The 288,358-nt window shown below is 41.5% G+C and overlaps 2 protein-coding genes across 2 annotated transcripts; one reads left to right on the top strand and one right to left on the bottom strand.

Moving 5' to 3' along the window:
• Positions 1 to 67,622: 67,622 nt before the first annotated feature.
• NTN4 (netrin 4) lies at positions 67,623 to 241,486 on the bottom strand. The gene is made up of 10 exons (XM_089674130.1): positions 241,034 to 241,486; positions 205,806 to 206,335; positions 159,739 to 160,017; positions 139,494 to 139,620; positions 128,380 to 128,568; positions 89,934 to 90,147; positions 87,542 to 87,654; positions 80,002 to 80,070; positions 73,839 to 74,009; positions 67,623 to 68,489 (listed from the first exon to the last, which is right to left on the bottom strand). The coding sequence occupies exons 1-10, from the start codon at positions 241,098 to 241,100 to the stop codon at positions 68,353 to 68,355; spliced, it is 1,896 nt and encodes a 631-aa protein (XP_089530256.1). The 5' UTR covers positions 241,101 to 241,486; the 3' UTR covers positions 67,623 to 68,352.
• Positions 241,487 to 279,787: 38,301 nt separating this feature from the next.
• SNRPF (small nuclear ribonucleoprotein polypeptide F) lies at positions 279,788 to 286,879 on the top strand. The gene is made up of 4 exons (XM_089674132.1): positions 279,788 to 279,944; positions 282,666 to 282,791; positions 283,397 to 283,461; positions 286,709 to 286,879. The coding sequence occupies exons 1-4, from the start codon at positions 279,942 to 279,944 to the stop codon at positions 286,773 to 286,775; spliced, it is 261 nt and encodes an 86-aa protein (XP_089530258.1). The 5' UTR covers positions 279,788 to 279,941; the 3' UTR covers positions 286,776 to 286,879.
• Positions 286,880 to 288,358: the final 1,479 nt, after the last annotated feature.

Raw genomic sequence — 288,358 nt, forward strand, 5'->3', positions numbered from 1 at the left:
ATTATTTTTTATTGTTATTTATAATAATGTTTGTGATTGTTGCTGTTAAAGTGTATAAAGGCATAGGTTTCTATAGAAATACTTAAAGTGTTACTAAACCCACAACAGTAAAATCAGTCTGTATTTGCAGTAAAGCATGCTTGTTATACTCACTGTGGAACCTAAGGGGTTAATCCTCCACATTGTGATCCTCTAATCCTCCTGTTCTTCCGAGTCCCCAATCCATCTCCTGATAGAACAGAGCTCTGGGGGTAAGCTGCACATGCTCAGTTTGGTGTGTATTGCTAGAGAGTATTTTTCTTTCTTGGGATAGTGCACGTGATCAGCACAGGGCAAATCAGCACTGTTCAGACAGAGGGTCAGGGGTCCTGCTGTCTCATAGGACAGTCAAGGGAAAATGAAAAAACTGCCCCTACAAGCTGTAACCAGTGCTCTGCTGGACACTGACAGAAGTCACAAGACTGAGACTGATCTAACTGCTGATGAGAAAAAGTTATTTATCAGTTTACATTTACTAAAATAATTGCATTTCCATGTAGTGTGTACTATGGGAGACCAGATATAGTGAATGCAGGGTCCTAGGTTTAGTAACACTTTAAAGATTTTTTAATAATTTTTGATATTGTTGCTGTTGAGTTTTTAAATCAAACCATCATACGTAAGGATATTTATTAAATCTAAATTCCAGAAAACTCAAAAGCCCCCCTTGCACTGGGGGCATCTATGGTTGAAAAAGCATCTATGGTTGAACAACTCAGACCTCCCAGAATTTTCTGTCCTTCCTGTCCTTAAGCAGTGGCACCTTGAAGGTCTTCATTATCACAAACTCTTAGTGGATATCAACAACAAGCACCCACTTTTTTTCATTGTAGCCCTAGAGAAATGTCCTTCTTTATACAATAATCTATTTTTCTTTTTACAAGTAAAATCGTGCATTGCCTCTTATTATTAAAAGAAATATATAAGGATTGTGGAAATTCTTTGGATACACATCTGGAATATCCTAATTCAGATAAAAAAGCAATTTCCATCCTCTCAATTTTTTTCAAACAGCCACTGGATTATTCCTTCTCAATGGCTGGTCTTAACAAATGGACCAAGAATTTCCCCCAACTTTCTGGGTTTGTTTTAGGGCATGATCGAAGCCACAATGTACTGTGAAATGATGCTTCGACTTTTCCATCACTCCTACAGTATATACACTGCTCAAAAAAATTAAAGGAACACTTTTTAATCACAGTATAGCCTCAAGTTAATGAAACTCCTGGGATATTGATCTAGTCAGTGAAGTAGCAGAAGGGGTTGTTAATCAGTTTCAGCTCCTTTGGTGTTAATTAAATTAACAACCGGTGCACTAGATGGGCAACAATGAGATGATCCCCAAAACAGGAATGGTTTTACAGGTGGAGGCCACTGACATTTTTTTTGCTACTCATTTTCTTCTCATACTCATACTTTTTCTGACTCTTTTTTACTAGTTTTGAATTTGGCTAGGGTCAGTGTCACTACTGGTAACATGAGGCAATGAGGCAATACCTGGACTCTACAGAGGTTGCACAGGCAGTCCAACTCCTTCAGGCTGGCACATCAATACATGCCATTGCCAGAAGGTTTGCTGTGTCTCCCAGAACAGTCTCAAGAGCAAGGAGGAGATTCCAGGAGACAGGCACTTACCCTAGGAGAGCTGGACAGGGCCGTAGAAGGTCCTTACCCCATCAGCAGGTCCGGTATCTGCTGCTTTGTGCAAGGAGGAACAAGATGAGCACTGCCAGAGCCCTACAAAATGACCTCCAGCAGGCCACTGGTGTGAATGTCTCTGACCAAACAATCAGAAACAGACTTCATGAGGGTGGCCCGAGAGCCCGACATCCTCTAGTGGGTCCTGTGTTCACTGCCCAGCACCACAGAGCTCGATTGGCATTTGCCATTGAACACCAGAATTGGCATGTCCACTGGCACTCTGTGCTTTTCACAGATGAGTGCAGGTTCACCCTGAGTTCATGTGACAGATATGAAAGGGTCTGGAGAAGCTGTGGAGAATGTTATGCAGCCTGCAACTTCAATCAGCATGACCATTTTGGTGGTGGGTCAGTGATGGTCTTGGGAGGCATATCCATGGATGGACACACAGACTTCTACAGGCTAGACAATGGCACCCTGACTGCCATTAGGTATCGGGATGAAATCCTTGGACCCACTGTCAGACCCTATGCTGGTGCAGTGGGTCCTGGGTTCCTCCTGGTGCATGACAATTCCCGGCCTCATGTGGCAAGAGTATGCAGGCAGTTCCAGGAGGATGAAGGAATTGATACCAATGAATGGCCCCCACGCTCACCTGACCTAAATCCATAGAACACCTCTGGGATATCATGATTAGGTTGCACCTGGCAGTGATGCCCTGGTCCAGATCTGGAAGGAAATACCCCAGGACACCATCTGTTGTCTCATTAGGAGCATGCCCTGACATTGTCACGTGTGGGCCATACAAGCACGTGGGGGCCATACAAACTACTGAGTACCATTTTGAGTTTCTGCAATGAAATTTCAGCAAAATGGACTAGCCTGCTGCGTAATTTTTTCACTTTGATTTTCAGGGTGTCTTTAAATTCAGTCCTCTGTAGGTTGATAATTTTCATTTCAATCAAATGATAGGGCACTCTTACATTCCTAACACATTACCCAGTCCATATCAGTATAGATATCCAGCATGATATTTTTATCACAGCACACACAGGCATGGCCGCACAGCACCCCCCGAGCACTCTGTCTATAAGGTCTATCTAAGTAGATCACTCACTCTTTATATATGGGATTCCTCTCTATATTTAAGATCTCTCTCCTTCTCTTTCTCCTTCCTCTCTCTCCCTCTCTTTCTCTCGCTCTCTCTTCCTCCTTTTCTCCCTCTCTCTCTTTCTCCCCCTCCCTCCCCCCCTCTCTCTCTTTCTCGCTATACCTCTCTCTCCCTCTCCTTCTCTCTCTTCCCCCTCCCCTCTCTCTCTCTCCCTCTGCTTCTCTCTCTCCCTCCCCCTCTCTCCCCCCCACCCTCTCTCTCCCCCACCCTCTCTTTCTCTCTCCTTCTCTGTTTCTCTGGGATCTCTATTTCTCTCTCACACACCGGAGTTCTCTCTGTACCTCCACTACTTCCTCTGACTCTCCACCAGTCAGGTATAGTCACTCTGCAGCCAATGACCAAGTGTAGTGTGGTCCCTGAACACTCCTCCCCAAGTGTCAGTCTCCTCGCTCCTCAGTCTTCTGTGTTTGATCTGAGCAGGGTGATCAGGGCTGAATTGGCCGAGGGAGGGGTCAGTGTAGATCTCCAGGAGACACAGGCATGGCTGCATAGCAGGAGGTGAGTGGTGACCGAGGTCTTTGTTAGCCCTGTCCAGACCGCGGTCGCCACTTACCTCCTGCTATGCGGCAGTCATCAACAGGCCAAGGACCGGTACCAGCCCCGGGGTCGGGTACAGTGACCCCAGCCCACCGGTCAAATGCCTGATGTGCCCTATGGCCAGTCCAGGCCTGGTTGCAGCCATTGTTCCTGTTAATTGCATTCTCACAATAAAATGTAATTTAAAAAAAAAAAAGCACATCTAAGGTCCTCTGGCATCATCAAGACTCATTCAAAGCCCACAGCCTTGCACTGGAAATGAGGACGTTGAGAAACAGCCCACTGTCGCAGCAGAGGGAAGCGCTGTTGAGGGATGTGCTGTTTGTCAGGGGAGCAGAGGATTAGGTAAGTATAAGTGCTTTTCACATCCAATACACTAAACAAAAAGTCAACCCTTGCAGTGCAGGTACAGCCCCATTGCAAAGGTGGACTTTTCTCTGGAGTTCAGCTTTAAAACACAACCCACATTGTGGTAGTTGCTTTGTGCTGTTGTCAGGTACCTTAATGAAAGCCCGAGATGACAAAAGGTGGCCTCTATTTTACCGTTCTAGTCCATGGAACTCTGAGTAATGAGACAAAGTGCAGAGACAAAGGAGTGGCAAATATTTATATGTAATTATTTTATAGTTAAGTACCAGAGTGGCAGGCAGAAATTGTTGTCAGGAATAAGCTGGAGTAAACACAAATGTGGATCAGCAGACTGGGAGGTGCCTAAGAAAAGTCGGGGAGCAAGCAGGGTTGGGAACATAAGATCAGGATCAGATGTAGAATCAGCAGAAGAAGATCTTTCAGTACTGGAGTTCTACAGATGTCAGTCTATACTACCACTATAAGTGGTGAGCATGCGCACATACCTGCGCACATGCTGCAAGACACGAGTATGTACAGGACCCCTGATAATTAACTAAAGCTGGCAATGTAGATGAAGTTTAAATTGCTTACAACAAAATGATCAGACTTTTGACTGATACATCAATAACCTGATAACCACATCCACTACTGCGTAGACTTATCTCCCAATTATTGTCTCTAAAGGGGAAATAAGTAGTGCCGGGTTGTTAACTTGCCACACACACTGGTTCCCTGATGTGTTTGAACATGGTTACAGAACAATAGGTCAATCTCTTCCATTGTAAATATTGACTGCAAAGGGCACATGTATCAACAGATCCAGTCTTATGCCACAATGTGTATTCTCATAAATGCATTGTGTGGAAAGCACCTGATTTGCCCCTTTTTGACTTTAGGACTCCATTGCTACTGTGCAAGCTGCACAGCCAGTGTGGTTGTACACCTATACAGACAACTTGATTATAATAGAGTGAATCTTTCATCAGAAGTGTTTAATAACTATAAGCTTCATCTCATTTACTGTGACACTGTTAGGCTTCAAATTCCTAGCATACTAGTTGCGATTTTATTGAATTAATTCTTCCATTTTCTATAAATGGAGCAGAGAAGTACAGTATATTATTAGTGTCTGTTCATTTGTACAGTATTTCACCAGCAAAAGTTGATTGCAATAGTGGAAATTCAATCAACAATGCAACACAAACCATTTAGACCATTACATCTCAAAAGTAAGGGTGTCCAACCTTTTGACTTTCCTGGGCCACATTGGAAGAAGAGGAATAATCTTGGGCCACACGTAGAATACACTAACAATAAGGATAGCTGATGAGCAGAAAAAGTTGGGCAGATCACAAGTAAACGATCATTGCTATAGATAATGTACCTGAGTAATAAAACTTCATTTTTTAAATAATATTTTTGATTATAAAAGTAAAAGAGGCAATATAAAACTAGTGCGATATTTGACACTGTTTTTTATAAACTAACGCACCAATATTTGATTTGATGGATGTAGTATCAATTCTCAATTAATTCTCAGGGTACTCATCAGAAATTTTTTTATTCCAATTTTGCCCTTCGTGTGCTTCATCCTTGAAAATAGTTGCTCACAAATATTGGCACTGCCGAAAACTGATGACATGAATAAGGAGTGTTTGTGAAGAGTGGGAAATTTTTCTTTGGGAAGATAAAACTTATAAAAGTCCAGTAAAGAGACAGTGTCACCTTTTTTTTCAGCTGCATGTGTTTGCTCAGTGTAAATGCATTTTAACAAAAAATTCCCCCTCCCCAAAAATCAACATTTTTAAGTACGTTTACGATTTTGTCTTCGGCCACAGGTTGGATACCCCTGCCCTGTACGTATAGTCTAAACTTTTTTTTTCTTCCAGTTTTGCATAGAGAAGAGAAAGGGTAACATCCCAGACTGTGTCTTAGCAGCAAGATTTCCCTTCACTTCCTGTCCTGGAAATAGAAATAGAAAGTGATAGGAGATCCCTCCAAAGTGAGAGAAATTCCTTTCTTCTAGGGACAACTATAAAATGTGGAATTTCCTACCACTTTCTGTCTTGGTATCAAAAACTAAAAAATGGCTCTATGTACACACTTAAAAGATATTTTATATACTGTTAGTTTAACGATCTGAATCTCTTATAGTTCAATGAGCAGACTGCAGACAGGGAGATGATGCAGAAGGCTGCAGATGGTGTCACCTTCTGGCTTTATAACATGGCAGGGGTATGTGAACTGAGAAATGTCTGACACTACAATCAAAGTAAACAAACTTTAAAAATAAAAATGTTCTACTTCTATTGTATTTGTCTTTTGTAAACCAACCCATTGGCATATGTAGTTTGCCTGTGCTGTTTAAATAGAGTTTTACTTTAAAATGTTTGACTTATTTTAGAAGATGATAAAGTGCGTATGTCCATCTCTATAAGACAGATGAAACATGAGTAGCAAAAGTGAATCTAGAATTCTTGTACACAAGTGAAAACATCCGCTGTACTGGAGAATTCATGCTGTAGCTCAGAAGAATGATCTGAACTTGCCAAAGTACATATGTCCCTGCAAGGGAGGAGTGCAAAAACGAGAGGAATGTACAGAGACATCTTCATTCCAGTTGCCTTAAGGATTGTCTGCATGTTCTCATGTCTGCTATTCCTGAATGTTTTGTAAAATGATTTGTGTATCGTCTGTGCCCGTATAGAACTGGTGCAGACTGTACTTTATGTTGTCACTGAGGACTTGAGAGCTATAGGTATTTTTTCATTGTAGTTAATTGTCTTCCTGATGATACAAATATAATTTCTTAATTACGCTGTTAGAAACAAATTGAACATTTTTAATTTCAGAACTATAAAATTCATGGAGAGTATAGCTTTTGCATACTTGCAATTCCATAGTTATATACTGTAGCTGTTTAAACCAAATCTGTCATGAGAAATATAGTTACATAGTTAGCCTGGCTGAAAAAAGACAAAAGTCCATCCAGTTCAACCATTAAAAAACAAAGAAGTTATAATCCTATACCCACAGTTGATCAAGAGGAAGGCAAAAAAAACCCCAGCAAAGCATGATCCAATTTACTCCTGCAAGGAAAAAAATTCCTTCCTGATCCCCCGAGAGGCAATCGGATATTCCCTGGATCAACTTTACCTATAAATGTTAGTATCCAGTTATATTCTGTGTATCTAAGAAACAATCCAGGCCTTTTTTGAAGCAATCCACTGAGCTGGCCAGAATATGGTTCAGCAACAGCTGACTTAATTTGGAAAATTCCGGTAGGGGAGTATTTAATGGGACACAGTTGCACTGTATGATCCCTCTTACTATGCTGGCACAGTTCTTGCTAAGTATTGAAGTAACTAGCTATAAAATATTTTTAATTACCTTGGGATGTAGCAGAGATCTATTATTATCTTTACCACCCACGTTTTTATTGCATAGTGAACATGGGAGGCCATTCATCTACATGTGGTGGGAGTTGCTAAATATCCCCTACATCAGGGGTGTTCAACCTTTTGAAGAGCGAGGTCCTCTTAAGTGATTTGGTAACTGGTCGCAAGCCACAATGAAATGGTTCAGAATTTCAAAAGTTTTTTTTTAATAGCATAATGAACATTTTCCTCCTGCAGCTGTTGAATGGCGGTGGGAGGGAGAGGAGCAGAAGCCAGCTTTCAGCGATTGCAGGAGGAAAATTAAGAGCATTGGTTCCTTTATATGCTGACCATGCCACCCCTTCTGTCCAAGTGTAAAACAGAATGTGAGAGTGAGCCTGCACAGGCCCCCTGGAGCATGGGACGAGGTCATCATTGCGACCCCTGAAGCTACACCAGTGGTTGGGGTGTGTGGTAAAAATATGCCTAAACTATGGGGTTTTACAGCAACCAAACCATAAATGTAAATGAGCCCTTAATGTCCTGAGCCCCCTATAAGGCTGCGTTCACACTGATATGCTGCGGTTTACCTGCACTGTGGGTGCAGCGCAGTGCACCTATGGCTTTCCTGTGGGTTAGCTGCACTCTGCCATAGACTTCTATTATATCTTGCGGTTGTGGTGAATTTTTTGAAAACACACCAAAATGCCTGAATTCAGCTTAACAGGTTTGAGGTTGAGGGCCACATCAGAGGGCTCTGCGGGCCACAGGTTGAGCACCCCTGCCCTACATCTTTACTTGCTCAAACTGTATATAAGTGGTATATTTATTATTATAACTTTATGGAGGGGTACTTCGTATAGGATTATTTATGTATTTACTGTGTCTTTTTTGTCCTTGTTACAGTGCTGAGTCAGCTATCAAAGTAGCCAAAGTATGGTCTACCAATCCACAATTTGAGGATTTGTGTTGCAAATAATCTAACCAAAAAATTACTGTCTATATATAGAGTATACACAACTATACAATATATCAGCATTAGTTTGTAAGTGTGACATAGTTCTCGGGATTAGTAAAGTGGGTTGTTTGCTTGGGTAAAAAATGTGTACCGCATAAAATGTATATGTACAGACCTATTTTTAGTGTACATGGTGCTTCTCCCCTAAATTAATATCCCCTGCGGTCCTAGGCAAGACACCTTATGAGTTGATGCCGTCTACATTGTGAGACAAGGACACTGCCTAATGTGTGTTAGTAAGTGTAAATTGGGATATAATATATGGTTCTCATCTTACTTATCCAATCGCACCTTTAGCGTTACTTAAATTTCTACTTCCTCCTTTCCTCTTCCTTTCTCTGTCGGGGTCCCCCAAGGTTCTGTTCTTAGATCTCTCCTATTCTTGATCTACACCACCTCCTTGGGTCAGCTGATAGCTTACCATCTCTACACTGACAACACTCAAATTTATTTCTTTACCCCTCAGCTCACTCCTTCAGTCCCTCACATATCACTCATTTACCAACAGACATATCAAACTGGATGTCACACCACTTCCTCAAACTCAATCTATCCAAAACTGAGCTCATAATTTTCCCTGCCCCACGTGCCTCTTCCCCTGATTTCTCTGTCAAGATCAATGGCACAACTATCTGCTTGTCACCACATGCCAAGTTTCTAGGTGTAATCCTGGACTCTGAACTATCCTTTCGGCCCCATGTCCAAATCTTGCCGCTTCAACCAACATCTCCAAAATATGCCCCTTCCTAACAAATGACACCACAAAGCTCTTACTTCACTCTCTGGTCATCTTTTGCCTCGACTACTGCAACTCTTTGCTCATGGGATTACCTATACATAGGCTACCCCCCCTTCAGTCCATCATAAATGCTGCTTCCAGGCTCATCCACCTTACCAACCATTCAGTGTCTGCTACTACACTCTGCCAAACCCTCCATTGGCTTCCACTCACCTAACTAATTAAATTCAAAATACTAACAACAACTTAAAAAGCCATCCACAACTCAGCACCCAGCTACATCAATAACCTAGTCTCCAAATACCGACCTACCTGCTCTCTACCTCCCTTGTCACCTCCTACCATGCTTGCCTCTCCTATCCTATGGAATGCCCTACACAAAAGTTGTCCGACTATTTCCTACTCTGTCTGCTTTTAGACAATCCCTGAAAACCCTCTTCATATAAGCCTATTCTGCCCCCACCTAACAACTGGAGTTTTATTTTCTCCATCAGCTCATCCTACACAGCTATTATCTTTTGTATCACTTGACCGTCCCTCCTAGATTGTAAGCTCTAACGAGCAGGGCCCTATGATTCCTCCTGTATTGAATTGTATTGTAACTGTACTGTCTGCCCTCACTTTGTAAAGTGCTGCGCAAACTTTTGGCACTATAAATCCTGTATAAAAGTAATAATACTAGTAATTTTTTTTTTATATAAAGATCTCCAAACATTTAGCATACTTTTCTATTGCTGGATGACTCTATAATACATACAATTACTCCTGAAGAAGCAGATATTTAGTCTGCGAAACGAGTCGGAAAAATGATGAAAACACTTTTGCATACGTCTTCTTCCCAGGAGCATTTGGTATAAGGGAATGTAAATGTGTACTAGCTGGTATTATCGGCCTCCATTAATTTACTTATAAATGCAGATCTAAGGAAAGTTTGGCATGAACTATATCTTATATTTTTTGTTTCTGACTGCAATCACGCATTTGTATCAAATTCATGTTTTATATGGTTTTGTATTATACATATTTTAATCGTGCATAGTTTTTTAAACATATTTAACATGAAACTATAGAAAAATATTTTTTTAATACTAACCCAGTGTTTGGTGAAATAGTGTAATGGCTACCAGCAAAATGTCAATAGAAGTGACCAGGGATATGCAGTATTGTAAAACCAGTCAGCTGGCTCTAAAATTCTCAGTAGTGAAACAGAGGAGTCCTTCCCCTCTTTTCATCCACACAAGTTGACCATTCACATTAACAAAGAGAATGATGGAAATTCTTTGTGCTACATCATGAAAGGTCAGAAAGAGCAATGAAATGATAATTTAGCCAAGATATCCCTGTTATTATGGAAGGCAATAGTGCACACCTACTGTATAAACAAGGCTTTAAAGACTTTATATTTTCAGATATATCATATGAATTGGTAAATGGGACTAATAAGTGTTTCTAGGTGTGATAAGATACAAATCAAATCTTGTCATATATCCTATGTCACAGCACGCAGCAAAGATTTTGTTACAGGGGTTTTCCACTTTCTGTTAAAATGCTCTGATCCCCTCCCTATCAATGCTGTTACTTTTATGCTGATTAGTGTATCTGCTGTATCTCTGGGACACCTCCGAAAATTAAAATCAGTAAAGTCCCAAAAGGGAGAAACCCACACAGCTAAATCTATACTGGAAAGGGGGTGGGGGGTGGGGGGAGAGCTTCCCACTTAATGGTGGAAAATCCCCATGAGTCCTATATGGGGAATTTTGTTTTATTCCAAACTGTTGCTTTTATCTGTTAAATGATCCATGTATGATAATCTGATATTTCAGTAGTAACTCTTTGGAATTTATATGGTCACTGTGTTCATGACAAAGGAAGATGACCTTGTGAAACATGTAGCTATGTTTACAGTAATATGGACCTTATTATATTTATTAGTCACACAGAAGGCAATTTTTTTCTGTGCAGCAGATATTGTATTATTAACATTAATAACAACGTTTTTAGAGCGGTACAAAAATCTGTGTTGCTATGAATAGGCATAGTACATTTTTCAGAGAAATAAGCAATATTTTCAATCATAAAATTAATTAGTCCGTGGAGCTCACCACTCATTGCTGGTGGTACACTGCACTCTCAGTACCAAGACCGGACATACATACAGCTCCTCTATCCGTTCCTTTGTTACAAAGTGACTTTTACCCTAACCCTAAACTGTTGCCGCAATTCAACATCATGCTACCCTAGGTCCGCCTGAAGAATGAAAGCCTTTTCTACAGACTCCACACATTGTGTCCTGAATATTAAATTAAAATGAATGCTGAAATATGTCACTGAAAGCAGTATAGGGACTATTTACTATATGCATAACTACATTTTATCTGCATACACCATCAAACAAGGCATGTATTTTGAACTATAAAGAGCCTTTTTGATATGTGGTGTCAGCCCTGATGAAGACTCAAAATTAGGTTGAGGCACATATCATAAACCTTTTCTACAATCCTTCCCCAAAAACTCAAATCCTGCCCCACATTCCCAAAATATCAAAAATGTCCACAATACAAAGTCCAAAATTGTCCACACTATCCAATCTTCCAGCTGTGATAAATATCCGATTCGTCACTCCAATCCAAGATACCTAAAAAAAAATTAAACTAAATATAGTGCATTATCTTTCAAATAATATAGTATTATGTGATATCATGCAAAAGCACTAGTGATATAAAACATAATATAAGCAATATTATAAAATCAACATGAGGGTCGTGACGTCAGACGCAAAACTGGAAGGAGCAGCGTGGCCATCTTGGATGTGGTTTCTGCATAGGATGGATGGTTTTTTCCTCAATTGTAAGCGGATAATAAATGTTTGAATTTCATGTATATACGCCACTGAGTCTTCTCTTCTCTGCCCTGTGAGGAACAAGGATCCCACTGCATACTCCCATAAGAGGAAAGCCATCTGGCATGTGGGGATTTATGAAACGCCTGTGCAAGCTGAAAGAGGGTAATAGCATGTTATCCTAATGCAGAGTGGTGGCACCTAGTTGGTCTAGTACACTTTATCACTGGCTAGATACTTTGGATTTGTTGTATTTCACTTATTGGAGTGATTATCTCACTATATCACTAGTTGAGTTGTGTGGATTCTTTTAACTTCACGTGTTGATTTTATATATTATATGAACATTTTTGATATATTGGGAATGCGGGGCAGGATTTGAGTTTTTGGGGAAGGATTGTAGAAAAGGTTTATGATATTTGCACTTTCAAGGGTGAAAGATTTACTTTTCTTTGGGGATTCACAGAGATTTTGATTTGATTAGGTTGAGGCACAACAGTTTTATGTTGTCATACTTTATGGGGGAACACTAAGTTTATGGAGATACAAACTATGGAAGTAAGTGTGAGCTCAGTGTGGGTTTAAATACCATTTTCAGAGACTGTATCTGTATGATTCGAGTGAGCTCATATCAGAGTACTTGTCATGCATCTGAGTAGCCATTGAGGAAAGATTCCTCTAGACAAACTTTGCTCGCCCTGTTGTCAGTGAGTCACTTTTCTAATAAATATTTGAAAATTCAAGACAAAAAACTTTTAACTTAATTTTGTAATAAATGTTATATTTTAGGCCCAGGTGGGTGGGATGCACGGTGATTGGAGTGCATCACCCAAGTTTTGATATATACTTCCTGGAAAATGAGAAACATGACCACTCATTGCTGGTAGTACACTGCACTCTTAGGACCACATGAAGAGCCCACAGCTCCTTTAACTGTCCCTATGCTGAAAAGTGACTTTAGCCATTAGTGTCCAGAGGCAAGCAAGATAAAGAAAAAGTTATCATAGTATTTAAGTGTTGAGGCTTGGTGTTGGCCCCACTAACCAGGCTATCTGGGCTCTAACCTATGAGTACGATTATGGTAACCAAAGCCTGGCACCCCCTATGCTTTATCAGCTTTAACACTTAAAGTGTACAATAATGTATGTAAAGCTGGAACATTTTTTTATTTAGTTTTATTTAGTTTTCCATAAAGTAAGAAATGCTTAATACAGTATACTGTCAATTTTTTTACTCCCTCTGTAACATAAGGGGAATTTCCTTCACTTTCTGTTCCAAAGACACAGCGGGAAGTAAAAGGTTATATCAGTTTTTTTAAACTCCCAAAAAAAATGATCTTTATGGGACAGGTATCCCTACTGGAAGATTTCCCCTCATCTTTTGTTTGTGTGACAACTCTGAAAGTTTGAATTTCACATCACTTTCTGTATCAGCCAATAGCCACAAGAACAGACAGAGACGTTAAATATCACTAGCAATGACACAGACAGAAATGAAAGCCAGACAACAAAAACTGTTTTGTTTTAAATATACACTTTAACCTTACACATAATTGGTATGCTGCAATATAATCAATGTTTGCTTTTGGGTTTATTACTGATTTAAAAGCCATACAGGATTACAAGGGGATACAGGAAGTCTTGTACTGTCAGGTTATAATGCCACCTACAAGAGGACTGGACATGGACAAGTCCAGCCCTGGATTACTACTCGTGCTCCTTGCATGTCCTCATAGTTTTTTGCTAGTTTCTTCAGATGATGGATGTCTTTTCTTCAGCTCTGCTTAGAGAAGTCTAACTTTTTCGATAACCTTTTCCTTTGATTTTTTTCTTCAATTAGATACCTGCTACAATGCTGCTTTGACTGGCCTCTATGTAGCAGCTATACAGATTGGCCTTTTCTAAGCTTGACTTTGGAATACCTGTAACCGCAGGTGGGTAGCCAGGGCTATCCTGAAATGTGACCTTCTGGGTTCCAATTGTGGTATTTTCCAGGTGTTCTGTGTAAGAGTTAGATGTAGAGTGCTTTCCAGGTCTAAAACTGGCAATGCCACGGCCCCTGTGTTAGCTTTACTGCAATCTCAATGATCCCATAGGGAGATATCTGCTGAGGGCACAGGTTTTGTAGCCCTGTCCATCCAGACCTTGCAGAGGTTCATTTAGATCCTGATCCTTCAGCAATCAGTACTGGAACCAAGTCATCACTGGGATGTACCTAGGTCTATTCCTATACAATGCTCTAGCCATAGTTTTGCTTTCCCTGGAGAAACTCCAAATTTTTGCTCCCAGACTCAGACTCAGACCTTTAGTCCACATCTGCAATAGAGTCTTGGGGCTGATGTAGCCTCCTTTGAGGCAGTAACATTTGTCCAGTTCCACTCCAGACTCCTGCAACAAAAAAACTTTCTGTTGTCTTGGGACAAGTCAGTCCAGTCCTTGAACAAACTGATTTGTCTGGCACAGAAGACCAGGTTTCCCTGCTTTGGTGGCTCAGGCATCTGGCCCTGGAGTTGAGGAAATCATTTCTTCTGATCTTCTGGAAGATTCTCACAATATATGCCAGCCTGTTGGGCTGGGAAGGTATTCTGGGCACCTTGACAGTGCAGGTGACTTGGACATCAGAGGAAGCTTGTCTCCCAATCAACATTCTGGAACTACAGGTGAATTGATTGTTTCTGTAATGCTGGACCTCCTGGTTGAATGGTAATGTGATAAGAATGCAGTCACAGGAGTTAGAACATGTCCTGTCCTTGACAAATATTCATGTTTCAGACTCCTCCACTGTTTGCATCCCAGACATGGAAATTTGTCATCCTTAGACAGCAGTGTCTGGACCCAGGGGGTGGTTCATACACGCATAGTTGTTCCAGGACATGTGTCACAGGTGTGAATTGTGGGATGTAGACCTCCTGGCTTCTAGGTTCAACAATGACTTGCACAGCTTGTATACAGGTACAGGGATCCTCTGGTGTAAACAGTGAATGCTCTAGCGACTCTGTAGTATCAGTGCATCCTGTTCTATGCCTTTTACTCGACTAAAACTCCTTCCTTGTCTGTTTAGCAGGATCAAGATGGAGGACATTCCAGTGTTCCTCATAGCTCTGTACTCCAACCTGATAAGACCTCTATTACAAACTCGGTGGGCTCTTTAAGCATGATCTGAATTTATCTCAAGGACTGATTTACCACACTAATTAATGGTCGCTGGCATTAATGGAATTACTGTGGAGGTCAATGTTCAGAAACAGAAGCATAACTGTATCAGTTACAATAAAAGTGCAGCGCTAATTAATAATCAAAATAAATAGAAATATCTGATAAATGCGTGATACAATATAAACTCAATACACCCCTCCAAACAAATCCAAAGTACGCAATGCATATAAAGTGTCATGCATGTATTCTCTCATGGGAAATATCTAGTGCAAAAGTGACAAATATATCATATATAATAATAATACAGTGGCAACACACATATAGTGCACAAAAACTCAAATACGAGAAAAGTCCAAAATTAGTAGTAATACTGATGATGCAGTGCTTAATGATGAGCTTCACACTCCACTCTTCATGCAAAAGTAATGTGCGGTGTGCGTGATTCACACGTGACAATCCTTAACAGCCAAAATGCCCCCTCACCTCCTTCCTTAGACCCCAAGGGGCCAGCACGCTTTCAGGATCACACGATCCTACCAGTATGGATCACTCTCTAGGTAACGCCTTCCACCTCCAGCATCCACCAGCTTAGCAGCCAGCTCCTCCCAGGGTCATAGTGAGACACAAGCAGAGACCCTCCATAGTGCAACCAGTAATTTTATTTGGTAATAGGTATATAAAATAGATTTCCACTCACATAAAGATGAATATTCCAGCCTCCTACCACATGCTATGGGTGTACTGCATGGGTAATACACAGGGCGATCCAATATGGCCCCCACGCCGGAAATGACATCACCGCGTTTACCGGAAGCTCCTCCCCACGTACCGACGCGTTGCGTCACGTCCAACACGTGACTTCATCAGGGTAACCATTATATTTATTTTGATTATTAATTAGCGCTGCGCTTTTATTTTATTGTATTGTTTATTCACTTATTTTGGGTATAAGTTTAGTGTCAGCAGCTTATGTTTTTAGGGTAGGAGTCCATGTGAGCGCAGGAGGTTTTTTTGAATTATAACTATCAGTTATTCCCACAATGCTAGGAAGTTTATTTCTTACTTATTCCAGCTTATTGTCCTAAGAATCAAGTATCATCCTTTCCGTCTATAAGAGACTCTATTAGATCTGTAAGTATGTTTTGAGCTTTTCAGTATCATGTCTTCTGTTGCTTAGATTTGCAGGGCTTCTACCTGGTTTTCTATTCACATGTTCTTCAAGTTTTACCAGGTGGATGTTCAGGCCTCATTCTGATGTCAACTTCAGATCTAAGGTCCTTCAGGCTGTTTTTAAGCTGCAGGCAATCCCCAATTTTTTTATTGGGCTTGTTAGAGTTTTGTTTGCCATTGCCGACTTCTCAGTTGGACTGCTTTTGAATGTCCTGATGGTACAAAAATTCCTTTGTTCCTCAACCAACATGAAATAAAATAGAATTTTGGTACTCACCATAAAATGCTTTTCTTGAAGCCCATCAAGAACAAAGGTGCCACCCCTTGGTATTTATGATCATGCTCAAGGCATGCTGTGAATATGAGGCCTGGGCTGGCCCTCAATATCTTTGTTTGCCAGTATCCAATCCTCCTGTAGAAGGCAGTATAACCCAACAGTACAAGAGTTCCTGTGAATGTCACCCTTGCATGAACATTGAGGGGGAGCTTTACACAACATAATGAATGATCCCCTTCTAAAGTATGAATTTTAGCAATAGGCACATAGGATGCAATTGACACCTGACAAAGGTTCTTACCCTTCCTCACTTTAACAAAAAAGTACTTTCTTTGATGTCTGAGTTCCTATTAAAAAGAGATATCTCCTCTCTTACTTTCTCAGTGACTACTGTCACTTGAATTGTCAGTGAAGGAAAATATACCCAAACACGGACAAAGAGAGGAATAAATATGTTTGTATTTCAATGGTTTTTATTAACTTTTTAAATGTTTTAACAAAGAAGGACTTGAGCAAAAGACACGCCCACACAGGGGTTTCCAATGGCACATTAAAAATAAAGAGAACAATGTTATAACACCAACATTGCAGAAGGTGCACCCACGCAGGGGCTATCAATGGCACATAAAATACAAAAACAGTGATATAACACCAACAGAAACTCAAACCATAGGCAACTATCTATCTCCTCACAGAAAACAAACAAAAATAAAGAGGAAAAAAGGAGTAGAGAAGGGAGAAGAAGACAAGACCAGAAGCAGGGGTCTGGGAACGCCAACCCCGAACAGCATCATACACCCAGACTAGCTGGGGGAAGCGTGGGAAAAGCATATGTCAACCACAGCTCCCATATTTTCAAAAATTTCCATTGGGTGTCATTACAGATACTCAACATCTGTTCATTGAGCATCAGAGTGGTCATACAGTCCCTCACCCCCTGAAGAGGGACAGATGTACTTTTCCAGGCCTGAGCAATTGTTCTAGTTGCTGACAAAAACAAATAGGAAGCCAACTTCTGCTGGTGAGCCAACAGGCCCAGTATGGGACAATGAATAAATTCCACCTGAGGGACATCCCATGATTCCCGAAGAGAGTTCCAGGTGGGGAAGGACCAAGAAGTCAAAAAGTGTTGCACCTGCGAAAAACCATTGGCCACCCAAGAGATTGCCCCTGGTTGATCTAAGCCTGGTGGGAAAAAAGGATTATTTATAAATGGGAGCAAAGGTAGAAAGGGTGACATCAGGGCACTGGAGTAGCGTACCGAATCCCAGACCTGTAAGCCATGGTAATACTTAGCTACATTAGGCACCCAAAGACCTCCTTGCAGTCTATGGACAAAAAGCATATTTTCTGGAGACTCTGGGGCGTCTGTCAGCCCAGATAAATTGTGAGATAAATTTGCACTGGGAGGGTGCAAAAAAAATACAACAATTTAGGCAGGATAGTAATTTTCACTGAATTAACCTGTCCTATCCAGGACATCTGTGGGAATTGCCAAGCGTGCATAAGAGAGGACACAGAGCGAAGCAGTGGATAATAATTTGCAGGAAACAAAGAGCCATAGGTGGGGGTCAGGCGAATGCCCAAGTATTCAAGCGAAGAGGAAGCCCATTTGTAAGGGAAGTGGGACTGTAGGCACGAAACCAAATCCATGGCCAAAGTGATATTGAGAGCATCAGTCTTGTCCAAATTAATACGGAGACCCGAAATCAAGGGGAAACGTGCAAGAACCTGTTGCAAGTTTGGGAGCATCGTCAATGGTTTGGTGAAAGTCAAGAGGGCATCATCCACAAAAAAGTTCAACTTAAAATTTGTGTCCTGCGTAAGGGACACCCGATAAGTTACAATCAGCCTGGAGCGGCAAAGCTAGTGCCTCAAGCACCAGGACAGGGGACATCCCTGTCTCGTCCCATGTCAAATAGGAAAGGGATCTCAGAAATACCCTGCATACTTAACCGAAGCTGAAGGGGAAGAATACAAGGCCTTAGAAAGAAAGAAAGAATAGAATCCCCAAAGCCCCAGTGGGACAGCACAAACCGCAGGTATTCCCAGGATAGGGAATCAAAAGCCTTGTATATATCTAAAGACAGTAAGAAGAGTTTTTTGCTGTTGCAGAAGGTGTATAAGGTGGACTACTTTACGAATATTATCACCCGCCTGCCTCCCAGGGACGAAACCTACTTGGCCCCTATGGACCAGACTACGCAAGTATTTATTGATACAAAGACTGAGAATCTTGCCCAATATCTTCAAATCCTCATTAAGAAGTGAAATGGACCGAAAGGCCTGCGGTTCCTGCACATCTTCCCTTGTCTTAGGAATTAGGAATTACTGACATATGAGCTCTAAGCACGTCCAGAGAGGGTAGAGAACCCTGTCACAATTCATTGACGTAACCAGCCAAGAAGGGCGCCAACAGGGTTGAAAATTTCTTGTAATAGAGACCTGAAAAACCGTCAGGACCTGGGGCCGTGGTGGACCATAAAAATTTGATAGCTTGAAGTACTTCCAATATGGTTAGACCATCATTAATGGCTACCCATGCCACTTCGGACAATCCAGGGAGTCATAGATCTTGAAAAAACACTTCCGCCTGAGCTACAGGAAAGGGATCTGGTTTGGCGTACAGGTGTGAAAGGAAGTCCGCGAAATACGAGACGATCTGCTGGGGATTGGAGGTGCAGCCCCCTGCAGAGAGCAGAAACCGGACCGGTTTGTGGGGTTTCCCCAGAGAATTGATTTTTCTAGCCAGCATAGGACCCGGTTTATTAGCACAGGTATAAAATGTATGTTTGGTCCACCGTAAGGCCCCTCCAGCCTCCGAAGATGCAAGTAAGTCCAATTCTGCAGCCAGGGCGTCTTGCGCTTGTTTATGGGCCGCGGATGGGTGCGACTTCCAATGGGCATCTGCAAAGGCTAGCAGAGACTGAATGTCTGAAAGACAACGCTTCCGCTCCCTCTTCCGAGCTGAAGCCAGCTGTATAATGTGACCCCGCACCGTAACTTTATGAGCCTCCCACAGGGGTACTGCCGAAGAAACAGATCCCGATTTCTCCGTAAAATATGTTCGTATGAAAGATTCAATTTGCTGCCAGGTGACCTGAATGGTCAATAAAGATTCATTAATGTAGTGAAAAGGGCACCTTGCTGACCCTGAAAGTGCAAGAAGTAGAACCAGGGGATCGTGGTCTGACCAGGGTGAGGAAGGGATAGATATCCGCCTGACTAAAGGAAGCTGTTGGACATACATAAATACATGGTCGATTCTACAGAAACTGTGATGAGGATTTGAGTAGAACATGAAGTCGTGCTCAGTTGGGTGAAGTTCCCTCCAAACGTCCGACAGGCCCATAGACTGCAGGAGCGAGCGTATGCGTTCCTCCTACACTAATTCATGAGAAGGGGCTGCCCCCCAGTTATAGCGCCTATCTAGAGCAGAATCCAAGGTAACATTTGAATCCCCCAAAAGGAGGCCTTTGGAGTGTCGGGAAATGATGGTACAAAGATGTAAGAGAAATTTGTGCTGAAAGCAATTGGGAGCGTAATAAGGGACAAAAGTGACCTGCTGATCCCAGAGGGTGCCCTGCAGGAGCAAGTACCTGCCCGTGGGGTCAGAACACCCCATTGTTTCTCAGGAGCTGAAGCCATGTAAAAAGTGGGATAATGAGGTGAAAGATATTGTTGGGCGGAGGACTGGGCGAACCTGGTTTCCTGCAAGCATACCACGTCAATTTGTTGCGATTTAAGATGAAAAACTTTAGACCGCTTCTGAGGCGAATTAAAGCCTTGCATATTTTTTGAGTGTAATTTCAGAAGGGGTGAAGCCATGGCTGGATCGCCGTAATCTGCTCAGCAGAGAAGTTGGCCAACAATTTCCACTCCCAAAGGCAACCGGTCTATGGTGTCCCACAACCTTGCATAGAGCAAAAAAAGAAAAACAAGAAAAGAGAAGACAAGAACAAAAAAAAGAGAAAAGAGACACAGAGAGTATATACAATGGCATAGCGGTATCACACCTATGGTGAAATGCATCCTAAGCTCAAAGGATACTAGTTGTGGGTGGCTCTACCACCGAACACCTGGCTGCAAATGGATATATAAAAAACATAGGCCCCTAGGGGGCAAGGAGGCAACAAACACAACATAATGGAATCCCACATTAGTAGATATAAGTGGGTCACATCCGTGGAGACCATCTCATAGGAAACCCAACTAGGCTTTGGGGCCCAACCCCCTCTGGGGGGATGACTACAGGCCACAACGGAGCCTAAACAACACAGCTCAGATGGTCCCTAACCCCAGCGCCCCAGAAAGGTTGGCACCAAATAAAGGCTCACCCAAGCCAACCTCCATCCCTAGAGCCCGAAGGAACTATCGTCCCATTTCACCAACCTAAACCCAACCAATGTCGCCAGGACATTGGCAGTCTTCAGTGGCAAAAAGTCACAGACCTCAAGTCCAGGAAATGACCCTCCACTCAAGGACGGAACCCCAAGGTAGCCGGTCGGGCAGGGCCTAATCCTAGGACACTATCAATACTGGGAATGCCAAAAAGGCCAAACTCACAGTCCCATCAAAAGGATTTAACGGTGAAGCACAATGGAGGATGTCCTGGACACAACTTCAGCCCGGGGAAGAGCAGGTTGGACTTGGTCGTAGAGGGGTCCGTGCGAGGGCCCTCTTCCGGTTGGATGCTTTCTCTTAGATGCGGCCCAGAGGAAGTGGTCCCACTGGAGTTCCAGATGAATGTGCCGGACTCTGCGCAGTGCCTCCCAGCGGCATGAGGTGCAGAGATTTGAGGAGAGGGTTGGCTTCCTCCAGCGTGGCAACAGAGTGGTTACAGGCCTGGTAGTCGAAGGTGAGACGGAAAGAAAAGCCCCATGTGTATTTAATTCTGCAATTTATCAGGACTGAGGTTAAGGGATTCAACTGGCGGTGGTGAAGAGTGATCTGGGAGAGGTCCAAGAAGAGCTGGTAGCGATGCCCCTGGAATACCCTGTAAGCGTAAGTTGCTGCGGCAGGAACACAGCATGTCCGCCAATTCTTTCTTAAAGTCACACAGATCCTGCTCATGGCTTTCAATGACTGTGACCGCAGCGTCCATTTTATCCTCAAGATCATTCGTCCACGTGCCCAGCTCCCTGATTTCCTGTGAGAGACATTCTGCCAATCTGGAAGTAGCAAAGGACAATTCCGTCTGCAGCATGGAGTGGAAGTGACCCAGGAGCTCAGCATCCCACAGAGCAGGTGTGGGGGACTGCAGAGGTGCCTCCAATGCGGTGTCCGTTCCATCGGCGGAATCTGGTTCAACCGCGAGTAGCGGTGGCGGCGGGTCCAAAATCGAGGCTGGGGCTTCAAATGTAGCCTCTGGTAGATAGGCTGCAAGTTCTGGCATGGCCGGCACACGTTTTTTCCCTATCCAAGTGGGTGGGTGGCAGCGATCCGGGGGGTTGGTGGGCACTTACCTGACCCCCCTGGGTGCCGGCAGGTCGGCTGATGTATACGGTGGGCAAGGAGCGTGCCTACCAAGCGGCCATCTTGGACGCTGATCACGAGCGCCCCCTCAGAATAAATATGTTTCACCCAGACCCCTTCCACCAAAAAATAAACAAACATGGTTTTGGCTATATTTCCACTATAATATATAGTATACATTGCTATAATCTCTCATTGGTATTTGTCAGTATTTAATTTATCTATTTTGGTGCTTTTAAATACATTTAGCAAATATTGATATAAAATCTAATACAAAATGCAGCATTATGTATTTTAGCTACTATAAAAAAAACCTGTGGCTTCTATCGTGCCAACAGCAATTAAATTCTCCAAATTAGCAGTTTGGCATTTGTACCATGTTGCACAATATACATTCTTGGCTGAAGACAGCGGTGACATGTTATGACATTGAGAAGTCTGTTAGAATGATTCATGTCTAAATGCTTAAATACAGAGCCATTATTCGTACCTAAATACCAGAGTTGTCTTGTCAAAAAATGAAGTTCCAGTGCAAAGCCAGTTCTCATATCCTGGAGAAAGATACATATTTTAAAAGCTTAAAGTGAAATTATCTTGTCTTTGGGCTATTTTTATGTTTATAACTTTTTAAACTGTTTTATATATTTCACTATGTATATAACATTCAAAATAAATACTGTATGTAATACAGGGTAAACCAGCAATGCTGTTGTTACAGAGTGTCATGTGTTTTCCAAAGCTGTTTGCTTTCAGACTGTCTTTCTTTAATTAAAAATCTTTATGGGGACATGCAGAGCAGAGGGGGTTGTCATTCTCTAATTAAATTTCTGTATGAAGTTGTACAGGGCAGAGCCACTGTGCTCCATAAACAATATGTTTTATCAGGAAAGCAGACAAGGTCAGCCATGTAAAAATGAAAAAAGGGAGTTCTGCCTGTCTGGAAATGTAAATATTAGATGTTCCCATGTGATATTTCATATTTACCTGACTTAAAAAAAAAAGAAAAAATATTTTTTTAAATATCATAATAGGTCCTGAACAGATTGAATAAATAGTGAAATATATAGAGAACTATATAAAGTACCCTTGAGTAGTTAATAATAAATAAATAAAAGCTTATATGCATTTAAAAGGAGATTTTTTTCTGTTGATTAAAATGAAATAATTTAAAGTAGTTGTGAACATACAATATTATATACACTTTCTAATACAGTTATAACTATGCAGGCACCATAACTGCTTTTTGTAAGTTTCAGAAATTATCTTTCTATTATCTATTTATATTATTATCTACTTATATACAAAGCATCTCTTGCATCTCTTCTTCCTGTTACTGGAAGTGGGATTACAGGACACACAGTGTGTCTATATTCCATATTCTGTTTAGCCCGAGGCAGGATGCAGGCAGTGGCAGAGCAGGGGGCATGCTCAAGAGACAATTTTGGGATGGGAGGCGGTCTATGCCAGAGGCAGGCTGTGTATGTTTGGCAGCGGGGTGCTGGCTGAACAAACTACCCCATACAGGCATGCTGTGTGTTTGCACAGTGTCCTTTACCTCTTGATAGCCAGCCAAAGGATGCAAACTTCCCATGCTAACACAGATCAGCTTCTGTGCTCTGTGTGGTCAGTTTAGAACCAGAAAGAAAGGTGACTGGCAGGATCATCCAAGATAAAAGAAGCACATGAAAATGAAAGAGACTATGATTTATAAAATACATATACAGTTGCAAGAAAAAGTATGTGAACCCCTTGGGATTACGTGGAGTTTTGCATGAATTGGGCATAAAACGTGTTCTGAACGTCATCTAAGTCACAACAATAGAAGAACACAGTCTGCTGAACATAATACTACACAAACATTAGATGTTGCCATGGTTTAATTGCACATAACATGTAAACATTCACAGTGCAGGAAGGAAAAAGTATGTGAACCTTTGGACTTAATAACTGGTTGACCCTCCTTTGGCAGCAATAACCTCAACCAAACGTTTCCTGTAGTTGCAGATCCGATCTGCACAACGATCTGGAGTAATTTTGGACCACTCCTCTTCACAAAACTGTTTCAGTGTAGCAATATTATTGGGATGTCTGGTGTGAATCGCTCTCTTAAGGTCATGCCACAGCATTTCAATCAGGTTGAGGTCAGGACTCTGACTGGGCCACTCCAGAAGGCGTAATCTGTGCTGTTGCAGCCATTGTTTTGTAGAGTTGCTTGTATGCTTTGGGTCATTGTCCTGTTGCATCACCCATCCTCTGCGGAGCTTCTGTTGGCGGACAGATGGTCGTAGGTTTTCCTGCAAAATGTCTTGATAAACTCTGGAATTCATTTTCCCATCAATGACAACAATCCGTCCAGGCCCTGAGGCAGCAAAGCAGCCCCAAACCATGATGCTCCCTCCCCCATGTTTTACAGTGGGGATGAGGTTTTGATGTTGGTGTGCTGTGCCTTTTTTTCTGCACACATAGTGTTGTGTGTTCTTCCCAAACAACTCAATCTTGGTTTCATCTGTCCACAGTATATTTTTCCAGTAGTGCTGTGGAACATCCAGGTGCTCTTTTGCAAACTTCAAACGTGCTGCAATCTTCTTTTTGGACAGCAATGGCTTCCTCCGTGGTGTCCTCCCATGTACTCCATTCTTGTTTAATGTTTTCCTTATTGTAGATGTGTCAACAAAAATGTTAGCATGTGCCAGAGATTTCTGTAGGTGTTTAGCTGACACTGTGGGATTCTTCTTTACCTCATGCAGCATTCTGCGCTGTGCTCTTGCAGTCATTTTTACAGGACGACCATGCCTAGGGAGAGTAGCAACAGTGCTAAACTTTCTCCATTTGTAGACAGTCTGTCTTACCGTGGACACATGAACATCAAGGCTTTTGGAGATACTTTTGTAACCCTTTCCAGCTTCATGCAAGTCAACAATTCTTGATTGTAGGTCTTCTGAGAGCTCTTTTCTGCAAGGCATGGTTCACATCAGACAGTGCTTCTTGAAACCAGTAAACCCAAAACAGGTGTGTGTTTTTTAAGGGCAGGACAGCTGTCAGCAACACATCCAATATCATCACACTGATTGGAGTCAAGGTTGGCTCACTCCTGGCTCCAATTAGCTCTGGGAGAAGTCATTAAGCTAGGGCCTCACAAACTTTTTCCTCCCTGCACTGTGAATGTTTACATGTTATGTGCAATTAAACCATGGCAACATCTAATGTTTGTGTAGTATTATGTTCAGCAGACTGTGTTCTTCTATTGTTGTGACTTAGATGACGTTCAGAACACATTTTATGCCCAATTCATGCAAAACTCCACGTAATCCCAAGGGGTTCACATACTTTTTCTTGCAATTGTACGTGAACACCTATGTAGAAAAAAAATATTTAAGGGAACATACACTTTAACGCCTAACAATGGCATATATTTTATGTGCTGCCACATACTGTATGTGAGTACCTGTGTTTGTGCTGTCATTCTATAGAATGTGCAAATATATATATATATATAGATATGAAAGTACAGCGCTCATAACGTGTATAATAAGTATATAAATATAAGTCAAAAAATGAAAAGAGCAAATAAAACACTATGATATAAATGATTAAGTCCCAATGCACGAGTCCCAATGCACATAGAGAAAAATCTTTGATTGTGGTAAGAATCTTCAAATCACTCAGATAATTTTGTATATCCAGGTATAGCCTTTATCACCCCACTCAGTGTTAAATGTTCTTAGGTGCAATCATAGATGGTCAATGCAAAAGGTGGTCAAAACACATACAGGTGCAACACGTGTCACCCCACTCAGTGCTCAAGGGAGGCTTATCAGATATATTTGACCATGTTATAGAATGGTCAAATAAGGCATGTATATGATCAAATGGCAATCGCTCCAACCTCCTCCACAGCCTCTAAACACGAATCAAGTAACGTTCCCACACTCCACATGGGTCATCGATGTCGAAAGTGTAACGGGCCTGTACGTCATCCAGCCTTTTCTGGGTTGGGGCGCGCATGTATTCACTCCCTGGCAGATCAGGGTGTTTATTTTTTGGGGTTTTTTTTTCTGTTACCCTTTTTGTCTGAATATAGACATATGCTTGTCCCAAGCATGTTTGATGCCATTTACTGTTAGCTGGAAGTTTATTCCAAGCATCAAGTACTCTTTCAGTAAAATAGTACTTTCTGAGATTAGTTTTGAACTTTCCTCCAGTAAGTTTAAGGCCATGTCCCCATGTTCTTGTATTTTCTTGTGTTGAAAATACTGCCCTCCTGAACCTTATTCACCCCCTTGATGTATTTAAAGGTTTCAGTCATGTCCCCCCTTTCCCTTCTTTCCTCCAGACTGTACATGTTAAGTTCCTGAAGTCGTTTTATGCCCCAGACCTTTCACCATTTTTGTTACCTGTCTCTGGAATCATTCTATCTTATCAATATCTTTTTGTAAGTGAGGTCCTCAGAACTGGACACAGTATTCTAAATGAGGTCTAACTAAAGATCTATATAGGGCAGGGGTGGGCAACTGTGGCCCTCCAGCTGTTGGTGAACTACAAGTCCCATCATGCCTGTGCCTTTGGGAGTCATGCTTGTAACTGTCAGTTTTGCAATGCCTCACTTGTAGTTCTACAACAGCTGGAGGGCCACAGTTGCCCACCCCTGATATAGGGGAATCAGGACCTCCTTCCTCCTGCTGGTGACCCCTCTAGTGATGCATCCTAGAATTCTATTTGCTTTCCCCACTGCCTGGCCACACTGCTCATTTTGCAATCATCTGAAATAAGTACCCCCATGTTCTTTTCCTCTATAGTACTGGCCAACACTGTACCCCCAATGCTGTACTCTCTCAAGGGATTCTTGCCAAATCATGTTCCATGTTACAGACACCTCAAAGGATATGAACCCTATTACACGCTTTTGTGTTTTCAGCAAAAAGGCTTACCTTACCCAACAAACCTTTAGTTATATCACTTAGATATAGATTAAATTAAATAGAACAGGATCTAGTATAGAGCCTTGTGGTACACCACTAGTGACTGGTCTCTGTTCTGAGTGAACCCCATTTACAACCACACTCTGGTATCTTTCCGTTAGCCAGCTGCATATCCACTGAACCACCCTAGGGCTAAGTTCTAGCTTGTACAACTTTTGTATTAGACCATTATATGGAACTGTATCAAATACCTTGCTGAAATCAATAAATGCTATGTCCACAGCACCACCCTGGTCCAAAACATTGCTAATATAGTAAAAAAATCCAATCAGATTGGTCTGACATGATCTGCCCTCAGTAAAGCCATGCTGCTTTGGATCCAGCAAGTTGTGTGTTTTTAAGTGATCAATGATCCTTATTTTCAGGAGTGATTCCATTAACTTGACTACAACCGATATTAAACTCACTGGCCTGTAATTGCAAGCTTCTACCTTGCTGCCCTCCTTGTGGATAGGTACAATATTAGCTGTCGCCAGTCATGGGGAACTTCTCCTGTTAGAAGAGATTGATTAAAAAGATCAGTTAATGGTCCAACAACTATACCTCGAAGTTCTCTCAGAACTCTGGGATGAATACCATCAGGGCCCATTGCTTTATTAATCTTTAACAGAGCCAGTTCCTCTGTTATCTCTGTCTCCAGAAATCCATAAAAAGAGCCATTACTAGAACCAATATGATTTCTCAACTTATTACTAGTATAATTTATTTCTGAGAAGACTGTACAAAAGTAATTAATTAGTTTGCTACATCCAGGTCTCCCTCAACATAAGTGTTGTGCCCAGTTTTCATTTTAGTGTATTTTTTCTTTCTATTACTAATGTACCTAAAAAAAAGATTTATCTTCTTAGCAATTTCCTCCTCTTTCTGTGCTCTGGCAGCACTGATAATGTGTTTGGCCTCCTTTTGTCTATTCTTATACTCTTCTCTGTCAGCTTAACCTCCTGTTTCCTTGAATTTCCTATATGAGGATTATTTTTCCTTTACTATCCTACTTATCTCTTTAATGAACCATATTGTTTTTTTCTTCCTTTTATTCTTGTTAACCTGCCTGATGTATAATCTAGTTGCCTCCAGGATGGTAGACTTTAACAATGCCCCCATACTTACTCCTGTTTTACTCCAACCTTTCAACTCATTTTTTAGAAATTCACCCATTACAGCAAAATTCATCTTTTTGAAATCTAAAACTATTGTTTTTGTATATGAGTTTTCAGTTCTTATTTTAAGAAATACATTGGTGATCACTAGAACCCAAATTTTCTCCCACCTCAACACTAGACAGTCAGTTCAACCAAGGGAGTTTACTCCCACTTTCATAGATAAGTGGTAAAAGAAATGATAAATAAATATGACTAACTGTATAATAATAAAGTTTCCTTCCAAAACTTTCTAGGTAATTAAAGAAGTGTTGTAAACAGTCACATTATTAATATGGATTCCTGCCCAGTGTCAACTTTACAGACAATTTCTATGAATGAATAAATATTTAATTAGTAGAAATTGCCTGTAAAGTCAACAGTGGCCAGGCATGGCAACAACAGTTTCTTAATATAGCCAAAGTCAAACAATGACTTATGGGGACCATGGTGCACGAGAAGCTCACTTCTATGTTGAACGACACGTATGTTACATTTCTAAAAGTTTGGTAACTATGGCTCTCGACGTATGTGTTGTATTGTCAACAGCCTCAGATGTGGATGTTTGGTCTTACCCTACGGGTTTCTTTCCTTTTAGGTGTCTTTCACCCCCTTGCCTGATAACTAATAAAGGGAACCTAGGCAATTTCCCCATCCCCAGCGTGCAAGTTGCATTTACCGACCTGGAGGTGCAGACCCTCATGCTCAGGGGGTTGTCCCTCTGGCAAACATGTCCCCATATATTGAACACTTTGTCAGATATTGTTGTGATGGTTTTTTTTCTTCCTGATATGCTTTTGATTATTTCAGCCTATGTGCCGACCTTTCTTGTAGTTCCTCACTTGTACACAGACTTGTTTGCACTGTTTTCTTGTGCTGTATATGCTTATTGAAAACCTTAGTAAACATCTTTGTAAAAGAAATTGTCTGTAAAGTAAAAAATAACTGTCACATAACATGAGCTCTTTGTGTCACCTGCAGGACCCAGCCAAGTCAGGTGTTCTCCAGAGATGCTGATAGTATAGATATTGCACTGCAGACACCAATAGAGTATGACCTCAGGGCTGCCTAGATGGTGGACAACAGTTCCCAAAGGACTAGAATACAGTACCAAAATTACATGGCAGAGCAGGCAGGAACATGTGCTTGAGAAACAAGCAGAAGGTCTGGGGAGGGGGCATGCAGAAAACGGAGGGCAAAAATAGCCAGAAGCAACTAGAAGTAACAGATATCTTGACGAACAGACAGAATAGAGATAAATGTCAAATACAAGCTGAGTTGTAACAGGAAACCAGATTCAAACACGTAATATCAGCCTTGCAGATTTGCACACAAACACATTTGATAAGTATCTTTCTAAGGCCTTGTTTATACATGTCTCCTCTGAAGAGTGATCTGCGGTGGAATCACATGTAATCCTAGTCGAAGTGTGACTAGCCTAAATTAGGCTACTCATTGAGACCAAGTTTGCAGCTGCATATGACCATGGCAGAGTGCTGAAAATCTGCTAGAACATGGCATGAGCATGGGCCTAAACACCAAGGCTAAGCATTCCATTAAATAAAAACAAGCCAATTACAATAAACAACTTACTAAAACTGCTGAAAATTGCTTGCAAGAGTGTTTGGAAAATATGGAACATTTTTTTCCCGTCACTCAATAGGTAAGATTCCCTACACAGGACCAGGTAAGTATCAAGCAGCATGGTTAGAACTTAGTTTAGTGATTAGGTTCAAATTGGAGGTTATGTTTCCATAGGGCTTGCTTTAGAAGCTAAGTGATGGAAGACTTGAGTGTTTCATGACCATTTTAGGGGATGGTTAAGTGTTGCATTTTTTTCGGGGTGTGGGAAAGGGGGGGTTAAGTGTTAGGACCATGTACTGGTAAAAATATAAAAATATGAAACTGTTAAAATAAAGAGAACTGCTTTAAGTATACTGGATGCAGCTACATGTTATACTATTTTTTATATCAGTCCACCAAAAGAAAGTATGAATCAGGGATTTTTCATGTGCCTCAAATAACATTCAATAAAATCGTACCTCCGCACACCTTACTTTGTGGTAAATACCCACTCTCATAAACCCTTTTAGAAAAGTGATACTTTCATCCTTGAAAGTAAATAAATAAAACAACCTTTCCTATCTAACACATATACTCATTCCTATTCCAACCCCAACATAAATGAATAAATAATGAATAAGATGAAAATAAAAATAGAAATAAAAAATTGAAAATAAAACATATAAAATATATAAAATGTCCCAAACAATGTCCAAAATATAAGTCCAATCCAAAATCCAAAAGTAACTCTCTCTCTCTAAATCCTGTGATGAAATTCCAATCCTCTTATCACTCTTCGTGAACCTCAAAAAAATAAAAACTATAATAGTGTATTACCTTCTAAAAATGAATCATAAACATGACAATACAATATCTGTGCAAATATAAGTGCACCAAAATATAAATATGGCTGTGAGCAAACAAGCATATCATGAAAAAGGGCATATCGTGTACACTATAATCACAAGTGAAAAACACAGAGCACGCAAAAAAACAAAAAACAAAAATTTAAATATAAATAACATACAATTTCCTAAATCAAAATATATATTATACACCCAATCAGTAATCGTGAACACTCCAATTCACACAGTGAGAAACCGTGATCACCTCCAACTAGTATAAATTGAATAATTACCCTCAGGGAGTAATAACAAGCCTTGCAGGATATCCTTGGTCAGTTGGTACCACTTCCCAGCTTTCCAACACTCCTGTGGTTAATCCTCCATAATCCTCATAAATGTAAAATAGAAGACTCAAAAGCCATATTTATCAAAGTATAAAGACATTTAATAAACTCTAACATTAAGGTTTGTAGCAAATGGCCATAGCAGTCAGTAGAAATCCACTCCTATATACAGAGCAGTTTTAGTGTTTTCCTGGTGCAGGAAAACACATATTCCCACTTTCAAAATGGCCGCAATGGCACTTCCGGTTTCCGCATAAGTGCGTCAGACGTCACGTGTCCCAACGTATTTTGTCACATCCTGGACTTTTTCACAAGGGATCACTTGTGCATGATGCAGAGGAGGACTTGTTGAAAGTGTTGTGGTCAGAGGAGACCACAATTGAGCTCTTTGGCATCAACTCAACTCGCTGTGCTTGGAAGAGGAGGAATGCCGCCTAAGACGCCAAGAACACCATCCCAACTGTCAAATATGGTGGTGGAAACATTCTGCTTTGGGGGTGGTTTTCTGCTAAGGGGACAGGACAACTGCATTGCATCAAAAGGGACGAGGGACGGGGCAATGTACTTTCAAATCTTGGGTAAGAACCTTCTTCCCTCAGCCAGGGCATTGAAAATGGGTCGTGGATGGGTGTTCCAGCATGACAATGACCCAAAACACACGGCCAAGGCAACAAAGGAGTGGCTCAAGAAGGGGCACATTAAGGTCCTGGAATGGCCTAGCCAGTCTCCAGAGCTTAATCCGTTGAAAATCTGTGGAGGGAGCTGAAAGTTCGAGTTGCCAATTGTCAGCCACCAAACCTTAATGACTTGGAAAGGATCTGCCAAGAGGAGTGGGCCAAAATCCCTCCTGAGATGTGTGTAAACCTGGTGGCCAACTACAGGAAACGTCTGACATCTGTGATTGCGAACAAGGGATTTGCCACCAAGTACTAAGTCATGTTTTGTGAAGGGGATCAAATACTTATTTCCCTCATGAACACGCAAATCAGTACATTATTATTATTATTATCATACAGGATTTATATAACGCCGACAGTTTGCTCAGTGCTTTAAATTATGGGGGGAGACAGTACACGAGACAGTACAGTAACAATATGATTCAATACACGAGGGATTCGAGGGCTCTGCGCCTTGGAGCTTACAATCTAGGAGGGAGGGGATAGTGGTACAGGAGGAAATAGCTGTGGGGGATGGAGTGGTAGGAAGAGTGGAGGAGTTCAGTAATTAGTTGAGGGCGGGGAAATCGGAAGCCAGTGGAGGGATTGGCAGAGGGAGGTGGCAGATACGGAGCGGTTAGTAAGGTGGATGAGTCTGGCCGCAGCATTCAAGATAGACTGAAGCGGGGATAGCCTGTGGTGAGATAAGCCGATGAGGAGGGAGTTACAGTAGTAGAGGCGTGATATAATAAGGGAGTGAATGAGTTGCTTAGTGGTTTCCGAGGTTAGGAACGGCCGTCTTTTGGAGATGTTGCGGAGGTGATGTCTACATGAGTTTGTCAGCGATTGGACCTGGGGCTGGAAGGACAGATTGGAGTCTAGGATGACACCTAGTACCCTAGCGTGAGGGGTGGGACTGATGGTAGTGTTGTTGGTCTTGATGGAGAAGTCGGGGGGGGGGGGCACGGGCTGGGGGGAAAACTAGGAGCTCAGTTTTGGAAAGATTTAGTTTGAGGAAGTGGAGTGACATCCAATCCGATATGTCGCTCAGTAGGCTTGTGATACGAGCGGAGAGGTGAGGGGTAGAGAGATAGATTTGTGTGTCATCGGCATAGAGATGGTAGTTGAAGCAGTGGGAATGTATCAATTGGCCAAGGGAGGAGGTGTAGATGGAGAAGAGAAGGGGCCTGAGGACAGAACCTTGAGGGACCCCAACAGAGAGGGGGAGTGAAGAGGAGGTGGCAGCGTTATAGGTAACACTGAAGGAGCACTGTGATAGATAGGAAGAGAGCCAGGAGAGAGCGGAGTCTCTGAGGCCAAGAGAGTGTAGTTTTTTGAGGAGGAGGGGGTGGTCAACCGTGTTGAAAGGCGCAGAGAGGTCGAGGAGTAGGAGCACTGAATAGCGGCCATTAGTTTTGGCGGTAAGCAGGTCGTTGGTTAGTTTGAGTAAGGCAGTTTCGGTGGAGTGTAAGGGGCGAAAGCCAGGCTGTAGGGGATCAAGGAGGTTGTTGTCGGTGAGGTGGGAACTCAGGCGATTGTAGACTAAGCGCTCTAGGAGTTTGGATGTAAATGGCAGCAGGGAGATGGGTCTTAGGTTGTTCAGGTTGGTGGGATCCAGGGTGAGTTTTTTGAGTATGGGAGTGATATGCGCATGTTTTAGAGGGGAGGGGAAGGTGCCAGTAGAGAGGGAAAGGTTAAAGATGTGAGTGAGTGAGTGAGTGTAGGATGGAAGAAGAGGGTGATCGTAGGAATTGTGAGGGGACAGGGGACAGTACATCATTTGTTAGACATGCATTTCTTTTGAATTGTTTGTTGCTATTCTGTCTCTCAGTGTTACAATACACCTACTATTCGATTTTTAGACCGATCATTTCTTTGTGAGTGGGCTAACATTCAAAATCAGCAGGGGATCAAATACTTATTTTCTTCACTGTATAATATATAGTGGAATTCTATTTAATGATTTCATTAGACACATTCCAAGCAAAGGATATTTTAAGAAATGGTAACTGTAAAATATCCTTTAAAATGCATAAAAATAACATGGGTTCATTCAGCATATACAGTCATGGCCAAAAATACTGGCACCCCTGCATTTCTGTCAGATAATGCAATATTTTGCCCAGAAAATTGTTGCAATTACAAATCTTTAGGCATTCTCGTGTATATTTCTTTTGTTTGTATTGGTATGACACAAAAAAGTGGAGAAACAAAAAGCCAAATCTGACACATTCCACACAAAACCCCAAAAATGGACTGAACAAAATTGATGGCACCTTCTCAAAATTGTAAGAAATAATTGCATTCCAAGTTTGTGATGCTCCTGTAATTTGTAATTAAACTCACCTGTTTAAATTAACAGGTGCTGTTATATAGAAATCACAACATGATGTCTTGACCGTGTGCATGATATTATGAAATCTGAACACTACCAAAGAATTATGGGGTACAATGAAGGGCCCAGTGTCAGAAAGCTGGGTCTTCATCAGAGGTCATGGGTTTTACAGCAGGACAATGACCCAAAGGACACGTCAAAAAGCTCCCAGAAATGGTTTTAGACAAAGCGCTGGAGAGTACTGAACTGGCCAACAATGAGTCCAGATCTCAATCCCATAGAGCACTTGTGGAGAGATCTCAAAAACAGCAGTTGGGAAAAGAAACCCTTCCAATCCGAAAGACCTAGAGCAGTTGGCAAAAGAAGAGTGGTGAAAAATTCCAGTAGAAAAGTGTAATAATCTCATTAATGGCTGAATGCCTAAACATTTGTAATTACGAGTACAACAATTTTCTGAGAAAAGTGGTACATTATCTGACAGAAATACAGGGGTGCCAATATTGTTGGCCATGATTGTACATCATAATGCAAATCTACATGTAGAATTCTTTTGAGAAATTAGCCTAACATAAAATTACAGATAGAATGTGAATGACAAAAATGCAGTGCATCTTCTAAAATTTTATTTCACACAGAAAAAAACCCTCTTTTCTTTATACAGATTTTCACTATAATTTGTCACGTTTTCCTTCTCCATTCCGTTGATTGTGCTCGATATGTAAGACTGACATCACTGTTGTCTGTGTATGTTAGCGTGCTTTGTTAACAAAAGTTTGATTCTAGCACAAAAGCCTCTTTGTACTATTTTTGGCAGGCGAGTCATATATTTACTTAAAAGTGCATAACTTTAAAGGTGAATTACATGAGAAATCACAATTTAACTGACAATCCTAGCCCAGAGTGATTAGCAGATCAATGCAAGAGCTATAGGAGCAAGGATCCTCTTTCTCAGATCCTTAAAGGGATTTTGTCACAAAACTAATTCCTATGTGAGAGAGTTCTGATGGATAAAGCCCCCCCCCCCCCCCCCGTCACAATTTTGTAAAACACATACTACCTCTTAGGCAGTGACTAGTTTAGTTTAATTTTAAGTTTAGTTTCCCAGAAGTAGCATAAGGCATAGCTCTGAACAATTGCTGCTTCCATCAGAGTCTTCTCACAGACAAATTGCCTTTGAAAGTGGATATATAAATATTCTGCACCGACTATTCCTATACCTATGCTCCTCCTAACAGCTGCTGCATTGGTTAATCACAAATATAGTAGCCAAAATAAACCCAAACATTTTTGGATGCAGTGCTAACTGAATACAAATCTACATAATACTAAGGTTCCATTCACACCTATGCAGTTTGCTTTTTGTCCATTTAGCAGTGCTTTTCGCAGCTTGTTTTGCGTTTTTCTAGACACGTTTTTTATGTGTTTTTACTGAGTTCTGTTCAGCTCTTTTTTTTTTTTTTTTTAAAGTGGAATTTTTTTTTTTGCTGGGCAGAATAAAAGTGCAAAATGCGGCAAAAACGCACTGCTATGCATTTCAGCAGATCCTGAAATGCTGGTTTTTGCTTTTTAAAACAGTCCCTGACTCTTTACAAAAATGCAACAGCTCAAAAATGCATAGATGGGAACATGTTCCATAAGAAAACATGTTAAATGGACTGTAGTTTTTTTCTGAAAAAAAGCACTAAAAAACGCATTGGTGAGAACGGAGCCCTAAATGAATGAGAACCATTTTATATGTAGTAAATTCGGCATATAGAAAAAAAAAAAAAAACTTCTTCTCTCAGCAAATTAACGCCTTGGCGCCGGCGCCTCCCGACCCTTTCAGGGTTCCGGAAGCTAGGAGGCGGGGCGGGGTTTTAGGGTCATGTGACCACCATGATTCGCTGTCACAGCAGTCACATGATCAAAAGATCAAAAGAGGAGATCGGGACCCTTCCGTGAGTACCGAACGTGTGTGCTGGGAGCGCGCATGACGCACGCTCTCAGCACATGGTTTTTTTATTAGAACGCAAATGTGCGGCCGCTCGGTGTCTAGGCTCAAACGCCGGGAGGCCGCACATTTGCGTTCGGCACCAAGAGGTTAAAGTGGTAGCAAACTCTTATTTTTAACTTTTACCTCCAGGTAAGTTAATAATAAAGCTTACCTGTAGGTAAAAGGAATATCTCCTAAATGTGCACGGTTTAGGAGATATTCTCTCTTCTGTAGAGCCGGCGCATGCGCCCTGAAGTAACAGCATACCCGTGCCATTCCTTTAGAGTACTGTGCCGTGGCCTGGGGCTCCCACATGCATGCCTGGCCTTTCATATGGCTGGAGCTCGCGAACCAATAAGGAAGACCAGGGGAAGATGGAAGCCTCTGCAGCGGTGACAGCGCTCCACTGGAGGGCTTCGTTTTAAGGAACGTTTTGCAATGCATACTAACACATTATGACATTACCTTGCGGGGGACTTTTTTTTTTCCTGCAGTTTGCTACCAGTTTAAGAGCACATTGTGCGTGTATGCATTGCATACTAGCACATTATGAAAGACTTACCTCCAGCAGCACTCTGTATCTGCTGACAGGGTTTCCATCTTCATCCGGTCTGTCTTCCAGGTTTGCAGGCTTCAGCTGTTTGAATGGCCGAACCGCGATGATGTAATTCTCACGCATGCGCTCAGCAGTCAAGACCGCAGTGCAGAGCTCTGAAGATTCAGCATACCGTATGCTGTCCCTTTATTCAGCACAGGTTTTCAATAAATTAAATCCCCAAAAATGTCATCACCTGAAACAAAAGTCCTTCTCTAAATTGGAAACCTTACTGGAAAAAAAGAAGTTTGCTATGGGTAGGACAGCAGCTAAAAGGCAACTACTGACCTCTAATCAACCACAGATAAAAAAAGACAAAAAACCCTCAATGATAAAAAAGCAGCAAGGATGTTGATTGCTAAAAAGCTAGCAATCAAACTTACATTAAAGGGGAAGTACAGCCAAAGCTTGTTTGGCAGTACTTCTCCTGTGGATCACAAGAGTGCAGTTTGTTCTGCACTCTTGTGACCCATTTTCAGCCGCCAGTGGGCTAAAACTATATGGTCACAGTGGCTTAGTGGTTAGCATGTCTGCCTTGCAGTAAATGGGTCATGGGTTCAATTCCTGACCATGGCGCCTCCTGCATGGAGTTTGCATGTTCTGCTTGTGTGGGTTTCCTCTGGTTTACTCCCATACTCCAAAGACATGCTGGTAGGTTAATTGGTTCCTGTCCAAATTGGCCCTAGTATGTGTATGAATGTGAGTTAGGGACCTTAGATTGTTCACCCCTTGAGGGTTAGGGACAGATGTGAATGTACAATATACATGTAAAGCGCTGTGTAAATTGACAGTGCTATATAAGTACCTGAAATAAATAAATATGGTTGGGATCCACCCAGGAGCCTGGACAGCTCCTGGCTGAGCCTCTCAGTGAGCTCATGATAGCCTGAGCCAGCCACCCCCACCACTGCCCAACACTCCAGTGAGCACTGGGGGTGGGGGCAGAGTAGACACTGGTGACTGACAGCAATCAGCAGTGTTTAATCACTCAGTTCTCACCCTTAGAGCCAGTGGGGGACAAATGCAGCATCAGATTAAAGCTGCATCCACATAGGTAAGTACAATTTAAAAAAAACAAAACCATACTTCTCTTTTAAAGTACAATTTCCCACCTAATCTCTCCCTATGCAGTTTGTTAGCTTTTTTTAGAACAGTTTCACTAAAATGATGGCTGCTCTATGCCTCCCCTTTTTGGTTTATAGCTATACCTCTACCAACGTTTTATTTTTATTTACATTTTAGGGTAATCTCTTAGATCAACAGGTAAAAGATTCTGGTGAACCCCACCCCATGATACTTGTTATATTGATGTTAGCAAGTCATTTCCTAGGTCTATACTAATCTGTTTGACAAAAAATTTTTTATTTGGTACTCTTTAATTTAAAACTAATTGTCTATTATATATTTCGCAGCAACCTACATGCTTCCTTATCTTCTCCTGCAGTCCACTTTGTGCCCTTCCTTTGGGTGAAGTATGAGGCCTCCCAGTTTTGGGAGGTCCTCTCCTTAGGTGGAGGCCTTGGGTTCTAGAGGTGTCTGCAGGGACGGGTGGAGCTAGTAGGCGTCTCCACCAGCCACTACACTACTACTGTTGTATGCTTACAAATAAAGAATTAAAAATTAAAAGATATACACTCACCAGCCACTTTATTAGGTACACCTTACTAGTACTGCGTTGGACCCCCTTTTGCCTTCTAAACTGCCTTAATTCTTCGTGGCATAGATTCAACAAGGTTTGGAAACATTCCTCAGAGAGTTTGGTCCATATTGACATGATAGCATCACGCAGTTGCTGCAAGTTTGTCGACTGCACATCCATGATGCAAATCTTCCATTCCACCACATCCCAAAGGTGTTGGATTGAGATCTGGTGACTGTTGGATTGAGATCTGGTGACTGTAGAGGCCATTAGAGTACAGTGAACTCATTGTCATGTTCAAGCAACCAGTTTGAGATGATTTTTAGCTTTGTGACATGGTGCATTATCCTGCTGGAAGTAGCCATCAGAAGATGGGTACACTGTAGTCATAAAGGGACGGAGATGGTCAGCAACAATACTCAGATAGGCCATGGTGTTTAACCACTTGCCGCCCAGCCACCGCATTAAAACGGTTGCAGGGCGGCACTCACAGGCAAAACGACGTTTTAAAACCTAGTTTTGCAAAACAGGTAGGGGGCGCGCGCCCCCCCTACCTGCCCCGCGGGTGTCAGCAGCGGGTCTCTGCCGCCCTGTCACGGCCGGTGATTACCGTTTGTTTTCCCTCGATGACCGGTGATTGCTGACACAGAGCAGGGCTGCATTGTTTACACACAGCCCTGGTCTGTGTCAGTTCTCTGACAGCTCGTGAAAGCTGAAGAGGGAGAGAAGAGTTTCTCTCCCTCGATCAGCTCCCCCCTCCCTCCCCCCCGTCCAGTACACACCCCCGCCCCCTAGTAAAACACTCCCCTCACACACTAAACTCTAAAAATGTTAACCCCTTCCAGCCCAGTGACATTAGTACAGTGTCAGTGATTTTTTTTTTCACTGATCACTGTATTGGTGTCACTGGGGATGCAAGTGACCCCAAGTCAGTTCCCCCCCAATGTCAAAATGTCCGCCGCAGTCCCGCAGTCCTGCCATAAATCGCTGATAAAAATTAAAAATCCCAGTATCTTTCCCGCCATTTGTAAACGCTATAACTTTCATGTAAACCAATTAATTTACACGTATTGGGATTTTTTTTTGCAAAGACATGTCGCAGAATGCATTTTGGATGAAATTTGTGACAAAATTTGATTTTTTTATTTTTTTTACTGGACATGTTTTATAGCAAAAAGTCCAAAATATTGTTTTTTTTCTCAAAATTGTCAGCCTTTTTTTATAGCACAAAAAATTAAAACCGCACAGGCGATCAAATACCACCGAAAGAAAGCTCAATTTGTGGGAAAAAAAAGGATGTAAATTTAATTTGGGTGCAGTGTTGCATGACTGCGCAATTGTCAGTTAAAGTAACGCAGCAACGTAACAGAAAACGTTTCTGTAACCGCTTCCTGACCACCCTACAGCAGAAATACTGCTACAGGGCGGCATGAGTATGCAAAATCACATATATATACACGTGATTCGTGCTCCCGTGGTTTTCACGCCCCTCCCAGATAGCGTCAGATTGCCCATCAGTACACCAGTCATCACATTTAACCCCTTGATTGCCAGGAGCACGCTCATGTACAATAAACCTCCATTGCTAGTATAGTGTCTGAACAGGTCAATATCTTTGATCAGGTCGGCACTATACCAGCGTTCACATTAGTATAGCGTCCCCAAAAACGCAGCGTTAGCGGGATCAGCCCCTGCACCTGCCAACACCTGCGTTTAGCCCCTACGCTTACCCCCCCTTCTCCCCCAGCAAGTGCAGTGTCAGTAGGTCACTGTCACTTGATACATTGCACACAAAACCGCAGTGTTCGCAGAATCATGCCTGATCTCTGTTAGCACTTGTCGGTAAATTTTGATGACTCTCATATGCAGCAGAGTGTCAGTACTAGTACCGCTCTACCTTTTGGTGAACTGGCGAGTACCAGCGGTCTAGTACATCCTGGTCTTTCACATACCTCCTTGATTTTTGGAGCTGTTTTTCACGGAATATCTGTATGCGTTGATTGTGGATCAAAGCAGTCTATATGCACAACAATTTATCGCCGCCAACCCAAATTCAAACTTTGCCAGACCATTCGCATGGAAACTCATTACGGTTTTCAAATTTACATTTTTTTGGGGCCTAACCCTCAACATAGGCATTACTAAAAGAAATGAATTGCGGTTGTATTGGTCCGCAGACCCCATTCATCATATCCCGTGTTCTCTGCTGCCATGGCCAGGCATAGATATGAGAGTATAATGTGTTTTATGCATTTCAGCGACAATACACTCATCCTCGGCGTGACCCTGAATTTGACCGGCTCCACAAAATTCAGCCCCTCGAAAATCACCTTAACCTAAAATTTGCAGATGTCTATACTCCCCAGCAAAACATCTGCATTGATGAGTCCCTGATTAATTTTTCCGCCTTGCATTCAAACAATTTGTCCCCTGCAAGCGTGCCAGATATGGGGTCAAGATGTAGAAGACCTGTGAGAGGACAACAGGCTATACTTATAAGTTTCGGATTTACGAGGGAAAAGATAGTCACGTGGAGCCCCCCGGATGCTCAGACTACATGGGGAGCAGTGGCAAGATAGTTTGGGACTTGGTGTCATCATTTCTCCATATGGGGTACCACTTATACGTGGACAATTTTTATTCAAGCGTGCCACTATTTAGACATTTGTTCAATCTTGGAACTGGCACTTGTGGCAAAGTGTGACCTAATGTGTGCCCACCATTAGAAGTGGGTGGATGCAGGGCGGTATATTCTAATGGTGGGCATACCACACACTTTTTCTGGCAGAGATTTCTTCTAATTTTTTCATTCAGTCCACTGGCTGCATACAAAAAAAAAAAAAGAACATAGCATATATAACCAACAAGGACCAGCAATGTATTGGTACATCACTGGATTTGAATGGTTATACCAGGATGATGCCTACAGCTGCAGGCATCATCCTGGTGTCGTTTTTTTCAGCCGGTGATCGGCTTTCATGTAAAAGCAATCCTAGTGGCTAATTAGCTGCAGGATTGCTTTTACAAGCAGTGGGAGATGATGTCCCCCCTCCCCCGCTGCCTTCCACGGCCTTCTCGGGCAGTCCCATGCCATCAGGGGAACCTGAGAATGCAGCCGGTGTTTCTGCCAGCTGACTATAGAGCTGATTGGAGACCAGAATGGTGCCAATCATCTCTATAGTCTAAGAATTCAGAAGCTACAAGCATTTCATCACTTCAGTTTCGCAGGATATAAACAGCGCCATTTGTAAATTGGGAAAGCATTTGATCACACCGATTTTGGTTTGATTAGATAATGTAAGGGCAGAGGAGATATCCAGAGTCTGATAGACCCCAGATTTCTCAAAAAAGAATATATGACAATGCCCATTGAAGTTATAGGGGTTATTTGCATTCCCTGTTATAGCATTAAAAGGTACAATGTAAAAATAATTAAAAAAAAAATCAAAATAACTAAAAAGAAAAATAAAAAAATAAAAAAATTGCCCCTCCCATGCGCCCACACCTGTGTGCACAAGCCTTGACCCTGTGCCGTTATGTAAACAGCGGTTGCACCATGCATGTGAGGTATCGCCATGAACATCAGATCAAGGGCAGTAATTCTAACACTAGACCTCCTCTGTAAATCTAAAATGGTGGCTTTTAAAGCGCTGCCTATGGATATTAAAAATGTTTGCAGTTTGTCGCCATTGAACGGGGCATGCGCAGTTTTAAAGCATGTCATGTTTGGTATCTATTTACTCGGCATACCATTATCTTTTATATTTTACCAAACAATTGGCCAATATATTGTGTTTTTGTGCATTAAAAGTAAAAAAAGTGTATTTTTAAAAAAAAAATTGCTGTTGAAAAATCGCTGCGCGAGTACTATGTGCCATAAAAAATTGTAGTACCCACCATTTTATTTACTAGGGTGTCTGCTTTTAAAAAATATATAATGTTTGGGGGTTTAAATTAATTTCCTAGCAAAAAATACTGATTTTTTTCATGTGAACAAAAAGGCTTGGTGTTCAGGTGGTTAGAAGAGTGAATGATGTGTGGCATAAACTTCTAATGCTGGGCATAAAATGCCCCCACCCCCCAAAATGACCCCTTTTTTGAAAGTAGTCACCCCAAACTATTTGCTGAGAGGAATGTTGAATCAATAGAAGAATTTATTTTTTTACCACAAGTTTTTGGAAAATGACAAAAATAAATATATTTTTTTTTTTACACAAAATTGTCACTTAAATGATTTACTGCTCACACATGCCATGGTTATATGTGGAATTACTCCCCAAAATACATTTTGCTACTTCTCCCGAGTATGGGGGTACCACATGTGAGAGACTTTTTGGCAGTCTAGCCAAGTACAGGACCCCAAAATCCAATAAGCACCTTCAGGCTTTTAAAGGGCTTTATTTCCTCATTACACTTCCAGACTACCTATCACAGTTTCGGAGGCCATGAAATGCCAGGATAGCACCTAACTCCCCCAAATGACCCCTTTTTGGAAAGTAGACGCCCCGAGGAATTTGATAAAAAGCACGGTAAGTATTTTGCAGATCTCATTTGTTGCCACAAGTTTTTGGAAAATGAAGAAAAAAAACAAAAACATATTTTTTCTATTTTCTTTATAATTCAAAACCTTGTGAGAAAAAAATGAGATCTGCAAAATACTCACCATGCCTCTTTTTAAATTCCTTGGGGTGTCTACTTTCTAGAAAGGGGTCATTTGGGGGGGTTTGGGGCTATCCTGGCATGTCAGGGCCTTCAAAACTGTGATAGGTAGTGAGGAAGTGTAATGAGGAAGTTACGCACCTTCAGGCTTTCAAAGTGGTCATTGGATTTCAGGCTCCTGTATGTGGCTACGCTCCCAAAAAGTCTCACACATGTGGTATCCCTATACTCAGTAGAAGTAGCAGAATGTATTTTGGGGTGTAATTCTACATATACCCATGGCTTGTGCGAGAAATAAATCATTTAAATGACAACTTTGTGTAAAAAATAAATAAATAAACGTTTTTGTCATTTTCCAGAAACTTGTGGAAAAAAAATAAATCTTCCATGGACACAATATGCCTCTCAACAGATAGCTTAGGGTGTCTACTTTCCGAAAAGGGGTCATTTGAGGGTGTTTGTACTATTCTGGTATTTTAGCACCTCAAGAAATGTGATGGGCAGTCAGAAAGTAAAAGCTGTGTAAATTCCATTATCTATACCATAGTTTGTAGACGCTATAACTTTCACAAAAAGCAATCAATAGACACTTATTGGGATTTTTTTAACCAAAAACATGTAGCAGAATACATTTTGGCCTAAATTTATGATGAAATTTTAGTTTTTTAGATATTTTTTATGACTAAAATGAGAAAATATTGTTTTTTTCAAAAAAAAATTTTTTCTTCAAAAGTTTTTCTGGTTATAGCGCCAAAAATAAAAAGTGCACAGGTGATCAAATACCACCAAAAGAATGCTCTATTTGTGTTAAAAAAGGACATAAATTTCATTTATGTACCATATTGCATGACCGCGCAATTGTCCGTTAAACTAGTGCAGCGCTGTATAGCAAAATAATGTCGTAAGTTGCAGTATCTATACCATAGTTGTAGATGCTATAACTTTCACACAAAGCAATCAATATACACTTATTGGGATTTTTTTTTACCAAAAACATGTAGCAGAATACATTTTGGCCTAAATTTATAACTAACTTTGAGTTTACTATATATTTTTTATAGCTGAAAGTAAAAAATATTGTTTTTCTTCAAAATATTTGGTCTTTTTTTGTTTATAGCGTGAAAAATAAAAAGCGCACAGGTGATCAAATACCACCGAAAGAAAGCTCTATTTGTGTGAAAAAAAGGACGCAAATTTCGTTTAGGTGCAGCATTGCATGACCGTGCAATTATCAGTTGAATTAGTGCAGCGCCAAGTAGCAAAAAGAGGCCTGGTCATTAAGGGGGGTAAATCCTCAGGGGCTCAAGTGGTTAAACAATGCTCAGTTGCTAAGTTTGCCAAGCAAATATCCTCCACACCATTACACCACCACCCTGAACTGTTGATACAAGGTAGGATGGATCCATACTTTCATGTTGTTTACACCAAATTCTGACCCTATCATCTGAATGTCACAGCTGAAATTGAGACTCGTCAGACCAGGCAATGTTTTTCCAATCTTCTGTTGTCCAATTTTGGTGAGCCTGTGTGAATTGTAGCCTTCGTTTCCTGTTCTTAGCTGACAGGAGTGGCAACCGGTGTGGTCTTCTGCTGCTGTAGCCCATCTGCTTCAAGGTTCGACATGTTGTGCGTTCAGAGATGGTATTCTGCATACCTCAGTTGTAATGAGTGGTTATTTGAGTTACTGTTGCCCTTCTATCATCTCAAACCAGTCTGCCCATTCTCCTTTGACATCAACAAGGCATTCCTGTCCACACAACTGCTGCTCACTGGATATTTTCTCCTTTTCGGACAATTCTCTGTAAACCCTAGAGATGGTTGCGTGTGAAAGTCCCAGTAGGTCAGCAGTTTTGAAATATTCATCAGGCATCGACAACCATGCCACGTTCAAAGTCACTTAAATCCCCTTTCTTCCCTATTCTGATGCTCATTTTGAATTTCAGCAAGTCGTCTTCGCCACATCTAGATGCCTAATTGCAATACGTTATTGCCATGTGATTGGCTGATTAGCAATTTGTATTACCAAGCAATTGAAGAGGTGTACCTAATAAAGTGGCCCGTGAGTATATTTCTGCTGCTTTACTCATTATTACTAAAACGTTTGCTGCATTATTCATTAATTTCAGTATTGCAAACATCAGGAAAAACAGACTAGAAGAAGCCAGGGGATGCAATGTGTTATCATTTCTTTTCCCATGAAGCTAAAGAGGAGAGTTGAAAAGATTAAGAAGCTTGATAATATTAATTTCCCACTAAGGTGTAGTTAGATTACAATATAATGTCTATGCTGCTTGTTGTGAGCATATACTTGCACCTGCTTTCATTGCTCTTCTGTTCAGGCAAAGCTCCAGCACTTTCTGTTATTGAGAATGTCTGCCTGGTCAGCTAGCCAATCATGGTGTTAATGCAATAGGAATGAGGGGCTGGAAGGAAGGATGGACCAGCCCTGACACTACCCGGGGGTGATAGAGCTTTGCCAATTCAGAATAGCTCAGCATTTGGGCACAGAAGGGGCAATGAAAGCTGCTGCAGGCATGTGTATGGACCCGAGTACCTGCACTTTTTACTTTCTAATAGCTTTTTTTTTTTGTTACAGTGATAGACTTAATCTAACAGGGTTTGCAAGAAATTGAAAAGTATTGAGAATGAATTGCTAAAGAATATGCACCACGTTGAACCTCAGGACTTTATGGTAATGTACAGCAACTGGGTAATGGGCCTATTTTCTATTAGGAAGTTATCTGAATTGAATTTGCATGTTCTCCCTGTGTTAGCGTATGGCTTCTTCAGAATTCTGTAGTTTCCTCACACAGTTCAAAAACATACCATTATTCAAATGATCTCCCTATGAAAACTGCCCCAGATTTTATATTTAAAGCCTCAGACATATTCACGTTGCAGAACATAGCAGTTGTAGAAGACAATAATATCCAAAAACATAACAGTTGTAGAAGACAATAATATCAAAAAACATAACAGTTGTAGAACGCAGTAATATCCCTCCCCCAAAAAAAGTCACGCCAGTGTCAGTGGGAAAAGCCATTGTTTTACTTTTTGGCAATTGTCTGCAAGTCTTTCTTCTCAAAGACTGTGTTCACAATGACAACATTCCAGCCATACATGTCGCAACAGTCAGTCATTATTCTTTTAGATAGCCATTAGCATTCATTACACTCTGCTAGAAAGACATGCGTACCTGTTCTCAGCTATCACAATGGAATGTTGTTGCTATTCCTTGACTTACCCTTATACATTTCATCACACATCATCATATGTCTCATTTAATCACTCAAAAGATGCAGAAGCATTCAAGTTATACACAATTAGGAGTCCAGGCATGCGGATTGAAGGAAATCTTACAGTAAATGACGGAAATATGGATATTCTCATTGCTATCCTTCTGAAAACGCTTGATACCTAAGTGGGACTCTAATCTACTGGTTTCAGTTTCTAAGTTGCTTACCCAAATGAAGCTTAAAGATCAAGAGTTCTAATTTCATTATCTTTACACTTCTTCCATGTTAGTTACTCAGAAAGCACTGAATGGACACACTCAGTATGACACTTAGCAATGCTGCAAAAATAATGTTTGCTACGAATGGGACAGCAGCTAAAGGCAACCTGACCTTTAATCAATCACAAAACAAAATTAAATACAAAAACATCTTCAATATTAATTTAAAAAAACCAGCAAGGAGGTTGATTGCCTAAAGAACTAACAATCAGAATGACACAAGCCTTGTGTTACTCTTCAGCCATTTGGAGTATAGACTCAGGCTGTAGATTAGCCCTCAACTTCTGGCCAAGTAGAGATTAGGCCCCACCTCTTACAACGAAACCTCAATTATTGCCAGTCCACTGTAAAATGCCAGAGCTTCTAACGCTTACCGAACTGAATGACAGATGTGGTGGTGCTCAGTGCTGGAATGGTTTGGGCTAAATGTTGATGTGTAGAAAAGTCAAGGTTTCATGTCTGATTGCTGTATAATGCTCCTAAAGTGGTATAAGGGAAGCTGGAAGTGTGGCCCTGGGTTTTGCTCTACATAGAGGTACTAGGCAGGGCTGCCCTCTTTCTCCATTGCTCTTTGCTATTGCCATTGAGACTTTAGCTGCCCTTGTCCGGTCCAACCCAGCCATTCCTGGCTTTCAAAATGGGGAACTCCACAAAAACCTTATGCTATAGGCGGATATTACTATGTTCTTGTTGGGAGATGCTTTCTACTCTTCAGGAGGCAAGAAAATAATTATTAATTGGTAAATACTTTGGCCTGGTCATGAATTGGTCCAGATCCTTCCTTATGCTACTGGATAGGGCTTTGCATACATTAATATCATATCAGAATGATATGCCTGTCTCCACTTCCTTTAAATACTTGGACATTCAGGTTACTCTGCCCCCTGAATTATAGCCGCCTTAATTTACTGCCTCTGCTTAATCATTTCCATGATAGGGTCAAAGTGTGGAACAGGCTTAAGTTGTCCTTGGTTGGGAGGACCAACCTTATAAAGATGATCCTTATGCCCCAGCTGTTACATGTCCTCCATTACTCCCCAGTAGTCATCCCTTTGAAAATGCTCTGCATTATCAATTCCATCCTTTCTTTTAAAATTTGTTGCTGGGACAGAGGAGGAGGCAGGATGGCTGGAAACATTACTTTTCAGCAAGTTTAATAAATGACATCCCACATATGCCCTTATGCTAAGGATTGGAATATAATCAGGTAGCAACATGTCTTGGGATTTACAAAATTTAGCCCTATTTGGGATAATGGCCACTGCTCGGAGTTCGCGATATTACAATATGATGCAAAGTGGAAACAATATGGTATCACTCACACCATATGCTAATGGTGCGTTATGCTCCTTTTCAGATCTCCAGCTGAAATTTCACCTTCCCTAATTCAAACAGATTTATTATTTACAACTCCAGCATGTGGTTAGAGCTCAGCTAGGGGTAGACATTTGGGTAGTCTCCTACTCCAATATTTAACTATATGTATGAAGTGGCCTCCTATAAAGGTCTCACATCAAGATGTTACACTATGCTATTGACCATTTTTCTCCAAGACTATCCTCTTGGAGTGGCTTCCTGTTGGGAAAGAAATGTGGGTGTTTTTGAGGAAGAACAATGGGAGGAGGCTCTACTAGCGGTGTTAGCAATAGTAATGTTCCGTTAATGTTGCCCAACAGCTTTCACAGTTATTTCTGCTTTTGAAAGTCAACTTTACACCTATGAGACTGTTTCATATGAGGGTGAGAGATGATCCAATATGCACATGCTGCCATAGGGATCATGGTGTCTTGATACAATTACTATAGTGGTGCCCAAAATTACATCTATATTGGAAAGAGGTCATAAACAATGTTAATCCGGTATTTCAAGTTAATGTTCATGAAGATCCCAAACAATGTTTGTTGGGTATTTTAAGTGACCTCTCTGCTGAGGATATGCCAGAACAAGCCATGGCCAGGGCCTTCTTCCAGGCCCAAAGTTAATTTTGCGACACTGAAATGATGGATATCCCAAATGGGGGCACTTTAAGGACTGAAAAATATACAAGTGTGTATATATATATATATATATATATATATATATAAGTGTGCGTTTCTGTAAATTTGATAGCTATTGGCACCTTGGTTGGATACTCTGGGCTTATCCCCGAAGATCTCATTATGGACCAACTACTATTGTGTTAATAGGTTGATTCTATCTAATTTCTATGTCTCTGTGGGGCAGAACATGTTTGTTTGATGTTCATATATGGCTATCTACATGCTTTGATGGATCATTTTTCATCTTTACTGCTGTCTTTTTGTCCTATGTATAATGCAGATCTGTGGTATTTACCTGTGATTTAGTTGCTCTGGACTCTGTACTGTTTACTTTCTCAATAAAGCGTTTTCAAAAAGGTTCCATGTAGAGTCTAAGGTTAGTATCCAAGGAGCTCTGCAAAGATACATTACAGACTAACACTAGAACATGAGCTCAAAGCGGAGCTCCACCAAAAAGTGGAAGTTCCGTTTTAAGGCTTCATCCCCCACTCCCTGTAAAAGATTGGCACCTATGGGGTGCAGGTATCTGATTTTGACAGGTACCCTCTCCCTCTTCTGTTCGGATTGCCTAGGTGATTGGAAGCAGACGTTCTCCTCCCCCCTGAAGTCCTCTGGGACATGTGGCAGGACCCAGAGGATTGCGTGACCATTCACAATGCACAGCACAGCCGCAAGCTGTCACGGCCGGGTGCCCTGTGTCCCTGCCGCCGCAAGGAACACAGGACAGTGAGAACACCACTCGATCCCAGGATAGGTGAGTAGCTGTTTTTAAAAGTCAGCAGCTACAGTTTTTTTAGCTGCTGACAAATTTTTTTCAACAGAGACCACAGCTCAGATTTAAGCCCTGGTTCACAGCTTTTAAAAAAAGGACCTATCTAGGGATCCAACACTGTCCTCACCCAGGCTGGTTCTGCACCGATTCTCAGGTCCCCAGTGCTGGCATGTTTACTGTGGGAAGTTGGCTGTGATTCCTTGCGGCTTCACAGCTGGCTCCGCACTGTACATGCGTGAGCTGTGCTGTGCATAGCGAGCTTACCTGTGTCCCAGGAGATTGCTGGAAGGGAGAACTTCCGATGAAATCACCTAGGCAAATCCAATGGAAATGGGAGCAGGTACCTAACAAAACTAGGTACTGATCCCCCAAACAAAAAAAAAAAAAAAAACTAAATAAAATAAAAATTATAAATTAAATAAGTGAACATAGCATAACATTGAAATGATGACTCATTTTGTTTTACAATTAAATGCACTCAGCATGTGGGAGACCACCAGTTCACTGTCCTGTCCCCCTCATTCTGGTGTCCTCTGGCCTAGGTCAACATGTTCTTTCTAGGTGCTTGCCTGTGCCTTATAGTGCTTAAAAATGTGATCATTATGTGTGTAATGACATATAAGCAGCCAAGCCACTGTGGCAGTGCCTAAATAAATGGCATCTGGTAGTTTTCATCTATTCCTGAGAGCTTTGGTATTCTACCTTGATATCCTGACAATCTAGTTTGACTTGATGCTTAAACCTACTTATTAGTCTGTGTGCTACCTGCTCCTACTGTCTGTCTGTCTAATTCCTGACTTACCGGACTGACACCCACCTCAGTCCCTATTTTGGACTATACCCACCTTTGAGTTCATAATCTGTCTGCTTTATTTTTTTGGGCATTTCTTCAGCCAATTATCTACCTACAAGCTATTGCCAGTGGGTCAAATCCAAGGATGCCACCTTGTGCTGCCACATTACCAAGCTCCTCAACCCCTTTGCCCCTCGCTGAGAGCCATGACCATTCAAAGGAATACAATTATTATTATTATACAGGAATTATATAGTGCCAACAGTTTTCTCAGCACTTTAAAATAGAAAGGGAGACAATACAGCAACGATACAGTTCAATACAAGAGGGCTAGGAGGGCCCTGATCCTTGGAGCTTACAATCTAAGAGACAGGTTAAGCTAATAAAGGGCCACTGTAGACTGAAGCTTCTGTAGCCTCTCTATAAGCTATGGCCTTTTATGCGGTGTGTGTATGATAGAGCGTTAAAATACAAATTCTTGTATGATAACGTGTTTGTTAGCAGGTGTTGTGGTTCGTCACACTAGCAGATTTCACTGTGTTTTATGTCTGCTTCCCTATGAGTGAAAGTGAGAAAGGAGTTTCTATTTGGTATCTCTCTTCAACCTGGATTATTGTTCCTTCATTGCTTTGTCTTGACAAGTCTGCAGCTATGTGCTGAGATCCATCAACAGCTAAACAGGTTGAAAGTATGTAACAATACCTGTCTGGCTTATCACATATACAATTTAGACAGAATTGTCATAAATCTTCATGTTCCAAGACTGTATGCTAAACAGAAACACAGATCAAGTCTCACAAAATGGCAGCTTGTAGTTTCTTTTTTTTTTTTAGCCAAGGAAAACATGTGTACAGTGCACTTAACATAGACGTAAGGCACTTATTGCACAAAGAAAAGGGTTTGTGGTAATTTTATCTTTATTGGGACCACAACAGGATATTATCCTCAGCTAAAAAGCAGCTACTGAATGTGCTGTAAACAAATATTGAACAAGTTGAATCATATATCTGAGGATGTTTTGCTTTCAGTATGAATCCTTGAACACTTTCACAATGACTCATATGCCAGAAATTTGGCTTGTTTATTGATTCTCTGCAGACAGAAAACCAAAGGCACACTAATATTTAAATGGGTTTGTCTATGGAATGTGAACAGACTTTCTGAATTTTTGATCACTGTGGAGTGTTACTAAACCCAGTATCCTGCATTCACTATATCTGATCTCCCACAGTACACAGAACATGGAAATTAAATTATATTAGTAAATATAAACTGCTAAATGTCTTTTCTTATCAGCTGTTAGAGCAGTCTTGTGACTTCTATCAGTGTCCAGCAGATCACTGGTTAAAGTTTGTAGGCATTTTCATTCTCCTCTCACTGTCCTATGAGTCTGCATAACCCCTTGCCCTCTGTCTCGACAGCGCTGAATGGCCCTGTGCTGATCACATGCATCCTCCCAAAGGAAAAAAAAAAGGCTTGAGGTGACCAGTCACCAAGCGCACAGGTTGTTGGCTAGAGTGTCTCCTGCTTACTGCCTCCTGTTTACACCAATTGGCCACATTAAAGCCACTATTAAAGGATAAACTGCCAAGCAAGACAATAAAACCTGGTGGATTGCTGCATCTTATTACTATTTTATCTGCAGCTAGATTTAAAGTGTTACTAAACCCAGGACCCTACATTCAGTAAATCTGGTCTCTAACACAGAACATGGAAATGCAATTATTTTAGAAAAAATAAACTGCTAAGTATCTTTTCTCATCAGCAGTATAAAGCAGTGTTGTGACTTCTATCAGTGTCCAGCTAAGCACTGGTTAAAGCTTGTAGAAGGAGTATTAATTCTGCTCTGGCTTTTCTATGAGGCTGCATAGCCCCTAACCCTCTGTCTGGACAGTGCTGATTGGCCTTGTGCTGATCACATACACCCTCCCAAAGAAAAGAAAAAACTCTCTAGCCATACACACTTAGCTGAGCATGTGCAGAGTGACTCATAGAGCTCTGTACAATCAGTAAATGGATTGAGGATAGTAGAAGAAGGGGAGGATCAGAGAAGACAGGATCAAAGAGCCTTTTTACGCAATGTGGAGGATTACCCCTTAGGTTCTACAGTGAGTATAACAAACATACTTTACGCATATACAAATGATTTTACTGTTGTGAATTTAGTAACACTTTAAGGCCTATTCACACATTTTTCAATCAGCATTTCAAGAAGAAATCCCATTTTATTTCCTATTTGAGTGCTTCATTGCAGTATGAAGGGGAAACCATATGGGCCCATTCGCACCTACATATGTATGTTACCATGCGATCACATGGAACAGTTTAATACAACCTTTGGCTTTAACATCAGCAAGTTGCCATATGGGTATAAGCCTAGGTTCATATATGCGTTGCACAAAATGCGCTGCTCTTTAGCAGACACACAGAGGGTGTCAGTATTTCTAAATTTCTGCAAAACGCCCATGTTCTCACAACACCGCATGGTGGAGCAGCACCATGCAGCTTTGTGTGTGCATTTTTAAAAAAGAATAGGGTACTTCTTTCCCCATGTTTCTCGCAGGTTACAGTAGTCTATTCAAATGAATGAGATGCTGTACCCAAAATGTGTGTGAGCAAATGTGCACACAGAAGCTTGACCTAGGGTAGTAAGGCAATTAACATTAACAGTTTGATTAACAGTGTGCATGATTATTTGTGAGCTCCTGAAGTGCTGTGATATGAATAGTTTCATGTACTTGATATAATCAGTATATGTCAGCACTACATAAATGCAGGGGATGAAGCATTCATTTTTTTCAGAAATCTTTCCATAACTCTAAATTCAATCTAGTCTTGCAAGTGATTAGACCCTCAGCTTCTCCTAACACTCAGGGACTATGGTGGGGAGGTTCATAAAGATCTAGGACCAGTCTAGCTAGATTCTTCATTTATTCCTATTAGTGTCCTCAGAAATTAAATTTTAACATTTCTTTTAGGTTTTTACACCCTGTTCCAAATTATTATGCAAATTCTATTTAAGTGTCACAAAGATTAAATATTTTGTTTTTCAGTTTAACTCATGGATGGCATTGTGTCTCAGGGCTCTTTTGATCACTGAAAACAATCTCGGACACCTGTGATAATTAGATTGGCAGGTGAACCCAATTTAAGGAAAAACTACTAAAGGAGGGTGTTCCACATTATTAACCACTTGACCCCCAGAGGATTTACCCCCCTTAATGACCAGGCCTCTTTTTGCTACTCGGCGCTGCACTAATTCAACTCATAATTGCGCGGTCATGTAATGCTGCACCCAAACGAAATTTACGTCCTTTTTTTTTACACAAATAGAGCTTTCTCTCGGTATTTGATCACCTGTGCGCTTTTTAGTTTTCACGCTATAAACAAAAAAAGGCCAAAAATTTTGAAGAAAACCAATATTTTTTACTTTCAGCTATAAAAAATATATATTAAACTCAAAGTTGGTTATAAATTTAGGCCAAAATGTATTCTGCTACATGTTTTTGGTAAAAAAATCCCAATAAGTGTATATTACTTGCTTTGTGTGAAAGTTATAGCGTCTACAAACTATGGTATAGATACTGCAATTTACACCATTTTTTTGCTATACAGCGCTGCGCTAGTTTAACGGACAATTGCGCGGTCATGCAATATGGTACATAAATGAAATTTACATCCTTTTTTTCCCACAAATTGAGCTTTCTTTCGGTGGTATTTGATCGCCTGTGCGTTTTTTATTTTTTGTGCTATAAAAAAAAAGGCTGACAATTTTGAGGAAAAAAAACAGTATTTTGGACTTTTTGCTATAAAACATGTCCAGTAAAAAAAAAATTTAAAAATCAAATTTAGTCATAAATTTCTGCCAAAATGTATTCTGCGACATGTCTTTGCTAAAAAAAAAATCCAATACGTGTAAACTAATTGGTTTACGTGAAAGTTATAGCGTTTACAAATGGCGGTGTCGGGAATGGACTCAACACTGGTGGTGGGACTCACCTGCCGTGTGGGCTGCAGTACCGGGGCTGACCAGCGGGTGCTCTCACCAGCCAGAAGCTCACTCCTGCAATCAGCCAACACCTGGGGCTGATTGCAGGAGGTGTATTTAAGGAATGGCCAGACCTGCAGTCAGTGCCTTGGTGTATGTTTCCCATGAGCCCCTGTACCTGGTATCCTGTGTTCCTGCCTATCTGCCTAGTTGCTGACCCTGCTTTGATCCTGACCTCTGCTGACCGTCTCCTGTTGAACCCCTGGCTTGCCTGACCATCCTTCTACCTGATCCTCTGTACTGCGCTGCCCGTGAGTTACTGAACCCGGCTTGTGACCCTGACTATTCTCTGCCTGCTCCTCCGGTACCTCACTGCCCGCACGTTGCTGACCTGGCCTGCCTGACTACGCCTGATGCTACAAAGATAATCCATCCATCCCGCACGGATCCAGTCACTACTGTCCAAACCTGCCAGCCCTTTCACATCAGGCTTTCCCCCGGTACATACCCTCGGCGGACCCCTCTACCACAGTTGGGTGCACTCAGGGGCCGCAACCTGGTCTCAGTCCTGCGCCAAGTCCATCCCCACCATCAGGGGCTCTGGTGAAAAGGCAGACTGGGGCTTAGACTCCGCGCCCTGGGGAATCCTGTTCTGTGGGTCACTAGAGATCCCGCCGGGCAGTGCCTGACAGTACCTTACGGCCCGCCTGACCATTCCACCTCTCCAGCCCTGACTACGCCTGTGTTCCTGAAGCCTGCTACTTCCCTGTGTCAGTCCACACATTTCTGGTCACACCCGGATCCCTGACAGGTGGGAAAGATACTGGGATTTTTAGTTTTTTTTTATACTAATAATGGCGGCGATCAGTGACTTATGGAGGCAATCAGCGACTTATGGCGGGACTGCGGCGGACATTCTGACATTGGGGGGTACTGACTTGGGGTCACTGACATCCCCAGTGACACCAATACAGTGATCAGTGCAAAAAAAACAAAACACTGACACTGTACTAATGGCACTGGGGAGGAAGGGGTTAAGTTTATTTTTCAGGGAAAGGGTTAACTGTGTGAGGGGAGTGTTTTACTAGGGGGCGGGGGTGTGTACTGCACAGGACACCGCTGATCGGGAGAGAGAAACTCTTCTGTCCCGATCAGCTTGTCCTGGAGCTGTCAGGGAACTGACAGAAAGCACAGCTACTGCAGCTGTGCTCTCTGTCAGCGATTCACAAAAACTTAAGCATGATCATCAGACTATTAAGGGATTTGTGGCTGATTCAGAGCACAGATGGGTTCATGCAGATAAACATTGTGCAGATAAAGTTTCGTGCAGAGGAAGATTTCTGCCAGATTCATGCATCGGAGCAAGAGAGCAGCTGCTAAAATACCATTACATAGCAGCAAACAGATATTTGAAGCTGCTGGTGCCTCTGGAGTCCCACAAACATCAAGGTGTAGAGTCCTCTAGAGTCTTGCAACTGTGCATAAACCTTCTATTCGGCCACCACTAACCAATGCTCACAAGCAGAAATGGCTGCATTGGGCAGAAAAATACATGAAGACTAATTTTCAAACAGTCCTGTTCACTGATGAGTGCCGTGCAACCCTGGATGGTCCAGATGGACGGAGTAGTGGATGGTTGGTGGACGGCCATCCTGTTCCAACAAGGCTGCGACGTCAGCAAGGCGGTGGTGGAGTCATGTTTTGGGCCGGAATCATGGGAACAGAGCTGGTTGGCCCCTTTAGGGGCCCTGAAGGTGTAAAGATGACCTCTGCAAAGTATGTGCAGTTTATGACTGACCACTTTCTTCCTTGGTACAGAAGGAAGAACTATGCTTTCCGTAATAAAATCATCTTCATGCATGACAATGCACCATCGCATGCTGCAAAGAATACCTCTGCATCAATGGCTGCTATGGGGATAAAAGGAGAGAAAGTCAGGGTGTGGCCTCCATCCTCCCCTGACCTCAATCCTATTGAGAACCTTTGGAGCATCCTCAAGCAAAAGATCTATGAGGGTGGGAGGCAGTTTACATCCAAACAGCAGCTCTGGGAGGCTATTCTGACATCTTGCAAACAAATTCAAGCAGAAACTGTCCAAAAACTCACAAGTTCAATGGATGCAAAACTTGTGAAGCTGCTATCAAATAAGGGGTCCTATGTTAAAAAGTAACATGACCTGTTAAAATGTTGTTAAAAGTTTGATTGAAATAGCTTTTGATTTCAGTAAATATGCTGCAAACACAACAAATGACAATTTTCAGTTCTTTGCAACCTATAAAGTGTTTTGAAACTTACTGTGCGTAATAATTTGGAACAGTGCATTATAAGTTTTTTATGTTTAAAAAAAATACTGTTATTAGGAGGTTTTTTCAATAAAATTTGAATTGTACTCTTAATAGTTGATAACATGAGAATTATGCTGACTGTTATTTACATCAATTATTTAGGTAAATAAGAAAAATATAATTTGCATAATAATTTGGAACAGGGTGTAGATGCCACAAACCATGTTGCTTGATGTGCAAATCCACACATTTCGGAAGTGGTTTGTTGAACATTGTCGATTCATTGAGGATGGTAAAAACATACACAGTGTTCCAGACACTATATGGAATACCATGCCAAATCTACTGATGGCCTTAGAGTCTGGGACATAGAAGCCGTACCTGCCAATTTACCTGTTGCCAAAAAGTTCCAACGTCTATGCCAAAGAGAGACACAGCTTTGGATGTACTATCCCCAGGAGGTTTGAATGAGGAGCTTGAGATTAGTACTATAATATGGGTTTGATATCATTAGCATAGATTGCATAGCCCCTTCGGTATTTCACCTCCTTCCCTAGCAGGTGACATTTTCCACACATTTGATTGGTACACCTATGGGAATATGGGCTCAGTTCACAGTGGGTCACGGTCTTGATGAAGGGGCGATTGCACATGCTCTTAAACGTGTCACTGCCCACTACTGACGTCACTTCCGGGATGTGCGTTACACACGCACGGCGTGTTCCATGGCAGCCCAGGAAGAGCGGTGGCCATCTTGGAATTGCACCTGATCTCCCCTGCTGCTGCTGGCCGGTACAGTGAGCTCCAGGACACAGTGACAGGTGCCCTGCATTGACGTTTTCATATGTCTGAGCCTTATCACCTTCTGTAAGTGGTTTTAACCAATCAATAAACCCTTTTGATAACGTGCTCGGCCCGAAATGCGTCAAGGAGGAGCCGTACATCGTGACGTCACGCCGCTGATGCCGCACGAAGGTCCGGCGGCCATTTGGAGAGTGGCTGATCAACCACATGGTTTTTATCTATAGGAAGTTTTACTGTACTTACAATTTTAGTTGCTAAACGCAACAGCATTATTTTTTATCTGGCTGGATGAACATTTATGAATAAATTAACACTTTATAATACTACACTATGAGGAATTTTTTTTCATTGGCTCCAATCTGAGCTAAGCTCAGAGATCTCCAGAGAAAGCGTGGCTGCAGGAAGCTTGTGTCCAGAGGAGGGATCCTTGTTCCAGGCTGGCTGACAGATCTACCTAAAGGGGCTCTCTACAGTGCCTTATTGTCACGGTGTGAGGTGAGGTTCAGAGACCAATTGCTACAGCAGTGTAAGGCTTACCTGAAACCAGCAGGATAGGTACACCAGCGGGTCACCCTGGGAATGACGCAGGCTCACCTGAGATGAGGGGTTTAAGTATCCCCCGGTCTTCACCAGAGCTCAAAATGGTGGAGATGGATTTGGCTGCGTGTGAATACCAGGTCGCAGTCTCAGGATCACCCACCAGGGAAAGGGCAAGCTGGAAACCAATAGCGGATCGAACAGTTCAGGGATTAGACAAAAGCGGAGTCAGTCACAGGCCAAAGGTCGGTCACAAACGATATAGAGGGCAGCAGTAAGGATGAGTGGGATATTGGCTGGAAGGCACAATAATCTGGCAACGAGGAAGTGCATGGACATGGCTTTTATGAGGAAGTTCATGGGAGGAGCAAGGAGTTCAAGGTTCATCAGAAAACAAGGCACAAGGCAGGAATATCCAATAGATCAGGCAGAGTGTTGTCCAGCATCCCAGGTAGCTCAGTGAGAAGAGTTACTGCCTGATACAGTAGAAGTCCCAGGTTCAAGTCCAGGCCCTGACACTTATTCTGCTTAATTCGCATACTTAATGTCATCTGGTGAGAGCGCATTTTATATATTTATATCACACGGATTGGATCGCACGGATTTTCACTAGAAGTCACTATTGATAATATATGAAGTAAACACCTATCTGCTGACCTGATCACATCAAGCCTGCACTATTTTGAACACTTTGAATTTCAGACTTTTTAATCCTATCACATTTTGCGCCTGCTGATGCGCACAAGTTTCTACTGTATTAGTGATATTATTAATTTATTGGTGTTAACTATCCAGCGCTGCACTTTTCTATTGTTTTTTACTGGGCTTTTAGGGTTCCTATGTTGGTGCATACTGTATGCAGCTGTTTTAATGATTATCGTCATTACTTTATATAATTTTTATTTGTATTTATTCTGATTTGAGCGCTCGCTGTACCCGTTAAGTGGTTTTCACCAATAAATATGTGGATGTATTGCACTTAGAAGTGCCTTCTTGTTCTTTTCTGTCCTGCCCAGAGTCTGCTTCTACCCCTGCAAGTGCTGCTCTAGTGCCTTCTTGTTCTTTTCTGTCCTGCCCAGAGTCTGCTTCTAAACCTGCAAGTGCTGCTCTACTGCCTATTCCTATTAACTCTAAGAACTCCTTTTCTCTTCTGACATTTTCAACTAAATACTACAAAGTAATATAAACATTAATTCTCTCCACAATTATTCTCTATGATATTTAATGATTTAGAAATTTAGGAATTATTTTTAAGTTAAGAGCTGGGGTTATGTTTAGGCATAGGTAACAGTTAAGGTAGCTTAAAGTATATACAGTATGAAGCCTTACCTTGTAAAACAACCCATTCAGTTTAAAATAGAAATGAAAGGTTAAACATTTGTGTATAGATAGAAAAAAAAACATTATAAATGCCTTTTTTAATAAGTGATCATTTACCCTCTGTTCTTAGCTGCATAAATAGTTCGGGGAGGAGAAACAGCAGAACACAGATCTTGAATGACTGTGTATGGGGTGAGTGTCAGGACAAGTCTGATCATTGGAGGAGAGCAGGCTGAGCTCTCGGCACAGCTAAAGAAGTGACCATGCTGTGCTCTCATGCCTAGTGTGGTGAGGTTTTAATAGGAAAGCAGAGTGACTGTCAGGAACACCATGAAGTAGCCTATTCATTTTCAAACCAAACCATTCATTCTCTTTGGTTTGCAAGACCAGTGACTGCTATGCTTCCTATTCCTCCAGCCACTGGTCTTGGCAAATCCCTTCTGTAGTTCTTTCTCCAGGAAGCAGTGTTGTTTTTCAGCCCCACTTACAGTGGTGGGCGGACCAAGACTCTCAGACACACTCAACCTGAAAAGGTCTAGCGTACCACCCACATTCACTACAATTCCCGGCGGATGATGGGAACTGTAGTTTCCTTTTACTGCAGAGAGAGAGGAGAGGATATGATGTAATCCCTGCTGTTACACCTCTCCCTTGGCACAGCAGATGCTGTTATCTTTTGAATTACAGAGATGAGGTCATGAAAAATCAGACTTCTCCTAAATGGTAAGGAATTTCACAAATGTATTAACTATTTAGTGTTTTGTGTAGAGGGTGTACTAATCGGTGATTGTTTTTGCCTATCCCAGAATTCTTCTTTAAAGTTAGGGTTTAGGCTCAAACTAAAGCATAACTCCAGCTAAATGATCTTAATAGAATGGGGATATATTAAAACTTCTGGAAGATTTTTAATGCTGTTCTGTTGAGCAGATTTTCCTAATTGTTCTCTTCCTGTTCTTATTTACACTTGTGTTTGAGGGACATTAACCAATAGCCGCCCGGCCAATAGCCGTTTGGCGGCTGGCAAAATGCTGTAGATTTCCGGGTGGACGCCATATGGCGTCCTCCCAGGCATGCACAGTTTTTGCGCTTGCAGAGCCGCACAGCGGCGCGATCTGTCACCGGCCGCGTACCTCGGACACGGCCGATGACAGATCTGAGTATCGGCCCCCGTTGCCGGTACCATGTGACCTGCTGTGACCAATCGGTCAGTGTCCCTGATCACCGCCATGCCAGTTATATGATGACGCTGTAGTGCACTGGTGACAGTATGTAAAAAAAAATAGTGAAAATTATTTTTTTTATTTTTTCATTTTCCGAAAAATTATGACAAATAAAATACAACTTCAAAAAACTCGCCATGCCTTTTATGAAGTACGTCGGACTGTCTACTTTTCAAAAAGGGGTAATTTGGGGGATATCTGTACTGTTCTGACATTCTTGGACCTCAAGAAATTAGATTGGCTGTCAGTACTTCAGGATTGATCAATATTCAGATCTATACCATAGTTTGTGAACTCTATAACTTTCCTACAAACTAAAAAATACATCCTAATTTGGGTTATTTTCACCAAAGACATGTAGTAGAATACATCTTGGCCTAAATTTATAAAGAACAATTATTTATTTGCAAACTTTTATAACAGAAACAAAGAAAAACGTGGTTTGTTTTCAAAATTTTCAGTCTTTTTTTGTTAATTTAGCAAAAAATAAAATTAAATACCACCAAAAGAAAGCTCTAGTTGTGTGAAGAAAATGATAAAATTTTAGTTTGGGTACAATGTTGTATGACCACGCAATTGTCATTCAAAGTGTGAGAGCGCTGAAACCTGAAAAGTGGCCTGGGAGGGAAGGGGGTAAAAGTGCCCGGTATGGAAATGGTTAAAAATGAGTGGCTGAGCCACATGTTTACTGTCCCCCAATCACTTCCCATTATCTTGCAAAGGCACTGCCACCGTAGTATGGCAATAGTGACAGGATGTTGTGTAAAACCGCCTGTTGCCGTACTACAAACACAAGCATAAATAAGAACTAACAGGAAGCATCTCAATGAGTCTGTGTAAATGTGGTAGGCTGACTGCCAGGTGGAAATGATCCAATAGCTGTGCAACCTCCAGATCACTCCCCCCCCCCCCATGTGCTCTGCCATGCTTCCCAAGAGGAGAATTCCCATCAGCGGACCTGCATGGTGGGTGCCACCGGCAGAAGGGAGGGAGATCAGCGAACACCTGTTCACTGATCTCCCCTTCCTGTTAATGACCCAAAAGCAACACGTAAAACGTCACTTCTGGGTCCTGATGTCACTGTCCCAACAGGATTGGATGATGTAAGCTGGAGACGAAGCTGTCTCCTGCAAACATCAGTAAATCCGTGAAAAAGAGGTATCCAGTCCACGAGGTGCCATGCAAGCCGTGCTGTGCACAATATCACTTCCTCCCAGCTCCACACAGAGGTAACGCTGGCATTATACACCAGTCAAACTTCAAGATATGTATACATCGAACTCACCCTGGAGTGCTGGAGAGATTGTGGAAGCAAAGCCACATATGGCCACATATGGTGGTTTTGTCCTTTTTTATGCCCGTTCTGGTAGGCAGTTGCTGACATGATCAACTTGATACAGGATGAAGTAATTAGGTTTGAACCTTTTTGTTTCATTGCATGGCAGAAACAATATGCTAATACAGAAGGTCAGTGACCCCACATTTATTAAACACTGCCAAATCTTTGATCCCAACTTTTTGGAGACAATCTCTACCTAGTCTGTCCCAGTGGTTATGCCAAGGTAATGATCTTTGTTTAATGGAAGAACTAACATTTATGGCTAGGGGTTCAATTGCCAAATATTCTAAGATATGGGCATGCTGGTTTGTGTTCACGTGTGTAGAAAAAGTGCTGCATTTTTCTACACACGTTTACATTGGGAATGTTACCTATATCCTGAGTGCCAGCAACTACCATAATAATCATTTATACGTAAATAATTAAATATTCATATCTGTTCTTTAGCACTCGCTTACATATTATTTTTTATACATTTACGCATTGGTTTGTGTTTAACACTACTACACTGTACTATGATGTAATTTCAGACCTCTAACGGTTTTTCATCCTTAACCCCTTCACGCTGGCCACACGCAAATGTGCGGCCTCCCAGCGTCTGGGCCTAGCCGCTGAGCGGCCGCACATTTGCGTGCAATAAAGAAAAACATATGTGCTGAGAGCGCGCGCCCTGTGCGCTCCCAGCACACATGTCTGGTACTCACGGAAAGATCCCAATCTCCTCTTTTGATCGGGACGTTTCCTGATCATGTGACCGCTGTGACGGCGAATCACGGCGGTCACATGATCCTAAAACCCTGCCCCGCCTCCCAGCTTTTAAAACCCTTAAAGGGCCGGGAGGCGCCGGCGCCAAGGAGTTAATGGATTTCAATCTTGAATCAATGTTAATGAGTTTATTTGTTGAATAAGTATGGCTTACTATTATTCTATTTAATGATTGGCATTTGTCGCAGTGCATTTGTTTCCATCTCCCCCCCCCCTTTTTTTTCCTTTCCACTTTTTTCTTTCTTTAAAAAGAATTAAGAATTATGTGTCCTATGTAAATGGTAATGTATGCCATAGGTACAATTTCTTGGATAACTAAATATTTTTAGTTTAAGAGAGCTGAAACTTATTATGGTAATATCTTTCGTTTACTTTTTATTTTCATACATTATATTTTGTACTGTTTTCTATTTGAATGATATATATATAATCATTAAACATAACGTAGCAAGGATTAGCACCACGTGGAGTTTTTTTATTTTAAGGATTTATTTTTGGGGTGGTGGGTGTGTGCAAATAGCTGGTCTTGCCTAGGGCACAAAATAGACCAACCAGGTATGTTTCTCCTTCATTCAGAGTATAGGTACCCTAATACTGGAGGTATGTCACTGGCCAGATCACCAGGTAAAAATGGAAGGGAAATGGCCTAAACAAGAAAACAAATGCAGCCATCACATCTAATGATTGGAAAGCTGCAAAATATTACAATTTTGGTTTTGGTACAGCTTTAAGGGTTAGATTGAGGTTTAATGTTTGGGTCCATGCTCAAGTTAATAATACTGTAACTCAGTATATATTTTTTCAAAGTTTGGTAGATTAGTCTTTTTGAGTGTAATGAATAACCTTTCAGCTGCAATAAAAGAATATTACATTTTTTATGAGCCTTAGGGCCAAATATGTATGAGTGATGAAAATGAAAGCGGTAGTAAACTCAGACATCTGCCCTCTTGCATAGCTAGGCCACAGCCACAGTAACACATGTACATAAAATGGTTTATTATGAAATTATGGTGTTTCTACTTTTAGTACTTCTCCTTGGGTCATGTGATCATTATCACAGTTATCACTGTAGCACAACCCGGGCAGAGGGTGCAGCTAAGCCAGTGTGTCACATGTACTATGATGTCTCTTTAACCATTTTTCATGCTTTTTCATGCCCTCCCTTTCAGGCTATCAAGAATAGAGTGTGCTGTCAATCCAGCATCTGATCAGCCTAGGGGGAGAAGCACATGACTGACTGGCAACGCACTGCATTATCACAATCAGCATCAGATCGATTCTTATTGTGATGCGGATTGTGACATGGGACAGAAAGAAAGGTGGAGTAGCTGTGGACAACTCTCTGAACACTTTGCAAATCTATCAAAGTCGTCACGTAAGGCTGCATGCATTGAAAGGAGGAAGCAGAAATGTTCTTGCCAGAGCATGTGTACTGAGAGTGGCAACGGAGGATACAGAGGATCGGCTGCTAATCCATTGCCACTCAGAATAAGGAAGTTAGGTGATCCAGCAGGATCAACCGGGTACTTACTAAGATTTCAAAAACGTATGCTGAAAAGGTTATGAAGACAGGCAGAGACCATACTTTTACAAATAATCACACCAAAAAGTATGAGGGTTTTATGACACTTTAATTTGTATTTTGGTGCCATGAAATCTACCAGTTAGTCTGTTGTTGAGTGTGTATTGGGGAAAGTGTATGTGTTTCTGAGGGCTGTAGTCATGTGGGCTAAAGAATGTCATTAGAATATTTTTAGCCTCCAGGGAGAGTTATCCATTTTGAGATGACTTTACCCATTAACAACTGCACAAATGGAATGCTTTATAAAGTGGTTCTAAAGGCTTAAGGTTTTTTCACCTTCATGCATTTTATGCATGATGGTAAAAAAAACCTTCTGTGTGCAGATTCCCCCTTAGTCCTCTTAATACTCACCTGAGCATGAGAAAAGCGGCTCTCCCAGTCCCTCGTTCCTCATTGGCTGAGCCGCAGCAGAGGTAGCCATTGGCTCCTGCTGCTGTCAATCACAATCAGTGAGGGACTGGGTGGGCGAGGCTGAGCTGCACTCTGTGTGTCTCATAGACACAGAGGTGGCTCGGGGACAAGCACGTACGAGTGCCCCCAGAGCAAGCAGCTTGGAGGGGCCAGGAGAGCCAGCAGGGGACACAAAAAGAAGAGGATTGGGGCTGACCTGTGCAAAACCATTACACAGAGTAGGTAAGTATAACGTTTGTTATTTTCTTTTTTAAATAGGAACCTTTAGTATCACTTTATTAGTGCCATTTGGTACAAAATATCCTTTGATGTACCTTAAATCCATGTTAGTTAATAATGTAACATTGATAAATGAAATCCAATCAGTAATTGTGCTTACTTTTCATTAGCACATACACTATTAAAATATTTATAAATTAAATGAAAAAGTATCGTTACCGGATATTGTTGATGATGAATTCAGTTATACCATGTGCAGAGTAAGCAATATCACCTGTAAAACATTTCACTGTATGCAACTGATAGCATTATAGAGATTAATGTCCACAGAGAAATGAACTACAGTGATTCATCTACCATGGCAATCTGTTCTAAATTAAATAGTTAATACTTAAATCATGTTATTCATCATATAGCTTTAAACTGTGAAACTGATTTCATCTCTTCAGTATTTCTTAATAACCTCCATTTATTACATTACTCAGATTTAATGAAGTTTGTTGAAAGCATTTTGTATATCTATTGATAAAGTCAGCTGATTAATATCCTAAACATTTACAGTATGTGGAACACTATCCTATTTAAATTAAGAAGACGATAATATATCAACACACTTTCCTCTGCTGACACCAGTTACTAAGAGGGAGACGGCGTGAGAATGTGTCTTTGATAAGAGAAAGTGAGGGGGACAGCTGTCCGCAGTATTCTGATTTCATTGGGACAGTTTTTCTCTTGTGATGTGGGATTTTCTCCTCCGATATGAAGCCATTAATACTGGTCATAGACGTAAGAATTATGTTACGCTTAGCGAACCCCAAAGTGCTTTTATCTTACAAGCATGCTTGTATATAGAAACCACTAAGCAAAAACTGCAGTTTGAGTGGACAATACAAGGCGTATCGCTGTTTCAACCCTCTGAGGTGATTGTAGCTGTATTAATGCACTTGTAACAAAACCAATCGAGTACTGTCCATGATACTTTTTTTTTATTTGCACTAAATATCAAAATTTTCAGGACAAGCTTTTAGGGTGTACCTCCTTCTTCAAGGTCCTAGCAGTAATGATTAGTACTGCTAAGACCTTGAAGAAAGGATACATCCCAAAAGTGTGTCCTGAAAATTTGGATGTTAGTGCACATAAAAAAGTATCACGGCAAACCCTCTGAACCCTCCTGTTGAAGGAGATCCCCTTAGGATATCTAGTACAGATGAAAGTATCCCATGGGTTGCTGATTGACCGTGCTGGCAAACAGAATGTATATGTACAGTTGTGTTCAAAATAATAGCAGTGTGTTGAAAAAAGTGAATAAAGCTAAAAATCCTTCTTATAGCTTTTATTTCCATACACACAAATGCATTGGGAACACTAAACATTCTATTTCAAATCAAAACATGAAGAAAAATATATCAAATTTGTGTTGTTCCTCTAAAACAATTGAAGAAAAGTGAATATTAGACCATTCAAAAAAATAGCAGTGTTTGTATTCTTCTTTACAAACTCAAACATTCACTATATAAACTGAAAAATGTTTGAAGATTTTGCTTTCCTTTGAATCACTTAATGAATATTTAGTTGTATAAGCACTGTTTCTGAGAACTGCTGTACATCTGTGTTGCATGGAGTCAACCAACTTCTGGCACCTGTGAACAGGTATTCCAGCCCAGGATAATTGGACTACATTCCACAGTTCTTCTCTATTTCTTGGTTTTGCCTCAGAAACTGCATTTTTGATGTCACCCCACAAGTTTTCTATTGGATTAAGATCCGGGAATTGGGCTGGCCACTCCATAACGTCAATCTTGTTGGTCTGGAACCAAGATGTTGCACGTTTATTGGTGTGTTTGGGGTCGTTGTCTTGTTGGAACACCCATTTCAAGGGCATTTCCTCTTCAGCATAAGGCAGCACGACCTCTTCAAGTATTCTGATGTATTCAAACTGATCCATGATCCCTGGTATGTGATAAATAGGCCCAACACCGTAGTATGAGAAACATCCCCATATCATGATGCTTGCGCAACCATGCTTCACTGTCTTCACAGTGTACTGTGGCTTGAATTCAGTGTTTGGGGGTCGTCTGACAAACTGTCTCCGGCCACTAGACCCAAAAAGAACAATCTTACTTTCATCAGTCCACAAAATGTTGCGCCATTTCTCTTTAGGCCAGTCAATGTGCTCTTTGGCAAATTGTAACCTCTTCAGCACGTCTTTTTTTCAACAGTGGGACTTTGCGGGGGCTTCTTGCAGATAGCTTGGCTTCACATAGGCGTCTTCTAATTGTAACAGTACTCACAGGTAACTTTAGACCTTCTTTGATCTTCCTGGAGCTGATTGTTGGCTGAGTCCTTGCCATTTTGGCTGTTCTTCTATCCATTCGAATGGTAGTTTTTCGCTTTCTTCCACGTCTTTCAGGTTTTGGTTGCCATTTTAAAGCATTGGCAATCATTTTAGCTGAGCAGCCTATCATTTTCTGCAATTCTTTATAAGTTTTCCCCTCTCCAATCAACTTTTTAATCAAGGTATGCTGTTCTTCTGAACAATGTCTGGAACGACCCATTTTCCTCAGAATTTCAGAGAGAAATGCACTGTAACCAGCATGTCCAACATTTGCTGCCTTCCTTCCTTAAATAAGGGCAATAATTGCCACCTGTTTTTCAAAGAATGAATGACCTCACTAATAGAACTCCACACTGCTATTATTTTGAACATGCCCCTTTCAATTAGTGATTCAATTACACAGAATCAGCAGCATGCATGTCATGACTGTTGGGTCTGTTGGATTTCTATTACTCTACTACACCTGCTAGTAAATTATTTGCCATGTAGAAATATTATTTCTACCAAAAACAGTGATTGATCAGGTTAGTGATGTCTGACTGCTATTATTTTGAACACAACTGTATATGGTACTTCAAGGCTTTATCTGAGATGATATGGTAGAAACTGTTATTGTGCTAATATATCAGTAGACCATAAAGCTATGATTTTAACTGATAGAATTCCAGGATTTCTAATATATACCCAGTCTGCTATGGATAGGCATAGCAGAACTTTATACAGTTGTCAGATTACATTTTTTCTTAAATAGTGTACACTTTTTCACCGCATGAGATGGGAGATATATCAGGCTATGTGCAGGATCCTAAACATCCACAGCAATAGGATTTAAAAATGTATTATTGTGCACTCCTGAAGAAAGATCAGTTGGCAGCTGGATCATTCAACATCTTACAGCCATCTAAAGTTTGTTAGCTTTAGAAACGTCATCAGCGACACTTAACATGAAGAAGTGTAAAGACAGTAAAATAGAAGCTGGAGTATAACAGGAGATAGTGCTTAGAACAAAGCCTCAAATTCTATTTCATTATTTATATCAAAAGTTACAAATAGCTCTTGGTTCTCAATAAGGTTAAGTTGATACAACAAACTCAGCTATCCAAAATTCTCTAGAAAGAGAAGACTTCTTCTGCATATCTTCATTTTTTACAAGTTATAAAAGGGCTAACAAAAAATTGCATGCAACATAAAGGTCCACATTTTTAATTGTATGTCGTGTATCATGAAATGGCTTTGAAACATAAATAAATCTTTTGAAGACAACAAATATAAAAACACATAAAATACAGTCCTTTTTTAAGGTGTCTATAGTGTGGGTTCAGTTCTATAGCTTACTAAACCCCATTGTCCTGTTTAAAAAATAAAAAAGCAAAAGGGGATTTTTGCAATAGGCATTAACAATTAGTAAAGTGCTTTGTAGAACATACTATTTACAATTTAAGGAGGGTCTTGTGGGGAGATCTCTCCCTAATATCCTAGCTCCTTCCCCCATCTTGGATTTTTCAATTACTTCTATAAAGAATCCATCAGGTGGCCTTAACCACATTTCAAGGAAGCAGTTCGGAGCTCTTCCTGAATGTCAAAAGTTTCAATTTTTTTTCTCTGGTACCTTCAGTAATAAAAATTGACAGTAGAGAATTCACCTTGCACAAGTGGCCATAAGACATATATTGTTTTATAACATCACAACGCCATCGGAACACTGACAAAGAGGAAGTTCTATCTGGCAGCAAAGCAAATGTATGTCTTGTAAAGTAGCCAGATGAAGAATTACATCATCACAAGTGCCTGACCTTTTTTTTTTTTTTTTTTTTTTTTTTTGCAGGTGTGTTGCACTCTCTCCCTGTCCACTGTAATTTAAACTTTGATCTCCATATGGCTTCTTTATTTTCCTTATTTCAGTGCGATTTTCTCTTGTCATACGCAATCCTTCTTTAGAATCTCTATTACTTTCTTGCCCAGGGCAGGTTTCCATGGCTGGACAAAACTTTTCATATTGACAATGAGACGGCCAGTGCGTACATCTTCATACCCTGCAACAAGGTATTCCAGACCTGTGGAGAACAACAAGCATTAGTGTAATGTAATACTTTTCATATATTTTTATTTTGTCATCTTGGAAATGATTAACTATTTACCAAAACATTTGTTTATATGTTAGGCCAGTGATTCCCAAACTTTAGTCAGCCACTTTCCATGGTAACAGCCCTAGCATTGTTTATGTGTCACCTAAGCCAATAAACAGATGAAATACATATGTGCACTATATTGCCAAAATTCTTGGGAGGCCTGCCTTTAAAAGGCACATGAACTTTAATGGCATCCCAGTCTTAGTCCTTAGGGTTCAATATTGAGTTGGCCCGCCCTTTGCAGCGATAACAGCTTCAACTCTTCTGGGAAGGATGTCCACAAGTTTTAGGAGTGTGTCTGTGGGAATGTTTGACCATTCTTCCAAAAGCACATTTGTGAGGTCATGCACTGATGTCAGACAAAAAGGCCTGGCTTGCACTCTCCGCTCTAATTCATTCCAAAGGTGTTCTAACGGGTTGAGGTCAGGACTGTGTAGGCCAGTCAAGTTCCTCCACCCCAAGCTCACTCATCCCTGTCTTTATGAACCTTGCTTTGTCCACTGGTGTGCAGTCATGTTAAAAAACAGGAAGGGGCCATCCCCAAACTGTTCCCACAAAGTTGGGAACATGAAATTGCCCAAAATGTCTTGGTATGCTGACAAGCCCTACCCCTGAAAAACAACCCCACACAATAATCCCTCCTCCACCAAACTTTACACTTGGCACAATGCAGTCAGGCAAGTACCATTTTCCTGGCAACCGCCAAACCCAGACACGTCCATCGGATTGCCAGAGAAGCCTGATTCGTCACTTCAGAGAACACATCTCCACTGCTCTAGAGTCCAGTGGCGGTGTGCTTTACACCACTAAATCCGTCGCTTTGTATTGTACTTGGTCATGTAAGGCTTGGATGCAGCTGCTCGGCCATGTAAACCCTTTCCATAAAGCTCTCTACGCACTGTTGATGTGCTAACCTGAAGGCCACATGAAATTTGGAGATCATCAGCTATTGACTTTGCAGACAGTTGGCAACGTCTGCGCACTGTGCACTTCAGCATGCGATGACCCCGCTCTGTCATTTTACTTGGCCTCCCACTTCATGACTGAGTTGCTGTGGAATATTTAGTAGCAAGGAAATTTCACAGATGGACTTCAACTCTTCTGGGAAGGCTGTCCACAAGTTTTAGGAGTGTGTCTGTGGGAATGTTTGACCATTCTTCCAAAAGCACATTTGTGAGGTCAGGCACTGATGTCAGACAAAAAGTAGCAAGGAAATTTCACAGATGGATTTATTGTACAGGTGGCAACCTATCACAGTACCACGCTTGAATTCACTTAGCTCCTGAGAGCAACCCATTCTTTCACAAATGTTTGTAGAAGCACTCTGCTTGCTTAGCTGCTTGACTGTATACACCTGTGGCCATGGAGGGGATTGGAACACCTGAATCCAACGATTTGGAGGGGTGTCCCAATACTTTTGGCAATATAGTGCATGTGAACTACCATATTACATGTAATTCTACATAGCCACTCTTGAGCTCTAGACACCCTCTACAGTTGGCAAGATTGCCAGTCGGCATGCAAGGCTGGTGACCTAACCTTTCCCCTCTGTAGCAATACAGCATTGCCTCTAACCTACCCCAGCCTGTGATTGGTGAATGTTGCACAAATGAGATAATCTCTCTACTCCTCTTTCCCATAAGCATGCTCAAGAAGGAAGACTAACTGCAGTGTTCAAAGCAATAAAACCCTGATTAAGTCAGAGTGCACCCCTTCACTCCCATTCCTGAGGTTCAGAGAATTACAGGATACTGATATCAAGACATATACAGATACCTGTACTTATACTATTGTTATATGAAAATACATTTAATAATGACTACATGACGGTACAAAAAAGGTAATTTGTTAGTCAAAGGAGTTGCTGCAGTTTAAATTTTAATAAAATAGTGGAATGCAAGCAGGAAACTTTGTTGCATGTTTGAATGTAATCCAAAGTCATAATTACATGTATATTGTTCTACAGTCCTGAAAGACAGTATTACATCCAGGTTTAGTTATGTCAGCTCATAAAGAATATGTACCCAGAAAATTGCTCAGTAGAAAAGTGTAATTGGAAATGATTTTAAAAAAGATGGGATCTCTGGCTAGAATCTCCCTTCACTGCCATATTGTAAAGATGTTAGTTCCCTCTACGACTTTCTGAGTCTTAGTCTTTCCTGAAGATCTAGGGACACGTTCACTATAAGCAACTCTAGTCTCTGCCAGGGTAGGCGGCTAAGGTACACTTTCTACGGTTTGTGGAATACATAGACCTATAGTTATTGGAGAGGGTGGAGATGACTCACCGGATGTTAGATAGAAATGTTCTCTTTGTTTTGTATAGTATTGAGCTGGGGAATGCCCCAAAGGCTCTGTTTTGTACTACATATTTTTCAAAACCAATAAAAAGAACTTTAAAAAAAAAAAAAAATGTTGGCAACTGTGTGCTTGATGACATCCTTGTACTGTACTTTGGCAATTACTGTGCTGGTTTTCAGGATTACAAAAGAATACTCATAAATATTTTAATATACAAAAACAAATGTAAAGTGTAAAAATCTGAAGATACCCTTGTGTGCATAAAGCATGGAGTGGGAAAGGTAGCAAAATTCCAGCTTGTAACCTCAGGACACCATGCTGCAGACTCTATCGTCATGAGTCCAGACAGCCAAGAAGACCAATAGACATCCCTACACCTGTGTGAGTGGGGGAGCCCCTTCACTGTGAGGAGGATTTGCCCCCAATACTGGGGGACCATTTATTTTTTGGAACTGGGATGCAAGCATTTGTTTAGAGCCTGTGGCTCGTGATCTAAGAAATGAACTCTTGGATTCTGAAGGCATTACCAGTTTCTGACTTGTCACCTTTGCCTTCTTTAATATGCATTCACGGTCAGCTTCTGGATGAAGGCATCCCACGATGGTCCACACAATGTTCACCCTCAAAAGGGCAGCCTCTTGATTTACTTCTTGCAGAGAAATTCCACTGACCAACACTTATGCCATAGAATGCTTCTCATGTGGACAGAGATGGTGCCAACCCTTGTAAGCTGCTATATGTAATGTTCCAAGGCATCTACTGAGAAGTGCAAGACTCCAATTGGTAGGACCTTCAGTGTCTGAATCCCATTAACAGAGTATACTCTCTGCCCATATCTTAAAGTATAACTAAAGGCAAACTTTTTTTTTTCGTTTTGGATACTGAAGAAGGATTAGAAAGTTTGTCAGTTTTTATTGCTGTCTGTTAAGGAGATTCATCATCTCTATTTGTCCTGTTTACCATTATCATTGAAAGCAAAAGTAAAAGAAAATCCCACATTTTGGGTTGTCCCCAGAAAAGTAATAATGGGGAAATCTTCCAATGGGGAATTACCCTAATTTTCAAGGATTTCCTCTCACTTCCTGCTTGGTTATGGGACAGGAAGTGAAGGGAAATCTATGCAATAGTACACAGATGGTGAAAAAAAAAAAAAAAAGACGGGTCGCTTACTCTATCCAAAATAAAAAAAAAAGTTTTGCCTATAGTTCTACTTTACCTAGCCAGTTTTACCAGACCTAAATCCAATTGAGAATCTGTGGCAAGACTTGAAAATTGCTGTTCAAAGATGCTCTCCATCCAATCTGACAGAGGATGAGCTGGTAGAGACATACCCAAAACGTCTTGCAGCTGTAATTGCAGCGAAAGGTGGTTCTACAAAGTATTGACTCAATTGACTCAGAGTCAAATTCCCTCCAGCAGGATCACTGCCTTAGACCTGTATAGCATCTTGCCAGCAAGATCACAGGATACACTGTACCCTGCCTGCAGGATCTAGCGACATCCGCCAGACATTACAGGCCATACCTGCTTTAGTATGTGGGGTCTGGGTACAATTCTTCTTAGCCTTTAGGCTGTAGTGACCAATCCAGATCCTAAGGACACTGAAACTGGGAAGGTTTATATCTGGGCAGAAATTCCTGCTTTTTTGGCCAGTGTCCATTCACCTAAATGTAGCAGCATATACAGTTGTGTTCAAAATAATAGCAGTCAGACATCACTAACCTGATCAATCACTGTTTTTACATGGCAAATAATTTACTAGCAGGTGTAGTAGAGTAATAGAAATCCAGCAGACCCAACAGTCATGACATGCATGCTGCTGAATCTGTGTAACTGAATCACTAATTGAAAGGGGCTGTTTTTTTTTAAATGACACACATCATACCTACCTGCAGCCCCAATCCTCCTCTTCTCAGGTCCCCTGCTGGTGTTTTAGACCCCTCCCCAACGCTGAGTGATCCCAGAGCAAACTGCTTGCACTGGGGGCACTTGTGTATGTTCACTCCTGAGCCACCACTGTGTGTCTATAAACACAAACCTCGGCTCGGCCCGCCCCACCCTCACTGGCTGTGACTGAAAGCAATGGGAGAGTTTCTGCTCTCGTGTACATCGGTGGACTGGGATTGGGCTCAGGGGAGGATGGGGGGGGGGCTTGGGGAAAACTGCACACTGAAGATTTTTACCTTCATGCATAGAATGCATGAGGGGAAAAAAATTTCAGTCCACTTTAATGAGCTTCTGTCTTGAGGTTGTTCAGTTAAGCTTTGAAAAAGCTAGGGGCTGCTTGGCTGCCATGGACAGCTGTTCCAGATCTAGCTGCTCCAATTTCTGGCTGTTCCACATTCCTCCCACAGTGTTCAGCCCTGGTGCAGGAGGCTTCAGTGTTTAGGTGCCGGTGGAAGGTACAGGTGCACCATCTAGTCACAAAGAAGTCTCCGTACTGGACATTTGTTCCTAAGCGCATACTGTGTTAGACGCATTTGGTGCGATGTCCAGCCCAATCCAGCTGCAGCAGCAGTCGGCCTTTCATAGAGTTTAAAAAGTTGCTGCCAGCTGGACTGGTCGGTGCTGCACCTATACCATCTTCAAAGCACCTAAACTTTGGAGCCGCATATACTGGGGCTACATGCTCAGTGTGCACGGGGTCTTACATGTGCCATCAGTATCATGACAACAATGATAAACCAGTTTTAAATTACCCAATGCAGTAATGGAAAATTGATGGTGGGTTGGAATTTGTGATGATCATTTATTCATTTCATTATTCAGTTACTCATTCTTTTTTTTTTTTTAAACTAAGGCAAAAGTGGGGTTGTAAAAGACCCAAATTGATTGCTTAATTATTGCTCCAACAAAATGTAAAAAAAAATAATTGCTATACCGAACAGCGCTCTTCCCATTTTCTTCAATCAACCAAAGATACCATTATCCTTTCAGAAATACATGTAATAAACGTGTTTAGAGATACTTTACCTGGATTTAGTATAGGACATGTGCAGCCACGGTTCGTCCATGATTCTGGATACAGGGTCCTCTTTCCTTTTAGGATCTTTAACTTTGTCATTTTCAAAACTTTTTTAATCTTCACATTCACTTCAGCATGAGAGCCCCTATCATGGGCTGACAGTATCTTTATTTTCAGCACTGTCAGAGAAGAAATATTTAATAAACAGGTTAGGAAAACTATTTTGCTAAGAATCAGTCAAAAACACGTATCCAAATGTAAAAATAATTTAAGAATACTAGATTGTAAGCTCCAAGGAGCTCCCTCTTGTACTGTATTGTTGCTGTATTGTCTGCCGTTATATTGTAATGCGCTGAGCAAACTGTTGGCGCTATATAAATCCTAAGAAAAATAATAAATAAATAATAAGAAATAAGACACAGGAAATTACATTAATGAAAATCCCTACTAGTGCACACATTTAAAGTACAACTAAATTAAACTGTATAACAGTTTAAGAAAGTCCCAAATCAAGTTACTATGTGATACACAAGCTTCAAAAAGTGAAAAAAAATCCTTTACTTTTCCTCCTTTATTTGCATCTCACATGCTTCCCATCCTAGACACTGCAGCTCACAGTGGAAGGGTTTCAGCAACAGAATTAGTTCTGCCCATTCAGAAAGCAGTGGGCGTGGCAATGCCAATAGCCATGCCACAATATTCTCTTTTTCCACTGTAATGCAAGCAGGCACAGCCACCATGAGAGTGGTAACACTGCTCTGAATTCAGGAGCAGTGCAGCATTGTTGCCACAACATTACAGAAAGCTGCATTAGGTGGACTTCACTGGAAGGATGAACAAACATTTGTGGGACTAAAAGAAAATTGCAAATGCAGATGTACTTATATTTAAAGTCCAATTCATGAAAAATTAATAAAAATGCACCCTTGCAGTGGTAAATTTTGTTTAGTCTAGGGGCAGAGGATCAAGGCGAAACACCTTAAGTTGTCCATACATGGATTAAAATTCAACAGTGATTGGCTGAATTTTGATTGAGTTGCGTACAACTAGCCTGTTGGGTTTTTCCTGAACAATCAGTGCATCTGGCTACAGCTCCCTGGCTGTCAGAATACAAATACACAGCGGAAAAGATTACCCCATCCACACATTCAAAGTGTGCAAATCGGCTCATTTTTTTGTTTGTTCAACTCACTGGTCGAATGAAAAAAAAAAAAAAGAATCATGTATAGCCAGCTTTATTCCTTGCTCCAGCAGACTCCCTCGCAGCTATAACCGGCTCCAGCTGCACTCCAGCCTCCTCAGCATACACTACAGGGTCTGAAGGAACTGGGGTGTAAGGTAAGTAAAGTGGTGTGTTCATTAACCCCTAGGCATATCGAGCTTTTAACCCTTGCAGTGCAGAGAGAGCAGCACTGCAAGGGTAATTTTTTTTCTTTTTCCTGGACTTGGGCTTCAAGTACTGCGCTACATATTAATTTTAATGAGAGGTCACAATTATACAACATTGAAGCAGGTAAAAAAAACAACTGTAATTTAAAAAAAAACTAGAACTTTTGACAACAAATCAAAAAATCACCTTTTAGCTTATCTGACCACAGTAATCTGAAATCTAAATGACTGTTGTGAATTACAGTAGCTTGCACATCATTAGTGCTTTATATATTTACTTGCTAAAGGCTGCCTTTTTTTGGCTATACTGGCACTTGTATTTCCTCTGGTTTTTCTAAATGTGATCAAATGATAGCTTTTTGACTGGAATGGGGTGATCAGAGATTAAGAGAAAGATGCAAGATGTTGTGTTTATAGGCAGAGTACAAGTCAGTTCGCTCTTTCTTATTAAAGGCTCTGGAGTGTTGTTAGGTGATGAATTGTGCTTGTAATAAAGCTCATATTCCTCCTCCATAAACAGAGTGATGAAAGGGTGAAGGACCTGTGTGCTACAGTAAGATTTATTCATTTGTTCTTTGCTTACACCCCTTATCGTTAAGGAAGATTAAATATCATCACTATCACGCTCAGGAAGCTAGAGCAACACATAATCATAATTTTTCACCGACACAAGACCCCTTGAACTTTCTCTGCAGGGCGCCCTGTCTTTGTTGGGCATAACTTATCTCCTGATCCACTCCCAGAAAGGAAACAGGTGGGGACAGCTTTAACAAATGTAAAGGGAGTTTAATGCGCACATTGCACGAATGCAAAGCACAAATACTATTTTATTAGCCAGCTGAAATGCAACATAAGGTACTAAGCAACTGATCGGAGGTTGTTCATTTTCCTAAATTCCAGGACTGATAACCACCAGTCAAGATATACACAAATTAGATGTGCAAAAAGCAAATACAGGTTCCTAGAGCCTAAAACACTACTACAGCAACCTTTATTGAGACATTTAACAAACTATGATGGTTGTGGCGTATTTTTCCCAGCGTAATTTTATTTTCCTAAATATAAAATCAAGCTCCCTGATTGTGCTCAGCAGAGGCATCTGCTAGTGCTCATTCACAAGTGTATCAAATAAAAAAGAAAAAATGATGTGCTGCTATGTGTATAAAACTCCCCAGAAAAGTAATATAACTACTGAAAACTGTGATATCCAACCAAAAAAATAACTATATAAAACACAATAGTGTACTGTGATATGTATGTGGAACTGCAGCTGCGATCAAATCAGTGTACTCATTCACTTTTGACAAAAACATGTAATGTATAGAAAAAATGGTGCGCTGTTCCTTTAAAAATCAATAAATCAAATATGCACAGAGAATGTTAAGCTTAAAAACAACATTATTGCACAAATACTTGCAACCAATTGCACACCCTGTGTATTGAATAAAAAAACATGTATTCCGCTACATATGTACTCTCAATGTTATAATAAAATACAGCAATGAATCCAACTGAAACATGGAGTTTTCTCACCAAACTTCCGAATAGCATGTCAGGAAATGATGCCACCCAACTTCCCAAAAAGTCACGTGATTAGTGATGAAACTAGTTGGGAGGAGCCGTTGATGTCATTTCCTGACATGTGCTATTCGGAAGTTTGGTGAGAAAACTCCATGTTTCAGTTGAATTCAATGCTGTATTTTATTATACCACTGTGAGTACATATGTAGTGGAATAAAAAGTTTTTTATTCAATACACAGGGTGCGCTATGCTTGCTATTCCCTTTTTTTGAGCTTGATTCACACTGGAACCAGCAAGGTGAAGTCTATTAGGGCTCATGTACACTGCAGCTGATAAAATACATTTAGGAACTGTTGAGCTGATTTTTCAGCAGCCCCTGAACTCTCCCTAATGTTTTCCTATGTGTCCATGCACACATCTTCATTTACAATCGTTTACAGGCATTTGAGATTAGTCATATTTTTGAACGCAGAAAACTTGCGTTCAGCAGTCGATATTATCAGTGTTTCAAACGCAAAATGCTTGTAAACGCTGTTAAACGCAGCAAATTGCGTTTATAAGCATTTGCGATTGAAATTTTTTTTTAACTCTTCTGCTGCCCAGAGCCTTTTTTTTCATCATGAAAAATGCATCCAAAGCGTTTTCAAGGTACTCAGATGGACAAAACACTGAAAACAGGATGTTCCTACCAAACTTGTCACACATTGTAATGACCGATTCACACCTCAGACCTCTCCCACCCTTGGAAACAAAAGATATCTTAATGACCATTCACACCTCATATTCCTCATGAAGACCCCCTGCCAGGTGGCCTTGATGACTCACTCCACTATCCACCTTTCCCACCCTTGGAAACAAAAGAAATGTTAATGAGCAACTCACACCTAAGCTAATTTCAACACATACGGCTGTCCCTGCTTCTACTCTCTGTATTTCTCTAAAACAGTCTGAAATAGTTACTAATTTACCACTTTTCAGTGCATTCTGGGCATTTGGGAGGATATCCTGTGCTTATCATTAAAAAACGCTTCTAAACGCAAATGCACATAAACGCATTATGCAAAAGCATTTTTTAACCTACGTTTTCCAGCAGTCAGTTTCCATAGTTCAGAAGTGTCCCGTGTACATGGGGCCTTAGAGGGACCGCATTTTAACCTCCCTTGGGGTCTGATTATGTCAGTATTTCTGTGCTCAAAGCAGTACTTTTTTTGCATGGAACTATGTCATTTTTTTAGAGTCTAGTAAACATCCCGGGTATTATAAAATAAGAAACATTAAATCATAAATTATAATATAATAAATAGTCATAAAAAATAATAATACATTTAATTCAATAATGTAATCAAACCAAAAACACTGAAATTTGAAATAGAGCACCAAGTTCGCACATCACTGAGCTTAGTCGCAAAATCGTTTTCAGTGTCTGATGACGAATTTCCCCACAAATCACTATCACTCAATTCTGCAAGTGGTTCTAATTTACTATCGCTGTTTTCTAGCTGGTCTAAAACCGCTTTTGACCTAAAGGGACGCTTTTTGGACGCCATGGACTTTTCTAAGTTTCCAGGCAGAAAGAACAGTAAAAATGCAGGCAGGGCACAGGACAAAGCACTCGGGACAAAATGTATGTGAAATGGTTTGATACAGTAATGTTATACTATGGGAATTTAGTGTATTGAGTGAATGTCACTTTTAAAATTTTTGAATTTCCCGCCGCTTCCATCCTCCCTTTGTCCCGACGCTCACAGGGAATGGAACCTGGAAGACGGATGCCGGCATGGGACACTGCAGGGGGAACATCGCGGGAGCGAAGGACAAGGTAAGTGCTGGAGGGAATCCCTGAGCAGTGCTGCAGGGTAATCCCGAGTGTAGCTCGGGGACACTGCTTTTGGTACTGAAAGTTAACCACCGAGCTACACTCGGGAATACCGCCAGGGAGGTTAAAGTGGCTGCAAAGAGCCGCAGAAGGATACTGACCTATTTCTTTTAGGTCTAATATTAAGGTAAGCAGGCACTGCACTTAGAGATAGATATTTGCAGCACTTATACAAGCAAGTTTATGTTGTGTTTGGAAGAATGATCACATTTTATGGACACCTGCAAGTAAATTAGTGTGTGGCATCATAGATCACAGTATACTGTGTAGAATAGACTTATATTTTTCATATGTTGTATGATTATCACAATTGGTTGCAAGCATTTGTGCACTAACGTTATGTTATTTTTGAGATTACCATTCTCTGTGCATATTTGAGTTATTGATTTTTATAGGAACAGCTCACCCTTTTTTTCCTACACATTCACATGTGTGTTGATTATGAAGAAGGAAGCCATGCTCATTAATGCGCTTATGACATTTATGATGTGTTAAACCCCCATGAAAGTGTTGTTTTCTAGTGGGTAGTCTTTAAAGTGAAAGTGATGTAGAGTCAATGATCTGCTTTGAAGCATGGCTAGGTTATGGTGTGATAGCAGACATTTTTATGAATTCTATTCAAGATGGATTCATATACTTTGATCTCTATGACACTTGGCTTGGTCCAGCTCAAGATGATCATGGAAAGAATGACCCAGCAGAAAGTAACACATAGTAGGTAAACAGAAATCAATGACTACACATTGCAGGAGAGCAAAAATTGATGAATGCGCACTGCAGGTGAACAGAAATCGAAGAAACCACCACATGTGAGCAGTGGATGAAGTCTATGTATAGTGAAAACAAGCGTGGACAATAAATTAACAGCTGATGTAGGTCAAATGGTCTACAAATCAGCTTATAAGCCCATTTTAAAAATGTTCCCTAAGATATTATAAGGCATTTATTAATAAAAAAAAACAACTAAGTTAAATATGAGGTTTGTCTTAAGTAATTTAAAGTGTACCAAATCTTGTACATTTCTGAATGTTACTATACTTCAGGGGTATACAGGGCTGGTGGGATTGGTTTCCCAGAGGAAAACAGATTGGTGCTGTGCTGTTAGTTATTCATTGAGTCATAATCGTTCAGCTTTCGCAGCCTCTGGCGTCTGTTACTAATCCAGACAAAACCCCTATTTTCTATGTATCCAGAAACATTATCCCTTGCTTATTACTGCATCACTATAAATAGTTGTTTTGTACAAGGTGTATTTTTAACATGAACGAATGCTCAGTGATATTGACATTATACTGGTGACAAAGGCAAATATGTCACCTTTCACTTCAATATATCTAACCAATCCAGGTTAGGACACACAGGAATGTTTCTTCCCTGTACTCACCATAGGAGTATTTCATTCCACAGAAAACTTTTGGGTTTCCTAATGTTTGTTCCTTGCATTCACATTTTCCTGAAACAAAAATAAAAAAACAGGATACCAATTTTAATAACCCAGAGCATAATTTATGTTTTATTGTGTGCAAACTAGATAGTTTTCATTCATCATGTTTGCATAGATTCATATTTCTTGTACTTGTGAGGAGGATTTGTATGCTTTGAAGACAAGGGTTGCATTGTACAGATGTGGTTAATTTGAAGTCCCAGAGTAACTTTAGACCTAGACTAACTCCAGCCAAGGGGCTCTGGAAGTATTTTTCAGTGATGTAATGATAGTCTCAAGAAAGATGGGGGTGTATGATCTGCAGCGCTAGTAACAAACTCTCACTAGCCTGAAGCTCATTGTTCCTTTAAAGGAAACTTATCATCAGAGAACAATGGATGATGCCATTGCTCACCTCTCTTTCTGAAAATACTCTTTGCCTGGCTGTGATGTTGACACTCTTGTTTCAGTATGCTGAGTCACTGACACAGAACGAGTATAGCTTTCCTAATCTATGTATTTGTTCTGGGGTCAGTGACTGCTCCGTCACCTAGCAATTTTATGAAGGAGGTGATAAGCGAGACCTCTCTTTACTTCTCATGACAGGTTAACTTTAGGATGTCAATATTAACATTTTGGATTACCTTGAAATATAGTAAGAGATTTATTCTACAGTAGAGAGGAAAATCCAGCAGGACACATAATAAAACTTAGGGCTCCTTTTAAAAAGCAGAGGTATGGCCTTACAGCCGCCATATGCCTGCTTGCAGTGACCTTGTTGTTGCAGGGTCATTTGTAAAGGAAACACAGCCTGTAAAAGAAAAACTGTGATACTTACCTATTTGGTAGCCTGCGTGTCTTCAAACTCTGGTGCTTTACTGCTACCTAGCCGCTACAGGTATTCCAAAGTCCTGGTTGTATGCTGTAGTTCCTTCCACCAGCAAATACAACCTGTATTGAAATACAAGCCAGCGAGAGGAAATACCCAGACAAAACACCTGGAAGTGAGGAATACCTGCAGTGGTCAAGGAGTCGCAAAGGTAAGTATAGTTGTTCTTTTACAGACTGTGCTATGACAGGGTCAAGTCAAGCAGCAGTACGGCCATGGCAAGAACATACTGCTGCTTTATAAAAGGAACCCTAAGTTTTGGTTAGTGTGCTGCTAGATTTACCTTTCTTCTGTTAAAAAGAGCAAAGTGGTTTTTGTTTTATTTTTTTTTAACATAGGTGTTTTGCACTCGTCCTTGCTTTGGAGCTCTGGTTTCTGGCAGATTTACTTATGAGGAAGCTGATGGGATATCTGTTCATGTCCAAGAACTGGTTGTTTAAGGGGTCACACATCATACATCAATCATCTTACTGTCATCCTATTATTTGTCTATCATCATTAATACTGTGTGATATTCTAAAAAAAAAGTTGCAGATAATGAGTGAACTAAAGTGTCCTAACACAAAGAATTTTATCATCAATAACAGTGTCTCAATGCTTGCTAAATAATAAATACATACAAGAAAAGCTTTCAAACAAACTCTGGCATATTGGTTACAGAACCACAGTACCCGTTTACTTATCTCCTGACCTTTCACAATGTAATAGCATATATGCGTGAATAAAAAGGGTTAATCGTCATGAAACTTTAGCACAGGTGTCTCATAACATGCAGATCAGCAGCACTCCCTTTGTTGACATTCCAAAGAGAGGGAGCAGTAAAATAGGAGCAGTTTTCAGTTTATCCAATAATTAGAAAAAGGAATGTTTGTGTAATCCAACAAAAACAAACCACACTAAATGCATTTTCATTGACATAAATGGATTCTAATAGAAAATTAAAATGTGGATTATGAAAACCACAAATCTTGATGATTGTTATACTTCATGCCTACTTAAGAAATGAATGTGTTCAATTGTGTGCATGTGCTTGATTCTAAAACCCCCCTTTCCCACGTACTAAGTGGAAATTAATCTTTTATAGTATCTAAGTTTGCATTAGTCAAAGGTTTTAAAGGAAGCCTTTAATAAAAATTTTCCATATCTGTAAAATCATTTTCTTGCAAGTACATCATGGAAGGTCCAAAAGCAATCCCATGATGAGTGGACAACACTGTAAATAATGGCATGTCCCAAGAATCCCAAAAAGAGTAAAAAGAAAGGGCCAAAATTCACAGGACCACTGACAGGGCTTTCTGATTAAAGCCACCATCAACATGCTGTTAAAAGTCAGCAATCATGAAGCAGAATGGTACACTGGTTCTTGAGACAGCAGGTCCAGATGATGTGGAAGGGCCCAGAGAGAGCGCCACACCCAACTGGGTCATTCCTGAGGGTGTCCTCTAAGGCCCCTTTCACACAGGATGGATCTGCTTGCCCAGCGGGGGATCTGCCCGCTGATCCCTGCTGAGCAAGCGGATGACAGGTCCATGTCTGCTCCACTTATGCAGAGCAGACACGGACATAGCCCACTGTCCTTTATGGGCTGTCGGGTGGAAACGGACTGCCTGTCTGCTTCCATCCGACTGTCATTCGATCCGCCATATGGATGGGTAACAGATCCCCATCTGTCTGTTTTTAGCAGACAGGATCGGATGCAGGCGGGTGTAAACAGACAAATGTCCCGCCACTCCATAGAGAGCAATGGAGCATCCGATCGGGTCCGCTTGAAAAACAGACAGGTGGACCTGATTGGTCCACCCATGTGAAAGGGGCCTTACCTTCTGAAGCAAGCGAGGACAGAGCTTGAAAGGGGAATGCAAAAATCAGGTGTAGCTGATCCCACAGAGTCACCAGGACTGAGGATCCCTGGTCCTAAGAAAGAAGCTGTCAAATATGTTATTGAACCTGAAGGCCAGGAGGTTCACATTCAGCTTTCCCCACTTGTAACAGAGCTCAAAATACCTCTAGGTGAATTGTCCAAAGGAAGAATAAGAAATTGACTATTATTGGACAACAAATAGAGGACATTATGAACAAATTAATTCCTCATATGATAACAGTTGACTATAAAGAAAAAGAAAAACAGCTGAAAGAAATAGCATTAAAATTGGAGAATGATACCAAAACAAGGAAAGTAAAGAACTATATAAGAGATAAAAAAGAGTGTGAGGACAATATGATTTATAAATGGCTACAAAAAACAGTGAAAACCAAATCCGCTAATATTTCTCTAGTGGCAGAAGCGGATATACAGGTGGTACAGGAGAGTATCAATAAGATTCAACAAAGAAATGTAGATCCCTTCACTCCACAGACAAGTAAGAAGGGGCCAATACAACAGTGGCCCAATACCCCGAAATATGCGGTTACACATTTAAGAGGTTTAAATCGTTAGAAGGGCATCAATCCCATTCACCTGGAGGATATGAAAATGCACAAATCATTTTCACCTAAAGGATATGGTTATGCTCCCTAGTCACGGCCTTGGAGAGGAAGGAGAGGGGGGGAGGTAGAAATACTAATTATTCAAACAATTTTCAGAAAGGGGGGGAATGGAGAGAATGGCGGGAGCTATACAAACTTTACCAACCACAACAATGGGCACCCACCAACAAGGAAGACGGAAGACAAGTAAGAGAGGAACCAGAGGGGGCATTAGAAAGAAAAAGAGAGAACTAGGGAAAGGTATTTTTAACCTCAGGGATGTAGAACTGACCAGGGAGGAACTGTTAGTTTTGGATCAAGGTCTTAAGTATGCACATACTAAACATTTTTAATAAGTTTGAAGCCTATATAAACTTGCAAAAGTTTATTAGGAAATTAGGAATCAAGAAGTATTTTTTAGAAAAGGGAGGTAATACAGACAATTTACAACCCACAAGGGTTTAAGAAAATGATTGAAGAGGATATTAAAAGTAGGCCCATTAGAAAAAGCACTTCAGATAAAAAAATATGACAAGGTTTTAAAACCATAGAGAAAAGAAACAACATAGTGATCAATCCAGTGGATAAAGGAGGGGGAGAAATTATTTTAAATAAAACTGATTATGAAGCAGAGATGATGAGATTAATCAGTGATGAACATACTTATAAAAACTCTAAAAAATCAATTAAAAAAATCTGATTGAGGAAGGAATCAAGCATAAAATTTTAGATAAAGACAGTAGATACTTGGTACCTGATGCACTTAAAATGCCAATTCTGTACCAAGTGCTCAAAATTCATAAGAGTATCCAAGAGCCACCAGGCAGGCCTATTCTTAGTCGGATAGACTCTCTTTTCTCAAGGTTGGGGGAATATTTTGATCTTTATATCCAACTTGTAGTAAGAGCCCCTCCTATTTAAAGGATAGTAAAGAATTTATCAATAAAATCACTGTATTAGGGTGGATAGTCTGCTGGTTGCAATAGACATGGAATCATTGTACACAAATATTCAACAGCACCATGCGAGTGATGCAATCAAGTGGGCTCTTAAGAAGTATATGAACTTAGAGCAGGTACAAAAAAAATGTATTTTAGAAGGGCTTAATTTAGCAAGGACTAATAATTTTTTCTGGTATGATGGCCACTATTAAATGCTCCGAGGAGCATCTAGCACAGCGGCTTCTATGCATTAGGAGTAACAAGGCTGCGTACACCAGACTATTCTAGAGATACATGATCACTGGCTAAGGGTGAGTGATGTGGGGCACTTTGTCGAGCACAGTGGAGCACTCTTGAGATGACTGATGAACCAAGATACTGCAACTAAGCTCAGAACAAGCACATGCACCTGTTTCACTAATTTGGGACTTTTTAATGTTATGTTGTATACATGCACATGATTATACTGATGTGCTGTCCACCTGGTTTTTAGTCTAGGTGGAAAGAACATTCTCCAGGATCCAAATGCTGATGGAAGTCCACCTGACTTATTTTTCATGCCTGGAATGTGAATCATGGATGGGGCCAGATTGTGAAGGTCTGCCCAAGCCAGAAGATCTGTATTCCTGTGGGGAGCAGAAGACACACTGGAGGGCATGAAACGAGAAGGAGACAAGATGCAAAACATGTATCCCCTGGCTTGGACAATTTGTGGGTCCCAGGCCCTCTTGTGGACCAGTAAAAAGTACTTTTCTCAGAATCAAGAAACACATCTATCACTTAAGGACACAATTGCAAAAACTGAAAGCATATATGAATAAGTGGCGGAGGTGGTTGTTGTAGGGCTGGATTTCAGCTTCCTTTTATGCCAGTGTCCAATCACCTGGAGGTGGAGCATAACCCATTGATCTAAGAGTTAACTACACCTGTGTCCTATAATGTACGGTAAAGAAATATGCAATTTATTTTTTTTCCTTATGAAATTGCTAGTTGCCTGGTTGTCTCTAGCTTTAAAGTTCATGAACATGGGCATACAACACTTTGAACACATCAGTATTGTATGCTATGGGCAAATTAACACTGCTTCATTTAGGTCTGTAGTGCTTAGATGCATAAAACAATGTTAGAAAAATGTGCATTCATGGTCCAATTTTGGTCCATAACTTATACATTGTATGGAAATATTTGTGGCAATGTTTACATGCACACAGCATAAGTGGACCCTATGCCCTACTACAACTGTCTAGTGAATTCAGGGCCGACTTGTAAACATTACCAATACATAGGCAGCAGCAGCCACACATGCTAAGAACGACCCCAGTCTTCAGCCATTCTGCACCTGCACTGGCATCACTGATTACATACTATTGATGCTTTACATCACCTTCTAAATGATTCGCTCATGTGGCTACATCACAGGTGCAGAATGACCTTGGACTTTAGTCATGCAGAATGACTGAAGGTGGAGGTCATTCTTATTCTGCAAGAAAGAATGAATGACTTATTTAGGGGGAGAGGTAAACATTAGTATATAATCAGCAGCAGTGGAGCAAGTGCAGAATGTATGCATCTCAACTCATATGGACATAAGCAGGAGTATGTCTGTATGAGTTCAGATTTAGTACAGACAACTGTACTACTAATACTAATACTGTACACAGGATCTTGCTGGCAATATGTCTGTGTCAATGAGTACTAGAAGAGACTGTCACTTGAATACTGAAAGCTGTTGACAGGACCCAGAGGTGCCAGCCAATACTTGCAGTAGCATTTGGTATCCTCTGCTTTACCTCACTGTTAGGCTTTGATTGGGCAACTTACTGGTATTGTAGGAGCTTGATGCTAGTCCCCACTCCCACACATTCCTACTGGTCCATTATTATGATGAGCTGTTTCACTGACCTATAGGAATGTCAGGGTTAAAAAAGTAGCCACATGGGATCGTCACCCCAGATTGCCAGATGTGCTGTTATTGGTGGTGCAGAGTGGGGCATTGGAAGATGAAGTTCGATGGTGTGCTACTGTGCATGTACACAATGCTAATATATATACTGAAAGGATAATACTTTTCCTTTGCATTTCACTCCATTTTTAGTAGGGATGAGCTCAGGAGTGCTCAGATTCTAGTCTAAACCCACCTGAGTGATCTCACTAGGTAGCTGTCAATGAACTTGGCCAATCATAAGGTGTCAAGGCATTCCCTTCCCTGCAGCCGAATGTATACATGCCTCTTGTATATGTGGAACTGTGGGGCAGGGAATGCCTTGGATGCTTGTTACTGGCACACATCCTGAAGGAAACCAAAGATGACCAAAGGAAAGTCATATCTCCCTTTTGGACATTTAGGTGAAAGTAATCCCCCAAATCTATGGTTTAAAACAGACCAAAGAACTTTGAAAAGCAATACTTTAGAATGTGATTGCTGTAATCCCTTATAGTATTATTGTTTCACATCTGAATATTGTTTTGGAAAAAAGGGCCTTGAGATGCAATGGCATGTGAAAAATTTCTGATTGTTTTACCTGGCACATATAGGCCTAATGACACCTCTGCTAAGCACTACAGGTATTTATGCCCTTCATTCCTGCTTTCAAAAAGGCCTAGATTCAATATAACTGGATACTACTAACATTTTAAAGGTACAGTTGATCCAGGGAATATCTGATTGACTCTTGGGGGATCAGGAAGGAATTTTTTTCCCATGCCACAGCAAATTGGACCATGCTTTGCTGGGATTTTTTGCCGCCTTCTGGAACAACTTTGGGTATAGGATTGTGTATACAGGATTGTATACATTTTTTTTCTCCCCCATTTACAGGTTGAACTAGATGGGTGTGTGTCTTTTTTCAACCAGACTAACTATGTTACTATGTATATGTAAATGCACCAACTTGAAAATTGGTATATTTTTGCCGTGCTTGTTCTAAAATAGCGTGACACAGAATACAGTAAAAACAACTGTTTTCTTCTTCAGTATTTCTGAAGAAGCATAATCAATATGTGGGAAAGCCACAAAACATTCAGGGTTTTCAAAGCTCCTACTAAACATCAGCAGCATAGAAAACACCATTTATGCCTTTTATGTTGTTCAAATCATTACATAAAATTGACATTGAATCTTACATGTAGTTATGTGCATAAAAAAAACTGTTTATTGTATCTAATGTCATGAACTGATAGGAGAATACAGCAGCAGACTTCTCACCTGAGTGACGAAGGGCTGAAAATCCCTGTTCGTCTTCCCATTCCCAGGCCTGTCCACTCTCATTAAACACAGAGAGGTATTCAGGAATTTCTCGGTACCAGTCTATTTCCATGCTGTGAAGATACATCATTAGAAATATCGTCATAATACAAACAAATAGTGATCAAGATTCATTCTCCTAACAAAATGTGTCACTGTGCTTTAATAACTAGGACTATTAATTTACAATTAAAAATTCATTTATTTTAACAAAACCAGATTTGAACAAGTCCAAGTCAGTGAATGATTTCTGGTATGTTGGGTGAGGGGAGTTAAATAATGAGTGGCTTGCCTAGTCCATTTAAACCCATGACATCAGCAGATGATGTTGGCTTGAGGTCAGACCACAGACAGAGCACATTGTGTCCAAAGCCAAGTCCATTATGGGTAAAGAATAGGCGTTATATCTGCATAACTGACCCTTCTAGTCTGTTGTGCACATTTAACCCCTAAGAAATGAAAAGCATATAGTATTACCTTTAAGTATGGAAAGATTGTAAGACTGTATTTTTTATTTTTGTTTTTGTTTTTTTAATATAAACAAATCTATGATACTTTTTAAACAAATGTCCAGTATACCAGTTCTGTTCTACAAGAATGACACATGGAAAAACATCAAACTTGAATTGACACACATGTAGAAAGCAATATGTATGTATATATATTAAATAAAAATATCTTGAGTGTGGCTTATATGTGCTACTACACTAATAGTAATAAAGTGCTCCATGGCAAATCGTTTCTACTGTATGCAATGTGTTTGTAACTGATGTTAAATGATAAACAAAGGTTAACGTTACAGTCAAGTAGATCTGAGAAAGTGTATTGAAACACATTATCATATTGCTGTACACTAAATAAATATTGTGGGGCTAATTCATTACATCTGAAGACAAGAAAATGAGAAAATTGTAGTTGCTGCCATTAGCAACCAGGTTTCACATTTCATTTTATGCAAAAATGTAACAAGAATCCCGATTGGTTGCATTAGCTCTGCTTTTTGTGCATTTTCTTTTCCCCACCTGTAATGTATCAGCCCCACTGAGTGCAATGTGTACAAATACAGATGCATTTGGGAGACATGGACAGGGCATATACCAGTATAAAATGCTGTGCCTGTATAGAGTTCACTTCAGAAGATTTCCACATTGAAGATGTACTCCCTTTTCGTATGCAGTTACCCATTTTAAAAGATCACAGTCTGATGTGAAAAGACATATCTCCAGGCACTGAAATGAGTAGGTAAGTTATTGATGCTCTTAAGGGAAGACTGCAAATTTGCTAACGTCATTTGAGCCATTTTTGGAATCATTTCCCATGCTCTCTGATGTTCTGCTGTATGGAACTGCTGCTTCTTTATTTCTCTTCAAGAGACAGCAAGCAGCCTCCCAAGTGTGTGTCTGTAAGGCTCCAGGTACACTGGCTTAAAAATTGTTGCATTTACAGGAGTTCTGTGTTTTGCCTATAGAAACAGCTCACTGATATCTTATGGGTCCAGGCACATTGGAACGATCAGAGGCATATTTTAAGCTCAGCATTTAGAGGCAGGAAAAAAAAAAACGCTTTCGGTTTTCGTTTTTGATTAGAACATAAAAAAAGTTAAACTCTCCTAAACTTTGTGCAAAAATGCTCTATATCAGCGTTTTTTTAAGCCCTGTGTGCATGGAGCCTTAGGGGTTGATTTACTAAAGGCAAATAGAGTGTGCACTTTGCAAAGAATACCCAATCACATGCAAGCAAAAAAAAAAAAACTGCAAAGTGCACACTCTATTTGCTTTAGTGTTCTTCTCTGCAGCTAGATGGAACTGCAGCTTCTTGTAACATGATTCTTTGTGACTTTCATGAGAGACAGCAAACAGCCTACAATGACTGTAGCTGAGATCTACTGGTCTGCACTCTCATATAGCTCTGTTATCATGCAGACTCTGTTATCACATCCTATCCTAACAATGAAGTACATTCATGCAATCAGAATTATATCCTTACAAAAATGCTCTAGGCTGCAGCAATTCAAACTGTCTAAGCAGAGATATCTGTGCTGCTATAATGCTTAAACATTTACCCTTCTGTGAGTATCAGATCCTCAGACATATGAGCAACTATAATATCCATAACATTTCATTACCACCAATACGCCAAGCATGCTTACTACCAATGACCAGTTATGTACAAGATTTTTTTTATCATCTGACCTAAAACGGAAATCTTTTTTTTTTTAAATAGATATCAGTTGGGCTCTCTCTGAAACACAGATCATAAACATGAAAGCTATTTAAAATAGCAAAAAAAAATGTCTAAAAGAGCTTCAAACACAGATGTGGGCAACCTGATGTGAAATGTTTCTAGAACTTACTTGTTTATACAGTCTCCTGTAAAGGGATCACAATTCCCAGCACAATCACATGGTCTGCAGCCATAGTCTCCAAATCCCCAGTATCCCACCATACATCTATCACAGTTAGGGCCAGCTACACCAGGTTTGCAAGGACAATCTCCATTTTGAGGATCACAAGTTGTAAAAGCAGTAGTGGGAAGCTTTGTTGAACCAACTGGGTGACAGGAACATGCTGAAAAAAAGAAGAAAAGAAAACTTTAAAACAGCTTCACACAACACAGTGTAAGCCAATAAGAACAACCACAAATAGAAAAAAGATATAGAATTTTATAAATGCATTTAAAAGAAAAAGCTCTTTATACGTTGCATAAAAACTAGCAATCTAACAGTGCAGTTAAATATATTGTAAATGGCATGCTTATTAACTATTTATTAGTTATTTATTTACAACTGCTACCTCAGTTAAACACTCTACAATTATTTTGTTAAATAGGGGGACTAGGCAGGAATGTTCCATGTGCAATCACAGTCCATCTCCTTGTACTTGCACTAATAAATCCTTCACTAGGTTTGCGTGTTTCTCTTAACATTTCCATTTCTGCATCATATACATTCTACATTCTCTCACACACCCAAAAGTAAAAATATACAAACACATTTTTAGTCTCTTACATGGTCAGCCCACCAAAATGATATTTAGATGCTAGGAGTTAGCCCGACTTCTAATATGTTTTGGATACTCAGGGTGATGTCCACATGGGAGTTTTGAGTGTTCCCACCTATCTTCCAACACCTAACTATGGATGGACTTGTGTACAACCAGTTTGTCAGGTTATTCCTGAATTATCAGTGCCACTGGCTATAGCTGATCAATGTATTCTGATGGCCAGGATGTCTCCCCACTGTCAGAATACAGTATTACAGTGGGAGTGATTCAACACACATTCAGTGTTGATGGGGCAGCCTCATTTTTTTTCGTTCACCCCACAGGTTGAACGAAAAAAAAAAAGATTGATGTATAAGCTGTCTTATCAATTGCATTGTCATTCATAACAATCTAATTTCTTCAACCAGGTAAGCATGTTCTCCTTATATTACTACTGCTCATTACTACCGTGTGCTGTTTTATGACCCAACAATAGATTGGAATAATGCCATGTATGCCAGGGCAAAACACCTACATTACAGGTACAAATTTACAAGACTGACTTCAGAAGGGGATACATCTACTGCACCTCCAAATCAATGGCAAATGCATCCTTCTTTGGCTTTCATAAAAATCATAAACCACACTAATTTTAGCATAGAAGAAATAAAGAGAACCAATATTTCAAAGCATGAAGTACTTTGTTAATGGACATCGCTGGCATATTGTCGATTTAACTATAGCCTTTAATGACCTCAGGTAGCACTATCATTTTCTGCTTTCAGGTCTGGAAGTTACCTATGATTTACTTCTGACTGCCATCCAGCGAGAGCAAGGAAAGACTTACACTCTGAAAAACTTTTTCTAGCAAGAGAGAGAGTGCATAAATAAGGTGAATCTTACAAATACGTGACCTCAAGACCCCCCCCCCCCAGCACACATTCATAAATTAGTTCTCATAGTGATTTGGCTATATAATGCATTCAACAACAACTTTCTAAAATTGTAGTAATCTGATTATCCCCTAATACATTGTCATTGTAAATCAAAAAAATATACCCATGCTACTTGCACTGTGAACTTCATTTAGGCATACATTTCAGTGCAAAAGAATATGTTTAGTTAACAAAATATTTATGTACACATATAATTGCTACAAAAGCAATTTTGTAATATTATTAAAAAGTTACCTTTTTATTGTCATCTGATTTTCAATAGCTTCCAAAGATGCAAATGTCGCTTCTTTGTAACCAAGACAACCATGGTAAAACTCAGGGTGTCCTGTATGTTGTGTACATACTGCTTCCAGATATATATTTTCTTTTGTAATGTGACTGAGTCAGTTCTCAGTAAGTTTTTCTTCTATTACAACAACACAACTGAACATGCAGGAAGCCTGTTCTAGAAAATGCAGGAGTGAAGGGATTCTAGTACAGTTTGGCTCAGAAAAGCTAGGGCAGGTGGGAAACTGTGCTCCTAAGAAAAGTATAACTGACATACAAATATCTTAATGGTGATTCCAGCATTGGGAGGAAACTATTCAGTCTCAGACATGTGGCCACTCAATGAAGTTAGATGAGAAATGGTTCAACCTTAAATTACGTAAGGTTTTTTTTTACTGCTTCCTTCTGAAGCAGTTGTGGTTGGATGGCAAAATGTGTCAAGGGCGTGGCCAGATGACGTCATCGTGCAAACAGGAACCGGAAGTTGGCCGTTTTGGGAGCTATCTGAAGACAAAATCCAGCCTTAAGGGGGAAATTGTGTGATTTTAATGAGGCAATCTATGGTATGTGCACTGGATGTAGTATCCTGTATTGCACTGAGTTTGTGAGTGAGTTTTTAACCCTTTTAATAAACTATTATAGTGAGCGCATATATATTGTGCAATGAGGTTCTTTTTTGTTCCTTTGAGCAAATATATGGTGGTTCTTGTGAGGATAAGACATGGATAAAGCTGCATAGAGATAGGGCCCTTTTAAAAGGCAAGGTTCATATAGTATATAGTATAACAGGTCAAAATTTGAGGTAAGCAGCCTGTTTGGAAGGTGGTAGAAGCATTTCGTTTGGTGGTGATCTATTCAAATACCTGCACTGGTGCATGTTTTTCATTTGTATGGACTTATTTTAAGGTAGAAGGAGAAATATAGTAGACTTTTCACACACATATATATATTAATTTATTATGGGTTCTTTTTTTTCCATTCTTTGCATTATCTGCACAGATGTGAATACTCTGCACAACAGCAGATCTTTGAGACTGGCACTTTATATGTGATGAAGATATACATATAGATGAGTTTTTTTCACATGTATTTATAAAAGTATGTGGATGTATTGCAGTTATACGATCATTTTTATTTAGTCACATGATTCCATTTGGTGGTTTAAGGTTATTTAATTTTATTGCGCAGTCTTTTTTTTTGCCTATACTGGATAAAGTAAGCATGGGGAGTGACGGGGATGATACACATATTGAAACATTTTTACTTTAATTCAGGGAATGCATTAAGGTAAAAAAATGTTTAGGCTTTAAAACCATTTTTAAAAATTTCAAGTAAGTTTATATTGGATTGTCAATTATAACCATTGTTGTTATTGCTATTACAATGCTGATCTTATAAAATGAAGGTAAATTCTGTAACAAAAGAACTTCTTAAATAGTTTAGGATGTTTTTGCACAATCTTCTGTATTTTTTATATGCTACGGGACTCTCATCTAATTGTTCATTCTCTACATTTAGACTCGGAGTCTCACAAAATTTAGGTCCAATAAAATAAATCTTTAGACAATAAAATCCTGTGTCTAAAATGGCAGTCTGCAATTCCTGATTGTAATGTTTGAGCAGAAGAGTTATTTTATCAAGTGCGGTATGTGGTGCCAGGGGCACTGTTATTGTATCCAGTGTTACAGCCAGAACACACATGAACATTTTCTTCTACTTATATTCGAGCACCTGCCTGACAACATGTCATGACTAAAACTATTGACAGATGCAATGCCTTTTCAAACAAATAAATGTTTTGGTATTCCTCTCATCCTCCCCGGCGCACTTTACCTTTGGCAGTTGAGCATATGAACCATTCATTTGTCACATAATAGGCTAATCATCATGTCTCACTCTATGTAAAAGTGTGAAATTAAAGTGTTACATTCAGAATGAGGCTGTACATATTTGTATTAGTCATGCTTGTTTAGTCTCACGAAAAGCTGTCACATTTTTTTCCTTACTTTTAACAATTGATGTAGAAAAAGCGGTGCACATTTCTGACATTCCTGTCGGCTAAAAGATTTAATGTATTTCAAAAACATGAAGGATCCAGCTAAAAAGTGGCACTCTTTCAAAGGAAATTATTATATACGCAATTCTCTGTCAAATAATCTTAAAACCTTGCTTTCTCACAAGGAAAAAATCAACTATTTTTTAAATGAGGGAGCTTAAAGCAGAGTTCCACCTAAAAAAATAAATAAATAAAAGTCAGTAGTTAAAAAACTGTAGCTGCTGACTTTTAAAATAAAGACACTTACCTGTCCCTCGGTCCAGCGGTGTCTTTACCACAGCTGATTTCACCGGCCGTCTTCTCTCCCTGGCGCCGGCATCTTCAGTGTGGGCAACCGACTGTGACAGCTTGCAGCTTGCGAGAAGTGCTGCCCTTTGTGAATGACCCCGTAGTCTTCTGGGACTTGTCAGGTGGGACCTGTCTCCCACTCCCCAAAGGTGCCAATCCTTAATGGGGAGTGCGGGACAAAGGCTTAAAGCGGAACTTCCCCTTTTGGGTGGAGCTCTGCTTTAAGCTGGCCATACACTAATGATTTCTTTCATTCAGCTTGCAGGTTGAACAATAGACATCTAACAGATTTCTCCATCCACACATATGGCAAGGATGTACAAATCCTCCCTATTGTATTTTTTAGGGGTAAGGCTAGCAATACGTGATAAGATTTCTCTTGTTCAGCCCTGAACCAATCAATTGATTCCCCTATCCATGTTACACACTGTATATGGAGGAACTTTCCTTGATGCTATTGTATTCTGACAGCCACTGCTCTCAAGCCTGTAAGAATACCCAAACAGTGCCTGCAGCTGATTGGCTACAGATGCTGTTCAGCTGACAGTGCTTGGCCCTGTTGCTTTGGCAAAATCAGTTGAGCAATCAAGTTTGGTCGAGTTGACAGAGCCACCTACTGTTAGAATAACACCACATACCTCTGTCACATTATACCTTTTGAGGTTTGTAGTATATATTATAAATCACATTTTCAATATTGATAGAGCTTTAATTATACATACTGTATATCATTCAATAAAGTACACAGGATTCAGTATCTCCTGGTATGATTGGGTTATTTTCAGCAACCTACAGGAAGATTAGACACCCTGGCAAACAAGCCATTGGTAAGTCAGGCATAACTCATCCCACTGCCACAGTTTATTGCTAGTGTTTGGATGTCTATTCTCTACTGAGAAAATATTACCCCATTTTACTATAATTTTCATTACATTTTATATCAAGATATTTTTGCATTTAAGACATCTACATGTTGCCAAGATGAGCTTTTTATGCAGTTATTCGAGTAAGCTGATCCTCGGCACGCTTTGGAGGCCACACCAGGACCCCACTGAACCAATTGTAGGGCTTGCCTGAAATGTGTACCCTGTGCACTAGAATCTGCCAGTGGCACTATCCAGAGCTTCCTATGCAGCCTCTGGTGTGACACTGCCTCTGGGGACTCTTAAAGAGAACACCATTTGAGCTGAGCATAAGGAGCTGCTTTGGTAACATTTTGTGGCACCATTACTCCCCTATTCCATTGGTTTCCGTGGAAAGGGTTAACATGCTGAGGAATTATATTCTGCATCATTAGCTTAAGTGTCATGTGTATACACTCCTCCCCCTAATCTCATTTTTTTTTTATTTCAGCGTGAGGTAGAATCTTCCCACCATTGCTCCTTTCTGCAAGAGACAAGCAGTGCACACCAGTCGGTTGTGAGTAGAGCAAGGTTTTAATCTTGTGCTTTCTATAAGTTGCTCAACCTCTCGTGACTTTGTGGGATCTAAATTTTGTTCTGTTGCCTCTCCAAAGATACATAGAAGAAAAAAACCCCTCATGAAACTTTATTGCAGCAAACTGGGACATTACAGTATATACCCAAGAAAACTTGGAAATTAAAAAAGGAAAAAAAAATCAACTTTATTAGATAGACATGCTTATAAGAGATACATAATTTTCTGTTAAAAAAGGCATTGGCTCTGACAAATATTACTAAAATCTTTCTTCACAAAAGGACACCCAAAAAAGGGAGAGAGTTACCCCAACATTTTTGATCTTCTTCAGGAGAATAGATACAGAAGAAATTTCTAATGGACACATAGAGATAAATCATAATATGTATATATCAACAATTAGTCAATGGTATTTATATCATACCATGATAGTACTTACAAGAAGTAAATATTAGTCAGAGCAATTGTAAGATAATAGCATCCAGGATGAACCCCCATGAACCGGAGCCCCAACGGTGTGGACACTTGAGGAGAACAAGAGAGGTCAGATGTCAATCCCATGTAACTAGCAGCAACCAGGAAACACCAGATCACCCTCTACACCTTCTACAAACATCACAAAAACCAAAATGAATTATATACAAGGCTTATCTCATGGACCTGAAAGATGATACTCAAAATGATCAAAAGAAAGTAGGACTAACCATGTTGAAGCATGGTCAATACAGGTCATGAATTGAAATGTTTCTGCATTAAATGGTGAAGGTATCATTAATCTCATAGGGCCACAACTCAAGGCAAATAATTACAAGATTGAAATTCTTTTTTCTTCAATGGTAAGAATCTCATAAATCCCATAGACCAAGAGCCCAAGATCATTATTTGAACTATAACAAAAAACAAAAAAAATTGTAAATATATATACTGGCACAGGCTACCTTAAATAATGCTGAAAGTATTGTTATTATAATTATCCACAATACTTACTGGGATATAAGAATATCGAAGTATCGTTGCCTCAAATTGATTATAGAGATGTAAAAAATCTCACGGGGCAAAACTATATCCAAGTAGAGTATCTATAATAAACATCACACCAAACGGTGAGATTACTGACAACTTAACATGATAATAAATATTAATCTCCCACAGAGGGGCAAGAATCATTGCTCACCAAGCCATCAAGGAAACACAGTGAACCACTCTAAAACTAGGAACACCAAACCACTGAGTGTAGGAAGCCTCAGCAAATACGAGCTGCATCCAGCTTTGTAATCTATCGGAAAGGTAAAATCAAACCATAAACAAATTGACAAAATTTCTTTCATAATGATAGCTACTTATCTTCACTGAAAAAACAAGAAAAAATGCTCACCAAACCGTGAGGGTCATATAAAAAATCACCTTCAAGATAGGAAGCCAAGAACCAACTGCACTATTGTATCCAATAAATAGGGTTCAATGTGAGATAATTATCCCATCAGAGGGTGATCTAATGCACCTGTGGCACCAGTCCAAGGAAAGGGCAGCTAAAAACGGCGTCTCCATGTGGCCACCCCAGTGTTCGTGAGGGAAAGCATCTCCTCCGGTATCCGCCGCCAACACCCGTCGTAAGGGACGTGACGTCAAGCCGGCGCCCAGCGTGAAAACACAGCCACACATGGCGCATGCACGGCAACACACAACGTTCGGGGCAGTCGTAGAACGCCACCAGCACGGGAGATTTTCCCCTGCAGGCAGCAGGAGAGGAAACCCTCTTTGAGCTGTCAGGGGCTATGGATGGCCACAGGGAAATAATTCCCCGCCAAACCAGCCATCTGTCGTGCCGGATGTTCAACAAGATAGCGGCCCATCATATACAATGCCATCCCAGAAATCATCAAAGAATCATCTAAAGATACAGAAAAAACAAAAAAATAACAAAAAATTGATAATAACGACATTTTTCAAGATCTAAAAATATCAATATCATTCAATTCCACAACATATACAAATAATAATAATAGTGCACATCCCCTAAGTGAACGTCTAATTAAGGCAGTTGAAAAAACATCTTTATTTTATGGTAAATGAGAGTGAGTACAGGGATTATGGGCAGACTAGAATGTAGAAAATACTGGGAATGGGAAGAGAATTTACAATTATATTCACAGAAAATTATGTCCATACTGACTATGGAATATAATAAACAGATGTTGTCCTTAGATAAGGACCTAGAGGATACAGAGAACTCATTGTATCCTGATTTGGAGAAGAAACTAAGGGAAGGTTTGGCCGATTTAAACAAGCATATATTGACTAAGAAAGAGAAAATAAATGTTGGTGAGATAAAACAGCGTTTTCGGAAGGGAAAGCGTATAGGTGGACAACTTTTCAGCATTCACTCCCAGAAGAGGCGGTATCTTCGTACCACACACAATACACATTTCAGTAATACACCATTTGATTCTGATTCCTCCTCCCTTCGGATGACTGCCACTCCGAATAGGGGACGAGGTCGTCTTAAAAGGAATCACAATAGTAAGGGTTCCTTTGAACAAGAAATCAAAAAACGTTCATTAGAAACTCATCCAGCACACTTTTAGGACAACACATTAGGTGAGTCACAGGGTTTTATCACATGACCTTCTCAAATAGAAGGCAAAGCGGTAGGCTAGGTGGAATCTTCTTTTTCTGATTCCTCTAGCACAGTCAACATTTGTCCCACTCCTTTGGAATGCACCAACCACATCCTCCTGCTTTTTTAGGTTGAATTTGGGAGAGAGGACTCCGACAGGGGAGAAAAGATCAGGGTATAGAACATTACCTGATTCGAACTTAATTACTACATTAAATATTGTCAATTTGTCCTCATATACGCTAACTCAAATTGAAAAGGATTTGTTGTGTCGTGGGCTAAGTTTTTGTCCACAACAAAATGCTGATGAATTTGAAATAGTTAAAGATCTTCAGCTATTTGCCAGAAAACGTTCTCTTAGGTGTGTGTGCAAATGCAAAATCTGACAATACAACAGAGTCATTCGACTGGTCTCAATATTCCAGCAGAGACTTCAAGGCCCTTTGGGACTTGGCTCTCTTGTTGGACGAAAGCCAATCGAGTGACCTTATTGCTACTGTACAGTGCTGAGCAAACCCTTTGGCACTATATAAATACTGCATAATAATAATAATAATAAATCAAATGGATCTTGATTTATTATTGGGTGAGACAAATCAGCCTCAGCCCAACTCTCTTATTCAATTCAAAAAATTATCTTCCAAATTTCCTTCATTGAGTAACTATTCTAGTATTGCAATATTTCTTAAGCAAACATTAAAAGATATTAATATACTCTCATATAATCGGATTAACCTCCCTAACGGTATGTTTATGTCCATATTTCTGTGCTGAAAGCGGTACATTGTTTTGCATGGAAATATGTCTTTTTTTTTTATTGTAGGCCTGTAATTTTTAGGCATAACTCACTGAAATCTGCCCGAACAAGAGTCTAGTAAACATCCCGGGTATGATAAAATTTTAAACACGAAATCATAAATTATAATATAATAGATAATCATAAAAAAAAATAATATAAATTTAATTCAATAATATAAATTAAAAAACAAAAACACTGAAATTTGAAATATAGCGCCAAGTTTGCACATCACTGAGCTTAGTCGCAAAATCGTTTTCAGTGTCTGATGACGAATTTCCCCACAAACCATTATCACTCAATTCTGAAAGTGGTTCTGATTTACTATTGCTTTACTCTAGCTGGCCTAAAACCGCTTTTGACATAAAGGGACGCTTTTTGGACGCCATGGACTTTTCTAAGTTTCCAGGCAGAAAGAACAGTAAAAATGCAGGCAGGGCACAGGGCAAAGCAGTAGGGACAAAATGTATGTGAAATGCTTTGAAACAGTAATGTTTCTACTATGTGATTTTAGTGTATTAGTGAATGTCACTTTTTAAAACTTTTACATTTCTTGCCGGTTGCGGCCCCCGTACGTCTCGACGCTCGCAGGGACCGGAACCCAGATGCCGGCATCGGCCGGAGGAGATGGCTGGGGACACTGCAGGGGACACATCGCGGGAGCACAGGACAAGGTAAGTGACTGAGGGAATCCCAGAACAATGCTGCAGGGTAATCCTGAGCGTAGCTCGGGATTACTGCTTTTGGCACTGATAATTAACCCCGCGCTACACTCGGGAATACCGCCAGGGAGGTTAATAATGAGAATCTGTCACAGATAGAACATACATGCTCTATAGGAGAATAATAACATTACAATTAAACCCTCTGACAAGGGCGGTAATGTAGTCATTATGGACAACATACAATACAAGGAAATGTGTTATAAGATTTTGCTTAATAATAGTTGGTATCGCCCCATTCCTTTTTCCTTGATTTAAAAATTCGACCAGGATTTCTACAAACTAGTTGATTGTGCTTTGGAGAAGGGCATAATTCAAAAGGAACTGTGGGAATTTATTAGGGTCAAATTTCCTAGAATTCCAACTTTTTATAGTTCACCCAAGATACATAAGGACCCCAAAAAATCCCTCAGGATGTCCGATAGTTTCGGGGAATGGAGCTTTAACAGATTTGAGTCGGGTAATAGATTCATATTTACAGTCGCATGTGTCATCATTGCCTTCATTTGATAAAGACACTATCCACTTTTTGCAGCTTATTGAAGATTCCAATATCTTCAAAGAAGCGTTTTTGGTTACAATCGATATTGAGGCCTTGTACAGTTCTATTGCCCATGAATGGGGTGTAGCGGCTATATGATGCATTCTCTCTCAACGACCTATTCAAGATTGGCATATGAATCATTTAGTATTGGCAGGATTAGACTTTATTCTTTGCCACAATTATTTTTCATTTGATGGTTCCCACTACCTCCAGGTGCAGGGCATGGCTATGGGGACTTGTTGTTCCCCATCCTACGCCAATCTGTACCTGGGGGAGTGGGAACAGGGGTTCCTTGCAGACAAGAGCCTCACACTGTACACATGCCACATATCCATGTGGCATAGGTACATCGACAATGTTTTTCTCATGTGGGAGGGCCATGAACAAATGCTTTTGGAATGGTTTGACAAAATGAATGTTAACAATTACAGCCTGAAATTCACTATGTCTTACAGCAAGGAAACGGTAACCTTTTTAGATGTCCACATGCAGAAGGATGACAATGGCCACCTTTCTAGCGGACTATATAGAAAGGACACTGCAGGAAATACCATACTACATGCATCCAGCTTCCACCTGCAACCGCTTAAGAATTCTATACCTTACAGCCAGTATTTAAGGCTTAAGCGTAATTGTTCTACTGAACAAAGTTTTCATGAGGCAGCAGAGAATCTAAGACAGCAACTACTTGATGGAGGATATAGAAAAACTTGTTTACGCAAAGCCTACAAATATAATGGTCGGCAGTCACGCCATGACCTTTTGTTTCACAAAAAAGAGAAAAGGCAGATATGGCAAAAGAGCCCACTCACATGGTGTTGAGATATTCCAATCAGCATTCATAGATTAGACAAATCCTGCAATGTCTAGATGATGATTTGGTGAAACAATATGTAGATGCTGCACCTTCCATAACTTTTAGAAAGGCTAGCTCACTACGGGACAAACTTGTCCATAGTGAATATAAGGAGGAATCTAGAGACAAGTACTGTAAGGATCATTGGACATATCCTTGTGGAAATTGCTCATACTGTCCCTTGGTGGACAAGAAGAAAGTAATTTTGTTACCTAATGGGACCTACCACATATTAAAACATTTTGCTAACTGCCAGACCAGAGGGGTGGTATATCTCATGTCGTGTGAATGCAGTGCATTTTATATTGGTAAGATCAAACAGGAATTTTGACGTCGCATTTATAAACATGTTTATAGTATGCAAATAAGAAATTGTTATCTCCCCATTGGAAGACATGCAGTACTAGTTCATAATTATAGAGTCCCTCAAGTTAAATTTGCTTTGTCATATTCCTGACCGTGGAGGGGATTGGAACAAAAATCTCCTACAGTTAGAACAAAAATGGATATATAGAATGCAGGCCACTGTACCCCCAGGCTTGAATGAAGCAATATCCTTTGGACCGTTTTTGAAGGGATTTACTTCTGGTAAAACAGACTGAATTCCTTCCTCACAAGGAACAGTATTTTCTACATTCTAGTCTACCCATAATCCCTGGGCTGAAATCTCATATACCATATAATAAAGATGTTTTTTCATCTGCCTTAATTAGGCGTTCACTTAGGGGATGTGCACTATTATTATTATTATTGTTTTTTGTATACAGTATGTTGTGGAATTGAATGATATTGATATGTTTATATAACTTGAAAAATGTCTTTGTTATCAAATTTTTTGTTATTAATGTTTTGTTTTTCTGTATCTTTAGATGATTCTTTGATGATTTCTGGGATGGAGTTGGCCCTGGCCTTGACGGGTGCCTATCTTGTTGAACATCTGACACATGAGATGGCTGGTTTGGCGGGGAATTATTTCCCTGTGGGCCATCCATAGCCCCTAACAGCACGAAGAGGGTTTCCTCTCCTGCGGCCTGCAGGGGACAATTTACCGTGCCGGCAGCGTTCTATAACTGCCCCGGACAGTTCTTGTTTTTTCATTGAAGATAAGTAGCTATCATTATGAAAGAAGTTTTGTCAATTTGTTTATGGTTTGATTTTACCTTTCCCATAGATTACAAAGTTGGATGCAGTTCATATTTGCTAAGGTTTCCTACACTCCACCTATCAGTGGTTTGGTGTTCCTAGTTTTAGAGCAGTTTCCTGTGTAATCAATTTTAGGCAACAATACTTTGATATTTTTATATTCCAGTAAATATTGTGGATAATTATAATAACGTTACTTTCAACATTATTTAAGGTAGCCTGTGTCAGTATATATATTTACAATTTTATTTCATTTTTATTATAGTTCAAATATCGATCTTGGGCTCTTGGTCTATGGGATTTACGAGATTCTTACCACTGAAGAAAAAAGCATTTTAATCTTGTAATTATTTGCCTTGAGTTGTGGCCCTATGAGATTAATGATACCTTCACCACTGCACCATTTAATGCAGAAACATTTAAATTCATGATATGTATTGGTCATGCTTCAACATGGTTAGTCCTACTATTATCCTGCAGGTCCATGAGATAAGCCTTGTATATAATTAATTTTGGTTTTTGTGATGTTTGTAGAAGGTGTAGAGGGTGATCTGATGTTTCCTGGTTGCTGCTGGTTCCATGGGATTGACATCTGACCACTCTTGTTCTCCTAAAGTGTCCACACCGTTGGGGCTCCGGTTCATGGGGGTTCATCCTGGATGCTATTATCTTACAATTGCTCTGACTAATATTTACTTCTTGTAAGTACTATCATGGTATAACAAACATGTTATTGACTACTTGTTGATATATACATATTATGATTTATCTCTATGTGTCCTTTCGAAATTTCTTCTGTAGCTATTCCCCTGAAGATCAAAAATGTGAAATGATCGAAACGCATCGGGTTAATTCTCTCCCTTTTTTTGTGTCTTTTCACTTTGTAAAGAAAGTTTTTTTGTAATATTTGTCAGAGCGAATGCCTTTCACAGAAAATTATGTATCTCTTATAAGTATGTTTATGTAATAAAAGTTGAGATTTAAAAAAAAAAAGTTTTCTTGGGTGTATACATGTAATGTCTCAGTTTGCTGCAATAAAGTCCCATAAAGGTTTTTTTTCTTCTATGTATCCATTCAGGGACGAGCAACCAGATACTCAACCCTTCTGATAATGCCTCTCCAAAGATTGCCTTTTGAAATTATTAAGGATATTTCCCTAATCACTCTAACTCACAAGGTTGCATTTGTTGTCACCGTCACCTCTGCAAGATGTATGTCTGAGCCCATTTTTGTCTTAAATAAGGATAAGTTAGTACTGAGTATTAGAGTTGCTCTCCTTCCTAAGGTAGATCTGACCTTTCACTTCAACCAGGATGTTGCTTGTCCTTCTCTCTGTCCAGCTTCTGTACATCAAAAGCATATTTTCCTAAAGTATCTAGCTGTAGTTTATGCTATATGGTTTCAACTTTCAGCCACTGAATTCTTCCATTAGGAAGACGGTCTTTTTGTCATTTTTGATGGTCCCCATAAATGGAAATACATATCTTATTCCACAATTTCTACCTAGCTTAGACAGATCATTGTACAAGTTTATGGTTTTAAAAACTAAGTTCCACCTCTTCTTACATAGGTACACTCTTCTAGGTCTACAAGTGCTTATATGGACGTTTTAACTGTTTCCCAGGCTGTAACCTGGTCTCCTGTTCATGTTTTCTAAATTTGAGTCTTTTTCTAAAAAAGGTCAAGTCTCTTCCACAATACCCTGCCTCTCCATGGGATCCATATTTTGGAACTGATAAGTATTTTTGAACACTATGGCACAATTATCATTATGAGAATTTATAGTAACACTCCTGGCTGGAACATGGCATATTCTTTCTTGGATATTAGGTCCTGGCATATGCAGATTCTTGTATTACGAGCCTCCAAAGGTGTCATTAAAGTGGATTAAGTAGTCACCCACTATATGAAAATGCTGAGGTGGAGATGATGACTTAGAATTGGCTCATTTTGGTGGCAGATTTATTTGTCCTCCTCTAGGCCACTGTGCTCGGCCTCATGTTTGGGGCGCCACCAACTGAAGTTGTAACATGGGGAGTAACAAGCTGACATGCTAAACAGACATATAAATTAGTACAACATTTTTACTACCTTGTTATGATATACAAACTGTTCATACTGTACCACTGAAAATTTTTGCCATCTCACAGCCTCTCATGTGGAATATTTTCTTGTCAATATTTAGTTTTCAATAGTTGGAAGGACCATTACAATCCTATGGACATTTGAGTTATTTCAGTCCCTGCTGTATCCCAGAATATTTTATATGTATATTTTTTCTGTATGGCCATACATATACACTTGTGTTAACAGTGTGACAGAATATGGGGAAGAGGGGGGGGTAGTTGTGAGTGATTTTATAATTGGTTGGTGTTTGAGAGCTTTTAACCGCTTGCCCGCCGTCCTATAGTAGAACTACTGCTATCTGATTTGCATTTCCGGGTAGGGGGCACGCGTGCTGCCCTACCGCGCTGCCATTGGTGGCTAGGAATGTCAATCATCAGGTCCTGGCCGGAGATTCCCCGCCGGCACCCGGCAATCACCGAGTAAAACTAACAGGGGCGAGACCTGCGTGTAAATAACACAGGTCTCCTTCCTGTCAGCAAGAACATGCTGCTGTGTATTTCTCTGCACTGCATATAATTTCCCTGGCTTTTAGTAGGTATAAATAGTAAACAAAATAGAAATGCATTTCCTGTCATTTTTCCAAATACAATGCTCATGTAATTTGCCCACCCCCATATATTTACTGCAAAATGTAATCATCAACGTAGTAGAATGGTAATGCACGAAATAAATATGTGTTTTACTTTTTAATGCAACATTGCGTTGTTAAAAGAAAAAAAGTATTATGAACTGTTAGCATAACAGTAATATAACATTAAGATAAGATTAAGTCAGGTTGATGTGAGCACAAAGTAGCACAATAGCAGCTCTTTCATAAGTTAGCTATCAATTTGAATGACACTGTGTTTACTTAAGTGAGCAATTAATGTTTACACTGTATATGCAATTGTCATCCAGAACATCCAACATCACTACTGCGACCTGGAGAACAAGTTTTAGGAGAAATATCTGTGTGTGTGTGTGTGTATATATATATATATATATATATATATATATAATTTTTTATTTTTCTTCATGGGGGGGCCTGGCTCTGATTAGTGGAAACCAGATCAAGACCCCCCAAGCACCTGTGCAGCAGCAGATCACTTCTAACAGTGATCTATTGCTGGCTACAAACAGCCAGCTTTTGATCACTGTAGTAGTGATCTATTGCTGAAGTTAGAGACTGGACAGAGCTGCAACGGTTCTGTCTGAGACTGTACTGACAGGAATGGCGTGGGGTAACTCATGATGTCATCACACTTCCAGAAGCACTGTGTTTGCATTAACTTCTACAGCGATCTCTAATGGAGCGTTCTATAGAAGCGTTGGACGCCCAACATAACACAAAGTTTTTAACAGAGCCTAAAGCTGGTCATAGCCTGAACAAAATGTGGACTGTTCAGCAGGGACTGAACGAAATCCAATCAGTGTATGGCAGTCTATGTCCAACATAAGTCAATTGTTTGATCAACTTCTGCTTAGAGGACATGCTAGAAAACTTTGATCTTGATCAGTGGTTGCAGCAGCTAATCAGTGTATTCTGCTTGCTGTGTGTGTCCCTGTCAGAATACCATGTCCCAGTGAGGGTGATTTCTCCATCAACCTTGTTTTTGTGGATGATGGAATCACTAGCTTTTATTTAATTTTTTTGTTCTGCCCACCAGCTGAACCAAAAATAAAAAAAAAACTGTGTGTGGCAAGCTTAAGGCCTGGTTCACACATGTATGCTATACCATGCACTCGTGTGAGGACACTGTTTGCTCGCATGGAGATGCACAGGTATTCCATACATCTCCATGTAGGTAGTCCTATTCATGTCAATTGGGAAGTAGCGGCTGCACACCAATTTCAAAGCTTTGTGAGTGCGGGTGCACGACCCTGAACACCTGTGCATCCCCATGCAGGCAAACACAACACATGCTATAGAATGCCTGTGTGAATGAGGCCTAATACTTTCTATCTTCATCCTGGTCTGATGTCACACAGCCTGCTTTTTGAACAATTTGCATATAGGCTGTTACTGGTTACCGCTTCTCACAGAGCTTTGCTGTATAGTCTGCTGGGAGCCACACAGTCTCTTTACCAAAAGTCTCCAAGCTCTAATCTCCATTCTGTCATATGGACCAACACTTGGACTGGTAATATATTGCCTTTAAAGAAACAAGAATGGATATCCTTTTATGCATTCCTGGAAGAAGCAGAGCCAAGGAAGCATACCTGGGAATGCTTGAAACTCTGAATTCCTGATAATGGTAAGTGATGGGCAGAGTTGCAGGGATCTGGGGTAGGTACAGCCAGGTCCATAAATATTTGGACATCAACACAATTCTAATATTTTTGGCTCTATACACCACCACAAGATGTGCTTTAACTGCAGACTGTCAGCGTTAATTTGGGGGTATTTACATCCAAATCAGGTGAACGGTGTAGGAATTACAACAGTTTGCATATGTGCCTCCCACTTGTTAAGGGACCAAAAGTAATGGGACAGAATAATAATCAGAAATCAAACTTTCACTTTTTAATACTTGGTTGCAAATCCTTTGCAGTCAATTACAGCCTGAAGTCTGGAACGCATAGACATCACCAGACGCTGGGTTTCATCCCTGGTGATGCTCTGCCAGGCCTCTACTGCAACTGTCTTCAGTTCCTGCTTTTTCTTGGGACATTTTCCCTTCAGTTTTGTCTTCAGCAAGTGAAATGCATGCTCAATCGGATTCAGGTCAGGTGATTGACTTGGCCATTGCTTAACATTCCACTTCTTTCCCTTAAAAAACTCTTTGGTTGCTTTTGCAGTATGCTTTGGGTCATTGTCCATCTGCACTGTGAAGCGGCGTCCAATGAGTTCTGAAGCATTTGGCTGAATATGAGCAGATAATATTGCCCGAAACACTTCAGAATTCATCCTGCTGCTTTTGTCAGCAGTCACATCATTAATAAATACAAGAGAACCAGTTCCATTGGCAGCCATACATGCCCACGCCATGACACCACCACCACCATGCTTCACTGATGAGGTGGTATGCTTAGGATCATGAGCAGTTCCCTTCCTTCTCCATACTCTTCTCTTCCCATCACTCTGGTACAAGTTGATCTTGGTCTCATCTGTCCATAGGATGTTGTTCCAGAACTGTGAAGGCTTTTTTAGATGTCGTTTGGCAAACTCTAATCTGGCCTTCCTGTTTTTGAGGCTCACCAATGGTTTACATCTTGTGGTGAACCCTCTGTATTCACTCTGGTGAAGTCTTCTCTTGATTGTTGACTTTGACACACATACACCTACCTCCTGGAGAGTGTTCTTGATCTGGCCAACTGTTGTGAAGGGTGTTTTCTTCACCAGGGAAAGAATTCTTCGGTCATCCACCACAGTTGTTTTCCGTGGTCTTCCGGGTCTTTTGGTGTTGCTGAGTTCACCGATGCATTCCTTCTTTTTAAGAATGTTCCAAACAGTTGTTTTGGCCACGCCGAATGTTTTTGCTTTCTCTCTGATGGGTTTGTTTTGTTTTTTCAGCCTAATGATGGCTTGCTTCACTGATAGTGACAGCTCTTTGGATCTCATCTTGAGAGTTGACAGCAACAGATTCCAAATGCAAATAGTACACTTGAAATGAACTCTGGACCTTTTATCTGCTCATTGTAATTGGGATAATGAGGGAATAACACACACCTGGCCATGGAACAGCTGAGAAGCCAATTGTCCCATTACTTTTGGTCCCTTAACATGTGGGAGGCACATATGCAAACTGTTGTAATTCCTACACCGTTCACCTGATTTGGATGTAAATACCCTCAAATTAACGCCAACAGTCTGAAGTTTAAACACATCTTGTTTGTTTCATTTCAAATCCATAGTGGTGGTGTATAGAGCCAAAAATGTTAGAATTGTGTTGATGTCCCAATATTTATGGACCTGACTGTATATAGTGCAGGGAGTAATGTACAGAATGTGGGGGTTGGTGTGTATAACTTACATAGTTTAGGAATCATGATTATATGCAGCCCAGCACCTCAGATACACACTGTATTGTAATATACATACACATGGATACAACATACATACATAACCATGCAAACTTTTTAAAACATACATACACACTGCATACAACATGCATACACACTGTACACACATACATACAACATACATACACACTGTACACACATACATGCAACATACATGCACCTTACATACACAATCAAACACTTATAACACCTTGATATGGCAGTGGATTATGGGCACTGCAATCCATGTGAAGCTTACTTCTATACTAAATTATACTCACCCTAAAGTCTTGAAAATATGGTCCCCGTGGCTAGAGTACAATCACAATCTGAACCCCAACCACTCTTTAGTCTCGCTTTGAAGAACTAAAGGTTCCAAGATTTGTGAACTTCCAGCCAGGCCCCTGACAGCCTTCTCCCAACCATATCCTTTGGTTTCTTTGCTGCCATTAGCCTATAGCATGTTATCTTGTCCCCTTCTTTTCAGCAAACCCAACATCCTATATGTTGTATAATTTTTTTGTGTGCTAGATCTTGACTGTATTATTACCCTAGAAAAACAAATAAAATACACGTAACAACAAACACTTCTCTGGCGGCATCTTCATTTCCCAGTTTCCTGCCAGCAATATTTGTTTCCCTTCTTTCACCCTGACCCAATCTATTTTGCTCCAGAACAGGTACATTTAATCCTCCTCTCCCCCCCTCTTCCTCTCCGGCAGGGTGCATTGTGCATTACTCAAAAACATTAGATCACGCATGCTGCACTTTGTTTACATCCCTAGAATAGGGAGATATAAGCAATCTGGTAATGACCAGAAACCAGAGCTAACATCCGGTATTGCCAGGGGAATAGAAGAAGTACCCAAAGGTAAATTTTGTTGAAAAGGCTGTTTGACTCACAATGTACTGCACAGCCAAGAAATAAGGTTAACTTCTGTCTGGTTGTGCAGTGTAAAAATGTATGTAAATGAAAGTTTGTCTGTACAGAAATTTAAATCCTTCATGAGGAAAAACCTGTAAACAAATAAATTTAAACCATGTATTCAGCTGTTTTTCAGGGGTTTTACTTTATTGTAGGTAGCAAAGCCCCCAGCTAAAATATTCAGACGTTAACTAGACCATCTCTGTTTTATCTGATCTCTTTCCTTGGCCTTTAATGTTGCATTTCTGTCAAAAGCAAAGACAAATTAAGCAGCAGCCACACTTTCAGCAGCTAATAAAAGAGTGTCTGATAAGAAGATCAAATCACCACCCACTAACTCAGCTTTTGGCTGGGTGCCACTGGCTGCATTGGTTTGCGAAACACGTCTTTTAGAATAACATACTGTGCTAACTGCCTACCTGTCTCTAAGATCTAAACAATGATATTCTCAGACACATTAAATTACATTCTTTTCTCCCTTAGAAGGAACCCACAAAAGAATGGTGAAGGATATTGTTATTTGTATTAATTTGAATATTTTACTTTAATTAAAAGGAAATTTGAAAAGAGTTTTTGACTAAAGTTAATACTGTGTACAAACCACAGGGGTCCTGATGAGGTGGTTTCTATTGGGTCTAGTGTGTCTATGCCTTGACCCATCTTTGTAGTTGTGCGTTTAAAGGACCACTGGAGCCACACTTGAAATAAGAGAGTTGGCATACTATATTAGACTAATCCCTTAGATTTCACTTTAAACATTTATTAGTTCAGGCAAAATTGCTTTTAACAAATATCTTTCTTAGATCGAAGTTGCCAGAAAAAACATCAGTCTGTAAAGTTGGAAATTTTTCTCCTTTTTGGTGCATGTGACATTATGTGCACTTTTTTGCTGCCTTTTGCCGTAATCAGAGTATCATTGATAATACAAAATATAGCCCACTTCTAGTTCAGTGGAAAGTAGGCAGTGGTATGCAAACCCAATGCGGTGCAAAATCACTTAGCTTGTATACTTCACCAAAACACGATACATACAGTAAGTAGGATAAGAACCATGCTAAAAGAAACCTTCAGGCAATTTTTGTTTTTTATTAAACTGCATTGGGTAGCAAATATTCAATGCTCACAAGTATGCTACCTCCAAGGCTGGCTTACTTTATTATTTACAGTTTAATTGATGCTGGATAGTATAGCTCAAGGTGATCTGTGAATGGACCAGGGAAGAGGAGGGTCAAATGAATGTCAGTATTTCTTCAGTGTATGACAACTCTCATAGTTGGAGTGCTGAAGTATACATATACACATCTTTATCAATGAAATTATAAATAATAAAGAAGTGGGAGCAATTTTAGAGGTACTGTAGTATACACGAGTTAACTATTTGGTACATGGCACATTTATTAAAACATTTGTCTGGAGTTCCATTTTAATGTGGCTGTAAAGGTAGCACATTTTTTAACTTAATGCATTCCCTGCATTAAGGTAAAAATATCCCAGCAGTTGTATCACCACCTTACTTCCATTATACTTCCCTGAGTCCTATTTCAATCCATCTGCAGTGCTGCTCTCCTCTCCCTCTTTCCTCACAAGATACGGAGCTGTGCTGTGCATGTCTATGGACCTGAGAAGAGCGTATTCCTGGTGGTTTTGAAGGGTTTTTTTTTTTCAGGTGTTTTACAGATGTTTTTCAGGCATATTACAAGTGTTTTACATGTATTTTTGCAAGTGTATCAAGCTTCAAGAGTTTATTTCCTGGGCTGGACAAGGGGAGGAGAGCAGTTTTTTAGGAGAGGATTTTTTCAGTTGTAAAAATTCTACGGCACATTCTCTATATGTAACCTGTAAGGTTTCAAGTATTTCTAAGCTTAGAATGTCAATTGAGAGAACGGATACATTTGTGATCTGTTTTTTTGTGGACTGCTATTAGTAATTTAAGTCAAGAGACTTATATTTCTAAAAGCTAATATTATATTTTTTATGATAGGTTTGGTAGTTAGCACTCTGGAGCACATATCTATTTCTAAATTCCTTTAAGCATAACATTTACAAAATTTTAATAATGCAAAAGTGAAGCTGAATGTAAAGAAAAAGTTTGCAACAAATGTGATGGGGATTGTCACAACTACGGAAATAAATGATCAGCTGTGTACCTTGCTCACCCCAGTACCATGTTCCTCCATTCAAAAAAAATATTGATTGCTTGATGCAAATGTGTGTATGTTGTAGGGACATAAAACTGAAAGCAGAGCCTGACATGTTTATGTACGCTATCATAAAATATATTTACCACAAATGTAGGGTTTTATTCGAGGCTTATGTCATATATTCTTTACAGCCACAAAGTCTGAAGAAAAGTTTGATATGAATTTTCTATCAATGTCTTCAGGCAATGAAGATGGAGCCAAATTGGACCAAGAAAAAAAGAAAACAGATCAAAGTGTAAATAATATATAATTGAATGCAATTTACTGCTATCACTGCCAGCTTTTTTGTGTGATGGTCGATCAAACAAGGGGTCTCTCACTGATATTTCCTTTATTCTTCTTCTGTCACTGGAAAATACATCTTTTGCTTTAAAAATAAATTATTTTATACTAAAAATTCCATACAATATGTTCCAGCTATTAAACTTTATCTGTTTATTTTGTTATATTTACATAGCTGTCACTTGTTGCAGCATGTAAAGTACAAGTGCCTTCTAATGTGTATGTTAAACACAACCCTTTTCATGCACTTGACACAAGTATATGATCTGTTTATTACTGGTTGTGTCACTCACACCTTAAAGTGGAACTCCAGGTACAGTTCATACTTTTTCAATTCCTTCCTCCCACCTCCCCTCTAACCCATTATGCCAGCTGCTTAATTTTCCTTACCTAGTGAAATCAGTTTATACTCCTAGTAAAATGCCACACGCTAACACTTGTGGCCAGTCTTCTTTACTTTTCTTGATCTGACATTGGTCCTCTTCTGGATCCTGAGAGAGCCCATCCACCAGTCAATTGTCCATATCATGCAAGCAGTGATGTGGACATTCAGGAAGTAAACAGAGAGGGGAAGACCCCACTACTGGATGATCACATGACTGCAGATTGAGGTAAGCAAAAATGGGGATTTAGAAATTTTTTTTTAACCCAGGGATCAAAGAGCTCTATTTTTCCTGGAGTTGGGCCTTAAATTAAAAGTGTACAATTTCTATGTTAGGGAACATCTAAAAATGTTAAAGTGATTGTAAACCTATTTTTTTTAATAACAAATATGTTACACTTACCTGCTCTGTGCAATGGTTTTGCACAGAGCAGCCCCGATCCTCCAGTTCTTCTCATCTAGTGAGGAGAGAGAGAGTGGGCTCAGGTACGTATAAGGGGGATTGGGGGGGGGGGATGAATTATGGAAAAAACCTTCTACTGTTACAACCAATTTTAATGCTTCCTAAGCAGCACCATAACAAGTTTATCTTTGTTTGGAAATCCTTCTGGAACATATTATTGTACTTCCTGGTATTAGAGTGTGCCTAGGTACTCCTGTTGCTACAGCTTCATAGCTACATTATCTGCTGTGTGAGATCTAAGGCATTGATCCAAAGAGATTTGTAAGTGAGATTTGATGATGTCATTACTGTGCTGCTCACTGTTCTCCTTACTGGAAGATCTAAGATGAAGAAGCAAAGCCCTGCATCCACCACGATGGCCGAATTCACACAAAGACACAGTGCAGAGCAAGATATGGTAAGTCAGTAATGGAGTAAAGATCAGCTGCAGGGAAACCACAAGGTTTAGGGCATTGCAAACACTGCTTTGTTTTCTGTGTGCAGTGATCCACAGTCTTCACTGTCTAGTTTAAGGGCCAGTTTACACTATGCCTTGATATGAATCGCACAGGAATGTGCTATGTATTCCTGTGCAATTCATATGCGGGACTATGAGGTGCAATTACATGCTCATTCACTTGAATGATATGAAATCATACTGCACCAGGCTAAAAGTAGTGCATACACTACTTTTTGAAAACACACAGCAACCTCATTACATGGTACTTTGTACCATGCGGTTTGGTGCGGGCAAATGCAATGCGTTTGTGACCTGCGTTCAGGGTGTCATTAACTTTAATTGATCCCCGCAGCAGATCGCAGAATATCCCTGTGGGTATCATTTAAATAAATGTGATTGTGTGTGAATACCCAGGGTTTAGCTTCAGGTCAAAGAGGTACACTTGGGTAAGAATAAAAATGTATAAAGATAATACAGTTTTATATCCTTGCATCATTGATGCAAACTAGACCCAACTATAATTAATGCTTCAATATCCAGAAGAAAAGGTCAGGCATATGCTTTCTTTTAAATTTTGTAAAACATCTACTAATTCCACTGGATGGTGATCTAGTGATGGTGAACCATACGTTTTAATGGAGCTGTACGCCAAGACTTGAGACAATTTAATTCTATTGGGACTTGGCCAGTACTGAATATTTTTACGTAAACAATGCAAATAGTGCGGCTTTCATGTTGAGGTATGTAAGCAGTTGAGGGGGGATTTCTAGATTAGTTTAGATTAAGGGGCTAAAAGAAAGTAGACCTTGTCCTCGACCTAGACCAGACACAACTACCATTACCTAAAAATGTGACCAGTATTTCTACTTATTTTATGCATTTGTATCACAATGTATTTATTTAAAAGGCCCAAGCTATTTAAACTTGTGTAATCCCTTTAACAAGTCTACATTTTTTCTCTGTTTACCTTGGCTGTGACACCTAAATTTTCATACAAGTAACATTTGCTTCCACATTCCCCTCCTGTTTGCAGAGAAGCCAGACACCTGCACAGAGTGAGGTAATATGCACGAACAATTCTAACTTGTGTGGAAGGATTAACTTCTAGCCACTAATGAATAATACTGTATTGATAGGAAGCACAGCACAACTTCAAAGTGTTCCAATATCCTCAACAGGCTAGAGATAGGGTACAGACACTGTGCTATACCTCTGTACTTGTTCTGAGTATCATATAGTTTGATTTAGTAAACGTTATGGTAATTTACCAACTTTTTCTCAATAAAGGGTTTGGGGCAAAATATACAAGCATGCCAAGTATACAAGACATTATAAAAGATGAGGAGGATGAAAATTGTACGTAGCCTTTTAAAATTACACAACACATGTTTACTGATAAAATTAAATTCTCTTTACTAACTGCTTCACTATTCAAAGTTGTCCCCAGTTCAGCATCTGACTATTTACATCATCATGTATACACAGCATTTATAGTGATAATCTCATGTCAAAATTAATATAGCCGATCAGGTGACTGGGTGAAGACTAGACCCAATACGTTTCTCAGAGTGCAAGTTCCACTTCCACTTCTACAATGAATACAAATAATAAAATGATGTCTGATCACCAGCTAGAACCAATGTCCTGAACACCAATCACTGTCACACATGTCCAAAAAAAGGTTCACAAATGAGGAGACCATTCAGATTCTGAGCATGACAGATGAGAATAGCAGGGAGGAGCTCTCACTGTCAGATTCATATTCAGAATAAGACCTCTGAAGATTAACAGTTCAACAATGGCCTTTGATTTAGAGGATGAAAAGATCCCAACCAAAAAAGACAGGCATACTGAACATCATATGGAACTGCAGCAGGCAAGCACCAGAAGTGCTGTACAAGTGGACAAAAATGGCCAGCACAAGTAGTGTGATTTTACATCAGCCATGACGGCTGATACATCAGCGCAACTAGGTATTGAGGTAGTAACATAAATATTCCACCTTTTCAGTTTTTTTATTTGTTTGAAGATTTATTCAATTGTGGACCGATGTAATCTCTAAATCCAGCAGTATAGTACATCAACAATAATCCCAATTCTTTTTATGCCTGTCCATTTGAGTGGAAGCCCATCACAGTTGATGAATTTAAAATCTTTCTAGGCTTTACCCTAAATATGGGGCTCACAAAAAAAATGAACTGCACTGCTACTGGTCCAGACACCTCATATGCTATTGTATTCCTCAGTTATGACCATGACATGCTATACAATGATTATGAGTTTACTGCATTTTAACAACAATTCCCAAAAGTCACCCTGCATACGAGCTTTACAAATTTAGGCCACTTATCAAACTTTTTCCACTAAAGTTTTCTCAGACTTATAATCCCAATAAAAATATCTTCATTAATGAGTCCTTCATACAATTTACAGGCAGACTGAGTATCAAACAATATCTCCACAGTAAATGTACCAAACACGGGGTGAAGTTATATAAGCTCCCCAAACCTTGGGCCTCTATCAATTAACTGTGCCCAATGCTCCATCACCCCACTTCCTCTGACAGCAGCTGCAATCCACAGAACTTATTCTTCATTCCATTTTCTTCCCAAAACCATCCTTCCCTTTTCCTGAACCCTCTGGAATGGTCACTCTGTAACAAACTCATCTCCCTACATGACCTCTTTATCACAAATTCCTTTAACCTCCTTGCCTGGCTTTCTCAGGACTCACTCTCCTAGACCCAGTGGATTGAAGGGAGGTGGAGTAGGAATCTTCCTATCCCCACAGTGCACTTATAAGGTACTTCACCCACCTCCATCTGACACTCTCCTCTTTTGAGGCACATTATATTCGTCTATTCTCTCCCTTCTGTCTCAGAATTGCTGCAATCTTCCGGCCCCCAGGACCAGAATCAACTTCTCTGCCTGGCTACCCTACTTTATCTCTTCTGAAATCCCCACAATTATTCTTGGTGACTTTAACATCCCTATTAATGCCAATACTCCTACACTTATTTGTCTAGTCTCTTTTTTTACATGAAGCAATGGATACAGGCTTCTACTCACTCCAATGGCAACACCCTTGACCTTGTATTCTCCAATCTATGCACTCATTGCAACCTCTCCAAAAATCTTCTCCCACTCTTTGATCACCACCTTATTAGTTGCACTCTTTCCCTGTCTTCCACCTCCTCTCCTTCCAACCGCCTAACAGTTACCCGTAGAAACCACCCGTTTGTCCCCTCAACCCTTCTCTTCTCTGCTACTGACCACCTGCATGATAAAATCTCACCCGTCCCCCCAATTTATCCACTTCTGTCTATAACAGCTCACTGTCATCCTCCCTATATTGTCATCCTCACTACACACACACAATCAGGCCCCGACCCCTACAATCTTGGGAACAGACGACTCCGGAAGTCTCAAAAAACATAGCTGCGCTATTGAGCATCTGTGGTGGAAAACTAAGTCTCAGAAAGATTTCAACCTACATAAATCTGCCCTCTAGAAATACTATTCCTGCCTCCTCACTGCCAAGCAGACCTATTTCCTCACTATCGTTAACACCTTCTTATGCAGTTCCTGTCAACTCTTCTCTACCTTCAACTCTCTTCTTCATCCTCTACTGCCTCCACCCACCAACTCACTCACTGCCCAGGAGATTACCAATTAATTCAAAAACAAGATTGATACAATTCGCAGAGATCTCAGATGTGCAGATCCCTCCCCCACTTCACATTCCATGTCCACAGGTACAATCACTACTTATTATTATTATTATTATACAGTATTTATAAATAGTTCGCTCAGCGCTATACATTACAAAGGGGGACAGAACATGTGACAGAACAATAACAATACAATGCAAAACATGAGGGGATGGAGGGCCCTGCTCTTTCGAGCTTACAATCTAGGAGGGAGGGGATAGTGGTACAGGAGGAGATAGCTGTGGGGGATGGAGTGGTAGGAAGAGTGGAGGAGGTCGGCAAGTTAGCAGGGGGTGGGGTAAGCTTCCCTGAAGATGTGGGTATTCAGGGTGCGCCTAAAGGAGAGGAGTGTAGGTGATAATCTGATGGGTTGGGGCAGGGAGTTCCAGAGGATGGGTGACACCCTGGAGAAGTCCTGGAGGCGGGCATGGAAGGAGGAGACCAGGGAACTAGAGAGAAGGAGGATTTGTGAGGAGCGGAGTGTGCGTGCTGGGTGGTACTTGGATATTAGGTCGGTGATGTAGTTCGGGGCAGTATGGTGGACGGCTTTGTACGTCAGTGTTAGGATTTTGAATTTGATCCGTTGCGCAATAAGCCAGTGGAGGGATTGGCAGAGGGGGGTGGCGGAAACAGAGCTGTTGGAAAGGTGAATGAGTCTGGCAGCCATATTCAGGATCGACTGAAGCGGGGATAGCCAGCGGCGAGGCAGGCCAGTAAGGAGGGAGTTGCAGTAATCGAGTCATGATATGATGAGGGAGTGGATGAGCTGTTTAGTGGTTTCTGGGGTTAGGAACGTGCGTATTTTGGCGATGTTGTGGAGGTGGAGTCTGCATGAGTTTGTTAAAGATTGGACTTGGGGCTGTAAGGATAGGTTGGAGTCCAGAATGACACCAAGTATGACACCAAGTATTCTGGCCTGCAGGGTTTGATGGTGGTGTTGTTGGACATGATGGAGAAGTCAATGGGGGCTGGGGTCCGGGCTGGGGGGAAGACAAGAAACTCGGTTTTGGAGAGGTTCAGTTTAAGGAAGTGGAGTAACATCCAGCCTGATATGTCGCTCAGTAGGTGTGTGATTCGGGCGGAGACTGAGGGGGTGAGGTGGGGGGTTGAGAGATAGATTTGTGTGTTGTCGACATATAGGTGGTAGTTGAAGCCGTGAGAGTGTATGAGTTGGCCAAGGGAGGAGGTGTAGATGGAGAAGAGAAGGGGCCAGAGGACGGAGCCTTGAGGGACCCCAACAGAGAGGGGGAGGTGGTAGCATTATAGGCAACTCTGAAAGAGCGTTGTGACAGGTAGGATGAGAGCCAGGAGAGAGCAGAATCTCTGAGGCCGAGGGAGTGTAGTTTTTTGAGGAGGAGGGGGTGGTTGACTGTGTTGAAGGCCGCGGAGAGGTCAAGGAGTAGGAGCACTGAATAGTGGCCATTAGCTTTGGCGGATAGCAGGTCGTTGGAGAGTTTGAATAAGGCAGTTTCGGTGGAGTGTAGGGGACGGAAGACGGACTGTAGGGGATCGAGGAGGTTGTTGTTGTTGAGGTGAGAGCTTAGGCGGGTGTAGACTAGGCACTCGAGGAGTTTGGATGTGAATGGGAGCAGGGACATGGGTCTGAGCTTGTTCGGGTCATTGGGGTTCAGGGAGGGCTTTTGAAGTATGGGGGTGATGTGTGCATGCTTCAGAGGGGAGGGGAAAGTGCCGGAGGAAAGGGAGAGATTAAAGATGTGGGTGAGGGAGCATAGGATGGAGGGGGAAGGAGGTTGTAGGAGTTGTGAGGGGATAGGGTCGAGGGGGCAAGTGGTGAGGCGGGCATCAGAGAGGACCTTGAAGACTTCCTCGATGGTAGTAAGGTCAAAGGTGTGGAGTGTTGAGGGGGCTTCAGTATGAGGAATGTAGGGTGGGGTGGAAGTGGAGGTCAGAGCAGTGGTGGGGCCGTGGGAAAAGGGTGATGAGGGGGTAGCTGAGTGAGGGGGAACGGGGTTGGAGGGAGTTTGAGCAGTGACGAAGTCCCTGTGGGTTATGTCGAGGGAGAGGGGGGATGAGGGGGTAGCTGTGTGAGAGGGGACGGGTTGAGAGGGAGTGCGAGTTACGGCGATGTCCTTGCGAATTGTGTCAATCTTGTTTTTGAAGTGATTGGCAATCTCAAGGGCGGTGAGGGCGGTGCTGGGTGGAGGTGGGGGTGGAGAGAGTAGAGAGTTGAAGGTGGAGAAGAGTCGGAGAGGATTGGAGGAGAGGGCCTTGATGAGGGTCAGGAAGTAGGCTTGTTTGGCTGCGTGGAGGGAGGAGGTGTGGGTGTGGGAAGCAGATTTGTAGCGGGTGAAGGCTTGTTGGGATTTGGTTTTGCGCCATAGTCGCTCCAGGGCACGACTATGTCGTTTGAGGGTTTTCGTGTGATCAGTCTGCCAGGGCTGGAGCAGTCGGGGTCTTATGTTGCGTGTGGTTAAAGGCGCTAGTTAGTCAAGGGCTGTTGACAGCGCGTTGTTATAGGCAGTCATAGCCAAGTCGGGACAGGACAGGGGGAGGATGCTGTCGTGGAGTTGATCAGCTGCAGAGTTGAGGGGGGCAGGGTTAAGGTTGCGGAGGTTACGGCTGGTAGTAGTGTGACATTTGGAGGGGTAGGCGTTGGAGGACGAGGAGATAGAAAAGGTAATCAGGTTGTGGTCAGAGAGAGGGAAGGGGGTGTTAGTGATGTTGTGGGGAGCGCAGCGGTTGGAGAAGACACGATCAAGGATATTACCGTCGGAGTGGGTGGTGGATTGTATGCACTGTGCAAGTGCAAAGGAGGAGGTTAAGTGGAGGAGATGGGATGTGGCCGGGTTGTCGAGGTTCACAGGGATGTTGAAATACTTCCCGCATTCAACCCCACTACTATAGACGAGGCTGCTAAACTTTTTTCTAAAGCTCACCTAATCACCTGCCCCCTGGACCCTGTTCCATCGCAAATGCTACGTTCACCCTCTGGCTCTATCCTACACTCTTTAACTCACACCTTCAAACTCTTGCTCTTTTCCCCAACTCTCTAAAACATGCACTAGTCACCCCTATACTTAAAAAGCCTAAACTAGACCCTACCAATATTAACAACCTACAACCCATCTCCTTACTCCCCTTTTCCTCCAAACTCCTTGAACCCCGGTCTACATCCAAATGAGTGACCATCTCAATAGGAATAACCTTCTTGATCCCCTTCAGTCCAGATTTCCGCCTCAACACTCCATGGAAACTGCTCTCCTTAAACTCACAAATAAACTACTAATAGCTAAAACCAATGGACGCTATTCTGTATTCCTACTCCTGGACCTATCTGCTGCCTTTGACACAGTGGACCACTCCCCCCTCCTCAAAAACTCTACTCTGTTTGGTCTTCACAACTGTACTCTTTGATGGTTCTCATCCTACCTATCCTTCAGTGTCACTTACAATTCTGCTTCCTCTTTCCTTTCTCCACTGGGGTTCCCCAAGGTTCTGTTCTTGGACACCTCCTATTCTCAATCTACGCCTCCTCCTTGGGTCAGTTGATAGCATCCCATGGCTTTCAATACCATTTCTATGCTGATGACACCCAAATCTATCTCTCTACTCCTCAGCTCACTCCATCAGTCTCCACACGCTTTATTAATCTACTAACAGGCATATCAGACTGGATGTCACATCACTTCCTGAAAATCAATCTATCCAAAACCAAGCTCATAATATTTCCTCCTCCGCGTGCCCCTTCCCATGACTTCTCTGTCACAATCAACAGCTCAACCATCTATTCATCCCCGCATGCCAAGGTGCTATGTGTAATCCCTGATTCTGAACTATCCTTCCGGCCCCACATCCAATCACTGTCCAGAGCTTGCCGTCTCAACCTCCGTAATATCTCCAAGATGCGCCCCTTCCTAACCAATGACACCGCAAAGTTTCTAACTCACTCCCTGGTCATCTTCCGCCTTTGTACTGCAACTCCTCCCTCACATGCTTAACCTTACATAGGCTAGCCCCCCTTCAGTCCATCATGAATGCTGCTGCCAGGCTCATTGTCAGGGCAGGAGCCGAGGAACGGACAGGCAGGCCTAACAAAGTAACACACTGGCTGACGACAACCACCACCCACAGACCAAAGTCCCTCAGGGCGCGGAGTCTAAGTCCCAGGCTGCCCTTCACCAGGGCCCCTGATGGTGGGGATGGACTTGATGCAGCCAGGAACCAGGTCGCGGCCCCCGAGATACCTCAGCTGCGGTAATGGCCGCCGCCAATGGCGTGTAGCTGGTGGAAGAGACAAAAGAGTAGTCAGACAGGCCGGGGTCAACAACAACAGGACAAAACAGTACAGGACAGCAGACGAGAATCACAGGTCACGAGCCGGGTTCAGCAACAGAGGGTCAGATCAAAGGAGAATACAAAGAATAGTCAAGTCACAAGCCAAATCAGAATACCAGGAGAGTCACGAGAGTCAGAACAGAGTAATAGTAACACCAAGACACAAGACACAAGTGCAAAGAGCATGTGCGGGCCACAGGCTTATATGTCATCAGCCACGCCCCTCTGGGGGGTGGACCTCAGAGACCTGAAGGCATAAAAAGGATTCCCACCATGCACAGCAGAATCCAAGATGGACACCAGCACATGGAGTAACATAACCTCAGGGAAAAGGTAGGACCTTGACAGTACCTCCTCCTCAAGGGCCCCTCCCCCTCCGCGGCTCAACAAAAGGTTTCTGAGGAAAGCGGGTATGAAAAGTGCGGAGGAGGGCAGGAGCATGGACATCCGCGGAAGGAACCCAGGAACGCTCCTCAGGACCATAACCGCGCCAATGAACCAGGAACTGTAATCGACCGCGCACCAATCGAGAGTCCATGATCCGGCACACTTCATACTCCTCATGACCGTCAACCCGGACAGGACGGGGCCGAGGCAGAGAGGTAGTGAAGCGATTGCAGATCAGAGGTTTCAACAGGGAAACATGAAAGATATTGGAGATCCGCATCCCAGACGGAAGGGCAAGGGCATAGGCCACCGGATTCACTTTGTGGAGAATGCGGAAAGGACCGATAAAACGGGGAGCTAGTTTGAGTGTGGGCACCCGAAGATTGAGGTTGCGAGTAGACAACCACACCCGATCGCCGACCTGGTATGAAGGAGCGGGCAACCGTCTGCGATCAGCCTGGAACTTCTGGCGCTGAGCTGAGTCCCTCAAGGCCCTCTGGATCTGCCCCCATGAAGAACGCAGGGCAGCAAGATGGTTCTCCACAGCCGGAATGTCCTGTGGTGAGAACCTCTCAGGTAATACCGCGGGTTGGAACCCATAGTTGGCCATGAAGGGCGACATCCCGGAGGAGGAGTTGACCGCCGAGTTCCTGACAAACTCTGCCCAAGGCAGGAGATCGGCCCAATCGTCCTGATGGTCTGAAATATAACACCGAAGGAATTGTTCTAAGGCCTGATTGGAACGCTCCGCAGCCCCATTGGACTGCGGGTGGTAGGCTGAGGAACAGGAGAGACTAATACCCAACTGGGAGCAGAAGGCACGCCAGAATCTGGACACGAACTGACTCCCGCGGTCCGAGACAATCACCTTAGGCAACCCATGCAGGCGAAAAATCTCCCTGGAAAAGACCGTGGCCAGTTCTTGCGCTGTTGGTAATTTCCTGAGTGGAATGCAATGGCACATCTTGGAAAACTGATCGACGATCATGAGGATGACCATATGACCCAGAGACACCGGGAGGTCTACAATAAAGTCCATACCTAGGTGTGACCAAGGACGCTCCCCATTGGGAATGGGTTGCAGAAGACCCAAAGGGAGATGCCGTGGAGACTTATTCTGGGCACAGATCGAACATGCCGCTACATAAGAGGCAATGTCGGCACGGAGGGTTGGCCACCAGAATAAGCGAGAGACGACCCAACACAGCTGGTTCTTCCCCGGATGCCCGGCAGTTTTGTCGTTATGGTAGGTACGCAGCAGGCGGGTGCGCAATCTCTCGGGTACAAAACATCTACCCTCCGGCTTCCCGGGGGGAGCATCAGATTGAGCCGCCAAAACCTGCTCCCCAAGAGGAGAGGTCATACTGGTGCGAATGGCAGCCAGGATCTGATCTGGAGGAATAACTGAGATTGGCTCAGAGTCTTCCCTGGACAACTCAGAGTATTGCCGTGATAACGCATCAGCCCTGACATTCTTGGAACCAGGCAAATATGAAACCACATAGTTGAAGCGTGACAAGAACAGAGCCCATCTGGCCTGGCGGGGTGTCAATCTTTTGGCCTCCGAAAGATAAGTCAGGTTCTTATGATGGGTAAGAATGAGGACCGGAACCGCGGAGCCCTCGAGCAGGTGCCTCCATTCCTTGAGAGCCAGAATGATTGCCAACAACTCCCTATCTCCAATCTGGTAGTTGCACTCTGCAGAGGAAAGCTTCCTGGAGTAGAACCCACAGGGAAGTAGGGGTCCATTGGGCGACCGACGTTGAGACAGGAGAGCGCCTACTCCCGTCTCGGATGCATCAACCTCAAGGACGAAGGGCAATCCAGGATTGGGATGAGACAGTATCGGAGCTGACGCGAAGGCGGATTTCAGAGCCTCGAACGCTACGATGGCCTCGGGTGGCCACTCGTGAGGATTACTGCCCTTCTTGGTTAGGTCTGAGAGAGGCTTTGCCAGCGTGGAGAAGTTCCGGATGAACTTCCGATAGTAGTTGGCAAAACCCAAAAAGCGCTGAATGGGCCGAAGACCATTGGGACGAGGCCACTGCAGAACTGCCGAAACCATCTGAGGGTCCATGGAGAATCCCTCCGCAGAAATGATGTAGCCTAAAAAGGCAACTTGGGATCGATGGAATTCGCACTTCTCAAGTTTACAAAAACGTTTGTTCTCACGTAATCGTTGCAGCACCTGCTTGACATCCTGGATATGGGACTCCATGGAGGCAGAGTAAACCAGGATGTCATCCAAGTAAACTACCACGCACATCATTTATGAATTCCTGAAAAACTGCGGGCGCGTTACACAACCCGAAGGGCATCACCAGGTATTCGTAGTGACCGGTTCTGGTGTTAAACGCGGTCTTCCACTCATCCCCCTGTTTGATCCGTACGAGGTTGTACGCCGCCCTAAGGTCAAGTTTGCTAAAGACTGTTGCCCCCTTAAGGCGGTCGAACAACTCAGTAATCAAGGGAATCGGGTAGGCATTCTTAGTGGTGATTCGATTAAGACCCCTATAATTGATGCAAGGCCTCAATTCACCACCCTTCTTCTTAACAAAGAAAAAGCCCGCTCCTGCTGGGGAAGTAGACTTACGAATGTGCCCCCGGGAAAGCGCATCCGCAACGTACTCCTCCATGGCCTTATTCTCCGCAACCGAGAGAGGATACACCCTGCCACGCGGAGGAGTGGCACCGGGTTGCAAGGATATGGCGCAGTCGTAAGGACGATGAGCAGGTAAGGCACCAGCGCGTACCTTATCAAACACGTCCTGGTACTCCCCATAATCAGAGGGCAACGCAGAGTCCGAGGAGGCACACAACACCTTAACCGGCCCACGGATGCACCCGGCCCCACACTGTGGAGACCACGAGAGCATCTCGGCTGTTTGCCAATTGAAGGTTGGATTGTGCATCTGGAGCCAGGGATACCCCAAAACCACCGAATAGTGCGGAGAAGAAATCACCTGGAAACAGGCCAACTCCCTGTGAACAGCCCCAATAGCTACTTCCACTGGCACAGTCTCGTGGGTAACCTGCGGTGGTTGCAGGGGTCTGCCATCTATCGCCTCGAGAACCAATGGGGTAACTCGAGCCTGCAGGGGAATGGAGTGCTGGGCAGCAAACGAGCTGTCCATAAACAACCCGCCGGCCCCAGAATCTACCAACGCCTGGGCCGTCACCGAGCCCTCCGCCCAAGAGAGGACAACGGTGATCAGTGGCTTATCTCTGCGAAACGCCGGGGACGAGGAGACTCCACCCAAGATCTGTCCCCGACAGGCTCTCAGGTGCGAGCGTTTCCCGGACGGACCAGACAGGACTGCCGAAAGTGCCCACCAAGACCACAGTACAGGCAGCGACCCTCCCGACGCCGAGCGGCCCGCTCTCCCTCGGAAAGGCGAGCAAACCCCAGCTGCATGGGCTCACCACCAGACAATCTATCCCCAGGCCTCATTGTTCCAACCGACCTCTGCCGCCAGGGTACGAAACTCTATGGCGTACTCGGCCACGGTCCGTGAACCCTGATGCATGGTTATGAGCAGCTTGGCCGCCGAGGCGGAACGAGCCGGTACGTCGAATACCCTACGGAAGGCATCGACAAAACCGGAAAAATCATGAATCACCGGGTCGTTCCTCTCCCATAAGGGATTTGCCCAGGCCAAGGCCTTGTCTGAGAGTAGTGAAATTAGGAACCCAACCCTCAGACGGGAAGGCGTGGGGTATTAATTCAAAATAAATACCCACCTGGTTGAGGAACCCACGACACTGACTCGGCTCACCCCCAAAGCGCTGTGGAAGAGGGGCAGAGCCAGTCATACCTCTGGGTGCCGCTGATGCAGCCGCCGAGGTGGTGGACGCAATAGGCGGAGAAGCAGCGGGAGAGACCACCGGAGTGACTACCGGCCTAACAGCACCAGGAGCAAGGTGTGCAGTGCGTGCAAGCAGAGTTTGCAACGCCTGAGCGAACTGATCCAACAGGTGATCCTGTTGATCGAGTCTGGCGACTAGCGTTGGGAGCGAAGGCGTGCCTGCACCGTCAGGGTTCATGGCACTTGTGTAATGTCAGGGCAGGAGCCGAGGAACGGACAGGCAGGCCTAACAAAGTAACGCACTGGCTGACGACAACCACCACCCACAGACCAAAGTCCCTCAGGGCGCGGAGTCTAAGTCCCAGGCTGCCCTTCACCAGGGCCCCTGATGGTGGGGATGGACTTGACGCAGCCAGGAACCAGGTCGCGGCCCCCGAGACACCTCAGCTGCGGAATGGCCGCCGCCAATGGCGTGTAGCTGGTGGAAGAGACAAAAGAGTAGTCAGACAGGCCGGGGTCAACAACAACAGGACAAAACAGTACAGGACAGCAGACGAGAATCACAGGTCACGAGCCAGGTTCAGCAACAGAGGGTCAGATCAAAGGAGAATACAAAGAATAGTCAAGTCACAAGCCGAATCAGAATACCAGGAGAGTCACGAGAGTCAGAACAGAGTAATAGTAACACCAAGACACAAGTGCAAAGAGCATGTGCGGGCCACAGGCTTATATGTCATCAGCCACGCCCCTCTGGGGGGTGGACCTCAGAGACCTGAAGGCATAAAAAGGATTCCCACCATGCACAGCAGAATCCAAGATGGACGCCAGCACATGGAGTAACATAACCTCAGGGAAAAGGTAGGACCTTGACACTCATCCACCTTACTCCACTACTACTACCTCCACTGGCTTCTGCTCATCCAATGAATAAAATTCAAGATACTTACAACTTATAAAGCCGTCCACAACTCCCCCCCACCCACATTACTAACCTTGTCTCAAAATCCTGTATAATAATAATAACTTTGGGGAAGGGCTACAGGGTACACATATGACTTCTGCATTTATAAAGGAAAAGACAGTCACCTAGAGCCCCCTGGATGCCCAACCTATATGGGTAGTAGTGGAAAAACAGCATGGGACCTTGTTACCCTCATTCCATCAGGGATATCACCTGTATGTGGATAATTTCTTTACCAGCCTGCCACTTTTTACAGCACCTTTTTCTGCAGCAAACTGTAGCTTGTGGTACAGTACACATCGCAAGTACAATTTGTGAATTCCTGGTCACCACAAAGCTGAAAAGGGGGGAGTCAGTAAGTTTGTGCAATGAGAAAAATTTGGCTGTCACATGGAAGGAGAAGCGGGATATCTATGGTCCTTGTTCCATCCACCAAGACAACTCAATGGAAACCAGCATTATGCTTGTATCTGATGTCCGGCGTACCAACAATTTGCCTATTTTCTCAACCATGTTTTTGCCTGCTGCCTGGACTGACCGTTTGTCAGTATACTGACTATGCCTCTGCTTGCTACCTGAACGGACAATGGACTGATACTCAACCATGTTTCTGTCTGCTGCCTGGACTGATCTTTTGCCTGTATACTGACGACGTCTTTGCATGCCTGAAATGACAGAGGCCTATTAATTGACAAAGTTGCTGGCTGGACTGATTCTTTACCTGCATACTGACCACATCTGCCTTCTGCTCAAACTGACCCCGTCCTGTTTATTGACCAAATTTCTGCTTGTCACCTGGACTGATCGTGCCTGCTGCCTGGACCAATATTTTGGCTATTCGATGACCATGTCGCTGCCTGTACTGACACTGGCATGCTTATCAAGCATGTTCTTGCCTACTGCCTAGACCAAAACATTTGCCTGTTGTTGACCATGTCTCTGCCTTACACCAGTACTGACTCATCTGCACTTCCTACAAACTACATTCCTGTGAGACACCACCCTCTGCAGAAAACTGCACAACTGGAACCACAGATACTCTGATACAGATATTCACCCTATGTTCAGCCTCCTGTATGTCCTGGCCAGTGAACATAGCATTGTGCTATAGGGGCAGCCACATACCAGAAGGTTAGGCCTGCTTTACATTTAGGAACAGGGTCTGCTGTATGTGAAGCTATACTATTCTATATTCCCTGACCACTTATACTGAGGTGACCATCCAATGATTTGGAGGGGTGTCCCAATACTTTTGGAAATATAGTGTATATTGCTAGGCATAAATCTGTTAAGAGTTCCTGAAGTTCTATTTCAGAAAATATGAAATATTTGCGTATTTAAACTTCTGAATGCTAGATATTCTTGAGCTCACATATTGAAAGAATAATTTTAAAAGTAACCTTTGCTTTTAGCCAGTTCTAAAAACAAATTCAAGCAAATTAGTTCACTAAGAAATTAGGTTATCAAAGTATCTGCAAGCTTATTGTCACTTTTAAAATACAAAACTCTCAGAAACAAGCACATGTCTTTCAAAGATCTATCATCAGAATCTGGTGTGGCTTTTTCTCTGCTATCCCCCTAAAGGTGCAAGGTTTACTTCATAGGAATATGCATTTGTGCAATTCAGAGATGACCTTAGGACTCCAGTGTTATATACATAGTATGGGTAGCACAATAAACATTTATGAAGAATTAAAGAACGTCTCTGTACAATACAGACACACTGCTCACTGCATGCACAGTGCTGGCACATGGAGCTGTTTTCAGCACCACTTTGGGTACCAGACAAAACTACCACTTCAATAGTAACCAGCTGTTGTTTATTTCCTTTGTTTAGATCCCGTGATTTGTAAGAAATTGAGATTAATAGCCCTGTTGGCCACATGAGAGCAGTTCCTGAAGTGAATTTAAATCTTTCAATAGGGAATGGGGATTGCTGTCCCAGTTATTTGCTTAGGGAAATTGCACTCAATCATGTGAAGACTGTTACTGGGAAATGAGCTCCCACAATTACGCTGTAACAAGGCACAAAAAAGTGGTAGTTTGCAATTTAAAAAGAAAAAAAAAGCAAAATAATTTACAAATCATTTTTACTTCTTAGACAGTTCATAGCTTGATATTGCTTTGGTTATAATTAGTGAATTAATCATGCAGGAGTAGATAAACTGTCACAATACCTTTGCAGGCATCCTGGGCAGAAAACGGCACATTCCAGTCTCGGAAGAAGCCAGGCTTGCATCTCTGGCAGTGAATACCTTCTGTATTATGGTTACAGTTATCACAAACTCCTCCACTACGGTTCCCTGATGTCAGCCACACATCCAGGTCAAAGTGGCAGCTGTCAGCGTGATCATTACATTTACACTCTGATGAAGACAAAATTGTGAACACATAATGTTAAACATAATTTTCTGTGAAAAACCGATTTGTTTTATTTGCAGCCCAGACCAAATTTCAAATTGCATTTTTCCACTGACCGTTGCATTCAATTGGAATCCAAAGATATACTCCTATCTTTAATCTGAACAAAAATATATCAGTTCATAAATCAGAATACTCTGATCAGCCATCACTTTATGACCACTGACAGGTTAAGTGAATTATATTGATTATCTCAATACATTGGCATCTGAAAGTTGTTGGGATGTGTTAGGCAGTAAGTAAACATGTTGCCCATGAAGTTGATGTGTTGAAAGCAGAAACAAATGGGCATCACAGTTTGTTGTGTATGGGCTGCGTAGCCACAGTCCAGTCAGGGTGCCCATGCTGATGCCTGAAATGGACATGTGAGCATCAAAACTGGACCACGGAGCAATAAAAAGAAAGTTGCTTGGTCTGATGAATCACGTTTTCTTTTACATCATGTAGATAACTGGGTGCATCTGTGTTGCTTACTTTAGTAAGAGATGGCACCAGGATGCAGTATGGGAAGAAGGCAAGCAAGTGGAGGCAGTGTGACTCTTTGATTTAATTATTAATAATTAATCTAAACATTAATACTGACCAAGTATACCCCTTCATTGAGATGGTATTTCCTGATAGCTGTGGCCTCTTTCAGCAGGACAATGTGCCCTGCCACTCTGCAAAAATGGTTAAAGAATGGTTTCAGGAACACAATTGCAAGTTTGAGGTGTTGACTTGTGTTCCACATTCTACAGATCTCATTCCAATTGAACATCTGGGGAATGTGCTGAAAAATGTCTGATCCATGGAGGCCCCACCTCACAGCTTGCAGGGCTTAAAGTGTTACTAAAACCACAACAGTAAAATCAGTCTTTATATGCAGTAAAGCATGCTGGTTATACCCACTGTAGAACCTAAAGGGGGTAATCCTCTGCATTGTATAAAAAGGATGTTTGACCCTGTCTTCTCTGATCCTCCCCTTCTTCTACTGTTCCCAATCCATCTGCTGATAGTTCAGAGGTCTAGTCACTCTGCATATATTAAGTTTTTAGTGTGTATTGCTAGAGTTCTTTTTTCTTTGGAAGGGTGCATGTGATCAGCACAGGGCCAATCAGCACTGTCCAGACAAAGGGTCAGGGCTATACAGCCTCATAGGACAGTCAAAGCAGAATGAAAACTACTCCTAAAAAACAGTGCTCAGCTGGACCCTGATAGAAGTCACAAGACTGCTATATACTGCTGATGAGGAAAGATATTTAGCAATTATATTTAATAAAAAAATAGCATTTCCATGTTGTGTGTACTGTGGGAGACCAGATTTAGTGGATGTAGGGTCATGGGTTTAGTAACACTTTAAAGGATCTGCTACTGACAGCTTGGTGCTGGATACTACAACATACCTTCAGAGGTCTAGTGGCATTCATGCCTCAACAGGTCAAGACTGTTTTGGCAGCAAAAAGGGCTACTTTGGCAGCAAAAGGTGGACCTATTCAATTTTAAGTGGATGATCATAATGTTATGGCTGATTGGCACATTTCTTCCATTTCAGTGACTAGCTTATTACTAGCAGATAAATATACAGTACAGTCTCACTGACAAAACAGTTGAAAAAGTATGGATAGAAAAAAAAAACAGTCAATGCAATGATATATCTCGTTTGTATAACATTTATTGATAAATGTGTGAAATCATAAAATTACTGGAACCTACAATATAGCATTGACATCACTGCCAGTACCACTGGCAAGATTATCTTGGCCTAACATAACCAATAAGATGGAACAATATTCTTCAAGCCTAATGTAATTTCAAAGTTTTGAACAATTTGTCTTTCCAGTTTCCCAGTCCACATACAGTATCCTGCTTTGGAGAGGTGGCAGACAAACAACATATCTCCTACTAAAGTAATCATATTCTTATCAGTTCTCTAAGAATTGTTTCCATTTGTGACGTGGAAGTAATAATATAAGAAATAACAATGTTACCTTACCCACAAGTAAATATAGTCCGCCTATTAGATACTGGCCTTTGCCTTGTACCTGCTAGAGTAAATAACTGAGCTACCTGCAGCATAATTCCTGTACTTTGGGAAACATTGAGCTTGGACTAAAAGTGGATTCCTACAAGATATCTGTTAAAATATTAGAGATTTTGGTTGCAGTACCATCTCATATTCTAAAATGATGAACTATGATATTGAGAAGCGAGTGATACTTAGATCAGTCAATTATTAAACTGTGTCTGCTGTTCAGCAGTATTAACCATATAATATAGAAATATAACAAAAAAACACACACAAAGGGTTACACATTTTGTATATCTGGTGCATTATAAATTCTATAGGAAACAAATGTTGACCAAAAATAAAATAGGGTCTTGGGCTTTTTCATATCTATTACAGAAAGCAGTGTAGGGATTAAAGTGAAAAGAACTGACATCCCACCTATTTGTTTTTTGTGCATTGTGTTTGGCTGGGACATCCTTAGAAATCATAAAATAAATGCCTACAACAACTGAGCTATAAATAGTTTGCATATGCACAGTAACATTTATCAGCAGAACGGAGAAACTGTGACCAAATATATACCATTCTCCTAACTCTTCATTTGAGAATCCCTGGTGCATAAGCATTGATTTAGTACACTGTATTTACCTATACACATAGACATTAAAGTGTTACTAAACCCGCGACAGTAAAATCAGTCTGTATATGCAGTAAAGCATGCTTGTTCTCACGGTGGAACCTAAGGGGTAAATCCTCCAGTGCCTAAAAAGGACGTTTGATCCTGTCTTCTCTGATTCTCCCCTTCTTCCACTGTCCCCAATCCATCTGCTGATAGAACAAGCTGCACATGCTCAGTTTGGTGTGGATTGCTAGAAAGTTGTTTTTTTCTTGGGAGAGTGCATCTGATCAGCACAGGGCCAATCCACACTGTCCAGACAGAAGGTCAGGGGTCCTGCAGCCCCATAGGACAATAAGGGATGAATGAAAACTCCTCCTACAAGCTTTAACCGGTGTTTGGCCAGACACTGATAGAAGTCACAAGACTGCTCTAACTGCTGATGAGAAAAGGTATTTATATTTACTAAAATAATTGCATTTCCATGTTCTGTGTACTGTGGGAGACCAGCTATAGTGAATGCAAGGTCCTGGGATTAGCAACACTTTAATGAATGATTTTTCCAATGAAGCAAATAAGTATGACCATCGCTAAGGAAACGCGATCTTGTAAAATTTCCTCCTCCCCTCCCCATGACTTTACCATTGACATCAACGGCACAGCCATTGGTCCCTCCCCACATGCCAGGGTGCTAGGTGTAATCCTAGACTTTGACCTCTCCTTCAGCCCCCACATCCAATCACTGGCTAAATCTTGGTGCCTAAACAGTTACAGAATTTGCCCCTTCCTGACTAACGACATCACAAAACAGCTTATTCACTCCTTGGTTAATTCCCGTCTTGACTAATGCAACTCCCTCCTCACTGACCTACCTCTACACAGGCTATCCCTCCTTCAGTCTATTATGATGCTGCTGCTAGACTAATACACCTTACTAACCAATCCGTGACTGCGGTCCCTCTCTGCCAATCTGTTCACTGACTTCCACTAGCCCAACATATAATATTCAAAATACTAACAACATGCTAGGCCATCCACAACCTCGCCCCCAGCTACATCACAAACCTCATCTGCAGAGATCACCCAAACTGTCCTCTCCGGTCCTCCCAAGGTCTCCTGCTTTCCAGTTCCCTTGTTACCTCCCCCCACACTCGCCTCCAGGACTTCTCCAGAGCCTCTCCAATCCTCTGGAACATCCTCCCCCATATGTCCAGTTAGCTCCTACCCTGTCCGCCTTAAGACCATCATTGAAAACTCATTTATTCAGGGAAGCCTACCCCACCTCCACCTAAGAACTGCACTTGAGTCACTTCCATCAGATCATCCCCGCAGTTATTACCTTTTGTATGACCTCCCCCTTCCTTTAGATTGTAAACTCCATGAGTGGGGCCCTCCAATTCTTTCTGTATCGAACTGTATTGTAATTGTACTGTCCCCTTTATATTGTAAAGCGCAGCGTAAACTTTTGGTGCTATATAAATCCTCTATAATAAATAATAATCAAGTTATCCCCAGTCATAGCTGTACTAAGGGCCAACTGTAATGAATATAAGTGCAATCTTAAATGCAGTAACAGGGACGAAAAAAAAAATATGTTGAGTGTGCTTCAGTCTGCTGCATTAGCCTTCTGTTTATAGTTTTTATGAGAAACCATTTATATAAAAAGTCTTCACAAATCTGACATGAATTAGGTCCATGGGAAGCTTAGCTATTTAGAGCTATAGATTATTCTATTATGCACTTGTCCTTTCGGTGGAAAGCATTTAAATTTATCAAACGCTACATGAGCAGTCTCCAGAGAAATTACTGTTTTATGTTGTTACTGTAAGAAAATGTGTGGTGGTTGTTTGTCAGCTGGCGCCATGGTCACTTCCTAATGTTTGCTTGGTTGAACTGTATTTGTAATGCTTGGAAAATTTTCCACACATAACCTTTCCTTGAACAATGTACCAGATTAAAAACAGACATAACTGGCAATGTGATATGCATATGAGGCCACAAGTATATTAAGTTACACTACTTCTTCACATCTAAAATATACAGAATAACAAAAGGCAGAAGCATAATTCTTTAGCATCAGATCTTTACCATCAGGGTTGTAACTAATCAAGAACCCCAGTGGTACATTAACAGGGCCACAAATACAGCATATGTATTTATAAATTTGGAAGCAGTTTTCGATTGATTCTGGCAAGCTGAATTAAATTCAGGCTTCTTATATTGCTAATGATGATATTCTCAATGGAATTTTCTGTTCTATTCAACTGCCCTGCTCCAATCATAATGTTAGGCTCACCCAATGTATTCTTCATAATGTAGTATTAGTCTCGGTTCACACTACTGCTACCTGAGAGTAATCTTTCTGTAATGTCAGATCCAAATCACATCAATGTAGATGAGAATCCGACTTGGAGGCGACTTCTATTAAAGTATATGGTAAGTCAGATAGAAGTCGCCTTGAAGTAGTACAAGAACCTCTTCTAAAGTCGAAGCGACTTCAGTAGCACTAATTAAGACAGCTCTCATTGACTAACATGGGATTTCACATGTCCTGCAACTTGGGGTCTCACAATTTGGATTCCAAGTCGCGGCAGTGTGAACCGAGCCTTAAAGCTTATGTCATGACAAAATAAAAAATATGCAAAAAAATCACTGTATCAAATGCGCATTTCCCTTTGTTTATACGGTAAAGACCCCTGCAAACAATATACATTGATGCGCCAGAAATGCCATCAGCTTCTAAGTTCTGTTGTGTGCTAATAACATACAGCTTTTTTGTGGGCTGGGTGTTGTCAACCAGTGTCTTTTGCTAATATACCTAACCATTCCTACTCTCAGATATCCACAACATAAGAACTAACCATTCTGTAGTCTGAGATCAGAACTAGGAGGGTTCTTTAAGATAACAAACCGTGGATTGTTCAAATCATTGCGATTTTTTGCACCTATCAAACAGATATAACAAAATGCTTCCAATGGTAAATTAAACTAAAAGGGAGCAAATAAGAGAGGTTCATTGTTACAATTTACAAGCTCTTAAAAAAATGGATAAACCCATCAGTAAAATTGGACACTGGGTATCTGTCAAGAATCAGCAGCAGGGATGGCCAGATCTGTATGGCTACACTTAGAAAACTGAGACCAGAATGTCTATACTTTATTTACATTGAAACCAAAATCCATCCAACACCAGCAAACATGAAACACTGCAAACGTGAAGATACAAATAAACCAAGTAACAAAATACCCAATAACCTAACTATAATACAGTATATACAAAATGAGAAACACAGATCACAGGGAATACCAGAGATGCAATTAAAGGCGGAACCAGGACTGGAATCAGGAAAAAAAAAGGGGAGCAGGTACAAGGCAGCAGGGTACAAGACAGAAGCAAAATTTAGGTGCAAGGTAGGAGTAGGAGCAGGTTCAGCACTAAACAGCAAGCATGAAGCTTGTTGACAGGCAAAACACTGATGAGAGAGGCACTAGTAGAGGAGCAATTAAATACCCTCCCAGCAGCCAGTACCAGGTGGAGACTGATTACGGGGATCTGCTGGCTGCTGGGAGACACACGCGGGTGGACACTGAAACTACAGTCTTCTCCCCAGGGAACCAAAGTGCCACCACTCAGGTCTACCCAAGGAATAGGTAACCCAATCCAAGACCTCGAATGTACCTGGGATCACAAATGTCTGGACAAGGTTCAAATCAAACTCTGCCCTTTCCTAAAAAAACTCTCCTACTGGGGCTATAAAAGCAGGCTTTCACATTCAAAGTTAGTATCTGGACCACCCGGCCTAGGCGCATCAGAAGCAAATGGCTGCAAGAGGAACTCAGAACAGGCAACAACAGGGATCCTGGAGAAAACAGTTAACCCATGCAAGCCACCTGAGAATAATGGAAACTTGGACCCAGACATTCGGTTTCAGACCCATCAGCAGGTGGGAGCTGGACTAGAGTCCAGTTGGGCAGCCATCAGTGAATCAGCATAGTCCGGCTGGGCAGCAGACAGGGAACAGGCAAAGTCTGGATAAGCAGCCAGAGTGGCAAAATACCTAACAAAGTAATTGTAATACAATATATACAAAATGAGGAACACAGATCATAGGGAATACCAGAGATGCAAGGAAGGAGGGAACCAGGACTAGAATCAAGAACAAGGGGAGCAGGTACAAGGCAGCAGGGTACAAGACAGGAGCAAGATATAGGTGCAAGGCAGGAATAGTCTCAGAATTAAACAGCAAGCATGCATCTGGCTGGCAGGTAAAACACAGACGCACAATGCACTAGTAGAGGAGGAACTAAATACCCCCCCAGCAGCCAGCACCAGGTGGAGATTGATTATTGGGATCTGCTGGCAGCTAGGAGATGATAGGTGGACACTGGAACTACAACCTTCCGCCCAGAGAACCACAGCACCACCAGCAGGTGGTCCAGGTCGTGACAGTATCAAATTGTAGAGCAGATACAAAAACCACCATAGAGAAATCTAATCACTGAAGTCTCCAAAGGATATAAGAGTTTCAACTAACTAAATAAATACTGGGATCGGTGAAGTAAATCTCTGACTTGGCTATTAAAAATTGATTTAACTGTTATGGCTTCCTCCGTGAGGTCGCTCATTAGCAACTTATACTGTTAAAACAATTGTTGCGCACTACCTCACTCATGCTTACCTGACTAATGCTTAATTGTGTTCCCCTGCATTGAAAATCTACTGTAACATTTTTGCTGCAACAATTATAATTATTGTACCAGAAAATGTTATTAAATTGTTAGTACTGATCTGCTGTATACCTGGAGTATTAAGTAGATTTGTTTTTTTGCTGCTACTCCCAGAAGTCCTCTTCCTTTTTTCTCAGTTTTTTTTATTCTCTTTATTTTATCTTATTTCTCACTTCTATATTTTATCGCACATCTTTTTTACTTGATCTTGAGCCTTTCATTTCAACCTACCACATCTGGTTTCTTACAAAAGGAACTGAGAAATCTTTCCCTTTAATGATGAGCAGTGCAGGCTTGTTAGATAGTGCTTTTTGTCTTGGCCACTCTAGAATGAGATTTAGATCCTATCTTAGTGCACATAATCCATATACCTTTTCTTAGTTCCCCAGTGCTTTGTGAATTCATTTTTATATTGTCTTCTAAACTGTAATTCCACATTCAAAAATAAAAACATTGTAAATATCTTTTAAATCCATTAACACAAAAGTACCAAGTAGTCTTGACTAAACCCAGCCCTACAGATTAAACAAAGCTGCATGTATAGCTATGATCTAATCGTTAAAACATCTTTTTAATAGTGCAAATACACAGCCATGCAGACTGAAATTGTTAGGGTGCTCATGTTTATACACTGAGCAAACATCCCTGGTGCTGGCCTAATTTTTGCGAACAATAACAAATGGGCCTTGCAAATACAATACAATTAGCTATTCATGAGGATGGTCAATCTCATGTTCTGAATCAAGGGCACCCAGAAAGGCAATGAGTGCTGCAAAATCCAGTCCCAATCAACTCAAAGGGCTTGCTTAAACTATACCAGTAAGCTTGGCTAGGCTATTTCTGAACTCCTAGAAAACAATTTGATGATCAACGGCACTAATGAACATACAGAGGTGTTCTAGCCTCCCTGCCAAGGAAGGGGTTGATCATTTTTTTATTTAAACAGAGCATAAGAAGCTTTTAAAGTACCATGCATTTGTCATTGCGCCAACAGGGAAATGTCACAGCAGGTCCCACAGCTCATGAAATATGTTCAAGTGTGCACAGATACAGTGTCTCTTATGCCCTAGCACCAGTTTATATGTAAAAAAAAGAAATCACATGACATGAAGTAAAGCACTTGTATAAACGGGTGTTATCATTCTGTTGTCCCTAATGCAAAATTACATCTAAAAGTGTTTAAATAAATGTATTTGCAACCACCGGGTGGTACCGTGGTGACAACGCAATGGTGCCACGTCCTAACTGAAGGAATCATAAATCTTGGAAATTCAGATATGGACTTTTAAGCACGTACACTTCACACCATAATTTGAGAATTTTTTTAAATCTATTTATTGATAACAATTTATATAAAATACATATTTGGACATATATTAAAAACTTTAACCATTTCAAAGGTGGAATGATGGAATATGCCCCAGACAATTAGTTGGGGTACTCAGTATATGCATTCTTGCCTAAATCCCCTGTAGTTGGAGGAATATACCAAGACTGAATATACTGAGTACCTCAATTAATTGTCTGGGGCATGTTTCATCATTTCACCTTTGAAATGGTTAACATTTTTATTATATGTCCAAATATGTCTTTTATTGTTGTCAATAAATAGATACTTTTTTTTTTTTTTTCAAATTATGGTGTGAAGTGTACATGCCTAAAATGTCCATATCTGAATTTTCAAAGATTTCTGATTCCTGCGTTTAAATGTGTATGGTTAACTTCACAAAAATTCATTAAGAGAATGGCTGCTGTTTTTGAAGCAAAAAATGTCATTCCTTGCACTGAAACTAAGTGCGATGCTTCACCACAAAGCATCAAATTTCAAAAATCAAGCTGGTACATCAGTATTTCATCCACTGACTTGTCCTTATATGTAATCCACCTCAATGATGATACGTGGTACAATTTAAGGCAGGATTACACAGTAATATAAAACTAAAAAGTAAAAAATAACCGTATTTTTTGCTCCATAAGACGCACTTTTTTTCCCCCCAAAGAAGGGGGGAAAATGTAAGTGCGTCTTATGGAGCGAATGTAAAGCAGCCGGTCCGGTATTTCTGCCGCCACCATGTCAGAATATCAGGCCGGCCACTCAGCTCTTCTCTCCTGCAGGACCTTACCTGTTCCTCACTCCAGCGCTGCAGTCTTCCCGTGACGGCTCTGTGACAGCCGGGTGCCCACTGCGCATGCGCGAGAAGTGCTGCGCTTTGTGAATGGTCTGGCGTCTTCTGGGACGCATGACAGGTCCCAGAAGGCTCCGGGCCATTCACAAAGCGCAGCGCTTCTCGCGCATGCGCAGTGGGCACTCGGCTGTCACAGAAGCCGCCGCGGGAGGAAGGAAGGACAACTCCGTGGAAGTGGGAGCGGGTACCTGTCAAATTCAGGTACCCGTTACCCCTCCTTCCCCAAATGTCCGCAGTCTCTGGTAATCTCCTTTACTGTCTGCAGTCTCTGGTCATCCCCTGCACTGTCTGCAGTCTCTGGTCATCTGTACTATGTCCACAGTCTCTGGTCATCCCCTGTACTGTGTCCGCAGTCTCTGGTCATTCCCTGTACTGTGTCCGCAGTCTCTGGTCATCCCCTGTACTGTGTCCGCAGTCTCTGGTCATCTCCTGTACTGTGTCCGCAGTCTCTGGTCATCCCCTGTACTGTGTCCGCAGTCTCTGGTCATCCCCTGTACTGTGTCCGCAGTCTCTGGTCATCTCCTGTACTGTGTCCGCAGTCTCTGGTCATCCCCTGTACTGTGTCCGCAGTCTCTGGTCATCCCCTGTACTGTGTCCGCAGTCTCTGGTCATCCCCTGTACTGTGTCCTCAGTCTCTGGTCATCCCCTGTACTGTCCACAGTCTCTGGTCATCTCCTGTACTGTGTCCGCAGTCTCTGGTCATCTCCTGTACTGTATCCGCAGTCTCTGGTCATCCCCTGTACTGTGTCCGCAGTCTCTGGTCATTCCCTGTACTGTGTCCGCAGTCTCTGGTCATCTCCTGTACTGTCCGCAGTCTCTGGTCATCCCCTGTACTGTGTCCGCAGTCTCTGGTCATACCCTGTACTGTGTCCGCAGTCTCTGGTCATCTCCTGTACTGTGTCCGCAGTCTCTGGTCATCCCCTGTACTGTGTCCGCAGTCTCTGGTCATCCCCTGTACTGTGTCCGCAGTCTCTGGTCATCCCCTGTACTGTGTCCGCAGTCTCTGGTCATCCCCTGTACTGTGTCCACAGTCTCTGGTCATCCCCTGTACTGTGTCCGCAGTCTCTGGTCATCTCCTGTACTGTGTCCGCAGTCTCTGGTCATCTCCTGTACTATGTCCGCAGTCTCTGGTCATCCCCTGTACTGTGTCTACAGTCTCTGGTCATCTCCTGTAATGTGTCTGCAGTCCATTGGTTCAGAATATTTTTTTTCTTGTTTTTCTCCTCTAAAACCTAGGCGCGTCTTATGGTCAGGTGCGTCTTATGGAGCGAAAAATACGGTAGCTAAAAATTCATTCACAACAGCAGCTCAATCATCCTTTGGTTAACCGTACGGTTCCTCACTTTCACTTACTTCTGCACATGTTAGGCTCCCCTGTTTTTCCATTTGCTGCTTTCCAAGGCTGGTCATTATAAAGGGGGGCACAAATCTCACAGTGGGGACCTGCAGTGTGATGCTTGCAAATGCATCGCCCATGGACCTAGATAAAACACAAACATAAAATAAGAACACCCAGTACAAATTAGAACAGGCAGCTCACACAAATTCAGTGATAAAATACAACAAAAAACTATTATTTAGCATAACCGTATAAAACATAATTCTAAAAAAGGAATTTTGGTTATCATGCCTTTCAGGGGTCTGCAAATCCAAACTGCAAAATCATCTGAATAATACTATGAGATACTTCACTTAACATTAAAGTATAACTAAATGCAAAATCTTCTTCTTTTGTTTTGGAAGGAGTGGAGAGGGATTGGAACACCTGTCATTATATTTCTGTCTGGGCACCCATTATGGAGACTTACCCTCTCTATTTGTCCGGTTTTCATCATGACTTAGAGTAAAAGTGAAAGAAAATCACAAACTTTATCCGGCCATACATGGATAGAAAATTGGCCAGGTCAGCAGGGAATGGTCAAATTTCTATACATGTATGGTCAGGTTGGCTATACACAAGTCAATCCATCGATCGATTTGTGTACAGATTGTTTTTCACAAACAATCTGACAGCTGGCTTTGGTTCTCAGCACAAAGCTGAGAGCCAGAGCCAGCTGCACCCGCCCCCTCTTCAGTGAGTGCTGGAGGAGCAGAGTGGAGAGCACTGACTGACAGTCACTGCTCTCCGTTCCAAGCAGAGTGAGAACTGAGCGATCAGCGGTCATGTGATTGCTCAGTTCTTGGTCATAGAGCTGACATGAGACAGCTGAAGCATTACATGGATGCTGCAGCATAGAGACAGGTATGGATATTTATTTTTTTTATAAACCAAGCCTCAACAATCATAGATTAATTGTAGCACAAGAACAGTAGACAATTCGTATTTTCCACACAAGCAAAAATCTGTATTTTTTGGCAATAAAATTAAAACCCCCAGAACATTACATATTTTCCGAAAGCAGAAGTCTGTAGAATAAAAATATAGTAGTTGCAATTTTTTATGTTGCACAATATCAAATGCATATTTTCAGGAAAAAAATATATAATTAATTTTACACACAAAAACAATATAATACCCAGAATTTTGGGAAGATATTAGAGATGTGGTTGCGTTGAGTAAACAGATAACATATATGCCAATCCTTGAAAATAAATGCACCCTTGATATCACAAAAAACAATGGTACCCAAAAATCTAAATAAGCGATGCTTTAAAAGCATTTACTACTCATCCGTTTGGACTTAACCATGAGATGTGGTGCTAGAATTATTGCTCTCAAAGTGGACCACTTTCACTTCACAGCCAGCTGAGGAAAATGGGCACAAGTGGATGGATGCTACAACTACCAACTAAAGAGCTGAAGTAGTTAAGAAACATAAACAAAACTGTTGATTTTCCACTGCTAAATACTCATCAAATGCAGCATGAGCCTACAGTGGGCTTGAACTCACAAAGTGAAGATATCGTATATCATAGAAAATATTTCAAAATATTAACTGTGCCCAAAGAGTACCATGAAAATGTTATCTGGTAATAAATTCTATGTCAAAAATAGCAGGTGTGTAGGTGAACATAGGCACTCCTGTACCTACAGCCTCATAGCTGTGAATCTGCAGTGTAAGATTCAAGGCACTGCTGCATGTAACTACTGTTCTAAGGAGATTTGGAGCAAGATTTTGTGATGTCACTGCTGTGCTTATCACCGTTCTCCTATCTGTATGATCTGGCATGAGGAAGGAACGTCCTGCCTCTACCGGGATGGCTGCCCCCACAGAGATACAGTGTAAAACAAGGCATGATAAGTCAGTAATTGGAAAAGGAACAGTTGGGGGGAGACCACAAGCAATACTGGTTTTTTAGTTATTCGCCCTATGTCTGCATTTTTTTTTTTTTTGGCACAGCTTCAAAAGTTCAGTTCTTCTTTAAAAGGTGAAGTGAAGTTATACACTTTTCATTTCTATGCAGTGTAATGTGTATACATAAGCAGCACATTGCCTGTCATTTGACTGACAGTTTGAATACCAGTATTAATTTGTCAGTGTTATCTATTGATATATGCAGTTTTTATATTGTAAAGGAGGCCTTTTCATCTTTTTGAAGATGCACAGTATTTGCACATTGCCTGAATTTCATTTTCAAACATAAAATGTTTGCTCACATGGGACTGACTGGTTTGGAGGTCCATCAGTCAACAGCGTGTCTCTGCACAGAGCTCTAGGTTTACACTAATACGACTGTCATTCAATATGCTTCAGCGGGGTTCTCGCCATACTCTGTATCTCTGTTTATCATAAGAAGCCTTAGAAGCTTCTCCAGACTTTCGGGATGTTTGATACAGTATCTGCTGAAAAGTGTTACTGTTATGCTTAATATAAAACAAACCAAATGGAACCTTGAAAAGAATACATCCAAATATTTTAAATTAATACATATTAAGTTCTTTGAAGATTACATGAAAGAGGAAGCAAATCCTACAGCATACAAGTGAGTCATTTAGATAGAATTTAACTTCAAATGTTAGCATACAAATTATGTACTGTTCACATTGATTTTTGATCCCAACAACACTCTGTATACTGTTGTATCAGAGATATGTACGGGAAAGTAAAACAACCCTTAGACATTAGAGTATACTTGTGAGTCTTTGTTGAAGTGGCTGCTAACAGCAAATTGTATCCCCAAGGACAATTTTATATTATGTGCATTAATAGATGATGGAAGGGGAGCCTGGGGATCGGTTTTGGATTCAAGAAACCACTCTCTTCGAAACAACAATGCAGAACTGTTTTTTCTTTAATGAAGCTATAATTGTTTTTAGGATAATAGTTTCACTGACTTTTGCTCAAACCATTGTGCCAGAAATATGTGCCTGTATCATCATAACAAAGATATGCTCAAAGTCATATTCTAAAAAAATATATTTTTCTACATGGTTATTAGCCCTTTGTAGATTTCACATACTGGCTTTCTACCTGTGCCAGAAACATCATACTCTCAAAGTAAGAATTACATATATATATATATACACACACACACACATACACACACATATACACACACGCTGCTCAAAAAAATTAAACAAACACTTTGAAAACACATCATATCTCAATGGGGAAAGATGTCATGCTGGATATCTACTGTTTACTGATATGGACTGTGTAATGTGTTAGGAACGTACGGATGCCCCATAGTTTGATGGAAATGAAAATTACCAACCCACAGAGGACTGAATTCAAAGACACCCTGAAAATCAAAGTGAAAAATTGATGCAGCAGGCTAGTCCATTTTGCTGAAATTTCATTGCAGCAACTCAGAATGGTACTCAGTAGTTTGTATGGCCCCTACATGCTTGTATGCATGCCTTACAACATTGGGGCATGATCCTAATGAGACGATGGATGGTGTCCTGGGGTACTTCCTCCCAGATCTGGACCAGGGCATCACTGAGCTCCTGGACAGTCTGAGGTGCAACCTGGGGTCGTAGGATGGACCGAAACATAATATTCCACAGGTGTTCTATTGGATTTAGGTCAGGCGAGCATGGGGGCCATTTAATGGTATTAATTCCTTCATCCTCCAGGAACTGCCTGCATACTCTCACCACATGAGGCCAGGCATTGTCGTGTACCAGGAGGATCCCAGGACCCACTGCACCAGCGTAGGGTCTGACAATGGGTTCAAGGATTTCATCCCGATACCTAATGGCAGTCAGGGTGCCATTGTCTAGCCTGTAGAGGTCCGTGTTTCCCTCCACGGATATGCCTCCCCAGTCCATCACTGACCCACCACCAAAACAGTCATGCTGAACAATGTTACAGGCAGCATAACATTCCCCATTGTTTCTCCAGACCCTTTCACATCTGTCACATGTGCTTAGGGTGAACGCGCTCTCATCTGTGAAAAGCACAGGTCGCCAGTGGCGGACCTGCCAATTCTAGTGTTCAATGGCAAACGCCAATCCAACTCTATGGTGCCAGGCAGTGAGTACAGGGCCCACTAGAGGACATCGGGCCCTCAGGCCACCCTCATGAAGTCTGTTTCTGATTGTTTGGTTAGAGACATTCACACCAGTGACCTGCTGGAGGTCATTTTGTAGGGCTCTGGCAGTGCTCATCCTGTTCCTCCTTGCACAAAGAAGCAGATACAGGTCCTGCTGATGGGTTAAAGACCATCAATGGCCCTGTCCAGCTCTCTTAGAGTACCTTCCTGTCTCCTGGAATCTCCTCCATGCTCTTGAGACTGTGCTGGGAGACACAGCAAAGCTTCTGGCAATGGCACGTATTGTGCCATCCTGGAGGAGTTGGACTGCCTGTGCAACCTCTGTAGGGTCCAGGTATCGCCTCATGCTACCAGTAGTGCCACTGACCCTAGCCAAATGCAAAACTACTGAAAAAGAGTAATAAAAGATGAATAGGAAACAAATGTCAGTGGTTGCCCATCTAGTGCACCTGTTGTTAGTTTCATTAACACCAAAGCAGCTGAAACAGATTAACAACCCCCTCTGCTACTTAACTGACCAGATCAATATCCCAGGAGTTTAATTGACTTGATGCTACACTCTGATTAAAAAGCGTTCCTTTAATTTTTTTGAGCAGTGTATATAGCAGCCGAAACGCAGCTGGAAATTGAATTATCGGCAGTTTGCAGATAGAAAAAAAAAAGTGCTGATGATGGTGCCGACAACAGCTTCTCTGTTTTTATTATAAAAGAAATGTGTCAAAGCAACTCACGTGCAAAGTCACGTCCCATAGACTTTCATGCAAAGTCGCATTCCATAAACTTTCATACGCTCCCTAGTGACTTCAATGCAAAAATGCTCCCTAGTGACTTCAATGCAAAATTCCGTCCCCATAGACTTCACTACATAATCACCCCCTAGTGACTTCAATACAAAATTGCGCCCCATATATTTCAATGCAAAAATGCTCCCTAGTGACTTTAATGCAAAATGTTATTAATTTCATTTCAGTGCACCACTAGCCAAGACATGGACCAAGCCAGCTCCACTTCAATTAGCACATGTGTAGGCAGACTAGGAATAATGACTTTATTTTGAATTACCTGGCCTGCATTCTATCTGTGGGTCAGAATCACAAACAGTATTGAAGCCACGATAGCTAGGTAAAAGACTAAAAAGCTAAGCTTATCTAGAGAGGGTAAAATAAGTATTGAACACGTCACCATTTTTCTCAGTAAATATTTTTCAAAAGGTTCTATGGAGATTACATTTTTACCACACGTCGGTAACAACCCATGCAATCCATACATGCAAAGAAACAAAAACAAATAAGTTCAGAAATTAAGGTATGTGTAATAAAATGGAATGACATGGGGAAAAAATACAGAACAAGCTAACTGAACTTTATTTAATACTTCGCACAAAATCCTTTGTTAGTAATGACAGCTTCAAGACACCTCTTGTATGGAGAAACTAGTCACATGCATTGCTCAGGTGTGATTTTGGTTCATTCTTACAAACAAAGTCTTCAAATCTTCCGAGGGCCTCTTCTATGAACTCTGATCTTAGTTCTTTCCATAGCTTTTCTATTGGATTCAAGTCAGGTGATTGGCTGAGTCATTCTAGCAGGTTTATTTTCTTTCTTTGAAACCAGTTGAGTTTCCTTAGCTTTGTGTTTAGGATCATTGTCTTGCTGAAATGTCCACCCTCGTTTCATCCTCATCATCCTAGTAAATGGCAGCATATTATTATCAAGAATGTCTTCAAACATTTTTCCATTCATCCTTCAACGATATGAAGGTTGCCAGTGCCGTATGCTGAAAACCAACCCCACACCATGATGTTCCCACCTCCAGACTTCACTGTTGGTATAGTGTATTTGGGGTGATGTGCAGTGCCATTTGACCTCCAAACATGGTGTGTATTATGGCATACAAAGAGTTCAATTTTGGTCTCATCTGACCAGACTATATTCTCCCAGTTTTTCACAGACTTGTCTGAATGTTGTGCAGCAAACTTTAGACGAGCTTCAACATGCTTTTTCTTCAGCAATGGAGTCTTATGTGGTGAGTGTGCATACAGGCCATGGAAGTTGAGTGCATTACTTATTGTTTTCTTTGAAACAATTGTACCTGCTAATTCCAGTTCTTTCTGGAGCTCTCCAAAAGTGGTCATTGGCTGTTTTTACTCTTTTAATTCTTTTCACTCCTCTGTCAGAAATCATGCGAGGAGCACCTGGTCGTTTATGGTGAAATGATGTTGTTCCACCTCCGGGCTCTTTGCTTTTACCCATAATGAGATGTTTCTTGTGAGAAACCTTGGTAATAAGACACCTTTTTATAGGCCATCAGTTGAGACTGAACCAGTTGATATTAATTTGCACTGACAAGGGGCAAGATTGTGTTCTAATTACTGATATATTTCAGCTGGTGTCTTGGCTTTCCATGCCTTTTTGCACCTCCCTTTTTTTATGTGTTCAATACTTTTTCCCTGTGTCATTCCATTTTATTACAGATAACTTAATATCTGAACTTATTTGTTTTGGTTTCTTTGTATGTATGGATTGCATGGGTTGTTACCGACGTGGTGAAAGTTTCAGGCCAATAACACCTTTAGAAATCTATTTACTAAGAAAAAAATGGTGACATGCTCAATACTTATTTCACCCACTGTATATATACACCCACACATGATCAGCCATAACTTTATGACCACCTGCCTAATTTTGAATAGGTCATCCTTTTGCTGTAGAAATGTTTACATGTTATGTGCAATTAAACCATGGCAACATCTAATGTTTGTGCAGTATTATGTTCAGCAGACTGTGTTCTTCTATTGTTGTGACTTAGATGAGGTTCAGAGCACATTTTATGCCCAATTCATGCAAAACTCCACGTAATCCCAAGGGGTTCACATACTTATCCTTGCAACTGTATGTTGTGGTATCTGGCACCACACAGTCATTAGCAAATTCTTTAAATCAGTAGCAGATTTTTTAAGTCCTGCAAGATTGGATTTGTTTTTTAGCACATCCCACAGATGCTCAAATGGATGGAGATCTGGAGAGTGTGGAGGTCAAGTCAATATGTCAAACTCGGTGTTCCTCAAACCAACCTTGAACTATTTTTGCAGTGTGGAAAGGCACAGTGTTCTGCTGAAAGAGACCACTGCCATCAAGGAATACCGTTTTCATGAAGTGGTGTACTTTGGCAGCAACATTGTTTAGGTAGGTGATACGTGTCAAAGTAACATCCACATGAATGCAGGACCAAGGTTTCCCAGCAAGACATTATCCAAACATCACACTGCCCCTGCTGGCTTGTCTTCTTCTCATACTGTATCCTGGTACCACCTCTTTCCCAGGTAAGCAATGCACACGCACCCAGTTATCTACATGATGTAAAATAAATCGTGATTCATCAGAGCAGGCCAGCTTCTTCCATTACTCTGTGGTCCAGTTGTGATGCTCACATGCCCATTGCACATGCCCACTTATGGCTTTGGACATGGGTCAGCATGTGCACTCTGAACGGTCTGCGGCTACGCAGCCCCATACACAACAAACAGCGATACCCTTTTTTTCTGCTTTCAACACATCAACTTCAGAGATAACATGTTCACTTGCTGCCTAATGTATCGTACTGATTTTCCGATACATTGTACTACTGAAAGTGGTAGTAAACAGTGTGTGCAAAAAAATTAAATTGGTTCCCCTGCAGGGGGAATGCACCACATACTAGTACATTATGACATACCTGTGAAACTGATCCCTCCAGTGGTGCCCTGTCACTGCTCACAGGGAATCCATCTTCACCTAGTCTTCCTTATGGGTTTTCCAGCTCTGGCCCCTTGAATGGCTGAGTAATGATGATGTCACGGCCATGGCCCAGCTCTCTCATTGGACGGCATGAGAGTGCAGTGCGTATGGGCTGGTGACATCACCGACTTTTTCACATGTGCTGTAAATATCTCTTAAATGGTGCATGTTTAGGAGATATTTATGGTACCTACAGGTACAGCCTTATTATAGCCTTACCTGTAGGTACAAAGCAAAAAAGGGAGCATACTCCCACTTTAACCTGCCAGTGGTCATAAGATTATGGCTGATAGTAGTATATAACATTATCAAACATTGATAAATAAATCATTATTTTTTTTTTTTTTTTTTTTTTACATTTGTATGTAAGTATGCATTTTTCAATTAACCATTTGCCTACCGGGTACTTATACCCCCTTCCTTACCAGGCCAATTTTCAGCTTTCAGCGCTGCCGCACTTTGATTGACAATTGCGCGGTCATGCAACATTGTACCCATATGAAATTTTGATCATTTTTTTCTCACAAATAGAGCTTTCTTTTGGTGGTATTTACTCCCCGCTGGGCGCTTTACTTTTTGCGCTATAAATAAAAAAATTGCAAAAAATTTGAAAAAAAAAAAATTTCTTTGTTTCTATTATAAAATTTTTCAAACAGGTATTTTTTCTCCTTCACTGATGTGCGTTGATGAGGCAGCACTGATGGGCACTGATAGGCAGCACTGATGGGCACTGATAGGCAGCACTAAAGGGCACTGATAGGCAGTACTAATGAGGTGGCACAGATAGGCGGCACTGATAGACAGCACTAATGAGGTGTCACGGATAGGCGGCACTAATATGTAGCACTGATAGGCGGCACTGATAGGTGACACTGATGATGGGTACTGATAGACGGCACTGACTGGCATCACTGCTGGGCACTGACTGGCGGCACTGACTGGCACAACCCCTGGGCACTGACTGGCAGCACTGCTGGGCTGCACTGGTGGGTGGCACTGGTGGGCAGCACTGGTGGGTGGGCACAGGTGGGTGGGAACAGGTGGGCACAGGTGGGTGGGCACAGGTGGGTGGCACTTCTGGGCACAGGTAGGTGGCACTTCTGGGCACAGGTGTGTGACACTGCAGAGTGGCACAGGTGGGTGCACTGCTGGGCACAGGTGGGTGATCTGCTGGGCACAGGTGGGCGGAGCTAGTGGGCGCACTGCTGGGCACAGGTGGGCGAAACTTGCGGGTGGCACTGCTGGGCACCGATCATCAGGGCACTGATCATCAGTGTCCTGATGATCGGTGCCGATCCCCGCTGTGACAACTGCCGGTTCTCGGCAGTACTTTCCTCACGATCTGACAGCGTGAGGAAAGTGCAGCCGAGAACCGACACTTGCATTTCCCTGTGATCAGCGTGTCATTGGACACCGCTGATCACGTGGTAAAAGGCCGCTGGGATCGGCCTTTTACCACATCACGTGATCAGCTGTGTCCGTAGGACACAGCGATCACGGAGATCGCCGGGAGAGCGCGTTCTGGGGGGACGTCATATGACGTCCACCCAGAACTGGCCGGCCGCAGTGAAGCCGTCATTCGGCTATCTGCGGTCGGCAACTAGTTAATGATAGCCATGTAACTAGCATTTTACAGAAGGAGCAGACTCCATATTTCTCTCAGTACAGGTTTCCATTGCTAGGATTAGCTACACAGGTGGCTAAATATTTTTTGCTAAAGAGTCTGAGCTACTTTTACGCAGTAGGGTAATTAGGGGATTATTTAGTAAACCATCCTTTATAAAGAATTGTGTAGGTTGTAGACAATTGCACTGTCACAAAAGTGTATCATGGGAATTATACAGTAAATGTATTTTCTAATAATACTATTTCCATTTTCTATTTAAAAAAATTACATTCTGGATTAATTCTGGCAATTTCTGTGAACAGAAAATCTTAAAATAAGCTGTTCTGTACAAGGACATTTAATAGTAATTGGATTGAAAAAAAACTCTGTAAAAGGACACACTGATTGCTAGTATTATCGCTTTCCGAGTGTATGTTTAGCTCAATACTCCATTTGTTTCTATTATACTTGGAAACAAAAGGAAAACCAAACCATAAGCAGTTATGTACTGCCAATCACTGGCCTGCCCCTAGTGCTCTGTGACTGTAACTTGTCTTCTAGCTTTCCACATACCTACAAATGTCCTCTTATGTACACATGAATATCTTGCTAAGTGATAATATACAAGCTGCTGTGAGAAATTTCATATTTGCTGAACCCTGCATGAACTCACTTATTCAATGAACATTGAAGAGTGGAAGTTCCTTTAGAGCATGGTACCAAATAATTCTCTAGTTCACATGACATTCCTTTGAGTTTAGGGGAAATGCCTCGCTTCTCATTCCACTAGACAAACCTCTTGATTCCTTGACTGCAACTTTTTTTTCTTGACAGAATTTAGTAGTCAGGAACTCACATGTACTGCTCATAGTTGGATCACCCCACATTACATTATTTTAGAACAGATTCAGTTTACAGGTACAGTTGTGTTCAAAATAATAGCAGTCAGACATCACTAACCTGATCAATCACTGTTTTTGGTAGAAATAATATTTCTACATGGCAAATAATTTACTAGCAGGTGTAGTAGAGTAATAGAAATCCAACAGACCCAACAGTCATGACATGCATGCTGCTGATTCTGTGTAATTGAATCACTAATTGAAAGGGGCGTGTTCAAAATAATAGCAGTGTGGAGTTCTATTAGTGAGGTCATTCATTCTTTGAAAAACAGGTGGCAATTATTGCCCTTATTTAAGGAAGGAAGGCAGCAAATGTTGTACATGCTGGTTACAGTGCATTTCTCTCTGAAACTCTGAGGAAAATGGGTCGTTCCAGACATTGTTCAGAAAAACAGCGTACCTTGATTAAAAAGTTGATTGGAGAGGGGTAAACATATAAAGAAGTGCAGAAAATGATAGGCTGCTCAGCTAAAATGATCGCAAATGCTTTAAAAAGACAACCAAAACCTGAAAGAAGTGGAAGAAAGCGAAAAACTACCATTCGAATGGAGAGAAGAACAGCCAAAATGGAAAGGACTCGGCCAATAATCAGCTCCAGGAAGATCAAAGAAGGTCTAAAGTTACCTGTGAGTACTGTTACAATTAGAAGACGCCTATGTGAAGCCAAGCTATCTGCAAGAAGCCCCCCGCAAAGTCCCACTGTTGAAAAAAAGACATGTGCTGAAGAGGTTACAATTTGCCAAAGAGCACATTGACTGGCCTAAAGAGAAATGGCGCAACATTTTGTGGACTGATGAAAGTAAGATTGTTCTTTTTGGGTCTAGTGGCCGGAGACAGTTTGTCAGACGACCCCCAAACACTGAATTCAAGCCACAGTACACTGTGAAGACAGTGAAGCATGGTTGCGCAAGCATCATGATATGGGGATGTTTCTCATACTACGGTGTTGGGCCTATTTATCGCATACCAGGGATCATGGATCAGATTGAATACATCAGAATACTTGAAGAGGTCATGCTGCCTTATGCTGAAGAGGAAATGCCCCTGAAATGGGTGTTCCAACAAGACAACGACCCCAAACACACCAGTAAACGTGCAACATCTTTGTTCCAGACCAACAAGATTGACGTTATGGAGTGGCCAGCCCAATCCCCGGATCTTAATCCAATAGAAAACTTGTGGGGTGACATCAAAAATGCAGTTTCTGAGGCAAAACCAAGAAATAGAGAAGAACTGTGGAATGTAGTCCAATCATCCTGGGCTGGAATACCTGTTCACAGGTGCCAGAAGTTGGTTGACTCCATGCAACACAGATGTACAGCAGTTCTCAGAAACAGTGCTTATACAACTAAATATTAATGAAGTGATTCAAAGGAAAGCAAAATCTTCAAACATTTTTCAGTTTATATAGTGAATATTTGAGTTTGTAAAGAAGAATACAAACACTGCTATTTTTTTGAACAGTCTAATATTCACTTTTCTTCAATTTTGTTAGAGGAACAACACAAATTTGATATATTTTTCTTCGTGTTTTGATTTGGAATAGAATGTGTAGTGTTCCCAATGCATTTGTGTGTATGGAAATAAAAGCTATTAGAAGGATTTTGAGCTTTATTCACTTTTTTTGAACACGCTGCTATTATTTTGAACACAACTGTAAAATCATTCAGTGAAATGCACTTATCTATCTGATCAATTGATCAAAGTGACATTCACCCTACAATTATACAATGTACAAAAATCAGCCACATACTACCTCTGGTTTACCACTGCACTCAGCCCCCCTGGTGTCACTCAGCCCCCCTCACGCTCAACATCCTGTGACTGACAAGATAAGGGCAAAAAGGGAGTACACTGATGCAGTTTAAGAGTAAGACTCTGCAAGTGTCTGTTATTGTGATGGGCATTTATTACAGTGAGCGATTTCGTTATCATAAGCCCCCCTACCGCTTTGTAAGTGTAATGAAAAGCTGACTGCAGACTGAAATGCAGAATACCATAAAGAAAAGATAAGTGCACAAATCTATATATAAAAATTGTGGGTGTGTTATCTTCACTAGTCAGCATACATTTGATATGTTTATTGTAGCAGCATATTTCCACTTTATTAATACAATAAATAATTTGCGCTAATAAATATATATATATATATATATATATATATATATAAATAATAAAAAAGTTCAAATCATAAGTCCAAAATAAGAATGCCAATACTACAAAAAAAAAAAAAAAAAAGTGCAAAAAAAAAACTTTTGTGCAAAAAAATGTCTAAATATGAAAAAACACCACCAAAAAACCTTGATAATATGATAGCAGGTCATCCATAGATATATCTTCAGGAAACGAAATTCTGCAGAACACCGATCATAGATCAAATAACAAAATGAAAGAAGCTTTTCAAATTATCGGAAATCCACTTCTCCAAAAGAAAGAAACCACCATCAATCGTATCCAAGAGGGAAGATGCCAGGCAGTCGAGAAAAACAGAGAGACTTCATGGTGCAATATTATAAAAGCCAATTCCTTTATTAGGTACTCATTGCACTTACTCAGGAGGTGTCCCAGCCGACACCAGCATCAACAGCATAGCAGCAATCACATAAAACGAGCCTAGCTACTCAGCACATGCGCAGTAGCTTGCAGCCAAACGTAATGACGTCACATCAATCAAGCTCCGCCCTACGCGTTTCGTCATTGACGTCCTCACGGAGCGGCTTCACGATGACGAAACGCGTAGGGCGGAGCTTGATTGATGTGACGTCATTACGTTTGGCTGCAAGCTACTGCGCATGTGCTGAGTAGCTAGGCTCGTTTTATGTGATTGCTGCTATGCTGTTGTTGCTGGTGTCGGCTGGGACACCTCCTGAGTAAGTGCAATGAGTACCTAATAAAGGAATTGGCTTTTATAATATTGCACCATGAAGTCTTTCTGTTTTTCTCGAGTGCCTGGCATCTTCCCTCTTGGATACGATTGATGGTGGTTTCTTTCTTTTGGAGAAGTGGATTTCCGATAATTTGAAAAGCTTCTTTCATTTTGTTATTTGATCTATGATCGGTGTTCTGCAGAATTTCGTTTCCTGAAGATATATCTATGGATGACCTGCCATCATATTATCAAGGTTTTTTGGTGGTGTTTTTTCATATTTAGACATTTTTGTGCACAAAAGTTTTTTTTTGCACATTTTTTTTTTTTTTTTTTGTAGTATTGGCATTCTTATTTTGGACTTATGATTTGAACTTTTTTATTATTTATATATATATATATATATATATATATATATATATATTTACTAGCGCAAATTATTTATTGTATTAATTGTTACACTTTATTTATGGTGATTTTTTGCAGCTGGTACACTATAAGTGAGTTATATAATTTTTATTTTTGCCATAGGCGCTATTATTTATTTTCTATATTTCCACTTTAACCTGAGTTTTACTGAAACCTTCTTTCTGACATGTTGCCAGCAGTAATAGCACCACGTTGCCACTTCTGGATTCTAGCTGAAATGCTGCAGAATAACAATCATTAGTGAAGGAGCACTGATTGAGTAAAATCTCACTGGTTGGGCCAGGAAGTGAGCAAAGCCATAGAGAGTCTGTAACTGCTAATTTGTGACGATTGACAGGTGTGCTAGTATGAAAGGCACCAGATTCAAAGTATGGTTCCATTCATTCCGGGAAATTTAAAGGGAGGTGCTAAGAACCTAGTAACACCTGTCCTGTTTGAAGTGCTCTGTCAGATGGCCAGCCAGGGGTTTGTGAAAACAGGTGGCTGAGACACAGTTTTTACAACCCCCAAGCCACTCGAACTGTCTCAATACACCTGTATATGGGGCTGTACAAATGGCGCAGTACCACCTGTCAAACTCGCTCATTTATTTTAATGGGGTAGTGTGGCATTGTAGGGCTAAATCAGGCAGCGGGGAGGCGTTATAACGCCTCCTAACAGTGTGTTAATGTCCTCTGAAAAGCAATCTGAACATGGATTCTATGCATGAAGGTAAAAAAACCTGCAGAAGCCCCCCCCCCCAATACCTGAGCCCCATCATGAACCAGCGCTGTGCACGAGCGTCTTGACTCCCCTTCCTCATTGGCTTAGACAGCAGTGGGAGACATTGACTTCTACTCCTGTCAATCACAGCCAGTGAGCTAATGAGGAGAATGAGGGGGCAGAGCCAAGCCACAGCTCTGTGTGTGAAGGGACACGCAGAGCAGTGGCTTAAGAGCAAGCCTGCTTGGGTGCCCCCATAGCAAGCTGCTTGCTCTGAGGGGCACTTGGCAGGGGGGCAGGAGTGCCAATGGGGGACCCGAGTAAAGAAGGATTGGGGCTGCTCAGAGCAGGTAATTATGACATGTTTGTTTATTTTTTAAACTTGCCTTTAATATCGCTTTAATGGAGTAGTGCAGCAATGTGGGGTTAAATCAGACAGTGGGGAGTCATAACGCCTCCTCACCGGCTGTCAAATGCCCTCTAAAAAGTGATCTGAACATGGACTGCTTTCCAGAGGGAACTGCACCTTAGGTTTAGCTCTAAGGCCAATAAAGTTTAACTCTAGGTAAATTACTAGATACAAAGATAAAATGCAAAGTGTGCCCTGAAAGGCACCTGTGCTGATCAAGTGACCTCCTGTGTTCGCAATACAGACAGCCCCTCGGCACGGGACCTGGAAGCCAGTGAAGTTCACTGTAGTAGCCTACTACAGGGATTTCCAGCTTCCACTGGGATTCCTCAGGTATGGCACGTACATACTTACAATGGTCAAGCTGGAAATAATTTCAAAATTGCCATATCTCTAGTTGATCTTTAACAAACTCTAAATATAATTAGTAAAAGAATGGCAGCGTGCACATTAGTCACTATATAGGTAAGATGTGGGACTGATTAGAAAAAAGCAGAGAAGAAAAAAAAGATGTTCCTTTTTGAGCCTACAGCTACTTTCTGGATAACAGCCACCACTTTTCAGTTGCAATTAGAGAAAGCAATTTATCACCTAATCGCATAAAAGGGCTTAGAACCTTAACTACCATTAACCAGCAATTCTACTTATCTGCAGAATCAGAATATTAGAATAATTCCTGAAGCAGTATTTAGAAAGATTACACATGCACTGCTTTAATTCAGTGAATGCTATGAAGAAAAAAAATGTGATGCTGTTAAATTCTTAAAGGGTTGGTTACAAATGGGACTGCTTTGCGGAGCCACAATGGCTGATCTAATATATTTCAAGTGGTTTAAGATTTCACGTATAATCAGTGAAAGTTGTAAACGTGTCAGATAATGGTTTTTATTTTAGATAGAACACACATGGTTGTGGGAATATGATACAAACATTAATATCAGATTATTCAGGATCAAAGCACCATTCACTGTTTGGATAAAACCCCATTATACCTCTACACGATATAAATGTACCAATAACATACGTGTCAGAGCAAAGAAAAAATCCTAATTACCATAAATGACCAGCAACAGACCACAGGCTGGTCGTATCTTCGTATCTAGAACTTTTTTTCATGCTGGATGTAACCTACTGGATAGCAGCTTTCCATTTCAATACTGAGCACACACTTTTCCACTTCAAAAACTGCCCTATATAAGGATTCATTCCCGCCAGGTGCGGTGGAACTGAGTTAGGCAGCTGTTCCATCACAGTTCCACCATGAGAGAAGGCAAAATATCTTGCCTCCCGTATGCCTGGTTCCCAGCACTGGGTTGCAGTGGTGTGCGGGCGGTGTGCAGTGAAAAAAAGTGCGGTAGGCAACACTTTTTTTCAGCACAACGTAAGGAAATCCTCTGACATTTCAATAAAGTTTGTTTAAAAAGAAAGTGAACAGTTTAATGCACTGAAGATGGCGCATTGGCACTGCAGTGTCCCACCAGACCGCACCGTTGTAATGCAGCGGCTGCTGTGACTTAGCCCTAAATGTTTTGATCTCACTGTGACACAAGCAAAGTGATGGTGCAAAAAACTGCCATTAGACAGTCTAGCACAAGGGTCCTCAAACTGCGGCCCGCCGAGGCCATTTATCCGGCCCGCCGGCAGGGGGCGTATTTTCCGCGAGGAAGGGACACTAAGTACAGGGGCGGGCAGGGGGCTGCTGTACCTTACCTGGCTCCGGTCCCAGTCCCACGACGATCCAGTCCAGGAAGCGCTGCTCCTTCATTCACTCCGGTCACTCCCTCACTCCTGCCGCTCGGCTCCGCCTCCTCACCGGTGATTGGGCGCCAGAACTCTAGCTCAGGAAAGGCACACAGGCGGCCAATCGCCTGCGAGGAGGTGGAGCCGAGAGGCCCCGCGAACATCGAGTGAGGGAGAGGCCGGAGTGAAGAAGGACAGCTGACAGGTAAGTGTGCCGTGCTGATGGTGCTGCTGCAACCAGGTATGCTGGCTTCAGCAGCACCATGCTGGAACAGGGGTCAGCAAGTTAAGTGTCATTGGTGTCAGTGGGAGGAATAGTGCCTCATCATTGTTGTCACTGATACTAATGATGGGGCATTATTCCTCCCACTGACACCAATGATGGGGTACGATTCTTCCCCCAACTGACACCAAAGATGGGGCACTATTTCTCTCACTGACAACAATGATGGGGCACTATTTCGCTCCATAAGACACACTTGGGGGGAAATGTCTGTGCGTCTTATAGAGCGGCCGGCCCAGTATTCCCGCCGCCGTTGTATGTCCGCAGTCCCTGGTCATCTCCTGTACTGTGTCCGCATTTGTTCATAGTTTTTTTTTTTTAAACTATAGTCCGGCCCTCCAACGGTCTGAGGCACAGTGAACTGGCCCCCTGTTTAAAAAGTTTGAGGACCCCTGATCTAGCACAACCTTTTTCCAGTGGAGGCTCCCTTGAAAAGTATTTTCAGTCACAAGGCACCCCTGTCCAAGGCTTGGTTCACGTTACTGTGTGTCACGGAACGCACGCAAAATCGTGCTCATTCCTGACACTCACACAAATGCATTGAAATGAATGGGCTGCCCTACACACAGCCACACAGATATGAACCATGGGCCTGTTCACCTGTGAGGTTGGAGGTCGGTAAAACCATGCAATTGAGCTGCTCTTACCACCCCCAACTGCTTCCCGTTTAGCTGCAGAAGCAGCAGCTGGGGGTATACACATGCTGTTGCCGCAGCTGGAAGTATACCACCAGGACAAAGGGGGTGAACTGCAACCACCCCACAACTGTGTGCTGATTGCATGCGGTTGTGGTGTGGTGATGCTGTATTTTACGGGGTTAAAGCAGGTGGTGAGGAGGCAATATATTGCCTTTTTACCACCTGTCATATGCCTCTGAAAATCAACCTGAGCATGGATTGCTTTTCAGAGGAGCAGCAGTCCTTGCTGCTGAATGATGAAACATCACAAAAAAGACACCTGGGATGAGCTTATTACATATTTCCATACAACTAACTGCATAGTTTATTTACAACATACTCTGTAACACAACTAAAAACAGCTGAATGGTTTGTTTTTTAACAATATGATGTGTAACATTAAAATTTGAAACATCCTCTGACTATTAGCACAGGGGAATCATTTAATTAAGGCATTAAAATTTTTTTAAAAATACGGTCCCCATAGTTACCAGTCAGATAATTTTGTTTCCATCATACTTTTGCATTGCTAGCACCCATAGCTTAACTGCTTGCCCTCTGGAAGATTTTACCCCCTACATTACCAGGGCATTTTTTTTTTGCTATTCAGCACTGTGCTACTTTAACTGGCAATTGGTCATGCAAAACTGTAGCCAAATTAAATTCATATTTAGCTTTCTTTTGGTGGTATTTGATCACCACTGGGCTTTTATTTTTTATTACATAAATGAAAAATACTGACAATTGAAAAAAAAAAAAACAAACACAATTTTTTCTACTTTCTGTTATAAAACATACCCAATAAAAAAAACAGATTTCTTTATAAATTTAGGCCAAAATGTATTCTGCTACAAGTCTTTGAAAAAAAAAATCTCAATAAGTATATATTAATTTGTTTGTGTGCAAGTTGTAGCGTCTACAAACTATGATACATATATTTTTAAAACTGGTCAATCCTGATGTACTGGCAAACTGTCTATTTCTTGAGGCCCCAAAATGCCAGGACAGTACAAACACCTCCCAAATTACCTCTTTTTGGAAAGTAGACAATCTGAGGTGTTTTTAAATCCTGTCATCAGAATAACTCAATGTCACTATAGTGACACTGTATTACTCTGAGGGGTGGTCAGACATTTTTTTTACACTATTTTTGATTATACAGTGATTATATGGTTTTAGTTGTCATGAATGGGTTTCTCATTCATGAACAGCTTGCTTATATAGTTGTGATCTGTGATTAGCTATAGCTAATCACATGGTATAAGTAGCCAGGTACCATGTGACTGCTGTGGGCCATTCACAGATCACAACAGTAAGCAAGCTGTTTATGAATGGAAAGCTATTCATGACAGGTTGTTTACATTGTTATCATGTGATCGTTCTGACCAATCATAGCATCACATGATACCCGGTTACCACTAACAGCTGCACACTCCTAACCCGGAGGAGGCAGAATCATGTATACATACAAGTGACTATTCCTTCAGCTGCCACCGTAAATGTACTGTGGCGGTGTGGCAAGTGGTAACATAAGTCACCACTGCTACTGGAAAATTCCTACTAATACTGCAATGGAGTGCTTATTTATTTACCATGCTCAGATGCAGGCCATTTAAAGTGATTGTAAAGGCAAATGTTTATTTTTGAAAAATAAGAAACGGGTTATACTTACCTGCTCTGTGTAATGGTTTTGCACAGAGCAGCCCCAATCCTCCTCTTCTTGGGTTCCCCCCCCGGCACTCCTGGCTCCCCTCCCTGTCAAGTGCCCCCCAGAACAAGCTTCTGGGGGCACTTGTGCATGCTCGCTCCCGACCTTGCTTTGTGTGTCTATAAGACACACAGAATGTGTCTCGGCACCGCCCTCCACTCCCTCCTCACTGGCTGTGATTGACAGCAGCAATGGCTCCTGCTGCTGTGTCTGAGCCAATGAGGAGGTATAGACCTGGGAGAGCCTCCGCTCTTGTGCACAATGGTGGCTCAAGATTGGGCTCAGGTAAGTATCAAGGAGGGGGCTGAGGGGGGAGCTGCATGCACTAAGTTTTTTACCTTCATGCATAGAATGCATAGAGGTAAAAAAAAAAACCTGACTTTAGAACCACTTTAACTCCATTTCCCACAACTCCCTGGGTTCCTGGAAACACCCAAGGAATATAAATTCCACAGTTTTTCTCCCTCAGCAGCTCAGAGAGGCCACACCTGATGAGATAGCTGGCCAAGTGATCTGCTGCCAGTTGAGTAGCCATCCCAAAGCCTAAGCGCATGCAGCTTCTCCAGGAGACACAGTTGCTATGAGAAGCACCTCACCAATTGCTACCAGAGTTACTGTACTCCAGTCACAGTGGGGTGGTCTCCAGATTCTAGATAAATTGTAAATTGCTGGAAAAAATCAAGAAAATCTTTCAGGTTTTACCATGGATAAAGGCCAGTGCTGAAAAATGTATACATCCTATAGCTAACATTTAATGCTAACCTATTTTTTGTACCAGTTGAGTAAGAAAACGATTTCCTGACTGCCATTCCTGTGCATTTTTACAATATAGAACAAATCAAGTACATAGAGTATAAATAGGAGATTGAAGAAATGTTTCCTCTCTTTCTAATTTAAGGGAGACATTTAAAAGTAAAGTGAGCATAGATGGTTCACTGTGAACATATGTCTTAAGCATACAAACATGAGTAAATTCACAAATCATTCTCCTGTATACAAATGTTAAACATCAATATGTATATCCTGCATTGAATAGTATTGCACAATAATTTTATACTTACCACCTGGAGTTTGCTGGTTGTCCGGACTTGTCGAAATCCATCAGTTGGAACGCAGTGTTCTGCATGTCCATTGCAAAAGCAGCTTCCCTTAACTATAAAGTCATAAACAGCATAGTGGGCTAAAGACTGCGGTTTGATGTCTGAGTCCTTGTTGTGGCAGGGACACAGCTGTTGCTTTAGTAGCTGAACACGGAGATTAGTGATCTTCAGTTTGTCTTGTGCTTCTTCACTATAAGGATCCACAGTTGAATAGTAAGGTGGCATAGCTCGAAAAATAACCTGCGGGAAAATGTAGAGATAAATGAAAAGAAAACACATCCAGGTCTGTTACTATAGTTAACCATAGAATACTGTTGCTTGTTAGAATGACTAAACTCCCACCCATACACCTCGCAATGAGAACAAAAGGCAGTGTGAGATTTTTGTGATCAATGCACACAACAAGACCCACCATAAGTTGATGGTAACAAGCAGCATGCACAGGATAAAAGGAGCACTACCTAAAAGGGAATAGGCACTACAGTCACACACATTTCTTAAGTGTTAGAAAATATATATTTGCACTAAAGTAAACAACCTGAAAAGAAATATGGAGAATGGCATTGCTTACTTTCTTCTGGAAATGTCAGTTGATTTGCTGCCATGCTGATTCAAAGGCTTTAAAGCACAACTTTATTTTTTATTAAAGTTGCCCTTTAAAGATCTCCTCCATCCTCCTCAGTTCAACCCACTTAAATAAAACCATATTTACATCCCCACTTTGTACAGCCTTTGCATGAAAAAAGTCTTGACTGGCTCTGTGCATACTGTGCCTCTGCCTATTTTTTATTCCTATGGCTGTCCAATACCTTGGCGACCACCAGCCATCCACAGCAGTACAAAGCAGCCATAGGGATAAATGAGGCTTTGGCATGCATACATAGTAGGTGCAGAGCCATTTATTAAACTTGATGTAATATTGGAACAGGTTCCCTATGGCCACAGTCCACACCGATGCCACTGTTATTTTAGCAGCAAACAGATTACTGACCAAATATTCTAACACATTCAATAACCTTCTTACATGATTATGTAGTAATTGTTTTCCAACCCTGAAAAATTTGTATTGATATAGATATCGACAGATTTATTACACATACAATAGCAATAGACACGTTTTGCAAAATGTATGTACAAAAGCAAGATATTATATCTGAGTCCAAGCCACTGCTAGCTCCTACGTCTCCATGTGGTAAAGCAGATGCTGTACACATAAAATACCATTCACCAACTGTAATTCAGGTGTAGAACCCCCTGATGGCATGGTAATATTTGATATAGCTACACATCTGCAAATTAAGGGTACAGTTAAGTCTTACACGTTATAGAGAAAAGAGCTAAGCACACCTGGCTAATAGGCATCATGCTATTCAGTGAACCTGTAGTTAACAGAAGTACTTGCCTTAGGGAAATATTCAAACCATCTGAGTTACATCATTACCAAGACTTTTGTGGTTCCATCTGGGACACATCTAATATCAACGTGTAACAATAGCTGTGTCGAAACCAGGAAAGTATCATCTTTTACTGCCAGTGCGTGAACAACAATGTATACTCTACTAGTTAGTGATTTATTTCTACATGAGCAGCTGAGTCTGATCAGCAGAAATGAAATACCCATCATTTAAGTTTGGTAACTCTAGGGTCTGTAAATCTACTGTTTCAGACCAGAAATGCTATTTATAACCCTGAGCCGGGTTCACATATATGTGGTTCAATACATTGCATGTGATTCACACAGGAACCGCACCGCATTCCTGTGCAAATCACATGCGAATTGTGTGCGGTGTGACTGGAGCCATACATCATGTATGGCTCTAATTGCAACGTACCCGCACCAAAAAGGTGCAGGACCCTTTTTATGGTCCGCACTAGAATCGGATCACATGGGTATTCACACTTATGCGATCCGATTCTGCACATCGCACCGTGTTTTGCGGACTGATTTCGGGGTGTTAACATACACACCCACAGCGGTTCGCATGAACGGGGTGCGATTCTGATGCGGTGTGGAATTCGCACAGAAAACGCTGAAAATTCCACATCACATCAGTGTGAATCCAGATTGAAGGTAATATTGTGTTGCACTTGTCTGTAGGCAAGCAGGAGGCAAGTGCAACACTTTATTAAACACAGAAAGAAAAAATAAATGAAAAAGGGAGCATCTGCTACTTTATGAAATGTTCTATAAAGACTTGACCAACAAAATTGTGTTTTTGCCACCTTTCACTTTATTTGCATGCTTGGTACTCAGGTGCCCAAAGGACTTATTTTCCCCTTTCCAGTTTTTTCTTTTGTATACTTGTCACAAAGAAATGATTCAGATCATCAAACAAATGTTACTATTACACAAAGTTAACCCAAGTAAATACAAAATGCAGTTTTTAAATGAAGATTTATTTTATTAAGGGAAAAAAGCTAACTAAACCTGCGTACCGGCAGGTAACCTGCATGATAACTGGAAGTCAAGTGAGGCGTCAAACCAGTTGGTCATAGGAAAAAGCAAATTTGGAGTTCTGAGTTGGGATAAATACAATTTTAGTCAACAACTCACCCAAGCTCTACTGCTCATCAAAGGAATGTGAATGGAGTGCTTGTGCTCAGGCTGGTTTTTACGTTCCAAGATACGTTACAGAATAGCCAGCAACTCATATCCTTATCATATATGCTTTATTGGCACACAGTAGAGGATATAGAATCCATAAAATCGGACACATTTCTGCTACAGCCTTTGTCAAAGCTTACATCAAAAAGAACTAAAATTCAAACTTACCGTATTTTTCGCTCCATAAGACGCACTTTTTTCCCCCAAAAAAAGGGGGGAAAATGTCAGTGCGTCTTATGGAGCGAATATAAAGCGGCCGGTCCGGTATTTCTGCCGCCACCATGTCAGAATACCAGGCCGGCTGCTCAGCTGTTCTCCCTTGCAGGGCCTTACCCGTTCCTCGCTCCAGCACTGTACAGTCTTCCCGCGCTGGCTTCTGTGACAGCCGGGTGCCCACTGCGCATGCGCTTCGCTTTGTGAATGGTCCGGTGTTTTCTGGGACACATGACAGGTCCCAGAAGGCGCCGGGCCATTCACAAAGCGCAGCGCTTCTCGCGCATGCGCAGTGGGCACAGAAGCCGGCGCGGGAAGAAGAGGGAAAGACAACTCTACGGAAGTGGGAGCGGGTACCTGTCAAATTCAGCTACCCGCTCCCCCTCCCTCCCCAAAGGTCAGCAGTCTCTGGTCATCCCCTGCACTGTCTGCAGTCTCTGGTCATCCCCTGCACTGTCTGCAGTCTCTGGTCATTCCCTGCAATGTCTGCAGTCTCTGGTCATTCCCTGCACTGTCTGCAGTCTCTGGTCATTCCCTGCACTGTCTGCAGTCTCTGGTCATCCCCTGCACTGTCTGCAGTCTCTGGTCATCTGTACTGTGTCCCTGGTATTTTCCCTGTACTATGTCCGCAGTCTCTGGTCATCTCCTGTACTGTGTCCGCAGTCTCTGGTCATCTCCTGTACTGTGTCCGCAGTCTCTGGTCATCTCCTGTACTGTGTCCGCAGTCTCTGGTCATCTCCTGTACTGTGTCCGCAGTCTCTGGTCATCTCCTGTACTGTGTCCGCAGTCTCTGGTCATCTCCTGTACCGTGTCCGCAGTCTCTGGTCATCTCCTGTACTGTGTCCGCAGTCTCTGGTCATCTCCTGTACTGTGTCCGCAGTCTCTGGTCATCTCCTGTACTGTGTCCGCAGTCTCTGGTCATCTCCTGTACTGGGTCTGCAGTCTCTGGTCATCTGTACTATGTCCGCAGTCTCTGGTCATCTGTACTATGTCCGCAGTCTCTGGTCATCTCCTGTAGTATGTCCGCAGTCTCTGGTCATCTGCTGTACTATGTCCGCAGTCTCTGGTCATCTGCTGTACTATGTCCGCAGTCTCTGGTCATCTGCTGTACTATGTCCGCAGTCTCTGGTCATCTGCTGTACTATGTCCGCAGTCTCTGGTCATCTCCTGTACTGTGTCCGCAGTCTCTGGTCATCTCCTGTACTGTGTCTGCAGTCTCTGGTCATCCCCTGTACTATGTCTGCAGTCCATTGGTTCAGAATATTTTTTTTTCTTGTTTTTCTGCTCTAAAACCTAGGTGCGTCTTATGGAGAGAAAAATACGGTATATAACAAAACAGCCCACAAAATTAGCGGTGGTACTTGCTTAACCATCCACTTCTTTGGTCATTAGTTTTTGAACAGCTCCTACTTTAGGCACATTATTATCACCTAGTTTGTTCTGTTCAAAAACTAATGACCAAAGAAATGGATGGTTGAGAACTAAGGGTTCCTATCCATGTGGTATAAACACATGTAAACAATGTAAAAGGCAGAAAAAAGTACTACTTCGTTCTGTACAGAGAAAGTATATGCTTTAAAATGTTACATCAATTGCAATTCACGAATGGTAGTTTATACTATAGAACGCAGTGCTTGTCGTCTCCAATATGTAGGATGTACTATTCGTTCATTACAAGTCAGAATATCTGAACACTATAATGACACCAATAATCCACGCGCTAAACATATTTCTAATGTCTCTAAACATTTCAGAGAGAAGCATGGTGGGAACCTTGACTCCTTTTCTTTCCTTGGTTTGGAACACGTAAGAAGAGGAGATGTACACAGCGCCTTACTTAAACGTGAAGTGTGGTGGATTCATTTTTTTATAAAGTTCCATTATCTTGTTACACAGGTCTTTTGACAGTTCTCTTCTGCTCCTCATGACTCATGTATTTAGCCTGCTCAGTGCATCCATGTGAGAGCTAAAAAAACTCACTTACTATTTATACACAGACACTAATTGCAATTTAAAAAGCCACAGATGTGGGAAATTAACCTTTTAATTGTCATTTTAACCCGTGTGTGTCACCTTGTGTGTCTGTAGCAAGGCAAAACATTACAAAGTATGTAAACTTTTGATCAGGGACATTTGGATGATTTCTGTTATCATTATGATTTAAAAAGGAGCCAAACAACTATAGTTAATAATATCAGTAGGTGGCGCCCGTCTAAAAAATATCAAACCATGAAGAACACATAGTGTTTCACAGTAGTGTCCTCTTCCCCCTTCACATCACTTACCCTCCACAGTAATATCCTGTATCAACCCCAAAGCAGTGTCCTCTCCCCCCCTTCACATCACCCCCTCCCCACTGTAGTGTCTCCTGCCCCCTTCACACCACTTCCCCATTGTGATGTCCTCTGCCCCCCCCCCCCATAGAAGTGTCCTCTGTCCGCTTCACATCACTACACCCTCCACTGTAATGACCTCTCCCCCCCCTTCCTCCCCCCCACAGTAGTGCCCTGTGTCACCCCCAAAGCAGTGTCCTCTGCCCCTTCACATCACTTTACCACCACGCCCACTGTAGTGTCCTCTGCCCCACCCCCATAGCAGTGTCCTATGCTGCCTCCTCCCCAAGCAGTGTCCTCTATCCCCTTCACATCACCCCCCATACCCACTGTAGTGTCCTCTGCCTCCTAATAGTGTCCTGTGCCCCCCCCCCCAAAGCAATGTCTCCTGTCCCCCTCCCCAGCAGTTTCCTCTGTCCCCTTCACATCACCCCTCCTACACAATGCAGTGTCCTCTGCCCACCACAGCAGTGTCTTCAGCCCCCAGCAGTGTCATTGCCCCCCCCCCCCAAAGCAACATACTCTGCCCCCCCCCTCAAAAGCAGTATACTCTGTCCTTTGCCCCCTTCACATCATTCCCCCCTACACATACACACACACACCAATGTGTAGGTAACACTCATCTACATTACACAGGTGTACTTCAGAGCAGAGAGTGGGAGGCAGCACAGCAGTGGATGGGGGGCAGGAACGGTAGCTGCCAGAGTTAATGTTTGCTATTAACAAGTTGGTAATTGGTTGCTAGGTCCACAGGGCATCATAGCAACCGATCACCTGCTTTATAACTTGAAAGGGTAACTGAAATAGCTTGCGCTCCCACCCTCCATCCAGTCATTTGCTGCCTCCTGCTCTCCGCTCTGCACTGAAGATAAGAGCAGCAGAAGCTGGGGGAAAACAACTGGCAGAGCAGTACCGTGTTTGCCATCTACCCATCGTCTGCCCGAAAGTTCTTATAAATGGATTTGTGTCTAGTAATACATGTTGTGTCTAGTCCTGAGTGCCCCAGGGCTGTTTCCCAAATGGACAAACAAAAAAGATCTCATCACTGGGATCTCAATGTGAATTACTATTGATGCACAATTGGTCCACTCTCTATGTCACTAGCTTCCTGAGGTTTCCCCTTATTGGAAAGCCTGGGACATTTTCAGTAAGCCCTTGTCCAATAAGTACAGGCAGCCTATGCATAAATATCACTTGAGTTAAATATCATCTTGGTATTTAGAACATATCTTGGGGCATTACAACATACTGCTTGCTAATGAATACATTCTTTAGTAATTATCTATTTAATCACAGTTACAAATTTGTTTTAATTAAGTAGCTGCCTAAAATACTGAGCATTAAAACCACTCACCACACAACCAAAGCACAGGCTTTCTTTGTGCCAAAACAACACTTTGATCATACAAAGTAATTATTGTGGGCCTCATGTATAATACAGTTTCCTACAATTTATCTAGGTAGAAAGTTACTTTTTTCGGCCTACCTGTATGCTTAATATGCCAATGCAGTGTAAAACCAAGGAAAAGAAGGGAGGGTGTCCTGTACTGTGCTCCAAGATATGGAATTTACAGGTAGAGGTAAACGCCTCTTATCCTAATCGTACAGTAGAGGACACAGGCAGAATATTCATGCAATGAATAGGAAGAATGGGCAACAATAAGGCAAACAGAACTGCGCCAACAGGCCCAATAACAAGGGTCAAAAGACCCAACCTCAGAGAGCTGAAGTGAGAACCTTGTAGCCAAACGCTGCATCAGTAGAATGGAATATCCACCTGGCAAAACTTTGATAAAGTATAAACAAAAGACAGCCTTGCACAGCTTTGCTAAGAAGATTTGGTGACAAATGAATATCTCACCGATCTGGTTGAATGGGTGCATAGAAGTGCAGGCAGAGATTTCTCATTGAGAATGTAGGCTGTTGAAATCAGATTTCACATGCATCGTGCAATGGTGGACTTTGAAGCAGGGTGTCCTTTGCGAGGTTCAGAAAACAGGACAAAGAGGAAATCTATCAGTCTGATTGAAGCAGTAACCTTGAGGTATACTCTAGTGGCTCTATGTCCATGCAATGTAGAGGGATTTTTTTTGGATGCTTAGGAGCAGTGTATAAGGATGGGAGGACAATGTCCACATTGTGGTGGAATACTGAGACCACTTTCAAAAATAAGCATGGCCTTTGACATAGGAAAACTGTCACAATCAGAGGATAAGACTGCCTGGGACTGTAAACTCAAGATCTAGTGGGCCAGTGGAAACAACTAAACAGGTGTACCCGGGTAAAGGTCCTCACAGATAAAGAAGAAGTGTGACCGCAGTCAAACGGTGGTGTGTCAGAGTCGCAGGATCTAAGGAGCCACCCGGTCTTCACCAGAGGCACTGGTGCGGATGCTGCACTGCGTGGCAGCCCCCAGGTTACGGCTCTCTAACACACCTGTGCGGGCACACTGTAACCACATAGCATGGTGGAAGACCACGGGTACACTCAGGATACTAGGAATCAAGGTAACCTATTGTAGCAAGCTAGGAAGGGACGCCAGGGGAGAGAATACATAGAACAAGTATAAAGCACAGGAGAGTGAGGGATGCTGAGCAATGGGTGCAGAGAGAGAGAGAAACTCTGCAAGCTGGAAAGGGCTGCAAGGAAAGCAACAACAAGAAGCAATGCAGAGAAGGACTCACACAGCAACAGGAACAGGAAAGGGATCCACAGACAGAAAACCAAAGGTAATATAACTGTACAGCCAGAGGGAAAACACAGGACAATGACAAGATCAAACAACACACAGAATATGGGAATACTAAAGCAGTGGCGAACACCATAGCAACCAGAGGGGTCCGACTTCAACATGAAGACACGTTGGTCGAACACTAACACCCAGGTACAAAGGTTTAAAAATACCTAGGTTTAGGGCAGATAGGCAGAAACCCAAGCAACTCAGACAGGAGGAAAAGCCAGGCGCCGGACTGATGTGCACGAACCTAGTCATTGTGAAGAATAAGGAAAGGCTCTTTACAGGAAGAGGCACCAGTCCAAAAACACGTCTGAGAGATGGGATAGCAACCAAAAAGGCTACTTTGCATGAGAGATCCTTTAGAGCAGGCATGTCCAAAGTCCGGCCCGCGGGCCATTTACGGCCCGAGGGTCGGTTTAATACGGCCCTCCATGTCAGTGTGTCTTATGAAGCAAATATGGAGCGGCCGGTCCGGTATTTCCACCGCGGTTGTGTCAGAATACCGGGCCGGCCGCTCAGCTCTGCAGCGGGACCTTACCTGTTCCTCTATCCAGCGGCGCGCTGTCTTCCCGGCTTCTGTAGTGTGGACGCTGGGCATGACAGCCGGGTGCCAAGTGCGCATACGCAAGAAGCGGTGCTTTTTGTGAATGGTAAGGCGGTACCTGGGACACATGACAGATCCCAGAAGCCGCCGGACCAATCACAAAGCGCAAGTGCTTCTCGCTCATGCGCACTGGGCATCCGGCTGTCACGCCGAGCGCCATTACAGAAGCCGGGAAGACAGCGCGCGGCTGGATTGAGGAACAGTTAAGATCAAAGAACAACTGCGGAAGTAAGAGCGGGTACCTGTCAAATTCAGGTACCCGCTCCCCACCTCCCCAAAGGTCAGCAGTCATCTGTACTGTCCGCAGTCTCTAGTCATCCCTGTGCTGTCCGCAGTCTCTGGTCATCCCTGTGCTGTCCGCAGTCTCTGGTCATCCCTGTGCTGTCTGCAGTCTCTGGTCATCTCCTCTACTGTGTCTGCAGTCCATTAGTTCAGAATTTTTTTTTCCTGTTTTCTGCCTCTAAAACCTAGGTGCGTCTTATGGTCAGGTGCGTCTTATACGGCGAAAAATACGTTAACTTGGCATAAAATAATTATTTGCATTTAATTGTAATGGTTCAAAGAATGTTTGGAAAAATGTTCGGCCCTCCACCATGTTCACTTCATCCAATCTGGCCCTCTTTGAAAAAAAGTTTGGACACCCCTGCTTTAGAGGGATACCTCTGATAGGTTCAAAGAGTGGTTTCTGCAAGGCAGAAAAAAACAAATTGAGATCCCAAGGAAGTATAGGGTGTTGCAAGGAGGGCCTAAAATTAGATACACCTTGAAGACACCAACTCATTTCTCTCTGCTGTATTTGAAAGAGAGAAGGGTTTTTTTTTTTGCCCAATTATACTTACCTACAGTAGGTGGATGCAGCATCTGTGCGATGCTGCATCTGTCCCCCACTGGCTCTAAGTGTAAGAACTCAGCGAGCACATGACCGCTGATCGCTGTGTTCACATAGCTGCTCTGAGCAGAGATCAGTGACTGTCAGTCTCCGCTGTCTGCTCTGCCCCCCCACTCTCACTTGAGTGCTGATAGGCTGAGCCTTTAAAGTAGGGATCTTTCCCCAGCATGGACCAGCTGAATGATGTCAGCTGAAAACGGGTCACAGGAGTACAGAACGGACTGCACTCCTGTGATCCAAAAGAGCAGTACAGCCAAAAGAGTTTTGGCTGTACTTTTCCTTTAACAAAAAGAAGAAAATATTATAAGCAATTCTATCAAAAGACGATATGAAAAGCAAAATGAGGATGAAGGTCTGCTTTATGATTAATTTTTAAACTATATAATTTAAACATGCTTTGGCTAATACTTTGCAACACTGCAAGCTGAAACCAGACTGGGTGTTGCTTATTAGATAGCAATAGGCTGAAAAAGACATTTATGCTTTTCCCTATTAAGATACCCTAGATCTATTGTGTATGTATAGGGCGTTGCTAAACCCCAGCCTAGCTTTTTTCAATCTTCTACAGAAAAGTGGGAGAAAGGTAACATGTTCTGAGCACCACCACATGCTAGTCTAAGTACTAAAAAGGTCATAACGGTGTAACTTTATTGAACAAAAACAATAAAAAAAAAACAAAACCGTATATTTCACTAAAGTGGTACGATGCATCCACAGTAGATGCTTGTTACAATGTGGCATGTTCTTATCAAGGCTGGTAATACAGATTTTATTACATATACAGAAAATAAATACAAGAAAGTTGGAAACGTAACATGAATTTTGGATAGATTCTTTTGTGACAGTTGTATGTTGGCTGACCTTACTAAAGGGTTGCACACTAATATGGTGCAGATCTTAGCACTATACACATTTACTGTTAATACCTATACAAATTTGATCAAACTACACACAAGTTCAAATATACAGAGATGTCTAGAATAAAAGTCATTAATCAATTGTTTAAACACTTTCTAGATCACACTGGATGGAAGAAGTGTGGAAACACGAAGGTTTAACAAGGAGAAGGGTTTTGACACCAAAAATGATGGCTGTCCAATGGTGGCCATTCGCAATGGGCACCCGACAACTACAAGCTGTCACTGTGGGGTGCCCACATTTAAGGGGACAGGGGAAGGCTGTGATCTCGAAAGGGGTGAGCACACCGCTGGATCCTGGGACGGGTAAATGGCTGTTTTTTAAAAGTCAGCAGCTATAGTATTTGTAGCTCCTGACTTTTATTTTTGCAGAGGAGACTGAAGGTCCCCTTTAAGGTGGCAAGTTACGATTGTATCTTAATCATAAATCGAAATCCACTTCCCCAGGGACAGATTTATTTACATGTCTAACTGATCAGAAGCACTTCCAATTGACATATTTTTTTATTTTTGGTGACCAAAACTATTGAATTATAAACCTGCAGAGTGGTTTTTGCATGTGGCCTAAGTTATTATTGAATTAACTCCTGACTTTAAATGTTCTTCATATCTATATTGCTAGATGTAATAGTCTATTCATACCCCGATGAGAAGTATTTATGTGGTTTATTGTCCGAAAATAAAAGATCTTAGAAGTCACCATTTGCAGACATCTTGCAAAAGATCTCAGCTAGATGTTTGTTTGTATTTTTGAAGCCATCACCTTAACCTCTTCCTGTCCGCCCCTTAGCAGAAATACTGCTACAGGGCGGCACGAGTGCACAAAGTCACTTGTATATATATAAGTGATTTTGCATTTCTGGGTAAGGGGTGGCGTGACCTACCTGCACCGCCATTCACAGCCGCAGCTGTCAATCACCGGGTCCTGGCCGGCGATTACCCGCCGGCGCCCCGTGATTTTGTTTACTAACAGTTCTCCTCCCTGTCAGCTCCAGCAAACTACTTTAGATGGCTAAGCACAGCACAGCCATCCAAAGCAGTGTGGTTACAGTAAAGCACACTGACACAGCCCCCTAGTAAAACACTCCCAGCACACAGTTAACTCTTTGATCTCCCCCTTATGTTAACCCATTCCTACCCAGTGCCATTAATACAGTGTTAACACTTTTTTATTTTTAGCATTGATCACTGTATTGGTGTCACTGGGGATGTCAGTGACACCAAGTCAGTTCCCCCAGTGTCAGAATGTCCACTGCAGTTCCGCTATAAGTCGCTGATCGCTGCCATTGGTAAACACTATAACTTTCATGTAAAATTTACACGTATTGGGATTTTTTTCTATCAAAGACATGTAGCAGAATACATTTTGGCCTAAATTTATGACGAAATTTGATTTTCTTAATTTTTTTACTGGACATGTGTAATAGCAAAAAGTTTTTTTTTATAGCACAAAAAATAAAAACCGCACAGGCGATCAAATGCCACCGAAAGAAAGCTCAATTCGTGGGAAAAAAAGGAAGTCAATTTCAGTTGGGTGCAGCGTTGCATGACCAAGCAATCATCAGTTAAAGAAACGCAGCACCGTAACGCAAAAAATGGCCTGGTCAGGAAGGGGGGTGTCAGGGCCTGGACTTGAACCTGGGACTTCTACTGTGTCAGGCAGTAACTCTACTCACTGAGCTACCTGGGATGCTGGACAACACTTTGCCTCATCTATTGGATAATCCTGCCTTGTGCCTTGTTTGCTCTTGAACCTTGAACTCCTTGCTCCTCCCATGAACTTCCTATATAAGCCATGTCCTTGGACTTCCTCCTTGCCAGATTATTGTGCCTTTCCAGCCAATATCCTGCTACTGTCTACACCTCCGCTACTGACCTTTGGCTTGTTCCTGACCACGATTGATCTGCTACCATTTGTGACCGACCCTTGGCTTGTGACCGACTCTGCTTTCGTCTGATCCCTAACCTGTTGATCCGCTATTGGTTCCCAGTCTGCTCATTCCCTGGTGGGGTGATCCTGAGATCTGCGACCTGGTATTAACACGCAGCCCAATCCATCTCCACCATTAGGAGCTCTGGTGAATACCGGTTAATACTTAGACCCCGCACCTCAGGTGAGCCTGCGTCATTCCCAGGGGGATCCGCTGGTGTACCTATCCTGCTGGTTCCAGGTAAGCCTTTTACTGCTATAGCAACTGGTCTCTGAACCTGACCTTACACCGTGACAGAATAATCTGGCCCACACATGGAGGCCGCTATAGCAAATGCCATGGCTCCTGTCAGGCAGCAAATTTCAGAGCTACAAGAGTTTGGTGTTACCTACCAAAAGAAATTTGCTGAACTGCAAAGTGTAGTAGAGGGGCAACAGGAAGAGATCCATGCTCTGCAGACACGATTGCTGGACATGTGCTCCCGCGATGTTGCTAATACACGCATGCCTCTGCCACTCAAGTTCAATGGAGACCGCCGCCACTACAGGGGTTTCCTTAACCAATGCCGCATTTATTTCCAGATGCAACCTGCTGCATTTAATACTGAGAGGCAGAAGGTATTGTTTGTTATAAACCTTCTGACTGAGGAAGCCCTAGCTTGGGCCTCTCCCTATATAGAGCAAAACAATGCAATGTTAAACAGTTTTGCGACTTTTGTGACTGCAATGAACCAGGTCTTTGATGATCCCAACCGCTGCGCTACCGCTGAAGCAAAGCTGCATAGTTTGAGGCAGGGTAGACGCCCTGTTGCGGAGTATACAACTGAATTTCGACGCTGGATCTCAGACACCACCTGGAACCCAGCAGCGCAAAAGAGTCAGTTCCGGCAGGGGCTCTCTGAACAGGTGAAGGATGAGCTCGCCAGAGTAGAGACTCCTAACGATCTTGAGGAGTTCATCCAATTATGCATTCGGATTGACCAAAGACTGACAGAAAGGAGAGATTGGGAAGTAATGGTGGCATGCGTTTTTCTGCTAATCAGTTCAGTCAGAAGGATTTAAACATTTCTTCAGATTATAACACACCTGAACCTATGCAAGTAGATACTGTTAAAAGATCAATTTCTACTCAAGAGAAGGAGAAAAGACGTTTGGAGAATTTATGTTTATACTGTGGGGACTCTGGGCATTACGCAGTCAATTGTCCTAATAAAGCCAAAAGAACAATTGCTGCGACTGATGTTATCCTGCCTGAACGCATAAATTCAATTACCCAGTCTATCTCCCCATTGATCGATGAAGAAAATAAAGTTGGTCCTAAACAGTCTCATTTTGTTGTCCCTATCAAACTTTTTACTGAGGGCCATGAAATTCCTTGTTCTGCTATGCTGGACTCTGGGGCTGGGGGAAACTTTATGGACATAGAGTTTGCCCACAATAATAATATTCTCAGGAGAAACAAATCTGCCCCTATTGATATGGAGACAGTTGATGGTTCACCTTTATCATCAGGACCAGTTACTCATGAAACAGTTCCTCTAGTACTCCAATTTCAGGCTGACCATTTTGAGACCATCAGCTTTCAGCTGATTACATCACCTAAATTTCCTGTCATCCTGGGCATCCCTTGGTTTACTACCCATAATCCCTTCATCAACTGGGGAGCACGGACCATAAATTTTACATCCCCCCATTGTGAGGAACATTGTAGGAAACCATGTGCTACAAGTTGTCTACCAATCAGGAAATCACAGGCTGATATGGTAACTACACAGTCATATGACAATCTGCCTCCACAATACCATGAGTTTCGAGACGTCTGTGATAAGAAAAATGCGGATCAACTACCTCCTCATCGTCCATATGATTGTCCCATTGAACTGCTTCCAGGAGCAGAAATACCATTCAGCCGCATTTTCAATTTATCAGAACCTGAGTTAAAGGTGCTAAGGGAGTGGCTTGATGAGAATTTGGAGAAGGGCTTTATCAGACCCTCAACATCTCCTGCAGGAGCAGCCCTGTTCTTTGTTGAGAAAAAGGACTCCACCTTGTGTCCATGCATTGATTTTAGGGGCTTGAATAAAATCACTGTTAAAAACCGTTACCCACTCCCTTTAATCGCAGAGATGTTGGAAAGACTCCGCTCTGCCAAAGTCTTCACAAAACTTGACTTACGGGGGGGCATATAACCTGGTACGCATGCGTCAAGGCGACGAATGGAAGACTGCCTTTAGAACCAGATATGGACACTTTGAGTCCCTAGTTATGCCTTTTGGCCTATGTAATGCTCCCGCGACTTTTCAGCACTTCATAAATGATGTGTTTCGAGATTTGTTGGACCAGTTTGTTATTGCTTATCTGGACGATATCCTCATTTTTTCGGACAACCTGGTGGAGCATCGCAAGCATGTCTGCACTGTATTCAAAAGGTTAAGGATGAACCGACTCTACATCAAACTGGAGAAGTGTGAGTTTAAACGAGCCCAGATCCAGTTCTTGGGATATATCGTTTCTTCAGAAGGAGTGAGCATGGATCCTGAAAAGATCAAGGCAGTGGTGGATTGGACTGCCCCTGGAAACGTTAAGGAAATACAACGATTTATTGGATTTGCAAACTTTTACAGGAAATTCATAAGAAACTTCTCTAAGGTAATAGCACCAATTACACAGCTGACAAAGAAAGGAGTGCCCTTTGCATGGTCAACTGAGGCACAAACTGCTTTTAGTAAGCTAAAGACTCTCTTCACATCTGCACCAATATTGGTACATCCTGATCCTGAGCTACCTTTTATTGTGGAAGTGGATGCCTCAGACTCCGCCGTGGGAGCTATCATTTCTCAGCGACGAGGAGAAAAAATGCAGCTTCATCCCTGTGCTTATTTTTCTCGTTTGATGTCATCTGCTGAAAGGAATTATGACATTGGGAATAAGGAGTTGCTGGCAATTAGGGAAGCCTTTTCCGAATGGAGGCATCTGTTGGAAGGGGCTAAGCATCCTGTGACTGTCTTCACGGATCATAAAAATCTAGAATTCATCCGTTCTGCCAAGAGATTGTCTTCTAGACAAGCACGTTGGTCACTGTTCTTTTCCAGGTTCAATTTTATTATCTCATATCGACCTGGGTCAAGAAACGGAAAGGCTGATGCCTTATCACGAATGTCGTCTGGGCCTCTCCAGGAGAACACTTCTGAATGCACAATCCTGCCGCAAAAGAACTTTCTAGGGGCCACAAGTCCTAAGGCATTCTTGAATCTTCTTAAAGAGGGGTATGAGAATGACCCACTTCTCAATCATCCACCTACGGACATTAACCTGACTTATAAGAATGGCTTTTGGATTCAAGGACATCATCTTTATGTACCTGAAACTGTTCGGGTGGAAGCTCTCAAGTTGGTTCATGATTCCAAACTTGCTGGGCATTTTGGAGTCGCTAAGACCGAAGAACTATTATCACGTTCCTTTTGGTGGCCGGGGTACAAGAAAGATGTCAAACGCTATGTGACCTCATGCTTGACCTGTGCACGCAATAAGATTCCCCGAGCCTCCCCTTTGGGGTTGCTTCAGCCACTCCCTGTTCCATCAAGACCATGGGGGTCTATTTCTATGGATTTTGTGGTGGATTTACCTCCCTCAAAAGGAATGACCACCATTTTGGTAGTGGTTGACCGTCTCACTAAAATGGCCCATTTTGTTCCAGTTAAGGGGGTGCCCACTGCTGAACAGACTGCTGAATTGATGGTTCAAGAAATTTTTAAACTGCATGGAATCCCTGATGATGTGGTGTCTGACAGAGGTGTGCAGTTTACTTCGAAATTCTGGAGAAGTTTTTGCTCAGCCTTAGGTGTTACAATTAATCTGTCCTCTGCTTTTCATCCCCAGTCTAATGGTCAGACTGAGAGAACTAATCAAACAATGGAACAGTATCTTCGATGCTTTGTCACTTATCTTCAGGATGACTGGGTGGACTGTCTTCCCACTGCAGAGTTTGCATACAACAATTCTAAACATAGTTCCACCTCTCAAAGTCCTTTTTACTTAAACGCCGGTTACCATCCAGTTTTTATTCCTGATCTCCCTATCACAACTCCAATCCCTGCTGTTACCGATAGACTAACTACATTGCAGGAGATTCAAGAGAAATTGATTGAGACTTTGAGGGAAGCTCAGGAGTATTACAAAAAGTCTGCAGACAGACACCGGAGAACACTTCCTACGTTTCATGTGGGTGGAAAAGTTTGGTTATCAACAAAGAATTTGAAGGTCCAGGTGCCATCTGCTAAGTTGGGTCAAAAGTTTGTGGGTCCTTTTCAGATTTCTGCCCAAATCAACCCAGTCACCTTTCGCTTACAGCTTCCGGATAGTATGAGGATTCACCCTGTTTTTCATATATCACTACTCAAACCGTTTCAGGAAAATCCTTTCCCTGGAAGAATTTTTCCACCTCCTCCACCTCTTGAGGTACAGGGTGAAGAAGAATTTGTGGTGGAGAAAATCCTTGATTCCAGGATCTTTAGGAATAAGTTACAGTATCTGGTTCAATGGGAAGGATATGGACCAGAAGAAAATTCTTGGGAGCCTGAGGAGAATGTTCATGCTCCTAGACTAACAAGAGAATTCCACCAGAGGTTTCCACGCAAGCCTAGTCCTAAGACGTCCAGAGGACGTCCTGGGAGGAGGGGAGTACTGTCAGGGCCTGGACTTGAACCTGGGACTTCTACTGTGTCAGGCAGTAACTCTACTCACTGAGCTACCTGGGATGCTGGACAACACTTTGCCTCATCTATTGGATAATCCTGCCTTGTGCCTTGTTTGCTCTTGAACCTTGAACTCCTTGCTCCTCCCATGAACTTCCTATATAAGCCATGTCCTTGGACTTCCTCCTTGCCAGATTATTGTGCCTTTCCAGCCAATATCCTGCTACTGTTCCTGCTGCTGTCTACACCTCCGCTACTGACCTTTGGCTTGTTCCTGACCACGATTGATCTGCTACCATTTGTGACCGACCCTTGGCTTGTGACCGACTCTGCTTTCCTCTGATCCCTAACCTGTTGATCCGCTATTGGTTCCCAGTCTGCTCATTCCCTGGTGGGGTGATCCTGAGATCTGCGACCTGGTATTAACACGCAGCCCAGTCCATCTCCACCATTAGGAGCTCTGGTGAATACCGGTTAATACTTAGACCCCGCACCTCAGGTGAGCCTGCGTCATTCCCAGGGGGATCCGCTGGTGTACCTATCCTGCTGGTTCCAGGTAAGCCTTTTACTGCTATAGCAACTGGTCTCTGAACCTGACCTTACACCGTGACAGGGGGTAAATCCTCAGGAGGGCAAATGGTTAATTACTATTCAAGCTTATGGATTTGTCTCTACTGCAAACAGATATGGACAATTACAGAATACAAGCTTGTCTACCTGCCTATTGGGGGATGTCCCTCACAACACCCCCACTTACGTTATCAGCTCCATAGAAGTCCTTTTGACCTATGACAATTGCACCAGTTCTAAACTGTTCTGTACTTATCCCTGATTAGAAGAGTCTGTCTATGTACCAGCAGTTTATCTTCAATGAATGTCAGGAGTTTCAGGTCTATACTTTAAAATTCTAGATATCCTCCATCTGCTTCTATGGAGTAGATCAGAATAATAACAGTGGTGGCTGATCTTACAGTGGTGGCTGCAAATCTATGAGCAAACAACAAAGACACTGTTCAAGAAAATCTTTCCATGTGTCAGCCAGGAATCCCACAACACATATCAAAAGACTACATTCAGTGAAGTGAGAACTTTTGCAATGTCTTGTCCAAGGAAATAGGACTAGCTGTTGGATTGCTATGCTTACATATTAGACTGAAAGTGGTTGTAAAAGTAAAAGTATTTTACCATAAGCCCTGTTTCACACGTATGCAATTTGTGAGGTGTTTTCAATCGAGAACTTGTATGACATGGCAGGTAGCATGTGTTCCTATGGTGGTGGTTCACATACATGCGATCCACCCACACAGCATTTTGCTTGCGTTTGTAAAAAGGGTCCTGTGCGGGTTTGGAGCAATGTGTTCCAAGTTCAAAGAGAGAAGGAGAGGGAAAGAGAAAGAGAGAGAGGGTAGTATGGTAAAAAAAAAAACAAACCTTCTGCATACAGCTCCCCCTGCAGCCCCAACCCTTAAATACATACCTGAGCCCAATCTCGATCCAGCGATGTGCACGCGAGCCAAGCCTTTCTCAACACTCTTGCTCCTCATTGGCTCACATACATTGGCTGCTGCTGTCAATCAGAGCTGGGGGAAGGAGCTAGGAACGCCTGCAGACTAGAGAAGAGGAGGATTGTGGCTGTTCTGTGCAAAACCATTGCACAGAGCAGGCAAGTACAGCATGATTGTTAAAACAATAAATATTGAAACTATAATATTACTTTAATGCATTCTCTGCATTAAATTAAAAAAATGTCAATATTAGCTCCCCCCAGCCCCTCCTAAATATTACACCCAGTCCTGATCCAGTGCTGTTCCGTCTGCAGCAGCTCCTGGCTCCTGCTGCTGACGCACATAGCCCAGCTCGGGATCAAGCCCGCATGAGTGCCCCCATAGGTGCCAGCGGGAGACCCCAAAAGAGGAGGTTCGGGGCTGCTCTGTACAAAACCACTGCACAGAACAAGCAAGCTTACAATATTTATTTAAAAAAAAGTTTACAATTATTTCAATCAGTTTACATTTTTTATGTTCAAAGAGCAGCTTGTACCTGGCTTTATGCAGCCCAGGGAATCCAACCAGTGGGTTGAGCATAAAAAAAAAAACCCAATTTCCTCATCCACACAGGTAGATGGGGGAATCACTCCTACAGAGTGATTGTGTTCTGACAGAGGGGAGACTATATATAAAGTGTTTGCTTCTGTACTAACAAAAAGACTTGTAAATATGCCATAGATAAACTGAAGCAAATGTGTGGAAAACATGTCAAAGTTCACATCTTGTTTATGTGCATAATATCATTGCTTGTAAGCTCGAAAGAGCAGGGCCCTTGATCCCCTCATGTTTTGCATTGTATTGGTATTGTTCTGTCACATGTTCTGTTCCCCTCTGTAATGTACAGCGCTGAGCGAACTATTGGCGCTTTATAAATACTGTATAATAATAATAATAATAATTGCTTGTAGACAGAGATGCAATTGCTCCTCATGCCTGCAGGTAGTTCACTTTATAGCAACAAACATCTGAAGCGAGGTTGTGTCCTATCATGCAACTTCAATGAGCACTTTGTTTCCAGGGCTTAGTGAGACATTCTGTTCCATGTTTTTTATATCAAATTTATTTAAGGTGATGCCATTACAGAAAACTTGTATGTAATAAAGTCTCAGGAACATGTTCAAGTTTTTTTGGCAAAATTTGAGGGTGTCTGGAGACAAACCAGATAACTGCAGTTTGAGTCTTGGCTTCTTGCATCCTCGTGCAGGCTATGTCACCACCATTTAGATCTATGCGTGTGCACAGAGGCGCATTTTTTCAGTGCCCGACAAGTGTGTTTCATGTGTCAACATGCGTTTTTCTGCTTTCCCGTGCATTATTGATGCCTGTTGGCGTGTGTTTTCAATGTGTTTTTCACTCTTGGATTTGAAGTGGAAAGAGATAACAACCATTGATCAAGGCTTGTTAATACATCTTCCCAAAGTATCAAAACGCATTTATAAAGGTACCAATGACTTCTATGGACCTCCCAATGCACTAAAATGTTGTATCATTAAAAATGCACTGAATTTCATTACTGATATAGGAACAGACAGTATCTTTATTATGGGGACCTTAGACACATGCCTTTTTAGCGTGTTGCAATCCATGCAATTTAAAACAACAGTGTAAGTGAGCCCTCAGCTGTTTTAATATGGGGCCTTATAATAGGTACTCTTTTGGTAAATGTATTATTTGCAGGCCCACTGAGAATAATACATGGATGCTTTTGCATCCACTGCCATTCCTGGTCTACACCACTGGTGAGATCCTCAAGTAGAGTTCTAAGTGAATATGTTTTCATCAAAAGTGAATTCTTGATAGAGACAGCAAGAACCTTCCTAGTTCCAGAACAATATTCTTACTCTGCTGACCTACAAATCAAAACTAAGCTATGGATTGTGCAAGGCAATTCTCATTTAGGTGCTGAAGTATCCTACACCATATGCAAGTTTTACTTCTTTGCATTCTATTGAGGCCTCTGAGAAAACTGTATTTTTCGGTGGAGTTCCCTTTTATGCATCAAGCAATGTTCACAGTTATATAAAAGAGCAGGAAACAAAAGTGACAATATTAGAGGATAAATGCAGGTCCCTGAATAATTCCCACGCACTGTATTAGCACAAGGTTGACGTATGGCACATAAAGTATAATTTGCTATTCTTCAAATAGCAGCTTTCGCACACAAATAAAAAGTGTGTTACACACATTCTTGGCAGGTGTATTCCGTCACATACCAGTAACTTTGCTGAATTGTTATTTGAACACCTGGTGTGACCTGTTGTCTATACTTACACCTAACGGCATACTTTACACATAAAACTATAATACATTTCCCTTCAGTTGTAAGCCAGCTATATTTTTCCATAGAAAGGCAGGCGTGCATTGTAAGGCAGTTTGGCTTATGATTGATTTCTGCTGTGTTCAACAATAATATAACAATAAATAATATAGATACATATTCTTTTAAAACAAATCTTCAAACATTTGACAGATTTATGTACTTATTTTTGTGCCTTCTACTAACTAAAAAAAAGTATTAGTTTATCAATTCAAGTTTACCTCTCTGTCATGAGATTTGTATTATTCATGACATAATCCCATAAATGTGAGACAGATAAGAAAGATATCCTTACATTAGGCTGTTTAAACGGATTTGCCAATAATCAGCCTTTTTTTTTAATGAGCAAGTGGCTCTTTTCACAATCATGAGGTACTGAAAAAACAGTGTCATGATAACCACATCCACACAATTGTCTCATGATCATTTCCATTTCTCTAAAGGACACTTGCACAATCTAGACATCTTATGCCAGTGCCAAAATGGCTAAGCACATCACAGCAGCTGCCATTGTTTCTTTTTTGGATTTAGTAGAGACACACGCTGGAAGTGTTCAGCTGCCCTGCAAAGGCTATACCTGGGCCTTTGGTGTGTTGCTGTGCCTTTAGTTAGAAAAGTGCTGCTTCATGTTTCATTGCTAAATATGTCCTATAGGTGGAAACTCAGATAGCTTGGAGTTAGGGACCACACTTAAAGGGTTTGTTCACCTTTACAGAAAAAAATGTAAAGGTGAACTAACATAGGACACTCTCAGTGCCATCACATTGATTGGTCAGCACAATCAATGTGATGATGCTGACCAACTAGAATTCATCTGGTCCACTCTACTGACTGAGAAGAGGGAGAAGAGATTTCAAATCCCCAGACTGCTGGAGCAGGTGCAGGGGTGCTGAAAGCTCAGCAACCTCAGAAGTAAATAAAGTGGGGACCAGAGGGTGACCGGTGTTAGTTCACCTTCAGGGTCCATGCACATTGGCTTAAAAAATGCTGCTTCTACAGGAGTTTTGCATTTTGCCTGCAGAAGCAGCTCAATGTGATCATACTGTATGTGTCCATGTACATTAGAACATTTAGAGGCATATTCTAAGCTCAATATTTTCAGGCAGAAAAAAACCTCACAAAAAAAGAAAAAGAAAGCGCCAATCAATAATATCAATATTATAAATCAGCAGACCTTTAACCCAAATTTGGTGTAAAACAAAAAATCAAAATCGGAATGCGCTAAAAATATATAAGAAAATCCATATACTGTGCAAAAAATTCCAAACACCATAAATTCAACATATGCAAAATTCCACAGTGAAACAATCCGTAAAATATTAGTGTGAAAAGTCCAACACCCCAAAGAAATTTCTTCTTAAACGTATTATAACACCGTGCTTAATCCACCACCAGATGAATGGAATAAACTCACCAGAGCTCAATGATGATCAAATTATAAATCAGCACAAGCGTATTTGCTCTGGGAGCGAGCGGGAGAGAAAAAAACCTTTTCTGGTTTGTGTTTTTGAGAGCAGTTTCTGTCAGAAAAAAAACGCTGAATGCTCCTAAACTCCTGTCCAAAATTGCTCTATATGAGAGTTTTTCTCTGCCACGGTAACTGGGGTATTTTAATCCCAGTGTGCATGGATGCTTACATTTTTTCTGTAAAGGTGAAATTTCACATTAAGCTGGCTATGCACAGTTAGTTTTATTTTTGCTCAGTCTGCTAGCTGAATGAAAAGAAAACCTAACAGTTTCTTCCATCCACACAATCCCCTCTGCCGCTGATCGCCAAAAGTTTTCCAACTTGCCTGCTCAATAGAAGTCAATTGTTATATCGACTTCTTTTGAACATTGTGAAGAATGAGGAACAGAGCTCTAAAAGAGAGAGATGCTAACTCACAGACATGTCTGACAGATGTGATAGCTACCAAAAATCCCACTTTGTAAGAGAGGTCATCTAGGGGAATATCCATATTTGGTTCAAAGGTTGGTTTCTGCAGGGCAGAGAGAACCAAGTTGAGATCCCGAGGAAGCACAGTGTGCTGTAATGTATGGCCTGATGTGAGATACACCTTGAATGAAGGTTTGGAAAAGAAAAGTCAGAGGCTTTGAAATAGAACACCTGTCCTTATAGAGTGCTTAAAGCCAAGTTCTGGTCAAGAACTGATTGTAGGAAGGCTAGAATACAAGGCACAGAGTGGTCTTGGGGACTGAGATGCCTGCATTCACAGCAAGCAAAGAAGGATTTCCAGGTATTATAGTAGATTTTTTTGGAAGTGCCTTTTCTTGATTTTGGCAAGATAGGAAAAGCAGAATCAAAAACCCCTGTCTCCTAAGACCTGGGCCTCAACAGTCATGCTGTTAAAGCCAGCAAGTGAGAAGCAGGATGGAATGGAAGTCATAGAAGTCCGAATATGTCTGTGTACAGGTCCTTCTGGGCCAGTTTGGTGCAATTAGAATTACCACCTTCTTCTCTTGCTCTATCTAACTGGCAGCTGAGATAGTCATCTTTCCAGTTTTCCACTCCTGGACTGCAGAGAACCCTGGACAGTGGGTCTGGTGATCTGGCTCGCTACCTTTAGGACTACAAGACCCTTTGCTGCTTGATGGCCACAGCAGTGGCACTGGCTGACTGTACCCTGACTGGATGTCACTGCAGATGGGGGTTCCAGTGTTGTAGAGCCATCTATATTGCTCTGCGCTCCAAGATGTTGATAAGAAGTTTGGTTTCAGCAGGTGACCATATTCCTGTATATTGACGGATTGGAATACTCCTCTCAGCCTGAAAGACCTGCATCAGTCTTACCTCCTCAGCAAGGGTCTGTGCACCTGGGAGACAGTACCAGAGAAATGTCACCCAACAGCCGGGTGAGGGTATGGGAGAAGGAGCAGCCGGTTCATCTTCCCAGCAGCAGTTCAGGGACTCGGGAGCAAAAGAAGACATCCTCGCTCCACAGCGGGAGTTCAGGAACTGGTTCATCTACCCAGCGGCAGTTGCAGAGTTGAAATCTTTACTTCTCCCTAAGAAAATGCTGTGACAGGCCACCTTAAGTGCTGACCATGTATTTGAAAGCCAAGGCTTGGTTATGTGCTCTTGGCCGAAAGTATGGATCAGCATTTTGACTGGCTGTTCATCCGCTTCAGCAAAGATCATGCGACCAAGCATCCTTTAGGCCATCACAGATGTGGCCAGTACTGAAGGGAGCCTAAAGCAGTCGTTTCTTCAAAAACATGTTATTTTTCTTTTATTGTTTGTCCAACCCAGCAATATCACTGACATACACGTTTGTCACCATTTAAGTATAGGTCACCTTTAAAGCGGAGTTCCACCTAAAAGAAAATAAATAAAAGTCAGTAGCTACAAAAACTGTAGCTGATAACTTTTAAAATACAGCCACTTACCTGTCCCTCGGTTCAACGGTGTCTTCACCACCGCTGGTTTCACCTGCCAACTTCTCTCCCTGGCGCTGGCATCTTCAGTGTGGGAACCTGGCTGTGACAGCTTGCGGCTTCATAGCTGGGTGCCCACTGCGCAAAGCGCTGCTCTTTGTGAATGGCCCCATAGTCTTCTTGTACCTGTCACATGTCCCAGAAGACTAAGGGGAGGGGGGAAAGGACAATTTCCGCTTCCGACCACCTGGGCGATCGCAGCAGAAGTGGGAGCGCAGGTACCTGTCAGATTCGGGTACCCACTCCCCCGCCCGCTCCCCAAAGGTGGCAATCCATAATGGGGAGCGGGGGACAAAGGCTTAAAGCGGAACTTCCCCTTTTGGGTGGAGCTCTGCTTTAAGGACCTATTACAGATCCCTGATAATACAGAGACATGCTTAATACAAAAAGTACTTACAAAACACTCATAAAAACTCAAAAAACAGTAAATTCTTTTCCCAAGCCAAAATTATTTTTAAAATGTTTAAATGTAATATAATTGTACTTTCATTTTTGCTTTGGTATATTTAGTTCCTGTTTAATAAGATAAAGTGACTTGAAACATACCACATCTTTAATTAATTATCATGGGAATTGTAAAATGTCAGTTTCCTAGACTTTCTGCAAAACAAACCAATTCTGCAAAATCTGGTTCTCGCTGTTAGCAAAGGGAAACATTTTTAAACCTACTTTCAAAGTATAAATAAAATCAGCAGACCAATGACATACATAGGTGAATATACAGTATGTGATAGTTAAATTCCACAATCAAGGTTCCTAAGCAAGTTGTTCTTCCTACCAAGTTATGAGACATACATATAAATTGCTAAACCAGGAGCATAGCTTACCAGTAGCTTATGTTAAACCAACAAATCACTGAACAGCTGAAAACCTAACTGGCATGTACATATAACACAATGTAAGAAGAAAAGAAAATTCTGGAAGTCAAGTCAGTTTAGGGTCAATTTAGAACCAGCTCAAAGTTAGATGTTCACTTGAAGAGCATTAAAAAGAACTCCACTGCACTGTTTTACTAGCATTTTTCCTATGGCAATACTGGGTATGAAATATATCACACAAGTGTACCTTGACATAAGCTGACAATGCACTTTCACCTGTCATTATCTAGAAACAAATCATGCAGCAATTTCACATATGTGTATATTGCTTGTTTAATCCTTGGCTACTCTCATGATAGCTGTCAAGTTCAACTATTTTATTACCCATTTACAACTGATCATAAAAATTTTGCCAAAATGATATTATATTACTTCCACAAGGCACACCCTTATACTAATTTTCAGAGCAATTGACAACTCTGATTATATACCATTATATAACTCACAATGTTTTCATTGCACATTTCTTAAACATTTTAGCCAAAGAATAAATCCAAGATGAAGCAGGTATAGTAAAAATGTTGGTTAAAGATAGTCATTTAGAGGTTGTAAAATAAATTACCATATCACCCAGTAAATGGCCTCCATTCAGTAGCCAAAAAAGACATGCAAAAAAAGGGGGAGGTTGTGAAAAGAGATTCACAAAAAAGTGACTACATAGTGAACAGAATGTGATACTCAGAAAAATTTCCAAAAATTATGCTTTATTACATATACAAATTTGACATTTGGGCAGTCGCCCTGGTTTACCATCACCTCAGTATGAGACAATACACACAGACCTAAAACCATATAAAATGACACCAAGACCGGTCTAAATACATGTGCAACAAAGACAGTGACTACTAGAGTCTAAAGTCTTTGTAGCACTGGCGCACAGGTGAACACTTCCCAAAGGAGGTGTATGCAAAAATTATACCATAGGTATACCATGTAACATGCTGTAATTATGTAGACATGTGCTACTACCAAAACGGTAATATCCCAAGCAGGGAGTTTCAAAAATTATACTATAGATATAAAATATCACATGTATGCAATGCAGCAAGCACAGTATGCGTCAATAAGAGAAACATGCCTCTAGGCCTATATGAGACAAAAAATGAATGTCATATATAAAATGCAGTACATTCCTAAGCCGGCACATGTGGTTGGGGCCCATTCATCTGAAATATAGGCGACTGTTTCCTAGGGCTCTTAAATGAGAATAAGCCCCATTTGTTACCAGGATGGAAGGATAGATGCAAAAGGCACAATACTGCTTGAAATGGTTTCTTCACCACTGTATGCGGTGAAACGCCTATAATGCATTTGAGTGGTGTTACCGCTCCGCAAACACCCCGCAACCGCACCGCAAACGCACCGCAAACGCCGGCCGGGCGTTTGTGGAGCGGCACCATAGACGAGAATAGGAGGCTTCAAAGCCTCCTGACTCGACCAGAGGCGTCCGTTTTGCCGCAACGCGACGCAAACGCTCCTGTTAGAACAGCACCATGTGCTGTAATGTGCACAATTGGCAGAGGCGTTTGGGAAGCGGTAAAAACGCTTCCCAAACGCCTCTCTGCCGCCTGCACACAACGCTAGTGTGAACGTAGCCTTAATATTTAGTTGTATAAGCACTGTTTCTGAGAACTGCTGTACATCTGTGTTGCATGGAGTCAGCCAACTTCTGGCACCTGTGAAAAGGTATTCCAGCCCAGGATGATTGGACTACATTCCACAGTTCTTCTCTTTTTCTTGGTTTTGCCTCAGAAACTGCATTTTTTTATATCACCCCACAAGTTTTCTATTGGATTAAGATCCGGGGATTGGGCTGGCCACTCCATAATGTCAATCTTGTTGGTCTGGAACCAAGATGTTGCACGTTTACTGGTGTGTTTGGGGTCGTTGTCTTGTTGGAACACCCATTTCAAGGGCATTTCCTCTTCAGCATAAGGCAGCATGACCTCTTCAAGTATTCTGATGTATTCAAACTGATCCATGATCCCTGGTATGCGATAAATAGGCTCAACAACGTAGTATGAGAAACATCCCCATATCATGATGCTTGCGCAACCATGCTTCACTGTCTTCACAGTGTACTGTGGCTTGAATTCAGAGTTTGCGGGTTGTCTGACAAACTGTCTCCGGCCACTAGACCCAAAAAGAACAATCTTACTTTCATCAGTCCACAAAATGTTGTGCCATTTCTCTTTAGGCCAGTCAATGTGCTCTTTGGCAAATTGTAACCTCTTCAGCACGTCTTTTTTTCAACAGTGGGACTTTGCGGGGGCTTCTTGCAGATAGCTTGGCTTCACATAGGCGTCTTCTAATTGTAACAGTACTCACAGGTAACTTTAGACCTTCTTTGATCTTCCTGGAGCTGATTGTTGGCTGAGTCCTTGCCATTTTGGCTATTCCTCTATCCATTCAAATGGTAGTTTTTCGCTGTCTTGCAGGTTTTGGTTGCCATTTTAAAGCATTTGCGATCATTTTAGCTGAGCAGCCTATCATTTTCTGCACTTCTTTATATGTTTTCCCCTCTCCAATCAACTTTTTAATCAAGGTACGCTGTTCTTCTAAAAAATGTCTGGAACGACCCATTTTCCTCAGAATTTCAGAGAGAAATACACTGTAACCAGCATGTACAACATTTGCTGCTTTCCTTCCTTAAATAAGGGCAATAATTGCCACCTGTTTTTCAAAGAATGAATGACCTCACTAATAGAACTCCACACTGCTATTATTTTGAACATGCCCCTTTCAATTAGAGATTCAATTACACAGAATCAGCAGCATGCATGTCATTATTGGGTCTGTTGGATTTCCATTACTCTACTACACCTGCTAGTAAATTATTTGCCATGTAGAAATATCATTTCTACCAAAAACAGTGATTGATCAGGTTAGTGATGTCTGACTGCTATTATTTTGAACACAACTGAATATTTTTTTTTCTTCTTCTTCTTTGCACATACTGCAACTGATGGTGGACATTAAGGACTTTGTTTTTGTTTATTTGGATTAGAATTAATTATTAAGGACACACTGTTTGTGAACTGAGCTGCACAACATTTTGAAAGTGAATATTTTGTTGATACATTTTATATAGTATTATTTTAACACTTTTTCTTGTTTTAGGTAGTTGAACACTTGAGATTTCGAGCGCGGTCATACACACATTTGTTTCTTTGCACACTCCACAGTGAGATTAATGACTGCAGCTGGATAATCATTTATTATATCTTTGGTGTGGAGCTTTTCATATTTATATTTTTTTTGTTTTGGATAGTCAAGAAATGTTAAACTCCACGCCAAGTTTTGATTATATTCTGTGTCCGTGCGGGAAGACTCACCCCTATATCTGTCCTGGTGAGACAGAAATAAGGAGACATTCTACATTTTAAAGTTATCATGAGAGCAAAAGGTGAGAAGAAATCTTTCAATGAAGACAAGAGGTTCTAGTGAGAATGGTCTAAGATGGAAATTCCTCCTAATTTAGGGAGATGTCCTATCAGTTCCTGTTGCATATCAGGACAAGAAGTAAAGAGAAAACTCCACAGCAGGACACAGACCTTTCCTACTCAATCCAAAATAAAAAAAAAGTTTTGGCTATACATACACTTTAAAATATTACAGAATGGGCGCAAATGACACTGAAAATTCAGTACTGGTTAGGATATGCAAACTCCCATACTCTGTCTGTCATCATCCAGTGGGTTCTTTGATATTTTGGATATATCCACCAACATCATTTCACGTGCAGCCGCCGTATGTCAATATGCTGTCTATAACTGGCTATAGATGAACAAACATCCCCCCCAAGAAAAAATAGTAAGGATATACTCATCTGTGCATGGCATGATGAAGAGCCAAGATGCCTGGCAATACTTATCTTACACCGACCGTGCCACTCACATTCCATGTCCAAAGATTTACCATTCTCTACAGAAGTGTAACAGAAAGGCACCCACTTGAAAGGAGACTTTCCAAATGACTGGACACTTTCCTTGTGTGATAATGAGCACCTCCAACTGGCTGAAGTGTTTGTTATTGCCCTCTCATAGCACAGAAAAAACTCAATAGTTGCAACAGATGCTCAAAATTTTGAGTTATGTTTGTTTTTTTCAACAGTACACATCCAGCACATCCTAAAGATGAGGTCTGGCAAAGTAAGCTCTCCAACATATACCCCACCCCCTTCCAGCTAATCACCCCTGTAATGCTTACATAAATCTGCAGTCATGGGACATATCAGGGTGGTGAAGATGTATGGGGGCATATTAGATTTTTGCAGGGAGCAAGCAGGCAGCAGTCAAAGCTGACTACAAATGGTTCAATAAAAGCAGTCATGCTGCTAATTTTGATTATTACTTTTTTATTTATTTATTACTATGTTAACTACTTTAATAGTCTTAATTATTGGGTCATTTCTGAACTGTAAAGAGGCGATAGTGAGCACCTCAGGAAGTCGGAGGCACTTATTATTACACAACTTTTTGGAAAAATCTCCCTGCAAGTGGGTTCTAATTCTTTGGTATTATTGTGAAAAGCGATGGATTCAATTATTGCTCATGTGCCCTTGTCAGGTATGGATTTTGGTGGGTCTTAGTACTAAAATTAATCCTGGAAGGACAGTCTGTTAACTATCTTCCTTTTAATCCTGTGGAGATTTCTACACATCGGTGCCCATCCTAACACTGTAGGTGTCAGCAAACCTGCATCCTTCCAATGACTGGAAGTAGTTAGAGAAACACCAGCAATACTAATATCTTTAGGGATTCTATTAACTCTTAACACCTATTAACTCTTTACAGCTAATTTTCTAAAAATTAAATTTAGGTGACTAAGACCATAAGGAATGGAGAGCGAAAAAAATATGTATCTTTTCTTTTCTGGTTTTATAAGTAACATACTGAAAAAATAAAAATATATAGATTTGATACATTTTAAGAAAGTCACAATGCAAACACATTTATTTTATTTAATAAACCTAATGAAAAACTGCCATGTGAAAAAAGAAATTAAAATATAAGGGTTATGGGGGGCGTGGCCAAGGTGGCGCTCTGAGCGGTCACATTTACCCGAGCTCTGTGAGCAGTGTAATACTTTTCTCCGGTTCCTGAGTCGGGAGGTGTGTCTCTACCTTCTGGATTCCTAATAGAACCCCCACGAAACCTAACAAGGGGAAGAAGCTCCAGTTCCCACCACTGACGGAGGTACTCTCCCTAGCACCATCATTGTTTTTTTCTGCACACCAGCAATGTGATTTTTTTCTGTTCTAATGCCGTGATTACTGTATACAATACCTGGTAGGGCCACCACAGCCCCACAATTATATTCCCCTCACTATCACTGCCAAACTCTTCCAAGCATACTCAATTTGACTCTGTGGACTTTTCTGTCTGTCTGCATATTCTGCTATCTACCTCCTCCATATATGCTTTCTATTACAAGTGGTCGCTAATTTCTCACCAGGAACAATCTTCTCCTTCTTTCTTTACTTCCTACTTTACTGCCCCAGTATCTCTGCAACATGGCTCATTTCTTTTCTTTAGTAAGGTAAGGCGTGAGCTCAAGAGCCTGCTCACAAACTACTTGGTTCATGTTTAGGGATTGATCTACAATCGGTGTATCTACAATTTGACATGGTGTATGTACTGATAGAATGTCTGACATGTAACTCCACTCAAGGTGAGAGGTGGGTGACTCTTCCAAGTTATTTTCTCATATTATCTCTTATTTTTTTCCTGCTTTATGTTGGATGTGCTACAACTTCTAGCAGTTGTGCTTCGTATTGTACTAAGCTTCCCATGTCAAATGGTTTATAGGTTTTCAACAGTATTATTTAAATTCCTTCTTACAATAAAAATCCTATTTTGTTCTAAAATAAATTATATATATATATATATATATATATATATGGATTATACAAGATAATTCTACCCTAGATAAGTAATATGGGCTGGACAAAATAAACATCTTCAGCTGGAATTCTTCACTAGTCTAGTCTCTCCAACTTGATTTCTATTTAACTATTCACAAATGACCAGTGCAAACCATTTGACATCAGGGAAATTCTTTAGACTTCGTTTACAACGAGGAGGGTGGTAAAAACACGGAGTTGAGCTGTGCTTTTACCACCTACAAACTGCTCCCCTTTAAGCTGCAATGGCAGCAAACATGGGTGTACCCATGTTGCAGCGTGATGCTTTGCATCCTAGTACAGTGAGGCATATTCAGCTCATGCTTCCTTTATTACTTTGGTAAAATAAATATCTTTGCCTGGAGTAAACCCACACCTTTGCTCCCTTGTCCAGTATAAAGATTTATAGTTTCTGGCTTGTCTTTCCTTTAGATATATACCTGCTCTCCCAGCTTAAAAGTAAGTAAACAAGAGTATCTTAGCAATAAGAATGAGAAGGGCTAGCGGTAACATGTTACCAGTGCTAGTAGATAACCAGGCTCATTTCTTTCCACTAAAATATAAATTAACAGTCATTTGTTCCTCATCTTTTCCATAAGATCCACCCTTAATTTGTTTGATGAGGTTGAACAGCTGAATATTAGTAAAACGTTCTCCCAGGATTGGTCAGCCTAGGGGTGTCTGCACAGGTGAAGGGTGACGTACAAACCTCTTCCCTATCAAACCATTACTGACTTGATCAGGAAACAGTCATTATATTTCTAAGGGTACCTTCATAATGATGTGCAAAGTGCAATAATCCATAATAGCCCATCATATTTCAGTGACAGCAGTCACAAGAATCCAGCATGTTTGTAGCATGTTTGTGATCTGCTGTTCTAAGTTACTGCACTTTTCACAAAGCTTTTTGCTTTGTTAAATAAATTCAACTTACTTTCAAGCAATTTAATGTACCTTAGCCAGAGTGTTTTTGTGCATCCATATATTGCACCTGGGATTATGGACTTTCTCACTGCATTTAATATTATGTGCATATTTCCTGATCACTATCTTACAGTATATGTCACTCAGGCGCCCTCATTGCTATTCTATTCACAAATGTACATGAATCATGATGAGTTTCCTGCCGTTCCCACGGCATTCCATGTTCTTAAAGACAATCATCGCAAACACCCTGAACAGCATAGCTTCATCCAATCACACAGAACCACTTCAAAGGTGAAATCATGGCTTAACTAAAACACATACAGTACATACTCATTTAAAAAATATGCTGGGTTGTGCAATGCTAGAGATGCAAGCATGGGTCTTTTGGGTGAATTGTATTTGTGCAAATGATGCTTATATTCTATTACAGTGTTCATATAAATGTAGCAGTATCCTCTGGTTTTGGGTCCCCCTTTGCTTCCTGCACAGCCCAGCAACACGTATTTTCCAGACACAAGAAAACAATCCATGGGTGACATGAACTTGGATAGAGTAAAGGGTTATGGGGTGCCCAACTTGATTGCAAAACAACAATTGAGTACAATTCCCTTCTCTAGACTACTACAAAAACTTCACACTGTCCTTGTCTTTCAGCTGTGGATAGAACTGCTTTCAGGCCTTCCGCTGTGCTGGCTCCTCTCAAAGCTATGCAGGCTGTCCTTCCCCAGTGAAGTGCAGTGCAGTGGAGCTCCCTCCTTCAGCTTCCCTCTTGCCCCCCTTCTCCGGTGCCCCCTCCTAGGCTACACAGCAGCACTCCTCAGTACTTCATCTGCCACCCTCATTCATTGCTGGCCAGGCTCTGTCATATTTATGGGCTGGTCTGCCACACTGCCAGGACCCTCTGCCTGGCATTGGTCAGACTCAGCAGGGCATCTGTGAGCAGAGTTCCCTTCAGATGATAGAGCTTTTAAGGATACTGGCACTTGATTTTCTTCTTTTTAAGGGCTTTTCTTGCCCAATTTTATTAAAATAAAGTTCAGAAAACTTCCAGAAACCAAAATCAACACGTTTCCACACAGGGGTTTTCAGCATTTCCAGCCAAAGAAATACACATTCAACCTTTAGGCCCTTTGTCTGCCTCCTACACACTGTATTCATGCACAAAACTTTGCGCATGTTGCTGCCCCTTGCTGATCTGACTCCCACCTGTCTCTCCAAGGAGGACCCCCCATGACTCCTATCAGCGACCTCCTCTGTTTGCTGGGGTCGAGCCCGGAACCCAAGCCAGTTCTGTTATAAAAGTCCCGTACACACCTGCCCAGGGTCAGTACCTGCTAGCAACTAGGAAGGAGGTATGCTACACATTCAGCTGTTTATGTTGAGATTTGACCTTTAACCACTTCCAGTCCACCAGGGCAGTACGGGTGTGCAAAATCACGTATATATACGTGATTTTGTATTTCTGGGTAGAGGGCGCACACCCTACGTGCGCCACCATTCGCAGCCACGGCTGTTAATCACTGGGCCCCAGCCGTAGATTACTTGTCTGCGCCCGGTGATTTCCAACGATCCCCAAAGGAAGGAGAACTGTTTTGTTTACTAACAGTTCTCCTGCCTGTCAGCTCTGGCACACTGCTTTAGATGGCTGTGCACAGCCCAGCCATCCAAAGCAGTGTGCTTACAGTGAAGCACACTGACACAGCCCCCTAGTAAAACACTCCCAGCACACAGTTAACCCTTTGATCTCCCCCTTATATTAACCCATTTTTCCAGAATCTATACCACCGTTTGTAAACGCTAAACATTTCACATAAACCATTTAATTTACACGCATTGAGATTTTTTTTTTTAGCAAAGGCGTAGCAGAATACATTTTGGTCTAAATTTATGACGAAATTTGATTTTTTTACATTTTTTTTTCACTCGACATGTTTAATCGCAAAAAGTCAAAAATATTGCTTTATTCTCAAAATTGTCAGTCTTTTTTTTTTTTATAGCGCAAAAAAATAAAAACCACACAGGTGATCAAATACCAATGAAAGAAAGCTCAATTCGTGGGAAAAAGGGACATAAATTTAATTTGGGTGCAGCGTTGCATGACCGCGCAATTGTCAGTTAAATTAACGTAGAAAATGGCCTGGTCAGGAAGGGGGTAAATCCTCAGGAGGGCAAGTGTTAAAGTGATTGTAAGGGCAGATTTTTAAAAAATAACAAACATGTTATACTTACCTGCTCTATGCAGTGGTTTTCCGCAGAGCAGCACCGTTCCTCCTCTTCTTGCTGGTGCTCCTGAGCTCACTCTCCTGGTAAGTGCCCCATGGCAAGCAGATTGCTATAGGGGCACCCAAGCAGGCTCGCTCCAGAGCCGCTGCTCTGGGTCTCCATTCACACACAGCCATGGCCTCCTCATTGCCTGTAATTGACAGTAGCAAGAGCCAATGGCTCCCGCTGCTCTCAGCCAATGAGAAGGGATAGACCCGGGTAAGCCGAGGCTCTCGTGCACATTGCTGGATTGAGATGGGGCTCAGGTAAGTATTGGGAGGCTGGGAGGGACTGCACACAGAAGGATTTTTACCTTCATGCATAAAATGCATGAAGGTAAAAAAGCATAAGCCTTTACAACCACTTTAAAATTAAATTACACAACTCATTCAAGATATTCAATGCATAATATTGCATCAATAAAATAAAATATTCATATGAAGTATTTAAATTTTACCATACTTAAATAAATTTAAAAAATACATTATAAATCAAAAAATATTTTTTAGTCCTGAACATAACAAATAAAGAAAATATACTTAAAAGACTATTTGAAGAATTAGGCTAAAGCACTGTAGGTACTTGTTTAGAAATAAAAGAAAAAGACATTCATAACTCCGGTGTTATAACAGGAACAAATGATATCAATGGAATGTTAAACTGTAACATTCAGGGAAATGTTAATTTATTCTTTTAGATAACATATCAGTGGGATACTGAAATAACCAATGTTCTCTGGTTTTGTACATTGTGTAGTCTGCAGGAAAATGCAAATTCCTGGACATGTGGACGCCTCATCAGCCATACAAAGCGCTACTGCCATTTGTAAAGCCTTGGCAGTTCCTATTTGTAAACAAAGGCAAATTAGCATTTGTTTAAGGAAAAGAATTAATTTACTTTCCCTGACAACAGCCTTATTTTTTACAACTGAGAAAAACATCCTTCTTCCAAGAGTCACTTTGTTTTTAAGATAAAGTGATAGACTGCATATTTTGTATGGAGCTATCAAGGCTATGATAAGTTTTAACATCAGCGATATTTTTAGAAACCTTAAAGCTGAGCTCTGAACACTAAGAAAAAGACACAAATCAATGCAGCTCTATAATCATTAATACATCATTAATTTATTTTTGTTTAATTCTTAGATTGTAAGCTCTAACAAGCAGGGCCCTCTGTTTCCTCTTGTACCAAATTGCATTGTAACTGTAATGTCTGCCTTCATTTTGTAAAGCGCTGCACAAACTGTTGGCGTAATATGAATCCTGTATAATAATAATAGTAATGCACACCTTGCAAATACCTCAACTTGGCCTAGTATCCACCTCTTACTGTAAAGTTCTTGTAAAGGAGGGCTGGAATGTGACAATGAAGCAGTATAAAGAACCAATGAGTGCATGTGCATGGTGCATGCTGATAGGAAGGGAAAGCAAAGTAACAAAGAGATAAGCTTTTCAAAGAACTGTTTCTTCTTCACAGTTCATTTACAGACTGGGACGGGTCAAGTACAACCTAGGCTTTGAGGAAGGAGAATGAATGATGTTGGCCATCAGACTGAGGACATCTAACGGAAGAAAAAAAGTACTTCAGGGGAAATCTCTGATTTGAAGCTGAATATTGCAGCACAAGCTGGTTTTGTTGTTTAATCCTTTAATTGGTTATTCGTTTTTATCTTATTTTTGGCTGGAGTTCTGCGTTCACAATCACTATAAAAGAGCATTCCACACTAAACAAAAGTGGCCCTCAAAATCCAGCCCTTACTGTGAATCAAAACCGTGGAAGTCCTCACCTACCACACAACATCAAGATTTACTGCTTAGCATCATGATAATCAAAAAATAGGGGCATTGCTAGGGTTGAGCACATGTCCCAGATCTCCTGCCATGTGTCACACTGTCGGGACTAGTAAGAATTGCCCCCCAATCTCCTCTGCATTGTCTGCCCTATTTATATCTATCCGTATAAAATGTACTGCTACTGCATGAGCTATGACCATTTCCTTCCTGGTGCAAGAGGTGATATATATTACTATGAAACACTGTGCTGGGGATATTATGATAATCGAGCATCTGAGTTAAAGTGGTTGTAAACCCTCACACATACCTAGCGAAGTGACTGACCTCAGGTGATACACAGAGATGTAACAAATCCTCCTACATAAGTTGTACCTGTATATCTACACCATCTTCCCCCTACTTCCATCTAAAGTGCAGAGGTTACACAGAATCTCTCAGCTCCAACAAGCAGGGGGCAGAGAGCTGAAGTTACATCAGTGAGGAGAGCTCTGAAAGCTGATTGGAGGGAGGGGACACACCCCCTTCACACAGCACACAAGAACAGAGCTGAGGCTGTCAATCACAGTCTGTGCCCTCTCTGTCACCATTTTTCTCTTGGTGTCAGGAAACTCTCATGCTTATAGCAGAGGAACGAGGCAGAGGACAGAAAATACACTAAGTGCGCTGCATTGAGACATGTACACACACTATAGAGGGATATGCTTTGTTCATATTTCACGTCTGGGGTTTACAACCACCGTAAGTATTAAGGGGGGTAGCTGGGAGGAGGGTGGAAATAAGCCAATAAATAGGATGTATTGTAAGGTAAAGTCTTGCAGTGCAAAACCAGCCTTATATCTCATATCTCTGAGCTCTTTCTTATAAAAATATTAAAGTTCTTACAAAGGATTATGTAGGGAACATGTGCTTCAAAAGGTCATTTTCGGACCTTGTCACATTTTTTACATTTATGTTTTTGCACAAAAAAATTACCATCATTTGGCCAAAAAAAAAGAAATTGTTTTCCCCTGCAAGCCACTTATTAGGTTTTTATTATATGTATTGAGAATCATAAATTATGTAATCTGCAGTTAATGCAGACAGCATTTACCCAGAGATTGCTGTGTTCACTAACAGACAGCTCTCTTTGTAATAATATTGGCAGTTGTCCCGATGATATTTGGCTTGATAACCTCGTTGACAACTTCTGTAATGTAATATGACTAATACCCAAAAAATTATGCTGACTTTGCAAGACTCTTTAGCTTCTATAAACCTATTATACCAGGACCTCAACACACATCAGAACGTTTTATTCCTGAACTAATCTAATCACAAGTAAAATAGGCTTCTCGGACACTGGGGGAGATTTACTAAAATTGGAGCACTCACAATCTGGTGCAGCTGTGCATGGTAGCCAATCAGCTTCTAACTTCAGCTTGTTCAATTAAAGCAGAATTTCAGGCAAAAATTTCTCTACATGTCCTTGTTGCTGATTTCCTACCTTCACTGAATATGTTATCCATCTTCTGATTCACCCAGTATTTGCTCTTAAATAGCCTATCCATTTTCAAATCAAACCGTTAAAGCAGAGCTCCATTTGCATTTGTTATATTTGCATGTGGTGGGGCTGTGCCTGCACTGCACGGGGTAACTGCTCAATTTGTCGGGGGGCTCGGGGAAAAGCTATACTTACCCCATCCTCCGATGGTTCATGGGCGTGATGACATCAGGAACAACCGATTCACATGACCGCTAGTGTGCAGGGGCAGGAGCGTTGGGGATCAGTCTTGCATTTGGAGGATCGGCAGATTAGGTGAGTATATCTCAGCTTTAAAAAAAAACCCTAGAAAAAAACGAGCATTTAACCCATGCAGTGCAGGCACAGTCCCACTGCATGGGAAAATAACATTTTTGCCTGGATTTCTTCTCTAATTTTCTTTGGCTTCCAGTTTTTAAGACTAGTGGCTACTATGCCTCCTATTTCCACAGTCACTGGTCTTGGCACATCCCTTCTGTAGTTCTTTCTCTAGGAAGCAGTGATGTAATTCAGCCCCACTTGCAGTGGTGGACATACAGACTCTCAGATACATTCAACATGTAAAGGCCTAGTGTACCTACCTATATTCACTACAGGTTATGCAGTGAATGTAATTCCTGCTGTTGCACCTCCTTGGCAGAGCAGATGCTGTTATTTTTTGGATTACAGAGATGAAGTCAAGAACATTCAATTAGACTTTTCTCCTAAATTGTAAGGATTTTAAAAATGTTATTAACCCCTTGCCTACTGGGCACTTCCCCCCCACCCTTTCTGGCCAAACCAATTTTCATCTTTCAGTGCTTTTGCACCTTGCATGACAATTGTGCGGTCATGCAACACTGGACCCATAGGACATTTTTATAAATTTTTTCACATAAATAGAGCTTTCTTTTGGTGGCATTTAATCACCACTGGGTGGTTTTTTTTCCGCTATAGACAAAAAAAAAAAGAGCAAAAATTTTGAAAAAAAAAGGTTTTCTTTGCTTCTATTATAAAATTTTGCAAACAGGTAATTTTTCTCCTTCACTGATGTGTGTTGATGAGGCTGCACTGATAAGCAGCATTGATGGGCACTGATAGGCAGCAATGATGGGCACGGATAGGCAGCACTGATGGCCACTGATGAGGTGGTACAGATAGGCAGCACTGAAGAGGTGGCACAGATAGGCAGCACTGATGAGGTGGCACGGATAGGCAGCACTGATAGGAGGCACTAATGAGGTGGCACGGATAGGCAGCACTGATAGGAGGCACTGATAGGCGGCACTGATGAGCTGGCACTGATGGGTGGCACTGACTGGCGGCACTGACTGGCGGCATTGATGGGTGGCACTGATGGGCACAGGTGGGTGGCACTGATGGGTACAGGTGGGCAACACTGATGGGTACAGGTGGGTGGCACTGCTGGGCACTGATCATCAGTGCCCTGATGATCAGTGCCGATCCCTTTGCTGACAGTTGCCGGTTCTCGGCAGTACTTTCCTCACGCTGTGACAGCGTGAGGAAAGTGCAGCCGATAACCGGCAACTATATTTACCCGGTAATCTGCTGTGTCATTGGACACAGCTGATCACGTGGTAAAAGGCCACTGTGATTGGCCTTTTACTGTATCATGTGATCAGCAGTGTCCGTAGGACTGGGGGCGTACAGGGGGCGTATTCTGGGAGGATGTCCATGGACGCCCTCCCAGAACTAGACAACCGTGCTGTAGCCATCTTTCAGCTATAGCGCGTTTGGGAAGTGGTTAAACTTTCACAAACCTGGAAGCTGACTGGTTTCTGTGCAGAGCTGCACCAGATTTTGCACTCTCCAGTTTTAGTAAATCAACTCCACTGTTTCAATTTGTATAACTAAAGAAGCAAACTGGCAGAAATAAATGGATGGCTCCTAAAGGACAATTTCACCTTTATTGAAGTTGTCCTTTAAAGCGATAGTAAACCGCAAAAAAAAACCTCCAAAAAAATGGACCCCTACAAGATAATAGCATAATGTGCTAGTATAACATACTTTGCAGCTCTGACCAAAGTTGAAAAATGCCCTTGCTATAGGTGTAGGCCATTTATGTACTGTACCTTCTGAAGCCTGACTGAAGAACTCCCAGATATTACATCATCCTGTCCTGCCTTGTTGCTATGACATTGCTAAGAGACTCCTAGCTCCACCATCACAGGAGTGAGCTCTCAAATGCTGAGCTCAGAGCTACTGCATCAGGGGAGAGAAAGCACATGTGAGGAGCTCTGAGTCAGAGAAAGAGCTCACTCCTGTGATGGTGGATGTGAACAGTAAGAGGTAGGTGTCTCTTAGCAACAAGGTAGGATGGGATTATGTGATCTCTGGGAATTTTTCAGTCAGGCTTCAGGAGGTATGTAAATGGCCTACACCTATAGCAAGGGCATTATACAACTTTGGTCAAAGTTGCAGTTTATTTTTAGTGGCCCTTACCTGCACAGACAGTTTTTTGGTAAAGGTGACCTAAGCCTTTACTGCACCTCACCTGTGTCACACTTAAAGAGCAACTCCAGGCAACAAATAAAACTATTCACTAACGAACTGTTACTGCTATTGACAAACAGTTCAATCATTCTAAAATCTGGAAGTGAATGATCCATCCAGTGCTGAAAAGAAAAACTCAAGTAATATTTCCAGCTAAAAAATGTTTGTACTGTTTTAGAGAGTAGAGACTGATTATAACTCCTGTAAAATTTCCTCACACCACTGTGACTTCAGCTGTGAGATGCGATTTACAAATCACACCTGAAGTCGCTTCTAATGTATTTCTATGGCACTGTCTTAACAGATGCGATTTCAAGTAGTGCAATTTGAAAAAGAGTTCCTGCATTACTTTTATCACCACTTCAGTGCAATTTAACTCTCAGACTATAAGGTAATGGCACTGAATCAGTTGCGCTTAAAATAGGACAAAATCGCACCACTCTGAAATCGCACTGTGATGTTGGCAGCACTTTGACCAGACCAGAAGTGAGGGAAAAATCTGCAACCAGGATACAGGCATAAATAAAAACCTGACAGAGGTTCTTGCCTTTTCCCACCCTACTATAAAAATATAATTTTTTTTCACTTCTGTTGTTTTTGGAAATTTTCCCTCACTTCATGTGTGATGAAACCATCATCACCATGACAGTAAGGGGAAGTCTCACTAACTGAGCCCCAGATGAAAATAAAAATCTGACCAGTGATCTAATCCTTCCCCACTCTATCCAAAACTAGGCTTGACATACACTTTAAATTTATAAAGTTATGAGAAACTGGGTCTCAACATTGAACCTTTCAGTAGTACCTTGGCACTGCTGCTGCTGTGTTAAACAAAGGCATTTATGGAAAAACTATGACTGAAACCTGTTAAACATTTGCCATATGCTATTAGGCTCCAACAAGGGATCATATATACAGCAATTTGTTCTAACATTTTCAGAATGCTAAAGCCACCTCTTTCTATATGTGACATGCTTGTAAAACAGTCTTTGAGTTCTATTTCAAAATTGCTCGACTCTTTTTTATTGAAGGTAAAGTTTGTTTGTTTTTCATAAAAATATGGACTTCTTTCTCATTTTGTGGTCTATTATGTACTTTTGGCCTCCAGAGTTTATATCACCTACAATTAGAAAACAGCAACCCTGTCACTCAATTCCAATTAAAGCACGAATGATTTTTGTTTTCACATGTACCCAGTGTCCCTAGCTAAATCGTCCTCAGTCTTTTTAATTTGTATTTAGGATCCTATTATCCATGGCCCACATTGCAGAATACTCTAGATTTGATTAAAAGGGACTTCTTAGTTTACAAGTATGAATGAATAAATTTCTGCCATGTCACAATATATACTATATTGCCAAAAGTATTGGGACACCGGCCTTTACATGCACATGAACTTTAATGGAACCCAGTCTTAGTCCGCAGGGTTCGATATTCTGTTGGCCCACTCTTTGCAGCTATAACAGCTTCACCTCTTCTGGGAAGGCTGTCCACAAGGTTTAGGAGTGTCTATGGGAATGTTTGACCATTCTTCCAGAAGCGCTTTTGTGAGATCAGGCACTGATGTCGGAGGAGAAGGTCTGGCTCGCAGTCTCCTCTCTAATTCATCCCAAAGGTGTTCTATCGGGTTGAGGTCAGGACTCTGTGCAGGCCAGTCAAGTTCCTCCACCCCAAACTCGCTCATCCATGTCTTTATGGACCTTGCTTTGTGCACTGGTGCACAGTCATGTTGGAACAGGAAGGGGCCATCCCTAAACTGTTCCCACAAAGCTGAGAGCATGAAATTGTCCAAAATGTCTTGTTATGCTGAGCTCTTACCTTAAGCTCTGGTTCACACTGATGTGGAGTGGAATTTGCAGCGTTTTCTGTGCGAATTCTGCACCGCATCAGAATCTTGCACCCCGTTCATGTGAACCGCTGCGGGTGTGCATGTTAAGTTAACAACACCCCGAAAGCGGTCTGCAAAACGCAGTGCGATGTGCAGAATCGGATCACATAGGTGTGAATACCCATGTGATCCGATTCTAGTGCAGACCAAAAGAAGAGTCCTGCACATTTTTGGTGAGGGTGAGGTGCGATTAGAGCCATACAAAATGTATGGCTCCAATCGCACCGCACACAAATCGCATTTGATTTGCACAGGAATGCGGTGTAAGCATGAAGAGCAATACAAAGCATCATGCTGGTGCTGACAGGAGAGAGATCTGTATTGTTTACATACAGACCTCTCCCCTGTCAGTGTTCCTCTGCAATCGCTGGGACCTGGTGACCAACAGCTGTAGCCGCCAATGGCGGAGCGGGTAGGGCAGCGCGCGCGTGCGCTACCCAGAGATACAAAATCACATATATACATATACACGTGATTTTGCGCAGCCCTGCCGCCCTGTAGCAGTCGGTCGGGAAGCGGTTTAACCCCCTGCGTGGAGACTTTTGCTTAAAATTGGGTTGTACAGGATATTCAGCCAATAAATTATTAAAACCAAAGCTGAAAGCAAAACTTTACTCTTCATTAGAATGTGAGTGTGTGTATGCGTGCGTGTGTATATGTGTGTGTGTGTGTGTATATATATATATATATATGTATGTATGTATGTATGTATGTATGTATGTATGTATATGTGCGTGTGTGTTAATTGGTTTTCTGCGGTAATTTTCCATAAAATGTGATTTGATCCTTTTCTAAGTGACAACAATAGACAAACACAATGTGCTTCGGTTGATGGCTAAACATTTCTAATTTCTTGAGTCTTTATTGAACACACACATTAAACCTTCACAGTCCTGGGGGGAAAAGTAAGTGAACCCTTGGCGTTAACAGCTACTTGAACCTCCTTTGACAGCAATGATATCAAGCAAGCTTTTTCAGTAGTGCTGGATTAGACTGGCACAAAGTTCAGGAGGAATTTTTGTCTATTCCTCTTTACAAAACTGCTTCAGCTCAAACACACTTGCAGGATGTCTCGTGTAATCTGCTCTCTTGAGGTCATTCCACGGCATCTCTATGGAGTTAAGGCTTGAGCTCTGACAGAGCAACTCCAAAAGGCACATTTTAATTTTCTAAAGCCAATTTGTGGTGGATTTACTTCAATGCTTAGGGTCATTGTCCTGCTGCGTCAGTACACAAACTGTTTATTTATTTGGCACTCAGCACTTTTCACTTAATTTGGTGTTCATCTATATATACGCATGTTATATATGCAAGATTGTAAGCATTTAATGTCTGATGGCTTTATTATGGTGATTATGAGTATATTCATTTCACTAGATTATTCACATTAATTTTGAAATATCATTTTGCAGAAATTGTTATTTTTATTTCTGGTCTATAGCGCTGCACAGTTTATTTAGCTTTAGCTACCTACCCAAGGTTCTGTGTACACTGGCTTAAAAAAAACGCTGCTCCTAGAGGAGTTTAGCGCTCTGCCTGTTAGGGATGCACCGAAATTCAGGTGGCCGAAATGTTTCCGCCAAAAACATCTCTTTCAACCGAAATGAAAAAAAAAAAGCACCGATACAGGTGCCGAAAAAACCCCGCCCCTCAAAGCCGACTGCCCCTCGCCGCTGCCCGCCGGCCACCGCTCGCTAGTTCAGTCTTACCTGAGAAACCATTGATCCCGCCGCTGGGCATAGAGATGAGAGAAGGAAAGATGGCCGGGACACATCTCTATGCACTTGGAGGACCGGAGCGATGTCACTTCCGGTTCCGGCCATTTTTTTTTTTAAAGCACTAGATCAATGCTTTTTTTTTTGATCTAATGCTTTACACTGCAGAGGAGAGCTATGTGTTCTTATTGACCCCATATCTCTCTATAAAGAGGACCTGTCACTAATTATTTCTATCACAAGGGATGCATGCATTTCTTGTGATAAGAATAAAAGTGATTACAATTTTTTTTAAAAGGCACAGTGCAAAAATAAAAAAAACATTAAATACATTTTTTCTAAAAAGTTTAAAGTGCCCCCAACCCCTCGTGCTCGCACATACTGGTGAAAGTATACTTAGGCCATGCCCACATATATAAATGGTGTTCAACCCACACACATGCGGTATCGTCACAAACGTCGGAGCAAGAGCAATCATTCTCAGACTAGACCTCCTCTGCAACTTTACACTGCTAACCTGTAGACATTTTTAAAGCATCACCCATGTAGATTTTTAAGTACCGCAGTTTCACACCATTCCATGAGCGCGCACAATTTTAAAGCGTGACGTTGGGTATCTATTTACTCGCCGTAACATCCTCTTACATATTTTACAAAACAATTGGGGTATATATTGCTTTTTTAATCAAAGTGTATTTTTTTCCAAAAAATATATATTCATTTTTAAAAACTGCGCATTTTGGTTTTCGGCCAAGTGCATTTGGAATTTTTGGTTTCGGCACCCAAATTTTCATTTTGGTGCACCACTACTGCCTGTGGTAGCAACTAATGTTATCTTATGTATCCATGCACATTAGGTCGTTTTAGAGGTGTTTTTTAAGCTCAATGTTTAGAGGCAGAAAAAAAATCCTTCTGTTTCGTATTTTGAGAGCGTTTTATAGCAGATAATAAAACGCTAAACACTCCTAAATGCTAGTACTAAATCCCCTCAAAATTTGCATTTTTTTTCTGCGAAAGAGCTGGCATTTTTTTTAGCCAGTGTGAATGGAGTCTTAATCCTTTTGCCGACAGGTCCATATGTTGTATGGCTCCTGATTGTCAGGTGGAAGCAGTCGGCAGCTGCACTGCCGCCTGATTGCTTCTACAGCCCCTGGTAACGGTGCTTTGGACTTTGTGTCCCCTATGTGATGAAAAAAAAAGTAAAAAATGTTTTTTCTTCTATTGCAAAAAAATAAAGTTACACCCAAGCACATAACATCTCCCACCCAAACAAGTTTGAGGCCCCCCCCCACCCCAACATGTATGCACGCAATCACACAGGTCATGGTGCCTACGCGTGAAACAGTTGAATGCGATACAAGTTAAATACGCCTCGCTGGAGTGAGAGCCCAAATTCTAGCGGAAGACCTCCTCTGTAATCCTAAACTGACGAACTATAGGGGCTTTTGAAACGTATAGAAAATATAGGGTACTGAAGTTTGTCGCCATTTCATAGGCACACACAAATTTAAGGTTTGGCATGCTGGATATCTATTTACTTGCAACCTCATCTTTTATATTTTACCAAGAATTTGGGTAATTTATTGTGTTTGTTGGCCCTAAAATTCACTTTATTGTGTTGTCTACTGAAATATTGAATTTCCCAGATCTTTGCAGTAATATCATGTGACATAAAAATTGGAACTACCACAATTTTTTTCTCTAGGGTGTCTGCTTTTAGAAAATATATAATGTTTTGGGAGTTTTGTGCAATCTTCAGGTCTAAAATGACTTTTTGAAACATCTGTGCAAAAACGACACTGGAAGTGAAAGGCCTAAAGAAGAGTTTCATTTGACAAGATAGTCTGGTAATGGGATCTAACTTGCTGAAAACTTTACTATTAAGTGGACATGCAAATATTTTATAACACAGAAATCAGACTGGTTCATGCAATGACTAGAAATGGCATAGGAGCATCTGATAAATTGGACGTGGCTCATAAAGTTACATATACTACATAGAACTGTCATCAAAAGCACTGACAATCAGCGTCCGCCTCCTTTACAATTGGACGTGTCCGATATAGTTGTGTATGTCACAGTGCAGTTGAATGTATATCAATTTCCATAATATCCGATATCTGACAGATGTCGCTACAGCTTTTCATTAACGACTAGAACTATAAAAAGAGAATAAAGCTGTTGAACCATTAAATGTGCTTCACCTGCTCTCTTCCCATAATCCCATGTTACTGTAAACATGTAACAGATGCTGTGGCAATAATTATAACTGAGGATATTCTTCCTATTAACAGTTAACAGAGAGGAGCATGAAATAAACCTATAATTAATCAAGACTTTCTATGGTAACAGCTAAAAGACAGTGGTAGAAAAGCCTACCATGAACATCTTTGTGCATATTATGTTTGATTTGCAATGCATACTTACTTCCCCTCCATTACATGGAAGAACATGTGAATATCGTGATGTACAAAAAGCTCCTTTCTCTTGAACATCATCCTCCATCTGAAAGGTTGTCGTACAGTTTGTAGCAAAGTATTTATAGGGACGCCATGTGAGGCCAAAGTCCTGGGACCTCTCCAGGATCATGGCTGCAGGTCTAGGAGACTTGAACACCATGATCAGATGAGTAAAATAAAAAGCAGATTCCAAATTCAGTTGTATTGTTTCTCTCTGAGTGTCTCTTGCTGACTGCCACCATGTGCGTGGTATTTTGAAAGTTGAGTCTGCCATTGCAGATGAGGGGTGTGAAAATCGGGGAACCGCAGAATTGCACTTGTCACACTTTGGCTCTGAGCAAGTTTCATGTAGATTCTGGTTATACATACAGTACAGTTCTGTACCATTAATGCCACAAGTAGTGTCTGTCCATAAGTGCCGGCCAATAGCTAAGTTGCCCATTCGTGGGTTGCAGGCTTTATCCCGATGAGATCCAATTGTAGACATAGTGCTAAACCCTGTAAATCAACAAAAGAAAAATAATCACATTTCTTCAAATTAGTCATGAGATGAATTTTTATGAATTTAACTTTTTAAAACCACAGATCTGAACGCACACTGTAGACTTTATAACAATAAATCTTAAAAAAGTGCCATCTTTCATGGAGTATAACATCTCATTTGGTACATGAACACACATTAGTAGGTTGTCGGTATAACTGGCTGCTAACTAGGGTAGCCTCTGAGTGCATGTGAATGCTTCTTTGTTTGTGTGAATGTTGTCTTTATTAGTTATTGCCCTATGCCCATAGGGCATAGTGTTGGCATAATGCTTGTTGTAGACAGAGGGATGCATCTTATGCCTTCTGTTCTGGAAGTTAAATGCTTAGATGTGGTAGCTGAATTAGTTTTTCTTTTTTAGGCTTTTTTCCCTCTGTTTTCACCTGGTGATCTGGCCAGTAACACACCTTTTATATTACAGTACCCCCACTCTGCATGCCGGAGCACAGGGGCAACGCAGACAGCAGCATTTTTATTCTTGGGGGAGGGAAATGTTAGATGTACTTGGAGATTTAGATACACTAACAGATTGAAGCCAGACTCCAGCTCACACTGCAGCTAAACAAGCAGGTATAACAGCTTTTATTCTTTTGGGATAAAGGTTTTACATGAATAAAGAAAAACTGACCATTGTAAGCATGCCTGTCATTGGTAAATGGTTTGTCTTAGGGGCGGACTGACCATTTGGAAACTCGGGCACTGCCCGAGGGCCCGGGGTCAGTAGGGGACCACATGAGATGCCCCTGGTACCTTTTCCATAGGCTTTTTTGAGTTTGGGCAAGGACACAGGGGCCTCATAATCCCCTATTGCCCAGGGGCCCCATGAGTTGTCAGTCCACCCCTGGTTTATCTTAATACCCCTAATGAATACATTTGGAGGAGAGCTTGTAGTGTTAAAAAACAACAGAGTTACCGGCCAGATCACCAGGTGAAAATAAAGAAAAGAAAGCCTAAAAAAGAAAATGAATGCAGGCACCACCTCTAAAAATTGATAAGATGCAATATAATAAATGTTTGTTTTTGGTTGTAACCACTTTCTGACCAGGCTATAGCTGATGAGCTGGTTCTGGGAGGGCATCTATTGAACGCGCCCCCCCTTGCGCATTGAGGCATGCATTGGTAGTGCTCTGTAATAGCTGTGTCCTTCGGACACAGCTGATCACAGACAGAGGTAAAGAGCCAATCACAGCAGCCCTTTACCACATGATCAACTGTGTCCAATCACAGTTGATCATAGTATAAATAGACTTGCTGGTTATCGCCAGTCTTCTCCTCACGAGCTGTGACAGCGTGAGGAGAAGAGGGCCTGTAACCGGCAATTCTCATGGGAACATCTACACTGATCAGTGCTTCCTATAAGTGCCCATCAATGCCACATATATGTGCTGCATATCAGTGCTTTCTCATCAGTGCCCATTAGTGCAGCCAAATTAGTGCCCATTAGTGCAGCCAAATCAGTGCCCATCAGTGCAGCCTCATCAGCGTACATCAGTGAAGGAGAAAAATGATTTGCAAAATTTTACAACAGTAAATAAGAAAACCGTCAGTGGAATGTCTTAAAACCCAGGTACAGCTCTCAGCGCTCGTGTTAAGCTGTGTTTTTTACAATAGACCAGGATGTGGCTCCCCAATGGCAGCAGGGCTCTGAGCTGAGAGAGTCTCTCTTGTCACAGCCCACAGCCAGAACTTACAGTTAACACCCACCGAATTTGAATCCGTCTATGGGCAGGCTGGTTGCACTGAAGTCAATTAACAGATCGATTGCAGTACAACCAGCCTGTCGGATTTTTTTGGTGAGATGCCAGCAGTGGGTATTATATTCTAACAATGGGGAAACCTCTCACTGTCCGAATACCATAGGACAGCGGGAGGGATTCCCCCATCAACACTAACTGTGATGTGCATAAAACCATGGAAGAAGCTTCAGTGTAGCATATACTGTAGCTAAACCTATGTATAATTTAGAAATAAACTAATCATCTGGAGAAAATTAAATATAATCTCCAAAAACGGAAAGGTGAGAGCTGTGAAAATGTGGAATAGACTCCCTCAAGAGTTGGTTCTGGCCAGCTCAGTGGATTGCTTCAAAAAAGGCCTGGATTATTTCTTAGATACACAGAATATAACTGGATACTAACATTTATAGGTAATGTTGATCCAGGGAATATCCGATTGCCTCTCAGGGGATCAGGAAGGAATTTTTTTCCCAGCAGGAGCAAATTGGATCGTGCTTTGCTGGGGGGTTTTTTTGGGTTTAGGTCTGGAGACATGCTTGGCCAGTCCATCACCTTTACCCTCAGCTTCTTTAACAAGGCAGTGGTCATCTTGGAGGTGTGTTTGGGGTCGTTATTATGTTGGGATACTGCCCTGTGGCCCAGTCTCCAAAGGGAGGGGATCAAGCTCTGCTTCAGTATATCACACAACATGTTGGCATTCATGGTTCCCTCAATGAACTGTAGCTCCCCAGTTCCGGCAGCACTCATGCAGTCCCAGACCATGACACTCCCACCACCATGCTTGACTGCAGGCAAGACACACTTGTCTTTGTACTCCTCACCTGGTTGCCGCCACACACGCTTGACACCATCTGAACCAAATAAGTTTATCTTGGTCTCATCAGACCACAGGATATGGTTCCAGTAATCCATGTCCTTAGTCTGCTTGTCTTCAGCAAACTGTTTGCGGGCTTTCTTGTGCATCACCTTTAGAAGAGGCTTCCTTCTGGGACGACAGCCATGCAGGCCAATTTGATGCAATGTGTGGCGTATGGTCTGAGCACTGACAGGCTGACCCCCCCCACCCCTTTAACCTCTGCAGCAATGCTGGCAACATTCATACGTCTATTTCCCAAAGACAACCTCTGGATATGACGCTGAGCACGTGCACTCAACTTCTTTGGTTGACCATAGTGAGGCCTGTTCTGAGTGGAACCTGTCCTGTTAAAATGCTGTATGGTCTTGGCCACCGTGCTGCAGCTCAGTTTCAGGGTCTTGGCAATCTTCTTATAGCCTAGGTCCTCTTTATGTAGAGCAACAATTCTTTTTTTCAGATTCTCAGAGTTCTTTGCCATGAGGTGCAATGTTGAACTTCCAGTGACCAGTACGAGAGTGAGAGCGATAACACCAAATTTAACACGCCTGCTCCCCATTCACACCTGAGACTTTGTAACACTAAGGAGTCACATGACACCAGGGAGGGAAAATGGCTAATTGGGCCCAATTTGGACATTTTCACTAGGCGTGTACTCACTTTTGTTGCCAGCAGTTTAGACATTAATGGCTGTGTGTTGAGTTATTTTGAGGGGACAGAAAATTTACACTGTTATACAAGCTGTACATCCACTACTTTACATTGCAGAAAAGTGTCATTTCTTCAGTGTTGTCACGTGAAAAGATAGAATAAAATATTTGTGCAATTTTGGCATTGATATTGAAAATATGTCTGATCATGCCAAAAAATGTTCTTTTATTGAAGGATGATGATCATATAAAGCCATTTATTATCAAATAGTTGTTTGGCTCCTTTTTTAAATCATAATGATAACAGAAACCACCCAAATGGCCCGGATCAAAAGTTTACATACCCTGGAATGTTTGGCCTTGGTACAGACACACAAGGTTACACACACGGTTTAAAATGCCAATTAGAGGTTAATGTCCCACATCTATGGTACCCATATCAAAACACATGATGGCCCCTAATTATAAATATATATATGAATGATCAATGAAAAGATAAAGAATTTATAAATCCTATAAAAAACTTATTTCACCCCCCCCCCCCTCAATGCTCCACCTCTCTGCTACATCGCACCCCTCTCTCCAGGTCCAAACCCATCCCATCCCATCCCCGTATATAACATAATGAGAACACTTAAAAGCAAAAAAACATGCAAAGGTATCTGTTGAACAAACGGGTATGTATAAATATAATTTATAATCACCGCTTTGCAAAACCTTCTTTGAGAAAAAAGAAAAAAAGGGAAAAAAATTCTCCCTTCCCTTTCTCTCTCTCCCCCCCTCAGACTAGACCAAGAAGGCGGAAAAACGTATGTAATCATTGAGGCCAGGTGGTCGCATCCAGTTTTCAGATTCACCTGGTTTCATGCTGTAAAAGTAATTTGTCGAAGTCACTCCCTCCCAGCTATTTGGGGGATAACCTCGATAACCCCCCACCTCAGACACAATCATGCTAAAGAGGCTCTCAAATGATATGTATCAATATCATAAATGATCCTGAAAACATCTTATTAACCTAAAGGTCTTGCCAACATAGGACACATAGGCGCAGGTTATGATATAAATGGCTCCAGTGGTATCACATGGGGCCCTCTGATTGCACCTGAGAGTCCTTCCGGTGGGCAAGACCAGCCTGTCACTTTCTACCATATATGTACAGTGATCATATCGTCCACACCTAAATAGGCCTGCTGTCCTAGGACAAGTAGGGGTTTTCCATGTAATATCAATATGGACCAGAAGATCTCCCAGGGACTGGGCCTTTCGGTGTATAAATTTCGGTTTAGTGGACACTTTAGCGTCACTATGAATTTGCTGTGTCCTTTTTTTGCTAATTGGTCTACTACATAAGGTTTTCTCAATCACCTGCAGGCCCTTAGTGTGGGGTATTGAGTAATATAATGCTTCAATATCAAATGTGAGCAACAATGTACCGGGAGGTATTGTCACATCATGTAGGAGAGTCAATAGATGTAGAGTATCCCTCACATAAGAGAACCGGCAAAGGACAAATTATTGTAATATCTTGTCCACATACTCACTGATAAATTCCGTCAGGGACCCATTCCCCAAGATAATGGGTCTTCCTGGAAGGTCAGTCATAGATTTGTGTACTTTTGGTAGTGCATAAAAAAAACGGCACCTTAGGACACCCAGCTTTCAAGAATTATACTGTTTCCTTATCTATAAGGTCCATACGCTTCATCAATGATTCTATAGATTGTGCATTGTTCTCTAACCAAATTGATAGGTGGAATTGGTATAGCACTCTGGATTGCTAAGGATGTGTTTACACATAGGTGTCCGTTTATGACACAGAGAATAGCTGCGATTCCGAGGATTGCAGCTATTCTCTGTCATTCACAGTTTATGACACTCAGGAGATCAGCAGAGAACATGTTTGGCCCTTCACTGGAGATCTGTGTTCTCCCTCCAGATTCTCCAGCCCAGAGCTGGAGAATCGAAAGAACCGCAAACTAAGCAGAGATAATTTACCTCTGCTTACTAAACTGATCTTTTACTGTAATCTCGCGAGATTATAGTAAAAGCAGTCGTTTTCCAGCATTTGTAGACCGTTTTCCAGCGTTTGTAGATCGTTCGGAGAACTGATCTACACCGCTTCATAAAAGGCATTCAGAGGAGAACTGTGTTCTCCGAGAATGCCGGAGAACTGAGCAGCGATCTATTACCGCTGGTTCATAAACGGACACCATAGTAATATATTTGTCCCTATCCATAAAGACAATATTATCGCCCTTATCTGCGGTCTTAACCACTATCTCAGGGTTCAAGCGTAATTCTTGCAGAGCGGTTCTTCAAACTTATTAAGATTGTCCTATAGAAGCCTAGAGAGCTTAATGGAATGGGTTTCCATGGCCGAGCAGCTGCATCCAAGCCTTATATCACCAAGTGCAATGAAAAATGGTGGGTGCAGTGGTTTAAAGCACACCACCACTGGACTCAGCAGAGCTGAGAGCAGTGCAGAACGTGTTCTCTGGAGTGATGAATCACGCTTCTCTGTCTGGCAATCCAATGGACATGTCTGGGTTTGGCAGTTGCCAGGAAAACGGTACTTTCCTGAATGCATTGTGCCAAGTGTAAAATTTGGGAAGGAGGGATTATGTTGTGGGGCTGTTTTTCAGGGCTGGGTTTGGCTCCTTAGTTCCAGTGAAGGGAACTCTTAAGGCATTAGCATACCAAGACATTTTGGATAATTTCATGCTCCTAATTTTGTGGGAACACTTTAGGGATGGCCCCTTCCTGTTCCAACAAGATTGTGCAACAGTGCACAAAGCAAGGTCCATAAATACATAGATGAGCGAGTCTGGGGTGGAGGAACTTCACTGACCTCAACCCGACAGAACACCTTTGGGATGAATTAGAGCGGAGACTGAGCCAGGCCTTCTCGTCCGACATCAGTGCCTGACCTCACAAATGCGCTTCTGGAAGAATGGTCAAACATTCCCATAAACACTCCTAAACCTTGTGGACAGCCTTTCCAGAAGAGTTGAAGCTGTTATAGCTGCAAAGGGTGGGCCAACTCAATATTAAACCCCATGGACTAAGACTGGGATGCCATTAAAGTTCACGTGCGTCTAAAGGTAGGCATCCCAATACTTTTGGCAATATATTGTATGTGTCCATGCACACATAAACTTTTAGAAGCGTTTAGTGGCAGGAGAGTTGAGACCAGAAAAAACTCCACTGTCAGTGCATCTAGAAGCATGAGTTTTGGCAGAAAAAAACATATGACTAGTGTAAACACATTTAAACATACATTAACGCTAGGCATGTTTAGCGCTTGAGTGTTAATTCATTTCAATTGCCAGAATAAATTATTTATTAATAACGCCCAAACGCTTGACTTAGCTAAAGACGCCTGAATGCATTACACACTTTTACAAATGTTAGCATTTTTTTTTTTGCCAAAGCACTGCTGCCAAGCGGAAGGCTTCTGGAAGAGTTAAAAAAACAACCAATGTGCATGAGGCCTAACTACCAGTCAATATAGAACTATATGTTGTTTCTTTCTTAAAGTTCTCATTGTAAATCACTGGAATTAAGGCTTACTGCTGATATGCTAAAAATGTGTAAAATCACCTCCTGCTGTTCTAATGAGTAAAAATTTTTTCTGGGTCAGGGAACGTCTACATGAACTTGTGCAAGCCCCACAGTAACCTAACTACTGTATTTTCACAACTTAGAATATTTAAACTTTCTCCAAAGTAATAAGTCTGCATAGGTCTACTCTTGTGTAACCTAGGGCAATTGTATAATGAGCGTACCGTGCACATTTCTGAACACTTGTTAAAAAAACATTCCAGCTATGCAGACTGCATGTTTATCTACGTCACTTGTATGTCCTCTCGGTATGTTTACTGGTAAGTTTTCTTTTAACCACTCTACACAAACCCAAAAAGCCAAAACTTCTTTTAATTCACATGTGCACAACAAAAGACAGGTGCTTAACAATCTAACTTAAAAATAAATGTTAATTATTATTAAATGTGCATTGCTGAATATATACTAGCTTTGCTCTGAAAATCCAGTGCTTTCCAGTATATCGAAAATGTGAGGCAAATATTTGTACCAAGTACAAAGCTGAACTCTGGTGACCTATGAAGTACCATATTTAATCATGAGTTTCTTAATATAAATGTATTTTTAGAAACAGCATTAGTACCCGGATCTGTCTTCATAATAGCTACTATAAGTTCCATAAAGAACAGACCTTATACTAGTAGATGAAAGGGTAACACTGGCAATCAGGTTATACTGCACTGCAAAACTAAGAATAAGAAACACTAAGACAAGAGAGAGAAGTTCTATATTTTATATTCTATATTTTAAATTAGTGTGACAATGCTCCTTCATTGGCTAATTAGTGGCCTGGTGGGTCTGCAACTGAACTTAAAGGGATAGTACAGGCAATTTTTAAAAAATAACAAACATGTTATACTTACCTGCTCTGCCCTGTGATTTTGCACAGAGCAGCCCCGATCCTCCTCTTCTCGGGTCCCCAGCGACACTCTTGGAACCTCCCTCCTGCTGCATGCCCCCAGAGCAAGCAACTTGCTATGGGGGCACTCAAGCAAGCTCACTCCCAAACCTCTGCTCTGAGTGTCCATTCACACACAGAGCCACGGCTCAGTCCTGCCCCCACTCCTCATTGGCTCACTGGTTGTGACTGACAGCAGCACAATGGAGAGTCCCTGGAGAGCCAAGGCTTTTGTACATATTGCTGCATTGTGATGTTGCTCAAGTAAATATTAGGGGGGCTAAGAGGGTCTGCTGCACAGAGAAGGTGTTTTACCTTCTTGCATAGAATGCATGAAGGTAAAAACAATCGAGCCTTTCCAACCATTTTAAGCAAGCCTTGGACTGTCCAATATTCACTCATCATGGATAGAATGAAAAAAAATTGCTTGATTTCCCCATCAACACAGTCAGTGTTCATGGGGGAATCCCTCCTGTAGCGCTAATGTGTTCTGCCGGCAGGAAGCCTTCCCTGCCGAAAGAACACAATCATTGCTGGCAGCTATAGTCGCCGGGAGTAGTCGCATACAAAAAATCTGGCAGACTGGTTGCAATGAAGTCAGTCAATGGCTCAACTTCAGTAAAACCAGTCTGCCCAAAGATGGATTGAATTTCGTCCAGTCTCTGCTGAACCAAGTCAAGATTCAATTCATCTATTGCTGGCTTCAGCTGCAGCAGAGCAATGTAAGATTACTAAATACAGACTCATACATGTTTTAACTAGTTAGTTTTTAGGTTTATTAGAGATCTAAGTTATGGATGACATTTTGTTAACTGCAAATAAAGCAATGGACTTACTGGGTTAATGTGTTTTCTAGCTTGAGCATTACATATATCAGATTCATTTATTTTTTAACCTGAGTTTTGCAATGCTACTTCATGGCTCTTCTGATTTGTTTTAATTCTTACAAATTTTTCCCTCATGTTGTTACCCTTATGTTTTAATATGTGACGTGAGTTTGTATGTTATTTGTACCTGCTGTATTAACTGTGAAAGCTACAGCTTTTAAGACATAAACATTGATTGCTGAGGTTAAAAAAGACATAGTTGCCTATAATCAGAACTACAGAGATATTTGCAGTACCTTAGGCTTCCTTGCATTCCTAATATCATTCTAAGTGTGGATTAGAATACAAGAATTACAAGCAAACATATGCCTATCAGGACTGCAGAGATATTTGTGTTACCTTAGGCTTCCTTGCATTTCTAATATCATTCTAAGTGTGGACTAGAATACAAGAATTACAAGTAAAGGTATGCACCCACACAAATCTCTTACAATTTTACAGTATATCCATAGCCCTTTCTGTTTTTTGTTTGTTTGTTTTTGAATAGCATATTGTTTAGAACCTCTGTCAGGTTTATATTGCTATCCATGATCCTTCTGGGGAGATTTACCCTCTCTATTGTCCTGATGAGCATTTCCACTGGAACACAAAGTGATGAGAAATCCAAATATGATGGCTGTCACTGGAACATGAGTTGTGGGGAATCTTACAATGGGGTCAACTGTTCCAAAGTGATCATCCTCACTTTAAAGAGACTTCATCCCACCTCCTACTGTGTATCCAGGACTGAAGGTTAAGGAGTTTGGAGAAAAAGACAATGGTTTTAAATGTTTCCTATTTTATCTTAAACTTACAAAAATGGCTTAAGATAACCTGGGATATGGGTAGACCCTCAGTGCGTGTGTGCAAAATATTGGCACAAAATGATTTACAAGGATTTAGGCCAAATTTGAAACTAATCAGTTCATGCATGGAAATATCAGTCACCCTTCCCTTATCTGTGTGGATAATGTTGAGGTGGGGTCAAAAATCCATTTGCACAACAGAGTATCAGCTCTTGCTTAAGGCATTCAGTGGCCTGTTCTATTCTATGTCCTATCCAGGGTGCTGAATGTTCAGATTGTACAGATTGGGCTATCTAAGATTTAATTGGAATCCAACCAAATCTTTACATGAGACAAAGGTGAATAAAAAAACTACAACCTTTGCACCTGTATACAAGAACACATGTATCTACTGCATTGAACAGACAAATTTAATTTGAAGAGAAGTCACACCTGCCTAAAAACAATTTCCATACAACCACAACACCCAAATATCAACTGCAATGACACTTTACTGTTAATCTGATGTACTCCTAAAGTAAAGTGGGTTACCCATGCTCTGCTTTAGACTTCACATCATCCTAATATCTTGTCTTGGGCCAAAATCGGTCAGTTTGGCAGAAACCAATTGACTTTCAGCCCGTGTGTACAGCTGTTGGAACTACAAAAGCCGGTCTTACAACTGGTGAATGAGAATGCTGGGAAACCAGCATCCAATCAGTGCTGGCAGCCAATGGCTCTTCTCCCCACTTTTTGTCTTCACAGAGGGACTCGGGTAGCAGCTAGAGCCATTGGTTCTTGCTGCTGTTAATCAATTGCAGTGAGCAGGAAGTAGAGGGCAGAGCTAAGCCCCGCCATGTGTGTCTATGGACTCAACTTGGGAGCAAGCTTGCTTATGGGGGCACACAAAGAAGAGGAGGAACCAAGATTGCTGATGAGGAACCCCAGAAAAGGATGTTCAGGGCTGCTCTGTGCAATACTGTTGTCTAAATATATTAATAGACCTTTAATAAGGGTAAGGAACAGTAAAGAAAAATATACAGGTATGTGCAGCATAGTCACAAAGCCAACATACAGATGTCCTCCTATACATTCTTAACCATTTGCCGCCCGGCCAATGGCCGTTTGGCGGCCGCAAAAGCGCTTCAGCATTCCGGGTGCACGCCATTTGGCGTGCTCCCGCACATGTGCAGTTCGCGCGGGTTGCAGAGCCACGCAGCGGCACGATCTGTCACCGGCCGTGTACCTTGTACACGGCCGATGACAGAATCTGAGTACCGACCAATCACAGCAGGTCACATGACAGTTGTATACAATGGATGGCTTCGTTCATGCCATCCATTGTATACTAGTGCCTAGCTGTGAATGGTCACAGCTAATCACATGCACATGTCATGTGATTAGCTGTGACCAAATCACAGCTAAGCACAGAAAAAAAAAAAAACCTGAATGAATCAATTTCATTCAGGTAAATGCTTGCTTATAGCAAAGTAATTCTTTGCTATAAGCAAATTGTGTAAAAAAAAAAAAAAATACTGATCACTTCCCCAAAGTAGTAAAATGTTACTATGGTAACATTGTACTACTTTGGTCATAGTAAAATATGAAAAAACAATCTTAAAAAAATCTTTAAAAAAATGTAATAAAAAATTAAAAATAATAAAAAAATTAAAAATATATATATATTTTTTTTTTCATACTGTCACCAGTCAGTGTCCCTGTTCACCGCCATGCCAGTTATATGATGACGCTGTACTGCACTGGTGACAGTATGTAAAAAAAAAAATAGTGAAAATAATTTTAATTTTCCGAAAAATTATGACAAAAAAAACACAACTTCAAAAAACTTGCCATTCCTCTTATGAAGTACGTCGGACTGTCTACTCTGCAAAAAGGGGTCATTTGGGGATATCTGTACTATTCTGACATTCTTGGACCTCAAGAAATTAGATTGGCTGTCAGTACTTCAGGATTGATCAATATTCAGGTATATACCATAGTTTGTGAACTCTATAACTTCCCTACAAACTAAATAATACATCCTAATTTGGGTTATTTTCACCAAAGACATGTAGCAGAATACATCTCGGCCTAAATTTATGAAGAACAATTATTTATTTGTAAACTTTTATAACAGAAACAAAGAAAAATGTGTTTTTTTAAAAAAAAATTTGGTCTTTTTTTGTTAATTTAGCAAAAAATAAAAACCCCAGTGGTGATTAAATACCACCAAAAGAAAGCTCTAGTTGTGTGAAGAAAATGATAAAATTTTAGTTTGGGTACAATGTTGTATGACCGCGCAATTTTCATTCAAAGTGTGAGAGTGCTGAAACGTGAAAAATGGCCTGGGCAGGAAGGTGTAAAATTGCCCGGTATTGAAATGGTTAATAATATAAAAAATATCCTACTTCTGTTTTGCCACAAAGGGAGCAGAATCAGATGCATATGTAAGTGTATGTGTACTGTGTCTCTGTTTCTGTTCCCCCAGTGGCGAAATGCCAGGGGGACACACAGTGCACTTTCCCACACACCCGCACTGCCATGGACTCTGTTGCTTGACAACACAACCAGCACATTACCCCAACTCTCACCTTCTCTCCACTGTCCAGCGTCCCATGGGGCCCTCCAAAGACATTCAACACTTTCATAGCCCCAGAACGCCCCACGGCACAGGGCTTTACAGTTGTGGGGGTAATACTTCTTAACAATCTCCACTGACCAGCAGCACAGTTGGAGAGTACAGAGGCCCAGGACACACTGCTGCTTATAGTGCTAGCGTGGTGCACTCGCTACAAGGCTACTGCTGTGCTTACAGATGGGACACACAAACAGCAGGAAAGGAAGAGAGCTGCCAGGAAAAGGTGAGCAGAGGACATAGGGGACTAAAGGAGATCAAAATGTCACCTCACACCAGGCAACAGGACTTCCAACCCCTCAAAGAGCCAGCCCATCATCCAACACAACCCCCTTCCCTGCCACCTACCTCACCCACCACCCCTCAACATAATTACCCATCACAGAACATCCCTGCCACCCACCATATCTACCCCTTACAGAACACCATTACCTACCTCACACCCCTTACAATCACTTTCTGCCACCCAGCTAAACACAACCTTGCCACACCCACATTACAGTGCCTCCATTACACAGCCTTATCACCACCCACCCCTTATTCTTTTATTACAAAGCCTCCCCACCACTCTCCTCACCCACCCTCCAGCTTCCTTGCCACTCACCTCACCCCCCCCCCTTCCTTCAAAGTCACTCACAGGACCTCATCTCCCCCCACCTACCCCTGGTTTCCAGCAGCACCTTACCACCTCACCCCTAATGACCTACAGCCCCTGTGAAGGCACACTTTTGTTAGTATATACAGTATGTAAAAAACAAATGAAAGATAGGGTTGTCTAATGAAATTCACACTTTTTGCATGCTACTAATAATATTTTCTTTCTTTTGATATCTAATAAAAGAAGTGCTATATTCCACCATAGCACATAAATGTAAAATAGATTTTGCCCATACAGGTCTACCTGACTCACATATAAACAATTATCTAAACTGGTTCTATTCCTTAGCATATGTTTATTTAATATTCTATAGAATATCTGCTTTATACATCTCAACACAATAATTACTTTTGATGTTGAGATGATTATTAACCTTATTTCCGTTAATACTTCAGTGTCAACCTCTGTTCTGACAGATGTGATTAACTAATCCCTGACGCATCCTAAATAGGTTATAATCCCAAGCTTTAGAGATAATCTTCTCCTTTTCAAAGTTTTGAAATATATTTTACAGTCTTTCCAAAAAAAAAGATCCTTTTCAAATGTTTCCTTGGTTTAAAATATATACGTACTTCACAAGTATTACCCTAAAGCAAAGGGGTTACAACTGAACATGATAATAACTTTATATATCTGAAGCAGACTATGTGGGCATTCTTTCTACTTTCCTAATAACTTTATACATGACATGTCAAACTGAATTGGTTCTAGAATGAATACATACCATACAAAATGTCATTCTGAGCTTGCATTTGTTTAAAACTCCCTCAATACCACCGTACATATACAATATGGCCTCGTATTGAGGTGGTTATATCATTCATTTTAGTAAGAGACTCCCTACAAAGTAAAAGTAATCCAAGCAGCTATACAGCCACTCAAATACTTTTACAGGTGGCCTCCCATTGCCTTTCTCCGGCTCTCTCATCCCACTGTTGAGCCCGGGACTAATGCAACCTGTCGCATCGGGTGCACCAGAGAGAGTGAGAGGAACTTCCGCAATTACTTCTCCTCCGTGATGTCAGAAAGCAGAAGAGGATTTCAGAACTTCTGGTTTCGGGTTGTTTGTTTGGTTTGATCAGATGCTTTACAAGCTGGTAACGACTTGTAAACAATCTCAGTTTGATCATATGGTCAAGGGGCAGAGGAGAAATCTGGGGTCTAATAGACTCCTGCTCTCTCCATAAAGAGTACTTGTCACAGTCCATGCTATCACAAGGGATGTTTTTCATCCCTTGGGATAACAATAACTTTAATTTAAAAAAATATTAATTATAAAGGTATTGTGCAAAAAAATGTATTTAAATAAAATAAATAATAACATGAAAAAAAAATTGAAAGTGCCAATGTCTCCCATGCTCACACGCAAATGTGAATGTAAATAAAGGTCCCATATGCAAATGTAAATGGCAATCGCATCACCCATGTGAGTTAGGTATTGACGCGAATGTCAGATTGAGAGCAATAATTCTAGCATCAGACTTCCTGTGTAACTCTAAACTAGTAACCCGTAAAGGCTTTTGAAGCATTGCCTATGGATATTTTAATGCATTGTAATTTGTCGCCATTCCATGGGCTTGCGCATCTTTAAGGCACCATGCGCCCTGTGTGATCCCGAAACAGTTACTGATGCTTAACAAAAAGCTCCCAATCGCTACTTGCGTTCGAGAGCTTTCCAACAGCCAATCACAGCGGTCACATGATCATAAGCCCCACCCTGCCTTCTGGCATCAGAAACCCCTTAAAGGGCCAGGAGGCGTTGGCGTTAAGGGGTTAACATGGATAACAGCCAAGTCCATGGGAATACAAAACCTGCTTGAAGCAGGTAAAATGCAGATCACAAATAGGTCAAATCTAGGTCATATGCACCTGTCAATGAATTCAGACTGATCTCAGAAGCATCTCAAACTGATGATATCAACAAAAACTCAAAGCCTGTCAACATAGGCCCTCAACAGATACCGTTACTTTGCCCACTCACGAACATGACCTCCATCTCTTCCCCACAACTTGGAAATCAGAATTCGGAACTTGGATCTCAGAACTCAGTATCTGGAATTCAGAATTTAGAATTCAGAATTTGGAACTCAAAATTTGGAATATGGAATTCAGAACTCAGAATTCGGTAGTTTAAAACACAGAATTTGGAAATCAGAATTTGGAATTCAAAACTCGCAATTTGGAATTCGGAACTCAGGAATTCAAACTCTGGAATTCTCAACTCTGAATTTGGAATTCAAAACTTTGAAGAATTAAGAATTCTTATCAGAGACAAATTAATTGTTCTTCTGTTAGATGAGATTAAAGAGGAACGCTTAGATTCACAATATAAACATGCAAGTGTATGCCATTTCTAAATCATTATGCTAAAAAAAAGTCTTGCCTTTTCCTCTAAAGTTTTCTTTCTTCCACTCTCCCTCTTCCTAATGCCTCAGTCACCAGGAAAATATCATTTAAAAACGTTGTCCCTGCACTTCTGCCAATAGGGTGACAATACTGCCTTTGAAGGCAATTTATAAAACAGCATAATTATCACTCTGTATTATCCTGACTATATCTACACTTACTTACCTCCTTTGCTCTTGAGAGGCATGGGGATTGACCCAGAGCTGACATGAAATGTGGGAAGAGTGTTTTTAGCCCCATGAAAGCTACAACTAGAACAACTGAGAAATAATATTATGAAGGAAATGTGAATCTCTGTTTCTGGGAGGGGGGCATTATTATAAACCTGCTGCTTTGCCCTGCATAGGTAAATCACAGGTTTGCTTTAGATAATTTCCTTATCAACCAACATCATCTCATATAATATAAGGTAAAGAAGCTCAAATCACATTTCAATTTGGATCCTTTAGGATTACAAGAAAAGAGACAGCATAGAAACTTAGGCCATTTCTTATTTACTAACTCAAATGTTTAGGCAAAGCTTTGTATCAGGTCATAAAGCCTTAAAGTGTTACTAAACCCACAACAGTTAAATCAGTCTGTATATGCAGTGAAGCACGCTGGTTATACTCACTGTGGAACCTAAGGGGATAATCTTCTGCATTGTGTAAAAAGGCTGTTTGACCCTTTCTTATCTGCCCCTCCTCTTATTGAAATGACCAACTGATACAGACTGAACCCGTGGTCACGTGCACATGCTCAGTTTGGTGTGTATTGTTAGAGAGGTTTTTATTTCTTGGGAGGGTGCATGTGATCAGCACAGGGCCAATCAGCACTGTCCAGACGGAGGGTCAGGGGGTTTCATATCCTCCTAGAGCAAAAAGAAAACTCCTACAAGCTTTAACCAGTGCTCTGCTGAAGTCACAATACTGCTCTAACTGATGAGAAAAGGTATTTAGCAGTTTATATTTACTAAAATAATTGCATTTCCATGTTCTGTGTACTGTGGGAGACCAGGTATAGTGAATGTAGGGTCCTTGGTTTAGTATCACTTTAACCATACTACTAAAGTCTTACAACATTGTTCCCTTGGGTAGAACAAGTCCTAAATGGGATTCTTTGATCTATCTTCAAGAATGTCAATGTTCTCCTGCCCTCAAGTTACATGGCTGCAGCTATATGATTCCCTTTTTGCAATAATGAAATTTTAATATGATATTCTTTAAAAATGTATTTTCCTGTTAGACTACATATGCTTTAAGTAAAGGAGAAAACATCTCAAGGGGTAAAGTCAGAAACATCCACAGTGTATGTAATGCATAGATCAAAAGAACTGATGAATAAAAAACACGGCTTAGAATATACCAATCCAGAGATGCCTGAGGAGATGTTTATTTTATTTCCAGTTTCATCTCATTCCATAATAAATTGTATTTTACTTCAAATACAATAAAAGCTAGATTAAGATTAAATGTTTGCAAGAGTCCACTAAGTCAAATTCTGTACGCCAGCACTATCCAATGCTAGGGATAAAAAAAACATATAAATGCCCATTTTGTTTAGCACTTCAACCACGTTACTTTCTGTCCTGTTTGTTGCTTAGTATAGGGCATACGGCAATTCAAACAACAGAACTAACTTACTCTTCCAGGTTGCGTGATGCTGGACAACACTGACCTACTCCAGAGGGGAAGTGGATTGGGGAGGGTGGTTGTGCTCCAGATTGGGAGTTGCAGCATGAGGTGCTTTTTTTAACAGTGCCTGAGGGATTACTTTTAAAAGTAAAAAATAGTGGTGCTCCGAAATGAAAATTCTGGACCGAAACCAAAAATTCAGGATGTACTTGGTCAGAAAACAAAACCAAAATGCCCAGTTTTAAAAAACATATATATATTGTATATATAATTGTGTTATATTTGACTTTTTAATTAATATCATGAATTTAAATGAATAAGAAGTCAATGGGATGCAATTTTGCATTGAAGTCAATAGGGGGTGTTTTTATATTGAAGTCAATAGGACGCAATTTTGCATTGAAGTGAATGACAGGGATGTTGAATTTCTATCGCCCGACGCCTAGGACATGTAGTTCCGGGCGCTGGGCAGGTAGTTTTTTTATACCTGTCAGGTGGAAGCATTCGGGCGGCAGCGCTGCCGCTGATTGCTTCCACAGAGTACCAGGCTCTCCGTCCCCTGTGTGAAGCTCCCCCTGCCCACTGTCTCCTGGGCTCTGCTTGCTCATCTGCGGGCCCAGGACCGGCTCACCGCTAGCGGCTAGAGGGGAGGCAGGAGAGCGGACATGTCCACTCCCCTTTTTGTACTGACCCGGAAGTAACGTTATGATGTCACTTCCGGGTCCTCGTTGAGAGATTCCCAGCAATTGAGGCCAGGAAAGAATGTAATGCAGTGCGATGTACACTGCATTACATTCAGGGAAGCAGAAGGGAGACATCCAGGGTCTTTTAGACCTTGGATGTCTCAATAAAGAGAACCTGTCACCAAAAAATCATCACATAGGGGACATTGCGATACACATGTTACATATCGCCGCGCAACCAGAATGGGCGCAATAATTCTAGACCTCCTCCGTAACACTATACTGATGACCTAGAAGGCCACCTATAGAAAATAAAGGGTACTGAAGTTCATCGCCATTTCATGAGGGCACGCAAATTTAAGGTTTGACAAGTTGGATATCTATTTACTTGCGGAAACCTCATCTTTTATATTTTACAAAAAAATAGGGTAATTTATTGCTTTTTTGTGCCCTAAAATTAACCAACTTGTATTTTTTACTGAAATCTTGCAGTAATGTCATGTGACATAAAAAAACAGGAACTACCACTATTTTATTCTCTAGGGTCTCTGATTTCAGAAAATATATCATGCTTGGGGGTTTTGTGTAATCTTCAGGCCTAAAATTATTTTTATTAATCTTGTGCTAATACGCAAAAATGGATCTGGCAGGGAAAGGAATAAACGATAAGCCTGACACTCCCCTTTTGTGATAAGCACCCAATCAGTGCTCATTACACTGCAAGGTCTCTCTGCTCCCTGCAAGTCCCCGAGTGCGGTGCTGGAGACAGGCAGGGAGGGGAGGAGGAGATAAACAGCACAATGTTAAAAATATTACACGTTTAAATCACCATAAAACCCCTTTTGTTTTTAAAACATTCCTAATATCACCTCCTACTTATATACGGTTTTGGTTAAAAAATTATTTTTCGATCTGGACAAGTAGATTTGGACACCGATTTAGCACCTTGGACAAGTAGTTTTTTGAAAAATTTCCACACCCCTGCAATGAGACTCAATTTTGCATTGATGCATCATTATCGGCACTTTAAACGCCATTAATTGACTATTTTCGGCCAATAGTTTTCAGTGGCTGACATATATTTGGGTGCTCTGATCAGGCCTTGAAGCAGTAAAACTCTGGACTAATTTTTTATTAGTGATGCATAAATATTTATGCATCACTAATAAAAAATTAGTCCAGAGCTTTACTGCTTCGAGGCCTGATCAGACCCAGCAACCTACTGCTCTAGGTGTATGTGTGTATAGTCAAATTCTCTCGGAAAAGAGAACATTTCCATTTAAAACAGACATAACTTTGTCTTTAATAATGTTTCTTTGGACAGTGAAATTCTCTTGACTCACAAGATACTGCACCTGGCTGTTAAAACGGGCCAAGACAATATCTCTTCAGTGTTAGTGGAGATAGTATGAAAGCAGCAGTATACACACTGAGTTAAGCTGAGCAATGAAGTAAGGATAGCGAACAACAACAACCCTGACTGCCACGCAGCATGTAATCCTACTTGGTTTTGTCATACTGTTTTGATCAAGTAGTATTTGTTCTTTAGCCAGAAGTGCCTGTTATTTACATAAGAGCATACAGTATATGTCATTGGAATAACAGAAACACTGAACAGAATAGGAGATTAAAGACAGATAAAAATGATACAGCTATGTTAATAAAAGAAATAAACTGCATACTTGCAGTTCTCTTCAGCAATTAAATGATTAGGGTTGAAATCAAATTGATTAGATATGCAATATGTTACTCACTTGTGGTAGGAGTGCATTGATGAAGATAAGATTGGCCCCTCATGCACTCCAACCCGTTCTCAATCATAAGCTATTTTTCCTAGTCTGACACTTGTATACAAACCCTAAAAAATATAGGACAATATAGTAAAATGCATGTGTATGTGATTATAACTGATCCAGTATTGGGAGTCTGCCTTTCTTACACATTGTGACTGGTTCAGGGGCCAGAGTCTTTCCTACTGACTGGTGGCAACTGGCTCAGTGAATACAGTCTATCCATACATGGATCAAAATTCGTCCAGTTCAGCAGTTGACTGGTCCGGGACCAGTTCGGTGGCTGCCGGTGGGTATAGGGGAGGGAGGAGAGTGGACACATCAGCTCCCCTTCTGTCCTGACCCGGAAATGATGTCACATTACTTCCTGGTCCCCGTTGACAGATTCCTGGCCATCGAGGCCAGGAAACAATGTAATGCAGTGTGATGTGCATTGCATTACATTCAGTGAAGCACAGGGGAAACATGGAGGGTCTTTTAGACCCTGGATGTCTCAAAAAAGAGAACTTGTTACCAAAAAATATCACATAGGGGACTTTTTGTTCACTGTGTGATTAAAAAAAAAAAGTTAAGTAAAAATAAAAAATGTTTTATTTAAAAAAAATTAAAGTTACACCCAAGCATATAACCCCCCCCCCCAAATTTTTCAGGGCCCCCAACCCCCACATATGTACAAACGTAAAAGCACATGTTTGGGCACCTATGCAAGAAAACGACGATTGTGATACACGTTACATATTACTGTGTACGCCAGAATGAGAGCAATAATTCTAGCACCAGACCCCCTCCGTATCGCTAAACTGATGACCTATAAAAGGTTTTAAAGGCATCACCTATAGAAAATATATGGTAATGAAGTTCATCGCTAATTCACGAGGGCATACAAATTTAAGGTTTGACATGTTGGATATCTATTTACTTGATGCAACCTCATCTTTTATATTTTACAAAAAAATTGGATAATATATTGCTTTTTGTGCCCTAAAATTAACTTGTGTAATTTTAACTGAAATTTTGCGTTTCCTAGACCTTTGTGATAATATCGTGTGACATAAAAAATTGGAACTACCACTATTTTATTCTCTAGGGTCTTTGATTTCAGAAAATATATCATGTTTTGGAGTTTTGTGTAATCTTCAGGCCTTAAATGATTTTTTTAACTTGTGCAGAAAACGCAAAAATGGCTCTGGCAGCAAAAGGGATAAAGGACAAACCCGACACGCCCCTTTTCTGACAAGCACCCAATCGGTGCTCGTTACACTGCAAGGTCTCTCCCCTCCCTGCTAGTCCCCGGGTGCGGTGCTGGAGGCACACAGGGAGGAAAGCAGTGTGCAGGCGTTGACAGGGGGAACTGTATTGTTTACATACAGTTCTCTCCCCCGTTGGTAATACTTGGCGATCACCGGCCGGGACCCGGTGATTGACAGCTGCGGCCGTGAATGGCCTATCGGAACTGCAAAATCACATATATACGTGATTTTGCGGACGGGAAGCAGTTAAAAGTACTTTTGAACAACATTAGTCAAGTTATCAAATGTACTGCGAATTTCGTATAAATTTATGTAGGAATGTTTCTACGAACATTCATTCAAAAAACTACTAGTGTATGACCAGCTTTAGTCATTCACGGCAATAAAAACAATAAGTTGATTGGTAATATGACAACTAAAGTTTCCAGGGGGGTCAGGCTTAACGTACTATTCACTACCAGCCTTTGCAGATTTACATTTGTGTAAATTATGCAGTTTTACAATCAGCAGAGGCAGTCATGACTCCCTACATACAAAAAAACTAATTCTGTTGCTAACATTAACAATAAAATATACAAGATAAAGAGGAAAGGTTGACAATAAAAAGAATAATGATAACCAAGCAAGAGCTGTTTATTTTGATTTCCCACCTGTGGCTGTGTTTATTAGCTCATAACATACCATCAAATTTAACCCTTGAGTATTTAAGGGCAAGTCTGGTCTTACAAAGGTCTGCTTGGTGTATGAGTGTTGTAGGGAATGGGGAAAGAGCTGGAAAAACAGGAGATGGGGAGAGATGATGATATGGAGAGAATGGGCTGAATAAGGATGAGTAGGAGAAGGTGAGTGAGGAGGTTAATATATCAACCTACTGTGGCCTAGCGGGAGTGATCTGTCATTCAAAAGGTCACATTATACAGTTGTGTTCAAAATAATAGCAGTCAGACATCACTAACCTGATCAATCACTGTTTTTGGTAGAAATGATATTTCTACATGGCAAATCATTTACTAGCAGGTGTAGTAGAGTAATAGAAATCCAACAGACCCAACAGTCATGACATGCATGTTGTTGATTCTGTGTAATTGAATCACTAATTGAAAGGGACATATTCAAAATAATAGCAGTGCGGAGTTCTATTAGTGAGGTCATTCATTCTTTGAAAAACAGGTGGCAATTATTGCCCTTATTTAAGGAAGGAAGGCAGCAAATGTTGTACATGCTGGTTACAGTGCATTTCTGAGGAAAATGGGTCATTCCAGACATTGTTCAGAAGAACAGCGTACCTTGATTAAAAAGTTGATTGGAGAGGGGAAAACATATAAAGAAGTGCAGAAAATGATAGGCTGCTCAGCTAAAATGATCGCAAATGCTTTAAAATGGCAACCAAAACCTGCAAGACAGCGAAAAACTACCATTTGAATGGATAGAGGAATAGCCAAAATGGCAAGGACTCAGCCAACAATCAGCTCCAGGAAGATCAAAGAAGGTCTAAAGTTACCTGTGAGTACTGTTACAATTAGAAGACGCCTATGTGAAGCCAAGCTATCTGCAAGAAGCCCCCGCAAAGTCCCACTGTTGAAAAAAAGACGTGCTGAAGAGGTTACAATTTGCCAAAGAGCACATTGACTGGCCTAAAGAGAAATGGCGCAACATTTTGTGGACTGATGAAAGTAAGATTGTTCTTTTTGGGTCTAGTGGCCGGAGACAGTTTGTCAGATGACCCCCAAACTCTGAATTCAAGCCACAGTACAATGTGAAGACAGTGAAGCATGGTTGCGCAAGCATCATGATATGGTCATGCTGCCTTATGCTGAAGAGGAAATGCACTTGAAATGGGTGTTCCAACAAGACAACGACCCCAAACACACCAGTAAACGTGCAACATCTTGGTTCCAGACCAACAAGATTGGCGTTATGGAGTGGCCAGCCCAATCCCCGGATCTTAATCTAATAGAAAACTTGTGGGGTGACATCAAAAATGCAGTTTCTGTGGCAAAACCAAGAAATAGAGAAGAACTGTGGAATGTAGTCCAATCATCCTGGGCTAAAATACCTGTTCACAGGTGCCAGAAGTTGGTTGACTCCATGCAACACAGATGTACAGCAGTTCTCAGAAACAGTGCTTATACAACTAAATATTCATTAAGTGATTCAAAGGAAAGCAAAATCTTCAAACATTTTTCAGTTTATATAGTGAATGTTTGAGTTTGTAAAGAAGAATACAAGCACTGCTACTTTTTTTTGAACGGTCTAATATTCACTTTTCTTCAATTTTTTTAGAGGAACAACACAAATTTGATATATTTTTCTTCATGTTTTGATTTGGAATAGAATGTTTAGTGTTCCCAATGCATTTGTGTGTATGGAAATAAAAGCTATTAGAAGGATTTTGAGCTTTATTCACTTTTTTCAACACACTGCTATTATTTTGAACACAACTGTATATGCCTGCATGTGGGGCCATAATTTGAACTTTGTTCAAGATGACCAAGTATGCATGAATCTGTCAATTTGATGATCATACCCCGCCACAAGTCTCTCCATATCCATTATGCTGTCTAGTTCTTAACCATTAGCCGCCCGGCCAATGGCCGTTTGGCGGCTTCAAAAGTGTTGCTGCATTCCGGGTGCACGCCATTTGGCGTGCTCCCACACATGCGCAGTTTGCGCTAATGCAGAGCGGCGCAGCAGCGCGATCTGTCACCGGCCGTGTACCTCGGACACGGCCGATGACAGATCCGAGTACCGGCTCCCGTTGCTGGTACCATGTGACCTGCTGTGACCAATCACAGCAGGTCACATGACAGTTGTATACAATGGATGGCTTCATTCATGCCATCCATTGTATACTAGTGCCTAGCTGTGAATGGTCACAGCTAATCACATGCACATGTCATGTGATTAGCTGTGACCAAATCACAGCTAAGCACAAAAAAAAAAAAAAAGCTGAATGAATCGATTTCATTCAGGTAAATGCTTGCTTATAGCAAAGTAATTCTTTGCTATAAGCAAATTGTGTAAAAAAAAAAAAAAAAAAAAATACTGATCACTTCCCCAAAGTAGTACAATGTTACTATGGTAACATTGTACTACTTTGGTCATAGTAAAATATGAAAAAAAAATCTTAAAAAAATAAAAAAAGTAATAAAAAATTAAAAATAATAAAAAAATAAAAAAAATTTAAAAAATATATATAATTTTTTTTTTCATACTGTCACCAGTCAGTGTCCCTGTTCACCGCCATGCCAGTTATATGATGATGCTGTACTGCACTGGTGACAGTATGTAAAAAAAATAATAATTTTTTTAATTTTTTCATTTTCCGAAAAATTATGACAAAAAAAATACAACTTCAAAAAACTCGCCATGCCTCTTATGAAGTACGGCGGACTGTCTACTCTGCAAAAAGGGGTCATTTGGGGATATCTGTACTATTCTGACATTCTTGGACCTCAAGAAATTAGATTGGCTGTCAGTACTTCAGGATTGATCAATTTTCAGATCTATACCATAGTTTGTGAACTCTATAACTTTCCTACAAACTAAAAAATACATCCTAATTTGGGTTATTTTCACCAAAGACATGTAGCAGAATACATCTCGGCCTAAATTTATGAAGAACAATTATTTATTTGTAAACTTTTATAACAGAAACAAAGAAAAATGTGTTTGTTTTTTTAAATTTTTGGCCTTTTTTTGTTAATTTAGCAAAAAATAAAAACCCCAGCGGTGATTAAATACCACCAAAAGAAAGCTCTAGTTGTGTGAAGGAAATGATAAAATTTTAGTTAGGGTACAATGTTGTATGACTGCGCAATTGTCATTCAAAGTGTGAGAGCGCTGAAACCTGAAAAATGGCCTGGGCAGGAAGGTGTAAAATTGCACGGTATTGAAATGGTTAAATCTATTTAGTGATGGATGGGGATGTTTGCATTCACCAATGTGATGGCAGGTCATCACATGTGATGGGAGAAAGATGTCTTTTTTGGCTCATGGAATGGTCATACATGTATAGATTTTCATTCAAGAATATTTTTTTCAAGAATATTCATTTGATTTTCTAATCATTACGGGGGTCAAATTGATGTTCGTATTCGACAGCAGTGACAGGAAAAGCGAAGGGGCAGGAAGGAAAACGTTTCTCGATCAAACTAATTTTCGGCCAGTGTATGTGATTATTGTTCAGAAATTACACTCATTTTAAAATCAAATGTTAAGCAAAAGCCAATTTTCGAACGCCATTCGTCCTTTGAATGTTCAAAGAATTTTCGTATGACTTTTCTTATGAATATTCTCATCCGAAAATCTACATGTGTATGGCCAGCTCAATGCCCCGTACACACAATGAGAATATTGGACGAATTATAGTCTGTTTTTTTTTTTTTACATGGTAGTCTCATATCAAAAGTGAAGAGGTTACTAACATTACAAAAATTCTTGTACTACAGAAAGAAAATTCGGAAGTGATGTATTGTATTTGTACTGTATTTTCAGACAAAAACTGTACTGATTAAACAAAAATCGCATGATCTGGTATCGAATGAGAAAACTTTTCATGCTTGTCCCTTCAAAGAATTTTGAACGAAAACTGTGTACTAACGATCAGATTATCATACAATCGCTTCAAAAGCGGCATTTTTCATACGATTTTCTGATCATGTGTACAGGGCATTAGAGCTGTCAAAATGAATGCAGTTATACAGTATGTCTAAGCTACACCAAATATGTCCCAAAACGTATTGGCTAAGCCCAGTACACAACAGTCACAGATGTAACTCAATAATACAAATCAAACAGGTATTCTGGACTTGTAAGTCTTTTAGTTAGTACACAGTGCAAAGTGTAGGCAGTATAGTGTGCAAAGTGTATCAGCTCAAAGTAACCAATCAGAAACCATTTCTTAAGAGATTTAAATACAAAAACTGCACTTTCCACATCATTGTTGCTTCATACACATTACTGAATCAGTCCAGTCTTATGCACGTGTTGAAAAGTCTACTTCAAACAGCTACTGTTGGTAGATGCCATCAAGGTAATTAGTGTGGTTTGGCTGGCATTGAATGGCTGACGAGCACAGGAGCTGGCACACAGCATCCTCTGTCCTAGTCTAGCTCTTGCTTTATCTAACAAGGATGACAGATGACACCAGAATTTCCTCACCAGTTTCATAACACAGCACTAGTGCACTGTATACTGTCAGTACACTGGGAAGCAACGCATGTCATGACAGTACATGGTTTAAAGCAAACTAGTTCTAGAAGCATCATAGCACAAAGAGGGAAATTGATCAGCTCTGCAATCTGCAATATACAGTATGTGTTTAATGGCCCCTAAGCTTTACAGTATAATGAAAAAATGTTAAATAAAATCCTTGGTATTTATATTTGTAATTCATTAAGATGTTACTATAATTTCAAAGGCAATTTTCAACATTTTTAAATCTGAAGCTTTGCTTACCATGTTACTAAACCCGGATCCTGCATTCACTATATCCGGTCTCCCACAGTACACAGAACATGGAAATGCAATTATTTTAGTAGATATAAACTGCTAAATACCTTTTCTCATCAGCAGTTAGAGCAGTCTTGTGACTTCCATCATTTTAAGCAGAGCACTGGTTAAAGCTTGAAGGAGGAATTTTCATTCTCCCGATTTTCCTATGAGGCTGCAAGACCACTGACCCTCTGTCTGGACAGTGCTGATTGGCCCTGTGCTCATCACATGCACTCTCCAAAGAAAAAAAAAAACCTCTCTAGCAATACACCCCAAACTGAGCATGTGCAGAGTGACTCCACATGATATGTCTTATCAGGAGATAAGGGGGGGGGGGGGGCTGGAAGAAGAGGAGGATCAGAGAAGTCAGGATCAAGCAGAATTTTTACACAATGCAGGGGATTGACCCCTTAGGTTCCACAATGAGTATAACAAGCATGCTTTACTGCATATACAGAGTGATATTACTGTTGTGGGTTTAGTAACACTTTAAAATAATGTTGTTGGTAATCTTGCCATCAGGACCATACCTAACATGAGAGCTGAAGTGGCTGCCTCAGGTGGCACTCGTGGAGGTACGGTGGGGGGGGGGGAGAATGCGGTTCAGTAAGGCCTCATGCAGCCTGGGCTTTTTCCCAGCTCTCCTGAACGCCTTTCTCCTGACACAAGAAAAGCAGCATCAAAACACACCTAAGGCTCCATGTACACTAGCGGGGTTTTTTTTACACTAAAAAAAAGGCTGGAAAAAAATATTATTATTATACAGGATTTATATAGCGCCAACAGTTTGCTCAGCTCTTTACAATATAACAAGAGACAATCCAGCAACAATACAGTTCAATACAAGAGGGTTAGGAGGGCCCTGATCCTTGGAGCTTACAATCTAGGAGAGTCTAGGAGAATCTAGGAAATGCTGGTAATACCATTTTTTAGTAGCGTTTTAGGAGCATTTAGGAATGACAGTGTCTTATTAGCATTTTTACAGTACATGAAGAGGGAAAAAAAAGCTAGAGAAAAGCATTTTTTTCTGCTGGAAAAAGCTCCAAAAAAACTATACAAAAACAATTTTTTTTTTTCGCTTCTAGACGCTAGAGCTCAAAAAATTCTAACAGCCTAAAATAGTGAGAATGGACACATAGGATAACACTATTTAGCTTCTAGGAGCAGAAAAAAATGCTAATAACAGCTTCTAGGAGCTTAAAAAAAATGCTAGTGTGCCTGAAGCCTAAAGCTGCGTTTTTGTAAATGGGTTTAGACGCATCAGGCACTTGGGAGTTAATTGTATTGACAAGAATAATAATTTATTCTAGCCATTGAAATGAAAAAATGCTTAAGGTATTTACGCACATTTAGGCACGTCAAGAATTTTGAAGTGAAACTCTCTTAACCGTTTCAATACCGTGCAATTTTACACCTTCCTGCCCAGGCCATTTTTCAGGTTTCAGCGCTCTCACACTTTGAATGACAATTGCGCAGTCATACAACATTGTACCCAAACTAAAATTTTATCATTTTCTTCACACAACTAGAGCTTTCTTTTGGTGGTATTTAATCACCGCTGGGGTTTTTATTTTTTGCTAAATTAACAAAAAAAGACCAAAAATTTTGAAAAAAAAACACATTTTTCTTTGTTTCTGTTATAAAAGTTTACAAATAAATAATTGTTCTTCATAAATTTAGGACGAGATGTATTCTGCTACATGTCTTTGGTGAAAATAACCCAAATTAGGATGTATTATTTAGTTTGTAGGAAAGTTATAGAGTTCACAAACTATGGTATAGATCTGAATATTGATCAATCCTGAAGTACTGACAGCCAATCTAATTTCTTGAGGTCCAAGAATGTCAGAATAGTACAGATATCCCCAAATGACCCCTTTTTGCTGAGTAGACAGTCGGACGTACTTCATAAGAGGCATGGCGAGTTTTTTGAAGTTGTATTTTTTTGTCATAATTTTTCCGAAAATGAAAAAATGAAAAATATTATTTTCACTATTTTTTTTTTTACATACTGTCACCAGTGCAGTACAGCGTCATCATATAACTGGCATGGCGGTGAACAGGGACACTGACAGGTGACAGTATGAAAAAAAAAAAAAATTATATTTTTTTTTAATTTTTTTTTATTTTTTTATTATATTTAATTTTTTATTACATTTTTTTTTATTTTTTTTAAGATTTTTTTTCATATTTTACTATGACCAAAATAGTACAATGTTACCATAGTAACATTGTACTACTTTGGGGAAGTGATCAGTATTTTTTTTTTTTTTTACACAATTTGCTTATAGCAAAGAATTACTTTGCTATAAGCAAGCATTTAGCTGAATGAAATCGATTCATTCAGCTTTTTTTTTTTTTTTTTTTTTTTTTTGTGCTTAGCTGTGATTTGGTCACAGCTAATCACATGACATGTGCATGTGATTAGCTATGACCATTCACAGCTAGGCACTAGTATACAATGGATGGCATCATGAATGAAGCCATCCATTGTATACAACTGTCATGTGACCTGCTGTGATTGGTCGCGGCAGGTCACATGGTACCGGCAACGGGAGCCGGTACTCGGATCTGTCATCGGCCGTGTCCGAGGTGCACGGGCGGTGACAGATCCCGCTGCTGCGCCGCTCTGCAATAGCGCAAACGGCGCATGTGCGGGAGCACGCCAAATGGCGTGGACCCGGAAAGCTGCAGCGCTTTTCAAGCCGCCAAACGGCTATTGGCCGGGCGGCTAATGGTTAAAAGTGGCATTTTTAACCAGTATGAATGAGGCCTAAGGCTGAGCCCGGTAAAACCACAGTGCTGCCTTGCCTGGCTACTGCACCTGTGTGTGCGTATGAGACAGGTGCAGTAGCCAGGCCGAGTCCTTTACTCACTAATGCCGAGCCTACACTTTTAACAGACTCCACATCACTTAACTGACTGCCTGTGTGTCTGAGGAAGCACATACTGTATACAGGCATCATTACTGCTACCCAATGTGGCTGCAAGAGGGGCAGCAAAAATAGACACTTCAGACTGCATTAACTCCCGCCTGTCAGGCCTTCCTTTTACAGCCCTGGTGACCAACCCATGGCCTGGGGGCCACATGTGGCCCTTAGGCACTTGATGCTCAGCCTTTAGAGCATCTGTAGACAGCAGGCTGTGTCTTCTTTACCTTGGTGCATATGAGGGCCAGTGAAGGAAAAATATTCTTTAGACTGGGTTCTAGTGGTAAAACAGTTAGGTTTATTTCTTTCATACGAACTTACTTTTTTCCTTCTGCCTGTCCCTTTTTTCTTTGTTTTTCACTATTTTATACAGGATTTTGATGTGGCAAAACTCATTTTAAGTGAGCTATAAGGCTCAGTTCACGCTAGTAAGATTCCAAAGTTGTGCGAGTTCCAGTGCAACTTTGGAGTGTGACTTTGATGCAACTTTGATGTGACTTTACACTCTCTAGCACTCAAGTCACAAGAAAGTCGAATCAGAGAGGTGCAGGAACCTTTTAAAAGTCACTGCAACTTTAGATCGCATAGATTGAAATGGCTGCCATTGAAATCAATGAGCTGTGACCTGTCATGCGACTTTATGTAGCCAAAGTCACATGACAAGTCACACTAGTGTGAATGGAGCCTAAAGAGCACAATGTGGCAGTATCATGTACTGTGTCCTCGGTCTTTGTCTCCTAAAGCATGCCCCCAGTCTCCAGCAACTCCTAAAGCATGTCTCTGACCATCTCCTGTACCATGTCTGGAGTCTTTGATTTGTTTTTGTCAAATAAGACCTGGTAGTTATGCAATGAAGGCCCTTGTTTAGTCACCTTCTGTTACAGGCTGGCAACACTCTCACCTTGACTACATAAAGGGTTCGTAACCCCCTCAAAAATGGCTTTCAATCAGGGTGGGTAAAAATCTTTTTTTTTTTAAATTTTAAAAAACTGATTTTTTTTATTGAAATCGGATTTTTTTTACCTAAATCAAATTTACTTTAATAAAATGCTTTTGGAGTAAAAATCTATCAAAAGATTTTTTTTATTTACGATACATTCATTTAGTTTATTATTATATGAAATTGAGTTTAGTTATGTAGCATGAGGCTGTATATTCTGCAATATTTAAATTTTTGGTAAACTCATTCAATGAAGCTGAGATAACATGCACTGCACTGATGCATTCACACAATTTCACAGTGACCATGAGAAAAAACATGAAATAAAAGAATTTGAGTCGTTCTCCAGCTATGTGTGATTAACCTACTAACCTAAAATCGGTTCTGATATCGCTGTTTTACGAACCTGACAACTTACTATTCCATACAGCACCTGTCATTGCAGATCCATTATGGCAGTGACTGTTAGCGGGCATCCACTCACCTGCTGCCGCCTCGTCCCTCACCTTGTTGTTACTGCCGCATCACCAGCTGTCACATTAAAGTGAATGGGACTCAGTGAGTCAGCAGCGGGTCAGAGGAGGAGCTGCTATGGGACAGAGATGACAGTTGCTTTTTAAAAATTTTGATCTAAATCGAGCCTTTTCACTAGTGATTTAAATCATTATTTAAATCATGATTTAAATCAACTTGATTTAAATCAAATCCACCCTGCTTTCAATTAAGACCATATGCTGTCACTTCAACATACAAAAACGTTTACTAACAGGAAACCATCCCTGAGAAATGCCATCCTGACAATGCTGGAGTGCCTGCATGTTAAGAGGAAGTGACTGCAAAGAGGATGCAGGAGATCAGCAGCACTGATATGAGATCCAACACCTGTGGTTTTACCAGGCTCAACGTTTTCTGAGCGGCACTGAGACTAAAGTGCCATCTTGCCTTCATTGTTCAGCCTGAGGCAGACGTCTAAATTGACCTCATAAATAGCACAGCCCTGGCCACTATGCGTTTTACTTTCCCATAACTGCCCATTTATATTGCCAAACACAGGGAAAAATCACTCCAGCTGGATTTTTTTTTACCACAATGCACCACAAATCCCAGTGCGCTATAACATAGACGTATTAGGCCCTGTTTGCACCTGTGCAGTTTATGTGCATTGAAGGAAATAAAATCCAGCTAGCTGCATCTTTGGTGTGCTGTCATGAAAACGCACATTTATATAGAGCTTTATGGTAAGGCGCTCAAAACGCAACATACAGATGTGAACTGGCCCTGAAAGCGGTTGTAAAGACTAAGTGTTTTTTTTTTTTCTTTCATGCATGCAAAAAAACTCCATGCTACTTGTTCCCCCCTCCCCATCCATAAATACTTACCTGACTCTTCTCACAATCAAGCGCTGTCCTGCCTGCAATTCACCCGTTTCTCTTCCTGCTCTCATCATAGGCTTCAGTTGCTATCAGTCAAACACCTGTGAGGCGTAATAGAGGGTGGGGCTTTCTAGAACTGTGCGTGTCTATGGACACTCACAGCTCGGATCAGGAGCAAGCCCACATGGGTACCCCCTCAGCATTACGCTTGCTGAGAGGGCACTCCGAGAACAGAAAGACCGGACAGCGCTGGTGGGGGACTCCATAAAAGGAGTTAAGAGACTAATCGTTGCACAGATCAGAACTCTTTCACACTGATAAATTTTTTGATGCGTTTTTGGGGTAAAAACAGAGAGGAATTAAAATGGATGACAAATGTATCCCTTTAAATTCTATGGAACTCTTCACTCCAGTGCGGTGCATTTTTGAAAGTCCTGCATGCTGCATCTTTGGGTTTTTCAAAAGTGCATCTTCCAGTGAATTCTATTGTAAATGCATATAAAATGCACCTGTGTTCTGTTTTTGGTGCGTTTTTTGAATTACATGTCCAAGTTTCAAAAGAGAGTGATTGGAGTCAGGATCTAGACATTGCAGCAAAAACACAACAAAAACACATTTTTTTTTTCAATCAAGCAGTGTGAAAGCAGCCCTAATATCAGTTTAAAGTGGAATTCCAGGCTCTAACTAGCTAAGCTAAAAATGGCTTTCAACCTTCCTTCTAACTCACTCCTATTCTAACTTCCCTGTAGAAGGAAGATGCATATACAATGAAGAAAGTATTTGATCCCCTGCTGATTTTGAATGTTTGCCCACTCACAAAGAAATGATCAGTATAAAAATCCAATGGCAGGTGTATTGTAACACTGAGAGACAGAATAGCAACAAAAAATTCAAAAGAAATGCATGTCTAACAAATTATCCAGGAGAATTTGCGCTTTTATGCCTCCTCCCCCCTCCTCTACCACTTGATCACCTAAGCGATCCGGGCAGATGTTCACCCCCCCCCCCCCCATTTGCCTGCAGTCTTCTGAGACACATCACAGATCACAGAAGACTGCAGGACCATTTGTGGCATGTACATGCGCAGTGGAAAGCCAACTGTGAAGCCGCAAGGCTTCACAGCCAGTTATCCTTTGTTAAAACGCTAGCGCCAGGGATCCAGTGAAGAACCAGTCTGGGTGAGGACAGTACTGGATCCCTGGAGAATGTCCTTTTATTAAAGTGGTTGTAAAGACTGAAGGTTTTTTTACCTTCATGCATTCTATGCACAGATAACCTTCTGTGTGCAGCAGGCCCCCCTCCTAATACCTACCTGAGCCCCATCATGATCCAGCAATGTACATATGAGCCTCAGCTCTCTGGCGACTCTTCCTCATCAATCACAGCCAGTGAGCCAATGAGGAGAGAGAGGGGCTGTGCTATGGCTGTGTGGGAATGGATACGCAGAGCAGTGGCCCAGGAGCAAGCCTGCTTGGGTGCCTCCATAGCAAGCTGCTTTGCTCTGGTGACATTTGACAGGAGGGAAGGGCCAGGAGCACCAGTGGGGGACCAAAGAGGAGGATTGGAGCTGCTCCGTCCAAGACCACTGCACAGAGCAGGTAAGTATAACATGTTTGTAATTTAAAAAAGAAAAACCTTTTTACCTTTAATATCACTTTAAAAGTCAGCAGCTATAGTATTTGTAGTTGCTTTGATTTATTTTTTTTGGGTGGGGGGCTGAAGCTACTCTTTAAAGCGGAGCTCCACCCAAACGGGGAAATTACGCTTTATGGCTTTGTTCCCTCACTCTCCTTTAAGAATTGGCACCTTTGGGAAGCGGGGGGGGGGGGGGTTCCAGAAGACTACATGGCCATTCACAAAGCGCAGTGCTACTCGCACATGAGCAGTGGGCACCCGGCTGAGAAGCTGCAAGCTGTCACAGCTAGGTGCCCACACTGAAGATGCCGGGGAGAGAAAATGAAACCAGCCATGTTGAGGACACCGCTGGACCGAGGGACAGGTAAGTGGCTGTATTATAAAAGTCAGCAGCTACAGTTTTTTAGCTGCTGACTTTTATTTTTTTTTTATTCAACTGGAAGTCCGCTTTAAGGTAATGTATGAGGTCCCATTTAAAATGAATGACACATTGCACTGTGCGCTACCATTTGGCGCAGTAATGCGTATGATTTACCACATGTCAACGTGATAGTGTGAACCAGCTCCCACCGAGATGACCTTATTCATCAATATGTGGGTGAGCTGCCAGGTTCCATATGATCTCTGCGTTGAGATGCATTGTTCCATGTGATCCTGCAGTGTTTCACCAATAGCATATCATAACATTAACAAACCGCTGCACAAACTGTTGGTGCTATATAAATCTTGTTCAACTGCTGCCGGCACGGGTGCGCAAAATCACGTATATATACGTGATGTTGCATTTCCGGGTAGGGGGAGCGTGCCCTACCAGTGCCGCCATTCGCAGCTGCGGCTGTCAATCACCGGGTCCCGGACAGTAATCACTCGCCAGCACCCAGTGATTGCTGAGCATCTCCAACTGGGGGAGAACTGTTAGTAAACAAAAAAGTTCTCCTTGTCAGCTCGTCCACACTGCTTTGCATGGCTGTGCACAGCACAGCCATGCAAAGCAGTGTGTTTACAGTGAAGCACTAATACACAGCCCACATAGTAAAACAGCACACAGTTAACCCTTTGATCGCCCCACATGTTAACCCTTTCCTGCCCAATGCCATTAGTACAGTGTCAGTGCTTTTTATTAGCACTGATCACTGTATTGGTGTTACTGGGGATGTCAGTGACACCAAGTCAGTTCCCCCCAGTGTCAGAATGCCCACTGCAGTCCCGCTATAAGTTGTTGATCGCCACCATTACTAGTAAAAATAAATAAAAAATAAAAAAATCCCAGTATCTATACCGCCATTTGTAAACGCTATATGTAAACCAATTAATTTGCACGTATTGAAATTTTCTTTTAGCAAAGACATGTCACAGAAGACATTGTGGCCTAAATTTATGACAAAATTTGATTTTTTTAAATTTTTTACTGGACATGTTTCATAGCAAAAAGCTAAAAATATTGTTTTTTCTCAAAATTGTCGGACTTTTTTTTATAACACAAAAAATAAAAACCGCACAGGCAATCAAACACCACTGAAAGAAAGCACTATTCATGGGAAAAAAGGACGTAAATTTCATTTGGGTGCAGCTTTGCATGATCGCGCAATTGTCAGTTAAAGTAACGCAGCGCCGTAACGCAAAAAATGGCCTGGTCAGGAAGGGGGGTAAATCCTCAGGGGGGCAAGTGGTTCATAATAATAACAACAGTAAGTGACTGTATAGCAGATGGCACTTGTCCTCCTTCCTATTCCCATGCAGCTCAGTCCATTCATGAAGACTGAACACATCCTCCTGCACACATTCTGCAGAATAAAAATAAACGTGCCGTTTGCCCACATCCCTCATCCTCAGCCCTGTGCACTCATCACATACCAACCTGTAACAAATGTAGGTGCTCCTAGGAGCGTCAACATCCAACAGCAAACTTCCATGGTCAATGTCATGGCACTGAAGGTGCGAAGAGTCTTCTGTCCAATGGCAAGCGTCCCTCCCGGCGCCCAGAATAATGGTCCTGTCTAGTCAATAGGGACTTCCTGTTAGGAAATGGACACAAGTGGCAGCATGGGTGCCCCGCCGTCCATAGCCTTGGTCTAGAAGACAATAGAGTGCCCCATGTCTGCTGGGGATCATCTGACTTCCTCGGAGGTCCCCGGGCATGCCATGTTCCCGGTCACAGCAGGCTCTTTTCCTCCTCAGCGAGCTATTATTGTCTTGCCGTCCCTGTGATAACAGTGTGGGATGTTCAGGGCTGCTGCAAATGAGTGGAGGAGTTGAGACTGGCAGCACTGCTAGATGGTGTACACTAGTGTGCAGCCCGCCCAATTCCCGCCCTCAGCCACTTCTCCCTGTTGTGTCAGCCTGTGCACCTCAGACATTCCTCTAAATCACTGTCTTCCAGCCTGTCGGATCAAGACTTGCACAGTCCTCTAAACTCAACACACACACAAAAAAAATATCATAGTACTGACAGCAAACACGATTTCCTCCCCTTCACGGAGCCCATGCTTGACTGACTGACTTTCCTCTGCTTGTTTGGCTGGGTGCCCTCATGACACAGTTATGAGAATTAGTCAGCTGTGTATTCATCATGACAGGGACATTCTTGGACCTAAGACATTCTTGGGGCCTTTAGTCATTACAGCTTTTACATTAAAAATGCTTAATATGGTATTTTCTTCCAGGTTTTGTAAAAACATTTTGTTTTTTTTTTCGCTCTCTAAAAACAGCTGGCCCCATCTGAATCCAAATCCCGAGTCCTTTCAAGGGCAGTCTAGGTCATGTTATGGCATTGCTGGCATTGCACAAGAGTTTTCCATTCAGCCTGTGCTAAATAGCGAGGAAGGACAAATCTCTCCTGGCGGCTATTGTATTCTGATGGCCAGCAGAATACCCGAACAGTGACTGCATCTGACTGGATGAAGGGGTTCAACTCACAATCTTCCACCTGGGTCCTTTTAAAATTCATTAAACTTGAGTCGCAAACTTGAGGGACTGCCAAAACATACTAGAAAATTGATCACTTTTATTTTTGTGGTGGCTGGAATATCTATTGCAAGATCTTGGAGGCCTCCTACAATCACTACAGAGTTATTAAAGGCCAAGCTGTCATGGACAATGGTCAATGACTGGCTCTCGGCCCTGTTAAATGATAGATTGACGTTCTTTGACCAGACCTGGGATCCTTGGATCAAATATATGGAAATGTATGAATGTGAGTTAGGGACCTCAGATTGTACGCTCCTTGAGGGTTAGGGACTGATGTGAATGTACAATGCTCACAAAAATTAAAGGAACACTTTAAAAACACATCAGATCTCAAAGGGGAAAAATATAATGCTGGATATCTATACTGATATGGACTGGGTAAGGTTTTAGCAAAGTAAGGATGCCCCATCGTTTGATGGAAATGAAAATTATCAATCTACAGGTGCAACCTGGATTGAGTTGCATGGACCCAACCATGATATCCCAGAGGTGTTCTATTGGATTTAGGTTAGGCGAGTGTGGGGGCCATGCAATGGTATCAATTCCTTCATCCTCAAGGAACTGCCTGCATACTCTTGCCACATGAGGCCAGGCATTGTCGTGTACCAGGAGGAACCCAGGACCCACTGCACCAGTGTAGGGTCTGACAATGGGTCCAAGGATTTCATCCCGATACCTAATGGCAGTCAGGCTGCCATTGTCTAGCCTGTAGAGGTCTGTGCGTGCCTCCACGGATACAGGCAGCATAACTTCTCCACGGCTTCTCCAGACCCTTTCACGTCTGTCACATGTGCTCAGGGTGAACCTGCTCTCATCTGTGAAAAGCACAGGGCACCAGTGGAGGACCTGCCAATTCTGTTGTTCAATGGCAAATGCCAATCGAGCTCTATGGTGCCGGGCAATGAGAACAGGGCCCACTAGAGGACGTTGGGCCCTCAGGCCACCCTCATGAAGTCTGTTTCTGATTGGTTGTAGACATTCACACCAGTGGCCAGCTGGAGGTCATTTTGTAGGGCTCTAGTAGTGCTCATCCTGTTCCTCCTTGCACAAAGGAGCAGATACCGATCCTGCTGATGGGTTAAGGACCTTCTACAGCCCTGTCCAGCTCTCTTAGAGTAACTGCCTGTCTCCTAGAATCTCCTCCATGCTCTTGAGACTGTGCTGGGAGACACAGCAAACCTTCTGGCAATAGCACGTATTGATGTGCCATCCCGGAGGAGTTGGACTGCCTGTGCAACCTTTGTAGGGTCAAGGTATCGCCTCATGCTACCAGTAGTGACCCTGACCCTAGGCAAATGCAAAACTAGTGAAAAACAGAAAAGATGAGTAGGAAAAAAAATGTCAGTGGCCTCCACCTGTAAAACCATTCTTGTTTTGGGGGTCGTCTCATTTTTGCCCATCTAGTTGTTAGTTTCATTAACACAAAAGCAGCTGAAACTGATTAACAACCCCCTCTGCTACTTACCTGACCAGATCAATATCCCAGGAGTTTAATTGACTTGATGCTATACTCTTTTTAAAAAATGTTCCTTTAATTTTTTTGAGCAGTGTATAATGTGTGTGTGTGTGTGGTGTGTGTGTGTGTGTAAAGCACTGCGTAAATTATATAAGTATCTGTAATAAATATCTATCAGCCTCAACCTTTCTCTGAGAATGGAACAAAGGCTATTCCATTGGCTGGAGCTTTCTCTTTCCTTTAGCTTTTTGCAAATTTGATGTTTTTTTCTTTGTCTTTTGATTTTGGTCAAAGGACCATGATGCAGTCCATAATAAGTGAGGCTGCGTAGGGGTGTGGTTTCAGATGCCCAGCACACAGCCATACATTACAGTATTTAACCTCCCTGGTGGTATTCCTGAGCGTAGCTCGGGGTAAAGTTTCAGTACCACAAGCGGTAACCCCGAGCTACACTCAGGAATACCTTGCAGCGTTGCTCCAGGATCTCTTCTTCACTTACCTTGTCCTGCACTTCTGCGATTTCCCTCCTGCAGTGTCCCCGGCAATGTCCTCCAGCCGATGCCGGCATCCATCTTCCGGGTTCCGTTCCCGGCAAAGTCAGGACGTACGGGGGACGGAAATTTAAAAATGTGAAAAAGTGACATTCACTAAATACACTAAAATCACATGGTAAAACATTACTGTATCAAAGCATTTCACATACATTTTGTCCCTAGTGCTTTGTCCTGTGCCCTGCCTGCATTTTTACTGTTCTTTCTGCCTGGAAACTGAGAAATGTCCATGGCGTCCAAAAAGCGTCCCTTTAGGTCAAAAGCGGTTTTAGACCAGCTAGAGAACAGCGATAGTAAATTAGAACCACTTGCAGAACTGAGTGATAATGATTCTTGGGGAAATTCGTCATCAGACACTGAAAACGATTTGTGGTTGATGTTGATGTTGTGCTCAGCGATGTGTGAACTTGGCGCTATATTTCAAATTTCAGTGTTTTTGGTTTGATTATATTATTGAATTAAATTTATTATTATATTAATATTTTTTATGATTATTTATTAAAATATAATTTATGATTTCGTGTTTCAAATTTTACCATACCCGGGATGTTTACTAGACTCTTGTTCGGAAAGATTTCAGTGAGTTATTCCTAAAAATTACTACAATAAACAATTATTTCCATGCAAAAAAATGTACCGCTTTGAGCACAGAGATACTGACATAATCAGACCGCTAGGGAGGTTAAATTGATTCTAAAGGCTTTTTTTTTTTGTTTTCTTTTTATAATTACCTGCTCTGTGCAGTGGTTTTGCTCAGAGCAGAGCAGATCCTCCTCTCCTCCTCCGGCACTCCTGGCCCCTTCCTTCTGTTGGGTGCCCCCACAGCAAGTAGCACCTTCTGCTCAGTTTATCCATTCCCACATGGAGCTGCAGCTCAGCCCTGCCCCCTCTCTCTTCTCATTGGTTCACTGGCTGTTAGTGAATTTTTACTGATTCAGCAGTATATGGCAGCTTCTATACATGATTTTTTATTACAAGGCCTCATTCACACAGCGCATACGAAAGCGTACATTGAGTGTCCTGTTTACACACAGACAGCGTGCGTTCAGGGCCGTGCACCCACACAGATGTCAGCTTGGGAGCAGCATTTGTGTCTAGGCAGCCACTGCATCCCAATTGACATCAATGGGACTGCCTGCACGGGGATGCATGGAACACCTGTACATCCCTGTTTGGGTGTTTACCTGCACAGAGATGTGTTCCAAGCATCCCCATGCAGTGTTAATTTTGATGTCAAATTTCTATTTAGTTTTAGTCATAGTCTTTTGACTAAAATGCCGTTTTAGTTTTAGTCATCTTTAAGTCATCTCAGTTGTTTTGGTTTTAATCGTATTTTAGACGACTAAAATCTCCAGTACATTTTAACCAACTAAAATCTAATGGGTTTAGTTAAAGTGTAATGCTTTATTTGAAGGATAAATTCACCATTTTGGACAAAAATAATAAATGCACACTTTTTTGCAGGTAAAAAAAGTGCATTTATTATTTTTGTTCAAAGGAGCGTGGAAAGCATTCCACCAGTGATCAGTAGATTGCTGATGCCATGCAGGTCTCCTGCAGACCTGTCAGAATATCTGCTTGCCGTACGGGATGTGTGAGCAAGGAGATATACTGACAGGAAGCTTCAATGAAAACTACAAGCCCACAGCCGCTAAGGAAGTCTGACGCAGCCATATGGGCGGAACCCCACGCGGCTGCGCTGTTTTAAAGTCTAACATAGTATGAGGAAACTTCTCCCTGTATTATCTGTCAGAGGGTGAGGGGCGGCGGGCACGGATGCAGCTATGGGAACATGTTACATGTTCCACTCTAAAAACGGGTGGAACATGTAACATGTCCTCAAAAGTGAACTTATCTTTGAAGTATTTCTCTACAATTTCCATACTGATTAGATACTCCTGGAGTATAAACATGCACTACAGACACAGATTTAGTCGTTGTGATGTATCCAGTGCTAATTTTGACATCAAACTTCGATTTAGTTTTAGTCATTCTTTTGACTAAAATGCAATTTTAGTTTTAGCCATATTCTAGTCATCTGAATTGTTTTAGGCATATTTCAGTCACCAAAAATAATGTTAATCCCGTAGACGAAAATATTTTTATTGATGACAATAACACTGTCCGTGTGCAGGCATAGCCCTCCATTGGACCTTCACTGTATGAATGAGGCATAATATAGGCAGTTTGGGCGGTCGCCCAGAGCTCAATTGTGGTGCATGTTAACTCAGTACCAGACCATAGACCAGGGCTTCTGTTAGAAACCACAGGGCCCAGTGCAGCCAACCTGACAGGTTTACTAGGCTTCAGTTATAAATGAACACAGTGAGTGATCGGTACTGATCACTCATTGTGTTCATTCAGGAAAGGAAGGGGCTGGTAAATGTGACATGTGACCCTTGCCCACTCTCCATCCTGAAGGATCCTATTTTGTGCTTGCAGCTGCCAGTGGGAAGGAAGGGAGGGAAGACGGCAGCACTGCTGGGGTGGGGGTACACAGAGGGGCCTGGGCAGCAAGGGAAGACATATGGTGCACAGGGAGGGTGATGGGTGTGGCGGGGGGGTAATTACTGGAACCGATCCCCTGTATGTCTCTCTCTGCAGCAGCTGAAAGCCAGCAGGAGGGAGAGGAGAAGAAGCCAGATTTCAGCTGCTGCAGAGAGCCATATAGGGGATCGGTTCAGATAATTGCCTCCCCGTTGTGGTGATCACACCCCCTGCCCACATCTGATTCACCCGTCTGCCTGGGCCCCCCCCCCCCCCCGCTGGCCTGGGCCCCATACAGGAGGACTGGTGGTACCCCCTTAATCACAGTCCTGCCATAGACTGCCTGTTGCCCAGAGCCCATCTCCCTAGAAGAAGAGCAGAAGCACTAAGGCTGCACAGGCTACCTACAATGCAGACACTGGTGACACTGGTGAACCCAGGACAATGTTCTGCCTCTGGTTGACCCCATTACTTCTTTTTATTCCCCCAACACAAAAAGCATGATAAGACTTAATACAGAGACAAGGAGTGCACTAAGCTAGCCACACAGGGTTCCAATTGCAACCGATTCCTGCTTAATCAAGCCGACATTCAAGCAGTGGGTCACCCTTTTGGCATCACTTGGCTCAACAAAAGCTGATTTAACCAATTGCTGACTGCCCGCCTACAATCTACTGCGGATGAGCAGCCTGAGTCAAAGTGACGTACCTATACATTGCTGCCTGTTTCTGGGTTTCGAGCGTGATCCCTGCCCACCTACTCCCATTGCGATTGTACATAGCAGGAGCCTGTCAGCAAGTCCCAGCCAATGATTCAGGCCAGGACCTGCTGATCGACTGTGTACAATCACAGCCCAGAGCTTTGTGTTGACATTCAACATAGAGCTCGGTACAGAGGGAACAATCTCTCTGTTTTAGGGATGAGAAACTAAGGCCTAGTTCACACTGGCATTAAAAGCAGGTGTTTAACCTCTTCATGCCTGCCACACACAAATGTGTGGCCTCCCGACGTCTGGGCCTAGACCCCGATCGGCCGCACATTTGTGTTCTATTACAAAACTAAATGTGCTGAGAGCGCGAGCCCTATGCGCTCCCAGCACACATGTCCGGTACTCACGGAAAGGTCCCAGTCTCCTCTTTCGATCGGGACCTTTCCTGATCATGTGACCGCCGTGACGACGTGTCACAGCGGTCACATGATCCCTAAACCCCGTCTCCCAGTTTCTGAAACTCTTAAAGGGCCGGGAGGCGCCGGCGTGAATCGGTTAAGGGGAGTTTTTAACGCTCCTCAAATGCTTTTGCAAATGATACTATGGGCAGCACACAGTGCTGTTCACATTATCAAAACATGAAGCGTTATGCATGCCATAGACGGGTCGAACATCGGCCGATTTTTCAAACGATAAACGAAAAATCGGTCGTTCGTTCGGCCGACGTTACCACCAACAAATAATAAAATCGTCCGACTAAATCATAAAGTTCACCCCATAACTTCTGTCCCTTTCAGGTCACAGCTCATGCGCAGATTTTTTTATTGTTAAAACGATTGTCCAATTTGGCCATCATTTCTGGGAAAATCGGCTAATCCTACAAATCGGCCGCAAATTTCCCAACATAACCGATAATCTGAAAGTGCAAAATACATGAAAAACGGCTGACGAACTAATCCACTAACAGTACAAAAATAGGCCGATTTTTCTTTCGGCCGAAAAATCAGACGATTAACGACCCATCTATGGCCTGCATTAGTGTCACGTTGCTTCAAAATTGAAGCCTCATGTCAAGTCAAGAGCAGTTTGAAGCCTTTCAATGCCTCTCATTCAAGTCTATGGTGATGCTTCTCAAACGCACTGGTAGACGTTTGTGGGGAATTTGTGGTGCGGTTGTGGTGCATCAATAACATTACAGTTTATATAGTTTGTGGTGTGGTTGTAACGCTTCTAACGCTTGTCAAACGCTTATAAAACACTTAGGAACTGTGCATAGGGGAGCCCATACTAAAGCTCATTAACGCCTGTCTAATGTCCATACTAAGGCTATAGGAGCATTTGGTAGGAGTTAGAAATTTGGTGAAGTGTGAACAAGCCCTAAGAGATCAAAAGTGAAAAGCAGCACACTTTACACATAGTTAGGAACAGATTTAACCCCTTGGTTGCTGTAGATGTTAAACCCTACCCAGCCAGTGTCATTAGTACAGTGACAGTGTATAGTATTATCACTGATCACTGTGATGTTAGTGGCAGTTATTCAGTTCCCCCCAGCATCAGTTAGTGTCAGATTGCTGTCCGCACCATTGCAGTCCCATTATAAGTCGCTGATCACTGCCATTAGTAGTAAGAAAATTCCAGTATATATACCACAGTTTGTGGGCGCTATACCTTTCACACAAACCAATCAATATATGCTTCTTGGGATTTTTTTTTTAATCAAAGACGTGTAGCAGAATACATTTTGGCCACAATTTATGAAGAAATTTGATTTTTAAAATATTTTAATTGGATATGTTTTGTAGCAGAAAGTAAAAAATATTTTTGATTTTTAAAATTATTTTATTTTCTAAATTTCAGTTCTCTTTTCATTTATATTGCAAAAAATAAAAAACCCAGTGGTGACTAAATTGTGTTTGCATACAGCATTGCAGGACTGCGCAGTGCAGAACAGCAAAAAATGGCCAGGTCACGAAGGGGGTAACAATTTCCGGAGCTCAAGTGGTTAAAAATCCAGTCAGGTGAAAAAATAACAACTGAACAGTGCAGTCATTGTTTGGGTATTCAGACTGGTGCTGCAGCTTCCTTAAGGTGGTTGTATATCCTCACATATACCTAGTGAAGTGAGTAGCCTGAGGTGATACACATGGATGAAACAAATCCTCCTATATAATGTACCTGTTTATCTGAAGCATCTCTCCTTTACAGCCTTCTAAAACACACCAATCAAAAGCTAAGTCCCAGCTCCAGCAGGCAGGAGGTGGGGATCTGACATCACTCACTGCACAGCATAGAGAGGAAAGTTAAGTACAATCTGAGACCTGAGGGAGGAAATGGACACCCTCCCCCTATAGAGTCTCATAGGGAAACATGCACAGCTGAGGCTGTCAACCACAGGCAGTGTGCTGGATTTGGGTGTGGGGGGGAGACATCTCCTGAGCTTCCGTGGTGACCTGTCAGAAGTAAATTATTCAGATAGCAGAAGGCAGAAGAGACAGAAATCACACTCATTGCTTTGGATGGAGGCTAGTACACACTATAGAGGGATATGTTCATTTCAGAGGTTTACAACCACTTTAAACCCTAGGTTTAGTCAAAATATTAAGAAAATTACCACAAGAAACTGTACTTACAATCAATGTGAAGTGTCCCTTGTGCTGCTAGCAGCAATTTTGGTTGAAATCCTCTGTTCTCTAATATACCCTCCCCCCACAGAAGCCAGCAGCCTTAATCTTTTGGTGCTTCAGGGGTTAATACAGCCAAGGAACCTGTCATGAGCACTCTTTGAGAGTGTTGACTATGTCTGCCCTTTCTACCCACCTTCTCCATTCATAGGTTTTCATTCATGGAAGGTATAGGATAGCTTCATTTGAGTACATAAGGTCACCCGGCTTACATTAAAGTGGTTCTAAAGCATTATGGTTGTTTACCTTAATTCATCCTTTGCATTAAGGTAAAAATTTTTGTGTCCAGGATCCCCGCACAACCCCCCCCACTACTTACCTGAGCCAGTCATCCAGTGCTGGACAGATTGAGAACAGAGGGAGTCATTGGCTCCTGCTGCTGTCAATCAAATCCTATGACGAGCGAGCAGGGGGTGGGGCTAAGCCCCGCTGTCTGTGTCTAAGGATGCAGGAAGCAGGGCTCAGAAGCTTGCTAAGGGGGTACAGAGGAGTGGAAAGCATCGGCGGAGGACCTCAGTAGAGGAGGATAGGGGCTGCTCTGTGCAAAACCATTGCACAGAGCAGGTAAGTATAACATGTTGTTATTTAAAAAATATAAAGCTTAAAAATCACTTTAACTGTAATAAACTGTAATCTGTTGGTGCTGTGGAAGGGGTGGGAATCAGAGGACAGAAGATTTCAATTAAGACTGCTGCCAGCAGCACATGGGACACTTCACATTGATTGTAAGTAAAGTCCCTAGCACTGTTTTTGTTTCTTTCTTTTTTTATAAATGCAGGCTTGGATACAATAGCAGGCAGCAGAGATTCTTACATCTACACTGTTTAGCATGGATGGAGGTATTTATTGATTTAGTCTTGTAGACACCTTTATTTGCTAGATGCCTTTAGTTGCTATTTGTATGTCATACAGTGCAGTTATCACTCTTGCTGAAGCTTGAGATAACAAGATAAGCCACCTAGAGACTGTATTGGCCTTAATCAGTTCAGAGCAAAATTATAGATTATAATTGAATTTTGGCCATTTCACTGTTTGGGTATTCAGGTAACCACAGATGCTGAGGCTGTCTAAATACATTAGCTGGCAGCCGAGATTCCTCTATTCATGTTTATTGTAGATAGGGGAATCTGTTCATTTTCTTTCTCCAAAGACAAAGCAGATCTCTATTTTGGCATTTCAAAGTACACTAAGTCAAATCTTTTAACCTATTGTGGGGGTCAGCAACGAATAGATCACAATCTACCAGTGAATCGTGGCCAGGTAATTGGTAGACGTGGTTTGGGCTTGCTGACCCGCCATCCCAGAGCATCAGAGTGCAATGCAGAGGGACTACTTGTAAAGTTGGAGCTGTAGTAGGGAGCAAGAGACGCATAAGCTGATGCCTCCTCTGTACACAGATCTGTCATCAGCCGTGTCCCAGGTACATGGGCGGTGACAGATCTCGCCACAGAGCAGCATGCGCAATGCGCATTCCGAGAAGGGCGACATATGGTATCCTCCCGGAGGGACGAAGTGTTCGCCTGGCCGCCATCTGGCAACTGGTAAAGCAGCAGTAATCTGCAAAAAAAAAAAAAAAAATCGAATTAATCCTCTCCCTGCAAGTTAAGAGCACAATGTGTTAGTATGCATCACACAATATGAAAGACTTACCTGAAAACGAAGCCCTCCAGCGGAGTGCAGTTACGGCTCCCAGAGGCTTCCATCTTCTTTCTTCTGGGTTCGCGAGCTGCGGTCATCTGATTGGCCTAGCCGCAATGCTTGCGTACGTTTTGGCCGTGGCACGGCTTCCTCAACGGATAGCATGCCGTCCATTGAGAGCACAGTGCGCATGCACTGGTGACATCACTGGTGCTTCTACAGTAAATATCTCCTAAACGGTGCACATTTAGGAGATATTTACAGTACACCTGTAGGTAAAAGATACAATATTGGGTTTACTTCTACTGTAGCCTCCCTAGTGGTCTGATTATTTCATTATTTCTGTGCTCAAAGCGGTACATTTTTTTGCATGGAAATATGTATTTTTTTTATTGTAGGCCTGTAATTTTTAGGAATAACTCACTGAAATCTGTCCGAACAAGAGTCTAGTAAACATCTCAGGGATGTTAAAATTTGAAAAACGAAATCATAAATTATAATTTAATAAATAATCATAAAAAATAATGATATAATAATAATAAATGTAATTCAATAATATAATCAAACCAAAAACACTGAAATTTGAAATATAGTTCCAAGTTCGCACATCACTGAGCAAAGTCGCAAAATCGTTTTCAGTGTCTGATGACGAATTTCCTCATGAATCATTATCACTCAATTCTGCAAGTGGTTCTAATTTACTATCGCTGTTCTCTAGCTGCTCTAAAACTGCTTTTGACCTAAAGGGATGCTTTTTGGACGCCATGGACATTTCTCAGTTTCCAGGCAGAAAGAACAGTAAAAATGCAGGCAGGGCACAGGATAAAGCACTCGGGACAAAATGTATGTGAAATGGTTTGATACAGTAATGTTTTACTATGTGATTTTAGTGTATTTAGTGAATGTCACTTTTTCACATTTTTAAATTTCCCGCCGTTCCGTCCCCCGTACATTCTGACGTCGCAGGGAACGGAACGCGGAAGACAGATGCCGGAATCCGCCGGAGGACATTGCAGAGGACACTGCAGGAGGGACATCGCAGGAGCGCAGGACAAGGTAAGTGCAGAAGGGATCCCCGGAGAAGCGCCGCATGGTATTGCCGAGTGTAGCTCGGGGTTACCGCTTGTGGTGCTGAAACTTTACCCCGAGCTACACTCGGGAATACCTCCAGGGAGGTTAAGGTCAGTGTGAAGCAATACGCTGGGCATAATAGTATAAGGCTGCTTTCACACTGATGTGCTGTGGTGTACCCACACTTCAGGTGCAGTGCAGTGTACCCTGCACTTAGCCATAGACTTCTATTATACCCTGCGGGTTTGGTGCACTTTCTAAAGCACACCAAAACCCCTGAATGCACATGCAGTGCAGGTAAACTGCAGCACATCAGTGTGAAAGCAGTCTTATAGGGGGCTCAAAACAGTAAGGGTTCATTTACATTTGTAGTTTGGGGGGTGGTATAACCCTAAATGTGCTTTTACCACCCTTGCCCCAACTGCACCCCCTGTAGCTGCAGTGTATAGGGGTGTACATATGTCGCAGCTGCAGAAGGAGTTATACATCCTGTCATGGTTGGTGGGTGTAGCACCTGCCAAGCATGACCCATTCAGATGAATGAAGCCACACTGCAAGTGCCCTGCAACCTTGTGCAGTACAGCAAAGAAGGGGTTAAAGCAGGCAGTGCTGTGTTGCTTTCTAACCACCTGCTTTAGCCTTCTTGACCCCACAGAAGCATGCAGCTGCAGGGTGCTTTCACAGTGGCCCCATTTACTTGAACAGGTCACAATTGGCAGGCGGTAGCACCCACAAAAAGCAACAGGGGGTTTATCTCCTGCTGTGGCATGTGTACACCTTTGGCTGCTGCCTCAGCTGCTAAAGGGAGTAGGGATTGGAGGTGGTAAAACGACTCAACCAAAGGGTTTTACCACCCCCCAACTGGTCATGTGAATGAGCCCTGAGGGTGTCACTGTCAAATGCAACTAAGGGCTCATTCAGAAGTGCAGCAGGCACTACTGCACCTCTGAAAAGTGATCTGAATGTGTTTGACAGGTGGTGAGGAGGCGATATGTTGCCTCCTCACCACCTGATTTAAAACCCGTGATTGCTGTGAAATACATGCAATTGTGACACAGTAGTACAGCAATTAAAGGGTTTAAATCAGGTGTGTGGAGTCGACATTGTGCCTGGTGATCTTTAACTTCTCCCAAGTAGATCTCCACCTCTTTAAGGGTGCCTACCCCTGCTCTGTTGTAATTAGCATTCAGCTTTCACTCTTCTAGCCAGGGGTGTTACTAGAATGATGAAAGGCCTGGGGAATCCTGAGGATGGGGAATCGCTGTAATGTTGGGAGGAGCTTAAAGGGGCATGGTTAAATAAAACAGGAACCTACTCACTGTATACATGACACATATATGCCACAGTCTTTGCACCCACAAAATATGTTTAATTACTGTTCTACAGGAAAGAGTCTTGCAGACACATATAAAAATTAGCACATTACATTTTAAAAAGAGAGATTCTTTCATGACACTTTATCTGAGCCTACCTTAGAGTGCAGGGGTCAGGGGAGTGTAACACACAGAGTACTGAAAAGAATAGGCACTGGAGTGTGAAAAATACATAGGTCAGGAATATCTGACACACAAATTGCAAGAGTAATAGTGATTCTAAAAGTTTTTTAAATAACAAACTTGTTATACTTACCTGCTGTGTAATAGTTTTGCACAGAGCAGCCCAGATAATCCTGTTCTCGGGTTCCCTGCCATCGCTCCTGGCTGAGTACACCCATAGCAAGCCTCTTGCACATCGCTGGATTGAGATTGGGTTCAGGTAAGGATAAGGGGGGCTGGGGGGGATCTGAATGCAGAATGTATTTTACCTCCATGCATAGAAATTAAAAGACCTTCTGCCTTTATAACCACTTCAATAATGCTTAACACATGGAGTACAGGGGTCAGGAGTACATAACACACAGAGTGCAGGTGTCAGGAGTGTGTAACACACAAAGTGCAGGGGTGAGGAGTGTGTAACACACAAAGTGCAGGGATCAGGAGTGTGCAACACACAAAGTGCAGGGGTCAGGAGTAACACACAAAGTGCAGGGGTCAGGAGTGTGTAACACACAAAGTGCAAGGGTCAGGAGTGTGTAACACACACTGGAGGTGTCAGAATTCATACTGAACAAAGCACAGGGGTCAGTGTACACAGAAAGTTTAATGTACAGAATGCAGCAGTCAGGAGTTTGTAAAATAGAGAGTGCAGAGATCAGGGATATCGAACACAGAGAGAGTTAGCAGTGCGTAACACAGAGTTCAGGAGTACATAACACACACATTGCAGTGGTCAGAAGTACATAACACACAGAGCGCATGGTTCCGGAGTACATAACACGCAGAGTGCAGGGGTCAGAGGTACATAACACAGAGTGTACAGGTCAGCAGTGTGTCATGCACAGGCCAGCATGCATTGCAGGGGTCAGATCTCCCCTCAATACACATCTCTTCCTTCCTGTACATGTTTCACCCCCACCCTTCCTCCCCGATACACATATCTCCTTCAGTACATCCCCCCCAGTACATAATTCCCCCCCCCCCCCCAGTACACATATCCACTGCAGTACACATCTTTCCCCTCTCACTTTACCCTTCCAGTCCACTCACCAGAACTCAGATATCACAGCAGATCAGAGTGAGGGAAAGTCCTCCCTCAGCTGTGTTATTTGACACAACAGAGCCAAGGAAAAGATGTTTTTGGCTATGAACTGCCTTAGTATCCGAGGTCTTACAGTCAGACCACAGTATCTAAAGTCCACACGCAGCCTTTTAAAAACGTCTGCTAGAAATGCACTCCGCTCCTAAGTTCTGCTATGGTGTGGGCTGACAAAACACAGCATTTTTGTGGATTGAATGTTGGCAGCCGCTATAGTCTTCTGCGCAACTACATTTCTACTCGAAACCTCCTAACAGGTACACTATATTGCTAAATGTATTGTGACACCCCTCCAAATCTTTAGATTTAGGTGTTTCAATCACTTCCATGTCCACAGGTATATAAAATCAAGCACCTAGGCGTGCAGACTGCTTCTACAAACATTTGTGAAAGAATGGGTCGCTCTCAGGAGCTCAGTGAATTCAAGCGTGGTATCATGATAGATTGCCACCTGTGCAGTAAGTCCATCCCTGAAATCTCCTTTCTACTAAATATTCCACAGTCAACTGTTAGTGGTATTATAACAACATGGAAGCAACTGGGAACAACAGCAACTCAGGCACGAAGTGGTAGGCCACGTAAAAAAACAGAGCAGGGTCAGTGCATGCTGGAGCGCAGTGTACATAAAGTCATCAACTGTCTGCGGAGTCAATAGCTAAACTTTGTGTGGCCTTCAGATTAGCACAACAGTGCGTAGAGAGCTTCATGGAATGGGTTTCCACAGCCGAACAGCTGCATCCAAGCCTTACATCACTAAGTGCAATGCAAAGTTTAGGATGCAGTGGTGTAAAGCATGGCGACACTGGACACTTAGCAGTGGAGACGTGTTCTCTGGAGTGACGAATCACGTTTCTCTGTCTGGCAATCCGATGAACGTGTCTGAGTTTGGTGGTTGCCAGAAGAACGGTACTTGCCTGACTGCATTGTGCTAAGTGTAAAGTTTGGTGGAGGGGGATTATGGTGTGGGGTTGTTTTTAAAGGGTTGGGCTTGGCCCCTTAGTTCCAGTGAAGGGAAATCTTAAGGGGTCGGCATACCAAGACATTTTGGATAATTGCATGCTCTCAATTTTGTGGGAACAGTTTAGGGATGGCCCCTTCCTGTTCCAACTTGACTGTGCACAAGGCAAGGTCCATAAAGACATGGATGAGCAAGTTTAGGATGGAGGAACATGACTGGCCTGCACCCAATGGAACACCTTTTGGGATGAATTAGAGTGGAGACTGCAAGCCATGCCTTCCTGTCCAACATCAGTGCCTGACCTCACAAATGCGATTCTGGAAGAATGGTCAAACATGCCCAGAGACAAACTGCTAAACTTTGTGGACAGCCTTCCCAGAAGAGTTGAAGCTGTTATAGCTGCAAAGGGTGGGCCAACTCAATATTGAACCCTACAGACTAAGACTGGGATGCCATTAAAGTTCATGTGCATGTAAAGGCAGGCATCCCAATATTTTTGGCAATAAAATGTGCATATATATATATACAGTATATATATATATATATATATATATATAAATTACTTGCAGAATTTTTAAAGGGAGAAAAGATGTAGAAATGTGCATGTATTGTAGAGATCTACTGCATATGCTGATTTATTTTTAACATGTTGCCTTAACATACACTTTAACCATATGAAGATTAGGCCTTTTTCTGACACTTTTTGTTTACATTATGTTAATATCAGTATTTTTTGCTGGAACCCCCCCCCCCCCCCAAATTATATATATTTTTTTAAGCAGAGGCCCTAAAGAATGAAATGGTGTTTTTTCTGTTGCACTGTATTTGCACAGCAGTTTTTCAAACACGTTTTTTATTTTTTTGGTAAAAATAAATTTTAATGAATTGTAATGCAGAAAAACACAATATAATTTTCAATGTAAAATATGATGTTATGCAGAGTAAATAGATACCACACATGTGACACTTTAAAATTGTGCACACCCATGGAACAGGGACAAACTATGTAAATTATATGATCCATAAGCGATGCTTTGAAAGCCTTTACGGGTTACCATTTTAGATTAACACAGGAGGTCTGGTGCTGGAGTTATTGCTCTGCATCTGACATATGCAGACGCACCTCACATATGTGGGATCGATCGCTGTTTACATACCGATACATGCGTTCACGTTTGCACGCAAGCACAAGGGCACTTAAAAAAAAAAAAAATAATAGTTATTTTTTTTATTTTTTACACTGTACCTTCAATCTTTTGAAATCACTTTTATTGCTATCACAAGGAATACAAGCATCCTTTGTGATAGCAATAGGCAGTGACAGGTCCTCTTTACTGAGACATCTGGGGTCTGTTAAACCCCAGATGTCTCCTCTGCCCTTTAAAAGCTTCAGATCATACGGAGACTGGTATGATCAGATGCTTTTTTTCCAAACCAATATTATGAAGTAGCTTCCTGTTTCTCAGACCATAATGATTATCGGGGCCAATAAACTCTATGGTCAGCTTGTGGAACTGCTGGCTGCAATCTCAGGTTTCCCAGTGGGAGAACACAGGAAGATGGTGGGAGGGGGGAGGACCCCTCTCTCTCTTTGTAGATGCAATCCAATGCTTATTTAGTGGCTAGGATTACTTTTAAAAGAAGGTGCTCAGCCAGCTCTAAAAAAAAAAACCCCAGTGGTCAGACCATTCTAGCATGGAAATAATTTGTTTGGACCAGCTAATGTGAAAGCCAAAGTATACCTCAAATTCTCTTTTAGGTTGCAGAGTTGTATTTCCAGGACCTCTGCAACCCTCAAAGAGATGAGAGCTCATGTATCATGTCAAATGGCTTCACAAAGTAAGAGAGGTACTAGACAAGCAATGTACGCGCTGGGACTAACAGAGAGACTGTTCGGAAAATCTATTTGGGCTCTCTGCTTACAAAGACTGCTGTGGTTGATTAGTCAGGTCTGCTCATGATGCTCTGGTGCTGCTGAGTTTGCTTTGAGTTCTGTCCACCTTCAGGAAGCTATGAGAGCCTTCCAGAACCTGGGAGGGAACTAGGTAAATGAGCAGCATGAATATGGATACAGCCCTGGTCAACTGCATTGCATGCTGGGAGTGGTATTTATGTTCTATTAGCACATGGGTTCAGTTTCTTTCCTAAGAGGGAATTGAACCAAGCCAGGCTGGAGGCAGGCTTGCCTCACCTTGCACTTGCTGCCCATGTGGCCTCAGGTATGTCGACCTGAGGGCCTGAAGCTAGAGAGCGTGACCCTGGTTCTACAGTAAGCTGACTGAGGAGGGGGGGGGGCTGTCTGCCAAAGCTCTGTCTGGTATCATTGGAAGGTTTCACTTGGAAGATTGGAAGGAGGCCTTGTGAGTACTGACATTGAAAAATTTGGGGACTCTGTGTGCTTGCTACCCCCCTGGTGCTTGATAGTCAGCGTGAGTGAGTCAGCGTGAGTCTGAGTAAAGGGAACACTGGCTGTTTTTCTGAAGAGCTTGTCCAATTGTGCTACTGCAAAGGACTTTGCTCAGCTACGTTACCTTTGGGCTGTCGCAGTGTGTCGTAACTGGCTTATACCTGGTATTTATGTTCTGTGAGCACATGGGTTCTGTCAGGGATCTCCTCGATCCCCGCCGCGATGGTCCCGGCGCAGGCGCAGTGCACCGCCCTGTGCAGGGAAACGGGCACTAGGTATGGGCCGGCCGCGGCGTTCGAGTTCGCGCATGCGCAGTAGAAGCCGCGGCCGCCCGCTGGGCACCAATGGCAGCGCAGGGCGGGATGTTTAAATGGCCCTGAGCTGTCATTCAGTGCCTTCTGGTCTTTCCTGCATCCTGTGATTCTGCGAACCGGTACCCTGTAAGTTATTGACCCGGATTGTACCTGACCTTGCTGTTTTCTCCTATCCTGACCCTTGCTTTGCCTGACCTCTCTCCTGGATGCCCCCTATTAGATTTGACCTGCTGTTACTGACCTGGCGTGTGACCCGACCATTCTCTGCCCGCTGCCTTGTACCTTACCGTCCTCTCTGTTACCGACCCGGCCCGTCTGACCTTGCTCATCCATCTATCCGCCCATCCCTCGCAGTGGGGTCTTCTGGCCTCCTCATATCAGACTCTTTCCCGTGGGAGCCCTTGGCGCATACCATTGACGGACGCACCCAGTAGCCACGACCTGGTCTCGGGGGGCTCCAAGTCCATCCCCACCATCAGGGGCCCTGGTGAACAAGCACCCTGGGACTTAGACTCCGTGCGCTGGGGACGCCTATTCAGTGGAGTGCTAGTGGTACCGCCGGGCGGTCCCTTACAGGTTCAGTGTCTTTCCTGGGAGAGGACTGAACCAAACCAGGCTGGAGGCAGGCTTGCCTTGCCTGGCACTTGCTGCCCATGCAGCCTCAGGTATGTGTCAACCTGAGGGCCTGAAGCTAGAGAGCGTGACCCTGGTTCTACAGTAAGCTGCCTGAGGGGGGGACTCTCTTCCATAGCTCTGTCTGGTATCATTGGTGGGTTTTGCTTGGAAGATTGGAAGGAGGCCTTGTGAGTACTGACATTGAGGAATTTAGGGACTCTGTGTGCTTTATCCCCCCAGGTGCTTGATAGTCAGCGTGAGTGAGTCAGCGTGAGTCTGAGAAAAGGGAACACTGGCTGTTGTTCTGAAGAGCTTGTCCCGTTGTGCTACTGCAAATTACAGCTATGTTACCTTTGGACTGTCGCAGTCTGTTGTAACTGGCTTATACCTCAGAAGCTCAGCCCTGTAACTACTACTGCTGAAAAAAGGGACTTTGTTCACTCCTAAACTACTTGCTGTTACAAATTAAAGGGAAATCTATTTGATTCAGCCAAGACTTCAAAAGTGCTCAACTAAGAGATCAGCTAGATGTCTGTAGTGTGAATAGTTCTAATAAAACTCCAAAAATAAACATCTCCTCGACTGGTCATTGAAGACAATGAGCGGAAGTGTGTGTGTGTCTGGCTGTGAAAGATACTTGGTGCCTGGCTGCAGGGCAAAGAAGGGGGAAACCCAGGCAGAAATACAAGCGGTTCTCACAAGGGTGGCGCTACATTCCTCTAAAGCCGGGTATACACATGTTGAAATTTATCCGGTTCAGAAGAATTTTGATGTGTGTAAAACCCTCACTGTTCAACAGAAGCCAGTTGTAAAAATGCTGGGAAACCAGCAATCAATTAGTGCATGCAGCCAATGGCCGATCTGTGTATTCTGAATTGGGGGGGAGCCCTCACTATCAGAATACTATAGCGCAGTGGGAGAGATTCTCTTTTTTTTTTCATTCAACCCCTTGTGATAGCAATCAAGTAATAATAAACTAAAAAAAAGAAAAACGTTTTAAAAATAAAATAATAAAAAAATTTTTTTTAAACTGCCGTAATCCCTGTTGCCCCGCACACCTGTACAACCGCAAGCCCAGTGTGTAAACCACAGTCACACCACACGTGTGACATATTGCCGCGAACGTCAAAATGAGAACCATAATACTGCCACAAGAGCTCCTAGTTAACTCTAAACTGATGAGCTGTAAAGGCTTTTAAAGCGTCACCTATGGTGATTTTTGGGCACCGTAGTTTTTGGCGATATCACGGGCAATTTTAAGAAATTGAATGTTTTGATATTTATTTACTTGATGCAACCTCATCTTTTATATTTTAACCAAAAATGGATATTCTGTTGTGTGTTTTTGCACTAAAATTAATTTATTATATTTTTCCTGAAATGTTTGTCTTTAATAAACAGTTGCAAAAATAATTTAAGTAATTTTATTGCCAAAAATGTATATTTTTACATGTATGTGAAAAATTTTAAAAATTGCTCTGGAGCCGAACTGGTTAATGATCACAGACCTGTTTCTTTTATATCTGGCAAGAGTTCTGCTTTAATTTACTGAGTTGCTTAGAATCATTTCATTGTGTTATTGCTAAGAGGAAGGATAGTTTTTACTCTGCATATTCATGTGTCCATCGAGAATTTAATATTTAACTGCAAAATGTCCAAAGTCCAGTTATTAGCCTCCATATAATTCCACATAGTTTCTCTTACAGTTTAACAAGATGCTTTTCCAGCGATGTGTTGTTAATCTGATGTCTGCCAGGCTAATGTATTTTGCTTTTCTGCAGTGTCAGAAAGAATCAGGCTCATTATGGGGCAGTTCAAGTTTAGTTGTGCCAAAATCAAGTCTTCCAAATCAAAACAGATAGCACCATCTGTAATACTGCACCTGAGGCCATCTAGCTCCTCGGAACATTCGTTCCATAAGAAATAAAGAGGCAGACTTTAAAGTTAAAAAACATCAAATCTTGATGCAATGCTCAATTAGATATTTGAATCATAAGCCAAGTGCCTTCAGCACTTCAGAAATGAAAAGCTTTGAACAGCAAAGGGTTGGAGAATACTGTATGTGCACCTCCTACTTCTAGGTGAATACAGTTTCTTTTAGTTTTTTTTTAATAGTTCAAAAGGAGACTTTACTTGTAGAAACCAGACATTAGAACCGAAGAAAAAAACCCATATTTTTTTATTTTTTTGATAGAGTAATGGAGGGTTATAGCCCCTCAGGGTTTTGCCATACGTGTCCCATTGGTGATATTTCCCTTCACTTCCTGACCCTTAGCCACAACAGGAAGTGAGATGAAATCCCTCCAAACTGAAGTAAAACTCTGGCAGCCATCAGTGTCCCCACTGGAATATTTCCTGTCAATTTTTGTTCTGGTAGCAACCAAAAATCTACATAGAAAAGTAACGGCAGAAAAAAGACCTAGTGGTCTGCCTTTTTTTTTTATTTGGTATTTGGTATTTTCTTTTACTTTTAATGTTTGTTAATAAGGGTCATCAGGACAAACAAAGAGGGTGACTCTCCCTAACAGGGCACAGACTGCAATAAAAACTTGAGAGTTGTGCTAATCTATCTCCAGTATATTCAATACGCAATAAAAAAAAGTTTTGCTTATACTTTAACAGCACTCAGACTTTTTATTTTCAAATCACAACTATACATTCCCAGATTGTATATTATAATGTTTATTTCCCTCTTTTCAGATATACGTTTATGGGCTTGTTGTCACGTGTGTTGATTATGAAGCAAAATTTATATATACAGTTAGGCTAGGTCCATATATATTTGAACACGATTTTAGTTTTTTTTAGGTATTTACCAAAACATATTCAAGCTATAGTTATATAATGAATATGGGCTGACAGTGCACACGCAGGTTTAATTTGAGGGTATGTACATCCAAATTGGAGGAAGGGTTTTGGAGTTACAGCTCTTAAGAGTAGCCATCCCCCCTTTTTTCAAGGGACCAAAAGTAATTGGACAATTGAATCAAAGGCTGTTTCATGGCCAGGTGTGGGCTACTCCTTCATTATTTCTTCATCAATTAAGCAGGTGAAAGCTCTGGAGTTGATTCTAAGTGTGGTATTTGCATTTGGAATCTATTGCTGTGAACCTACATCATGTGTTCAAAGGAGCTGTCCATGCAAGTGATACAGGCCATTGTAAGGCTTCAAAAACGAAACAAATCCATCAGAGGGATAGCAACAACATTAGGAGTAGACAAATCAACAGTTTGGTACTTTCTAAGGAAAGAAGTATGCACTGCTGAGCTCACATGGACATGGACATACACGGAAGACAACAGTGGTGGATGAACGCAGGATCCTCTCTATGGTAAAGAAAAACCCATTCACAACATCCAGACAAGTGAAGGACACTGTCCAGGAGGCAGGCATATCATTGTTAAAGTCTACAATCAAGAGAAAACGTCACGAGAGCAAATACAGAGGGTTCACCACAAGGTGCAAACCATTTATAAGCCTGAAGAATAGAAAAGCCAGATTAGACTTTGCCAAAAAACATCTAAAAAAGCAAGACCAGTTCTGGAAAAGCATTCTTTGGACGGATGAAACTAAGATTAATCTGTACCAGAATGATGGGAAGAAAAAAAGTGTGAAGGCTTGGAACAGCTCATGATCCAAAGCACACAACGTCATCTGTAAAACATGGTGGAGGCAGTGTGATGGCATGGCCATGCATGCCTTCCAGTGGCACTGGGTCATTGGTGTTTATTGATGATGTGCCGGAATCAGCCAGATGAATTCTGCAGTGTTTAGAGATATACTGTCAGCCCAGATTCAGCCAAATGCAGCAAAGTTGATTGGACAGCGCTTCACAGTACAGATGGACAATGATCCAAAACACACTGCAAAAGCAATCCAGGAGCCTTTGAAGGAAAAGAAGTGGAATATTCTACAATGGTCGAGTCAATCACCTGATCTCAACCCAATTGAGCATGCATTTCATTTGCTGAAGGCAGAAAACTAAAGGCAGAAAGACCCACAAACAAAGAACAACTGAAGACAGCTGCAGTTAGAGCCTGGCAAAGCATCAGAAAGGAGGAAACCCAGTCTTTGGTAATGTCCATGGGTTCCAGACTTCAGGCAGTCAGTGCCAGTAAAATTTAATTTTATTTATGATTATATTCATTTGTCCAATTACATTTGAGCCCTAAAAAAATGGAGGGACTGTGTATAAAAATGGTTGCCGTTCCTGAAATTTGTACTTGATGTTTATGTTCAACCCCTTGAATTAAAGCTGAAAGTCTGCACTTCAAATTCGTTTGGATTGTTTCATTTTAATTTATTCTGGTGGCATACAGAGCCAAAAGTATAAAAAGTGTGCCTGTGTCCTAATATATATGGACCTAACTGTAGCACCTGTTATTTTAGCTAATCCTGACCCTTCTGGTCTAAAAGTCTTTAGCTAGTTTTAAATTGGGGCTCAATAACCAACATAGGCTAGAGCTATGTTAGGCACCCAACAGTCACTTCTAGCATTTAAAGGCCGGGTGGATGTCAGATTATAAACTACTAGGGAGGGACTAAAGTGCAGAATAGATAGCCTGACCCTAAATTCTAGTGTCACACCACAGCTTCTGTGTGTGATAATCTGCATTCCAGGTTGGTTGGACAACAGTTAAAGGATCTCTCCATCACCGCTGATCTTGTCTTCAGGTCTCCAACACAAAGACATACGCCACATCATCTTTGGAACCCCTGCAACTGGACTTTGCTGCTACATTTATCTGGAGGTAGCTTTATAAGTAACTATAAATATCCATGTATATGTGCACAATTCCACCAGGACTCGTATTGAGTCCTTTGCTGGTAATACCTGTTTGTACATTTGATGTAAGTATTATTATTAATCTTTTCTTATATAAAGATTGCATTATTTCCATACTGGTGTGCATCTATATACTTATGGTTAATGTTATGCGCCAGTTGCAGTAGTTGCTCTACTAACAATACATTTGGTTAGATTATTGGTTTATTTCCAGGAAAGGAATCTGTTCACAGAGGCCCTGTCCTGGGTGGAGGCACTGCCAACTTTATTATCAAACCCCCACTCTTCCACATAGTGAAGATTCTGGTTCTCTTATTTACCTACAGTTGTGACCAAAATTATTCAACCCCCAATGCTGTAAAGGGGTTTAGGGACTATAGTGTACATTTGGAATTGTATTCAGAATCAAATCCTACAAGGACGTTGTAACTACCCAAATGCAACTAAAATGACATCAATTGTTTATGTAATACAGTAGTAAATGGTTCTTATGTGGTTTCTTCATTGCCACAATTATTCAACCCCTTAAAGACTACCACTCTGAAGAACAGAGGTTCATACAGGTGCTTTCCATCAGGTATTGAAAACACCTGTGGATGTCACCGAGCAGCAATCAAGCATAATAAGCACCAATTAGGCAGCTTTAAAATGACTGTGATACTCAGCTCCTTCTAGACATTTACTGGTGTGGTTACAAACATGGTGAAGGCAAGAGAATGGTCCAGGAAGACAAGAGAAGAGGTGATTTCTCTTCACAGGAAGGGCAATGGCTATAAGAAGATTGCAAAGATGTTAAACATACCAAGAGACACCTTAGGAAGCATCATTCGCAAATTCAAGGCAAAGGGCACTGTTGAAACGCTACCTGGTCGTGGCAGAAAGAAGATGCTGACTTCGACTGCTGTGCGCTACCTGAAGCGTAGAGTGGAGAGAAGTCCCCGTGTGACTGCTGAGGAACTGAGAAAAGATTTGTCAGATGTGGGTACAGAAGTTTCAGCCCAGACAATAAGACGCACACTGCGTAATGAAGGCCTCCGTGCCAGAACTCCCAGGCGTACCCCCTTGCTGTCTCCAAAGAATAAGAAGAGTCGACTGCAGTATGCCAAAAGCCATGTGGACAAACCACAAAAGTTGTGGGATAGTGTTCTGTGGACTGATGAAACAAAATTAGAACTGTTTGGGCCCATGGATCAACGCTATGTTTGGAGGAGGAAGAACAAGGCCTATGATGAAAAGAACACCTTGCCTACTGTGAAGCATGGTGGAGGGTCAATCATGCTTTGGGGCTGTTTTGCTTCTGCAGGTACAGGGAAGCTTCAGCGTGTGCAAGGTACCATGAATTCTCTTCAGTACCAGGAGATATTGGATGGAAACGTGATGCAGTCCGTCACACACCTGAGGCTTGGGAGACGTTGGACCTTTCAACAGGACAATGATCCCAAGCATACCTCCAAGTCCACTAGAGCATGGTTGCAGAGGAAAGGCTGGAACATTTTGGAGTGGCCATCGCAGTCACCAGACTTAAATCCGATTGAGAACCTCTGGTGGGACTTAAAGAAAGCAGTTGCAGTGCGCAAGCCTAAGAATGTGACTGAACTGGAGGCCTTTGCCCATGAAGAATGGGCGAAGATACCCGTAGATCGCTGCAAGACACTTGTGTCAAGCTATGCTTCACGTTTAAAAGCTGTTATAACTGTAAAAGGATGCTGTACTAAGTACTAAGATTGAATGTCACTTGGGGGTTGAATAAAACTGATAATGCTGTGAGCACAGAAAAGACATTTGTGGTTATTTCATTATAACTGTTATGTTATATTTGTCTGACCTACAAGTGCCTCTTTAATGTAAATGTAAGCAAGATGACTGAATGATCAAAAGCAATGTCAAACTGGCCAAAACACTCAATTTCAGTGGGGGTTGAATAATTTTGGTCACAACTGTATAGGTCTAGTGCAATAACCTGTTTGAGGAGGGCCATTTGTCATCCCCCCACCAAAAAGATGGCTACATATGGATAGTTTCTTAGTTAAAGCAAGAATTTTAAACACATTCAGTGGTGGATATAATCACTTACTGATTATGCGACCTTTTAGCTTGTAATCCTTGCCTATGTGCCTGTTGTCCTATAGAGCCATCCTATAATCTAAGAGGCTGACTCCAGACTGCATTGTCTGCTGTGACCGCTTTCCTGTGAAGGCGGAAGTTCAGGGAAGCAGCACCAAAGTAGCAGCCAGTAGTGCTGAAAATTTTTAAACTGCAAGCACAAGGTAAGAATTTTAACAAAGAGTTTATTAAGGATTGTTTATTTTATTGTGCTCGGATTGTCAAGCTAAAAAATAATGGGGATTTAAAACTTTGCCCTACAGGTAAACTTATAATTAGTAATACCCGTGGAAATGCCATGAGCTTGCACGTTTAGTAGATATTCATATCTGTATTGGTTCCAGACATGATTGCATAGAGCACCATGCCATGATGGTGACTCTCATGCACAAATGCAGGAGTGACATCATCACTGCCCAGCTATTCAAACAGCCAGAGAGCATGAACCTGGAAGGAAGACCTGGCAAAGATGGAAGTGCTGGGAGCACTGAAGGACTCAGTTTGAAATGTAAGTCTGTCATAATACTAGCACATTAAAGCATAAACTTGCAGGGGACCCATTCTATTTATTTTTTTTTGTAGCGTTCAACCACTTGAGCTCCAGAAAATGTTACCCCCTTCATGACCAGGCAATTTTTTGCAGTTCAGCACTGTGCTACTTTAACTGTCCTAATGCATACAATGCTGTACACAAACAAAATTTAGATAATTTTTTTCACACAAAGAGTTTTTTTGGTGGTATTTGATTATCACTGGGGTTTTAATTTTATTTAAACAAAAGAAATTTTGAAAAAAAACAGTATTTTCTGCTTTCTGCTATTAAACATATCCAATAATTTCTTCATAAATTTTGGCCAAAATGTAACATGCTAGGTGTCTTTGGTGAAAAAATCCCAACAAGTATATATTGGTTGTTTTGCGTGAATGTTACAGCGTCTCAAACTATGGTATAGATACTGTAATTTTTATTTATTTATTTTTTATATAAGTAATGGTGTTGATCAACAACTTACAGTGGGGATCGAAAGTTTGGGCACCCCAGCTAAAAATTTGTATTAATGTGCATAAAGAAGCCAAGGAAAGATGGAAAAATCTCCAAAAGGCATCAAATTACAGATTAGACATTCTTATAATATGTCAACAAAAGTTAGATTTTATTTCCATCATTTACACTTTCAAAATAACAGAAAACAAAAAAATGGCGTCTGCAAAAGTTTGGGCACCCTGCAGAATTTATAGCATGCACTGCCCCCTTTGCAAAGCTGAGACATGCCAGTGTCGTGGATTGTTCTCAATCATCGTCTGGGAAGACCAGGTGATGTCAATCTCAAAGGTTTTAAATGCCCAGACTCATCTGACCTTGCCCCAACAATCAGCACCATGGGTTCTTCTAAGCAGTTGTCTAGAAAACTGAAACTGAAAATAGTTGATGCTCACAAAGCTGGAGAAGGCTATAAGAAGATAGCAAAGCGTTTTCAGATGTCAATATCCTTTGTTCGGAATGTAATTAAGAAATGGCAGTCTTAAGGAACAGTGGAAGTTAAAGCAAGATCTGGAAGACCAAGAAAAATATCAGACAGAACAGCCCGCAGGATTGTGAGAAAAACAATTCAAAACCCACGTTTGACTGCACGATCCCTCCAGAAAGATCTGGCAGACACTGGAGTTGTGGTGCACTATTCCACTATAAAGAGATACTTGTACAAATATGGTCTTCATGGAAGAGTCATCAGAAGAAAACCTCTTCTATGTCCTCACCACAAAAATCATTGTTTGAACTTTGCAAATGAACATATAGACAAGCCTGATGCATTTTGGAAACAAGTTCTGTGGACCGATGAGGTTAAAATTTAACTTTTTGGCCGGAATGAGCAAAGGTACGTTTGGAGAAGACGGGGCACAGAATTTAATGAAAAGAACCTCTGTCCAACTATTAAGCATGGGGTTGGATCAATCATGCTTTGGGGTTGTGTTGCAGCCAGTGGCACAGGGAACATCTCACGAGTAGAAGGAAAAATGGATTCAATAAAATTTCAGCAAATTTTGGATGGTAACTTGATGCCATCTGTGAAAAAGCTGAAGTTAGAGAGGATGGCTTCTACAAATGGATAATGATCCTAAACACACCTTCGAAATCCACGGGGGTTACATCAAGAGGCGTAAACTGAAGGTTTTGCCATGGCCTTCACAGTCTCCTGACCTCAACATAATTGAAAATCTATGGATAGACCTTAAAAGAGCAGTGCGTGACAGACAGCCCAGAAATCTCAAAGAACTGGAAGACTTTTGTAAAGAAGAATGGGCAAAGATACCTCAAACAAGAATTGAAAGACTCTTGGCTGGCTACAAAAAGCGTTTACAAGCTGTGATACTTGCCAAAGGGGGCAGTACAAAATATTAACTCTGCAGGGTGCCCAAACTTTTGCAGACGCCATTTTTTTGTTTTCTGTTATTTTGAAAGTGTAAATGATGGAAATAAAATCTAACTTTTGTTGACATATTATAAGAATGTCTAATCTGTAATTTGATGCCTTTTGGAGATTCTTCCATCTTTCCTTGGCTTCTTTATGCACATTAATACAAATTTTTAGCTGGGGTGCCCAAACTTTCGATCCCCACTGTATAACAGGACTATGATAGTATGGAAGGCAATCTGACACTAAGTCACACTTTGTGGGAACTGACTAACTGCCACTGACTTCTCTAGGGACACTAATACAGTAATCAGTGGTAATAATATACACTGACACTGTACTAATGACACTGGCTGGAAAGGGGTTAACATCTAGGGGCAATCAAAGGGTTGACTGTGTGCCAACACTGTTTTAAGTGTTTACTGTGTGCTGTTTTACTAAGCGATGTGCTGGGTTTTATTCTCTGCTTTTCAGGGAAACAAAAACTGGCACTTCACCGCTGTCAGGACAGAGCACTGTGTTTACCATCACAGAGCTCTGTCCTGTCTTCCGCTCCGCTGATTGGTGGGTCCTGGCCATTGACTGGGACCCACTGATCGGCTTGTGCTGTAAGGAATCACAGCTTAGCCAGGGTGTCGGGCGTGCTTCCTAAAGAGCTAAATCATGTATCAGATACGTGATCCAGCCCAGAGCGGCTGCCCTGCATCAGTATATCGGCGTCGGGCGATCTGCAAGCAGTTGGTACCTATTTATTTATTTATTTACTTAGTTAGTTTTCTACATTTTCCCTAGCAAGGCTAAAAAAAAAGCAGCTTTGGCTGCAATACTCATCTTCTCTCCAGTGCTATCCCACTCCTCTCCTATCAGGTGCAGTAATCTGTGAGTGCAGCGAGTTAGCATGGCATCCTGAACTCACATTGTAATTATGCAGAGAGCTGCTAATGTCATTACAACAGCACCACTCTCTGAATCATTGAAGACCACTCAGATCAGAGAAGCGGACCTTACAGCATTATGTGACCAGCCCTGTGCCCATTCACACTAAGGACTGCATGTGAATCTCATACGTATGAACACACTGAGTGTTCCTGTCTGATTCCCATGCAGTTCTATGCAGTGCAATTTCAGCCATTCATTTTGAATGGGCTAAAATCATACTGCACCACACCGAAAGTAGTGCATGTACTACTTTTGGAAAAGCAGTGCAACTGGATCACATGGTACTTTTGTACCAAGCGATCCAGTGCGGGCAAACAGACTACGTTTGTGACCTGCATTTGGGGTGCTGTTAACTTTGTACTGATGCCCGCTGCAGTGCGATTTGAACGTGGTACTGGAAACCAGCATGGAACGTGGGTTTCCCACACTACTTTTTTAATGGGAACAGACCTTTAGACATCTGCAAAAGTTGATTACAAAAATCAAAATGAAAAACTGCTTGTGAGGAAGTGGGGAAGCTCTTGGGGTGGAGAGTAGGGGAGCATTTAGGGAGGGGGGTTCACAGGAACCTGGAATTAGGCTTTGACTTTTTGATGTGACTTTCTTTACATCTTTACAATCAAAGCTGCAGTCCTAAGACCAGCTTAGACCTCGTGAGCCAGATGCCACTTTGGCACCTAGCAGTTCAATAATTAAAAAGGGTGGTAAAGTATTACTCTCCTGGGAAAATGCTTTTGAGCTTTATCTTTTAAGTTTTAATTGTCTCTTTTTGCTAGCATATGTAGCTTAAAGCTATCCCCGCCTGAAAAAATCCAATTTAGATGGAGTGGCAGGTCATTAGAAATGTTTTTTTCTTTGTTTTCTTGCTTTCCTTAGTAAGGTGGGGAAAATGTAACCTTTCTGTGGGTCTTGGTGCTGTTTTTCCTTTTCTGCCCCGTAACAGTGTTGCCTTATTTCTTGTTCTAGTATCACAGGAATAAAAAGAGGAAAAGTCTCCTCCCGATTGTATCACAGAGAGCAATAAAAACAGACAGTAGTTCTAATCCAACCCATGCTCTTTTTATATTCGGAACAAATCGCAAGGGAATATTCCCAAGCAGCATTAAAAAAACTTGCAATAGCCCTTACCCTTTCACACTGTAGAATGGTAAAAAATGTAAAAGATTTACCAAACAGACAATCTCTCCAATGGGGGTGACAGATTATTTATTTTTTTCTTACAGGTACTTATATAGCGCCATCAATTTACGCAGCACTTTACATATATATTATACATTCACATCAGTCCCTAACCCTCAAGGGGCGTACAATCTAAAGTCCCTAACTCACATTCATACATACACATACTAGGGCCAATTTAGACAGGAACCAATTAACCTACCAGCATGTCTTTGGAGTGCGGAAGGAAACCGGAGTACCCAGAGGAAACCCACACATGCACAGGGAGAACATGCAAACTCCAGGCAGGTGGTGCCGTGGTTGGGATTCAAACCAACGACCCTGGTACTGCCAGGCGGACAGATGGCACTAAAATACCAACTGAGTTTCTCCCAAATTTGATTCATATCAAACAGTATATCTCTGAGCAGGTAGTAATGATGAAACGTTAACATATTATTTTTTGTGTCTTTAACAGAGCTTGAAGATATTTGTGTTAGCTATACAGATTGAAATGGTAACTGCGTTTTACTCATATGCTACTACAATAAATCGCCCTGTTCAGTGAGGAATTATTTTGTCTTGAAAAATACAAATAAGGCGACATCTAGTGGAAAATTGCAGCACACAATAATTATTTTTAAAAATAAAGAGGATGTGTGTAAATCAAAGGTTAACGAAAAACAAATCTATTTTCTAATCTATTATTTGGTCTATTTATAAAAATTTGCTTTGCGAATGGCTCATCATTTGTGCAATATGACAAATAATACCCATAATGTTTGTAGTATAGTATGTATGTAACTGTTTTCTACATGTCCATCGCATTGTTGCCAACAGTCCCAAAATGCCCGGGACGCTCATGGATTGTTGACATTTGTTGACAGTCCTTGTCCCGGGTGAATCATGAAAATTGAGTTTTGTCACGGATAGGTCTACTTTGTCATGGACCGCCGCGGCCGTGGCAGCCAGTCTATTGCAGTGTGTTAATTATTATTGTCCCCCTTGCTCCCTGCGATCCTCTGTCCTCACTCTCTGTCCTCCTCCTGCCTGGCACTGCCTGGCACTGCCAATCAGCTGAGAGACAGGAAGTCATGTGGCCGCTTCTCCCATCCTGATTGGTTGTTACTGTGAGGGGGCATGGCCGGCCGAGGGGTGACTGTGTTAGCCCGCCTTAGCCTCCTCAGTTTCAGCAAGAGCAAATGCAAGGCAGAGGAAGCTGCTACAGAGTTGACCAAGCCCAGGACATACACTGACCAGGACCAAGCAGACAGGACTCAGGAGCTGCAGGGACAGGCGGACACAGAGAGGAGACATTGCATGGATGGAGAATCCAAGAGAATCTCAGACTCTGTTTAACCACACACACTTTAAGCCACGCCCAATATTTAGCATAATTTAAACCACACCCATTTTTGGCAAACCACCATCCTCTTTTTTGTGTTAAGCCACACCCATGAATGAATGCCCCATCACTAATTAACATATTGCTCCACCTACACTGTCTTTCTGGACATACAGGAAAAAAAGTGTCCCTAAAATTTTTTTTTGAAATGTTGGAAACTATGTCTTCGCTGTGTGAATGTAACATTCCCCAATATTTGGTGCTAAGAGAGAAAGAACTATAAGAACAATTGCATTTTTGGACATCTACTGTACTGGTTAAATGAAAATCGTATGATCCAGTATTGTACGATAAAAATTATCGTGCTTGTCCCTTTTTTTTTTGGACGATTGCTGTGTACTTATAATCAGATTTTTGTACGATCGCTTTAAAAGCAGCATTTTTCATTTGATATTCTGATCGTATGTGCATGGCATTAGTCTAGGTTCACATCTATGCGTTTTCGTCTGCATTTTGCAGAAAGGCACATCAGTCCATTTAACATGATTTCCAATGGGACACATTTACATCTCCGCGTTTTCACCTGGTGCATTTTTTGGAAAGGGTCAGGGACTTTTTTTAAATGCAAAACTTGCGTTTTTGGTTCTATAGAATTCAATAGAGGCGCTGCAGAAAAGCACGTAGTACCTTTTTGATGTGTTTTTTTATGCGTTTTGTGGTTTATTCTGCCCAGCAACAAGTTGAAAAAAAAAAGCATCGAAAACGCACTGCGAAAAGCACTGCAGAAACAGATCAAATGCAAACTGCATAGGTGTGAACCAAGCCTTACACTGTAGGCTAAGAACTTTCAACCAGCAGGGGAAATAATAGGAGGGAGGTTTCTGCAATGTGTACAGTCATTGGAGAATCCTGTTCAAAAGACCGAATGAATGAATGAATGGGTGTGCCTGAGCGAACCTCCAGCTGCAGTGTGAAGTGAAAAAATTAGCTGTGGTATTAATATTACTACTGCTACATGTGACAGCTTTCTCCTGGTTTTCAGGCAGCCGGCACCAGCTGGCATCTTAACAATCAGCAACTCATCCCTGGCCAGCATATTTAGCTGTCAGCCAGGGATTCCCAACTGACAGTTGACAACGGGGATAATGTGAAAAAAGGAAAAAAACGTGTGAGGTCCCTTTCAAAATTATTCTAGGCCCTTTAGGTCTAGAATGGATTTAAGGATTTTTTTGAGGAGCCCGTAAATAAAACAAAATGGCTTGAGGTACCCCCAAATTCCATACCAGACCCTTTGAGTCTGGAATGGATTTTAAGGGGGAACCTCATGCAAAAAACAGGGAAAAAAATGAGGGGTTCCCCCCTGAAATTCGTACCAGACCCTTATGCAAACAAGCAGCCTGGGTGGCCAGAAAAGAAGGTAGTGAGCATGCTGCTCCTTTCCCTCTTCCTGCATCATACCAGTACACATGCCCTCCTCATTTGGGGGGGGGGGGGGTGCCTTGCAAATGGGGAATCCCTGAAAAAGCACCTTTTTGATAAGGACAAAGTTCTCTTCCCCACAACACAGTGGTTAACAGATAGCTCTATGTTTTTTAATTCTTATAGCTGGTACCAACCTAGACTAGGTGAGCTGTATCAAACACCTTTTCATTGATTTCAGATGTCTCTTATTTAAGAATTCTAATGTAGCCCTCTTTTAGGGGGTCATGAAAAAAGGCCCTCCCCATGCAGGATGTTGCCCTAAACTTGTAGATAAATAAGCGAACCAGAACCTTAACTAAGTGGAAGAGTGGGTCTGATAGTAAAGTTGTCAGTGCCTCCACCCAGGAAAGGGTACTATGAACAGGGGGTTTCCCTTCCTGGGACATTAATCACTAATTTAATCAAAGTAATTGGGAGCAGGAAGAACTATTGCAACCAATAAATAACATTAAAGTACACTGCCTTGAAAAAGTATTCTACATTTTGTCACGTTACAACCAAAACCGTAAATGTATTTTATTGGGATTTTATGTCATAGACCAAAACAAAGTGGCACATAATTGTGAAGTGAAAGGAAATGATAAACGGTTTTCAAAATTTTTTACAAATAAATATCTGAAAAGCGTGGCTGTCATTTGTATTCATCCTCCTTTACCCTGATACCCCTAACTAAAATCTAGTGGAACCAATTACCTTCAGAAGTAACCTAATTAGTAAATAGAGTCCACCTGTGTGTAATTTAATCTCAGTATAAATACAGCTGTTCTCTGAAGCCTCAGAGGTTTGTTAGAGAACATTAGTGAACAAACAGCATCATGAAGGCCAAGGAACATATCAGACAGGTCAGGGATAACGTTTTGGAGAAGTTTAAAGCAGGGTTAGGTTATGAAAACATATCGCAAGCTTTGAACATATCACAGAGCACTGTTCAATCCATCAACCAAAAATGGAAAGAGTAGGGGCACAACTGCACCCTACCAAGACATGGCCAACCATCTAAACTGACAGGCCGGGCAAGGAGAGCATTAATCAGAGAAGCAGCCAAGAGGCCCATGGTAACTCTGGAGGAGCTGCAGAGATCCACAACTCAGCTGGGAGAATCTATTAGTCGTGCACTCCACAAATCTGACCTTTATGGAAGAGTGGCAAGAAGAAAGCCATTGTTGAAAGAAAGCCATAAGAAGTCCTGTTTGCAGTTTGCGAGAAGCCATGTGGGGGACAAAGAAAACATGTGGAAGAAGGTGCTCTGGTCAGATGAGGCCAAAATTGAACTTTTTGATCTAAACACTATGTGTGGTGGAAAACTAACACTGCACATCACCCTGAACACACCATCCCCACAGTGAAACATGGTGGCGGCAGCATCATGTTGTAGGGATGCTTTTCTTCAGAGTTGATGAGAAACCTGTTAGAGTCTGCAAAAGACTTGAGAATGGGGTAGAGGTTCACCTTCCATGACAACGACCCGAAACATACAGCCAGAGCTACAATGGAATGTTTTCGATCAAAGCATATTCATGTGTTAGAATGACCCAAAGTCCAGACCTAAATCCAATTGAAAATCTGTGGCAAGGCTTGAAAATTGCTGTTCACAGACATTCTCCATCCAATCTGACAGAGCTTAAGCTATTTTGCAAAGAATGGGCAAAAATGTCACTCTGTAGATGTGCAAAGCTGCTAGAGACATACCCAAAAAGACTTGCAGATGTAATTAGAGCGAAAGGTGGATCTACAACGTATTGACTCTAACAAACCTCTGAGGGTTTCACAGAACAGATTAAATTACATACAGATGGATTCTATTTACTAATTAGGTGACTTCTGAAGGCAATTGGTTCCACTAGATGTTAGTTAGGGGTATCAGAGTAAATGGGGCTGAATACAAAAGCACGCCATACTTTTCAGATATTTATTTGTAAAAAATGCTAAAAACCATTTATCATTTTCCTTCCACTTCACAATTATGTGCCGCTTAATGTTGGTCTATCACATAAAATCCCAATAAAATACATTTACATTTTTGTTTGAAAAAATGTGGAAAATTGCAAGGGGTATGAATACTTTTTCAAGGCACTGTATATGTAAACACGCACCTTGTAAAACAACCCATTCAGTTTAAAATAGAAATGAAAGGGAAAACATTTATGTATAGTGTATATATACAAATATTATAAATGCCTTTTTTCCCTTTAATTGATTGCGTACCCTCTGTTCTCAACCTTGTATGTCAGGGAGGAGAAACGGCAGTACATTGATTTTCTCATTGAATGGCTGTACAGGGGAGGCGTGTTAGCACAAGTCTGATCATTGGATGAGAGCAGGCCGAGTTCTCAGCATGGCTACAGAACTGACCACAATTTGCTTTCATGCCTAGTATGGTCGGTCAGTTTTTAATAGGAAAGCAGAGTGACTGGCAGGAACACCAGGGATTTCACATAAAGAAAGCAAAACAAAGAGAACAGGATACTTTTTCATACAAGTACATGGTATAGCAGGCACATATCAGGAATATAAAATGTTGGGTTTACATATTCTTTAACCAAGTGAACATAGATGCACACCAGTACAGAAATGGTACAAGCTTTATATAACAAGAAATTATTAACAGTACATGAATGTAATGTGCTAAAAGGTATTATCAACAAAAGGGCCCGACAGGAGTCCTGGTGAATTTGTGCACATATACCCGGGAATATATAGTTATTAGTAGAGATACCTTGAGATGAATGTTATAGCCACGTCCTGTTCCAGCAAAGACCAGTTGCAGGAGCCCCTGAGGATGATGCAGCTTTTGTCTTTGTGTCCGAGACCTAAAGAGAAAATCGGTAGTTGAGTGGTATACTTCAACTGTTGTCCGACCAGCCTGGAATGGGATTCCTCACTGGAAGGAACTGTGGTGTGCACTCGAGATCAGTCAGCCATCTAACTCTGTGGTTTAGTTCCTCCATAGCAGTGTATAATAGTCTCTTCTAGTCCAGAATTTAGTAGCATGTACAAGACATATGGCCTGCACCACCTCCTTCTGGGACCTCCAAGCCAACCAAGGGCAGGAAGTGCATCCATAATATATTTACATGCATTTACAAATCTGGACAGAGTAGATCCATACAGTAGCTTTTTCATTTCCTGTTTGTAATGCTCTTTGAAAGGTCTATATATTATAACTTGTACCTACAGAATTGTAAGAAGTCTTGTTACTCCCATTCTAATATCCATCAGTGATTCCAAATGAGTAACTAATTAAAGTGGAACTTTAGTCAGAAAATTAAATTAAGTCCTTCTAGATCACTTCAGGCGGACTTCTTTTGCAAGTATATCCACTTTAACACTGCGCTATAGCAGATAAACCGCTACAGCGCAGCTCTCCAGTTCTGGGTGGACATCCCTGGACGTCCTTCCACGTGCTCACCTACCATGCACCCCTTGGGTCGCGCAATGGAAGCACTTTGCGACCACTGTGTGCCTTGTACATGTTTTTTTCACACAAATAGAGCTTTCTTTTGGTGGTACTTAATCACCACTGGGTTTTTTATTTTTTTCTAAATAAACTAAAAAAGATAAAACATTTTGAAAAACACATTTTTCTTCATTTCTGTTTTGACATTTTGCAAATAAATAATTGTTCTTCATAAATTTAGGCCAAAATGTATTCTGCTACATGTCTTTGGTGAAAATAACCCAAATCAGTGTTTATTATTTAGTCTGTAGGAAAGTTATAGAGTCCACAAACTATGGGATAAATCTCACAAAATATGTATACAACAAAGGAATAAGTGAAAAATTAAATGCTGCTGTTCAAGGATTGACTAAACATCAACATAAACGTAATAATAATACAGCGCAAATAATCAAATAATCAAAATGTGAAAAAATATATAAAAGTCCACAAAAAGTCCCAAATTAAAGTCCAATGTCCCAAAAAGTTGTGCAAATTTTTTTTATAACTCAAACTTCATAAATTTTCCAGCATGCTCACATCTTCTGTAAAAAGCATTTTAATGATCCACACTCCCCAAATGCTGTGAATTCCCAAGCTAGTATAGCTTTAAGATGCAAAAAGACAAGCCTGCAGGTGGGCTGTGGTATCCTCAGAAATGATAATATTCTTTATGCGATTTCTCACTGACTCTCCTTCCCAGATTTTTCCACATATAGCGATAAAACATAAAAGAAAAAGATGCCAATGATATATTACTATATACCGATATAAAAATATATTTATATATAAAGTGCCAAAACACCTTCCTTATACTCACAAGGTGGTTGAACACTAATTTTAATAGGATTTTTGTATCTCCCAAATCACAGATGATAATCCACCCTTATCTTCCTCCAAGCTCTCACTCCTGAATGGACGGATGGATGGATAGGGGTCAGGGGCAGACTGACCATTTGGAAACTGGGGCACTGCCCAAGGGCCCAGGGTCAGTAGGGGGCCCCATAAGATGCCCCTGGTACCTTTTTCATAGGCTTTTTTAAGTTTTGGCAAAGACACAGGGGCCCCATGATCCCCTATTGCCCGGGGGCCCCATGAGTTGTCAGTCCGCCCCTGATAGGGGTACTTTATGATCAGCTTGTTACTCTCAAGCCTTTGCTCAGGATTCCTCCTTGGAAAACACAAAAAGAAAACACAAAAAGAAAAAAAGTAATAAAAAGAAGAAAAAAATTAAAAATCATTAAAAACATTTTTTTTATTGTTACCAGTGAGTGTCCCTGATCACCACCATACCAGTTATATGATGATGCTGTATGGCAGAGGTGACAGTATGTAAAAAAAAAAAAATTGTGATTTTTTTTTTTTTTTTACATTTCTTCATTTTCCAAGAAACAATTGAGTACTGTCCGTGATACTTTTTTTATTTTCACTAACATACAATTTTCCTTGGCTTACCCCGAATGCATTCTCATGGATGGATGGATGAAAGATGCAAAAGAAAAAAAAACACCAAAACAGCGTAATACTAATAAAAAACTTTTTAATACTCAAGTGATGCTCCAAATGCACTCACATTTTCAAACTGAATAAAAAACCTTTTTGTTTATAAATCAGGACTTCTCAAACTTGTTCCAATAGCCACTCTGACAATTCCAGCTAGGCAGACACAATTGATCAGCTTTGGCAAAGAACTGGCAAAATTGTGGAATCAAACCTCTTTGCCCACACAAAAGATGGCCATGGAACACCGCATCAGTGTGCGTTCCACTTACCAGATGTGACGTCACACGTACAGGGTCGGAACCGGAAGTGATTTTTATATAAAAAGGCTTTTTATTTAGTTTGAAAATGTGAGTGCATTTGGAGCATCACTTGAGTATTAAAAAGTTTTTTAATAGTATTACGTTATTTTGGTGCTTTTTTTTCTTTTGCATCTTTCAACCATCCATCCATGAGAATGCATTCGGGGTAAGCCAAGGAAAATTGTATGTTAGTGCAAATAAAAAAAGTATCACGGACAGTACTCAATTGTTTCTTGGAAAATGAAGAAATGTAAAAAAAAAAAAAAAAATCACAATTTTTTTTTTTAACATACTGTCACCTCTGCCATACAGCATCATCATATAACTGGTATGGTGGTGATCAGGGACACTCACTGGTACCAATATAAAAATGTTTTTAATGATTTTTAATTTTTTTCTTCTTTTTATTACTTTTTTTCTTTTTGTGTTTTCTTTTTTTAATCAGAGCAATATAATGTTACCATAGTAACATTGTACTATGGGGAAGTGATCGTTTTTTGTTTATTTTTTTATACATTATGATTGCATAGGATAATGCAGGGGCGTGATACACTATGGAACTACACCGTAATGGCCAGCAGAGGGTGCTATTTCCGACATGAACGCTTAGCTGCATTTCAAACCTCCTAGCACAAGAGGGAGCATTTCTCCGTCTCTCTATTCCCTCCTGGCTATCTGGTCTTCCCTTCTCTCTGCTCTCCCTCTCGCAGCCATTTCCTGCTCTCTCGGGCGGTGTGTTCTCTGAGCATTCCGCGGGGAAATTTTTTTCTTCGTTTCACTGATCTGTAGATCAGCGGCGGCTTCAGCGGCAGAATGGTGAGTATTGGGGAGACGTCCACAAGGCTGGAGGGAGGTGTGGGGGAGCGCAGTCACCTGTGATTGGGCACGGAGCCTCGAGCATGTGATCCTTCATTCACTGCAAAGGGCCGATCAGTAACAAAGCACATGGTGGTCTCCTATAGCTCACGTCCATACACACACTTCCTCTCCGACAGTCTATTTCCACTTGTAGGATGTGGATGTGTACCAGAGTTAGTGATGGTCAGGGGACCAATCCTCAATGAAATACTCCATGTTCCTGTATGAATGAGTCGTGTCCCATTTGGGAGAGTTCTCTTCACTTCCTGTCCTGTACACACACAGGAAGTAAGAGGAGATCCTCCCTAAGTGCCTGGTCATACCAGTGCGTTTTCAGGTGTGCAATGAAATGGCATTTAGTGAATGTCCGTGTCTGAACGTGCGATTTGCTGCAGTGCGATTTATAAAGTATTCTTGCATGACTCTTTTTCTGCAGTTTATTGCGATTACACATACATAGAATATAACAAAAATTGCAATGCAATTGGCAAGAAATAGTTGAAAATCTTTAGAAATCACACTTGAAATTGCACACAAATCGCATGATTTTAAATGGCGGCACTGTGACTGGTGACTAATGTTCACACCATAGAATCACAGTCTGGATGCGTTTCTGTTCGCATGTTTTGATGTGTTCCTCCCCTCTCTCTTCAACTTAAGGACATGCGTTTCCCATGCATTTTACTGTGTTCCAGTTCAGTGCAGAAAAAGTGCAGCATAGTCTACTTTTTTTTTTTTTTTTTAAATATGGAACACACTGGAACTGACCTTACTTGTGTGAACCATGTAACCAACTATCCATGCATTTTTGATGCAGAAAAACCCCCCCACTGGACTGCATGTGGTGTGAATCAGCCTTAACCGCTTCCCGTGTGCCCTATAGCAGAAATAATGCTACAGGGCGGCATGGGTGCGCAAACTCACGTGTATATACATGAGATTTAGCATTTCTGGGTAGGAGGCAAGGCACGTGCACTACCTGCGCTGCCATTCACTGCTGCAGCTGTCAGTCACCAGGTCCAGGCCTGTGATTGACAAGGAGAACTGTTTGTAAACAAAACAGTTCTTCCTGTCAGCTTGTGCACAGCATAGCCATACAAAGCAGTGTGCTTGCAGTGAAAACTAAAAAAACAGAGCATGATGTGAAACAGGACACAGCACACAGTGTTTGATTGCCCCTCAAGTTAACCCCTTCCTGCCCACTGCCATTAGTACAGTGTCAGTGTTTTTGTTTTTTTTATGTAGCTGTATGTTTCTTTCTATTACCATAACTTACCACCAAGGAACAACCCCAAATAATTTCTCCTGGTGACCACAGTGATACCACATATGTGCATGTTTTTGTATCCATAGTAAGGTCCAGAAACAATAGTGTACATTTTTTTTTTATCCTACCTAAAACAAACTGACACCAATGAAAAGGCGTTTTATTATTTTTTTTTTTTCTTTCTCAAAATATACTGACCCTGATCTTTGACTCTTAACCTTTGAGAGCAACGCTAACCCAGATCAAACCTTGATCTAGCTTTTTTTTTTTTTTTCTTCCTTACACACTTGTTTACATCTTTTGCTCCTTCAAGGAGAGAAAGATACAGTGCATCTTTCTCTCCGTTCAGAAGAGAGAGAACACATGGGGCAGGCTATCACAGCGATCAGATAAACAGGAACTGGAAGTCCCAGGTCCCGATTGTTAATTTGAGACCCAAGGCTTTTGTTTTATTTGCTTTTTGCGGCATGCTCCCAGCAGAAAGAGAGGTGCATGTATATGCAGCCTCAAGGATAAAGAGTCACTTCCACAAATGTGTTCTGATGTGTTAAAGGTTGTTGAGGGAACATGTTAGGGCTGGTTCACACCAGAGCGCAGTGCATGAAAGGCACATTCTGCAAGCATCTCCCACACCATGCACAAAATACACTGCCTTTGCAGTCTATTGCGGTTGTTAATGTAATGCCAACAGCACCCCAAATGCAGATCACAAACACAGTGCATTTGTGGGCATCACATCAGTCACCTGACCGCTGTTATAGCCTCTGATTGACTATCACAGTGATCAGCCCACTGCTGTGTTTTTCTTCTTTGAGTGGAGAAAAAGATACATTGTAAATGCTAGATCAGGGTTTCCTCAAGGACAGTGTATTAGGTCGGATTAAAAAAAAACCCTACATTTTTTAAGTATTAGCTGGTGTGTTTTTAGGTAGAATTTAAAAAATCAAGATGCACACCATTGTTTTTGGGCCCTACTATGGGTACAAATAACATACATCTATGGTATCACTGCGATCATCGGAAGTAGGAGAATTTATTTTAGGTTGTTCTTTGGAGGTAAGTTATGATAATAGCAAGGAATATACAGCTAAATTTGTTGGGTTTTTTTTACTATTCTGTGTCAGTTTTTCTTTGATGATAAAAAAATCAAGAGATATCCATTACCATTTATCAAAGCTCAATTTGTCCTGAAAAAAAAATCCATCTGGATACACTACGTAGTTGTGATGACATGTACAGTTTTTTACTAACACACATAAAAGTTGCACAATTATGTTGAGGCATTAGGATTAGTTTTACCCTCCATCATGAAGGAGCTCATGATGTACAACATAGGACAGCAAAAGTCAAATTCTAGCTATGCGTAGACTTTCTAAACATGCTGACATTTTTATTTGTTTTTTGCTTTCTAGAGTTTGCCACTAAACCCAAAACCATTCCTTAATGGCCTTACTGGTAAGCCAGTAATGGTGAAACTGAAGTGGGGTATGGAATACAAGGGATATCTGGTCTCTGTGGATGGCTACATGAACATGCAGGTAATACTTTTTCTAGCAAACAATGCACTCTGAGAAATAAGTTTCATACTGCTGATTGCAGAGGTGTAGTGCTAGATAGTATAGCTCGTGGTTTCTCAACCAGGGTTCTGTGAAATCCTAGGGTTCCTCCAGAGACTGCTAGGGGTTCCTTGAGCAATGACTAATTTCTGCCTCTCAGATAAGTCCCCACTGACATTGATCTTTTTCGCTATCTATAAGTGGTTATTCTTCCCAATGACCACAAGTGTAAGGAGCATTCTTCCCACTGATTAATGTATCATGAGTTTTATATATAGTCATGTTTAGCAGGGGATCCCTGGGACCGGAAAATTATTGTAAGGGTTCCTCTGTGTTAAAAAGGTTGAGATAAGGCTGGAATAGCTTATCAGTGTTGCCTAGCTGTTACTTTGATTCATCAAGTAAAATAAATATGATTCTTCCAGTACCTGCCACTAGAAGCTGTCACATGAGCAAATTCTTTCACAAGGCACTTAAATTGTGAGCATTGCCAAGTACCAAGCATAGCAAGTACAAGTACTACCATCGTATAAAGTGTTAACTGTACCAAGAGATATAATCCATATAAACACGTGTTTCTGTTGTAGCTTGCCAATACAGAAGAGTATATTGATGGAGCATTGTCTGGACATCTTGGAGAAGTTCTAATAAGGCAAGTATCCAACTTCATTCCTACTCTGGTGTAATATAAAACAAATGCCACAATATTTTGTAATAACGTCCAACTCCAGTTAAAATATTATTTATGGTTTTGGATTCCGTGTTAACCACTTGCCCTCCAGAGGATTTACCCCCCTTCCTGACCAGGCCATTTTTTGCAATGCAGCGCTGTGTTACTTTACCAATTGCGCGGTCATGCAACACTGTACATAAATTACATTTATATCTTTTTTTCCCTCACACAAATAGAGCTTCCTTTTGGTGGTATTTGATCACCTCTACGTTTTTTTTATAATTTTTTGTGCTATAAACAAAAAAAGAGCGACAATTTTGAAGAAAAAAAAAACAATACTTTGCTTTTTGCTATAAAATATATCCAATAAAAAAAAATCAAATTTCTTGATAAATTTAGGCCAAAATGTACTCTGCTACATGTCTTCGCGGAAAAAAAATTCCAATATGTGTAAATGAATTGGTTTATGTGGAAGTGTGTAGCATCTACAAGTGTGTGTGAGAATATATATGAATTTTTATTTTAATGGCGGTGATCAGTGACTAATAGTGAGACTGCGGCGAGCATTCTGACACTGGGTGAGAACTCACTAATTGCCACTGACATCCCAGTGATACTAATACGGTGATCAGTGCTAATAAACAGCAATGACACTGGGCAGCAAGGGGTTAACATCTGGGGCGATCAAAGGGTTAACTGTGTGCTCTGTGTTTTACTAGGGAGACATGCTGTTTTGTATTTCTGCTGTGCAGAGAGGTACAAAATAGCATGTCCAGGAGAGAGATCTGTGTTGTTTACATACAGGTTTCTCCCCTGTCAGCTTTACCAGGTGATTGCCGAGTGTCGGCCAAGAATCGGGGGCCGGGGACCCGGTGATTGACATCCTTAGCCACCAATAGCGGCAAGGGTTGGGCCGCTCACACCCTCTACACGGAAATGCAAATCATGTATATGTGTGTGTGTGTGTGTGTGTGTGTATATATGATTTTTGCACAGTCCTGCTACCCTGTAGCACTACTTCTGCTATAGGGTGGAGGGAAAGTGGTTAATGCCTCTCAGCTTTTTGATGCTGTCTGTTTTTTCTGCCATTCTTTAAATGCTGCTCTCCCATTGAAAAGCATTCCCCTCCTATTCTTCATCATCTGGGCAGGAAGTGAGTGGAAATCTTTCTGTCTAGGTGGAATAATGCAGAGAAAGTTTTTTTTTTGCCTAAAGTTGAAGTTTAGGTTTTTGCTGTAAATTTACATACTGTATTATGAAATTTAAGTGTAGAAAGAGGATCAAGAGCGATAAATGAGTTTCCTACTACTATTTACTACATTGGCATGAGATGGTATGTGTAAAGATCATGTGATTATGGTCTATTCAAAGGTCTTGTGTCCCTTTCATTCTGTAAAGCGCTGTGCAAACTGTTGGCACTGTACAAATCTTGAATAAAATATGGTTATACCCACTCAAAATATTTAGGGGTATCCTGCTCTTTAAAAAATGTCCTCTCTAATACAGTATTAAAACCAAAACTGTAATATATTTTAGCTTACCAATCATTAGATGTGGTGGCTGCATTAGTTCTCTTTTTTCCCCTCTCTGTTTTCTCCTGGTGATCTGGCCAGTAATACACCTCCTATATTGCATTGCCCCGACTCTGAAAGAATGAGCACCGGGAGCACATTTGGACAGCAGGTTCGTCAGTCTGGGTGGAGGGGATGTGGATGTACTAGGTCATGCTTTATAAGCAGTTACAGCAACCATTTTTATTTTCCTTTTATAAATAAGTTTACAGAAATGAATAAAAGCTGATCATTGTAATCACCCTTGTCAGTGGTAAATAGTTTGTCCCATCCATGTAACTGCTACAGTTACATGGTGTTTACACACACTTCCGGTGGCTGCAGCCACTGGGATTTTGTGTCTATCTGACAAGCCAACTATGAGCTGTCAGATGGAGGAAAAAAAGTGTGTTTTTTACTGAAACCCCCTAGACTGGGGCTTAGCAACCAGTACATCTAGGCTAGGTGTTGGACAGATTGCAATCTGAACTTGCAGACCCCCCATCCTAGAGCATCAAACCGAGTGCAATACAGGACTACTTGTAAAGTTGGAGCTGTAGTAGGGATCAAGAGCCACATTAGCAGATGCCTCCTCTGTAGTGCTGGCTCCCGTCCCAAGTGATGCCAACTGCGCTCCACCTCTTTTCCCGGCTAACGGTCTTCAGCAGCAGGAAAGAAGAGATCTTCAGGTCAGTGTGAAGCAATACACTGGGAATAATAGTATATGCCTGCTTTCACACTGATGAGCTGCAGTTTACCCACATTGCGGGTGCAGTGCAGTTTACCTGCAGTTTTCCTGTGGGTTTCCTGTGCTTAGCCACAGACTTCGGGTTATATCCTTCGGGTTTGGCACGCTTTCTGAAAGTGCACCAAAACTCCATACAGATGCGGGGCAATTGCAGAGTGGAGGAAGAAGTGGGTACCTGGTTTTGACTGTTACCTTATCCCACTCCAGTATTTGTAGCTGTTAACTTTTAGTTTTTTTTTGGGGGGGGGGGGGGGGCCTGGAGCTCCTCTGTTTAAGATCCCCTGCTATCTCCAACATTGGTCCAGAAACGAGGTTGTGAACTTATGAATCTGTGAAGGAGTTCTGTACCACCTTTTGTGGTGATCCTGTAATTACGTTCTTGAATCCTGGTACAAATGGCCAATTTGTTTTGATGAGGAGATACTTTTCTAGAGTAGTTTGGTGTGAAGGTATTTACTGTAGGTCACTCCCAGTTTACAGGTAGTCAGCATAACACAGGCCTGATTTCTTCCTCTGATTTCTGTGTCCTGCACTTCCTTACACTCCTCTCCTATCTCACATTATAATACCCTCTGTTTACCTTTAATTAATCTCCCTCTTCCCATTGTATACTCTGCTTCCCTACTTCCATTCCCCTTTGCCATCGGGTACTGTCATTTACAGTCCCCCTGTCCCAACTTCAAATTCATTGCTTCCCCGGTCTACCCTCACTTATGGTTTCCTCCTCTTGGTGAACAAGCGCTTTCTGGAAAAGCAGCATGTAATAGAACATAACAGATTTTCTGGGTTTACTTTAAGAATACTGTGAGAGGTACAAATTAACATGGTCTATACTGTTTGGCTTACCAAATAACTTTTGCTGCAGAAGAAATTGTTTTAGTTGCATATAAAGGAGAGTGATTCATTCTAACAATGTCTTTTCTTTTAGGTGTAATAATGTATTGTATATACGTGGAGTAGAAGAGGAGGAAGAAGATGGTGAGATGAGAGAATAAAGCAATTTCCAAATTAGTTTTGTAAATTTATTTTGAATCTTCACTTTTGAGGTTATTGTTTTTTGTATGTTTTGTTAAGAAAAATAAACTGATTTTTTTTCACATTTTCATTCTTATGTTCCTACTCCAAGAAATCCTCTTTCCAGAAACATTGTCTTGATTCACTAAACATAATAAATGAAGCTGTCATGCCAAAAATACTCTGAAAATCATCGCTAGCTGAAGAAAAACAGTATTTTTTGTTCTGTAGTCATTACCTTTTAAGTGTATTTTCAGGCAAAATTTTTCTTCTTAGATTTGAATAGAGAAGGGGAAAGGTTTTGTCAAGATTTTTTATTTCTGTCCTATGGTGGCTCTGAAATAAAGATTTATACTAAAAATGCTTTTCTTTTATAGAGTAGTGAAAAAGCTAGAACTAGTGTGTTTGTGTGTGTGTGTGTGTGTGTGTTGTGTGTGTGTTGCCCAATTGAATTTCAATCCATGCATGGTATTTACCAATCAACTTTTGTACAACTGATTTTTTTGAGCTTGATGTGTATTCTGATAGCGAGCAACTCTCCCCACTTTCAGAATACAATGGCACAGGGATAGGTTTCCCTCATCCACTTCGAATGTGTGGATGGGGGGGATGGACAAGTCGTTAAAAAAAAAAAAATTGGTGGGCCTCAGGTTAGCAGACTTCTAATGGCTGGGCTTGCATCCCATGTTCAACAGACTTTTTATCACCAAGCTAAAAAGAAAATAAACTAGTAGCTTTATTGCAAAGTCCACAGCAACAAATCAAGTTCCCATGGCTATTTATCTAAGGACCTCTGTGTCAAGTGGGTTTTACATTCTCACTTAAGAGAGTGTAAAACCTGCATGTAGCAGGTCAGTGCATCTGTCAATGAATTTCTGAAATATCTCAGAAGCATTCTACACTGATACCAAACTGATGCCACAAGTCAAAAGCCCATCAACACAGACCCTTATGCTGGTAATAAAATTGAAAGCTGTGATGGGTTGCTAGCCAACAGATAATGTACCAGATAAACTAGGACTGGTGGTTATGGGGAATGCAAATTGTAGACTGTGACCTCTTAATTTTGGTGCATTGCATATCAAATAAATGATTATGGCACACATAATTTTTGGTGCATTGTAGAATGTGTAACTGTTGCGCCGCCATCCTCTTAGCACACTACTGTACAGCTCGAATGTGCCAAATGTTAACCAATTCATTTTCCGTACAATTATTTTTTGCCACAGATTGTCATTTTTTTTTCCGCGAAAAGTCACAGTTGCTGCACTAGTAGCATCCTTTTTTCTTTTTTTTTCCCTTGAAAATAAAACTATTGAAAGGAAAAAGAAGAGGACATAAAACATATACAAAAAACCCCAATACAGGGTAAACAATGGTACATCAAGAACATATTATACATCACAAATAATTACCCGGGTCACAATTCGGGTACAAGGCCAGGGGGTGAGTAGAACCACCAGCAATGCATGAACTACAAAACAGGTCAGACAACAGGAGTAAATATCAAAGTATCAGGCCTGGTAAAGTATGATAGATGGGACTTGAGGAGGGACAGGGAAGA

Source organism: Staurois parvus, unplaced genomic scaffold, assembly GCF_062004578.1.
Source record: "Staurois parvus isolate SC_StPar_1 unplaced genomic scaffold, SC_StPar_1.0 ptg000147l, whole genome shotgun sequence".
Taxonomy (NCBI): domain Eukaryota; kingdom Metazoa; phylum Chordata; class Amphibia; order Anura; family Ranidae; genus Staurois; species Staurois parvus.

What these genes read in the sequence shown, in the direction of transcription:
- NTN4 (XM_089674130.1), bottom strand. Translation starts at nt 241,100, where the DNA reads ATGACATTGACCATGGAAGTTTGCTGTTGGATGTTGACGCTCCTAGGA. An exon ending in GGAGCCTAACATGTGCAGAA is followed by an intron (nt 128,569 to 139,493) that starts GTAAGTGAAAGT and finishes TGTCTTCATCAG; the next exon opens with AGTGTAAATGTAATGATCAC. An exon ending in TGCCCAGGATGCCTGCAAAG is followed by an intron (nt 90,148 to 128,379) that starts GTATTGTGACAG and finishes TCTTTTTTTCAG; the next exon opens with CATGTTCCTGTCACCCAGTT.
- SNRPF (XM_089674132.1), top strand. An exon ending in ATGGCTACATGAACATGCAG is followed by an intron (nt 282,792 to 283,396) that starts GTAATACTTTTT and finishes TTTCTGTTGTAG; the next exon opens with CTTGCCAATACAGAAGAGTA. An exon ending in CTTGGAGAAGTTCTAATAAG is followed by an intron (nt 283,462 to 286,708) that starts GCAAGTATCCAA and finishes CTTTTCTTTTAG; the next exon opens with GTGTAATAATGTATTGTATA.